Source organism: Oncorhynchus mykiss, chromosome 1 (genome assembly GCF_057628025.1).
Source record: "Oncorhynchus mykiss isolate SJ-2025 chromosome 1, ASM5762802v1, whole genome shotgun sequence".
Taxonomy (NCBI): domain Eukaryota; kingdom Metazoa; phylum Chordata; class Actinopteri; order Salmoniformes; family Salmonidae; genus Oncorhynchus; species Oncorhynchus mykiss.
The window spans coordinates 19,976,896-20,265,253 of record NC_143022.1 but is presented as its reverse complement, the minus strand read 5'-3'; the positions used below and the strand labels follow the sequence as shown (position 1 = coordinate 20,265,253).

The following is a 288,358-nucleotide window of genomic DNA, read 5'->3' as shown; positions in this document are numbered from 1 at the left end:
TGTCCTCCTTTTCCTGTAGTCCACAATCATCTCCTTAATCTTGATCACGTTGAGGGAGAGGTTGTTGTCCTGGCACCACCCTGTGCTTAGTCCCCTCCTCTACTCCCTGTTCACCCTTCCACTGCGTGGCCAAGCACAACTTCAACAAAATTATTAAGTTTGCCGACAGCACAACGGTGGTAGACATTAAGAAGGAGGTCAGAGACCTGACAGTGTGGTGCAAGGACAACCACCTCTCCCTCAATGTGATCAAGACAAAGGAGATGATCGTGGACTACAGCAAAAGGAGGGCCGAACACACCCACATTCACATCGACAGGTCTGTAGTGGAGTAGGTCGAGAGCTTCAAGTTCATTGATGTCCACATCACCAACACACTATCATGGTCCAAGCACACCAAGACAGTCGTGAAGAGGGCATGACAAAATGGTTCTGGTGAGAACTGCTGCGCTTTCTTCACCACGCTGTTTGTGTGGGTGGACCATTTCAGTTTGTCTGTGATGTGTACGCCAATAAACTTTCCACCCTCTCCACTACTGTGCCGTCGATGTGGATAGGGGGCTGCTCCCTCTGCTGTTTTCTGAAGTCCACAATCATCTCCTCAATCATCTCCTTTGGTTGTGAGGTTATTTTCCTGACACCACACTCCGAGGGCCCTCACCTCCTCCCTGTAGGCCATCTAGTCGTTGTTGGTAATCAAGCCTACCACTGTAGTGTCGTCTGCAAACTTGATGATTGAGTTGGAGGCGTGCATGACCACGCAGTCATGGGTGAACAGGGAGGACAGGAGAGGGCTGAGAACGCACCCTTGTGGGGCCCCAGTGTTGAGGATCAGCAGGGTGGAGATGTTGTTACCTACCCTCACCACCTGGGGGTGGCCCGTCAGGAAGTCCAGGACCCAGTTGCACAGGGCGGGGTCGAGACCCAGGGTCTGGAACTTAATGACGAGTTTGGAGGGTACTATGGTGTTAAATGCGGAGCTGTAGTCGATGAACAGCGTTCTTACATAGGTATTCCTCTTGTCCAGATGGGTTAGGGCAGTGTGCAGTGGGATTGCGATTGAGTCGTCTGTGGACCTATTGGGGCGGTATACAAATTGGAGTGAGTCTAGCGTGTCAGGTAGGGTGGAGGTGATATGGTCATTGACTAGTCTCTCAAAGCACTTCATGATGACGGAAGTGAGTGCTACCGGGCGGTAGTCATTTAGCTCAGTTACCTTAGCTTTCTTGGGAACAGGAACAATGGTGGCCCTCTTGAAGCATGTGGGAACAGCAGACTGGGATAAGGATTGATTGAATATGTCTGTAAACACACCAGCCAGCTGGTCTGCGCATGCTCTGAGGACGCAGCTAGGAATGCCGTCTGGGCCTGCAGCCTTGCGAGGGTTAACACGTTTAAATGTTTTACTCACGTTGGCTGCTGTGAAGGAGAGCCCGCAGGTTTTGGTAGCGGGCCGTGTCAGTAGCACTGTATTGTCCTCAAAGCGAGCAAAGAAGTTGTTTAGTTTGTCTGGGAGCAAGACATCGTGGTCCGCGACGGGGCTGTTTTTTCTTTTGTAGTCCGTGATTGACTGTAGACCCTGCCGTATACCTCTCGTGTCTGAGCCATTGAATTGTGACTCTACTTTGTCTCTATACTGACGCTTAGCTTGTTTGATTGCCTTGCGGAGGGAATAGCTACACTGTTTTTATTCGTTCATGTTTCCGGTCACCTTGCCCTGATTAAAAGTAGAGGTTCGCGCTTTCAGTTTTGAGCGAATGCTTCCATCAAGCCACGGTTTCTGGTTGGGGATTGTTTTAATAGAAGCTGTGGGTACAACATCACCGGTGCACTTGCTAATAAACTCGCTCACCAAATCAGCGGAATGTATCACGGAAGTTAGAACAACAATGATCCAGGGTTTTGCCAGCCCGGGTCGCGCAATCGATATGCTGATAACATTTAGGGAGCCTTGTTTTCAGATTAGCCTTGTTAAAATCCCCAACTACAATAAAGGCTGCCTCAGGATATGTGGTAGCCAGTTTACATGGAGTCAAATTAAGTTCATTCAGGGCCGTCGATGTGTCTGCTTGGGGGGGGGGGAATATACACAACTGTGATTATGATCGAAGAGAATTCCCTTGGTAGATAATGCGGTCGGCATTTGATTGTGAGGAATTCTAAGTCAGGTGAACAAAAGGACTTGAGTTCCTGCATGTTGTTATGATCACACCACGTCTCGTTAATCATAAAGCATACACACCTGCTGTCACGTTCTGACCTTTATTTCCTTTGTTTTGTCATTATTTAGTATGGTCAGGGCGTGAGTTGGGGTGGGCAGTCTATGTTTGTTTTTCTATGATTTTGGGATTTCTATGTTTCAGCCTAGTATGGTTCTCAATCAGAGGCAGGTGTCATTAGTTGTCTCTGATTGAGATTCATACTTAGGTAGCCTGGGTTTCACTGTTTATTTGTGGGTGATTGTCTATGTTAGTTGCTTGTGTCAGCACAGTTCTTATTATAGCTTCACGGTCGTTATTTGTTTATTGTTTTTGTACAGTTTACTTCGTGTTTTTTGTCATCTATTAAATGATGCATTCACACCACGCTGTGCTTTGGTCCACTTCTTACGACGATCGTGACAGAATCACCCACCACAACAGGACCAAGCGGCATGGTGACAGGCAGCGGCAGCAGGAGCAGCGCAAGGAGGACTGGACATGGGAGGACGTTTTGGACGGCAAGGGTTGCTACACATGGGAGGAGATCCTGGCGGGAAAGGATCGCCTCCCATGGGAACATGTGGAGGCAGCTGGGAGAGCAGAGGCAGCCGGAGAGAGGAACCGGCGATACGAGGGAACACGGCTGGTAAGGAAGCCCGAGAGGCAGACCCAAAAATTTATTGGGGGGGCACACAGGAAGTATGGCGAAGCCAGGTAGGAGACCTGCGCCAACTTCCTGTGCTTACCGGAGGGCGAGAGAGACCGGGCAGGCACCGTGTTATGCGGTGGAGCGCACGGTGTCCCCAGTGCGGCACATACCAGCTCCTCGTATCGGTCGGGCTAGAGTGGGCATCGAGCAAGGTGCCATGAAGCCGGCTCTACGCATCTGGTCTCCAGTGCGTCTCCTTGGGCCGGCATACATGGCACCAGCCTTACGCACGGTGTCCCCGGTTCGCCTGCACAGCCCAGTGCGGGATAATTCCACCTCGCCGCACTGGCAGGGCGACCGGGAGCATTCAACCAGGTAAGGTTGGGCAGGCTCGGTGCTCAAGAGCTCCAGTGCGCCTGCACGGTCCGGTCTATCCAGTACCACCTCCACGCATCAGCCCTCCGGTGGCAGCTCCCCGCACCAGGCTTCCTGTGTGTGTCCTCGGCCCAGTACCACCAGTGCTGGCACCATGCACCAGGCTGTCTCTCCGGCTCATCCCTACAGAGCTCCTCCATCCAGCGCTGCCAGAGCTTCCACCCCTCAGTCCAGAGGCACCAGAGCCCCTCAGTCCAGAGGCGCCAGAGCCCCTCAGTCCAGAGGCGCCAGAGCCCCTCAGTCCAGAGGCGCCTGAGCCTCCCTCCTCTCCGGCGCTGCCGGAGCCTCCCGCCTGTCCGGCGCTGCCGGAATCTCCCTCCTGTATGGCTCTGCCGGAGTCATCCCTCACCCTGGCGCTGCCAGAATCTCCCGTCCATTCAGGACCCATTTCTAGGGTCCCCAGTCCGAGGTCGGCGGCGAGGGTCGCCGTGTTTAGGATGCCACGGCGGCGGACAATGAGGCGGAGAAAGACTGTGTTGAAGTGGGGTCCACGTCCCGCGCAAGAGCCGCCACCGCGGACAGACGCCCACCCAGACCCTCCCCTAAAGGTTCAGGTTTTGCGGCCGGAGTCCGCACCTTTGGGGGGGGGGGGTGTACTGTCACATTCTGACCTTTATTTCCTTTGTTTTGTCGTTATTTAGTATGGTCAGGGCGTGAGTTGGGGTGGGCAGTCTATGTTTGTTTTTCTATGATTTGGGGATATCTATGTTTCGGCCTAGTATGGTTCTCAATCAGGGGCAGGTGTCATTAGTTGTCTCTGATTGAGAATCATACTCAGCTAGCCTGGGTTTCACTGTTTGTTTGTGGGTGATTGTCTTTGTTAGTTGCTTGTGTCAGCACAGTTCTTATTATAGCTTCACGGTCGTTATTTGTTTATTGTTTTTGTACAGTTTACTTCGTGTTTTTTGTCATATATTAAATGATGCATTCACACCACGCTGCGCTTTGGTCCGCTTCTTACAACGATCGTGACACCTGCCCTTCTTCTTTCCAGAGAGATGCTTGTTTCTGTTGGTGTGATGCATGAAGAAACTAGGTGGCAGTGCTGACTCCGATAGCATGTCTCGAGTGAGCCATGTTTCCGTGAAACAAAGAACGTTACAGTATCTGATGTCTCTCTGGAAGGCATCCCTTGCGTGGATTTCGTCTACCTTGTTGTCAAGAGACTGGACATTGGCGAGTAGTATGCTCGATGTGCCCGTCTATGGAGCCTGACCAGAAGATCGCTCCGTCTGCCCCTTCTGCAGCGCCGTTGTTTTGGGTCGCCGGCTGGGATCCGATCCATTTTCCTGGGTGGTGGACCAAACAGAGGATCCGCTTCGGGAAAGTCGTTTTCCTGATCGTAATGTTGGTGAGTTGACGTTGCTCTTATATCTAATAGTTCCTCCGGACTGTATGTAATAAAACCTAAGATGGGGTAACAATGTAAGAAGTAACACATAAATAAACGAAATACTGCATAGTTTTCTAGGAACGCGAAGCGAGGCTGCCATCTCTGTCGGCGCCGGATGTTCAATGCACAAGTCAGGTAGAACAGAATAGGCTCCGGACTTCGTAGGGTAAGAGTTGAATAACCCTGGCCTACAGGCTGTAGGTTACGAAGTGCATGCTCAATTAAGCACAGAACAAAGTTATACACTGAACGAAAATATGAACGCAAAATGTAAAGTGTTGGTCCCATGTTTCATGAGCTGAAATAAAAGATCCCACAAATGTTACAATTGGCATTGCAGGAATGTCCTCCAGAGCTGTTGCCAGAGAAATGTATGTTCATTTCTCTACCATAGAGCCACCTTCAATGTTGTTTTAGAGAATTTGGCAGTACGTCCAACCTGCTTCACAACCGCAGACCACGTGTAAACACGCCAGTCCAGGACCTCCACATCCGTCTTCTTCACCTGCGGGATTGTCCAATACCAGCCACCCGGACAGCTGATGAAACTGTGGATTTGCACAACCAAAGAATTTCTGCACAAACTGTCAGAAATCGTCTCAGGGAAGCTCATCTGCGTGCTCGTCATCCTCACCAGGGTCTTGACCTGACTGCAGTTCGGTGTCGTAACCAACTTTTGTGGGCAACTGCTTACCTTCAATGGCCACTGCACGCTGTATAAGTGTGCTCTTCACAGATTAATCCCGGTGTCAACTGTTCCCGGGCAGATGGTGTTGTTTGGGCGAGGGGTTTGCTGATGTCAACGTTGTGAACAGTGCCCCATGGTGGCGGTGGGGTTATGGTATGGGCAGGCATAAGCTATGGACAACGAAGACAATTGCATTTTACCGTGACGAGATCCTGAGGCCCATTATCATGCCATTCATCTGCTGCCATCACCTCATATTTCAAATCAAGTAAAATGTTATTGGTCACATACACATATTTATCAGGTGTTATTGTGGGTGTAGCGAAATGCTTGTGTTCCTAGCTCCAGCAGTGCAGTAGTATCTAAAAATTCACAACAATACACAAATCTAAAAGTTAAAGAATGGAATTAAGAAGTATATACAGTGCCTTGCGAAAGTATTCGGCCCCCTTGAACTTTGCGACCTTTAGCCACATTTCAGGCTTCAAACATAAAGATATAAAACTGTATTTTTTTGTGAAGAATCAACAACAAGTGGGACACAATCATGAAGTGGAACGACATTTATTGGATATTTCAAACTTTTTTAACAAATCAAAAACTGAAATTGGGCGTGCAAAATTATTCAGCCCCCTTAAGTTAATACTTTGTAGCGCCACCTTTTGCTGCGATTACAGCTGTAAGTCGCTTGGGGTATGTCTCTATCAGTTTTGCACATCGAGAGACTGAAATTTTTTCCCATTCCTCCTTGCAAAACAGCTCGAGCTCAGTGAGGTTGGATGGAGAGCATTTGTGAACAGCAGTTTTCAGTTCTTTCCACAGATTCTCGATTGGATTCAGGTCTGGACTTTGACTTGGCCATTCTAACACCTGGATATGTTTATTTTTGAACCATTCCATTGTAGATTTTGCTTTATGTTTTGGATCATTGTCTTGTTGGAAGACAAATCTCCGTCCCAGTCTCAGGTCTTTTGCAGACTCCATCAGGTTTTCTTCCAGAATGGTCCTGTATTTGGCTCCATCCATCTTCCCATCAATTTTAACCATCTTCCCTGTCCCTGCTGAAGAAAAGCAGGCCCAACCCATGATGCTGCCACCACCATGTTTGACAGTGGGGATGGTGTGTTCAGCTGTGTTGCTTTTACGCCAAACATAACGTTTTGCATTGTTGCCAAAAAGTTCAATTTTGGTTTAATCTGACCAGAGCACCTTCTTCCACATGTTTGGTGTGTCTCCCAGGTGGCTTGTGGCAAACTTTAACCAACACTTTTTATGGATATCTTTAAGAAATGGCTTTCTTCTTGCCACTCTTCCATAAAGGCCAGATTTGTGCAATATACGACTGATTGTTGTCCTATGGACAGAGTCTCCCACCTCAGCTGTAGATCTCTGCAGTTCATCCAGAGTGATCATGGGCCTCTTGGCTGCATCTCTGATCAGTCTTCTCCTTGTATGAGCTGAAAGTTTAGAGGGACGGCCAGGTCTTGGTAGATTTGCAGTGGTCTGATACTCCTTCCATTTCAATATTATCGCTTGCACAGTGCTCATTGGGATGTTTAAAGCTTGGGAAATCTTTTTGTATCCAAATCCGGCTTTAAACTTCTTCACAACAGTATCTCGGACCTGCCTGGTGTGTTCCTTGTTCTTCATGATGCTCTCTGCGCTTTTAACGGACCTCTGAGACTATCACAGTGCAGGTGCATTTATACGGAGACTTGATTACACACAGGTGGATTGTATTTATCATCATTAGTCATTTAGGTCACCATTGGATCATTCAGAGATCCTCACTGAACTTCTGGAGAGAGTTTGCTGCACTGAAAGTAAAGGGGCTGAATAATTTTGCACGCCCAATTTTTCAGTTTTTGATTTGTTAAAAAAGTTTGAAATATCCAATAAATGTCGTTCCACTTCATGATTGTGTCCCACTTGTTGTTGATTCTTCACAAAAAAATACAGTTTTATATCTTTATGTTTGAAGCCTGAAATGTGGCAAAAGGTCGCAAAGTTCAAGGGGGCCGAATACTTTCGCAAGGCTGTACATTCTGAAATCTTGCTCTGATTTATCATCCAAAGGGTCCCAGAGATAACATGAAGTGTAATTTTGTTATATAAAATCCTTTTTCATTTCCTAAAAAGGTTGAATTTGCAACGAAAGGAATCTGTGAAAATCTAACCCTAAACGTTGTTTCAACCAGTCAAATCACGTTCGTATGTATTCCTCAGAGATCCTAGAATGTAACCAGACTTCACTATATCATTAGGGGTGTAGTATATCCTATAGGACACCATATTTGGTCAGAGAGTGACGCCTTCATGGCATGCCGATGATGCGGGCGGTCTTCACTTGAACGACTAACTTTATCAAATAAGCCCCAATCGGGGTCAAACAAAGCTAGACACATAGCCAATGAGCTGGGCTTTACGGGAGTATCCGTAAACCTAATATATGTCGTAAAATGTAGCTACTAACCTTGTACGACAGCATGCCTTTTCCTTTTGGACAGAAATTATAAGAATAGTCAGAGTTATGAAGTTATGAAAACGGGTTGTTTTGCAAATGTTGAACTTATAATATGGCTACTAATACTGGAAAAGCTGAATCAAAGTCCAGGTATACAGATTTGACGATATTCTTGCAGAAAAATGTATTATGAATGCAAATGTCTTCTTCACGATTTACCCAAATGTACCTGGGTGACTTCACACTAAATGTCATGTAGTTCACTCATACTTCAAGTTATCCTTCTAAAACTTTGCACATACACTACTACCATCATGTGGGCACCATCGGAATTACAACCAGAGAGATGTCTGGAACTGGGACCTTTCTGTTGTAGAAAAAAAACGGATTGTTTTTTTCTTTGTATTTTCTTCTACCAGATCTATTGTGTTATATTCTCCTACATTCAATTCACGTTTCCACAAACTTCAAAGTGTTTCCTTTTAAATGGTACCAAGGGCTTCAGGGCCTGAGCTACAGGCAGTTAGATTTGGGGATGTCATTTTGGCAAAAATTTGAAAAAAAGGGGGCAATCCCTTAAGCGGATTCTTGATAGGAAGCAAACTAGTGGCTTGGAAAAACCAACCAGTTTAAAAAAGCTCACAGTCTTCCTTGAGCCATATAGGCTATCGTAAAATGCACATTGTCCATGATGTTTTTTGTTGTTGTTTTTTTCTTTTGAACATAGCCTACAATATATTTGTTTACAAAAAGACAGCAACAGGTGAATAAAGCTGTATTGAAAAGAATGTAGCCTAAAAAAGCAGGGATATGGATAGGTTGTGAGAGTAGGCTATAATAAAATGTATATTGTTGTCCATGATTAAGCTTTTTTGTTTTGTTTTTCATTTTTAGACATATAATATGTTTTTGTTTTCAAAAAGACACAGCAACAGCCAAATAAAGCTGTATTGAAAATAATTGAAAGCCTCTGTGTGGTGTTTTTAAACATTGAGTAGGCTTGTTCCCAGTAATTGTCATGGAACTCAAAATGTTAACTGTACCGGTATTAGTCTATCTATGCACATCAGATAATTAGTAACATTAACTGTAAAATAAGAAACCAAAGTATATCAGTATGCGATTCCTTAACTCTCATATTGACATAGTTTTCAAATAGCCTAACACAACAACAGCATAATAGAATTCCTGAAATTCAGTTATGGCTTTTGGTTTTGGTGTGCCACCCCAAGATTTTCAGTGGCCCCATCTGGCCACCCCTATGAAACATTTCTGTGGGCGCCACTGCTTGGAGCCGGGATGCTCTCTAGCGCCAAGCAGAGGAGGTGAGAGCCCATGGCTGTTTTCACAGTGACTGGAGCATGAACGTATGGGGATAGCAATCCATCCTTATCATGTAATCTGATACTCTTAAGGTCAGGAAGTGTGGGCTTCCCTGGAAAACATTAATGTACTTTGGCATTTAATCTGCTGCTTAGGCGCCTCACTGTCATTCAGGTGCCTCTTCCTCCTCCAGCTCCCAGACTGTCTGACCCTCCTTAATAGGCTAATGAAAAGATTATTTGTAAAAATACAAATAAAAAACATTAACAAGAATGCAACCATTTCCCTTTAGTGAGAAGAACGAAAATCTATCCGTTTTATTTTTAGAATCTAAAATAATTAGACATACACCAATCTTATGATTAGACATATACCAATCTTATCATTAGACATATACCAATCTTACCATTAGACATATACCAATGTTAACATTAGATACAGTATATAGCAATCTTACCATTAGACATATGCCAATCTTATCATTAGACACATACCAATCTTATCATTAGACACATACCAATCTTATCATTAGACACATACCAATCTTATCATTAGACATATACCAATCTTATAATTAGACATACTGTAGGAATTTTCCCCCTATTTATTTTATTTTCATAACCATTGCAGAATATATTCCTCACCTTTTCTGTCCGTAATGGGTTTATATTTCCAAATGAGTCATACAACAAATTACCATGCACATCTCTTATTTAACTGGATATATGTATTTCAAGTTTTGCAATATCACATAGGCAGTGCGGTTTTAATACAGGTATAAAGTCTAATTCAACAGAATATATTTTACATTGAAGTAGGCCTATGTATCAAGTTATGTTTTTATTGTCACGTGCACAAGTACAGTGAAATGCCTTTCTTGCTTGCTCTTTCCCAACAATGCAGTAATGAATATCATTAGTGCAACTAAATAAAAAGTCAAGAACAAAAACACACAATAAAAAGAACTATGACTACTGCAAGTAGATCTACTATAATTACATTTTTCTTTGATTTCTTAGTCGTATTGTTTCAAGTCGTATTAGTCTTATGTACAGCACAGGATACGCATGGAAAAGGCCTACATCGTCGAACGACACGCTTACTTGCAGGTTCCTTCCCGACAAAACAACAATATGAAATAATAAAATCAAATAATACGAACATAATTAAATGGCTTAGTAGAATAAACATCTTAGTATAAGTATAATACAAGAACAAACTATTTACAGTAGAAATATTTACACATCTATTGGGGAAGAGGGGTGTATAAACTGAGCATTAAAATAAGAGTTTGGTAGCAGCAGTTGTGATGTGTGTGACTTCTGAAGTAAAACAAGCAGGTAATGTATGTTGATTTGTGTGAGTGTGTGCATGAGTGAGCGTATGTGTGCTAAGGTGCAGAGAATCAGAGCAAATGGTTAGTCCAGTTAAAGTGTTCAGCAGTCTGATGCAGTGGCGACCCGTCATTCAGGGCAGGTGGGCCAAAATGTTTTATTTTTGGGGATGGGCTTCCTGTTTTGCATATTATTTTGGGATTAATACGTGTCACATATCCGTTTGTAAAACAATGTAAAAAATATATATATTGTAATGACCCGACGAGATCATAAAGGAACAATTGTCCAGACTGAGGCTTGAGTTTACGAATTGACGGTTTATTAACCCAACTTTACACAGGCTACTGTTTGGCCGTGAAGCCCAGACTTAAGCGAGAGAACAATGGCTAAACCTGGTCTTAACTTCCAATGCTCCATCCCCCTGCCCAACCCCCCTCAACGCCATTCCGCCAACCGCCAGGATGTCCTGCATCAGAACATTCCAGGCATTCCCGATTGGCAGATAGCAGGTTTATTGGCATGTCGGACCCCTCGAACACTGGCAAGTACAACACAACCCACTAATAGCCTAACACATAACACACTGTGCGGGTTGCTACAATATATATCATTGAGTTAATAAAGCTGCATACAAACATGGTCTTTTTGTTTTCTTGAGTAAGGCAGCTCAAAAATGCAGGTGTTTCAGCCTCACTCAGTGCTTTATGTGGTGGAGGGGCAAGCCAGCAAAAAATACGGAGCGTTGCTTCGTGATTGGCTCAGTGTTCTGTCACTAATGGGGACACTACGTCACCTCCAAGTCTAAGGGTAGAGCTAGAAAATTCCAGCCTCTTGGGTGCTGCCAAAGCATTACATTAGCAATCATCAGCCTGCTATTCAGTGGACTGGCTCTGTGGTCCCAAGTCTAAGATTAAGGGTCTCTTTTCCTAGTTTAAAATGATAAACATTAAACATTGGCCATGCTGTCAATGAAGCATGATTTGTGCTTCAATCATAACATAACTGTTTACTCAGAACTGCAGAACTGACTTTAGTGAGTTCAAGACAACTGGGAATTCGGGAAAAATAAGCTACAACTGGGAAAATACGTTTTGAACTTTCATCCAACTTGGAATTGTAAATTTGGAACTCGGGCCTCTTTCTAGAGATACGACCTGAAGATCACTGATGTCATCATGATTCAACCTTCTTTTTACCCAGAGTTCCCAGTTGTCTTGAAAGTACCATAAATCCAGAGAATGCCAGACTTTGATGACGCCACCTTCCTGTTCAAGTGAGCACAGCAAAACAAGGTGAGTCCAAAAATATATTGTATGCTGCTGCATAAGTTATGTAATATGCCAGGGAGATATGTATACTGTAGCTACAGTAAGAAAGTAATACTAAGTGTATGTTGTGTAGTAAGCTGTTAGTCGCAGATGTGCCTCACCAAAATAATTTGGTCTATTTTCACCTCTTAATTTCACCTACTGTTCTGACTTGGTGGTGCACATGTAGCCTATAACCTGTTTTTGAGAAATGTAATCATTGAATATTGTAAGAGCTTTCATTGTCTGCTTATATGCCCCCTTTATTTATCCCACAGTTCTGACCTGGTGTACAGGTAGAACACTGTAAGAACGGCCCATGTCCTGAATTCTGTTGCTGTACATTTCAAAAGTGCTGAACAAATAGTTATATTGACTACGTCCGTCCTAGCTCTCTCATTGTCTTAATTTAAATTACGGAATGCCTCTTATCCACTTGTCGTCCCCTTATGCCATAGTTTGTACATTTTATTTATTTATTTTATTTCACCTTTATTTAAAACCTCTTTGGGATAGGGGGCAGCATTTTCACTTTTGGATAAATAGCGTAGGTTATTACTTTGTGCAATGAAGAAGTACGGCCATCTTGGAACAGGGTAACGTTATGTGTACTGTTTGAGAGTTGCGCAAGATTTGAAAAGTAGCGTGAGTTTTTGATCCTCCTGTATTGAAAACAGATAGACCTGTCTTCAATTTGATCAATTATTAACGTTTAAAAATACCTAAAGTTGTATTACAAAAGTAGTTTGAAATGTTTTGGCAAAGTTTACAGGTAACTTTTGAGATATTTTGTAGTGACGTTGCGCAAATTGGATGCTGTTTTTTTCTGGATCAAACGCTCCAAATAAATTGACATTTTGGATATATATCGACGGAATTAATCTAACAAAAGGACCATTTGTGATGTTTATGGGACATATTGGTGTGCCAACAAAAGAAGCTCGTCAAAGGCATGATTTATATTTTATTTCTGCGTTTTGTGTGGTGCCTGCAGGGATGAAATATGCTATTGTCTCTTTTTTTACTGTTGTGCTATCATCAGATAATAGCTTCTTATGCTTTCGCCGAAATCCCTTTTTGAAATCTGACATGTTGGCTGGATTTACAACGAGTGTAGCTTTAATTTGGTATCGTACATGTGTGATTTAATGAAAGTTTGAATTTAATAGCATTTTTATTTTATTTGGCGCTCTGCATTTTTCCTGGCAATTGGCCAGGTGAGACATTTGCGTCCTGCCTATCCCAGAGAGGACAGCTGAGAACAAGTTCTCATTTACAACTGCGACCTGGCCAGGATAAAGCAAAGCAGTGCGACAAAAACAACAACACAGAGTTACACATAAACAAACGTACAGTCAATAATTCAAAAGAAAATAAAAATAGAAAAATCTATGTACAGTATGTGCAAATGTAGAAGAGTAGGGAGGTAGGCAATAAATAGGCCATAGAGGCAAAAATAATTACAATTTAGCATTAATACTGGAGTGATAGATGTACAGATGATGATGTGCAAGTAGATATACTGGGGTGCAAAAGAGCAAGAGGGTAAGTAATAATATGGGGATGAGGTAGTTGGGTGTGCTATTTACAGATTGGCTGTGTACAGGTACAGTGATCGGTAAACTGCTCTGACAGCTGATGTTTAAAGTTAGAGAGGGAGATATAAGACTCTAGCTTCAGAGATTTTTGCAATTCGTTCCAGTCAATGGTAGCAGAAAACTGGAAGGAAAGGCGGCCAAAGGAAGTGTTGGCTTTGGGGATGACCAGTGCAATATACCTACTGGAGCGTGTGCTACAGGTGGGTGTTGCTATGGTGACCAGTGAGCTGATATAAGGCGGGGCTTTACCTAGCAAAGACTTATAGATGGCCTGGAGCCAGTGGGTTTGGCGATGGATATGTAGTGAGGGCCAGCCAACGAGAGCATACAGGTCGCAGTGGTGGGTAGTATATGGGGCTTTGGTGATAAAACGGATGGCACTGTTATAGACTAGATCCAGTTTGCTGAGTAGAGTGTTGGAGGCTATTTTGTAAATGACATTGCGGAAGTCAAGGATTGGTAGGATAGTTAGTTTTACGAGGGTATGTTTGGCGGAATGAGAGGAGGAGGCTTTGTTGCGAAATAGGAAGCCGATTCTAGATTTAATTTTGTATTGGAGATGCTTAATGTGAGTCTGGAAGGAGAGTTTACAGTCTAACCAGACACCTAGATATATTCTATGTCAGAACCGCCCGGAGTAGTGATGCTGGTCGGGCGGGAGGGTGCGGGAAGCAATCGGTTGAAGAGCATGCACTTAGTTTTACTAGCATTTAAAAGCAGTTGGAGGCCACAGAAGGAGTGTTGTATGGCGTTGAAGCTCGTTTGGAGGTTTGTTAACACAGTGTCCAAAGAAGGGCCAGATGTATACAGAATGGTTTCGTCTGCGTAGATGTGGATCAGAGAATCACCAGCAGCATGAGCGACATCATTGATATATACAGAGAAAATTGTCGGCCCGAGAATTGAACCCTGTGGCACCCCCGTAGAGCCTGCCAGAGATCCGGGCAACAGGCCCTCCGATTTGACACACTGAACTCTATCTGAGAAGTAGTTGGTGAACCAGGTGAGGCAGTCATTTGAGAAGCCAAGGCTATTGAGTCTGCAGATAAGAATGCGATGATTGACAGAGTCGAAAGCCTTGGCCAGGTCGATGAAGACGGCTGCACAGTACTGTCTTTTATTGATGGCGGTTATGATATCATTTAGGACCTTGAGCATGGTTGAGGTGCATCCATGACCAGCTCGGAAACCAGATTGCATAGTGAAGAAGGTATGGTGGGATTTGAAATGGTCGGTGATCTGTTTATTAACTTAGCTTTTGATTTTAGATTTTAGAAAGGCAGGGCAGGATGGATACAGGTCTATAACAGTTTGGGTCTAGAGTGTCTCCCCCTGTGAAGAGGGGGATGACCGCGGCAGCTTTCCAATCTTTGGGAGGGAATCTAATCAATTTTAGAATAAGGCTGTACTGTAAAAAAATGTGAAAAAAGTCAAGGGGTCTGAATACTTTCCCAGTATGTATGGGGCGGAAAGTGAAAAATGTGCACAAAGGTTATAAATTAGGCCCCTGACCCTTTGTTTCCTGTGTCTGACCTTCTCTAACACCGGCTGTTACACTCTACTTACAAATTACCCAAATCAACAAGTACAGTAAGTCTCTGAGTCTCTTAAGTCATTATCGATAATACTCTTTGATATTAGTCTCCAAGTGTACAGTGCTGTGTGGAGGCATTTTACACAGCAGCAGTATTGTAGAATCATGACTATCGTCATAAACTATAGGGCACTGTGTTTCTCCTGACCATGTCATGTGACCAGACCAGGGGATTATCCAGGCCCTATTGACAGTTTACACATCACTTGTAACCATTACCCTAAAGCCATTAAAGGGATACATTTATGAGGCCCAAAACACCAGACACTAACTCTCTCACCAGACACTAACCATTTTGTATACATCTGGCCCTGTAGTTTTAACCTGGATTAAACCAAATCTAATTATTCAAGTTATAGTAGTCTTTTAGATGCTTCAGTGTAGAACTATGGCCCATACAGACTCAAACACACAACCCTAGTGTTGCAGAACAGATTAGTGGCCATTAATGGGTCTCTGCAGTCCATTAAAATCTGATCTAGGATCAGTCATAGGACAAATCTGCATGTTTTAGAACTTTGGCTCACCAAGGCTCAATCTCAATGCCATGGCAACCTATTCCCCATATAGTGCACTACTTTCGACCAAGAAGTGCACTAGAGAATAGGGGGTCATTTGAATCTTGGTTAAACAGGAGCTCAAATTGTCACCATTGTTATAATGGTGCTGGTGTGATCATTTTCTTCTGGACTGGCTTTATGGTTCTGGATTACAGGAACTCCCTCATGGGATTAGGCATCCTGGCCCAGATCAGAAGACACAATTATCAAAATCATGCCAAGAGTCTCCATCTCTCTTAATCTCACGTGGCATAAAATGGGTCATATAGGACCTGGGTCTTTAACATATTCAGTTTTTCATTAATCATTCTGTGGGATCTGTGGGATTTTTGCATATCATTCCAAGAATTTGAGAAAATGTGAAGGCCTCAACAATTTATTCAAATTTCCCCCAATGAAGAGACTTTTACCTGTCTGAGCAGCAAAGAATTACAATATACAGTGTGAACCTCAACTGACCATATTCTAAATTACTAGGTAGAATACACTTGCTGATGACTTTCAACCAATTTACTAAAAATGTTAGCCACAAAATTTACCCAAGAGCATTTTCTCTAGGAGTCTCTGACTTCCAGAAACAGCCTGATATTGTAAACGGATTAAGACTAGCAGTGTTTCTAAAGTACCATAGTGACAGAAATCAACCACTGATGCCTCAAGTCCCGTTACCAGACAAGCATGACTAACGTCAGTCAGGAATAAGTGAGGTAAAGACTGCCCCTGATCCCTTGTTTCATAATTTAATTACTGTTGTACTCCACCACCCACTGTGTAAGCAATGTTATTGTGTTACTGTGTCCAGCCTGTAGCGTGTGTCCTCAGAGTGTAGCTAGCTGATGTAAACCAAGGCTCTGTGGTAGGAAGCTTTCACAATCAACTGGCTCTGGCCCTAATTAGCAATCACACAGGCCAGTTGACAAATAACCTGAGGCCAGGAGAGCTTTGATTGGGTTCCGCAGGTACTTTTGATGAAAGAAAAACACTTTGAAATCCAGTAACTGACTCTCGGTTCACTCTGTGTTAACTATTCTGGTTTGGCATCCTGATGAAGTTGGAAGGGGAAATCTTTCTGATGTATCAAATCAAATCAAATTTTATTTGTCACATACACATGGTTAGCAGATGTTAATGCGAGTGTAGCGAAATGCTTGTGCTTCTAGTTCCGACAATGCAGTAATAACCAACAAGTAATCTAGCTAACAATTCCAAAACTACTACCTTATAGACACAAGTGTAAGGGGATAAAGAATATGTACATAAAGATATATGAATGAGTGATGGTACAGAGCGGCATAGGCAAGATACAGTAGATGGTATTGGGTGCAGTATATACATATGAGATGAGTATGTAAACAAAGTGGCATAGTTAAAGTGGCTAGTGATATATGTATTACATAAAGATGCAGTAGATGATATAGAGTACAGTATATACATATACATATGAGATTAATAATGTAGGGTATGTAAACATTATATTAGGTAGCATTGTTTAAAGTGGCTAGTGATATATTTTAGATCATTTCCCATCAATTCCCATTATTAAAGTGGCTGGAGTTGAGTTAGTGTGTTGGCAGCAGCCACTCAATGTTAGTGGTGGCTGTTTAACAGTCTGATGGCCTTGAGATATAAGCTGTTTTTCAGTCTCTTGGTCCCAGCTTTGATGCACCTGTACTGACCTCGCCTTCTGGATGATAGCGGGGTGAACAGGCAGTGGCTCGGGGGGTTGTTGTCCTTGATGATCTTTATGGCCTTCCTGTGACATCGGGTGGTGTAGGTATCCTGGAGGGCAGGTAGTTTGCCCCCGGTGATGCATTGTGCAGACCTCACTTCCCTCTGGAGAGCCTTACGGTTGTGGGCGGAGCAGTTGCCGTACCAGGCGGTGATACAGCCCGACAGGATGCTCTCGATTGTGCATCTGTAGAAGTTTGTGAGTGCTTTTGGTGACAAGCCAAATGTCTTCAGCCTCCTGAGGTTGAAGAGGCACTGCTGCGCCTTCTTCACGATGCTGTCTGTGTGGGTGGACCAATTCAGTTTGTCTTTGATGTGTACGCCGAGGAACTTAAAACTTACTACCCTCTCCACTACTGTTCCATCGATGTGGATAGGGGGGTGTTCCCTCTGCTGTTTCCTGAAGTCCACAATCATCTCCTTAGTTTTGTTGACGTTGAGTGTGAGGTTATTTTCCTGACACCACACTCCGAGGGCCCTCACCTCCTCCCTGTAGGCCGTCTCGTCGTTGTTGGTAATCAAGCCTACCACTGTTGTGTCGTCCGCAAACTTGATGATTGAGTTGGAGGCGTGCGTGGCCACGCAGTCGTGGGTGAACAGGGAGTACAGGAGAGGGCTCAGAACGCACCCTTGTGGGGCCCCAGTGTTGAGGATCAGCGGGGTGGAAATGTTGTTGCCTACCCTCACCACCTGGGGGCGGCCCGTCAGGAAGTCCAGTACCCAGTTGCACAGGGCGGGGTCGAGACCCAGGGTCTAAAAACAAGACTCTCTAAATTTTATCAGCATAACGATTGCGCAACCAGGGCTGGAAAAACCTTGGATCACTGCTATTCTAACTTCCGCGACGCATATAAGGCCCTGCCCCGCCCTCCTTTCGGAAAAGCTGACCACGACTACTCGGACAAGAGCGTCACCTCACAGTTAGCACTTAGTTCAACTTCCTCCTGCCATTTTGAGTCGGGTGCAGTCTGCCCGGGTTCCCCCACCCGGGCAGTGGCAGTGCTGGCAACACTAGCTGCAGTAACCCATGGGGAGGGGGTCACACTCGGACATTCAGAGAGGGGGTATATTATTGTGGCACAAAATCAAAAGTCTGACTGCATGGAGATGCTTGGGAACATTGCCAATACGGGGGCCCGTGTTGTGGGTGTTTCAGGGAAAAGGTGTACATTTGACCTCCATCATCTAGGACGTGACAATGGTTAATAAAATAAAAATGGTAAATAAAATCTCTCAATTTCTGATCATTTGTTTTTTGCAGGCCTTCTCATACAGCTGCAACTGTAAATGCATTTGTAAATCAAGACCTTTGAGTTGGGCTCTGGGATGGTGCAACTGTTGAGAATGTGAGCCTATGGTTGTGTGGGGGGAAATGGTTTAGTGTGTATGAGTGTGTGGGTGTATCCCACAACTGTTGCGAAGGAGTAAAATATGTTAGAAACAATAGATGAATAGAGGATAATGTAATTTTGATAATGGCAAACTGGTGGAAGGTAAAATCATTTTCATAAATTGCCTACATTACTACAAATATTAATAGCTAATTATGGAAAATAAGAAACAGGATTCTTAAAATATATATTTTGATGGCTATATATATAATACAAATCGAGGTGAGGGAAGTGCATTTCGCAGTTGATCTACTTCTGTTCTGTAAATGGCACTGTGTGCTCTTTTCGAAGGATGGATCCCAGTATTTACAGGACTATGGGATACGGGGGTCGGGGGTGGTCTGCCGGGCGTTGTGATGACAACCCAACTCGGGATGAGGAGGGCTTTTAGAGGATGGAATAGCGGGGACCAATTGGAGGTTTACTTAGTAGCAACTCAAATATAATGGTACAGCTACAGTGGGGCAAAAAAGTACTTAGTCAGCCACCAATTGTGCAAGTTCTCCCACTTAAAAAGATGAGGCCTGTAATTTTCATCATAGGTACGCTTCAACTATGACAGACAAAAGGAGAAAAAAAATCCAGATAATCACATTGTAGGATTTAATGAATTTGCAAATTATGGTGGAAAATAAGTATTTGGTCACCTACAAACAAACAAGATTTCTGGCTCTCACAGACCTGTAACTTCTTCTTTAAGAGGCTCATCTGTCGTCCACTCATTACCTGTATTAATGGCACCTGTTTGAACTTGTTATCAGTATAAAAGACACCTGTCCACAACCTCAAACAGTCACACTCCAAACTCCACTATGGCCAAGACCAAAGAGCTGTCAAAGGACACCAGAAACAAAATTGTAGACCTGCATGTTACGGTTTTCTTCCTGGGAAGGAGAGGAGGACCAAAATGCAGCGTGGTTATGGTTGAACATCTTTAATAAAGATGATAACGTGAACAATATACATATACAAAACAAGAAAATGTGGAAAAACCGAAACAGTCCTAACTGGTGCAAAACACAGAGACAGGAAACAATCACCCACAAAATACCTAAAGAATATGGCTGTCTAAATATGGTTCCCAATCAGAGACAATAAACACCTGCCTTTGATTGAGAACCACTCTAGGCAACCATGGACTTACCTAGAATACTACACTGAACACAACCCCATCAAAATACAAAACCCCTAGACAAGACAAACACATAATCACCCATGTCACACTCTGGCCTAACCACAAAAATAAAAAATATACTAAGGCCAGGGCGTGACAGTACCCCCAAAGGTGCGGACTCCCAGCCGCACACCTAAACCCATAGGGGAGGGTCTGGGTGGGCGTCTATCCACGGTGGCGGTTCTGGCGCGGGACGTGGACCCCACTCCAAAATAGTCTTAGTCCGCTTTCTTAGCGTCCTTAGAGTGGCGAACCTCGCCACTGACCTTGGCCTAAGAACCCTAACAGAGGGCCCCACTGGACTGAGGGGCAGCTCCGGACTGAGGTAGCTCAGGACTGAGGGGTAGCTCAGGACTGAGGGGTAGCTCAGGCAGGTTGACGGCTCTGGCAGATCCTGGCTGACCTGGCAGATCCTGGCTGACCTGGCAGATCCTGGCTGACCTGGCAGATCCTGGCTGACCTGGCAGATCCTGGCTGACCTGGCAGATCCTGGCTGACCTGGCAGATCCTGGCTGACCTGGCGGCTCTGGCGGATCCTGGCTGACTGGCAGATCCTGGCTGACTAGCAGCTCTGGACAGGCGGGAGACTCTAGCAGCTCTGGACAGGCGGGAGACTCTAGCAGCTCTGGACAGGCGGGAGACTCTAGCAGCTCTGGACAGGCGGGAGACTCTACTAGCGCTGGAGAGGAGGAAGGCTCTGGCAGCGCTGGACAGGCGAAGCGCACTGTAGGCCTGGTGCGTGGTGCTGGCACTGGTGGTACTGGGCCGAGGACACGCACCTCAGGGCGAGTGCGGGGAGCTGCCACCTGAGGGCTGATGCGTGGAGGTGGTACTGGATAGACCGGACCGTGCAGGCGCACTGGAGCTCTTGAGCACCGAGCCTGCCCGACCCTACCTGGTTGAATGCTCCCGGTCGCCCTGCCAGTGCGGCGAGGTGGAATAGCCCGCACTGGGCTGTGCAGGCGAACCGGAGACACCATGCGTAAGGTTGGTGCCATGTATGCCGGCCCAAGGAGACGCACTGGAGACCAGATGCGTAGAGCCGGCTTCATGGCACCTGGCTCGATGCCCACTCTAGCCCGGCCGATCCGAGGAGCTGGTATGTACCGGCTATGCATCCGCACTGGGGACACCATGCGCTCCACAGCATGACACGGTGCCTGCCCGGTCTCTCTAGCCCCCCGGTAAGCACAGGAAGTTGGCGCAGGTCTCCTACCTGGCTTCGCCATACTCCCTGTGTGCCCCCACCCAAGACATTTTTGGGGCTGACTCTCGGGCTTCCATCCACGTCGCCGTGCTGCCTCCTCATACCAGCGCCTCTCCGCCGTCGCTGCCTCCAGCTCCTCGCGATATTCTCCTGGCTGAGCCCAGGGTCCTTTACCGTCCAATGCGTCCTCCCATGTCCATTCCTCTTTGAGCTGCTCCTGTTGCCGCTTCTCCTGCTGCACCTTGGGGCGGCTACACTCCCCTGGTTTAGCCCAGGGTCCTCTCCCGTTGAGGATTTCCTCCCATGTCCAAGAGTCCTGTGTCTTTGGCCGCTGTTGCTGCTGCCCGTTACCACGCCGCTTGGTCCTGTTGGGGTGGGTGATTCTGTTACGATTTTCTTCCTGGGAAGGAGAGGAGGACCAAAATGCAGCGTGGTTATGGTTGAACATCTTTAATAAAGATGATAACGTGAACAATATACATATACAAAACAAGAAACCGTGGAAAACCGAAACAGTCCTAACTGGTGCAAAACACAGAGACAGGAAACAATCACCCACGAAATACCTAAAGAATATGGCTGCCTAAATATGGTTCCCAATCAGAGACAACGATAAACACCTGCCTCTGATTGAGAACCACTCTAGGCAACCATAGACTTACCTAGAATACTACACTGAACACAACCACATCAAACTACAAAACCCCTAGACAAGAAAAACACATAATCACCCATGTCACACCCTGGCCTAACCACAATAATAAAAAAAAAACATAATACTAAGGCGGGGGGTGACACTGCACCAGGCTGGGAAGACTGAATCTGCAATAGGTAAGCAGCTTGGTTTGAAGAAATCAACTGTGGGAGCAATTATTAGGAAATGGAAGACATACAAGACCACTGATAACCTCCCTCGGTCCGGCGGCGGTCCCCAGCCCGGGGTCTCCAGCGACGGTCCACACAGCGAGGGTCCCCAGTCCGGGGCCTACGGCGAGGATTCACAATCCAGAGCCTCCAACGATGATCCACGGGTCAGTGATACAAAAGCGGACTCTGAGTAAAGAAGGGGGGGCGGCGTCCAGAACCAAAGCCGCCACCAAGGTTAGATGCCCACCCAGACCCTCTCATATAGGTTTAGGTTTGCGGCCGGGAGTCCGCACCTTTCGGGGGGTACTGTCACGCCCTGACCTTAGTTATCTTTGTTTTCTTTATTATTTGGTTAGGTCAGGGTGTGACTAGGGTGGTTTTGTGTAGTTTTTGTATTGTCTAGGGTTTTTTGTATGTTTATGGGTTTTTACTAGTGTATGTGTTTAAATGTCTATGGTTGCCTAGATTGGTTCTCAATCAGAGGCAGCTGTTTATCGTTGTCTTTGATTGGGGACCATATTTAGGTAGCCATATTCATTGGGTATTTTGTGGGTTATTGTCTATGTGTAGTTACCTGTGTCTACACTCGTTGTTCATAGCAGACAATTACAGTGATGGAAGCAACATTCTTTCCACAATATTAAACTGATCCACCCCTTAAGAAAAAAGAAAGAAACATACAGGATGAGTGGCTAAGTAAGTAATACGAGCATTTATAGGAACTTGTTAAAATTACAATATCACATTACCTTTCTAAAGCTATACACTCAAAGAGAACTCACCCCAGTATCTCTTTCAGTATGATCCAACAGAGCATGGGGAGGGGATCAAAAATATTTCAGAGCAGCTTAGAAAATGTCAAAAGAGCAGTCTCCATTTTAACTGTAAGCCTGGAAACTATGTTTTATTGTCACATACACCGGATAGGTGCAGTGAAATGTGTTGTTTTACAAGGGTCAGCCATAGTAGTATAGCGCCCCTACGGCAAATTAGGGTTAAGTGCCTTGCTCAAGGGCACATCGACAGATTTTCCACCTTGTCAGCTCAGATATTTGAACCGGCGACCTTAAGGATGTGAACATTTGAACCAGTGACTCAGGTGTGAATACATATGTAAATTAGATATTTATGTATTTTATTTTCAATAAATATGCAAAAAATAAATAAAACATGATTTCACTTTCACTTTGAGGTATTTTGTGTAGATGGATGAGAGAAAAAATCTATTTAATCAATTTTGAATCCAGGCTGTAACCCAACAAAATGTGGAATAAGTCAATGGGTATGAAAACTTTCTGAAGGCACTGTATTCACACATGAATTTATCATCCCCCAGTGTCTGGTGGAAAGCAGACTGGACCAGGTTTTTCTCTAGGTATTTTTCCTGTGATTAGATCCATTCTGTTTACTTTTTTATCCTGAAATTCCCCAGCCCTTAACGATTACAAGCATACCCATAACATGAAGCAGCCTCCACTATATGCTTTAAAATATGGAGAGTGGTACTCAGCAATGGGTTATATTTGGATTTGCCCCAAACATAACACTTTGACACATTATTTGAAGTATTACTTTAGTGCCTTGTTGCAGACAGATTTCAGAGTAGCTTAAAGAGCCTGGGCTGATAACTATGCCTGCTTAATTAATAGCCAATAATGATACCAATGCCCTTCTGGTTGTGGCCTACTGCTTCCAGAACTATGCTGGCAGCCCAGCCCAGGCATAGTAGACATCCAGGGGATTTTCTCCATGTTGGCCCAACACTTTTTATCGCCCCCTCTACCAGTTCCAGCCCATGTGTGGTCAACATGATCTAGCCCAGTCAACTAGAATTCCAAAACGGGCTTGGCCAACATGATCTCTATTTCCCAAGGAACTTCAGAAAGGCAAAAAACAACAATGGAGCAAATTAGTGTTAAGTGCTTTGCACAACAGATTTTCACCTTGTCTACTCGGGTATTCGCACCAGCAACCTTTCGGTAAATCAGCCTTCAGTTAAGCTCAGCGTTGGCCAATATTGTCAATGGGTCAGTCCAAGAAAGGCTTGGCCAACATCACTCTTCAATGATCCAGTTAACTACAAGTCAAACGCCAACATGGTCTCATTAGTATGTAAAAACAGTGGCATTCAACCATTACGTGGTTAAAACACTCGCTCAAAATAAAAAAATAAAACCCGCTTCCACTCTGACCTCTCTAGCACCAGACTTCTCTTGTCTTATTGTTAGAGCCAGTAATGAATATGTTATTATAGTGACATAAGTAATATTGTCACCTTGGGTGCATAAAACATTGACATATTTCTAATGAGACATGTCTGTCAGACCACATGTAAACAAACTCCCACTCATTGTTCTACTGTAACCCAAAACAGACAATGACAGTAGTGAGTTGGCAAGAACATGAGTGCATGTAAATGTGATCCAGTTTAATGAAAGTGTTTAAGAAATTTCACCTCTACTGTACCAGGAGTGGCCAATACTCTGTTCGGATTCTCCAAAATTTACCGACAGATATTCAAACAATTCCTTCTTCAATACCAACAAATGCCACATAAATGTGTTCTAAATGTTCCTTTTCTATTATTTTTACATTAATTTGGATGATTTTAAATATTTCAAGAAATAAACACTTTAGAGAAACAAAGCAAATCCACACACAGGCTCTATGGTGATGTGATGGGAGCGGATCATGACTCAATCTGTACGGATGGACAGACAGCCAGAAAGACAAACACCTGATGAGTTACTCTGTCTGACTGAGGACTGGTTTTATGGGGTATAGGCGTACTACATTCATGGCAAATGAACTAAAAATTAAGTATATTCCCTTCCAATAACGTGCAACTCCTCAGAGCCTGTACACAGTCAAACTGAGGTCAGCTTTGTAATTCCTTACTAATATCAGCAATAGCATTCAATATTTCACGTATTAAGCTGAGTCACAGGGCATATTGCTGGACAATTACGGTCCAAAACAAGCAGATACGGGTGATCTGGGATTTAATAAGCATTAAGCATTTTTCCATCTCTCTCTCTCATTTTCTCTCTGTCCTTCTCGATGAAAGAAAAATAACAAGATAACAAATATGTCACACAGGAAACCGAATAGGGGTGTGGAGATATGTCGCGCTGAGTGGCTCCCTCTATTACCACAAATAGAAATAAGTGTAAGGACTCTTACTTACAGAAGTTCATTCCATTAAAAAAACAAGGTTGTGACTTAATATAATATCCTGCATCCTTCATCGCACAAATTCAACATACATTAAACGATTTTGATAAAAAAGCTCTACGGAGAAAGGGATACTTAGTCAGCTGCATAATGACAGTGAAAAGAAGGAAGCCTGTACAGAATAAAAATATTCCAAAAGGGGAAGTTGTACAACTGAATGTATTCAACCAAAATGTGTCTTCCGCGTTTAACCCAACACCTCAGAATCCGAGATGCGATGGAAGTTGCCTTAATCTACGTCATCGGCGGCAGAACGGCCGATTTCTCCACCTTGCCGGCTCAGGGATATGAACCATCAACCTTTCGGTTACTGGCCCAACGCTCTTAACCGCTAAACTACCTACCACCCTAAGCTTTTTCTTTAAGAAAATCAAGATGCATGAATATATACTGTAGCCATTTAGAGGGTGTCTATGTGTTTTTGGTATTACTATCCTTGTGCGGACCAGAGGTCTTCACAAGGATAGTCAAACAAGGACAATTCAGATAAGTGGGAACACTGAAAAAGCATTGAACATTGAATATCACTTTGAGCATGATCAAGCTATTAATTACACTTTGGATGGTGTATCAATACACCCAGCCACTACAAAGATACAGACATCCTTCCTAACTCAGTTGCTGGAGAGGAAAGAAACCGCTCATGAGGACAATGGTGACTTTAAAACAGTTGCAGAGTTTAATGGCTGTAATAGGAGAAAATTGAGGATGGATCAACAACATTAGTAGTGACTCCATAATGACAGTGAAAAGAAGGAAGCCTGTACAGAATAAAAATATTCCAAAAGGGGAAATTGTACAACAATGTATTCAACTGAAAAGTGTCGTCTGCGTTTAACCCAACCCCTCTGTATCAGAGGTGCGGGGGCTGCCTTAATCGACATCCACGTCTTCGGCGCCTGGGGAACAGTGGGTTAACTGCCTTGTTCAGAGGCAGAACGACAGATTTTTACCTTGTCAGCTCGAGGATTCGATCTAGCAACCTTTCGGTTACTGGCTCAACACTCTAACCACTAGGCTACCTGCCGCCCTGTTTTTTAGGATAAAAAATAAAAGGAATAAATCTAAGCACAGGCAAAATCCTACAGGAAAACCTGGTTCAGTCTGCTTTCCAACAGATACTGAGAGACAAATTCACCTTTCAGCAGGACAATAACCTAAAACACAATGCCAAATATAGACTCGAGTTGCTTACCAAGATGACATTGAACATCCCTGAGTGACCTAGTTCTAATCTATGGCAAGACTTAAAAATAGCTGTCTAGCAATGATCAACAACAAACTTGACAGAGCTTGAAGAATTTTTAGAATAATAATGTGTAAAAATTGTTCAATCCAGGTGTGCAAAGCTCTTAGAGACTTACCCAGAAAGACTCGCAATTGTAATTGCAGCCAAATGTGATTGTAACATGTATTAACTTAGGGGTGTGAATACCTATGTAAATTAGATACAATGGGCTCTAAATGTCAATTAAAATTTTATTTGTCACATGCGCTGAATACAACAAGTGTAGACAAATTCACTTATGTGTATTAAAGTAGTTGAAAGTTAAGTATTTGGTCCCATATTCCTAGCACACAATAACTACATTAAGCCTGTGACTGTACACACTTGTTGGATGCATTTGCAGTTTGTTTTGGTTGTGTTTCAGATTATTTTGTGCCCAATAGAAATAAATGGTAAATCATGTATTGTGCCATTTCGGAGTCACTTTTATTGTAAATAAGAATATAATGTTTCTAAACACTTCTACATTAATATGGATGCTACCATGATTACGGATTATACTTATGCCTTTGTAACTTTCTCACTCATCATTATTCACGATTTATTCAGGATTATCTGTAATCATGGTGAATTTGTCCCAAAACCTTTGGACCCCTAAAATGGTGGACTATGTACAAAAAGTTCTGCAATTTCTAAACAGTTCACCCGATATGGATGAAAATACCCTCAAATTAAAGCTGACAGTCTGCACTTTAACCTCATAGTCATTGTATCCTTTCAAATCCAAAATGCTGGAGTACAGAGCCAAAATAACAGAACATGTGTCATTGTCCCAATACTTTTGGAGCTTACTGTATTTCTGTACTTAATTTTCAATACATTTGCAAAAATGTCTAAAAACATGTTTTCACTTTGTCATTATGGGGTAGAGTGTAGATGGGAGATATTTTATTTATTTAATCCATTTTTAATTCAGGCTTAACAAAATATAGTCAAGGTATGAATACTTTCTGAAGGCACTACATAGTTTTGTTTTTGTACAGTTAGTTCTGATGGCTGGAGTTTGTTGCAAAGATGATTTCTTTAGACAGTGATTCTGCCATAGAGAAACCCATGTCCACATTCCACTGCTGTTTATAGTATGGAGTAGAGGTCGACCGATTAATCGGAATGCCCGATTAATTAGGGCCGATTTCAAGTTTTCATAACAATCGGAAATCTGTATTTTTGGGCGCAGATTTGACGATTTTTTAAATATATTTTTTATTCCTTTATTTAACTAGACAAGTCAGTTAAGAACACATTCTTATTTTCAATGACTGCCTAGGAACGGTGGGTTAACTGCCTCGTTCAGGGGCAGAATGACAGATTTTCACCTTGTCAGCTCGGGGATCCAATCTTGCAACCTTACAGTTAACTAGTCCAACGCAATAACGACCTGCCTCTCTCTCGTTGCACTCCACAAGGAGACTGCCTGTTACGCGAATGCAGTAAGCCAAGGTAAGTTGCTAGCTAGCATTAAACTAATCTTATAAAAAACGTATAAAAATCATAATCACTAGTTAACTACACATGGTTGATGATATTACTACTATTACTATTATCTAGCATGTCCTGCGTTGCGTATAATCTGACTGAGCTTGCAAGTATCTAAGTATCTGACTGAGCGGTGGTAGGCAGAAGCAGGTGGTAAACATTCATTCAAACAGCACTTTTGTGCATTTTGCAAGCAGCTCTTCGTTGTGCGTCAAGCATTGCGCTGTTTATGACTTCAAGCCTATCAACTCCCGAGATGAGGCTGGTGTAACCGAAGTGAAATGGCTAGCTAGTTAGCGCCGTCACTCGCTCTGAGCCTGTGGTTGTTTCCCTTGCTCTGCATGGGTAACGCTGCTTCGATGGTGGCTGTTGTCGTTGTGTTGCTGGTTCGAGCCCAGGGAGGAGCGAGGAGAGGGACAGAAGCTATACTGTTACACTGGCAATACTAAAGTGCCTATAAGAACATCCAAATGTCAAAGGTTAATGAAATACAAATGGTATAGAGGGAAATAGTCCTATAATTCCTATAATAACTACAACCTAAAACTTCTTACCTGGGAATATTGAAGACTCATGTTAAAAGGAACCAACAGCTTTCATATGTTCTCATGTTCTGAGCAAGGAACTGAAACGTTAGCTTTCTTACATAGCACATATTGCACTTTTACTTTCTTCTCCAACACTTTGTTTTTGCATTATTTAAACCAAATTGAACATGTTTCATTATTTACTTGAGGCTAAATTGATTTTATTGATGTATTATATTAAGTTAAAATAAGTGTTCATTCAGTATTGTTGTAATTGTCATTATTACAAATAAATAAATACAAATCGGCCGATTAATCGTCATCGGCTTTTTTGGTCCTCCAATATTCGGTATCGGTGTTGAAAAATCATAATCGGTCGACCTCTAGTATGGAGTCATAGTGAGTGTGCATAAAGGCTCATTGATGATCTAAGAAAGATGTATGCTGCATGTTCCCTTCGCAAAATCAACCAATGTTCAGCCTCTTTATGAGTCACTACCAGTAGATCCAACCCTGACCAGCCTTCTGTGGGTTCAGGCTCACTTCGGTCCACCTGTCCCGGGTTACTGTCCATCTCCAGGCAGCTCTGAACAAAGAACAATAGTTATTTGAATAGGATTATTGAGGTGACCTCAGCAGGAAGGCCCAGGGCTGTGTTTGGTCAGCTCTCTCTCTATCTTCTCCTGTAGTTTATGAAAGGAGGGCCTTTTCTTGGGCTCGGCCTCCCAGTAGCCCCTCATCAGGGCGTAGACACAGGGGGGGCACTCCGCTGGAGCATCCATACGGTAACCCTGCTCCACCCGCTCCTTCACAGACTGAGGGAGACGAGGAAGGAGATAGAATAGGAGAAAGACAGAAAAAGAGATGGCGCATGAGATAATGCCACCCCCTCTTAATGGGTCAAATCACTTTTAAGTGGACATAAAATAAAAGGTCAAACGTTCAGCCTACATACTGTATCTGTATGTTAATCACCTGGATTAAACAAGTACAGTACAACTCACTCATTCTAATTATATGGTTAGACACTAAGCATGCTCTAAGTCATTCTAGCTGATCCCCCCCAGGCTGTCCCTATATCCCCCCCTGACCTACCAGGCAAACAGGGACAGGGCTAGATGGGTACAAGGGGTTGACAGTGAGACTGTGTGTCACAGGAGAGTGTAAGTACCATAATCTCCCTCCCCCCATGTACAAACACAAAATACGCACAAAAGGACGCAAGTACACACACTCACACTCTCTCTCACATCCCCACCCCTCCCCTTCGCTCTTCTTTTTGGCTGGCTGCCATCAGGAGCTGTTGCCTTAGAAACGCGGCCTACAAGCACTAATCCTTGTTTATCTCTGCTGTTATTACCTGGTTAGTGCCATTGCTTTGATTCTCTGCTTTACATACCTGTGGGGGGAGTAACAGACTCCCTACAAACAGATACAGCATGGAAAAAGGGGATTTTAAGTATGGAGTAAATAAATAAATACACACGCCCTTCCGTTTCACTCCAGTTAACTGCCCTCTGATCACAGCAGAGTTTGTTAATCGGCGCTGCTTCACTAAGACTGAAGTGTGTCTCTTCAATTGAACACATATCGACAATGAGTGTCAATTAAAATATAGTGCTATATAAACAGAGGTCTGGGCCAAATTACAGTATGTGACACCATGGGAAAGAAATAAAAACCTACTCATGGGGTCATCTACTGGTACAACATCATGACTACACATAGAAGAACCCCATCTTATGAATGCTCAAATTTCACCCCCGACTCCTATTCAGGACAGATCAAATGAGTCCGGGGCAAATCCATGTCCTGACGCACTAACCTGCCTTTAATCTTAGGGGAAGTTTATTTAGTTTCAGTAGCATAAGTCTATCAGTGGATAAAGCACTGCTGACGTAAACTGGATAATGGGTCATAGAGGGATAAGGGTCAAACAAACCCCATTTTCCATGACCTGCCCTAATAGATCAGGCGTTTTATGTAACCTGAGATTATGGTCATTTGGAGAGACGCACTGGTGCCAGAATGTCAATGGTGTTTTCAGTTAGTAAAAACTACTGGGTTGCCACTGATCAGCGGTAAGATAAGGGCACTGGACGCTGTAGCAAGCATCCTGAGAACAGCATCAGTAAGCTTTATTGTACTGTGGCTCACCTCTCACGGGCAAAGACCTCTGGAACACCTGCTGAGAACAGAGGACCTTGCAGCTTCCATGAAGCACAGAGAGCTATGGCATGCCATCATTCAACGCATTGCACCACCATAATAAGCAAGTGAGCAACTGGGTCAGACTGCCTTGATAATAATTTTCAAAGCAGCCGTTCAAATTTTTTTCACACACTAATTTCTGTTGCATTGTTGTGCCAGTAACTCAGAACTATACATCACTGTTCATAAAGATCAGTAAAGTCAGGACTCACCATCTTGGGGTAGGGCTGTCGACCGTAGGAGAACGTTTCCCAGAGGAGAACACCATAGCTCCATACGTCTGACCGCATGGAGAATTTCTGCAGGACAATCACACATGACCACAAAAGCAATTCAATGACAAAATTCCACTGATGGCTGCTCGACATGATAGTTACTGTGTAATAGCCACATAGGCTAAAAAAACAGACTCCAAACCTTATAGTTCACAAACAATTTAGATGAATTACACATACTGTTAAGTCTGTAAAGTGGGCGTCAGTAACCGAAAGTTTGAATCCCTTAGCCGACAAATCTGTCGACGTGCCCTTGAGCAAGGCACTTAGCGCTAATTTCTCCAACACTCCGAAGGTGTCTCAGCGGGAGTTGGGATATGCAAAAAAAACTTTTACAATTCACACATTTGCATTAATACACACTTGTGAAATAGGACAGATAAGCACCCACCTAATTCATATTTTATAATAAACATGTCTGTACAGTAAGCATGATAAACACTAGATGTTAGAGGTAAACATGATCCTACCTCTTTCTTCAGGGCCTCAGGGGCTGTCCATTTGACTGGTAGTTTAGCGTTGTCCGAGGCCTTGCAGTCCACCTTGGTCAACCCAAAGTCACTGACTTTGGCCACGCCTTCGTTGGAGACCAGGATGTTATGGGCAGCTAGGTCTCTGTGAACCAACCTCTTAGACTCCAGGTACTCCATGCCCTCGCACACATCTCTGAACACACACATATACACACTCTTACTGAAATACACAGAAATGCAAAGCTTCTAATAAAGACTCTCTTAAAAAGAGTCTTTCAGTAAAGTTGGTAATGTGGCAATGTTTTAATGTATAACATATAAAGTTATATTAAATTATATACTCAGAGTCAATTTTCATGTCATAAGAAGCAATTCCCTACGACCACGCCCACAAAATTAGGTGAAACACATTCTTTCCCATTGACCGCCATTGTAAAAGAGCCAACTTCATCGTCAATGTTTAGTTAGTGCATTCGGAAAGTATTCAGACCCCTTCCCTTTTTCCACATTTTGTTACGTTACAGCCTTATTCTAAAATTGATTAAATTGTTGTTTTTCCCTCATCAATATACACACAATACCACATAATGACAAAGCAAAAACAGTTTTTTAGAAATGTTTGCAAATGTATTACAAATATAAAACTGAAATATTACATTTACATAAGTATTCATGTAAATATTACATTTACATAAGTAAGGTATTTAATTGTTATTTTATTTTATACATTTGCAGGAATTTCTAAAAACCTGTTTTCACTTTGTCATGATGGGGTATTGTGTGTAGATTGATGAGAAAATAAAATAATTAATACATTTTAGAATAAGGTTGTAACGTAACAAAATGTGGAAAAAGTCAAGGGGTCAGAATACTTTCAGAATGCACTGTATACAGAAGTAACAAAACATGCTGAAAAGCTGCTGTGTTGTTCAATGTACATGTAATCAGGTCAAAACTCCAATCCTACGGTTGCCTCGGGAGCAGGTAATATTGAAAAGTAGTCTTTAGACATGCTGCACTTTTCTTAAATGTAATTTTGTAATTGACTAAAACAAGCCGATAACAAGAAAATTGTGTTTGAAAAATGTCCGTTTTTTTGCTGTGGGCCAATGGGGTAACCTAGGTTGATTTCCCCACAGGCGGGCAGGGCCACGAAATTCTATCAAATACCGCCTGGGTCTGTGGTGGGGCCTCACAGTGCAAAACGTAGAAGCTGGCCAGTGCTAATGACAAAACGGCCCCTCGTCCGGAGGAAGTTCACCAGATTACCCTGCAACACACATAATACAGTTGGATAACAGTTGTGTAATCTGAATTAGATTTGAGTAGATAGTCCTAATTGTTTGTTTGTTACAGATAATTGTTTTGCATCAACAAGCTGTTAGGGCTTGTCTCCTGGACTGAGATTAAGCCTACTCCTAGTCTGTTAGTTAGTCTTGATTGACTGTGATGACAGATTGACGGTACTGAAGTCACGGCAGCAGAACCTTGGCCATGAGCTCTGTGACGATGTGCAGTCCATTGTCTACGATCACCCCCAACAACCGCACCAGGTTCTTATGCTGCAGTTTCCTAGTGGAAAGTTCGTAATCAGATCAAAAACAGATCAAAACAATTAAATGAAAAAAAGAAAGGAACAAAGGTCAGACAGTCGTTACTCCAAGTTAATTAAGAAACTGTGTCGCCACTCTGGACTCACGTCATAACAGTGGTCTCTTCTAAGAATGCCTGTGCCGTTACATCACATTTGATGTTCTTTACTGCCACCTTCTGGCCAATGTAGTCTCCTTCAAACACCGCGAAGGGACAACAAAACAAGACCAAATTAAATCTGTAACAGAATCAGGGTTCAATTCAAGGTTACAATGGTTTACCGGCTTATTTAAAAAAAACAATCAAGGAAATTGCAGCCTCACCTCCAAACTCCCCCTCTCCGATAGGTCAGCTTCCTGATGTCCAGCAGCCATCCCGCTGTGACACACACAGAGATACCAATCTAAAACTGTATATTTTTTTCTCTCTCTCACTTCTAAAAAAAACAGGTAGCTTTTATATTTATCACTCTCACTTCTAAAAAAAGTCACATTAACACCCCACCACCACATCCTCTCACATACATAATACCCTTCATCCCCCTCACCCAGGAAGGGTTCTCCGAGCCTTAAGGAGGCCAACTCTGACACATCATGAGAGTGTAAAGACCAAGCCCTTACTTTTAGACAGTTCCAACTCAGCTGACTTGGTGCCCTCCTTATCTTTGGGCTTCAGAAGTTTGGTGGCGATAGCTCCCTTGTGCTTGGAGTGGAACTGCAAAGATGGCCATTATTATTATTAACCTTTATTTATACAGGGTGGGTCCCCATTGAGACCAGGTTCTCATTTACAAGGGAGCCCTGTGAACATGAATATACACAAAATGTAACAACATAATGTAAAATAACAATACCAATACAACAAGAATAATCAAATCAAACAGAACTCTCACATATCACCTCCCTTAAAACTTGATCTAAACTTTCCAATGAGACCAGTGAGTCTAGCTTCAAGGTGGCCTGAAGGCTATTCCATCAGCTGGGGGCATAAAAACTAAAAAGCATTTCTCCCCCAACTAAGTGGAGACCCACGGGACCTCCAGAACCATCCAGTCCAGAGAGCGGGTCAGTTTGTGACAGCTTACGGTATTTTAAGAACAGAATGATGGTAAGGGGAACTGTACACAACAAATGCATTTTTTACAAATCCAATAGTCCTGCGTGTCAGGAAGCAGCTGGATTCTCCCTTTATTTTCAGCGATAGGAGTCAGGACTAAAGACTTCTGTGCTCCACAGATAAGTCAGGACTAAAGACTTCTGTGCTCCACAGATAAGTCAGGACTAAAGACTTCTGTGCTCCACAGATAAGTCAAGACTAAAGACTTCTGTGCTCCACAGATAAGTCAAGACTAAAGACTTCTGTGCTCCACAGATAAGTCAGGACTAAAGACTTCTGTGCTCCACAGATAAGTCAGGACTAAAGACTTCTGTGCTCCACAGATAAGTCAAGACTAAAGACTTCTGTGCTCCACAGATAAGGGAGTGGTGAGGCATCTTTAGCCTTTACAGTCACCCGTATCTCCAAACTCCCTAATGACTGTGCTTCCAATAGCTCACAGGAAACAGACCTTTCTTTTAAACTGTAAGCAATTAATGACAGTTACTTTCTATGGGTGACAGTTTGCCGTGGTTAGGTTCAAATACAATTCTGAGTGATTATTTTTCCATATAGAGGCTGATTATGAACATTAGCTCCTCAGTATAAAGATGTAGGCAAGACATTTGTATGGAAATCCTGTATTTTCATACACTCCCCTTTTAAATGTGACTCTACTATACTACCCTACCAAGCAAAAAGGCAGTAACTGCTCATTTGGTCAAAAATGAGTTGTCATTTTTGCTACATTAAATACATGCTTAAATATATGTGCCCCCCCAACCCCTCTTTCTGTTTACCATATATGCATAGTCACTCATATGCATACTACCTCAATTAGCCCGACTAAACGGTGCCCCCACACATTGGCTACCCGGACTATCTGCATTGTGTCCTGCCACCCACCACCCACCAACCCCTCTTTTACGCTACTGCTACTCTCTGTTTATAATATATGCATAGTCACATTAACCATATCTACATGTACATACTACCTCAATTCATCTGACTAACCGGTGCCTGTATATAGCCTCACTACTGTTATAGCATCCTTCACTCATGCTGCCAAACATACCCTTGTAAAACTGACCATCCTACCAATCCTCGACTTTGGTGATGTCATTTACAAAATAGCCTCCAATACCCTACTCAACAAATTGGATGCAGTCTATCACAGTGCAATCCGTTTTGTCACCAAAGCCCCATATACTACCCACCATTGCGACCTGTACGCTCTCGTTGGCTGGCCCTCGCTTCATACTCGTCGCCAAACCCACTGGCTCCATGTCATCTACAAGACCCTGCTAGGTAAAGTCCCCCCTTATCTCAGCTCGCTGGTCACCATTGCATCTCCCAGCTGTAGCACACGCTCCAGCAGGTATATCTCTCTAGTCACCCCCAAAACCAATTATTTCTTTGGCCGCCTCTCCTTCCAGTTCTCTGCTGCCAATGACTGGAACGAACTACAAAAATCTCTGAAACTGGAAACACTTATCTCCCTCACTAGCTTTAAGCACCAACTGTCAGAGCAGCTCACAGATTACTGCACCTGTACATAGCCCACCTATAATTTAGCCCAAACAACTACCTCTTTCCCTACTGTATTTAATTAATTAATTTATTTTGCTCCTTTGCACCCCATTATTTTTTATTTCTACTTTGCACATTCTCCCATTGCAAATCTACCATTCCAGTGTTTTACTTGCTATATTGTATTTACTTTGCCACCATGGCCTTTTTGCCTTTACCTCCCTTATCTCACCTCATTTGCTCACATCGTATATAGACTTGTTTATACTGTATTATTGACTGTATGTTTGTTTTACTCCATGTGTAACTCTGTGTCGTTGTATGTGTCGAACTGCTTTGCTTTATCTTGGCCAGGTCGCAATTGTAAATGAGAACTTGTTCTCAACTTGCCTACCTGGTTAAATAAAGGTGAAATATATATATATATATTTTTTAAATAGCCTCGCTACTGTTATTTTTCAACTTAAATTGCACTGTTGGTTAGAGCCTGTAAGTAAGCATTTCACTGTAAGATCTACACCTGTTGTATTCGGCGCACGTGACAAATAAACTTTGATTTGGACAAGTATCCTGCCTCTATTGTATTGTGTTTTTGAGAAAATGGGGGTCATGTTAGCAGTAACTGCATAAAGTTACTGTGAAACCAAGGTAAATAAAAGCAATTTTTCTCAGTTCCACACTATGAGCAGTTACTGCCTTTTTGCTTGGTAGTGCAGTGTATAATCTAGCATTTTTTATTTGAGATCAAATGTTTACTATGAGGCCGATGTGAGTAAGAACTTTAAACAGGTTAAACACATTCGTAAGGCTGTGGGGCCAGAATGAATACCAGAGCGCTTAATCAGAGCATGCGCTACCCAGCTGGCAAGTGTGTTCACTGACATTTTCAACCTATCCCTAACCCGGTCTGTAATACCAACTTGTTTCAAGCAGAACAGCATAGTCCTCATGCCCAAGAATGCCAAGGTAACCTGCCTATAGTAAATTGGACCCACTCTAATTCGCATACTGCCGTAACAGAATAGAATAAAACTTTTTGGACATTTTTCTTTGGCATCACCTTCATTAAAATAATCACATACACATTCATTTTTTATTTATCTGTTATTTTACCAGGTAAATTGACTGAGAACACGTTCTCATTTGCAGCAATGACCTGGGGAATAGTTACAGGGGAGAGGAGGGGGATGAATGAGCCAATTGTAAACTGGGGATTATTAGGTGACCATGATGGTATGAGGGCCAGATTGGGAATATCGCCAGGACACCGGGGTTAACACCCCTACTCTTACGATATGTGCCATGGGATCTTTTAATGACCTTAGAGAGTCAGGACACCCGTTTAACATCCCATCCGAAAGACGGGTGAATGGGCAAGACAAAAGATTTAAGTATCTTTGAACAGGGTATGGTAGTATCTGCCAGGCGCACCGGTTTGTGTCGAGAACTGCAACGCTTCTGGGTTTTTCATACTCAACAGTTTTCTATGATGTCAAGCAAAGAGGCGATGAGTTTGACGGTAGGCCTGGAAATACATCCACAGATACACCTCCAATTGATGTCTGTTAGCCAATTAGAACCTTCTAAAGCCATGACATAATTTTCTGGATTTTTCCGAGCTGTTTAAAGGCACAGTCAACTTAGTGTATGCAAACTTCTGACCCACTAGAATTGTGATACAGTGAATTATAAGTGAAATAATCTGTCTGTAAACAATTGTTGGAAAAATCAAAAGAAATCAGCCAACAATTGTTGGAAAAAGGAAAAGAAATCAGCCAAGATCTCAGAAAAAAATTGTAGACCTCTACAAATCTGGTTCATCCTTGTGGGATCAATTTCCTGACACCTGAAGGTACCATGTTCATCTGTACAAACAATAATACGCAAGTATAAACAACATGGGACCATGCAGCCGTCATACCACTCAGGAAGGAGTTGTGTTCTGTCTCCTAGAGATGAACGTACTTTGGTGCGAAAAGTGCAAATCAATCCCAGAACAACAGTAAAGGACCTTGTGAAGATGCTGGAGGAAACAGGTACAAAAGTATCTATATCCACAGTAAAACGAGTCCTATATTGACATAACCTGAAAGGCCGCTCCTCAAGGAAGAAGCCACTGCTCCAAAACCACCATAAAAAAAGCCACACTCCGGTTTGCAACTGCACATGGGGACAAAGATCATGCTTTTTGGAGAAAGGTCCTCTTGTCTGATGAAACAAAAATATAACTTTTTGGCCATAATGACCGTTGTTTTGTTTGGAGGAAAAAGGGGAAGGCTTGCAAGCCGAAAAACACCATCCCAACCGTGAAGCACAGAGGTGGCAGCATCATGTTGTGGGGGTGCTTTGCTGCAGGAGGGACTGATGCACTTCACAAAATAGATGGCATCATGAGGAGGAAAATTATGTGGATAAATTGAAGCAACATCTAAAGACATCAGTCAGGAACTCAAAGCTTGGTCGCAAATGGGTCTTCCAAATGGACAATGACCCCAAGCATACTTCCAAAATTGTGACAAAATGGCTTAAGGACAACAAAGTCCAGGTATTGGAGCGGCCATCACAAAGCCCTGACCTCAATCCTATAGAAAATGTGTGGGCAGAACTGAAAAAGAGTGTGCGAGCAAGGAGGCATTACAAACCTGACTCAGTTACACCAGCTCTGTCAGGAGGAATGGGCCAAAATTCACCCAACTTATTGTAGGAAGCTTGTGGAAGCCTACCAGAAACATTTGACCCAAGTTAAACCATTTAAAGGCAATGCTACCAAATACTAATTGAGTCTATGTAAACTTCTGACCCACTGGGAATGTGATAAAATTTTTAAAAAAGCTCTACTATTATTCTGACATTTCACATTCTTAAAATAAAGTGGTGATCCTAACTGGCCTAAAGACAGGGAATTTTTACTTGGATTAAATGTCAGGAATTGTGAAACATTTGGTGTGTGTAAACTTCCGACTTCAACCGCAGCCATGTTATTTTTACTCCTTATTGTTATTCAATCTGCATTGTTGGAAAAGGACCCGTAAGTAAGCATTTCACTGTTTGTCTACACCTGTTGTTTACCAAGCATGTGACAAATACAATTTGATAGTACAGAATGTCACCTTTGTGGGTATTTTTTATACATATCTGTTTTACCTTTTAGAAATGAAAGCACTCCATGTATCTAGTCCCCCCCATTTGAAGAAGTCATAAATATTTGGACAAATTCACATATAGTGTATTAAAGTAGAAAAAAGTGTAGTATTTGTTCCCATATTCCTAGCACTAATTGACTACATCAAGCATTTGACTACAAACTAAATAACAAATCCATCTCCGCCTCACCTCTATCATGTCTATGAGGTTGTAGAAGTACTGGGTGTTGTCGATGGTCAGTTTGCTGTGCTGGTACATGACTCGGTAGTGGATGACCTGGCTGGAGTAGCCGACACAGAGCACATAATCACCAGGGTGGCGGATGGACTCCCACACCAGGAACAGGCCATCCTCTACAGGCCGCAGCTTGGACACCGCCTCGGGACCTGAGATCTTCCCATTGGACCAGCTGACATGGACCAAAAAATTATTAGTAGAAGCAATTAATAAAGAGACATTCCACAAAGTGTATTGCACAGGGCTAAGGATTTTGTTCTGGTCAAGTCACATGTTCAGGAAATCACCTGGCCCTAGCTATATAAAACCCTCTTAGGTCTCACTCCCCCCTATCTGAGATATTTACTGCAGCCCTCATTCTCCACGTATAACAACCGTTCTGCCAGTCATATTCTGTTAAAGGTCCCCAAAGCACACACATCCCCGGGTCTCACATCTTTTCAGTTTGCTGCAGCTAGTGACTGGAACAACCTGCAACAAATACTCAAACTTGACAGTTATCTCAATCTCTTTATTCAAAGACTCAATCATTGACACTCTTACTGACAGTTATATGGCTGCTTTGCGTGATGTATTGTTGTCTCTACCTTCTTGCCCATTGTGCTATTGTCTGTGCCCAATAATGTTTGTGCCATGGTTTGTGCTGCTACCATGTTGTGTTGCTACCATGTTGTTGTAATGTTGTGTTGCTACCAAGCTATGTTGTTGTCATTGGTCTCTCTTTATATAGTGTTGTCTCTCTACTCGTGATGTGTGTTTAGTCCTGTATTTAAAAAATATACAGTGCCTTGCGAAAGTATTCGGCCCCCTTGAACTTTGCGACCTTTTGCCACATTTCAGGCTTCAAACATAAAGATATAAAACTGTATTTTTTTGTGAAGAATCAACAACAAGTGGGACACAATCATGTAGTGGAACGACATTTATTGGATATTTCAAACTTTTTTAACAAATCAAAAACTGAAAAATTGGGCGTGCAAAATTATTCAGCCCCCTTAAGTTAATACTTTGTAGCGCCACCTTTTGCTGCGATTACAGCTGTAAGTCGCTTGGGGTATGTCTCTATCAGTTTTGCACATCGAGAGACTGACATTTTTTCCCATTCCTCCTTGCAAAACTGCTCGAGCTCAGTGAGGTTGGATGGAGAGCATTTGTGAACAGCAGTTTTCAGTTCTTTCCACAGATTCTCGATTGGATTCAGGTCTGGACTTTGACTTGGCCATTCTAACACCTGGATATGTTTATTTTTGAACCATTCCATTGTAGATTTTGATTTATGTTTTGGATCATTGTCTTGTTGGAAGACAAATCTCCGTCCCAGTCTCAGGTCTTTTGCAGACATCATCAGGTTTTCTTCCAGAATGGTCCTGTATTTGGCTCCATCCATCTTCCCATCAATTTTAACCATCTTCACTGTCTCTGCTGAAGAAAAGCAGGCCCAAACCATGATGCTGCCACCACCATGTTTGACAGTGGGGATGGTGTGTTCAGCTGTGTTGCTTTTACGCCAAACATAACGTTTTGCATTGTTGCCAAAAAGTTCAATTTTGGTTTCATCTGACCAGAGCACCTTCTTCCACATGTTTGGTGTGTCTCCCAGGTGGCTTGTGGCAAACTTTAAACGACACGTTTTATGGATATCTTTAAGAAATGGCTTTCTTCTTGCCACTCTTCCATAAAGGCCAGATTTGTGCAATATACGACTGATTGTTGTCCTATGGACAGAGTCTCCCACCTCAGCTGTAGATCTCTGCAGTTCATCCAGAGTGATCATGGGCCTCTTGGCTGCATCTCTGATCAGTCTTCTCATTGTATGAGCTGAAAGTTTAGAGGGACGGCCAGGTCTTGGTAGATTTGCAGTGGTCTGATACCCCTTCCATTTCAATATTATCGCTTGCACAGTGCTCCCTGGGATGTTTAAAGCTTGGGAAATCTTTTTGTATCCAAATCCGGCTTTAAACTTCTTCACAACAGTATCTCGGACCTGCCTGGTGTGTTCCTTGTTCTTCATGATGCTCTCTGCGCTTTTAACGGACCTCTGAGACTATCACAGTGCAGGTGCATTTATACGGAGACTTGATTACACACAGGTGGATTGTATTTATCATCATTAGTCATTTAGGTCAACATTGGATCATTCAGAGATCCTCACTGAACTTCTGGAGAGAGTTTGCTGCACTGAAAGTAAAGGGGCTGAATAATTTTGCACGCCCAATTTTTCAGTTTTTGATTTGTTAAAAAAGTTTGAAATATCCAATAAATGTCGTTCCACTTCATGATTGTGTCCCACTTGTTGTTGATTCTTCACAAAAAAAATACAGTTTTATGTTTGAAGCCTGAAATGTGGCAAAAGGTCGCAAAGTTCAAGGGGGCCGAATACTTTCGCAAGGCACTGTATATATATATTTTTAAATCCCAGTCCCCGCAGGAGGCCTTTTACCAGGCCGTTATTATAAATAGGAATTTGTTCTTAACTGACTTGCCTAGCAGAATAAAGATTACATATTCTTTTTTAAATAGCTCTAAGCTTACATAACTGGAAAAAAAAATCCCCATCTAAATTATATCATAAACTGCTAGTACAAAAAAATGGCACGATGAGGAAGTGTACATATCAGTCCTTCAGTGGAAGACAGTGTGGATATTATGGAGAAGAACAAAAAGGAAACAGAAAAAAAACACAAATGCCTAAATTGCACAATATACATGGTGGTCAGTCATGTGACTGGGGATAAAGGAAACATAATGAAATCCAGACTGATAGCCTTAAATAGACTTACGGCATGAGACTGAGACTGGGGTCGACACGAATGGCCTCTCGCTCTCGCATGTTGGTGGCAGAGATGAGTCCTTCCTCTCCTGTGGTGTTGTGTCTGGCCTTGTAATGTTCTTTCCCCTAGAAAACAGCACCAGAACAGCTTTCAGTAGAATCATGCAAATAGATACATTTTTTATCTCAGTTCAGTTCAATTATATTTATAGAGCCCCCACCAAAGCAGACAGTGCACAAAGATCATGGGCAAGTTTTTATTTTTATTTTAGAAAAGTACATTGTAAATGTGCTTACATTTGTATACGATCACATATCTCTCTCTATTATGCATGGGAATATTTTGGAACAGATTACCTAAATAAAAATATCATGGAGCTTATTTGCTGGTGTTTTTACAGTCTTTTTTTGCTCAGAAAACTTGTGGGGCAAAATAAAATTGCCTGTGCGCCAAATTCGGCCTGTAGGGAACCTTGCTATAAATCATTACGTACCATTCCTGTTCTCATAATAGTGACGATGTCTCCTTTGCGATAGGCCAATTCACCAGTTTTGGGCTGGCTGTGGTCACTCTTGGCAACACATTGTGTGCCAAACACCAAACACTTCTGTAAGGGAGAGGTCAAAAATGCAAAGGCCTGTGAAAGAACTTTGACATTTACAGCATCGGTTGGTTCAAAATTCTAAAATTAGGACATTTCTCTGAAATGTGTACACTACATTTAACAAACTTTATAAACTGGGTGGTTTGAACCCTGAAGGCTGATTGGCTGACAGCCGTGGTATATCAGACCGTATACCACGGGTATGGCAAAACATGTATTTTTACAGCCCCAATTACATTGATTACCAGTTTATAATAGCAATAAGGCACCACGGGGGTTTGTGGTATATGGCCAATATACAGTACCACCGCTAAGGGCTGTGTCTAGGCACTCCGCGATGCGTCGCACTTAAGAATAGCCCTTAGTCGTGGTATATTGGCCATATACCACACGTCCTCGTGCCTTATTACTTAATTTTTGTTCAGACACTGGTGATTGTACATTATGAATTACGATAAGTTATTTCTCAGGCGGTAATGAATCACACTACTAACAGATAAAGAAGCTCGTGTCCTGATAGAAAGATGGCTTTTATCTCCCAGTGAGTGACCCTGTAGTGACCCGAACATAGAATGGATACATACCGTTGCCATCCTCAAGATTGGAATATGCCTGGGTGGATGTAAATTCATAAGTAAAGAGAACACCTGTTTAAGGAGAGCACATTATGCAAAACCTCATATGGAAAACATTCTACACAAGTCTAGCAATAATAGTAGGCTAAATAAACAATATGTTATTTAAGAGTAACAGTAGCCTCCCACTGGGGAAAAAAATGGTTGAATGAACGTTGTTTCCACGTCATCATTTTTTTTTTTTTGTATCGTGATGACCTTGAATCAACGTGGAAAACTGAATGGATTTGCAAAAGGTCATCAACATAAGGGCATTTTGTATTTTTTTCACACAATTATTTTTTATCTAAATGCAGTGTAGTCATGGTGACATTTTTTGCAGTGGTGGAAAAAGTACCCAATTGTCATACTTGAGTAAAAGTAAAAGATATCTTAATAGAACATTACTCGTGTAAAAGTCAAAAGTATATTTAACACCAAATAATTTAAGTATCAAAAGTAAAAGTATCAATCATTTCAAATTCCCTGCACCGTTTTCTTGTTTTATTATTTACGGCTAACCAAGGGCACACTCCAACACTCAGGCATAATTTACAAACGAAGCATTTGTGCTTAATGAGTCTACAAGATCAGAGGCAATAGATGACCAGGGATGTTCTCTTGATAAGTGCATGAATTTGACACTTTTCCTGTCCTGCTAGCCATTCAAAATGTAACGAGTACTTTTGGATGTCAGGGAAATTGTTTGGAGCAAAAAGTACATTATTTTCTTTAGGAATGTTACGTTAGTGAAGTAAAAGTAGTTGTCAAAAATATAAATAGTTAAAGTACAGATACCCCCAAAAACGAGTTAAGTAGTACTTTAAACTATTTTTACTTAAGTACTTAAGTATTTTTACTTAAGTAAGTCACCACTGATTTTTTGTTAATTTCACGTAGTTGACAACTTATGTGCAGTGGGCTACCACTGCTCATTTCCCTGTCATTAAAATATATACATTCCTGAAAAAATAAGCCCTTTTTGAATTATCAGTTCAATATAATTATTAAAAGAAAGGAAACAACTAAGTAGGCAACAGCATTAACAGACGACTGAGGGTGGGGCATCATTTGGCAGTGGCAGTCTGTATACCTGTGGCTCAGCAATGTAGCAAAATGTTGCCTAATGTGGTCCAAGGACAGATGTGATCAGAGCGCTAAGAGGATACAGTTTTTTGGTGACCAGTCAATAGACACGTGAACTAACACTATTTACTGACAATGAGAAGACAGTTGAAGCAATAACACAGCTGAAACTGTCACTTACCTATAACGCTGCATTTGTACGACATGTTACATTTATCATTGCAGTTTCGAGTGGGTAACCAATCGCTGCGATTCATTACAGGCTATTCCGTAGAAAAGGAAATCGAGGTAGAGATAACTGCTTACTTCTTCCTTAGGTCAGACGTCAAGAACGGAAAGGTTAAGCAGACGCTAAGCAGACGCATCTTCGAATACTAGACAGCGCTTCATACACTATTATTCATCATCACTCACAATAGCCCATCTCATCGCCCCCTTTCCTATCATGAATATTCAATAAGCCAGAGGGGTGTTCTAAGATATGTGGAAGTGCTGACAATTTTTTCAGTGACATGACTGGCAACACATTTTAAAAGGTTCGTAGGGCGCCAGTTCCGTCAAAAATAATAAATTATTCATTCACACAATGAGAAAAGTATACATGAGTTATGTCTTTAATATTCATCCTTGGTTTTAGGCAGCACTAAAGACGTTCAAATAATATTACAGCAACATTAACTCACCTTTTAACAAGAAGTTGATTGCAACATGATCCAAAGACAAAACAGTTAATTAAAATGGCTATTGTGAAGATGCTCTTTGAAAATAAAGACATCAAAAGCGTTTTTTCCCCGTTTTTTTACAAAAACCTTAATTCAAAGATATCTGCATTTTTCCTCATTCATCACAATGATAAGATGTTCAAAATATTGCATGATACAGTATTGATTTATTACAATGTTCCCCTTTTAGAACTGTCAGCCCATATCACTCCTCCTCGCCTCTCCACCTGATGTGTGGTGAGCATTCTGGCCCAAATCGGTTACTGTGCATCACCCAAGTGGGTGTCACACATTGGTTGTGGATAAGGTGAGCTTCCCCCTAACTACAGTTGAAGTCAGAAGTTAACATACACTTAGGTTGGAGTCATTAAAACTCGTTTTTCAAATCACTCCACAAATTTCATGTGACCAAACTATAGTTTTAGCAAGTCGGTTAGGACATCTACTTTGTGCATGACAAGTAATTTTTACAACAATTGTTTACAGACAGATTATTTCACTTATAATTCACTGTATCAGTATTCCAGTGGGTCAGAAGTTTGCATACACTAAGTTGACTGTGCCTTTAAACAGCTCAGAAAATTCCATAAAATGTCATGGCTTTAGAAGCTTCTGATAGGCTAATTTACATAATTTGAGTCAATTGGAGGTGTACCTGTGGATGTATTTCAAGGCCTACCTTCAAACTCAGTGCCTCTTTGCTTGACGACATGGGAAAATCAAAAGAAATCAGCCAAGACCTCAGATAAAAAATTGTAGACCTCCACAAGTCTGGTTCATCCTTGGGAGCAATTTCCAAAACGCCTGAAGGTACCACGTTCATCTGTACAAACAATAGTACCCAAGTATAAATACCATGGGACCACGCAGCCGTCACACGACTCAGGAAGGAGACGCATTCGGTCTCCTGGAGATGAACGTACTTTGGTGCGAAAAGTTCAAATCAATCCGAGAACAGCAGCAAAGGACCATGTGAAGATGCTGGAGGAAACAGGTAAAAAAGTATCTATATCCACAGTAAAACGAGTCATATAATCGACATAACCTGAAAGGACACTCAGCAAGGAAGAAGCCACTGCTCCAAAACCGCAATAAAAAAAAGCCAGACTACGGTTTGCAACTGCACATAGGGACTAAGATCGTACTTTTTGGAGAAATGTCCTCTGGTCTGATGAAACAAAAATATAATTGTTTGGCCATAATGATCGTTATGTTTGGAGGAAAAGGGGTACGCTTGCAAGCCGAAGAACACCATTCCAACCATGAAGCACGGGGGTGGCAGCATCACGTTGTGAGGGTGCTTTGCTACAAGAGGGATTGGTGCACTTCACAAAATAGATGGCATCATGAGGAGGAAAATTATGTGAATATATTGAAGCAACATCAGTCAGGAAGTTATAACTTGGTCGCAAATGGGTCTTCCAAACGGACAATGACACCAATCATACTTCCAAAGTTTTGGCAAAATGGCTTAAAGGACAACAAAGTCAAGGTATTGGAGTGGCCATCACGAAGCCCTGACCTCAATCACATAGAAAATGTGTGGGCAGAACTGAAAAGGCGTGTGCAAGCAAGGAGGCCTACAAACCTGACTCAGTTACACCAGTTCTGTCAGGAGGAATGGGCCAAAATTCACCCAACTTATTGTGGGAAGCTTGTGGAAGGCTACCCGAAACATATGACCAAAGTTAAAAACAATTTAAAGGCAATGCTACCAAATACTAATTGAGTGTATGTAAACTTCTGACCCACTGGGAATGTGACGAAATAAATAAAAGCTGAAATAAATAACTTTCTCTACTATTATTCTGACATTTCATATTCTTAAAATAAGGTGGTGATCCTAAGAGGGAATTATTACTAGGATTAAATGTCAGGAATTGTGAAAAACTGAGTTTAAATGAATTTTGCTTAGGTGTATGTAAACTTCCAACTTCAGCTATATGTAAAAGCGCTATGTAAATCCAATCAATTAATTATATGAAATCTCCAAACACACTCCACAAAAGACAGATTTTTAAATGCAAAGAATATGGCTGCATATAATAACTCATTTCATAAGAACTTTATTCTCATAGCATGCTAGACAGACTGTGCAACATAGGAGCTATCTGTCAACTCCTCTTAAACAAAACATTCTATAACCCTGTGATTTCCTTAAAAGCGTTTTGTGGTGCAATCAATCACATCTTCAAAAATGCAGATTTTTTTTTTTCAGGTGTCTGACAAATTTATAGACATCTTTAGACTACACAGAGAGAGTGCTTTTCAAAGCGCTGTTTTCAGAGTGGCTCTTTACAGCTTTAGCATTTTATTTGTCATTGCCTGCAATTTTGGCACAATGAACTGTACATTTTAAAAAAACTTACTTTAATGTACTAATGTCGGTCTTTAAAGGGGGGCTGAACTTGGTTTCAAGTCTCATTAGGAAATGCGACAGAACGGTTTCGGAGGCGTGCTTTGATGTGGGTTACTCGTCTTGTGTTTGAACATGGGAAGTATTTGTACTTTTACTATGCCAAAACAGTACAGTTACATTCACTCACCCTTCTAGATAACTTGAACCAGTCTAACCATGTCTCGAAGTAGTCTTGCTAGTAAGTTAGCCAACATCTTTCACCAAGTCGCTTCAGCCGCCTGGTGTGCAACTGTGGCAAAATTGGGTTGACTTTGGATTGCCTGTCTGTGGAGCTAGTTAGGGACTGTCAATAAATTACACAATGTAAATGAGACAATAACTTCATGTTGCACACCTGTTCTCTTTAAATTATTTCAATATTTGTATATTCATTTCTAAAATGTATAGTTGGTTTGATGTCAAGTCATTGAAATTTGGAGCTATTGATATTTTTAAATGTTGTCCCATGTACATTGTGTAATTTACTGAAGGTCCCTAACTAACCCCATAGCGATATCAAATGTCAAACCAAATTGACCATGGGCATTACGATCTGGTCCTGTGCAGCTGCGCTCTGAAGTGATGATTATTTGGGTGCTGCCAGCTGTGGGCAGGATGAAAATAAACCCAATATATGTACCTAAATTAGTAACTCCTGCAGTCTTCAGTATATAACTGGCCTGTACAGTAAATGATTACATCTTCTCTTCAATAAGAAAAGCAGGGGGGAAAAGTCCTTACAGTACATACAAAACAATGTAAGGAACAGTGGTTGGTACAAGTACTGTAAATGGGAGGGCTTCAGAAGTTGAGTGGGCAAATATTCTGGAAATGGAATGATGCAATCATTTAGCCTGGTTCCAGATCAGTATGTGCTTTAGCAAACTCCTCTTATGATTGTTGTCATGAAGCACATACAGATCTGGGACCAGACTATCAGTCATTAGCTCCTAGAAACCTCAGTAAGTCAGTCTGACGTTAAAGCCAATTTTCAGCACAATTTTAAGAGTAAATCATCTTTACCTTTCCTATCCCATTCCTTCTAGTGGAGACATACAAGTTACAACTAAGTCAGTTATATTCATATAGATTCTGAAAATTAAAAATAAATGTAAAGGATGTGACATTCTGCCAGTATAGACGACTAACCTGCTATAGCCTGGGTGCTGATATGTTTGTTTTACTCTATCATTATCATGCCAACATTAGAAGCAAAACCAGACTGCCATCCAAGCTAACACTGCTCTGTCAGAGATCAAGCATCCACCTCTTCTGTATCCTCCTTCTTGTCTTTCTTGACCTCCCCCTCCCCTGTCTCGCTCCCGTCCCTTCTGCGCTTACGGTTCCGAGCGCTGGCCTTGGACGCCGGCAGGGAGTCCATCCCCAGAACCTTGTGGATCTGACGGAACGCCAGCAGTCGCAGAGCATGCTGGAATCAGAGACGAGGATCAGTGGACTTCAAACACATTCCATTGTCACACATATCAATGGGTAAAAATCAAAGACGAATGGAGTGTAATTAGAGCTAGCATAATGACTAGGGGTTTAAGTTAGAGGGATATGAGTGTACAAAACTTTAACACCTGCTCTTTCCATGACAGACTGACCAAGTGAATCCAGGTCAACGCTATGATCCCTTGATTGATGTCACTTGTTAAATCAGTGTAGATTAAGGGGAGGAGACAGGTTAAAGAAAGATTTTTAAGCCTGTAGACAATTTAGACAATAATTGTGTGTGCCATTCAGAGGGTGAATAGGCAAGAGTAATGTAAGTGCCTTTGAACAGAGTATGTTAGTAGGTGCCAGCCAGGCGCACCGGTTTGTATCAAGAACTGCAACGCTGTTGGTTTTTTCATGCTCAACAGTTTCCCATGTGTATCAAGAATGGTCCACCACCCAAAGGACATCTAGCCAACTTGACACAACTGTGGGAAGCATTGGAGTTAACATGGACCAGAATCCCTGTGGAACATTTGACACCTTGTAGAGTCCATGCTCTGACGAATTGAGGCTGTTCTGAGGGCAAAAGCTCAAGAGGTTGCAACTCAATATTAGAAGCGATCTCAGTGAGATTGAAAGAGGAGTCGCAAAGAAACATAGGGGGTTTAAAGGTTGTGTGTGTGTACACACACACACACACCTTATCCATGATTTCTTGACAGAAATTCATATTCATTGTCTTCTGTACGCAGCACAGTTTCCCAGTCTAAGATGGTAGACCACCAAATGTTAAAGTTGATTATACCAATCACATGGTGAGAGTGTGGTAGTGAGCATACCTGTGCGCTGGCAGTAATGTCTTCCCTGGCTTGTTTGGTCATGCTCCACAGAGCATCGGTTTGGTGTTTCTCACAGGGGTCCAGCAGCCCAGGACCGTCTAAGAAAGAGGAACACAAAATCAGTACACACACACACTGATTTGTTTAACACTTTTTTGGTTACTACATGATTCCATATGTGTTATTTCATAGTTTTGATGTCTTCACTATTATTCTACAATGTAGAAAATAGTAAATATAAAGAAAAACTCTGGAATGAGTAGGTGTCCAAACTTTTGACTGGTACTCTCTCTGTGTGTGTGTGTGTGTGTGTGTGAGTAAGAGATAGATATAATATATATCTATCACACACACATCCTACTGCCACATTATTTAGATTGTTCCACTCACTGTTTACATACCACCTCTTTGTACAACTTAGTTCATGTTCAGAGCTATGTTTACCACTGACAAAGCACATTGTACGGAGCAAACTGCAAGTTTCCCCATGGACCCTGAATGACCAGTGGAAAGCACTAGAGAACAAAGGTGCTCCAGGTGGGTCAAAACAGAGCTATTTTTTACATTTGTAATTTAGCAGACGCTCTTATCCGGAGCGACTTCCAGTAGTGCATACATTTTCGTACTGGTCCCCTAGGGGTATGTATCAAACCCGCAACCCTGCCATTGCAAGCCATGCTCTACCAACTGAGCCACACGGGATCAATATGATGTGGGGGTGATTCCCCCCCCCCGGCCTAACAAATAGATGTGGGGTGAACCTGGCCTAACTAATAGATGTGGGGGTGATCCCACCCTGCCTAACTAATGGATGTGGGGTAAACCCCCCCTGGCCTAACTAATAGATGTGGGGTGAATCCCCCTGGCCTAACTAATAGATGTGGGGTGAACCCCCCTGGCCTAACTAATAGATGTGGGGGTGATCCCACCCTGCATAACTAATAGATGTGGGGTAAACCCCCCCCCGGCCTAACATATAGATGTGGGGTGATCCCCCCTGGCCTAACTAATAGATGTGGGGGTGATCCCCCCCCTGGCCTAACTAATAGATGTGGGGGTGCCTCCCCCCTGGCCTAACTAATAGATGCGGGGTGAACCCCCCTGGCCTAACTAATAGATGTGGGGTGAACCCCCCTGGCCTAACTAATAGATGTGGGGTGAACCCCCCTGGCCTAACTAATAGATGTGGGGTGAACCCCCCCTGGCCTAACTAATAGATGTGGGGTGAACCCCCCCTGGCCTAACTAATAGATGTGGGGTGAACCCCCCCTGGCCTAACTAATAGACGTGGGGTGAACCCCCCTGGCCTAACTAGTAGATGTGGGGTGAACCCCCCTGGCCTAACATGTTCAGAGCTATGTTTACCACTGACAAAGCACATTGTACAGTGCAAACTGCAAGTTTCCCCATGGACCCTGAATGACCAGTGGAAAGCACTAGAGAACAAAGGTGCTCCAAGTGGGTCAAAACAGAGCTATTTTTTACATTTGTAATTTAGCAGACACTCTTATCCGGAGCGACTTCCAGTAGTGCATACATTTTCGTACTGGTCCCCTAGGGGTATGTATCAAACCCGCAACCCTGCCATTGCAAGCCATGCTCTACCAACTGAGCCACACGGGATCAATATGATGTGGGGGTGATCCCCCCCCCCCGGCCTAACAAATAGATGTGGGGTGAACCTGGCCTAACTAATAGATGTGGGGGTGATCCCACCCTGCCTAACTAATAGATGTGGGGTAAACCCCCCCTGGCCTAACTAATAGATGTGGGGTGAATCCCCCTGGCCTAACTAATATATGTGGGGTGAACCTGGCCTAACTAATAGATGTGGGGGTGATCCCACCCTGCATATCTAATAGATGTGGGGTAAACCCCCCCCTGGCCTAACTAATAGATGTGGGGTGATCCCCCCCCTGGCCTAACTAATAGATGTGGGGTAAACACCCCCTGGCCTAACTAATAGATGTGGGGTAAACCCCCCCTGGCCTAACATATAGATGTGGGGTGATCCCCCCTGGCCTAACTAATAGATGTGGGGGTGATCCCCCCCCTGGCCTAACTAATAGATGTGGGGGTGTTTCCCCCCCCTGGCCTAACTAATAGATGTGGGGTGAACCCCCCTGGCCTAACTAATGGATGTGGGGTGAACCCCCCTGGCCTAACAAATAGATGTGGGGGTGAACCCCCCTGGCCTAACTAATGGATGTGGGGTGAACCCCCCTGGCCTAACTAATAGATGTGGGGTGAACCCCCCTGGCCTAACTAATAGATGTGGGGGTGAACCCCCCTGGCCTAACTAATGGATGTGGGGTGAACCCCCCTGGCCTAACTAATGGATGTGGGGGTGATCCCACCCTGCCTAACTAATAGATGTGGGGGTGAACCCCCCCCTGGCCTAACTAATAGATGTGGGGGTGAACCCCCCCTGGCCTAACTAATAGATGTGGGGTGAACCCCCCCTGGCCTAACTAATAGATGTGGGGTGAACCCCCCCTGGCCTAACTAATAGACGTGGGGTGAACCCCCCTGGCCTAACTAATAGACGTGGGGTGAACCCCCCTGGCCTAACTAATAGATGTGGGGGTGATCCCCCCCCTGGCCTAACTAATAGATGTGGGGGTGTTCCCCCCCCTGGCCTAACTAATAGATGCGGGGTGAACCCCCCTGGCCTAACTAATAGATGTGGGGTGAACCCCCCTGGCCTAACATGTTCAGAGCTATGTTTACCACTGACAAAGCACATTGTACAGTGCAAACTGCAAGTTTCCCCATGGACCCTGAATGACCAGTGGAAAGCACTAGAGAACAAAGGTGCTCCAGGTGGGTCAAAACAGAGCTATTTTTTACATTTGTAATTTAACTAATAGATGTGTGGTGATCCCCCCCCTGGCCTAACTAATAGATATGTGGTGATCCCCCCCCTGGCCTAACTAATAGATGTGGGGTGATCCCCCCCTGCCTAATGAATACTAAAACTCCTTCACCTGGCAGTAGGATGCCAGTAGCGATACATTCCAGGACCCTACGCATGGCTTCCCCTGGGCTGAGGGGCCCTGTGGCACTGCTGATGGCCTTCTCTACCAGCAGCTCCATAGCCTGAACACAGGGAAAGGACACACACACACACACACACACACACCACGTAAGACACAATTCACACAATCGAAAACATCAATTATCATCAACTAGCTTCCTTAGAAAATCTCAACACTGAGACAGAACATCCTCACCCAGGATGACATCTTGCCCCATGTTGACACTCGCTGGCAAAGATCCCGTAACACTCTAATGATGATCACACAGGACTGAAGACCATTGGCACGAGCCTGTAGATGCCACACACACACACACCAGTACAGTGTTACACAAAGGCTAGCCTGGAGTACTTTGTAGTTAGCCTGAGTCCCAGATCTGTTTGTGCCGTTTGGCCAACTCCATTGCTGTCATCGTCACGATCCGGGACTCCAGCTAGTTTGAAGTGATCCATTGTACATATTGTCTTTACCTGGAACCACTTGGCGTGTCTCAGAGCAGCTAGGTATTCCAGGCACTTGTTCTGGTTCAGAACATCAGCAGGGTCTTTCTCAGGCACCCCTAGAGTAGGAGAGAAAGGACACACTGGCTCGTTGATTACTGATCGATCACTCATATGACTGTCCAGCAGTGCCACCTACAGTTCTGTTTCACATAGATTTATGGGTTATGGCCCAGTATTAACAACAGAGAGATATTTAAATATTTAAGTGATGGCATTGGATGTGTTGATTAACAAAAGATGACAAACAGGATAATTCAACAAAATGATTATGTCAGACTGTCTTCCCACAAATCTTTTCCATGGTAAGACAATGTGCCTACAATGCATTCAAGTTGGTAACTCAAGGAATTCTGTTTTGGGACTTGATGTTCTTAATGCATTCATTGCCATGTCATACTATTTATCCATAGACAGACATATTGAACTGAGTAGACATATGGAATGCCAAATGGTAACTTCTCAGTCATTTCACAAGATAAGCTACAGTAAGCAGTACCATGGGGCTTTCCATACTTCCATGTTCCTAGAGACTGTTGTGGCAAAAGTGGTAGACATTACCGCAGGGGTGGACAAACTACAGTCCGTGGGCCGGAACTGGCCAACGAGCCTATTCAATCCTGCCCGATGGAGGTTTGAGTAAAATATGTGTGTGTGTGTGTGTGTGGGGTAAAAAAAAAAAAAACACTTCAGGCCACTCGAGCATCTAAAACCAGATAGAAAGTAAGTAGAAATTATAAACGGACATACACTACCGTTCAAAAGTTGTTTCACTTAGAAATGTCCTTGTTTTTGAAAGAAAAGTACATTTTTTGACCATTAAAATAACATCAAATTGATCAGAAATAACCATAAAACTTAATTAAAAAGTACCCGCAAAACACCAGTCTCAACATCAACAGTGAAGAGGCGACTCTGGGATGCTGACCTACTAGGCAGAGTTTCTCTGTCCAGTGTTCTTTTGCCCATCTTAATCTTTTCATTGGTCAGTCTGAGATATGGCTTTTTCTTTGCATCTCTGCCTAGAAGGCCAGCATCCCAGAGTCACCTCTTCACTGTTGAGACTGGTGTTTTGCGGGTACTATTTAATGAAGCTGCTAGTTGAGGACTTGTGAGGCGTCTGTTTCTCAAACTAGATAGTCTAATATACTTGTCCTCTTGCTCAGTTGTGCACCGGGGCCTCCTACTCTTACTATTCTGGTAAGAGACAGTTTGCGCTGTTCTGTGAAGGGAGTAGTACACAGCGTTGTACCAGATCTTCAGTTTCTTGGCAATTACTCGCATGGAATAGCCTTCATTTCTCAGAACAAGAATAGACTGACGAGTTTCAGAAGAAAGTGCTTTGTTTCTGGCCATTGAGCCTGTAATCGAACCCACAAATGCTGATGCGCCAGATACTCAACTAGTCTATAGAAGTCCAGTTTTATTGCTTCTTTAAATCAGAACAATAGTTTCCAGCTGTGCTAACATAATTGCAAAAGGGTTTTCTAATGATCAATCAGCCTTTTAAAACGATAAACTTCGATTAGCTAATACAACGTGCCATTGGAACACAGGAGTGATGGTTGCTGATAATGGACCTCTACATAGGCGTACAGATATTCCATTTTTAAAAATCAGCCATTTCCAGCTACAATTTACCACATTAACAATGTCTACACTGTATTTCTGATCAAATTGCTGTTATTTTAAATGGACATCAAAAAAAGTGTTTTTCAAATACAAGGACATTTCTAAATGACCCAAACTTTTGAACGGTAGTGTATATATTTCAAATAACTGCCATTTTTCAGGCCCGTAAATTGCTTTTGACAAACAATTCGGTCCGTAAAAGAATCTGCGTGTCCCTCCACAAAATTTGGTAATCCCAATGTGGCCCTTCAGCAAAAAACATTGCCCACCCCTGCGTTAGATCCTCTGGTACAGGGGGATATACATGTACATACTGTATGGTTGTCTAGGTCTGCTGATACAGGCAGACACACTGATCAACAAACCCAAACACAACTTAAGCAATGGGAAATATAATTTGTTTTCCAAGTAGTGTATACAGTAATAGAAAAAGGTGAAATCAGCTCAAATAGGTGAGGGAGTGTTTTACATCTCACAATGGTTCTAACAGTGTGCTGCACTGCATCGCAGCCTAATCAATTCATAAATCTCGTCCCAACTTTAATAGAGACCATTGTGTGGGGATAGAATTACACTCCAACACCGTGTCAACCAATACTTTGATAATGCCGTTTCAGTTAGCAGGCATGAGAGATGGAAGTGTGGGAAGGTCATGGGACCTTGTGAAATCCCTTAGCAACTATTAACCAATTACATGACAGAAATAGACATGGCGATCAATGGTAACAAAATAAAGTCATTATTTAATTTCAGAAAAGTGTTAAATGCACCCTTAACCCTGGGCATCATCTTCACATAGCTCAGTACTCAGCTCAGTACTCAGCTCAGTCATGGGGCATATCTGGGCATGTTTAGAGAAACATACACAAAAACCTTAATGGCATAGAAAGGTCGGAGAGCCCGGCTTTAGATTTCCATATCAGACAAAGTGAAAAACAACTCGACTACTGGTACTACAAATAATGGATAAATTAAAACAAGAGACAGAAACAAAATGGTGAGTCAATTCACTTCATATCATCGGTGTCCGGGATGGGAGAAACAAAAGTATTATTCTATGATATCTACCACATTTGGATGAAATAGTCATTATGTGCTTGGTTAAAAGTCCCATTTTAGTTTTTTTTTGTTCAGCTTGAGGTTTGGGGGACACACAGTGCATTTATTGGACTGAAAGCTTGGCTTCTCTAACCTTTCTCAGCCGCTTTGTCTCCTGCCTTTTCCTCCTTGTCAGGGGCAGGGTCCTCCCTCATCAGTGGCGAGGTTAGAGAGATGGTGACCTGCATTTTTGGCTCCTTGCTCGAAAAAATCACGATGTTGGCTTCCTCAGGGTGAGCCTTCACCTCATACTGATCTTCAGAAAATGGCTGCCGGTTAAAAGGACACTGGATTACTCACTACAGAGGAGGGGGTTATCTTTATGGACTGGGGGGCAGGGGAGATTAGTTTGATAGGGCACTGGATTAATGTATTTGGCCCCAGATATTCAAATAATTTCTTAATAGCTGCATTTAGCTTTTAAAAAGGCCAATTTAGATAACCTTGTGCTAGTGGACAAATGCAGAATTATAATTTTTTTTTTTAGACGGTGGTTGTCAATACACGTGCACAAATGTTGTTTTTAATCAATGGCTTTATGTAACCTTAGGGGAGTAAATTTTAACTATAGCCCCACTCTCTCTGTAGGGTTCAGGTGTCATAACCAGGCAGTGGCACTAAAGATCAGTCAAATGCACTACTAATGAAACACTTATTGTAGCAGAACTTCAGGAGGGAGGAAGGAAATGCAACACACACCACAGGTTTAATCTACACCTGGGCTCAACAAGTATTTGTTTTCTTTCAAATGCTTTGAACATTTAATTAAACCTGCTTGGAGTGCCAGATGTGCAGAATTTGCACTTGTATTTGATTTGTTTTACCATTTCATTGTTTCCATTGTGCCAGACAAGCTCATAGCTCAATCAAGCGCAGCCAAAGTATTTGAATGAAAACAATTACTTTAAGCCAAATCTGTTTGGTATAGGTCCTCTCCTTAACTGTTTCGTTTTGAATAGCCTTGATGTCCATCTGTATCCACTCTCCTTTAATAATTAATGATACAGTGTGATCTTCCAATTAGTTCCTCCTTCAGTGTTGGTGCCGATTTCTTTCACTTTAGCCCTGATGACAACCTCACGACATGAAGTCAAGCGTTGTGGTTCGTATTTAAAATGATCAGATTTCCTCTGTTGTGACACTTTGCCTAACAAATATGAGGGGGGGGGGGGGCTGCTTATAATGATTGATGTGATTAATATTTCTGGTGTGTAATCCAACTGTATGTAGAAAATCCCACCTCCAACACATAGACAGTGGATCCCAAAAGACAGTGATTCCACTAAAGGAAAGCTGTCTGTGGTCTTACCGCCATTTCTTTGGGCAGCTGCTCAGCAATGTCCTTCAGCAGAGAGAGGGTGGGCTTCTTGGCAGCCAGCAGAATGAGCTCCACGTTCCTATCCCCATGGAGCAGCAGGCCCTTGGCCAGGATGCCCACCCTCATCACCCCCTTCAGCATACGGGCCGCCTGGTTGTCCGGTCTATACACCAGGGATCAGAGGACCAGCAGGAATGAGTAAAGAAAAAGCTACAGATCAGGCTACATGCCCATGGCCCACACCACGAGGGATCAGCGTCACAGAACTTTCAAGTATAAATGTGTTGTATAGAACATGGTGTGAATGATGTAGTGCACTAGTACAGACCCATACAGCTCTTACCCTTTCTCTCCAGCATCAGCCTCTGTAGCAGCCGAAGGAGCAGCCGACGGAGCAGCCGACGGAGCAGCCGACGGAGCAGCCGACGGAGCAGCCGACGGAGGCTCTTTCTCCAGCAGGGAGACAGACACCAGTTTGAGGGCTCTCTCAGTGTGGGAGACGATCCTCTGCACCGCCTGCAGCTCCTCCTCCACAGGGTAGATGGTGGAGTGTTTGGCCATGATGTGGCGGTCGTCTGGGGAGTCCGGCCGACGCACAGGCTGCTAAGGGGAAAAGAGAAGAGCTCAATGAAACCAGGTGCCCTCTTAAAACTAGCCACTTCTGGAAACAAACAGAAAAGCTAAAACACCAGTTTTTTTCTCTATTGATCAAGTTCATGTAAATGATTGATTGAATCATTGATTCTCACCAGTAGGGGGGGAACTGGCATGCCGGGCCGGCTCATGAGTGGAGGGGGGGGCATCATGTGCCTCTGCTCCCCCCAGTACAACTGCTCCTCCTCCCTCCTCCTCCAGTACATGTCCTCCTCATAGCGGCTGGCAGAGGACACACATACAGAACAGGATTATTAAATATTCTGACTGGGTAGATTTTTCTGCTGAGATACTCGTCTCTGTCAGGTGAAAATGCTGATCAGGAGATAGGGAAACATCTTTGAGACAGTTAGAAAGCAGTTTGCAAGATTATGCAGGGGGAATCAAGAGAACTTCTTGATCAACAGAAAGCAAATTACAGACTCCTTTTTCAATCTGCGTATTCCCTCAAATCTCAGTTGTCTTGAGTCTGCACAGAACTTTCAGGACCTAGAATCAATGGAGAAACTCAAGTTTTTAATCCTGTATCTATTGGACACATTCACAAAAATAGTTATAGCATCTAAACCCTCAAGCTGCATAGCGGACCCTATTCCAACTAAACTAATGAAAGGCAGGCCAAGCACCGGAAGTAGCTCTATGTTGAACATAATAAATGGCTCCATATCCTCCGATTGTGTACCGCAAACGACCACCCCTCATCACTGTCAAAAGCACCATAAAACAGCCTCCCGCGTGGCGCAGTGGTCTAAGGCACTGCATCGCAGATGCCAGCAGAGACTCTGGGTTTGAGCACAGGCTCTGTCGCAGCCGGCCGCGACCAGAAGGTCCATGGGGCGACGCACAATTGGCCTAACGCCGTCCGGGTTAGGGAGGGTTTGGCCGGTAGGGATATCCTTGTCTCATTGCGCACTAGCGACTCCTGTGGCGGGCCGGGCGCAGTGCGCACTGACCAGGTCGCTAGGTGTACGGTGTTTCCTCCGACACATTGGTGCAGCTGGCTTCCGGATTGGATGCGCGCTGTGTTAAGAAGCAGTGCGGCTTGGTTGGGTTGTGTTTCGGAGGACGCATGACTTTCAACCTTCGTCTCTCCTGAGCCCATACGGGAGTTGTAGTGATGAGACAAGACAGTGACTACTAACAATTGGATACCACAAAATTGGGGAGAAAAAGGGAGTAAATGTTTTTTTTTTTAAAGAAAATTAAAAAAGCGCCCTAAAACACTTCAGCGAGCAGGCCATTCTAATCGACCGGGCCCGGGTATCCTGGAAGGATATTGACATTCCGTCAGTACAGGATGCCTGGGTATTCTTTAAAAGTGCTTTCCTCACCATCTTAAATAAGCATGCCCCATTCAAAACATGTAGAACTAAGAAAAGATATAGCCCTTGGTTCACCCCAGACCTGACTGCCCTTGACCAGCACAAAAACATCCTGTAGCATTCTGCATTAGCATTGAATAGCCCCCACAATATGCAACTTTTCAGGGAAGTTAGGAACCAATATACACAGGCAGTTGGGAAAGCAAAGGCTAGCTTTTTCAAACAGAAATTTGCATCCTGTAGCACAAACTTCAAAAAGTTCTGGGCCACTGTAAAGTCCATGGAAAATAAGAGCACCTCCTCCCAGCTGCCCACTGCACTGAGGCTTGGAAACAATGTCACCACCGATAAATCTACAATAGAGAATTTCAATAAGCATTTTTATATGGCTGGCCATGCTTTCCACCTGGCTACCTCTACCCCAGTCAATAGTTCTGCAACACTCACAGCAACTTTCCCAAGCCTCCCCATTTCTCCTTCACCCAAATCCAGATAGCTGATGTTCTGCAAAAATCTGGACCCTCTCTAAAATTACCCCTATTACTAGCCTGTTCAACCTCTCTTTCGTATCGTCTGAGATCCCCAAAGACTAGAAAGCTGCCGCGGTCATCCCCCTCTTCAAAGGGGGAGACACTCTAGACCCAAACTGTTACAGACCTATATCTATCCTACCCTGCCTATCTAAAGTCTTCAAAAGCCAAGTTAACAAAACAGATCACTGACCATTTCGAATCCCACTGTACCTTCTCCGCTATGCAATCTGGTTTCCGAGCTGGTCATGGGTGCACCTCAGCCACACTCAAGGTCCTAAATGATATCATAACTGCCATCGATAAAAGACAGTACTGTGCAGTCGTCTTCATCGTTCACCAACTACTTCTCAGACAGAGTTCAGTGTGTCAAATCGGAGGGCCTGTTGTCCGGACCTCTGGCAGTCTATGGGGGTGCCACAGGGTTCAATTCTCGGGCCGACTCTCTTCTCTGTATATATCACTGATGTTGCGCTTGCTGCTGGTGATTCTCTGATGCACCTCTACGCAGACGACACCATTCTGTATACATCTGGCCCTTCTTTGGACACTGTTAACAAACCTCCAGACAATCTTCAATACTATACAACACTCCTTCCGTGGCCTCCAACTGCTCTTAAATGCAAGTAAAACTAAATGCATGCTCTTCAACCGATTGCTGCTCTACCCGCCCGCCCATCTAGCATCACTACTCTGGACGATTCTGCCTTGTGGACAATTACAAATAAATAGCCCACCCAACTACCTCATCCCCATATTGTTATTTATTTTTTGCTCCTTTGCACCCCAGTATCTCTACTTGCAGATTCATCTTCAGCACATCTGTCACTTGTGTTTAATTGCTAAATTGTAATTATTTTGCCACTATGGCCTATTTATCGCCTTACCTCCCTAATCTTACTACATTTGCACACACTGTACTTTTGTTTATCCCATGTGTAACTCTGTGTCGCACTGCTTTGGTTTATCTTGGCCAGGTCGCAGTGGTAGATGAGAACAAGTTCTCAACTGGCCTATCTGGTTAATAAAGTTGAAAAAAAAAATGAAAAAAATAAAGCACTAAATAAAGTTAGTGTTAAAACCTCTTACAGATCAGCCCGTTTTTCTCCAATTTTCACCTAAAATGACTTATCCAAATCTAAACACTGCTGCTAAATTCTTGACAAGAACAAAAAAAAAAACGTGATCATATTACTCCAGTGCTAGCCTCTACATAGGCTTTCTGTTAAGGCTAGGGCTGAGTTCCAAGGTTTTACTGCTAACCTACAAAGCATTACATGGGCTTGCTCCTACCCATCTCTCCGATCTGGTCCTACGTTAACACCTACACCTGCGTTACGGTCACAAGACGCAGGCCTCCATATTGTCCCAAGAATTTCTAAGCAACAGATGGAGGTAGGGTTTTCTCCTATAGAGCTCAATTTTTATGGAATGGTCTGCCTACCCATGTGAGAGACGCAGACTTTAAGTCTTCTCTTGAGTAGGTCCTAACCTGTACCACAACACATTGACTCGGTACCAATACCCCATGTACAGTGGGGCAAAAAAGTATTTAGTCAGCCACCAATTGTGCAAGTTCTCTCACTTAAAAAGATGAGAGGTCTGTAACTTTCATCATAGGTACACTTCAACTATGACAGACAAAATGAGAAGAAAAGAAAAAAAATCCAGAAAATCACATTGTAGGATTTTTTATGAATTTATTTGCAAATTATGGTGGAAAATAAGTATTTGGTCAATAACAAAAGTTTCTCAATACTTTGTAATTGCCAACAAAGCATATATAACAGAGGTCAAACGTTTTCTGTAAGTCTTCACAAGGTTTTCACACACTGTTGCTGGTATTTTGGCCCATTCCTCCATGCAGATCTTCTCTAGAGCAGTGATGTTTTGGGGCTGTTGCTGGGCAACACGGACTTTCAACTCCCTCCAAAGATTTTCTATGGGGTTGAGATCTGGAGACTGGCTTGGCCACTCCAGGACCTTGAAATGCTTCTTACGAAGCCACTCCTTCGTTGCCCGGGCGGTGTGTTTGGGATCATTGTCATGCTGAAAGACGCAGCCACATTTCATCTTCAATGCCCTTGCAGATGGAAGGAGGTTTTCACTCAAAATCTCACAATACATGGCCCCATTCATTCTTTCCTTTACACGGATCAATCGTCCTGGTCCCTTTGCAGAAAAACAGTCCCAAAGCATGATGTTTCCACCCACATGCTTCACAGTAGGTATTGTGTTATTTGGATGCAACTCGGCATTCTTTGTCCTCCAAACACGACGAGTTGAGTTTTTACCGAAAAGTTATATTTTGGTTTCATCTGACCATATGGCATTCTCCCAATCTTCTTCTGGATCATCCAAATGCTCTCTAGCAAACTTATGACGGGCCTGGACATGTACTGGCTTAAGCAGGGGGACATGTCTGGCACTGCAAGATTTGATTCCCTGGCGGTGTAGTGTGTTACTGATGGTAGGCTTTGTTACTTTGGTCCCAGCTCTCTGCAGGTCATTCACTAGGTCACCCTGTGTGGTTCTGGGATTTTTTCTCACCGTTCTTGTGATCATTTTGAGATCTTGCGTGGAGCCCCAGACCGAGGAAGGTTATCAGTGGCCTTGTATGTCTTCCATTTCCTAATAATTGCTCCCACAGTTGATTTCTTCAAACCAAGCTGCTTACCTATTGCAGATTCAGTCTTCCCAGCCTGGTGCAGTGTCACCCCCCGCCTTAGTATTATGTTTTTTTATTTATTATTGTGGTTAGGCCAGGGTGTGACATGGGTGATTATGTGTTTGTCTTGTCTAGGGGTTTTGTAGTTTGATGTGGTTGTGTTCAGTGTAGTATTCTAGGTAAGTCTATGGTTGCCTAGAGTGGTTCTCAATCAGAGGCAGGTGTTTATCGTTGTCTCTGATTGGGAACCATATTTAGGCAGCCATATTCTTTAGGTATTTTGTGGGTGATTGTTTCCTGTCTCTGTGTTTTGCACCAGTTAGGACTGTTTCGGTTTTTCCACGTTTTCTTGTTTTGTATATGTATATTGTTCACGTTATCATCTTTATTAAAGATGTTCAACCATAACCACGCTGCATTTTGGTCCTCTCCTTCCCAGGAAGAAAACCGTAACATGCAGGTCTACAATTTTGTTTCTGGTGTCCTTTGACAGCTCTTTGGTCTTGGCCATAGTGGAGTTTGGAGTGTGACTGTTTGAGGTTGTGGACAGGTGTCTTTTATACTGATAACAAGTTCAAACAGGTGCCATTAATACAGGTAACGAGAGGAGGACAGAGGAGCCTCTTAAATAAGACGTTACAGGTCTGTGAGAGACAGAAATCTTGCTTGTTAGTAGGTGACCAAATACTTATTTTTCACCATAATTTGCAAATAAATTCATTAAAAATCCTACAATGTGATTATCTGGATTTTTTTTATCCTTTTGTCTGTCATAGTTGAAGTGTACCTTTGATTAAAATTACAGGCCTCTCATCTTTTTAAGTGGGAGAACTTGCACAATTGGTGGCTGACTAAATACTTTTTTGCCCCACTGTATATAGCCTAGTTATTGTTATGTCATTTTCTTGTGTTACTTTTGGATATTTATTTTTTAAAGTTTATTTAGTAAATATTTTCTTAACTCTATTTATTGAACTGCATTGTTGGTTAGGGCTCGTAAGTAAGCACTTCAAGGTAAGGTATTGTATTCGGCGCATGTGACAAATACAATTTGATGATTGAGTGTCCGGTTTTGTGCCCCCTCAGTCTCGTGCGGTGGAGGAGATCTTCGTGGGCTATACTCAGCCTCGTCTCAGGGTAGTAAGTTTGTGGTCTGTTGATATCCCTCTAGTGGTGTGGGGGCTGTGCTTTGGCAAAGTGGGTGGGTTATATCCTGCCTGGTTGGCCCTGTCTGGGGGTATCGTCGGACGGGGCCACAGTGTCCTTCAACCCCCCCCATCTCAGCCTCCAGTATCTATGCTGCAATAGTCTATGTACCGGAGGGCTAGGGTCAGTCTGGTATATATGGTGTAATTGTCTTATCTGGTGTCCTGTGTGAATTTAAATATGCTCCCTCTAATTCTCTCTCTCCCACCAGAGGACCTGAGCCCTAGGACCATGCCTCAGAACTACCTGCCTGATGACTCCTGGCTGTCCACAGTCCACCTGGCTGTGCTGCTGCTCCAGTTTCAACTGTTCTGCCTGCGGCTATGGAACCCTGACCTGTTCACCGGACGTGCTACCTTGTCCCAGACCTGAGGTTTTCTACTCTCTATCGCACCTGCTGTCTCGACCTCTGAATTCTTTGCTATGAAAAGTCAACTGACATTTACTCCGGAGGTACTGACCTGTTGCACTCTCTAAAACCACTGATTATTATTTGACCCTGCTGGTCATCTATGAACGTTTGAACATCTTGAAGAACAATCTGGCCTTAATGACCATGTACTCTTATAATCTCCACCTGGAACAACCACCCATCAGAGCCTGGTTCCTCTCTAGGTTCCTGCCTTTCTAAGGAGTTTTTCATAGCCACCGTGCTTCTACATATGCATTGCTTGCTGTTTGGGGTTTTAGGCTGAGTTTCTGTACAGCACTTTGACATCTGCTGACGTAAAAAGGGCTTTATAAATACATTTGATTTGAGTTCTCATCACGTTAGATGTTGCAGGCATTCTATTAATATATTAGGAGGAAAGGTACTGAAAAGGGGAATAGGCATGATATTCTATTACTTCTATTACTGAAGAAGGCAGGGGATTCCCCTTTTGGTTGAACCACAGTGTGACAGCATGGGCTGCAAAACTGCATGGGGAGTTTACCCAGCACCCACAAGTGGGGTTCCCCTGTCTGCCTTCCTCTGGCATCATCAGCAAGAAACATAGGAAGAATGACTAAGCACAGCTCAAACCTTAGCCCCAAATGGATGAGGCTAGGATTTGGGGAGGGTAAGCTTGATCCTAGATCTGTGCCTAAGCAAGGGCTCTGACCTCATCTCTGTGTGCCAGCTGCCGTCTGGCTCTGACCTCATCTCCAAGTGCCAGCGCTGCTCGTCATCCCGCTGTCTCTTCAGCACAGCCTTCTGCTTCCTCAGTTTGCCCTCTTGCAGCTTTCTGGCCCGATTACTGGGCTTGATCTCCACCGGCAGCTCTGGGTTCACCTTCTTCTACAGGAGGGGATGGAAGGGATAGTAAACAATGTCAAGAGCTGTCAAATATACATACATAAAATACATACATAACACACACCCAGTGAGTGAGTAGCAGGCTTTCCAACTGAGAGGTAGGCCTATAGCCATCATCCAAATAAATGATTATATGATGTGTCAAGGTATACATAATTCAACAGATGATCAAATTACAAGGGGGCTACAGGACATCAAGCAATGTCTACATCCTGCCTAAATCAATTCTGCCATCTAGTGGCGCTAGTTTTGCAGTGACTTGAAATAATGCTTGTACAACAGGGCTCAATGCCTAAGTTACATACAATTAATTTCGGCAGTACAATAAGTGCATTGTAGTACGTAGCTGCTAGCTCTAGAAACATCTTGCGAAAAGATAGTACTACATACGATGCATTTTCTTACCTTGTACTGCAGCCGGTGTCTGCGTCCCTTCAGGTGCATGTCTTTAGCATTGGGGTCATTGAAACTGCATTCACAGAGTTTACAGTGGAAGCGAATTACCTTCCCATCATCATTACGCACCTGAGGAAAAAAATGTAAACTTGCATTACAACATACAACATACCTTAGTGTCTTTAACAACATGGTTAGTGAATCAATTAAATAAATAAGAAATAAATGAACTCCTACCTCCTCCACATAGTCATGTCCTACAGGCTGGACGTCGCCCTGCCTCCCCACTCCATCCCCGTCCTCATCGTCACTCGTGGTCTCACTCTTTGACACTGTTGCTGACTGCTTGGCTTCATTCTCCTTGGCTACTGGAGGGGTGGCCGACTTGTTGGCTGTCAAGAGAAAGTCCAAATATAAGTACGGAGCATTTTAGCATTGTAGTTTGAGTCCAAAATTACTGCTTAAATTAAACATTATTGGTTTATTCTGTCAGGACATATATCATAATTCCAACTAATAAACACTGATTCCTTGGAAGACTTACCAAGAAGGGTTATTTTGGGTGCGACTGGCTTCTTCACAGGTGCTGGGGCCTTGGTGGCGTTTACGACCACCAGTTTGGGTGGCGCTACCGGAGCAGTTGCCGTAACAATAGGGGTTGTCTTCCCAGCTGTCGACGTTGAGATAATTGGAGCATTGTTCACTAAAACAGGCTCAGTTGAAGGTATAGGTTTGCCTAGTTTGGTGTGGAGCTTCACCACCTACACAGGGTTAAGAGGGAGAGAAATAAAACTAAGGCATGCACAATACCAGTATCGCAATATTTAAAACATGAAGGAGAGCAAACTCTTTGGTCCTTTAAAAACCTGCTGTATGTAAAATATTGTGCTATAGCTTGGAAAATAAATACATGTGACTCTGGATGACAACATGTTTGTTTCCAACATTAGGGCTGTTTTCCTAAAGAAGTTAAATCTGCTTTGTGTTTCGTTTCCTTGCCACGATACTAACGAGTATCGTGATACTAGTATCGTCCCGGCCCTAAATAAAACATCATAATACATTGTGAGGTGGACTCCGTAGGACTCACTGGAAAACATTGGCAACTGTTACGGAGTGGGCTATACAGGCTAAATAAAATAAAAAGTAACAATAAAATGGATGTCACATAAATGCCTGATTAAAAAGTGTTATACTAAAGACATACCAACTATCACAGAGCTGATCTAGACAAATTAGCTAGCTAAAGAGTGCATCAATTAGCTAGCTAAATGGTGCATCAATTAGCTAGCTAGTTGCCTGATGTTACTCCTCCTGTCAGTGCAGCTGTGCTGACCTTCTGGTGCTTGGCCCCTCGGATATGGGCAGCGTACGCGTCTACGCCAGTGCAGGCAATGTCACATAGTTCACAGCGTAGCTGGGTCTGAATCCCCCGGGGCCCGTTGCTCCCCCCTGCGCTGCCAGACTTCAGAGCTGCATCCTTCTTCTTGTGCTTCTGGCCCTCGAGGTGCTCTCGGTACGTCTGCAGAGAAAACAATTCAACAACAGTTAATTAAACTTATCTACAAAAGCAAACCTTCAACAACAAAAAACTGTACATCCTGTGTTGCTACAGTATGTCTCTTCTTAGGCACTTTGCATGTTTAACTGTTGTATGTTAAAATACTGTACATTCATTTGACTCTAAAGTGCTTATGTCCATTGCCGACAAATAACCTGTCCCTCATAACGCATCATCCACAAAGCGCCGCTACCTGCGGTCCAGCACAGCTGATCTTGCAGATGTCGCAGTAGTGCAGCTGGGGTTGCTTGGGCGGTGCTTTCGGCTTCTGAAGCTTGTTCTGGTGGAACATGGGCTTCTTGTAGGCGTTGACCGTGGGAGCAGCCACCATGTTGCTGCCCGCATTGCTCCAGGAGGAGCTGGTGAGCTGCTTGGGAGGCGGATGGGACTGCTGCGGGGGCGGCTGGGGCTGAGGAGGTGGTAGCTGGGCAGGCTGGTAGTATGAGGGGGTGGAAGTGTAGCCACTTGAATCATAAGTAGAGTAGCTGACGCCTGAGAGGTAAAAAAAAAGAAGGAATAAAAAGAGTTGAGACGGGGAAGAAGGGTGGGGGGGGGGGGGGGGGTCACACTGTAAAAACATACACTGCGACAAATATATATATTTCACAAAGATTGATTCTTGGCTGTGTGGGGATATGTTCTTGTTCTTGCCAGAGTAGGTGCCAGCTGTGGAGCTGAAGGACGAGCAGGGGGTGTAAGACGAGATGGGGGGCTGCTGTACACTGGTGGACACTGGGTAGATGTTGTAGCTGGTGGACGCTGAGCTGGCAGGGGCCAGAGGCTTTAAAGTTGTGACATGCCTCTGTGGTGGTGGCGGCTGGCTGTATACTGTGCTGACTGGACTGTAGCCACTCTTCACGCCTACAGGGAAGGGAAGGAACGCATCACAGAGTGTTGTTTAACAGGCTTGGTTCCAATTCAACGATATTCAATACACTGGCTTTTGTAGTACACCAGCAGCCAAGTTCTTTTGCACAATGTAGGTGTTTAAATGAATAGTGTATAACACAGTAAAAACGATGTACTGTCAGACGAGAGAACATTTCAAATGAATTAGTGGCTTTTGTATTAGAGTGTTAGGACTATTTATGTGTGATTATGCGTGGGAAGAAGGTTGGCAATGACTCACCTGTCTGGTAGTAAGCTTCTGTTGGCGTCCGATGGGCTGGAGCTATACTAGTCTGGTAGTATTGCTTAGTCTCATAACTAGTGGCTGCAGGCAGGCGTCCGTAACTGTAGTTATCCTGAAAGGTTGTTTTACAGCATGAACATGGATGGCAGAAAAGTGTAAGAAAAATAGATTGTGACTTTAACAATCTAAAATTCTCCCCATGTACTTGCATTTATATACAATACCTCAGTGGTCACCAACCTTTTCTGAGTCAAGCAAGCCGAGATCTACCGCACAGATTTTTAAAACACGACTTAACTGTAACATTAACCTAATAAAAACGGTTCTGTAGGAATGAGGTTTGTGTAGTAGGCCTAATAAATTATCACATCATATTGGCTATATGCATGGTCTGCCAATATTGTTCTTCTTAGACCATATACTTCAAAAGGCGAGCTTTGATAACATAATAGATCATTGGTGTAGCACTTGTTACGCACAGCGGAGAATCAATTTTAATAATTAGCTTCTTTATTTTACTGGACTGATGGTACCTGCATCTGATGGTCATGGTGCTTTCAAGACAACTGGGAACTCGGGAATAAAAAGGAGGTCAATGATCTTTAGATTGGAAAGTCGGAGCTCTAGAAAGAGGCCCAAGTTCCGACTTGGAATTCTGAGTTGGATGACCGTTCAAAGCGATTTTTCCCCAGTCGGTGAGACTGACCAGAGAGAGGGCACACCGTCTCCACCTGATGGCGAAACTCGAGTCGCACCGCATCTGCCTCATGCATAAATTCATGTTGTTCCTATGACCAGAGAAAGTGAAATATTCCTCGATATTAAAATATAGACAACGAGTTACTGCTAATAATAATATTAATAATCAAAACGCAGGGCTAGCTACACGTGTGCACCTACTGCTAATAGCGCAACACACAAAAAAGGAGCACAAGCCTTTATCGTTGGCTTTTCTACAGACATTTTTGGTGATCTACTAGGAATTCCTTGACGCTCGACCAGTCGATCGTGATCAACCACTGCAATAGCCAATAGATAAAACACGACAACAGCATGCAATGGGATGATAAGGAATGGAATTGTGACTTACCGTTTCAGTGTATATCGGTAGCTGGTATGTCTGTGGGGTGGTGGTGGGTTGGGGCGTGGGGTCCGGCTGCCGGTAGCCATAGTCTGGGGGGGTAGCGTGGGTCTGGTAGGCCACCGGGTAGGCAGAGGCAACAGGCCTGGCTGGTTGTGCAGGGGCAGGAGCATAGGAGGCAGTCACTGCATGGGCCACGGTAGGGGCCGGCTGGACATTGTAGCTGGCTGTGGTGGGATGGGCATAGGCTGGTGGAGGCTGAACGCTGTGGGGACAGAGACAAGATGGAGGGAAGAATGAGGCACGTGAAAGAAGGTAAGGAACTTGTCTGTCAGCCCTACATTAAAAGACCAAAATTGGTTAAAGAAAATTGTGAAAAATAAAGTATACCAGTTGAATTTAAGAACCAAAAAAAGTACAGCTGCACCATACAGGTTGCAAAAAGAGATTTGATGAGCGGATTCCATGGCACAGGGTTTATGAACTGACAAACTCTGCCTAGCTCTGCAGATTTAGCTGTTTAGAGAATCATTAGATCACTTGTTTTGATACTGCCCATATGTAGCTTTGTTTTGGTCGCAGGTACAGGAACAGCTGAAGAATTGCAACATTTACTCGGATCTCTGCAAATAGCACTCCTGGGTGACTTGAAAAGCCATAGGTCAATTGATCAATAATACTCTTAGTAAAATTGTTCAGAGTCCTTTGGGTGCCTTTTGGCAAACTACAAGCGGAGCTGTCATTTGCTGTTTATTGAGGAGTGGCTTCCGTCTGGCCACAATACCATAAAGGCCTGATTGGCGGAGTGCTGCAGAGATGGTTGTCCTTCTGGAAGGTTCTCCCATCTCCACAGAGGAACTCTAGAGCTCTGTCAGAATGACCATCAGGTTCTTGGGTCACCTCCCTGAGTCTTGGTGGTTCCAAACTTCTTCCATTTAAGAATGATGGAGGCCACTGTGTTCTTGGGGAACTTCAATGCTGCATTCAATTTTTGGCACCCTTCCCCAGATCTGTGCCTTGACACAATCCTGTCTCAGAGCTCGATACACGTGTGTGTGTGTGTGTGTGTGTGTGGGTGTGTGTGTGTGTGTGTGTAGCAACAGTCAAAAGTTTGGACAGAGCTACTCATTTTTCTTTATTTTTTACTATTGTCTACATTGTATAATAATAGTAAAGACATCAAAACTATAAAATAACACATATGGAATCGTGTAGTAAGCAAATCAAAATACACTGCTCAAAAAAATAAAGGGAACACTAAAATAACACATCCTAGATCTGAATGAAATATTCTTATTAAATACTTTTTTCTTTACATAGTTGAATATGCTGACAACAAAATCACACAAAAATGATCAATGGAAATCAAATTTATCAACCCATGGAGGTCTGGATTTGGAGTCACACTCAAAATTAAAGTGGAAAACCACACTACAGGCTGATCCACCTTTGATGTAATGTCCTTAAAACAAGTCAAAATTAGGCTCAGTAGTGTGTGTGGCCTCCACGTGCCTGTATGACCTCCCTACAACGCCTGGGCATGCTCCTGATGAGGTGGCGGATGGTCTCCTGAGGGATCTCCTCTCAGACCTGGACTAAAGCATCCGCCAACTCCTGGACAGTCTGTGGTGCAACGTGGCGTTGGTGGATGGAGCGAGACATGATGTCCCAGATGTGCTCAATTGGATTCAGGTCTGGGGAAAGGGCGGGCCAGTCCATAGCATCAATGCCTTCCATTTGCAGGAACTGCTGACACACTCCAGCCACATGAGGTCTAGCATTGTCTTGCATTAGGAGGAACCCAGGGCCAACCGCACCAGCATATGGTCTCACAAGGGGTCTGAGGATCTCATCTCGGTACCTAATGGCAGTCAGGCTACCTCTGGCGAGCACATGGAGGGCTGTGCGGCCCCCCAAAGAAATGCCACCGCACACCATGACTGACCCACCGCCAAACCGGTCATGCTGGAGGATGTTGCAGGCAGCAGAACGTTCTCCACGGCGTCTCCAGACTCTGTCACGTCTCATGTGCTCAGTGTGAACCTGCTTTCATCTGTGAAGAGCACAGGGCGCCAGTGGCGAATTTGCCAATCTTGTTGTTCTCTGGCAAATGCCAAACGTCCTGCACGGTGTTGGGCTGTAAGCACAACCCCCACCTGTGGACGTTGGGCCCTCATACCACCCTCATGGAGTCTGTTTCTGACCGTTTGAGCAGACACATGCAAATTTGTGGACTGCTGGAGGTCATTTTGCAGGGCTCTGGCAGTGCTCCTCCTGCTCCTCCTTGCACAAAGGCGGAGGTAGCGGTCTTGCTGCTGGGTTGTTGCCCTCCTACGGCCTCCTCCACGTCTCCTGATGTACTGGCCTGTCTCCTGGTAGCGCCTCCATGCTCTGGACACTACGTTGACAGACACAGCAAACCTTCTTGCCACAGCTCGCATTGATGTGCCATCCTGGATGAGCTGCACTACCTGAGCCACTTGTGTGGGTTGTAGACTCCGTCTCATGCTACCACTAGAGTGAAAGTACCGGCAGCATTCAAAAGTGACCAAAACACCAGCCAGGAAGCATAGGAACTGAAAAGTGGTCTGTCACCACCTGCAGAACCACTCCTTTATTGGGGGTGTCTTTCTAATTGCCTATAATTATCTCCATCCATCTTCGTGATTCTTTGCCATATGGTGTACCGCGGGCAAAAGCCTGAGTCGTGGGTTTGTTTTGAGCACTCTACTGTACTTTTTTGCATCTCATCCGTAGACTATCCATACTGTTTCACATGATTCTTGCGTAGGTGGTAAAATAGGTTAGTGATGTTTGAACCGATTGTCGGGACCGTTCTGCGGCATATTTTGCAGAGGACGGTTTTCTGGTCCGTGTCAGACTTTTCATACCTAAACCACGTCCATGTGACCGAAGTAGCCCCTCTTTTAGGTACGAGCTCCGTGCTCTGTGTCACGTTCACTCTCCTCCATGTTTGTTTGTGTTGCAAATTCCCTTTTACACGGCACGTGTGGAAGAACGCAAAGCGTTGCCCAAAATATTGCCGTAAAGAATGTGATTTGCGACACAATGAAATAAAAAAATAGAGCATATGAAACGATAGAGGTTTTTCTATCGTCACATGATGTACAGTCATATTGCCCAGCCGTATTTGAGATTCTTCAAAGTAGCCACCTTTGCCTTGATGACAGTTTTGCACACTCTTGGCATTCTCTCAACCAGCTTCATGAGGTAGTCACCTGGAATGCATTTTAATTAACAGGTGTGCCTTGTTAAAAGTTCAATTGTGGAATTTCTTTCCTTCTTAATGTGTTTGAGCCAATCAGTTGTGTAACTAAAAACCCTTGAATGAGTAGGTGTGCATACTTTTGACTGGTACCAATTACATTGATAGAACCCACAATGTATCTGCAATATTAAAGCTGATCTACTCCTATAAATAAATAAATATATATATATATATATATATATATATATATGTATATATATGTATATATATATATATATATATGTATATATATATATATATATATATGGCTCAATGGTCAGCACTGTCTAAAAACAGGGCAGTGTGTGCTGTAGGCAAATGCATGAGGATGTTTAATAGATGGCCAGAGATAGGCCATCTATTAAACATCATCATGCATTTGCCTCCAGCACACACTGCCCTGTTTTTAGACAGTGCTGGCCATTGTTGAGCCACCTATCTACTGAAACATCAGTCTGTTTTAAAAAATGACTCAAGGAGGAGTACTGAAATAAGAAATCACCACCCACAATAAAAGCAATACTGCAGACTACAGCACTCTACATTTAACATTTAAAGGATGGAAAATCTATTTTCTGCAGAATATGCAATGCCAAAAGGATGACCTTGCAAACATAAAGCAACAGCCCTATCATTATAATGTATTTTGACGCTAACAGACCGCCTTTCTAAAATCATCTTTGTCAGCATTTTGTCTGGAATAACCACGATTTGTTTCATGAGGGACAAGGAAAGATCAAAGTAATGGATTATGGGGGGAATAAATACAAATTAAATCTGTGAAAAAGTTTAGGCTGTTCCTCACTCGTACTGTACTGGTATACAACAGCACAAGGCAGCAGACATTGCAAAATGGAACTGACCAAAGAAAGCAATGTTCATAGCTATAAAAGGAGAGTGCAGTGACATCACAGTCAAGTGAGCCTGATTTATTCTAAAAAAAGAATCCAACTGAGAATCTACTGAGAGTGACAGCTGTAGAATGAGCTGGCAACTAGCAGCTCTAGGCTGGCATGTAAACATCAGAGAATAGTGTAAAAAAAAAAAGATCTATGGTGATAGTTAAAAACAAGGCAACAGTAAACATGTTGTCCCCCACAAATGATGCAGGCCAATTGAGAAATTGCATGTGACTAACATTTCAGGTAATTACTATAGCTCCCATCTTGGGTCAATCAGTGTCATTTTTGTAAATGCCGGACCTCTATGGCAAGACACATCATTCACCCAAGTTTGGACAAAAATCGGCCAGCACAGTGTGATGAACTACTATTGTATGGAAGAAAAAAATAATTAAAGTCCCTTCACCGATTTCATCATGTGGGACAACAAAGTATTCTAACTAGTGATGCACCAATGATACATTTTTGGCCGGTACCGACGTCCAACATTTTCCTTGCCAAAAAATACGATACCGATACTTAACATTTTTGCGACCTTTCAACTATTTAATTGTACAAGAATGCTTAACACACACACACACACACACAGCGGTCTAAGGCACCGCATTTCAGTGCAAGAGGCGTCACTACAGTCCCTGGTTTGATTCCAGGCTGTATCACATCTGGACGAGATTGGGAGTCCCATTAGGGCAGCGCACAATTGGCCCAGCGTTGTCTGGTTTTGGCCGGTGTAGGCAGTCATTGCAAATAAGAATTAGTTCTTAACTGACTTTCCTAGTTAAATTAAGGTTACCCACACATACACCAACCACACTGACCAAAAAGTTATTATTTTATTGGCATTTACATATGTCCCCATTACCAGTAAAACATAATCAAAACCTATTTACTTCACTTACTTGCTGTGCTGTTTCATTGTTCAGTTGTTTCATTCTCAACCAGGATTTCTATGGAACGCTGTTTGGGTCTTTGCGTGTCAAAAAATATACTGTTTAACACTATTTGACTTGTCAAATAAGTTTGTAGACCAAACAGGACCTGAATATGACTGCACGTCACATAATAATTTAACGCCTTCATTCATTTTGTACGTAGTTATTACACATTGATTACACTACCACTCGTATTTCATGTTACAACGAATTATAGATAAATATGCTATGATGCCGGTAAAGTAGTCTAGCTGGTCATAATTTTTTTTTTTTTTACTTAGCTAGCTCATGGATGCAAACAATGTTCTTCCACAAAAAAGATAGCAAAACGACATCTGTTTCAGTAGCTATAGTTAGCTAGCTAACTATATAGCTAGGTGTAATCTAAAATAACCCTAATTTAGAAGACAGCTCCTATTTGATTAATGGTGGTCGGACCCATCTATGAGAAACTAGCCACAATACTGGCCTTCAAAATAAAAGTATTGCATAATTCTACTACTATTCTACTCATTTGCATCACTGTCAATGACATACTTTAATTTTGAAGGAAAACTGCCAATTCCACTATTGAGGCTAACCCCGTCCGGTTGAGCCTCACTAGCCAGATGAAGCTAGCTGGCTGCTTATAACATTAGCTTTGGGCAACAGGGTTAAGTAGCTGGCTAGCTATTTATTTTCATGAACTGAAGTTCAATTTCAATAGGCGAACAACAATAATCAGACCACTGCAAATCTACCAAGACCTGTCCGTCCCTCTAAACTTTCAGCTCATACAAGGAGAAGACTGATCAGAGATGCAGCCAAGAGGCCCATGATCACTCTGGATGAACTGCAGCGATCTACAGCTGAGGTGGGAGACTCTGTCCATAGGACAACAATCAGTCGTATATTGCACAAATCTGGCCTTTATGGAAGAGTGGCAAGAAGAAAGCCATTTCTTAAAGATATCCATAAAAAGTGTCATTTAAAGTTTGCCACAAGCCACCTGGGAGACACACCAAACATGTGGAAGAAGGTGCTCTGGTCAGATGAAACCAAAATTGAACTTTTTGGCAACAATGCAAAACGTTATGTTTGGCGTAAAAGCAACACAGCTGAACACACCATCCCCACTGTCAAACATGGTGGTGGCAGCATCATGGTTTGGGCCTGCTTTTCTTCAGCATGGACAGGGAAGATGGTTAAAATTGATGGGAAGATGGATGGAGCCAAATACAGGACCATTCTGGAAGAAAACCTGATGGAGTCTGCAGAAGACCTGAGACTGGGACGGAGATTTGTCTTCCAACAAGACAATGATCCAAAACATAAAGCAAAAACTACAATGGAATGGTTCAAAAATAAACATATCCAGGTGTTAGAATGGCCAAGTCAAAGTCCAGACCTGAATCCAATCGAGAATCTGTGGAAAGAACTGAAAACTGCTGTTCACAAATGCTCTCCATCCAACCTCACTGAGCTCGAGCTGTTTTGCAAGGAGGAATGGGAAAAAATTTCAGTCTCTCGATGTGCAAAACTGATAGAGACATACCCCAAGCGACTTACAGCTGTAATCGCAGCAAAAGGTGGCGCTACAAAGTATTAACTTAAGGGGGCTGAATAATTTTGCACGCCCAATTTTTCAGTTTTTGATTTGTTAAAAAAGTTAGAAATATCCAATAAATGTCGTTCCACTTCATGATTGTGTCCCACTTGTTGTTGATTCTTCACAAAAAAATACAGTTTTATATCTTTATGTTTGAAGCCTGAAATGTGGCAAAAGGTCGCAAAGTTCAAGGGGGCCGAATACTTTCGCAAGGCACTGTACCTTTGACTATTGGATGTTCTTATATGCACTATAGTATTGCGAGCCTAATCTCGGGAGTTGATAGGCTTGAAGTCATAAACAGTGCAATGCTTGAAACACAGCGATAAGCTGCTGGCAAATGCAGGAAAGGAGGAGAACGTTCTGCTGCCTGCAACATCCTCCAGCATGACCGGTTTGGCGGTGGGTCAGTCATGGTGTGGGGTGGCATTTATTTGGGGGGGGGGCGCACAGCCCTCCATGTGCTCGCCAGAGGTAGCCTGACTGCCATTAGGTACCGAGATGAGATCCTCAGACCCCTTGTGAGACCATATGCTGGTGCGGTTGGCCCTGGGTTCCTCCTAATGCAAGACAATGCTAGACCTCATGTGGCTGGAGTGTGTCAGCAGTCCCTGCAAGAGGAAGGCATTGATGCTATGGACTGGCCCGCCCGTTCCCCAGACCTGAATCCAATTGAGCACGTCTGGGACATCATGTCTCGCTCCATCCACCAACGCCACGTTGCACCACAGACTGTCCAGGAGTTGGCGGATGCTTTAGTCCAGGTCTGGGAGGAGATCCCTCAGGAGTCCATACGCCACCTCATCAGGAGCATGCCCAGGCGTTGTAGGGAGGTCATACAGGCACATGGAGGCCAAACACACTACTGAGCCTCATTTTGACTTGTTTTAAGAACATTACATCAAAGTTGGATCAGCCTGTAGTGTGGTTTTCCACTTTAATTTTGAGTGTCACTCCAAATCCAGACCTCCATGGGTTGACAAATTTGATTTCCATTGATCATTTTTGTGTGATTTTGTTGTCAGCACATTCAACTATGTAAAGAAAAAAGTATTTAATAAGAATATTTCATTCATTCAGGTCTAGGATGTGTGATTTTAGTGTTCCCTTTATTTTTTGAGCAGTGTAATGATTTTAAGAAAGGCATTGGTGTTTATGGTTAGGTAAACATTGGTGCAATGACAGTGCTTTTTTCACAACTGCGCTTGTTAAATTATCACCCGTTTGGCAAAGTAGGCTGTGATTCGATGATAAATTAACAGGCACCGCATTGATTATATGCAATGCAGGACAAGCTAGATAAACTAGTAATATCATCAACCATGTGTAGTTAAATAGTGATTATGTTAAGATTGATTGTTTTTTATAAGATAAGTTTAATGCTAGCTAGAAACTTACCTTGGCTCCTTGCTGCACTCGCGTAACAGGTAGTCAGCCTGCCACGCAGTCTCCTAGTGGAATGCAATGTAATCGGCCATAATCGGTGTCCAAAAATGCTGATTACCGAATGTTATTAAAACCTGAAATCGGTGCTAATTAAATCGTCCATTCCGATTCAAATCGGTCGACCTCTACTTTCAAATGACTGCTTGACTTGTTGACTACTCAATCAGCAGACATTGTGGGTCTATAAGTACCTAGGTGTCTGGCTAGACTGTAAACTCTCCTTCCAGACTCATATCAAACATCTCCAATCTAAAATCAAATCTAGAGTCAGCTTTCTATTCCGCAACAAAGCCTCCTTTGCTCACGCCGCCAAACTTACCCTAGTAGAACTGACTATCCTACCGATCCTCGACTTCGGCAATGTCATCTACAAAATAGCTTCCAATGCAGTTTATCACAGTGCCATCCGTTTTGTTACTAAAGCACCTTATACCACCCACCACTGCGACCTGTATGCTCTAGTCGGATGGCCCTCGCTACATATTCGTCGCCAGACCCACTGGCTCCAGGTCATCTACAAGTCCATGCTAGGTAAAGCTCTGCCTTAGTTCACTGGTCACGATGGCAACACCCACCTGTAGCACGCGCTCCAGCAGGTGTATCTCACTGATCATCCCTAAAGCCAACACCTCATTTGGCCGCCTTTCCTTCCAGTTCTCTGCTGCCTGTGACTGGAACTAATTGCAAAAAAATATATAATAATAATACAAAAATAAAAACCGCTGAAGTTGGAGACTTTTATCTCCCTCACCAACTTCAAATATCCGCTATCTGAGTAGCTAACCGATCGCTGCAGCTGTACATAGTCCATCGGTAAATAGCCCACCCAATTATACCTACCTCATCCCCAGAATGTTTATATTTATTTACTTTTCTGCTCTTTTGCACACCAGTATCTCTACCTGCACATGACCATCTGATCATTTATCACTCCAGTGTTAATCTGCAAAATTGTAATTATTTGCCTACCTCCTCATGCCTTTTGCACACAATGTATATAGACTTTTTTTTTCTTCTTTCTACTGTGTCATTGACTTGTTTATTGCGCTATTGGCTTGTTTATTGTTTATTCCATGTGTAACTCTGTGTTGTTGTCTGTTCACACTGCTATGCTTTATCTTGGCCAGGTTGCAGTTGTAAATGAGAACTTGTTCTCAACTAGCCTACCTGGTTAAATAAAGGTGAAATAAAAATAAATAAATTGTTTAGAAAAGCTGTTTGCATGTAGAGCGCAAAATTTTACGTGGAGTCATTACATCATGTACCTTCGTTATATAGGTATGCACGTCAGCTTTGACATCGGTTTTGCACATCGGACGTTAAACTAGACATCGGCCGATACCTTTGTTGGTATTTTTAGCTAATATAGGACGATTCCTATATATTTTTTGTTGCCTTTATTTAACTAGGCAAGTCAGTTAAGAACAAATTCTTATTTCCAATGCCGGCCTAGGAACAGTGGGTTAACTGCCTTATTCAGGGACAGAAGGACAGATTTTTACCTTGTCACCTCGGGGATTCGATCTTGCAACCTTTCGGTTACTAGTCCAACGCTGTAACCGCCCCAAATGTTTGCCGATATATCGTGCATCCCTAGTTCTAACTGTAAAATAAGTTGGCAACATTCTTATAGACTGGTGACTAATTTATTTTGAAGTTGCCAAGTACCTCAACTCATCTAAAAGTTGCGTTTACCTGAACCTTCGACTCCTTTGAGTTGCTATGCGTCTATTCTTAAATGTAAATTCTTAAACCTTTACTGTGTAACGTTACCTGTTTGTCCTCTGCTGTTGCATAACTGTTTGCTGAAATCCATATTATTATTAAGATGTTAATTCAATCGACTGTTTCCTCATTGTTGCTACTCTAAATCGGCTATTCAGCTCATGTGTCAATTGAATCTCAAGAAGGAAACAGTCTGTTTGTATTTGATCAATGTTTTATTAAGTATGGATTGCATCCGATCTGTCGGCTCTATTCATGGTATTCACTTTGTCCAAAACGTGACAGGTAGATAGTTTCAAAATTATAAAACTGACCAGAAACTCGCTTTCAGCTAATTCGTGCGTCCCTGCCGCTAGAGAAAAAGATAGCTAGCCAATATGCCAAAGTAAGATACTGGTTGTTTCTGATTGTTACACAAATAATGTATGCAAGCTAACTCTATAACTAATATTTGGCATATTAAATGAGACAGTTTGAGGTTTCATTATATTCCAAGTGCGAAGAAAGCGCTCCTTAGCCGGGTAAGACTGGGACCTGCTTGCCTGGCTACCTTATTTCGCTAGCATATCCATTGCAATGAACTCCCAAGGCCTCGAGCTTGCAATATCGCACAAGCAATGAGGCATAGCTACTCGTCGCAATAAGACGGGACGACGACTCGAGATGAGTGCATGCTACCCATACCCAGAATCGATGTAATTACCTGTACTGAGGACCGGCACCATGCGTGAATCCATAATAATTGCTTGCAGCCATCTTGGAATCTACTGTACTGGGAGTCCGGGACAGACTTTCTGTCACGTGTCCGTCATCTACAATCGCGCGCATGCTTCGACATTTAAAGGAGCAATTCGCAGTTAAAACAATAACAAAGCAAAGCTGCCGCCTCTGTTTTGATTTGAGGGATGGGCCTGGAGAAATGGAACCACTCTCAAATGAATAGACAGAGCTATGGATGCAAGAACTCTATTATATAAAAATGATAGTTTTTACCATTATTTAAGGCCATTGTGTTTTTTTTACGTTTACAAACATTGGAGTAAAACAAGCATATATTTTGGGTTATGATAGGGTACGACAGTTGAACTAAACTCATGAGGCATTAGAAGTTATTCAAGAAATTGACGGGTATATATAATTAAGCTAAAATAATGGATGTAACAACTGCAGATTGCCATTTTAACTCTAGATGCGCTGGGACAATGTATTTCACCATTTAAAACTATAGCTATATATGTGTAGCCTACTCTGTTTGCATGAAATTCTGTTCTAACAGTATCAGTTTCTCGATACATTGTTGCAATAATAAACCGCTATGCTGTAGCCAACAGTAGCTTCTGCGACTGAGATCGGGTGGTTTGCGTAACCAAGTGCAACATGTAGGCTATTAGAAGTATAGAGGTAAGAATCATGCAAATATCCATCCTAAATAGAATGGTGAAATGTTGTGTTGGTAGCCTATCAGTGCACTGTGTAGAGCAAATGAGTTTTAGTTTAAATCAGTTTCAATCCGTATAGGCCTATAAGCTTCTGAACATTTATAGTCTATTCTGTTTAAAATCTACAAGCTGTGCAGGGTCCATACTGATGCAACTAAACTAGTGGTGAACGAAGCGTGTATTAAGGGTCAGACAAGTGCCACATATAGACCTTATGGTGTGTCCCACTGGCATTGAATGGCCGCCTCCCACCACCACTGCTGCCTAGGGCAGAATGCTCCATAGAGGGAAAGTCCACTACTGCAGCTGGGCATAAAAAGGGGAGAAGGAAGGACAAGAATGGGTGGAGCATAAGCAGCCGGGTGAGAAATGTGTGGATGAAAGGGGAATATGATTGGTGGAGAGAACTGAAGTGAGAGAGTGAGACTGAATAAGTGAGTGTATGGGTAGGGGATGGGAAGGTGATGTGTTGAGTGTAGAGAGAGAGCGAGAGCGAGAGAGAGAGATGCTGTTGCCAGGGAACAGTCGGCATAGAGGACCATTCACAGCAGCTCATGGAGTAAAAACACAAAGAGAGACTTGATATATTTGTGGTGTTTTTAGAATAACCAGGCAGATAGGAACAGGAGGAGTATCCCAGTATGGACTGGAATAAACCAACATGAGCAGAGAGGATAGTACAGTATAACTGCTGAAGAGGAATTGGCACAGATGAAATAGCTATTATGGGATGGAGAGAGGAGGGATTATCACAAAAGGATTTAGAGTATAAATATAATTACATGGGCAGAATAGACAACCAGAAACAGTCATAATGATACCAGCATTGATGCCTTCAATTTAAAGGGTTGAGTGGAACTCTAAAGGAGCCTGTCACTTCAGTCTTCACGGCCAGTCTCTTTCACATTCTCCTTCCCCAACAGAGGTGGCCAGGGGGTTTTAGGGAACAGAGCTGCCCCCTGTCTTCAGACACCTGCTGCTGCTGCCTTGACACAGGGGATGTAGAGAGAGAGGGGGGCGCCTCACTAGACCCATGCATCAACCCTGGTCTGGAGGATTACAATTCCTAGCTGTCCAATCTTTACATCAGTGAGTAAGGAGGGTGGACGCACAGGGACGCACAGACGGACGGAAGAAAGAGATTCAAAGGATCTCTTATTGCCCATGTGAGTACTACGGGCACTCAGACCAGATGCCCTTGCGTTCTTCCTCTACCCTCTTTATTACACACTCCTTGTACAGTGTGTGTGTGTGTGTGTGTGTGTGTGTGTGTGTGTGTGTGTGTGTGTGTGTGTGTGTGTGTGTGGTAAATGTATAGTAGCTCATGAAAACCATTGTCTATCAACTCAGTAGGATTAAATGTAAAAGAGGAATGTTTCCATTGTATTCTGCTCTTGCATTTTCCTTGCAGGTGCATACTGCACACTACTATAATTCCTCTTAATTTACTCAAATGCCTGGCAGAATACTGAATACCCTTCCTGCCTACAGGCATAGCCTCCATTTGTATGCCCTCCAGAGAAGTAGTACCATCATTTCATTGTCAGTGTCTTACCTTAAAGTATTAGGATCCTATAAATATTTGTGCATGGACATTATAGTGAGAGCACAAAACAATCCATAGTGTTTTATAAATGAAAGATGCGGGCAATTGATTACTTTGAGTACCTTTCATGCTAGTTGTTTTTCTTCTTCCCTCCATCGTGATAACATGCCAGCTCTCTTTTCATTTGTTTGGATAGGATACTGTATTACTTCACTAGGCACAGACAGTTGGGTGTAGGAGGGTATGCAAATTATTCTGGCCACACAATAAGGCTCACGGTTGCACACTCAATCGAAGTGACATGTTTTGTGGGTTATGGCTGGGGTATTCTGCTATGCCCTTGGATATAAAGGACACTTCCCTATAGCCTCTGAGAGTGTGTATGGTGTAGATGTATACATTATATATAGAGAGCCTGACCTACCTAACCACTCCTCTATCTTTGACAATTAATATGATTTTACAAAGACATTATAAAAACATAGTACATCTTACAATGCATTTGAAAGTATTGCCGGACAACAACATGATGTAAACAATCATTGAAACATTGTGATGTGTGTAGGACATTGCCTTACAAATCGTAGTGTTATCTAATTTATTTGTTCTGTATTTATGTTGTGTGAATTCTCAGAGTAAGTGTTGCCACTTACCCACAGATCGGTACTGTACTTAAGGGGACCTCCGTCAGTGTATATGTTTCTATAAATATGTCCACAGCTGACCTAGGGAACTTACTGTATGTCACTCAGTACACCCCCAACTTTGTTGATTTTCTACATGAGTGAAGAGGTACAAAGAGAGGAGGACTTCAATTCCATCACAACATTGGTCCCATTCTAATGCAATGAACCATACAACCTCAGCAGTAATTATACTGTGTATCTGACTCTTAATAACATTACATTGCCTCATTCTTATTCAACACCGTGGATGATGCTAATGAAAACTGAAACCTATGTTACACTTACAAATTTCCCTTAAAAACAGAATGTCAGTGATTACACTACGGTGCACTAACTAACATGATGTTAACACATCTTGAGCTACCTGTAGGCAGTATTATTACGCTGTAGGCCTGTCACTGTCTATTTGAACTAGTGGCAGACAGACAGGATAAACCTGAACACATCAAAAAGGTGGCAACTGGGCTGAGGATTAGTAGCTGAGGAGGAGGGATTCAGAGTTGATTTCTCCTGGACTCTTGGATTCCACCTAGGAAATTCCTTCATTGTGATTGACTTTGAGTGAAGCTGCAAGGGGACCTGAGTCACATGTTCCTCACATGCTACATAGAGGGATAAACGCCCCGTGGCCTAGATTAAGCCTCTCAATTGAAATCATAAATACCGATAAATGAAATAAAAATCCTAATAACTGTACCATTGTTCCTTTTGTACAAACTCATTATTGTCTTATAACGTCTTATAACGGAGGAATTATCTGTGTTACACAAAACATGGGCTTATTGAAGTTGCCACTTGCACTTCCTACCTGAGGATTGTTTTGATTTGGTTTGAGGTAATTTGATAATATAATAATAGTAGTGATGGTGATCAGTGATCATTATAATTGTGATGTAGCACTTTTCCAAAGCTCAAAGTGCTCCATTGTAACAAGTGATTGATTGATTATTGTTGGTTAGTTAATTATGCATGGTCTGTCGCTGTGTGCCACAGGCCCCTCTCCTCCCCTCCATGGAATGAGGCGACTGTAAGAATGGATAACATGGAGTATAAAGACGAGTGGCAGGATGATGACTTTCCCAGGTGGGTGTCAGATGACTTTGATAATGCTGTACTTTACAGGGTACCTCTTACTGTGTGTCAAGTATTGTAACAACTCACCGTTACATTGTACTTACAGCAGTAATCCAACAGTATGTAACAGTATACATAGCCTAAAGTGTAACCGCAAGGATTAAAATTAAGCAATAAGGCCTGAGGGGGTGTGGTATATAGCCAATATACCACGGCTAAGGGCTGTTCTTAGAAATGATGCAACGCGGCGTGCCTGGAAACAGCCCTTAGCCGTGGTATATTGGCCATATACCACAAACCGGTGTCTTATTGCTGGTGCCTTATTGCTATTTGTTGTCATGGCATTGTTCAATACTTGTTTCTGATTGGCTTGAAGCGCATTCTAGAGCATGCATTATTTCCCTATAATGCACGGCATATTTTCACGGTAGAATTCAATGGCTATAGTTCATTCTTACATGTTCTATATTTGAGTTGCTTTTGAAAGCAAAAGTTTAATTGAAAACATTATTTGCATTGTAGATTTTCATAATGGCAAGCTAGGACGGATGGTTTGGTTAGCTAAACTAGCAAGTTGATTTGTTTGGTTACCATAGCAACTACTGTCGCTATCTAGTAAACTTGCTAGCTACAGTCCTTCAGGGATGTTGAACACATTTCCACTGGCAAATTATAACATTTATAGTGGCAAATATGTTAAATTATAGCTACAATATAAAAGGGACAATCAACTCGGGGTGCTATGTGTTCTCTGGAAAATAATGCAACACCGTGGAAGGTCGGGGAACACACCTTCCACGTTGTTCATTATTTTCCACAGAACACATAGCCCCTCGTTGATTATCCCTTACATAAACTGGTTACCAAGGTAATTAGAACAGTAAATAAGTTATTTTGTGTCAGCCAATCAGCATTCAGCATTGTGTTTATTTTTTTTAACACCTGGGCATCAGTACTGAGGAGATGTGATGGGTGGATGGCATTTCATCACAACTGGTAGATGACAATGACTCATGTTTGCAGTGATGTTTGTTGCTGAATTACTATAATCAGCTTCAGCAAAATGTGCTTGAGGATTTCCCAGTGGGCTAGCCCCGTGCAGCTGGTCTAATTATAGACTGGGATACCCAGCAGATACCCCCATCTACTGAAATCAACCTTCTCTGAAATTACAATAGCTATATCACAATAGTATGTGCCTTAAACATTCACAAACACTGCATTGATAAAGATTAATTGGCCACCAATAACTGAAGAATTACGAAGAGAACTTGATTTAGGCGTGATATGTCCCTTTATTGTCCCTATGAGGTGTACGGAGATCAGATACTTGCTCTGTAGGCGTGAGAGTGAAAGAGTGAGAGTGCGAGAGAGAGAGAGAGAGAGATAGATAGAGAGAGAGAGATAGAGCATCCTGACACCAGGCAGCATCCTTTCTCTCTCCATCTGCAGCCTGGCCACATAGACTAGACGTAATATAGTAAAAGTAAATCCAGGACACACAAATTAGTATGATATGTTACAATTGGTATGTTACATAAGACAGAAGGTTACTAAAAACAAAAGTAGGGTGTTTGTTTGGGGTGGATGTATAACGCAAACGTCTAGCAACCCAAAGATCTAATCACAGACAACTTGAGCATTTTAGCTAATTAGCTACTTTGCAACTACATAGTGTGCTAGCTAACCTTCCCCTAACCCTAACCTTAACCATTTAATCTAACTCCTAACCTTAACCTTTTAACCATAATCCCTAGCCTAGCTAATGTTAGCCACCTAGCTACCATTAGTATTAGTTATCTAGCCACCTAACTAATGTTAGCCACAACAACTTGGATATTGTAACATATAATAACATTTGCAAATTCATAACATATTGTATGAATTGCAATTTGGAAAATATTGTATGAATTGCAATTCATAACATATCATACGATTTGAAAGTCATTACATATCATACGAAATCAATGATGGACATCCACAAATTAATACATACAGTTCCATACGAAAGTAACATATCAGACTAATTGGAGTGTCCCGGATTTACATTTACTATGTTACGTCTACCCCTGAGTCCAGGTTGCTATCTGAGGGAGTGGAGGCAGGGAGCATGTGCAGCTCTCATTAAATGGCAGTGGGCTATGTCATGTGATGCAGCCAGGAGTCAAAAACACAGCATCACCAGGAAAATGGTGGCAAGTCAGCTTTAGGGAAGAAGAGGAAGAGAAAAGCAGCAGCTCTGAAGGATGATGTGCCTGAGGCTCGCTATAATCGACTGAGATAAGGGAATGCATAATAATATAGGATCTAGGGTTGTGAAGTCAATTATTTGCCTGGATCATCTTTGAAATCATCCTTCACCTTTTTCATAAGGTAAGCTCTTATGATATGTTATTTCAGCCCTCGTCATTTTAGGAGAAGAATATGGCCTGACCGCTTGACATTTCGGATTATAATGCCCTTTGTTAGATATCAATCCTATTTAATTTCATCTTCATGGATTTCATTTTTTATGTAGGAAAATGGTTATTGAACAATGGGAGCTTGTCAGTAGTGATAGCAGTAGTCTGTCTTCAGGGACACTAGGTCGGACACCATGCAGTGTAACGGATGCTCTTGTCATTTGTTATTGCCAGTCATGTTGTTTTGGCAACACTGTTCTGGACTTTCTGTTCACCCTGGGATGTTAGGATGAAAGGATATCTTAGGCTTATGCAGCAAAGCAAAGTGGAACTGTATACCTTATATTTCCTCTGTGCCTCTTGGTATTTGGTTGAAGTTGTTGTTGTTGTTTCTCCCTGTATTATACCATTGATTCCCCTCCTCCTTCTTGTTGTTTCACATTACAATAGGTGACAAGGGAAATTACACCTCGTGTTAAGGGGTAACCTAACAGTGTGTCTGCCTCCCTATACAGAGAACAGGGGGTTTTGACATACCACCGCCTCTCCCTCCCTCCTCTCAACATGGCAGTGCTATCATCTAAAGAGCTCCCTGGGGAGATGCTAATAACCATCCAGCCTCTCTCTCTGTGCTCCCTTTGTGGTGCTGAGCCAGATCACTGACAACCCCACTGACATGATTCAAACCAAATCAAATCAAAGTTTATTTGTCACGTGCGACGAATACAACAGGTGTAGACTTTACAGTGAAATGTTTACTTACAGGCTTTAACCAACAGTGCAAAAAAGGTATTAGGTGAACAATAGGTTGCTGGCATATGTTAATTTTGCACCATCTGCAATGATGTGATACTGTACTAGTGTGCTTCCAGGACTATTTGGGGTTTGGTTTATTTGAATAAAGTCTGACTGGCTGGATTTAGGGTTCAGTCATGTCATGCTATTGTGTGTGGCTGTGGCTCTGACAGAATGCTGTGCCTCTGTGTTGATTTTTCAGACCACTTCCTGAAGACGGTGACATGGAGTCTTCCTGTGGTCTCACTGATGACAAAGCCTGTGAGTAACTTTAAAAGACTATGTGACTGGCATTAAGTACCTCAATTAACTTACACTACATGGCCTAAAGTATGTGGACACCTGCTCGTCGAACATCTCATTCCAAAATCATGGGCATTAATATGGAGATCCCCCTTTGTTGCTATAACAGCCTCCAGTCTTCTTGGAAGGCTTTCCACTAGATGTTGGAACATTGCTGCGGGGACTTGCTTCCATTCAGCCACAAGAGCATTAGTGAGGTTGGGCACTGATGTTGGACGATTAGGCCTGGCTCGCAGTCGGCGTTCCAATTAATCCCAAAGGTGTTCACTGTGGTTGAGGTCAGGGCTCAGTGCAGGCCAGTCAAGTTCTTCCACATCGATCTCAACAAACCATTTCTGTATCTACCTCGGTTTGTGCATGGGGGCATTGTCATGCTGAAACAGGAAAGGGCCTTCCCCAAACTGTTGCCACAAAGTAGGAAGTACAGAATCGTCTAGAAGGTCATTGCTCTAGTGTTAAGATTTTTCTTCACTGGAGTTAAGGGGCCTAGCCCGAACCATGCAAAAACAGCCCAGGACCATTAATCCTCCTCCACCAAACTTTACAGTTGGCACTATGCATTGGGCAGGTAGCGTACTCCTGGCATCCGCCAAACTCAGATTCGTCCGTTGGACTGACAGATTTGTATTTGTATTTGTATTTATTATGGATCCCCATTAGCTGCTACCAAAGCAAAATTAAGACAGTTGTTGAAGCTAAGTGAGTGTTGCGACTGAGGACAGACGATTTTTATGCACTACGCGCTTCAGCACACGGCACTCCTGTTCTGTGATATTGTGTGGCCTACCGCTTCGCGGCTGAGCCATTCTTGCTCCTAGACATTTCCACTTAAAGTTGACCAGGGCAGCTCTAGCAGGCCAGAAATTTGAAGAACTGACATGTTGGAAAAGTGGCATCCTATGACAGTGCCACGTTGAAAGTCAGTAAGGCCATTCTACTGCCAATGTTTGTTTATGGACATTCCATAGCTGTGTGCTCGATTTTATACATCTGTCAGCAACGGGTGTGGCTGAAATAGCCGAATCCACTAATTTTACGGGGTGTCCACATATGTTTCTGCATACAGTGTAAGTAACTTCAGCAATATTACTTTATGAATAACAGGTATTATCCAATTGTCATATTTTGCTGATGATTGTTATATTGTTAAAAAGGCCACTAAAGATACTGTTAAAAAATATATATATGTTACTTTATGACAATAAGCCTTGCCTCAAACACTGATGCTTTAAAACCTTTTTTTCACATGCTACACATGTGTACACTACCAGTTACTAATGAGTCTCACCTCCTCTGCCGCAGCTCCCCCCAACTCTCTGAATGTTAGTGCAAGTGGAGGTGGCGGAGGTGGAGTAGTGTCCACTCATCGCAAGCGCCGTACGTTAGTGGCCCCGGATATCAACCTGTCCCTGGACCACAGCGAGGGTTCCATGCTGTCTGACGACTTCCTGGATACGCCCGACGACCTAGACATCAACGTCGACGACATCGACACCCCCGACGACAACGACTCTCTGGAGTTCATCACCAATGGCAATGAGCTGGAGTGGGAAGGTGAGTAGGGCTCATGGGGCATGGATTAATGGTAGCCCTGGTACCAGCTTTCAGCCCTGGTTGCCAGCCTGGTAGCCTGGGTGCCAGTCTTTCTGCTTTAGACAACCTTAACCTTAAGTTATTTGGCTAAATGTAGTCTGCGCAGCAACGGTCTGGCACCCAATTCTGGTAGACAAATAGCTGCATAGTACACTAATGTTTATGTCCACAGCCAAACAGCAAAAAAGCTAAGATACTGAAGAGAAATACAAAAGTGGATGACATAAAATAAATAAATGTTGTCTCACTCATACAAATACATTAGCTTCACATTGTAGCATAAACACCTTTCAACTTTCCACTATGTATGTCCAGATGATACCCCGGTGGCCATCGCCAAAGCGGGGCCTGCTGACGGAGTGGAGGAAGACTGTGCTGATGGGACGGGGGGTAATGGGCGCCTGTGGAGGACCGTGATCATTGGGGAGCAGGAGCATCGTATCGACATGCAGGTCATCAGGCCGTATCTCCGCGTCATCACCCATGGGGGTCAGTATCCAGCCAACAGCATCCAGCCAGAGCCATAGATACTGTATACGTATTTATTTTATTTTTTATTTCACTTTTATTTAACCAGGTAGGCCAGTTGAGAACAAGTTCTCATTTACAACTGCGACCTGGCCAAGATAAAGCAAAGCAGTGTGACACAAACAACAACACAAAGTTACACATGGAATAAACAAACATACAGTCAATAACACAATAGAAAAGTATATATACAGTGTGTGCAAATGAGGTAAGATAAGGGAGGTAAGGCAAAAAATAGGCCATAGTGGCTAAATAATTACAATTTAGCAATTGAACACTGGAGTGATAGATGTGCAGAAGATGAATGTGCAAGCAGAGATACTGGGGTGCAAAGGAGCAAAAAAATAAATAACAGTATGGGGAGGAGGTAGTTGGATGTGCTATTTACAGATTGGCTATGTACAGTTGCAGTGATCTGTGAGTTGCTCTGACAGCTGGTGCTTAAAGTTAGAGAGGGAGATATGAATCTCCAGCTTCAGTGATTTTTGCAATTCGATTCGACATAGTTAAACTCATTAACATTTAATTGTCATTGAACTTTCTCTGCCAACATGGTGCCAATTATTAAATCTCAAACTGAGTTTACATCTGTAAATGGCTGTGCATCCAACATAGTGACACCAACAGAATGAACTAACAGGCTCTACTCTCCTCCTGCAGGTTACTATGGTGAGGGTCTGAATGCCATCATAGTGTTCTCAGCCTGCTACCTGCCCGACAGCAGCTGTGCAGATTACCACTACATCATGGAAAACCTCTTCCTGTGAGTAACTGTGTTATTAAAAATATGACGAGGCACCCATCAGAAAGCCTTGCTATGTAGTGATATTTGAAACTAGGTTATCATGCACAAAATGTTATCATAAAAAAAACATTCTTCAGAGAGAGCATGTCATACAATATGTAGGAATGTTGGATTGAACATTTACGCTGCCAGAAAATTTAACCTGATTGAGATTTCGTTAGTGCTTGCAATGGCAGCAATAAAATGAACCTCAATATTTTTCCCTTCCACATTGCCATCTCAGGTATGTGGTTAGCAGTCTAGAAATGCTGGTGGCTGAGGACTATTTGATAATCTACATGAATGGAGCCACACCGCGGGGCAAGATGCCAGGCATAGGATGGCTAAAGAAATGTTATCAGATGATTGATAGGAGGTAAGGATATTTATATTTTATACTAACTACTGAACAACAGCTTTTTTAATTTGATTGTTCATGCTGTTGACATAGGATGGACGTGCATGACATAAATATCAAATGAGTTTAAGAAAAGTTAATGGAGCTACTGGCAGTCAATGGGAAAGGGATTCACTCATACCAAGCTGTATTTCCTTATTTCAACTGTCGGCAGGTAACCTAGTGTTTAAGAGCGTTGGGCCAGTAAACAAAAGGTTGCTGGTTCAAATCCCTGAGCCGTCTAGGTGAAAAATATTTTGATGTGCCCTTGAGCAAGACACTGAACCATAATTGCTCTGGATAAGAGCGTCTGCTAAATTACTAAAATGTAACTGCTTAAATCTGTTGTCTCTGTAGGCTCAGGAAGAACCTGAAGTCTCTGGTCATTGCCCATCCCACCTGGTTCATCCGCACTGTGCTGGCCATATCCAGGCCCTTCATCAGGTGACCACACAACACAACGACACATTAATAACACAGTTATAGAATACATATCGTCACTGTGACTGACAATTTATAGTTGTACACAAAACATAAATATAACTTGTTGTTGTTGTATCCTGTTGTTATTTGCAGTGTGAAGTTTATGAATAAGATCCAGTATGTACACAGTCTGGATGAGCTGGCAGAGATTGTCCCCATGGAACATGTGCAGGTCCCAGAATGTGTAATGCAGTAAGTATCATCAACCATCATGGTTAGTAACTGAGCTGAAGACTTGGCTCCCACCATCATTCACAGACTTGCAGTGATTTACAATTTTGCTGGAGTAGACTAATAAATTATGTAAACTTGCAAGCAAATAATTATTCCTTCAGTGAAAAGACGTGGATGCCTGGCAGAGACTTTGAGGCAGTAAAGAAGTCATAGAAGAAGACATTTAAATATCAAGGTTTTTCAAATGGGAATTGATATGTTAATTATGTTATTCTCAGCCAAGGAATACATTTAAGATAGGTTCTGTATTACAACTTGAAAAGGACTTGGATAGGAATAGGAATCGTATGATTTTTCTTTCTTTTTATAGATTTGAGGAGGAGAGGATCAAGGCTCGGAGAGAAAGGTAAAATACATTTACATTTGATTTACACTACCGTTCAAAAGTTTGGCGTCACTTAGAAATATCCTTGTTTTTGAAAGAAAAGCACATTTTTTGTCTGTTAAAATAACATCAAATGGATCAGAAATACAGTGTAAACATTGTTAATGTTGTAAATGACTATTGTTGCTGGAAATGGCAGATTTTTTTATGGAATATCTACGTAGGCATACAGAGGCCCATTATCAACAACCATCACTCCTGTGTTCCAATGGCACGTTGTGTTAGCTAATCCAAGTCTATCATTTTAAAAGGCTGATTGATCATTAGAAAACCCTTTTGCAATTATGTTAGCACAGCTGAAAACTGTTGTGCTATTTAAAGAAGCAATAAAACTGGCCTCCTTTAGAGACTAGTTGAGTATCTGGAGCATCAGCATTTGTGGGTTCGATTACAGGCTCAAAATGGCCAGAAACAAAGTCCTTTCTTCTGAAACTCGTCAGTCTATTCTTGTTCTGAGAAATGAAGGCTATTCCATGCGTGTAATCGCCAAGAAACTGAAGATCTCATACAACGCTGTGTACTACTCCCTTCACAGAATAGCGCAAACTGTCTGTAACCAGAATAGAAAGAAGAGTGGGAGGCCCCGGTGCACAACTGAGCAAGACGACAAGAACATTGGAATGTCTAGTTTGAGAAACAGACAAGTCCTCAACTGGCAGCTTCATTAAATAGTACCCCCAAAACACTAGTCTCAACGTCACCAGTGAAGAGACGACTCCGGGATGCTGGTATTATAGGCAGAGTTCCTTTGTCCAGTGTTCTTTTGCCCATTTTAATCTTTTATTTTTATTGGCCAGTCTGAGATATGACTTTTTCTTTGCAACTTTTCCTAGAAGGCCAGCATCCCGGAGTCGCCTCTTCACTGTTGACGTTGAGACTGGTGTTTAATCAACAAATTAGGCACATTTGGTCAGTCTTGATACAACAATTTGAACAGAAATGCAATGGTTCATTGGATCAATCTAAAACGTTGCATATACACTGATCCCATCTGGTGGCCAAAATCTAAATTGCACCTGGGCTGGAATAATAGTACATTATGGCCTTTCTCCTGCATTTCAAAGATGATGGTACAAAAAAATCAAAAAAATAACGGCTGCTTATTTCTTTGTATTATAATTTACCAGATCTATTGTGTTATATTCTACACATTCCTTTCACATTTTCCTAAACTTCAAAGTGTTTCCTTTCAAATGGTACCAAGAATATGCATAACCTTGCTTCAGGGTCTGAGCGACAGGCAGTTAGATTTGTCATTTTAGGCAACACATTTTTTTTTTTAAAGGGGCTTATTCTTAAGAGGTTTTAACACTAATCAGTACAACAGTTTTCAGCTGTGCTAACATAATTGCAAAAGGGTTTTCAATTAGCCTTTTAAAATGATAAATTTGGATTAGCTAACACAATGTGCCATTGGAACACGGAAGTGATGGTTGCTGATAATGGACCTCTGTATGCCTATGTAGATATTCTATAAAAAAAATCTGCTGTTTCCAGCTACAATAGTCATTTACTATATTATCAATGTCTACACTGTATTTCTGATCAATTTGCTGTTATTTTAATGGACATTTTTGTAGGGGAAAATCATGTCTGACATGTCAAAGTGTAAATTACAAACATCAGAAGCCTTTTTAAACCTCAAATACACTACAAGTTTTAAATTTCCTCCAGGGTGATCAAATGAAGATCCTACATCTGTATTGTGTCCCTCTGCCTGTACAGGATGGAGCAGGAACAGCGGCAGCAGGAGCAGCAACATCAGCAGCAGGAAAACCCACAGGAGTCTTCTTCAGCCAAGGCAGAAAGGTAGGGAGTAGACAGTTGCACTACAATGGCCTGTGTGTGATAGCCAAATTAAGCAATAAGGGACGAGGGGGTGTGGTATATGGCCAATATACCACAGCTAAGGGCTGTACTTATGCAGGACGCAAAGTGGAGTGCCTGGATACAACCCTTAGCCATGTTATATTGGCCATATACCACAAACTCCTAAGTGGCCTTATTGCTATTATAAACTGGTTACCAACGTAATTAGAGCAGTAAAAATAAAGGTTTTGTCATACCCGTGGTATATGGTCTGATATATCACGGCTGTCAGACAATCAGCATTCAGGGCTTGAACCTCCCAGTTTATAATATCGTATAGACCAGGGATCTTTAACTCCCTCTTCAGCCTGGATACCCAGTAACTCTCCGGGACCAAGGTTGGAGATCCCTGGTATAGACCAAGCAGTAGTCAACATGTCCATATGGTCAAGCAATATTTCCTGTCACTAGCAATATAGAAGGGAATGATGGGGAAACAATGTTACAGAGACATGTTTATTCATAGTCATGTAATTTGCAGGCCCAAGTCAATGATCGCAGAGCAAGGAATCTGAAAAGGACCTCTTCCTCTATGTTCATCTCATGGTAAATACATAACACTCCACTGCTCCTCTCATAGGGACCACAAGGGGGCATTGCATTCATAAATACACTGTACATTGTGCATATGGTATCCACTGGCAGCCTTTGGCAGGAGCCAGGCTCATAGATATCCTATTAAATTAGTTCTAAGATATAATTCTGCGGTCGTTAAACCACTTAAACAGATGTTAACCACCAGCACCATTTGAACGTCTACTGTTACGTAATGTCCACTTGCTCAGTTTTTTAAGAATCAAACCCTGTCAGCCCACAATGCTATTATAAAGGAATGACCTATCAAGTGCATACAGCCAGGTCTAATGAGTGGACGTGTGAAGAGTGTGTGTGTCTCACTGTGTCATCATGGGACTTTCAGGGGTTAAGGGGTCATGCATGTTGCAGCCCCACTCATTTTTCAATAAGGCCAGCTGTATTGAATGAACTGCTCAGTGAATCTAGTCTGCCGTGTTGAAAAGTGTGTTCTTGTACAAGTTTAAATCATTAGCCTCCTTCTTAATGACAGTGTCATTTTTAATCTGTGCAGTTGCTGAAAGAAGTTTGGAGCATGAAAACAATGTTTTATAAGAAGCAAGAGGAAGGCCAACAAGTCTAAGAATACTTCCTAATTTATCAATATCAAGCTGAAGAAAGAATGATGATTTTCCCATCGTGATGTGAACCGACCTGACCCCCAGCACACACACACATACTCCTCTGAAGATCTTAGGTTGCAACTGGTTCCATCAGGACATTCCAAGGAAGGCAAAGTCCCGACAGGTACTCTCGCTGTTACAAAGACTGTACGACTGCATATGTTACTTCATTTTTACGACTGCTTGAAGCAGTTACTTTTGAACCCCCAGGTTCCCACCATGAGTTTTGTATCCATTTCAAATATAGATACCAGTGTGACATTGAAATCCATTTGCATTAGTCAAGATGTAAGGAAAACGTACAAGAATATTGAAGAAAATGTTCCACAGGACATGTAAGAAAACAGGAATATTGTAGAACATTTTCCACGGGACATATTGTAACTGGTGTAAGCTGTCAGTAGCAGGCAGGCTGGTAACCAGACCTGTTTGATGTGTTGGAGGCTCTTGCGGGGACCATGGTAGGCTAGACTTGAGGATGTAGTGTATGCTGAGAGGAGGATATGATCATAGAGGAGAAGAAGAGGGAAGAGAGAGTCAAGCAATGCTTCCCAGAGAGCTCAGCAATGGTGTATGCTGTGGCATAATAAACTATATTTCACCCACTAGTGCAATGCTACTCCTTGTGTAGACCAGAAGGCTTTGCGAGACATCAGATGCCTTCACCTTTGCTTTGTTTTTGCCTCAGAATGTCTCCTAAAACAGGCCTTATTTTTAATCTGCTGCGTTGCATGAATCATTTTGATGCCATTGTTCCATATTACTAGATTGATCTGTGGATCATTCAGTACCCAACCAACCCATGTACCTTACATTCTGATGTGCCGCACAAATGATGTCTTTACATGAATATGAAGGCACACTGAAAGTAAGACCAACAAGATATTTGCTGTTTTTTCAAGAGGACAGCATTTAGTTTAAATTACTTTAGTCATTCATGTTTTGATTTAATCACATAATTTTTCCATTGTGCTTTGTTTTTGGTACAGTCAAAGCATGTCAACATGTTGCCAGCCTGTAATGTCCCTTCAGATGTCCTATAAGACAATAGACTAGCTGTAAATCTTCTATTGGATACTCACCTAATGGATGGTAAAGGGGAGGTAGTGTTAGAGTTTTTATTTTTGTAAGAATTACATACATGATGTTTTGCCAGTGTAATGTAAGTGTTGTTTTGCACTATTGAATTTGATTGTCATTAAATGGTTAGCATAGAATCTATCTGTGTAAATTTGGGGACAGGTTGGCTTCCTAATACTGTATGTAACTCAAGATGGATTTTTGTGTGCTGTTGACATTTTTGTGCATTTAGTATGTACAATTTCATGCATTTTTGGTTACCTGTCTAGGCATGCACCTCTATAGCAAGTATGACGATGAGAAATGTCTAGATGTTTCTGAAAAGCCATCCACCATCAAAATGTTACTGTACATTGATTCATGTAAAATTGAAGATAGACATTTTCTGTGGACTGGTATTGTGCAGATGATCATGGGCTGGACTAGAGGTTACCGATATTCAAAGGACAGAGTAAGAAAATGTCTTCAGAAAAGTTTACGAAACATTCCGAACACTGGAACGTTTATTTTGCCTTTGAAATACCTATCCCACCAAAAGGTAGGCCTAAACAAGGCACATAATTGCAGGAGTTCTTCTGTAGTCTCCCAATGTTGCTGGGGATTGTGCCCTTTTCTAAGGAATGTCAGTTCTTCTGAGTGCCTATCTATCTTTCAACCAAATTCTACACAGAAAACTATGATGTGGAATGTACAAATATATTCTCTTAACACTTAGTTGACTACTGGGACTTTTTCCAAGTCATTGGTAGTAAACTGATTTTGTTGACAGTAGTGTATTTTGTTTTGGTAAATGTTCTCCATGGATAGCAACCCCTGAGCATCCAAAAAAGGATATGAATCATATTTTCAGTCTTTAAAAGCACAATATGTTATTACACTGGATGATTTGAAAGAGATCAGTGGGTAATTTGTCTGCTAGCATACTGTATGTAGTTTATTTAAAATAAAAAATGCAAAGCTTAAAATGGGGATCAAAGATTAGCCTTGTTCTTTAGATTGTGATGGTAAATTCTTCCATGTAAATAAAAAAATTAAATGTTCCACCCAACAATCTCTCTGTGACCTGTATTCTTCAATTTCTAATTGACAAATTGCTGTAATGCATATATTTCACACATTCAGAATGTATGGATAGCTTTCACTTGAATCAAACTTGTTGAGAAAATTACAGTTACATTTGCATTACCATAAAAGTAAGGGTGTCCAGGTGTTCACTGAGTTGACTTGAAGCAATGCTGGACTTCCCGAACAGGTGCTTGTTGGGGTTCAAGTAAAGCTATTAATACACAGTCGTGACACACACGTCCACATCCACTCTAACGAGTATCACATGAGCCTCCCGGCTCTGTTAAAAAAAAAAACGGTCAGTTACATCAGCTTAGCTGTATTAGTGACAGAGGCAGAGTTGGTCACTGGTCAGTCACACACATGGATCTAAATTAAGAATGGCCTTCAGCAAATGACATAGTGCAGCCAATTACATTGTCCTATCAAAACAATTGCAGTCACGTATGACTCGCAACACAAATACTGTATCTGTTTACTCATAGTAGTGAGAAGTATTGTGGTGTTTTGAACTAACGCATATGCAATGGCCTTGGTAGGCTATCATATGTGGAGAATGGAATACAGATTTTTTTTCTACATGAAAGACTGGTACAATACATTTTGTTCTGAATGTTTTGATTTACAGTACCTGTCAAATGTTTGGACTTCTACTCATTCAAGGGTTTTTCTTTATTTGTACTATTTTATATACTGTAGAATAATAGTGAAGACATCAAAACTATGAAACCAAAAAAGTGTTAAATAAATCTAATTATATTTTACATTTTAGATTATTCAAAGTAGCCACCCTTTGGTGGGAACTCCTTCAAGACTGTTGGAAGTGCATTCCAGGTGAAGCTGGTTGAGAGAATGCCAAGAGTGTGCAAAGCTGTCATCAAGGCAAAGGGTGGCTAGTTTGAAGAATCTCAAATATGAAATATATTTTGATTTGTTTAACACTTTTTTGGTTACTACATTATTCTATATGTGTTGTTCCATAGTTTTGATGTTTTGATGTCTACAATGTAGAAAAATAGTCAAAATAAAGAAAAACTCTGGAATGACTAGGTGTGTCCAAACTTTTGACACGAGCAATGGACATTCGTCGGAAGTCTGTCCTTTGGTCTGATGAGTCCAAATTTGAGATTTTTGTTTCCAACCACCGTGTCTTTGTGAGACGCAGAGTAGATTAACGGTGGATTTCTGTGTGTGTGGTTCCCACCATGAAACATGGAGGAGGTGTGATGGTGCCTTGCTGGTAACACTGTCAGTGATTTATTTAGAATTCAAGGCACACTTAACCAGCATGGCTCCCACAGCATTCTGCATTGATACGCCATCCCATCCGGTTTGCGCTTAGTGGGACTATCATTTGTTTTTCAACAGGACAATGACCCAACACTCCTCCAGGCTGTGTAAGTGCTATTTAACGAAGAAGGAGAGTGATGGAGTGCTGCATCAGATGACCTGGCTTCCACAATCACACGACCTCAACCCAATTGAGATGGTTTGGGATGAGTTGGACCGCAGAGTGAAGGAAAAGCAGCCAGCAAGTGCTCAGCATATGTGGGAACTACTTCAAAACTGTTGGAAAAACATTCCTCATGAAGCTGATGGAGAGAATGCCAAGAGTGTGCAAAGCTGTCATCAAGGCAAAGGGAAGAATCTCAAATATGTAATACATTTGGATTTGTTTAACACTTTTTTGGTTACTACATGATTCATACGTGTTATTTCATAGTTTTGATGTCATCACTATTATTCTACAATGTAAAAAATAGTAAAAATGAAAAAAAAACTTTTTAAGGTGTAATAACTATATTTGGTACATTTTTTGTTTATGCTTTCATTCCTTGTCAGTTCAGTTCCTTTGACATTTAAGAAATGATAGAGCCATAAACAAAGTCCCCATACAACAACCACTTAGTGCCACAACGCCATTCATTGGGGAATTAATGTAATTATATATTTAGTGAGTGTGTGTGCGTTGTTAACATCTGCCTGTTACTGCCCAGATCTTCCAGTCTGGACGACCAGACGACGGTTCTGGAACGGCTATCACAATCCGGACACCCGCTGCCCATCCTTGTGGCGGCCTGTTCCATTTGCAGAAATCCTACCAAGGTAAACCACCAGAGGGGGGAACCGCAACGGTGATCATCAACCAGGACATCCCCTGGCATTCCTGTGGTACTTTGCAACTTCCAGGAAACCCACCAAGGTAAACCACTAGAGTGGGTCCGCAACAGCGATCACCAACTGGACATCATTGTGGTGGACTGCTCCGCTTTCAGAAAGCCTACCAAGTTCAACCACCAGAGGGGGACTGCAACGATGATCTACAAACAGGACATCACATGGTCATTATTTTTATGTTGATTTGTAACTTGCAGGATAATCACAAGATCCAAACCACCAGGGGGGGACTGTCATGACGTGGCCCTTTCTGAGTGTAGGTCGTGGCTTCCCCCTCTCTCACTGACTTCATGGAGGAGAGGAAACACACATAACTATATCTCTGAATGTGTACTTTTCTCAATTATGGAGTTTGCATCTAATTCTTCTATAAAATCAATGAGTAAAGATGAAACTATTTGTGAAATGATGTCACGTGATGTTAACCTTTTAATTTGAGAGAATTGAATTCTCTGTAGTTTCACTAGTCAGCAGCCATGCCCCCATGAGCACAGACATGATCAGGCGTCATGGAACCGCCCTTTTCTATTGTTACGAATAAAAACCCATCCTGAGGAAATCCTCTTCAAACTAAGCAAACCCACAGCGTGAGCTGTGATTGCAAATAGTTGAGTACCGAGACTAGAAAACCATACCACGTGGTGCATTGGCTACACGGCTGGCAATGGTTCAACTCTGAGACTATCGATCCCTACAGAATAAGAGCAAATCTTAGATACTAATTACTAGTCTGCAGCTAGAAATGATGTAAACCTGGGATGCAAATACCGGCAACCGCCGAAACATCTATTCTAAGAAAAATGGACGCCTGACGTACCCATTACAACAGACACTATCAGGAGCCGCCGATAGACCTTCATCCACTCTCTGATGAACTGACTCTCCAGCAGACGAACCAACGATTCCAACAGAGAAGACAACAATGACATATGAGCGTAAATATATTTATTAGAATTATTCCCGAATGAGCGAGCGTTCATGTGCAAAGGATTAGCATTTCAATGAATATAATGATCCACTGTGTAGTGAAGCCATTTTGTCTTTCCCGCTCCTTTATCGGTCTACACCCCCTTTCCTTTGTCCACCAAGACGTCATATCGGTTTAGCCCACTAGGGAATCTTCACTATCATTGTTAGTAACCAATATCTACTGTTTGTTTGTTTATTCATTTGTGATTATTTAGTTAGTTAGTAAATAAATGATTAAGCCAATTGGTGTATGGATGATTCATGGTTTAGGCTGGATTCGTACAGATAACCAAGAATTCTTTGAAATTAGACTGACGGAAGGTAATAATAATTCATTAATAGAAGAGTAATTGATCAGATATTAAAATATCTGAAGAGTTATATTCGGAAAATTCTAAATTTGTAATCTGAAGATTTTTCGTGGTGGCCCGATTTCCTAGTTAATTACATTTACATGATTAATTTAATCACTTAATAATAATTACAGAGAATTGATTTGATAAAATAACAGTCTTCACCTTTAATTATACTAAAGACACGACACTATTTGTGTTGTGTTATGTCCCCTATATGAATACGTACCAAGTGTCTTGCAGTGTTGTGTAACCTGGAGACCATACCGTGAGGACGTGATAGGTGTCGTTGTGTGAACTGTACTCTCAACACCAACATGGACCCTGCTAAGATTTCTACCGATCTCATGGAAATATACACATGTCCATGGTACATAAGCCAGCTTTAATCAGCGTTTCCACACACACACCCTACAGTAACAGTGCTTGAATTATTCAAAGCTGCTTTACAGTGAGGTCTATATTAAATCTTAACCTAAGCAACAACAAATCCTGTCTAGACAATTTCCTGGAGGAACTTTTCAGAGGGAAAAGTGTATAAACTCTGTTGTACATCCATCATTCTATGCGTGCCTGAATAGCATCTACAGTACACAACATTCTGTATTAAATCAAGGGGAAACTGCATGCCAATAGTTTGTGGTATGATGTTTGGCATATGGTTAAGCTATTGAAGCACCAATACAGACAGTTGTATGGTTTTAATAATGTCACTACATGACCATGGTCGGATCATCATTAATTTATCATTTGATACCCTGATGAAGACAGCTTGGCTGTCGAAACGTTGGTAATTAAATTATTGCATCTGAGCTCCTAGAGTGTGCGACTCTACTTCTACTCCGCTAGCCAGCACCTCGTCTTAACAGGTGTGCGTTTATTTTTATTCTAGACGGATCATCATTTATAGCTACCAAGCTTGTCAACAATTATAACAGCCATTGTTATTATACCACAATGAAGTACCCCAAAAAAATTCTGAACAAATGGTTAACCTGCACCTTGTTTGAAATAAATGTAAATATCTGATTACAGATGACAAGAGGAGCTGTTTGCATAGAATATTGTCTGGTTTCATCATTTGTTTAATTTATGGTAACACTTTACAACACAGAATAAAGTGGTAAGAACATGGTAATAGTATAGTTTCTTATAGCAACTTCTCACATCTAACAAAGTGACATTCCTGAGTTATACCTGCTATGCTACCTGTAACCTGTGCCCTATTGAAGCCCATGTATCAGGTATGAAGGTAAGACCCAGATGCAGACAACGTCGAATTAACAATGGTTTAATAATCTAACAGGGGCCGGCAATATAGGTTAAGGCAGGCAGGGGTAAGTAAACCAGAGGTGGGGCAAAGGTACAGGTCGGCAGGCAGGCTCAGGGGCAGGCAGAGTGGTCAGGCAGGCAGGCTCAGGGGCAGGCAGAGTGGTCGGCAGGCAGGCTCAGGGTCAGGGGCAGGCAGAGTGGTCAGGCAGGCAGGCTCAGGGGCAGGCAGAGTGGTCAGGCAGGCGGGCTCAGAGTCAGGCAGAGTGGTCGGCAGGCAGGCTCAGGGTCAGGCAGAGTGGTCGGCAGGCAGGCTCAGGGTCAGGGGCAGGCAGAGTGGTCAGGCAGGCAGGCTCAGGGGCAGGCAGAGTGGTCAGGCAGGCGGGCTCAGAGTCAGGCAGAGTGGTCGGCAGGCAGGCTCAGGGTCAAGGGCAGGCAGAGTGGTCAGGCAGGCAGGCTCAGGGGCAGGCAGAGTGGTCAGGCAGGCGGGCTCAGAGTCAGGACAGGCAAGAGTCAAAACCGGAGGGCGAGAAAAGAGAGACTGGGAAAATCAGGAGCTGAGACACAAAACCACTGGTTGACTTGACAAACAAGACAAACTGGCAACAGACGAACAGAAACACAGGTATAAATACACAGGGGATAATTGGGAAGATGGGTGACAACTGGAGGGGGGTGGAGACAATCACAAAGACAGGTGAAACAGATCAGGGTGTGACACCATGACCTTAAATAAAACCTGTTGACAGAGGGAAGGGCTGTGAGGAACCTGTAGGAGACCTACGTAGTAACAACCTGTTGACACGCATCCAGTTGTAGCCAGCTGACCCTGCAATGGTTGCCCTCTGGAAGACAGACACATTGCTGGAAGGCTCTGAGTGCTTCTGGACATAGGCAGGCTGTGTGTTTATAATGAGCTGGGATTCACGCAATGTCAGGGGAGGAGATATATTACTTTTACAAAGATGGACACCCCCATGCTCTTATCCACAGCATAACTGACCTGTTGCCCGAAGCTACCCTCCTGACTGACAGGTAGCTCCCTAGCCTGCCTCTTGTCCAGCCACAATGCATCAGAGGAGGACAAAGCAGGGGAAGGGGAGGCTCTAATGAAGCCACTTTACACTCTTTCAATTAAGTATATAATGAGTGGAAACAATTACGCACAATAACCCACTTGCCTTTCCATGGAAACGTATGGTATGGTAACCTATTGTCCCTATCCTCTGTCACCTTGCACAACATATGATATATGAGTTATATTGACACTGAGCTGTTTAATAAATAGTATCACACAGAAGTGGTCATGGAGTCATTGTAAGCACACGTGCAATAGCTTACATAATCATCTTGCTATTCATCTTGCAATTCATATCACACAGGCATTCATACTGTATTTTACTGAACTGTATACCACCATGGGACAGGGCCAATTAGCACTCTTCACTGCAGACTATTCTAAGATTTCTGCACTGTAACAGATCTGACGTGAAGGCTTCATGTAACAGATCTGACGTGTACAGTAACAGATCTCTGAGGCAGGAAGAGTCCACACTGTTCGACAGCATCCAAGACTTCCATGGTGATATAAACTATATATACAAAAGTATGTGGACACCCGTTCAAATGAGTGGATTCGACTATTTCAGCCACACCCGTTGCTGACATGTGTATAAAATTGAGCACACCGCCACGCAATCGCCATAGACAAACATTGGCAGTAGAATGGCCTTACTGAAGAGCTCAGTGACTTTCAACGTGGCACCATAAAAGGATGCCACCTTTCCAACAAGTCAGTTCGTCAAATTTCTGCCCTGCTAGAGTTTCCCCAGTCAACTGTAAGTGCTGTTATTGTGAAGTGGAAGGGTCTAGGAGCAACAACCGCTCAGCCTTGAAGTGGTAGGCCACACAAGCTCACAAAATGGGACCGCTGAAGCGTGAAGAGCGTAAAAATCTCACTAGCAAATTCAACCTGCCTCCCGAAGCAACGTCAGCACAAAAACTGTTCGTCGGGAGCTTCATGAAAAGGGTTTCCATGGCCGAGCAGCCACTCACAGCCTAAGATCACTATGTTCAATGCCAAGTGTCAACTGGAGTGGTGTAAAGCTTGCCGCCATTGGACTCTGTAGCATTGGAAACGCGTACTCTGGAGTGATGAATTACTCTTCACCATCTGGCAGTCTGAAAGACAAATCTGGGTTTGTAGGATGCCAGGAGAATGCTACCTGCCCCAATGCATAGTCCCAACTGTAAACTTGGTGGAGGAGGAATAATGGTCAGGGTCTGTTTTTCATGGTTCAGGCTAGGCCCCTTACTTCCAGTGAAGGGAAATCTTAACGCTACAGCATACACTGACATGCTAGACGATTCTGTGCTTCCAACTTTATGTCAACAGTCGGGGGAAGGCCCTTTCCTGTTTCAGCATGACATTGCCACCGTGCACAAAGAAGGTCAATACAGAAATGGTTTGTCGAGATTGGTATGGAAGAACTTGACTGGCCTGCACAGAGCCCTGACCTCATCCCCATCAAAAACCTTTGGGATGAATTGGAACGCCGACTGCGAGCCAGGTCTAATCAACCAACATCAGCGAACAACCTCACTAATGCTCTTGTGGCTGAATGGAATAAAGTCCCTGCAGCAATGGTCCAACATCTAGTGGAAAGCCTTCCCATGAGAGTGGAGGCTGTTATAGCAGCAAATGGGGGACCAACTCCATATTAATGTCCATGATTTTTGAATGAGATGTTCGACGAGTAGGTGTCCACATACGTTAGGTCATGTAGTGTATGGCAAATCATCATGAGCCATTGAGTAAGATACCAATCAGTTTCACGGTCTTATGTAACCACAGTTCACGTCTGGGTAAAGTCATGTATTTAAAACCTTAAGCATAGGCATTGGCCATCTGAAAGACTGGCATTGGCATTATCATTTGGAAGTAAATGAGTCCCTACTCTGCACAATTTGCAATACTCCCTTGAAAATTGATAAATAATTATCTTGCCATTTTTACTTGGCTGCTTGATAAGATGTGACTGTAGGTTAGTTCCATTTCATATGAGCAACATTGGAACCAAGTTCTGTCATTGGGATTAGTAGTTAATTGTAGAATATTAGCCTGCTGTTTGGATTATTGTTGAGTAATAAGATTGTTAATTATAAGGTTAATAAAATCCATTATGGATTGAGATCGAAAGATAGAGCTTTATTTGAGATGTACTTCACCTTGCATTTGTGTATAGCCACTCCATTGTGTGTATATCCATGATGGGTTTGGTGTCCCAATGCGCTTTAATGCTGAACTACACCTGACGTTGGTAGCCGCATGTATTGTAGAGTTTACCAGTAGTTTCCTTTCCAAAGAAAACAAATCAAGTTTGGATGAAGTACAAGGGAGGTTTTGCAACGCTTTTTAATTAGTCCTCGGAGCAGCGGACATCACCTCTGTTATCCTTCATTGGAGTGCACAGAAGAACACGACATAAAAAGTGAAAGGTATGGTAACCACAAAAAGTAAACTACATAGTTGAGGTAAGTTACATGGTCAGATGTTTGTATTACAAATCTCTGCTGTGACCTTTAAATACTTGGTTTGACCTGAAGGCATGTATGCCTACTTTTTATCTAGTGTGCCAATAAAAACATTTGTTTTACATGTTTGCATGTGTTTTGATAGACCACAAAACTTTATTTATTTAATTACTTACTACTTTATTTCGTATTCAACTCGAGGTAGAATAACTGGTGACCAGTTGAACAACGTGGTCTGTTGCTTTTATACAACGGATGCAGCCTTCTTTAGAATGACACTGCGGTAGACTTGACGATAGGTCGTATGGCAGGAATTGTGTAGTTTTCCTTAACCAGGTCAGGCGCAATGTGTTTTTTAAACTCAGTAAATACTTTCCCTATAGGCCCACTGCCATCAGGTGGCAGACGTGAGGTAATCGGGGGACCAGAGTGGAGAGTCAAAGAGAAACAGAACTCGATAACCCCTATTCTTATCCCTCAGCTGCATGGTTCTGTATTTCAGAGAGGTGGTGTGAGGTAATACAAGGCCCGCCCCACTGTGTGCTTTTCCAATGTGGCATTTACCGTTAAAATAAACAGGGTGAATGGATCTCAAAGAGCCATGCAGCAGCAGCGCGCGCCACCTGCATGTGTGCTTATTTTCATGATGCAAATAGCACCTATTATAAAACACATATTCTATTCCCCTATTATGAAGGTTTCAATTTAATCCACGTATAGAACGTATTGCTTATGATGACTATCAGTCAGTTGTTGTGAAGTTCCCAATTGCCAAGAGGTCATTGCGTCATGACGCAAAATAAATAGACAAAAAAGTTGGATGACTAATCAGGGACACATTTGTTTGTACTAAAACCACTTAATTAAAAAAAAAATGTAATCTTGCATTTTCAGCAAAAAAATCTCAACGTGCTCTGAGAAAGGGCTACCGCTTATGCGGAAAATGTACTTATAGGCCTACTGAACAAATAGCTTAGTTGTAATAGCACGCCCGATATGGTGACGAAACGGTTAAGTTAAACATGGTGTCTGTAAAATAAGCCCTTGCCCCTCTCTGTGCATGCGTAGACAAACTAATTATATGAAAGTGAGTGCCTACATTACCACTCCAAGTAGTTCACCTGAATTTCACTATGGAGATGTGGTGCGCAACTCCCTGACAGAATCAAGTGTGTACAAAACATCACCCGTACCCCAGCATCACTTAGATTACATTTTTACTGAAGTGACAAATTTACGAAGTGTTTTGTGTAGTTGCGATACTTTTTGCCATGGAGAGGTTTTATTTTCTACTTTTTTGCCTGCTTTATGTTCTGGTTAGTTTAAGCACTGGACAGCACCATTTACGTGCGCGAATGGGGCCATGGAGACACAGAATCCAATGGGAGAACAACGGTCGGATGTATAGTTTACTCAGCACGGGGTCTGAATATCTCGCACCGGCACAGGCGAGGAAACTACCTGCTCAGCTCTATCTGACCACCAATAATGATTTCTATATACGTCACCCACCTACCCCGAGGGACACGGTGCCGGTGGCGGGATACCCAGGAGCGCGTCCCCCTCCCCAAGGAGGCACCGGTTCCACTTCCAACGGTACTGATTCCGGGGCTCTCCAGGAGTTCTCAGGCAGTGGGATACCGAGGGGAGGACGAAACACTACTCGGGTTGATGTCAGCCTGCCGGTTCGGCGACAGGTCTCTGTGTCACCGGTCAGAAGCGCAGAGAAGGCGCATGATCAGGGCACGAGCCAAGCGCGAAATGAGACCCCAGAAGCATCAGCCCACCCACCCACATCTGGCTACGTGAATAATTCCGAGGATGCAGACAACAGACAACGCGCCCAGCGCATTGCCCAAGCAGCGGATTCTATTCCCTCATCCAGACGCATTCCAGCTCCAGAATCAAATACATCTCCAACTGCGCTGAGTGCGCTTTCTAACAATGGCTTGGAGGCGCACATCACTCGCTCGCTGCCCCAGCAACCGAGGAGGGTTGAAAGTAATAATATGATAGGTGATTATGATGATCCCACGGACCCAAATAAAAACCACCAAAATTCTGTTTTTTATAACGGAAGAACCAGAGAACCTGTGCGTCTTCCACCGGGAACAGGCTATGGCACCAGATTATTTCAGAACGGTAAGGTAGACAGTATGTGAAAATTAGGCTAGCTTTTCTATATCTTATATAGTAGGGTGTTCTATTTTACCCAGGGCTATTTGCCATTGCATTATGCAGACATATTTTTACATCCAGATAAAAGTACAGAATATTACAAACAAAACATAAAACACTTCAGACTCTCTTGTTGATAAAAATACAATGTGGTAGGTTACAACAACCCTCACACACCCTTGTAAATCATACAGCTAACACGGATGGATTGTGATTCCTTTTCCCCAGGTCTCCCAGACCTTGTCCCTGACCCCTACTATATCCAAGCTGCTTCCTATATTCAACGGGTACAGATGTATGCCCTGAGATGTGCAGGGGAGGAAAACTGTCTGTCACGGTAGGAGTTCATGTTTTATTATTGATTACACATATCACTGTGTAAGATCAATACCACTAAAACATTTATATTGGCATCATCAATGTATTATTACACAAATTAATAATATTTGACATATACAGTCATTTGTTTGATTAGTGTTAGACATCAGGCAGGTTGTGTCGACCAGACTTCCTTGGCACTGGCCCATTTGGAAATAACAGTATGATGACAGTACCATACAATCTGGCAGCCGACCTCGATTTTTCCCTCTGTATCTCTGCTCTGCCAAGTAAAATAAACTTAAAATGAAAGGCTGTGGATTCCTGAGGTGAACGTTAAACTGTCCCAAATACACCTCAAGCCTCCTCCTCAGTGTCTTCTAAAGCATAATACGTGAACTGTTACTAACTTGTTATCAAGCTGTCATTAATGATAATTCAAATGACGGTCCATGCTCTTACCTGTAATAATTGGGGCCAGGAGTTTTTTCTGACCAAGAAAGTTATGGTCAGGTGACATTGTCAGGAAAAACTCCTGACCCTAGTCATTATGTACAGTCTGTTATTTGTATTTTTAATTTCTCTCCCCCAAGGTCAGCGTATCGACCAGGTGTCAGAGACATCGACTACAGGACTCTACTGAGGTTTCCTCAGAGGGTGAAGAACCAGGGGACTGCCGACTTCCTCCCAGTCAAACCCAGACACCAATGGGAATGGCACAGCTGCCACCAGCACTACCACAGCATGGAGGCCTTCAGTAACTATGACCTGCTGGATGTCATCACAGGCAGGAAGGTGGCAGAGGGACACAAGGCCAGCTTCTGTCTGGAGGACACGAGCTGTGACCCGGGAGTCCGCCGACGCTTCGCCTGCACAGCACACACACAGGTTCTGATAGTTTAATTGATCAATCGATCAACCAATCAGTTTGTTATATGTTTTTAATCACATGTTTGGTACAGGGATTGGGTCCTGGTTGCTATGACACCTACAATGCCAACATTGATTGTCAGTGGATTGACATCACAGACGTGCCACCAGGAAACTATATTCTCAAGGTAACACTATAGCCACTTTAAGGAAGAGACAGATATACAGTGCGCTACAAAAGTATTGGGGCAGTATTGGCTCTGTACTCCAGCACTTTGGATTTGAAATGATACAATGACTATGAGGTTACAGTGCAGACTGTCAGCTTTAATTTGAGGGTATTTTCATACATATCAGGTGAACCGTTTAGAAATTACATCACTTTTTGTACATAGTCCCTTCATTTTAGGGGACCAAAAGTATTGGGGGAAATCCACTTATATGTGTAGTAAAATAGTCAAAAGTTTAGTATTCGGATAGTCCTGAATTAATCGTGAATAATGATTGAGAAAGTTACAGACGCACAATATCATACCCCCAAGACCTGCTAACCTCTAACCATTACAATAACAGGGGAGGTAAGCATTTTTGGGCGTTATGATATTTGTGTGTCTGTCATCATTATTCAGAATTAATTCATGACTATCTGTAATCATGGTAGCATCCACATTAGTGTAGAAGTGTTTAGAAACATATTCTATTCTTATTTTACAATAAAAGTGACTACAAAATGACACAATACATTATTTCACATTTGTCAGGACTCCTCTCCCCGTTCGGGTGGCGCTCGGTGGTCGTTGTCGCAGGCCTACTAGCTGCCACTGATTCTTTCCTCCCCCTCCTTGTCTGTTTATTGGTTACACCTGTTATGCATTTGTGGTGATTAGATGTCCTTTATTAGTCAGCCGGCCCACCTGTTTCTTTGTGCGGGATTGTTTGTTGTAACATTTGTGTATGTTGGAGACGAACGTGTTTGTTCCTGTTCGTGGGTTTTTTCTGGACTGTTTTAGTCCCCGTGTCTGTTCCTGTTCGTGGGTTTTTGCTGGACTGTTTTAGTCCCCGTGTTTGTTCCTGTTCGTGGGTTTTTGCTGGACTGTTTTAGTCCCCGTGTTTGGGGCATTTGTTTTTTAGCGCCCAGTGTTTTGTGGGGTGGCCCATGTTCGCCGTGTGTGCATTAAAGAGCACTACCTTGAACTCTCTGTTTCCTGCGCCTGACTTCACACCCACGACACCCATATTGTGACAACATTCATTTCCATTGTGCACAAAATAATCTGAAACACAACCAAAACAAACAGCAAATGCATCCAACAAGTTTGTAGGGTTACAAGCTTAATGTAATCATTACGAGCTAGAAACATGGGACTAAATACTAAACTTTTGACTACTTTAATACACATAAGTGAATTTGTCCCCATAATATTGGTCTCCTAAATGGGTGGACTATGTACACAAAGTGCTGTAATTTCTAAACGTTTCACCCGAAATTGAGGAAAATACCCTTAAATTAAAGCTGACCATCTGCACTTTAAGCTCATATTTATTGTGTCATTGCAAATCCAAAGTGCTGGAGTACATAGCCAAAACAACAACAAATATGTGTCACTGTCCCAATACTTTTGGAGCTCACTGTAAACCAGATAGATACAGCTCTTTGTCACTGGCATTTTTCAGTTGTTCAAAACATATAGCAAAACTAGCAACATGTCATTGACCCGTCTTGTCTCACAATGTATCTCAGGTGACGGTAAACCCAGCTATGCAAGTGCAGGAGTCAGATTTCTCAAACAACATAGTGAAGTGTGACATCAGGTACACAGGAAGCTATGTCCATGCCAGGAACTGTAGGATCACTGGGTAAGTCACAAAGACTTTCTGTATATAATTGATATACACATTTAATTAGTGAGAATGTGAAATATGTGTTTGTTTATCATTGGTTTGTGTTGATTCTACAGGAGTTAACCCTAAATTGCTCTGATGGAGGGGACCATTTTCTGCTACCATATGCCTGCCAATGATAACCAAGCCAGACGAGTAACATGTATGGATTTGTATCAATATTTTTTGTTGAAGTCAGTATTGACACCTGTCTTTCCTTAAGCACTTTCTGGCTTTTTAAAATCATCCAATGCATATGTTCTTAGGTGTGAGCTGTGATGTACTTAGCTACAGTAAGTATTAAACAAGTTATCCTCTTTGTAATAAAGACATGCACGTTCTGCATGAAAGCAGCGGAGGTTGTATACAGTATGTCAAAGTTACAGTAGTATAATGCTAAGCTAAAGTGTATACTATGGTGCTGTGCAAACATAGACAGAAGTCTTCGAAAGGCCATTTCAAATCAAACAAATGTGTTTGTTTTGTGTCCCAAGTTGACGGTTATTCCAAGAAAGTCAATGGTGCTCTTGTCTCCTTTAGGCCATTTCTATTTTGATGGAGAATAAATGCAGTAAACCAGGCACTGACCCTAAAGTTTATGCTTATTGAAATGAGCCACACGTATGTACTTTATTTTTGTGATTATATGTACAATATATTCCTATGGATGGATAATAAAATGCATGGATTTCTTTGCATTCCTTTATAGATTCAAACTACTAAAACAGGCATAAGAACACTAACTGCTACTGTCAAACAGTGTATATACTGGGTTTAAAAATATATACAGTATATTTGGTTATTTTGTAATGAAAATTGATACTGTATGTTTTTCAGCAGTTCTTAGTTTGAGAATTTGTCTTTTGTAATAAAGTTTGCCTAAAAATGTTGAAAAATATCAAATATGACTGGAGCCTTATTCTAAACTCAGCAACAACAACAAAACATTTTTTTTTCAGGACCCTGTCTTTAAAAGATAATTCTTAAAAATCCAAATAACAAAACACATCTTCATTGTAAAGGGTTTAAACACTGTTTCCTATGCTTGTTCAATGAACCATGAACATGCACCTGTGGACCGGTCGTTAAGACACTAACAGCTTACAGACAGTAGGCAATTAAGGTCACAGTTATGAAAACTTAGGACACTAAAGAGGCCTTTCTGCTGACTCTGAAAAACACCAAAGAAAGATCCCCAGGGTCCCTGCTCATCTGCGTGAACCTGCCTTAGGCATGCTGCAAGGAGGCATGAGGACTGCAGATGTGGCCAGATGTACCAGACAGGACTGGCAAAAAGTGCTCTTTTCTGACGAGTCGTGGTTTTGTTTCACCAGGGGTGATGGTCGGATTCGCGTTCATTGTCGAAGGAATGAGCGTTACATCGAGGCCTGTACTCTGAAGCGGGACCGATTTGGAGGTGGAGGGTCCATCATGGTCTGGGGCGTTGTGTCACAGCATCATCGTACTGAGCTTGTTGTCATTGCAGGCAATCTCAACGCTGTGCGTTACAGGGAAGACATCCTCCTGCCTCATGTGGTACCCTTCCTGCAGGCTCATCCTGACATGACCCTCCAGCATGACAATGCCACCAGCCATACTGCTCGTTCTGTGCGTGAATTCCTGCAAGCCAGGAATGTCAGTGTTCTGACATGGCCAGCAAAGAGCCCGGATCTCAATCCCATTGAGCACGTCTGGGACCTGTTGGATCGGAGGGTGAGGGCTAGGGCCATTCCCCCCAGAAATGTCCGGGAACTTGCAGGTGCCTTGGTGGAAGAGTGGGGTAACATCTCACAGCAAGAACTGGCAAATCTGGTGCAGTCCATGAGGAGGAGATGCACTGCAGTACTTAATACAGCTCGTGTCCACACCAGATAGTGAATGTTACTTTTGATTTTGAACCCCCACCCCCCCTTTGTTCAGGGACACATTATTCCATTTCTGTTAGTCACATGTCTGTGGAACTTGTTCAGTTTATGTCTCAGTTGTTGAATCTTGTTATGTTCATACAAATATTTACACATGTTAAGTTTGCTGAAAATGAACACAGTTGACAGTGAGAGAACGTTTCTTTTATAAGAACCAACGCTGATGATGAGAAGCAGGTACGTCTCCGGAGTCTTTCTTTTTACCAACGCAGTTAAGCCAAAACCACGCTCCGTTATTCAGAGAGGCGTTCTACTACGTTCCCATTGGCTAGCTAGCGTTGTCTCACTCACAGGCGATCAGCGCAGAGACAGTGACCTTCCAAGGTAAGGATGGAAAGTGTAATTTAACAATTATTTGCCTACCATAACGCAGGCCTATTATTATCATGTTTGGTAACATTTGCCCATTTTTTTTTCTTCAGAGTTTCAATGAGTTGTAAAAATGCCTCAGAGAACTCTGCTGAATTGCCTAAATTGAAGGTCAGCTAAGTTAACGTAGGCTACTTAATATTACTAGCTAGGTATTTGAAGTTGTTATATTATCATTAGTAGTCTATTATCAGGTAAAAGCATATACATATTATTCCTAATTCCTCAAATATTTATTAGCTAATCATTCAGGTGAATATGCTATGCTACAGCCATTGAATCTGTCTTTGAGTGTTAACGAACATTAATGGCTAGCTTGGTCCAAGATATTGTTATTATATTTTTCAATCTTGAAATACCAGGGCAAATGTTATTAATCAGTGACTGAAATTTCGCACCAGGTGATACTCACTTCTGGACTTGAAGAGCACTTAAAGCGTTGTAGAATGCCCCTCTGAATAACAGGGTGTGGTTTTGACTTAACTGCATTGGGAAAAAGAAAGACGCGGAATGGAGAGTGAACATTTAATTAGCACAGACATGGAACAGGACAGGAACAGCGTCAGAACAGGTGATTGAGTCCAGGTGAGTCCAATGATTCACTGTTGTGTGTGATGAGGGAAGCAGGTGTGCGTAATGATGGTGGCAGGAGTGCGTTTAACTCAAGCTGAGCTCAAAACCATTTGAGGGCAGAGAAGTTGATTTCTTAAATTATTTAAGAAAACACGGCATGCCTCAGAAATGTATGAAATTATCTAACTTAGCACATTGTGTTTCTTGGAAAGGGTAAGAAAAATGAAAGGCTTGAGCGTGGAAGCTGCTCTTGCTTGTGTTTTGCCATGTCAGTATGTCATTAAAGCTGTCTAGAGGACCCACTCCCCTGGTGTCAACTCCATGTCAAGTGCTTCTTGAAATGTGTTTACATTCAGCCGCAGTGTTAACCAGAGCCTCTGTCTGATGGGTCCCATTCAGGAATGGAAAAGGTTTAACGAGTTCCGAATACCCTAAGAATTATTAATGATAACAATTTGGGTGAGGTAATGTAACAGGTCGTGCCTGTTCTTGAGTTTATAACAGGGGAATACTGAGCATGAGTTAAATTGAAAGGACTACACGTTAAGCACATTGCCTCATGTCCTTGTCATCTTAAACATGCCATGGAAATAAAAGAGGCTCCGATTTGTTCAGCTGGATGGAGCTCATTTATTAAAGGCAAATGGTCTATGGAATGGCTCTGTTGCCACTGCTTAACTTGCTCCATGAAAAGACCTGCACCATGAAAAACCAATAAACACATCCCCTTTAAGAACTTGACAAGAGGAAATACCTCTGTAGTATTTATGATAACCTTCTTTCAAAGATGTGGAGGTCACAGAGTACATCTAGTATCACCCCATATCCTTAGTGAAACAGTGAAAAGCTACTTATTTTTATCATTAACCCTATTTTGTAACAAACCATCCTTCAAGAAACACATGAATAAGTATAAGGGTTACTCACTCTCGATGGGTACATAGGGAAACTAACTGTATGCTTGAACTCCGTCCACAAACCACCAGAGGGATATTTCTGTCATCTTCCATCCAAAAATGGCCTCTCAGTTGTAGCTCACGCCATCTTTGCTAAAAACAGAGGTGCTGATGTGAATTGAAGTGTGACAGAATGTCAGAGAGAGAGAGAGCGATGGTGCCGGTTGTTTGCCCAGGGAGCCCAACGTGCTAAGTCTCAGTAATGTGCTACAGTTTGGATGTTCCAGCCTGCCCTTTGGGTAATGGCGAGGAGCAGAGAAATTTCACGGCTACAGTGTCAGCCAGGAATCAGGCCAGATAACTGCTGAGATCAGCAGCAGGACTGATCCATCCTTCACGTACTTTACTGTACACAGCCATCCCAGAGCAGACCAGACCTGGGGGAGACATTGGTCAAACATACAGTAGTGGTTACTATACTGTCAATGTACAGACAACATCCTCAAAGATAAATAATCAATATTTGGGCTTGGGCTAAATGGGTATACAGTACCTATGATAGGCTTGGGCTTTCAATAGGCTATTACTCATATCAGTAAGAATATAAAAATAAAAGAATTGCACCTTTTTGTAGAATATCTAGAAAACATGGAACATTGGGAACTCATGGTATTTTTAAATGTAATAAATGTTTCTTATTTGTTTCTTTAGAGTTAAACAGCTGAGTGTCTTATGCTTCAAAAAGAGAGTGTTTACTTGGGCAGAACAAGGGATTCTATTGGTTAAACCCATTTGCACATCAATATAGTTTAACAAGTAGCCTGTTTGAAATAGAAAAATGTGCACTTATTAATGTCCCTGTACTTTTCCTTCAGAGTCCCTGTGCAAATACCAAAGAGTCAATATGCCATCAGGGTCATTTATAGTCATTTTTACCGTGGTGAAATCCTGTTATTCTATTATTTTTGGGCAGGGAAGAGGAGATGGGTGGGGAGACCAGCAGGATGGGGCTGGGGCTGGTGGGGAATTCTTCAAACTGAACTGAAACTAAGGATCCTGTTATTTTTAGTTTATATACAGTCCTAAATACTAGTGTTGTTCCACATTTATAGCATACAAATGAGCGTCTGCCAAGAAGTCTCCCATCTGTCTAATACGCTCAATGAAGAGGGCCATAGAGTCAGGTGAGTGCTGCCCTTGTGTCTTGCTCATTCTCTTGCTCTCTCTCAGACATAGCAGGGTGCTGAAGAAGACACGCAGGTTTGTTATTGAGCTTGGACAGGAATACACTTGTTTAGAAATACCCTAATTGTTAGCTTTTGAAAGCAATAAGAAAGTGACTGTTCTTCTACACCCTTAAGCACAGTGTGCATTGTATTCTTGCCGTTCATTCTGTCACATCCTATGGCCCTCGCCATACGTCATCACCACATGAATCATGGACAAAGATCACAGTGAAGTATCCCTGAATTAGCAGTGCAGTTTCAGCCAGTGCACGTGAGGAACCTGAAACGGGCTGGCCTTCTATAGAGTGGAGGGAGAGGGGCTTGTAGGGGTGAGTGTATGAAAGTCTCAGACAAGACTTAAATAAACAGAGACGCTGGCCAGTGCAGATCCAGAAATACATACAGTCAACTGCTATACCACTGTTATTTCCTATTACTATAGAACCAGGGCAGATGGGTTCATAATGTTGAATAGTCTACTTTCACAATATTGGTTTTAACATTTTCTTTACATTAACACTTTAAAATATTTGTTTATATTAAAAGTGGTAGAATTCTTGCAAAGACCGTTGAATTATTCATAATTGACCTGTGGACTGTGTTTTGGTTTTCTCGATGACTTGTAAACACTAAAATACAATAATATTTTATCTCAATGAGATCAAATAACAAACAATCAAGTAAAATAGATAAATAACCATAAACAAAAAGGTTGAAACGTGTGTGTTCTCCTGTAGATGAACTTCAGAACAATCAACTTAGTCATTAGTGCAAGATGAGACAAGAAAACAGCCTCAGTATTTTTAGAAAATTGCGCCCTCGTGTGGTGAAAATGAACTATCGCAGAGAGATACTGATTGGATATTTAGATTTCTGCAGGGTGAAAAATAACAATAAATTAAACTGTTTAACCACATATGTGTTTGTATTTGAAAACATCAGGAAGTTTCGCGTATTTGAGAGCAAAAACGTGTTTTTCACGAATTCCCTCATCACAGTTCCCTGTGACGACACTCGGCAGAGCACTCGCATGAGTTATCGGTAAGTAGCAGCAGACCAAAATGGCACAAAATAACTTTGCATTTCTTGCTTTGTTGGTTGTAACGTCAACAGTTACATTGGCTAGTGCCGATGAACAAACGAAAACTGTGGAATTCAACGTAAAACCCGGCGGAATGGTGCACACGTTCTCTGAGAAAATGGTAAGCAATATAGCTAGCCACAACATCCAGCCAACAAACAGCATTGTACTACTAGACAGCTAGTGAAGTCGTGTATGTTGCATTGTAAGGTTGTAAGTGGCACAAATATGCATACGAATTGCCGAGTAACGTTATAATTCCCTGCAAACTATTTTGCTGTTTGTTCACATATGGTAGCCAATTCAAATAACAACCAAAAACATGATGGCACCGCTCACAAATTGAAACTCTATGTAGATAAAACATTTTTTCTGAAGTCTCTGGTCGTCGCATGATGATGAGGAAACGACCTCTGATATGTTGACACGTCAGTACCGGAGTACCACAAGGTACCATTGGTCTAGAATATATCCACATTTTCCGACAGAGACGCAATCCATGTTGTCTTTATGTTAAATCACAAATATTGAAAATAAAGTGCCCCGTTGTATTACAAATTGCAGATGTTTGAAATAATAATGAGCTATAAATTGTTTGTCTCCCAAACACCCGATTTGACTTCCAAATACTTAGGCTTACAAATAAATAATGTGTTTTGTCTTTTAATGATCATTCCAGTCTCAATTTAATCATCAAGAAAAATGTGCAGATTACTAATTCCTCCTACTTTCACAGAGAGAATATGAATGTTCATTCACGTATGCATCACAAGGGGGAACCAACGAGGTAGGTTGTATCCTGATCTAAGTGTAGGTTGTTTCAACCTAATAAATAGGACACTTCATTCTAGTCTAGAGTTGAAACATATGCTACCTGCAGTAAACTGATTCATAGGTTTTAGTGTGCAGTTTAAAAGTACATTCCAAAGTAGATCAACAGAAAGTACATTTTAACCTGTGCCATGCTACTCACATACCTAAAGAATACATAATCAAAATAATAATATAACATGTTTTCATGTTATGTTGTTTTAACAGCAATGGCTGATGAGTGTGGGCCTGAGCGACGACGACAGTCTGTTCTCCTGCTCTTTGTGGAGGTAAACTGTAATCCCTGGTGTGAGGTCACACTGAACAATCGAAGTTAGACTGCAGACATTTCCATGTACACTGAATGACTTATTCATTCAACTGTCACTTGGTGGTCATTCACCTGAGATATCTCAGGTCAATCAGTTCCAGTTTTTCATCTTGGCTTTGCCTAGTGAATAACTAACAGCAGAGTCAACAATTGTGCTTTATCTTGGCCATGTCACAGTTGTAAATGAGAACTTGTTCTCAACTGGCCTACCTGGTTAAATAAAGGTGAAATAAAAAAAATCTAATAAAAACATCAGTGGTGATTTAATCCCTATCTTCATTTGTGTTTATTTCTCTCTTCCTCTTTGTTGATAGACCCCAAGGGAAGTCCTACCTGTTTTTCACACAGTTCAAGGCTGAGCTGAAAGGAGCTAAGATTGAGTATGCCAGTGCATATGTAAGTATCCACCATATACAGATGGGTCATGTAATTTGCTCTCCTATCAGCATTTCTACATAATAATGCATTGGAGCACAATCTTTGCTAACATGTTTTGTGGTGTAAAGTAGATAAGGTATATGTCCAATGTCAGCATACGTCTTCTCCGCTGGTCTCCTGGTTCAAGTGCGCTTCTGTCTGTCTCAGTGATAATGATGTAGAACTGCATATCCCAATGAAAACATGTCTTCTACATTGACTGTATGTACCTACCTACACATTTTTAGACTTTGGTCTGTTTTTATCCTGATTAACTGGCAAGCTACAGTTGAAGACGGAAGTTTACATACACTTAGGTTGGAGTCATTAAAACTCGTTTTTCAATCACTCCATACATTTCTTGTTAACAAACTATAGTTTTGGCAAGTTGGTTAGGACATCTACTTTGTGCATGACACAAGTCATTTTTCCAACAATTGTTTACAGACAGATTATTAAACTTATAATTCACTGTATCACAATTCCAGTGGGTCAGAAGTTTACATATACTAAGTTGACTGTGTCTTTAAACAGCTTGGAAAATTCCAGAAAAGTATGTCATGGCTTTAGAAGCTTCTGATAAGATAATTTACATAATTTGAGTCAATTGGGGGTGTACCTGTGGATGTATTTCAAGGCCTACCTTCAAACTCAGTGCCTCTTTCCTTGACATCATGGCAAAATCAAAAGAAATTAGACAAGACCTCAGAAAAAAATTGTAGACCTCCACAAGTCTGGTTCATCCTTGGGAACAATTTCCAAAACGCTTGAAGGTACCACGTTCATCTGTACAAACAATAGTACGCAAGTATAAACACCTTGGGACCACGCAGCCGTCACACGACTCTTGAAGGAGACGCGTTCTCTCTTCTAGAGATTAACGTACTTTAGTGCAAAAAGTGCAAATCAATCCCAGAACAACAGCAAAGGACCTTGTGAAGATGCTGAAGGAAACAGGTACAAAAGTATCTATATCCACAGTAAAACGAGTCCTATATTGACATAACCTGAAAGGCCACTCAGCAAGGAAGAAGCCAGTGCTCCAAAACCGCCATAAAAAAGCCAGACTACGGTTTGCAACTGCACATGGGACAAAGATCGTACTTTTTGGAGAAATGTCCTCTGGTTTGATGAAACAAAAATAGAACTGTTTGGCCATAATGACCATCGTTATGTTTGTAGGAAAAAGGGGGAAGCATGCAAGCCGAAGAACACCATCCCAACAGTGAAGCACAGGGGATGGCGGCAGCATCATGTTGTGGGGGTGCTTTGCTGCAGGAGGGACTGGTTCACTTCACAAATAGATGGCATCATGAGGAAAGAAAATTCTGTGGATATATTGAAGCAACATCTCAAGACATCAGTCAGGAAATTAAAGCTTGGTCGCAAATGGGCTTCCAAACGAACAATGACCCCAAGCATACTTCCAAAGTTGTGGCAAAATGGCTTAAGGACAACAAAGTCGAGGTATTGGAGTGGCCATCACAAAGCTCTGACCTCAATCCCATAGAACATTTTTGGGCAGAACTGAAAAAGCATGTGTGAGCAATGAGGCCTACAAACCTGACTCAGTTACACCAGCTCTGTCAGGAGAAATGGGCCCAAATTCACCCAACCTATTGTGGGAAGCTTGTGTAAGGCTACCCAAAACATTTGACCCAAGTTAAACAATTTAAAGGCAATGCTACCAAATACTAATTGAGTGTATGTAAACTTCTCACCCACTGGGACTGTGATGAAATAAATAAAAGCTGAAATAAATCATTCTCTCTGCTATTATTCTGACATTTCACATTCTTAAAATAAAGTGGTGATCCTACCTGACCTAAAGACAGGGAATTTTTTACTAGGATTAAATGTCAGGAATTGTGAAAAACTGAGTTTAAATGTATTTGGTGTGTGTAAACCTCCGACTTCAACTGTAAATCAAAGCTAATATAGGGCTTTATATGGGTAGAGATGATAAAATAGATTGTCATGGCAACACACAGTACCAGTCAAAAGTTTGGACACAGCTACTCATTCAAAGGTTTTTCTTAATTTTAACTATTTTCTACATTGTAGAATAATAGTGAATATATTAAAACTATGAAATAACATATCTGGAATCATGTAGAAACAAAAAAGTGCTAAACAAATCAAAATATATTTTATATTCTTTGAAGCAGCTACCCCTTGCCTTGACGACAGCTTTGCACACTCTTGACATTCTGTCAACCAGCTTCACCTGGAATGCTTTTCCAATTGTCTTGAAGGAGTTCCCACATAGGCTGAGCACTTGTTGGCTGTTTTTCCTTCACTCTGTGGTCCAACTCATCCCGAACCATCTCAATTGGGTCGAGGTTGGGTGATTGTGGAGGCCAGGTCATCTGATGCAGCACTCCATCACTCTCCTTCGTGTTCAAATAGCCCTTACATAGCCTGGAGGTGTGTTGGGTCATTGTCCTGTTTAAAAACAAATGATAGTCCCACTAAGCGCAAACCAGATGGGATGGCTTATCGCTGCAGAATGCTGTGGTAGCCATGCTGGTTAAGTGTGCCTTGAATTCTAAATACTGTGGGGCAAAAAAGTATTTAGTCAGCCACCAATTGTGCAAGTTCTCCCACTTAAAAAGATGAGAGAGGCCTGTAATTTTCATCATAGGTACACTTCAACTATGACAGACAAAATTAGAAGAAAAATCCAGAAAATCACATTGTAGGATTTTTAATGAATTTATTTGCAAATTATGGTGGAAAATAAGTATTTGGTCACCTACAAACAAGCAAGATTTCTGGCTCTCACAGACCTGTAGCTTCTTCTTTAAGAGGCTCCTCTGTCCTCCACTCGTTACCTGTATTAATGGCACCTGTTTGAACTTGTTATCAGTATAAAAGACACCTGTCCACAACCTCAAACAGTCACACTCCAAACTCCACTATGGCCAAGACCGAAGAGCTGTCAAAGGACACCAGAAACAAAATTGTAGACCTGCACCAGGCTGGGAAGACTGAATCTGCAATAGGTAAGCAGCTTGGTTTGAAGAAATCAACTGTGGGAGCAATTATTAGGAAATGGTAGACATACAAGACCACAGATAATCTCCCTCGATCTGGGGCTCCACGCAAGATCTCACCCCGTGGGGTCAAAATGATCACAAGAACGGTGAGCAAAAATCCCAGAACCACACGGGGGGACCTAGTGAATGACCTGCAGAGAGCTGGGACCAAAGTAACAAAGCCTACCATCAGTAACACACTATGCCGCCGGCGACTCAAATCCTGCAGTGCCAGACGTGTCCCCCTGCTTAAGCCAGTACATGTCCAGGCCCGTCTGAAGTTTGCTAGAGAGCATTTGGATGATCCAGAAGAAGATTGGGAGAATGTCATATGGTCAGATGAAACCAAAATATAACTTTTTGGTAAAAACTCAACTCGTTGTGTTTGGAGGTCAAAGAATGCTGAGTTGCATCCAAAGAGCACCATACCTACTGTGAAGCATGGGGGTGGAAACATCATGCTTTGGGGCTGTTTTTCTGCAAAGGGACCAGGACGACTGATCCGTGTAAAGGAAAGAATGAATGGTGCCATGTATCGTGAGATTTTGAGTGAAAACCTCCTTCCATCAGCAAGGGCATTGAAGATGAAACGTGGCTGGGTCTTTCATCAGGACAATGATCCCAAACACACCGCACGGTCAACGAAGGAGTGGCTTCGTAAGAAGCATTTCAAGGTCCTGGAGTGGCCTAGCCAGTCTCCAGATCTCAACCCCATAGAAAATCTTTGGAGGGAGTTGAAAGTCCGTGTTGCCCAGCAACAGCCCCAAAACATCACTGCTCTAGAGGAGATCTGCATGGAGGAATGGGCCAAAATACCAGCAACAGTGTGTGAAAACCTTGTAAAGACTTACAGAAAACGTTTGACCTCTGTCATTGCCAACAAAGTATTGATTGCCAACAAAGTATTGAGATAAACTTTTGTTATTGACCAAATACTTATTTTCCACCAACATTTGCAAATAAATTCATTAAAAATCCTACAATGTGATTTTCTGGAAAAAAAATTCTAATTTTGTCTGTCATAGTTGAAGTGTACCTACGATGAAAAGTACAGGCCTTTCTCATATTTTTAAGTGGGAGAACATGCACAATTGGTGGCTGACTAAATACTTTTTTGCCACACTGTATATCACAGACAGTGTCACCAGCAAAGCACCCCCACACCATCAGACCTCCTCCATGCTTCGCGGTGGGAACCACACATGCGGTGATCATCCGTTCACCTACTCTGCGTCTCACAACGATAGTGGTTGGATCCAAAAATTTCAAATTTGGACTCATCCGACCAAAAGAGAGATTTCCACCGGTCTAATGTCCATTGCTCATGTTTCTTGACCCAAGCAAGTCTTCTTCTTATTGGTGTCCTTTAGTAGTGGTTTCTTTGCAGCAATTTGACCATGAAGGCCTGATTCACGCAGTCTCCTCTGAACAGTTGATGTAGAGATGTTTCTGTTACATGAACTCTGAAGCATTTATTTGAGCTGCAATTTCTGAGTCTGGTAACTCTGATGAACTTATCCTCTGCAGCAGAGGTAACCCTGGGTCTTCCTTTCTTGTGGCGGTCCTCATGAGAGCCAGTTTCATCATAGCGCTTGATGGTTTTTGCAACTGCATTTGAAGAAACTTTGAAAGTTATTTAAATTTTCCGAATTGACTGACCTTCATGTCTTAAAGTAATGATGGACTGTCTTTTGTCTTTGCTTATTTGAGCTGTTCTTGCCATAATATTAACTTGGTCTTTTACCAAATAGGGCTATTCTGTATACCACCCCTACCTTGTCACAACACAACTATTTAGCTCTAACGCAGTAAGAAGGAAAGAAATTCCACAAATTAACTTAACAAGGCACACGTGTTAATTGAAATGCATTCCAGGTGACTACCTCATGAAGCTGGTTGAGAGAATGCCAAGAGTGCACAAAATCTGTCAAGGCAAAGGGTGGCTACTTTGAAGAATCTCAAATATAAAATATATTTCTATTTGTTTAACACTGTTTTGGTCACTACATGATTCCATATGTGTTATTTCTTGGTTTTGATGTCTTCACTATTATTGTAGAATGTAGAAAATAGTCAAAATAAAGAAAAACCTTGAATGAGTAGGTGTGTCCAAACTTTTGACTGGTACTGTAGGTATTTGAGAGAACATTATATTGCAGTCAGAGAGTACATTGTTACCCATGTTGCATTCAGATTTAACCATGTATTATTCTCCCAAGTGAATGCTGCTGTGTTCAGAGTACAAACAACTCTCAGACTAGTGTCACATCACATGTAAGTTGCACACAGTTCTAAGGCAGTGGTTCCTAAACCGGTCTGTGCTGTGTCTGTCCCACCATAAGTTTTTTATATCTCCCTCTGATCTACTTTGTAAACTAGACTGATGTTTGTAGTCATGACGCAGTTTATTGCCACATCTTCACACAAATCAATGGCAACCCACCAGTGTTTACCAAAACACCATACAGGGAAACACTGTTCTGAGGAGTCTGTCAGACGAGGAGGCTTTGCACATCGCCGCACATACACTGCTCTCCCACAGGCCTCTTGACCATCCTCCCTCGCAAGGACAAAGCCTCAGACAGACGCTGTCGTCAGAACAGAACCGTTCAACCTCTCCTCCTGACGGCACTGTCCCCTGTGAAAAGACAGAGAAAAAAACAACACTCACTAAACATTGGGATAAAAATAACCAGCACTCCTGAGAAGCAGAACATCTCCTCGACCTTGTCACTCCACTATAACTCTCCTTGCCTCTGTCGTGATGAGTTTCTCTCTTTTCCATTCACACTTTCATCCCCTTGTTTGTTATCCCTTTTCTCGTCAATCCCCTGCTCCCATCTCTCCCCGTCATCGTCTCCACAGTCCCAGACTGTGGCGGGAGGACAGAGGGATGTGACTTTGAAGGAAGATGAATTCACTGTGGGGGATTCTACAGGTGAGATGACTAGTCTGCTTACTACTGAGCTCCATTCCCATATGTCTGTCACAACAGATCAAAACTATTCTTGTTTTTTACCTATTTGTCTGGAATGAAGTGTTTGCGACAAAAGTAGATAGATTCATCATCAATGCTATGGTATGCCACTGTCTACTACTGAATGTTGTTTTTTCATTGAATGTTGTACTTGTGTTATGATGTTGTAGTAACTAGTTTCCTCTCCCATCACCCTTCCAGTGACCCACAAAGATGGGAAGTTCCGCGCTGAGCTCTCCAAACTGACTATTATTGGCCGGACACAACGCGATGAGCTTTGATTGGCTGGAAATCCGAATGACTGTTGTAATATCATCAAATGGTGACATCCAGGCGTGCTCTCAAGGCAGGCCATTGTGCTCTAATGTCGACAACAGTGGCAATTGAAGGACGATATTCAAGCACGAAGGACGATACAGTAATGAGTGACAGCCTTAGACCTTGGTGGTCTACAAATATGCTGTTGAATAAATGTATTGTTTTTTATTTGGAGTATTATGGCTTTACATGGAAAATTCATTATGTTCCATACTGTATGAGAATGCATATTGGGATGTCTGATCTTAACGGGTGTAGAGAGATATAGGTTCAGAGGATTTATTGGTCTTATGCTAAGCCAGGGAAATGTGAGTAATCATTTGTCTTCATCGTGCGCACGTTAAGATATATACATTTTTCCAATCTGCTTCTCTAAGCAAGTGAATGGTTAGTACAGATAATGTAGAGCATGGAGCCCCAGTTTCTATGTTCTTTTGATCTAGATAGAGCACCTGATTCAACCAACCAATCATCATTCAATGCAGTTGATTTAGTTTTTCTCCCTCCTCTCTCACTCCTACCAACAGTCTTAATGAAGCTAGGTGGAGCTTTAGAACAGATGCTTATTTGGCCTACCAGGATTAGAGACATATTGCCTTGATGTAGAGGATAGTTAGCTTGCCAGCACATACCAGGTTCATCCCTGTCTGTCTAGAGGAGGCCCTCACTCAGCGTTGATAGTGGAGTCCCTTGGCTCCCAAAAGGAAATACCACCGGGCACTTGTTTTGTTTTATATTTTATTTTCTACTTCTTGGATTTCTAAATCACAATGTGCAACTGATGCTCCAATAAAAGTCATATTGTCTGGGAATGTGAAATGTGTGTTCTCATTTGTTTTGACACAGCTAATTGATCAGAATGTCCTTGCTAAGATGTCACACTGCTGTCCATGCTCAGGTTTGATGCTTTTCAGCTTGGATTACTTTCAGAGTTCTGTGTGCTGATCTCATGCTCTTTTTTTTATATTATTAGGACACACATTTTCAGTCCAGCAGATTCCAACATTATTACGTTTCATATGAAAATGTAGCTATAACACAGACGAAATTCGATGTGCATAATGTTTTTGGACCGTTTGCAAACAATGTAAAAAAAAAGAATGATAAAATCGTTGAGTTAATAAAGCCGAATACAAACATGGTCTCTTTTTTGCTTTCTTGAGTAAGGCAGCTCCAAAATGCAGGTGTTTCAGCCTAGCTCAGTGCTTTCTGTGGTGGTGGGGCATTCAGCGGAAAACAAACTCCCTTTTTCAGGATCCTGTCTTTCAAAGATAATTCGTAAAAATCCAAATAACTTCACAGATCTTCATTGTAAAGGGTTTAAACACTGTTTCCCATGCTTGTTCAATGAACCATAAACAATTAATGAACATGCACCTGTGGAAGGTCGTTAAGACACTAACAGCTTACAGACGGTAGGCAATTAAGGTCACAGTTATGAAAACTTAGAACACTAAAGAGGTATTTCTACTGACTGAAAAACACCAAAGAAAGATGCCCAGGGTCCCTGCTCATATGTGTGAACCTGCCTTAGGCATGCTACAAGGAGGCATGAGGTCTGCAGATGTGGCCAGGGCAATAAATTGCAATGTCCGTACTGTGAGACGCCTAAGACAGCGCACAGGGAGACAGGACAGAAAGCTGATCGTCCTTGCAGTGGCAGACCACGTGTAACAGCACCTGCACAGGATCGGTACATCCGAACATCACACCTGCGGGACAAGTCCAGGATGGCAACCACAACTGCCCGAGTTACACCAGGAATTACACCACAATCCCTCCATCAGTGCTCAGACTGTCCGCAATAGGCTGAGAGAGGCTGGACTGAGGGCTTGTAGGCCTGTTGTAAGGCAGGTCCTCACCAGACATCACTGGCAACAACGTCGCCTATGGGTACAAACCCACTGTCGCTGGACCAGACAGGACTGGCAAAAAGTGCTCTTCACTGACTAGTCGCAGTTTTGTGTCACCAGGGGTGTTGGTTTGATTCGCGTTTATCGTCGAAGGAATAAGCGTTTACACCGAGGCCTGTACTCTGGAGCGGGATCGATTTGGAGGTGGATGGTCCATCATGGTCTGGGGCGGTGTATCACAGCATCATCGGACTGAGCTTGTTGTCATTGCAGGCAATCTCAACGCTGTGCATTACAGGGAAGACATCCTCCTGCCTCATGGGGTACCCTTCCTGCAGGCTCATCCTGACATGACCCTCCAGCATGACAATGCCACCAGCCATACTGCTCATTCTGTGCGTGATTTCCTGCAAGACAGGAATGTCAGTATTCTGCCATGGCCAGCGAAGAGCCCTAATCTCAATCCCATTGGGCACGTCTGGGACCTGTTGGATCAGAGGGTGAGGGCTAGAGCCATTGCCCCCAGAAATGTCTGGGAACTTGCAGGTGCCTTGGTGGAAGAGTGGGGTAACATCTCACAGCAAGAACTGGCAAATCTGGTGCAGTCCATGAGGAGGAGATGCACTGCAGTACTTAATGCAGCTCGTGGCCACACCAGATACTGAATGTTACTTTTGATTTTGACCCCCCTTTGTTCAGGGACACATTATTCCATTTCTGTTAGTCACATGTCTGTGGAACTTGTTCAGTTTATGTCTCAGTTGTTGAATCTTGTTATGTTCATACAAATATTTACACATGTTAAGGTTGCTGAAAATTAACACAGTTGACAGTGAGAGGACGTTTCTTTTTTTGCTGAGTTTACGTAGCGTAGGGGTTGGTAGTGATTGGCTCAGTGTTCTGTCACTCATGGGGAGTCTAAGGGTAGAGCTCGAAAATTCAAGCCCCTTGTGTGCTGCCATAGAGTTACATTAGAAGAGCCCATCCAAGAAGGCTCAAGGTCATTGGCCACAGATAAAATTACATCAAATCATGTTATATCTACAGTACCTTTGATTGGACTGATCATGTCAACATCATACTTTCAAAATCTTAGCTCGCAGTCATCATCCTGAATCAAGTTGACAATCTACTGGCAAATCTTTTTTAATCCTTGTCATATGAAGGGAAATAATGAAGAGAATTTATAGATAAAACGTATCGGTGCTCATCGACCATTGGACATCAACATTACACAACAAGTCGGAAGTTGCAAATTCAACAATGAGTGGTTTGGAAGGAATCAGTGGCTAACTGCAAGCATTGCAAAGCAATCACTAGCCTGCTATTCAGTGGAGTGACTGTGTGGTCCCAAGTCTGGGTTTCAGGGTCTCTTATCCAAGCTTAAAATGATAAACATTCAACATTGGCCATGCTGTCAATGAAGCATGATTTGTGCTGCGCTCAAAACAACTTAACTTGGACTGGGAAATCTGACTTCAATGAGTTCAAGACAACTGGGAACTCGGGGAAAGGCCCTTTCCTGTTTCAGCATGACACTACCCCCGTGCACAAAGCGAGGTCAATACAGAAATGGTTTGTCAATATCGGTGTGGAAGAACTTAACTGGCCTGCACAGATGAATTGGGATGAATTGGAACGCCGACTGCGAGCCAGGCCTAATCGCCCAACATCAGTGCCCGACCTCACTAATGCTCTTGTGGCTGAATGGAAGCAAGCCCCCGCAGCACTGTTCCAACATCTAGTGGAAAGCCTTCCCATAAGAGTGGAGGCTGTTTTAGCAGCAAAGGGGGGACCAACTTCATATTAATGCCCATGATTTTGGAATGACACGTTCGGCGAACAGGTGTCCACATACTTTTGTTCATGTTGTGTATCTGTGACCAACACCTTTAAGATGAGGTTGGTTTAGTTTTATCTGTTGACAAAATTGTCTGAGAAAAAAAAAAGGATGTATGTGTCTCCCAAGTTCTGCATTCCCAGTAATGTGAAATCCATAGATTAGGGCCTAATGAATTCATTTCAATCGACTGAATTCCTTATATGAACTGTAACTCAGTAAAATCTTTGAAATTGTTGCATTGTTGCATTTATCTTTTTGTTCAGTTTATGAACAGGTCGTTACTATTGGCCATCTGTTACTACTATAACTGTTGACTTTAACTTCCCATCAGAAAACATAGCCAACTTTGTCTAAAAATTGCATTGGAAGGTATTCCTAAGATCCCTAAGTTTCCAGTACAAATGTATCTGCTGAAGTACATGTCAAGTCCACAAGATGGCATCAAATTAACTAAAAATACAAATTATCTACAACATGCAATGGCACGTTACAACCATTGTGATACAGGCAGATTGATTCTGAACTATGGGCACCATGATACGACCCGATGAGTGCGTCATCATTTCTCTCTTGTGAATGCTCTCGGCCAGTTTGAACTGCGTTCCCCCATCTCTCTCTCTCTCTTCCTCTGTATTTCCTGATTGACATTTACAGGGAACAGATGGAGCTTGTGGATGAGGAGGGTTAGGTTAGGAATCACCACCAAGGGCCCTTTGAAGGGTAGGACTAATGGCCAGCTGCCCCACTGTCTCTGTCCCCCTCTCCCCTATCTCCCCCAGACACACTTCCAAGCACTGGGTGACCAAGTCAGCCAAGAGACATGCTACGCCAAAGAGATGCTCTCACCCTATTTGGTTGTGTCATCATTCTGCTAAGTGGGCATCTGCATCGGGCCCTAGTAGTTACAAGTGCGCCGAGCCAGGTGTTGCTGTCTCTTATCCTGTCTCTTATCCTTGGTCAGAGCCAAGCCAGAAAGGTGGAAAGGGTGTCAGGACAAATGCAGCAGAACTCTGCTGACATATACCTACCCTGAGACACCTCTCATCACCTTGGAAACGTGGGCTCTGCTCAAGTTGATGAGCCTTAAATCACCCTCTGCTCCCTCAGCTCTGTGGTAGTTGCTCCATTAATCCAACCACCTCCCTCTCACACCGTGGTTGAGAGCAGTCTTCTCTTTACAGGATACGGGGGAGCCTTCTTGGGGTCCTTGCCTTTACTTGCCCCCCGATCAAAGTGCCCATCGTGCGGGTAAGGAGGCGGCTTGCGGCCCTTGGGCCCTGGAACTCTCCCTGGGCCGTGTGGGACTGTCTGGCCCTGCGTTAGCCCCAGTGATTTAGCAGATGTTGTCCTCACTCCCTCCACCATGGTCTGGGTCTTACGGGCTCTGGGTGGGCTGACAGGGAGAGGTGACCTCATGGGTGACCCTATTTGGGTTTCTAAGGTGACAGAAGGACTGAGAGCAGAGGGGTGAGGAGGAGGACTTATTTCATGGGGGGAAAGTCCAAGGATGTGAAAGAGAGCAGAGTTAGAGGCATGGTTGAGGGGGTAATGTAAACTCTTGCTCTTGACTGAGGGATCATGGGTGTTGGGGTGAGGTGGGTTGGTACTGATGGGGGACAGACCAGAGGTGGGAGGGCGAACAGGGCTACTCCTGTGAGGCCTGGGAGCAAGTTGGTGGGGAAGGCGGACCGGGCTGGAGGCAGGGTTGTGACGCTGGGGTGAGTTAGTCCTGATGAGGGAGGACAGAGCTGCGTCCCCCTGTCTGGCCTCCTCACCCCCTGGGCCTCTTGGCCTCTGATGGCTACTGCCCATCGCGACTCCACTGGAGGTGGAGCTACTGTCGCTGGGCAGGCTGGGGCTGGCTTCCCCTTCACTCAGGTCAATGGACGAGGTCAGCAGCTCAATCTGCTGCACCACCTGTGAAAGAGATTAAGATACACGTCAGAGATGGGGCTGGAGAGATGCGAGAAAATGAGATGGAGAAAATGTTTGATCTGCCTCAGCCTTTGCTGTGTGTGGCCGTACTGTTGCTAGGCAAATTGTTTTTCTCACTTAACTACTCAAGTTCTCTGGTGTCTTCCTTCAGGTCCCTGACCACCTGGTCCAGTAAGAGATTTTCCTTGCACCACACTATAAGAGCAGCATCGCTGGATGTTACTCCATACATTTATTTAACGTTCTACTATCATTTGCAATACCCCTGTGGAATACCCTTGCGCTCGGACTGCACTTATGCGGAACTTTCCCCCTGGCACGGCAGGAGTGCCATATACAGTACTGTAATGCAACAAGATAACGTGAGAGGGGCCGATTTACATGTCACTTTTATGGGATGAGAATATGAGCCAGGGCTCAGGCGTTTCCATAAATTGATTAAAAGCATGGTTCCAGCTGCTCCTCTGTCAGCATCTGGTGGTGGAAGGACTGGAGAGGAGAGGGTACCGCTGCTAAGCATCACTTTAAAACATTGCATACATTAGGTAAATGGAGCATAGCAGGGTCGTTCCACGAAAAGAGCGCCTGTTTGCGTACCTTTGATATTTTAAGCAGAAATTGTGCACCAATAGAAATTGTGCCCTTTAATATAGACCACATGGTCAATTTAATACATCAGATTTTTTTTTTATGAATTAAGTCTTGCTAAAGTGCCCAAATCCAGTATTTTAACATGTCCCTCTGTTCACCGCTTCTAAGAAGATTCTAACCCACTGAACCCTAAAAACGTTTTCCCCATCATTGTAAAGCCCTAGTTATTTTGTTGATTTGACAAGGTCATTTCTGAAGATGATTATTTATTTCATGTGATTAGTGATTAATAAAATAAAATACAAAAAACTCCCTGTTACGTGAACTGAACTTTTGCTTTAATATTTATTTCAAAATAAACATTGGACATTTAATAGTCAAATCCTAGTGTAAAAGCAGTGAGCTGGTTCTACTCTTTTTGGCCATTGTTTGGTGTTTTGATGATGGGAAACTGAGCGGATCAAGCACAGCACATTAACCCTGTTACCAACAGATAGACAGGCTAGAAATGTTTCAACAATTTCATTTTGTAAAGTTTGCATTCAATTACCCCTCCCTGTTGCATACAGCAAGCTTCCATAGAGAAATCGTCAACCCTGTAACTTTATTTGGAACTTCATTTTTGTATTTAATTAACTTCTTGAGATGGGAAACTTGTTTTTCATTAAGTTTAACATGTGCTCTTTATAACAGAATGTTAAAATGAGATGGGGGGAAAAATGGACGAAGTTACACTACCCAGAAGGTTTTCTCATTTGATGGAACCATAGAGAATGATAGAGGCCTCTACTAGCCAAAAGCCTGTATTAGCATGGGCAGCACGATTGAGGACTTTCACCATTTTGAAGTAGTCAAGTGGGTGGGACGTCCAATGGGTTAAGGAAGGATCATATGATTCCATCCGGGTCATCAGGAGGGATCAGCCAATGAATATACTCTTGAGAAGAAATTCCATAACTGCAGGTGGCAGTAAATCGGCAATGTTGGCTTTATACCTGTTCAAACAACACACTACAAGTGGCAGAATGTATTCCTTTCAGTTTGTTTGCCAACAAAAGAGAATGGTGTTGGAATGTATAAAGGCCATTTTACGGGCTCCTGACCAACTCTGCTATTTTGTATGTTTCTTTGCGCTGATCGTAACTTTTTTATACATTATGTTCCCACCATCATTTCCTATGACCGAAAATAACTTCTGTACATCAGAACAGCGATCACTAACCTCGATTTGGATGAAGATTTCTACTTCAATGAGTTGGCGGCAGAGGGCATACTGCTCACCCCGGACCAGGCCGTAATCCCGACACTCGGAAGAGAAAGAGACGACAATATAGAGGCTGATTTGCGGGGTACCCTGACTACGGACAAGTAAATAATCCACCTCTACCCTCTGTTCTATTGGCGAATGTATAATCACTGGAGAAGGTACTGGACAAGCTCCGTTCGAGACTATCCTATCAACGGAACCTGAAGAACTGTAAATCCCATGTTTCTCGGAAACTTGGCTGAACAAGGACATGGATAATATTCTCTGGTTTTCTATGTATCGACAGGACAGAACAGTAGTGTAAGGTAAACTCAAGGGTGATGGTGTGTCTCTTTGTTAATTAGTAGTTGGTGCTCAATCTCTAATATTAGGTTTCAAGGTTCTGCTTGCCTGAGTTAGAACACCTCATGATAAGCTGTATACCATAATATTTACCAAATATTTACCATATTTTACGTAGCTGTTTATTTACCACCACAAACTGAGCCTGGCACTAAGACTGCACTCAACGAGCTGTATAAGGCCATAAGCAAACAAGAAAATGTTCATCCAGAGGTGGCGCTCTTGGTGGTCGGTGATTTTAATGCAGGAAAACTGAAATCCGTCTTACCTCATTTCTACTAGCATGTCACCAGTGCAACTAGAGACAAAATAACTCTAGATCACCTTTCCTCCACACTCTGACGCTCGTTGGATGTGGCAGTGTTGCAAACGGGTTACAAAGGGAAACTCCGCTGCAAGCTGCCCAGTGACGCCAGCCTACCAGACAAGTTAAATGCTTTCTATGCTCGCTTAGAGGCACGCAACACTGAACAATGCGTAAGAGCACAAGCTGTTCCCGGATGACTGTGTGATCACGCTCTACGTAGCCGATGTAAGAACTTTAAACAGGTTAACATTCACAAGGCCGCAGGGCCAAATGGATTACCAGGACGCATACTCAGATCATGCACCGACTAGCTGGCAAGTGTCTTCACTGATATTTTCAGCATCTCCCTAACCCAGTCTGTAATAAATACATGTTTCAAGCAGACCACCATAGTCCCTGTGCTAAAGAATGCCAAGGGAACCTGTCTAAATGACTATAACCCCTTAGCACTCACACCTGTAATCATGAAATTCTTTGAAAGGCTGGTCAAGGCTCACATCAACACCGTCATCCCAGACACCCTGGACCCACTAAAATTCGCATACCTCCTCAACAGATCCACAGATGATGCAATCTGTATGGCACTCCACACTGCCGTTTCCCACTTGAACAAAAGGAAGACCTACGTGAGAATGCTGTTCATTGACTACAGCTCAGCATTCAACACCATAGTGCTCTACAAGCTCATCACTAAGAGTAAGACCCTGGGACTGAACACCTCCCTCTGTAACTGGATCCTGGACTTCCTGATGGGATTCCCCCAAGCGGTGAGGGTAGGCAACAACCCATCCGCCACACTGACACTCACCGCGGGGGCCACTCAGGGGTGCGTGCTTAGTCCCCTCCTGTACTCCCTGTTCACCCACGACCACATGGCTACGCATGACTCCAACCCCATTATTAAGTTTGCTGACAACACAACGGTGGTAGGCCTGATCACCGACGACGATGAGACAGCCTATAGGGAGGAGGTCAGACCTGGCAGTGTCGTGCCAGGACAACAACCTTTCCCTCAACGTCAGAAAGTCAAAGGAGCTGATCATGGACTACAGGAAACGGATGGCCAAGTACGCCCCCATCCACATCACTATGGATCTATCATGGTCCAAATACACCAACACGGTTGTGAAGAGGGCACAACAACGCCTCTTCTCCCTTAGTAGGCTGTAAAGATTTGTCATGGGCCCTCAGATCCTCAAAAAGTTATACAGCTGCACCATTGAGAGCATCTTGACTAGCTACATCACCGCTTGGTATGGCAACTGATTCGTCTTCCGACCGCAAGGCTTTACAGAGGATAGTGTGGGCAGCCCAGTACATCATTGTTGAGCTCCCTGTCATCTAGGACCTCTATACCAGGCGATGTCAGAGGAAAGCCATAAAAATTGTCACAGACTCCAGCCACCCAAGTCATAGACTGTTCTCTCTGCTATCACACGGCAACGGTACCGATGCACCAAGTCTGGAACCAACAGGACCCTGAACAGCCTCTACCCTCAAGCTATAAGACTGCTAAATAGTTAGTTAAATAGTTAACCAAATATCTACCTGGACTATCTGCATTGACCCTTTTTGCACTAACTTTTTTGACTCATCACATCCGTGCTCCTACCGTTTACTATCTAGCACTTTATTCCTAGTTATACAGTGGGTATAGAAAGTCACCGCACCTTTTCAAAATGTTCACCTTTTGTTGCCTTACAGCCTGAAATGAAAATACATAAAATTATACTTTTTCCAGCTTTATTTACACACAGTAACCCACAATATCAATAGGAAAAAAACAATCCCCAAAACAGTAAAATGCCCTACTTGGATAAGTCAACCCCCCCTTAGAATTTAAATTGAAAACTTGCTGAGGTATAACCAACTACAAATCAAGCTAATTGGCTTCCATCTGTGATCAGTTGTAGTGACTTTGATTAGTTCAGAATAAAAGCAGTTGTTCATAGAGGACTCCACTGCTTAGTAGTGCAATTCATAGCAAATAATCCATTATGGGCGGTACTTTCAAAAGATCTATGAGATTAAGTTGTGGAAAGCACAAGTCAGGGGATGGATATGAAAAGCTTTCAAAGGCTTTGTCTATCCCTCGGAGCACAGGTAAGACCATTATTACGAAGTGGAAGGCGTATGGCACCACCCAGACCCTGCAGAGATCAGGCCGTCCCTCCAAACTGGATGACCTGGCAAGGAGGAGACTGATCAGATGCTACCAAGAAGCCAATAGTGACTTTGAAGGAGCTTCAGGCCTTTATGGCAAATATTGGTCAATGTGTGTATGTGACCACAATACCACAAGAGCTCCACAAATCTGGCCTCTATGGGAGGGTGGCAAGAAAGAAAACACTCCTCAAAAAAAGGGAGATGAGACCAAATTAAACTTTTTGGCCTGAATGCAAAACTATATATCTGGCGAAAACCCAATACATCGTTCCACCCAAGGAACACCAAGTCTATAGTAAAGCATGGTGGTGGCAGTGGTAACGATGTGCTCTGAGAGTCGGGAAGCAAGTTCGGGGAGTATGTGTTTTAATAAAGAAACACAACATAATACCAAATAAGAAACATGGGCAACGCACAGACATGACACAGAAACAATGGCGCCTGGGGAAGGAACCAAAGGAGTGACATGTAAAGGGCAGGTAATCAAGGAGGCGATGGAGTGCAGGTGAGTGTCATGCGCGTAACGATGTTGACAGGTGTGCTCCATAACGAGCAGCCTGGTGACCTAGAGGCCGGAGAGGGAGCACACGTGACAGCAGCATCCTGTTGAGGGGGTGTTTCTCTTCAGCAGGGAGCATTTGTCGGGATAGAAGGGGAAATGGACAGTGCAAAATACCAACAGATTTTTGAGAACATGCAGCCCTCTGCCAGGAAGTTAAAAATGGGAAGGTGGTTCACGTTTCAACATGACAATGACCCAAAGCACACCGCCAAAGTAATTGTACAGTGGCTGAAGGACAAGAAGGTGAATGTCCTTGAGTGGCCTAGTCAGAGCCCCGACCTAAATCCCATTGAGAATCTGTGGAATGACTTAAAGAGAGCGGTCACTATGCAATTTGACTGAGCTTGAACAATTCTGCAAGGAAGAATGGGCAACTATTGCACAGTCTAGGTGTGCAAAGTTATTAGAGACGTATTCCAAAAGACTTTTGGCTGTAATTCAAGCAGAAGGTGGTTCCACCAAGTATTAACTCAGGGGGGTGTTCACTTATCCAAATAGGGTATTTTACTGTTTTAATTGTGGGTTCATTTTTCTCACTTGGATATTGTGGGTTACTGTCTGTAAATAAAAAGTCTGATTTTATGTGTTTTCATTTCAGGCTGTAAGGCAACAAAAGGTGAACAAAAGGTACACCTGCACATCGACTTGGTACTGATGCTCCTTGTATATTATCGTTACTCATTATGTATCTATTACTACTTTTATTATTACATGTTTTACTTTTCAATTATTTCTCTATTTTCTTTCTCTCTGCATTGTTGGGAAGGGCCCGGAAGCATTTCACTGTTAGTCCAAACCTGTTGTTTCGAAGCAAGTGACAAATAGCATTTGTCCAGCTGTTCTGTGGACAGAATATGCAAACTGATTGCCCCCCATCTATCTTCAGAGCTCGTGCTGTTAGGTGACCTAAACTGGGACATGCTTAATACCCCGGCCATCCAACAATCTAAGCTTGATGCTCTCAATCTCACACAAATGATCAATGAATCTACCAGGTGCAACACCAAATCTACCAGGTGCAAACATCATCCTAACCAACCTGCCCTCCAAATACACCTCTGCTGAAAGCACCTTTAAAGAATAACCAGGATCTCAGCAATCACTGCCTCATTGCCTGCGTCCGTAATGGGTCCGCAGTCAAACAACCACCCCTCATCACTGTCAAACGCTCCCTAAAACACTTAAACGAGCAGACCTTTCTAATCGACCTGGTCTGGGAATCCTAGAAGGACATTGACATTCCGTCAGTACAGGATGCCTGGTTATTCTTTAAAAGTGCTTTCCTCGCCATCTTAAATAAGCATGCCCCTTTCAGAAAATGTAGAACCAGGAACAGATATAGCCCTTGGTTCACTCCAGACCTCACTGCCCTCGACCAGCACAAAAACATCCTGTGGCGTACTGCATTAGCATCGAATAGCCCCCGCGACATGCAACTTTTCAGGGAAGTTAGGAACCAATATACACAGGCAGTTAGGAAAGCAAAGGCTAGCTTTTTCAAACAGAAATTTGTATCCTGTAGCACTAACTCCAAAATGTTCTGGGACACTGTAAAGTCCATGGAGAACAAGAGCACCTCCTCCCAACTGCCCACTGCACTGAGGCTTGGAAACACTGTCACCACCGATAAATCTGCGATAATTGAGAATTTCAATAAGCATTTCTCTACGGCTGGCCATGCTTTCCACCTGGTTACCCTTACCCCGGTCAACAGCCCTGCACCCCTCACTGCAACTTGCCCAAGCCTCCCCCATTTCTCCTTCACCCACATCCAGATAGCTGATGTTCTGAAAGAGCTGCAAAATCTGGACCCCTACAAATCAGCAGGGCTAGACAATCTGGATCCTCTCTTCCTAAAACTAGCCGCCGAAATTGTTGCAACCCCTATTACTAGCTTGTTCAACCCCTCTTTCATATCGTCTGAGATCCCCAAAGATTGGAAAGCTGCCGCGGTCATCCCCCTCTTCAAAGGGGAGACACTCTAGACCCAAATTGCTACAGACCTACATCTATCCTACCCTGCCTTCGAAAGCCAAGTTAACAAACAGATCATTGACCATTTTTTAATCCCAACGTACCTTCTCTGCTATGCAATCTGGTTTCAGAGCTGGTCATGGGTGCACCTCAACGATGCTCAAGGTCCTAAATGATATCATAACTGCAATCAATGAGAGACATTACTGTGCAGCCGTATTCATCGACCTGGCCAAGGCTTTCGACTCAGTCAATCACCACATTCTTATTGGCAGACTCGACAGCCTTGGTTTCTCAAATGATTGCCTCGCCTGGTTCACTTCTCTGATAGAGTTCAGTGTGTCAAATCGGAGGGCCTGTTGTCCGGACCTCTGGCAGTCTCTATGGGGGTGCCACATGGTTCAATTCTCAGGCCGACTCTATTCTCTGTATACTTCAATGATGTTGCTCTTGCTGCTGGTGATTCACTGATCCACCTCTACGCAGATGACACCATTCTTTATACTTCTGGCCCTTCTTTGGACACTGTGTTAACTAACCTCCAGACGAGCTTCATTGCAAGTAATAAATGCAAGTAAAACTAAATGCATGCTCTTCAATCGAACACTGCCCGCACCTGCCCGCCCGTCCAGCATCACTACTCTGGACGGTTCTGACTTAGAATATGTAGACAACTACAAATACCCAGGCGTCTAGTTAGACTGTAAACTCTCCAATCCAAAAAAGCATCTCCAATCCAAAATGACATCTAGAATTGGCTTCCTATTCCGCAACAAAGCATCCTTCACTCATGCTGCCAAACATACCCTCGTAAAACTGACCATCCTACCGATCCTCGACTTCGGCAATGACATTTCTAAAATAGGCTCAACAAATTGGATGTAGTCTATCACAGTGCCATCCGTTTTGTCACCAAAGCCCCATATACTACCCACCACTGCGACCTGTACGCTCTCGTTGGCTGGCCCTCTCTTCATACTTGTCGCCAAACCCACTGGCTCCAGGTCATCTACAATGCTGGTCATTTATGAACATTTGAACATCTTGGCCATGTTCTGTTATAATCTACACCCGGCACAGCCAGAAGAGGACTGGCCACCCCACATAGTCTGGTTCCTCTCTAGGTTTCTTCCTAGGTTTTGGCCTTTCTAGGGAGTTTTTCCTAGCCACCGTGCTTCTACACCTGCATTGCTTGCTGTTTGGGGTTTTAGGCTGGGTTTCTGTACAGCACTTTGAGATATCAGCTGATGTACGAAGGGCTATATAAATAAATTTGATTTGTTCAGTTTACATTATTAAATAGATGAACACGTACAACGCTGCGCATTGGTCCTCACCTTATTCCACCGACGACGGCCGATACACATACTGTATTTATTTATTTATCTTACTCCTTTGCACCACAGTATCTCTGTTTTTACATTCATCTTCTGCACATCTACCATTCCAGTGTTTAATTGGTATATTGTAATTACTTCGCCATTGTGGCCTATTTATTGCCTTACCTCCCTTATTCTACCTCATTTGCACGCACTGTATATAGACTTTTTCTACTGTATTAATGACTGTATGTTTGTTTATCCATGTGTAACTCTGTGTTGTTTGTGTTGAACTGCTGTGTTACCACTACACCACAGCTCTGCACGAGAAACAGCTTTAAATCCTCCCATCAAAGATAGACCCTATCTGTAACTTATAGGCAAACAGAAACATCTTTACCTCCTTCATCTCCTGATGGATGTCCTTCAGGCCTCCTAGAACCTCCTCCAGGTTCTCCACCACTCTCCGGATCTGATCCCGGACCACCTTCCGGTGGCTCCTCTTCGACCCAGTCAGCCCTGGCCCTCTCCTGGAGCCATGGTGGCCGCTGGTGGGCCTGGTCTGGACATCCTCTGGGGTGGGACAGGGCTTACTGGGGCTCTGCTGGGGTCGGAGAGTGGGACCTCCCATATTTCTCTGAGGAACCTCTGTAGAGAATATGACTTCATGCAGAGAGCTGGGTCCATTGTAACCCTCCACAGGTTTAGTCAAGTATTTCTGGTCTCTTCTGGTCTCTGGTCCGCCTACTGGTCTAGTCAAGTCTCTCTGGATGTTTCTGACTTTTTTTGGGGTGGAACTCAAGGTAGAACCGAAACTCTGGTGTCTGGGTAAGCCCTGTGTGGCTGTGGTTGTATCCACCCAGCTGGATTTATGAAGGTTTCTCTGACAGGTCTGTCTGGGGTAACCCCAAAGCTGGTCCTCCAAACAAACAGGCACTTTACAGCCGTCTTGACCTTTGAACTGTGTTGGTGGAGCGGGGGGTGTAACGTAGTTCCTGACTGAGGGGTGTGGTAACGTCTGGCGGTGGTTCCAAACAAAGGAGCGTTCTGTGTAGTGGTTCCTGACAGATGCGCTGTGTCTCAGGCCTGGCTCTGGAGAAGGGACCTGGCTCCACCTGGAAGGACTGCCAACTTGGCTTCTTAAATCTAGCTCCTCCAATCCCAGTCCATTCAAATGGGCACCCATCCTTTCCTTCCCATGTATATTGTTGATAACCTCTTGTGATTTAAAGCCTACCTCTTTGGCTCTGTTGGGATAGGTAAGGTTGGCATCAGTCCGCCTGCGCTGCCCATTGAGTCCCATGTCACTGTGATGGGCCCTGAATCTATTGTGGAGCCAGAGGTTGAGATGAGGGTTGCTGTGCTGAAAGCCTCTGTGCTCCCCAGGCGCTCTGGTGTCTGAGAACATGACGGAAGCAGTCCAGCAGCCACAGAGGAAGACTCCTTAAAGAATTAGCTTTGTCCCTCCAGCTTCCCGCCCTTGACATTCACATGGAATGTTTTTCTCATTGACTTCTCCCTCTCCCGCTCTTTTCCTCTCTCTCGAAAACTTTCTTCCGCTTATTTCTCATCAGACCCCCACCCACCCGCTCCCCTTTCCTGTCCAAGCCTGTTTCTGATTGTATCCCTTTGTTTTTTCTCTCTTTCTCTTCCCGGTCCTCCCCCCTCACTCTCCGTCTTCGCACGCTGTGATCCTTACTGCTTCCCCCTGTTGCCCTCTCTGCTGCTCATGGCCTCTCTGTCTTCCTCTCCCTGCGTCTCTGGCTCAGTGGCTGTGGCACGCTTCCTGTCTTCCCCCCCCCCCCTCTCTCTCTCTCTCTCTCTCACACACTCATTCCCCCTGCCGCCCAGCACTGCGCTGTCTCCCTTTCTCGCTCTTTATTCCTCCCACTCCTTCTCACTGCTGTACCTCCCTCTGTACCTTTCTCCCTCTTCCCCTCTCTCTCTCTGTATGTCTGTCTCTTTCTCTCCCATTTAACCCGCTTGTAGAGTGAGACTAGTGGAACTTCAATCAAGATTTTAGTTTTTTAATCCCTGGTAGACGCTGTGTCCCCACGTGAGCCTCCCCACTCCGCCTCTCATCTGATTACTCCTGTTCAGCTTGGGATACCAGAAGGGGCGAGAAGGGGATAAGGAGGGGGTGGGGTGGGTGCACAACACTGCACCCATAGCATACAGCAGTTAGCTACACAGACATAAAAGCCCTGAGCAGATACAATCTGTAACACACCTGTCCCGGCCCGTTAACTACAGTATTGTCACCTATGGAGCTGAGGCACCTCTTGTTGTTTCATGTTATTTTCTGCTTCTATGACTTCTATTTGTTCCAGTTATGCAGTGGCAGATGCTATTTGAAGCTTGATTCAAATCCCATCTTGGCTTGGCAACTGTCTGGATTAGTTGTGATGTGTCTGACAAACCCAGAGATGTCTCCTAGGGGTCTTTTGACTCACTGTGCGACTCCCTCCTTGGATGCACCCTAAACGAGACAATGGCAGTCACTGAGAACGCTGATAGTGTCTGTCATTCAGGAAGAACAGTTTCAGTATTTGCCATGAGCTTACTCAGCACAACAAACTACTTCTGAGAAATCCCCTTTAGTGAAAATAGGAAAATGAATGGAGAAATACTGCAGAAAGACCATGACATATTCTAATAGATACATGTACTCAAAGTGATGGGGGGGGGGGGGGGGGGTAATCCCCATTTCAGGGTAAGAAGATTCCTTCTCAAACTCGAGTGCCTGTGCTTAGCTGACCACTGCTTTGTGGATAACAACTAACCCTGGAAGTAATAGAGGAGGCTGTATTAATCCATCCAAAGCTCTACTTGAACATGGCTTACGCTCTCCAATACCCCAGCTGTTTCCAATGACTGTTTCCTTTGTTTCAGTGAACACTTCTGCTGCACAATCACTCCATTCCCTATTGTTCCCAAGGTCACTCATGTGAACGTAAACAGATCCCCAAAAATATGTTTTGTCCTCAGATGTTGACCACCCCACTCCCACACAGACACACACACACCTGAATTGTCGGGCTCTCATTTGCTGGACTTTACTCATCATACCTCTGGCTAAAACTCTCTGCTTTCAACCAATCACCCTCCCACTGTGTGTGGATCATAAATAACGTCCAGGCTGCGAAAATGCACAATGGTAGCTCATTTGAAAGTCAATGTGGAATAATAAGTACCTGTCGCTGTTGCTCGTCTAACAGCAGTCGACGTACGGTGGAGCCCAGTTGGAGACCTTCACTCCATCCATTACATTATGGTAATGTCTGTCCTTATAGAGCCACCACAACTTTACAGGCACTACACAGTAACAGAGCCACAGTAGACTAGCTATATATCCTGGTGGAGCTTCTGTCTCTGTCTACACAGCACAGCGCCAGAGAGAAGCAGAAGCAGCGTTATGTAAGCGTGTGGCGGAGATTGTCCTCTGGAAAGACCCCATATGTTGTCAAAGCTCTGTGAAAAAAGGTATTGTCACAGTCTGAAGCCCCTAAGGGCATTTTGGTAACTTTAGAACTATAGCCATTTAAACAGCAGAGATGCTTCAAGTGCAATACAGTATATTGAAATACATATTTTTTTTGCTGTCTTAGAGAATGACTGACTACATTGCAGGAAAAAAACATTGTGAGTCAACTCCCTCAATTCTCATTAAAGTACTGGCATTCCTGAGTCCAGCATGAGGTCTTACCACCGTGTAAAAGAACAGCATGCTTCAGTCTGTTCTTGTGTATTTCTTACATTGTTTTCCCTTTTGATGTCTTTCGGCTTTCATCTTTGAAATAACACGTCAGTCAGGTGCACTCAGAGGATTCACCAGAGCAAGAGAAAAGAGGGTTTGAAAGACTTCAAGTCCCAGGTAACTGTCATAGCTCCACTTGCCAGAGGGGAGAGCCTCTTTAAGCATACAGGATGAGGCAAAGAGTTGTGGATGTGAAGGGAATACAAATGAATGACAAATATAGCACTTTTCTAACCCTGGATCTACTGACAAAAGAAACTCAAGCATGTATGAAACTCAGTGATGGGGAAGCTACTCTAAAAAATATATACAGTGCCTTGCGAAAGTATTCGGCCCCCTTGAACTTTGCGACCTTTTGCCACATTTCAGGCTTCAAACATAAAGATATAAAACTGTATTTTTTTGTGAAGAATCAACAACAAGTGGGACACAATCATGAAGTGGAACGACATTTATTGGATATTTCAAACTTTTTTAACAAATCAAAAACTGAAAAATTGGGCGTGCAAAATTATTCAGCCCCTTTACTTTCAGTGCAGCAAACTCTCTCCGGGAGTTCAGTGAGGATCTCTGAATGATCCAATGTTGACCTAAATGACTAATGATGATAAATACAATCCACCTGTGTGTAATCAAGTCTCCGTATAAATGCACCTGCACTGTGATAGTCTCAGAGGTCCGTTAAAAGCGCAGAGAGCATCATGAAGAACAAGGAACACACCAGGCAGGTCCGAGATACTGTTGTGAAGAAGTTTAAAGCCGGATTTGGATACAAAAAGATTTCCCAAGCTTTAAACATCCCAAGGAGCACTGTGCAAGCGATAACATTAAAATGGAAGGAGTATCAGACCACTGCAAATCTACCAAGACCTGGCCGTCCCTCTAAACTTTCAGCTCATACAAGGAGAAGACTGATCAGAGATGCAGCCAAGAGGCCCATGATCACTCTGGATGAACTGCAGAGATCTACAGCTGAGGTGGGAGACTCTGTCCATAGGACAACAATCAGTTGTATATTGCACAAATCTGGCCTTTATGGAAGAGTGGCAAGAAGAAAGCCATTTCTTAAAGATACCCATAAAAAGTGTTGTTTAAAGTTTGCCACAAGCCACCTGGGAGACACACCAAACATGTGGAAGAAGGTGCTCTGGTCAGATGAAACCAAAATTGAACTTTTTGGCAACAATGCAAAACGTTATGTTTGGCGTAAAAGCAACATGGCTCATCACACTGAAAACACCATCCCCACTGTCAAACATGGTGGTGGCAGCATCATGGTTTGGGCCTGCTTTTCTTCAGCAGGGACAGGGAAGATGGTTAAAATTGATGGGAAGATGGATGGAGCCAAATACAGGACCATTCTGGAAGAAAACCTGATGGAGTCTGCAAAAGACCTGAGACTGGGACGGAGATTTGTCTTCCAACAAGACAATGATCCAAAACATAAAGCAAAATCTACAATGGAATGGTTCAAAAATAAACATATCCAGGTGTTAGAATGGCCAAGTCAAAGTCCAGACCTGAATCCAATCGAGAATCTGTGGAAAGAACTGAAAACTGCTGTTCACAAATGCTCTCCATCCAACCTCACTGAGCTCGAGCTGTTTTGAAAGGAGGAATGGGAAAAAATGTCAGTCTCTCGATGGGAAAAACTGATAGAGACATACCCCAAGCGACTTACAGCTGTAATCGCAGCAAAAGGTGGCGCTACAAAGTATTAACTTAAGGGGGCTGAATAATTTTGCACGCCCAATTTTTCAGTTTTTGATTTGTTAAAAAAGTTTGAAATATCCAATAAATGTCGTTCCACTTCATGATTGTGTCCCACTTGTTGTTGATTCTTCACAAAAAAATACAGTTTTATATCTTTATGTTTGAAGCCTGAAATGTGGCAAAAGGTCGCAAAGTTCAAGTGGGCCGAATACTTTCGCAAGGCACTGTAGTTTACCGAGCTACCAATTACTTTACACCGGAAGAAGTTAAGCTACCCTTAAGAAAAATATACTTTGAAAAAGTAGTCCACTACTACCAAACTACTTAATATGTAAATCTGAAATGTCAGACTACAAATTGCAAGGTCATATGTTAACAGAATGTGTAATTTAGCCGATTAAACACAAAAACAAATGTTGTAAATTAGAATTAGGCAGGTCTGATTCTGAAAAAGGAAATTATTACGTACATTTATATTTCATTTTATTTGTGCAAAAACAGATGAAACTCAAGAACAATTCAGCAAATGAACTGGAACGTTGCCATACAGTGTATTGTGCCATTTACCTAATACATTAAAATCAAGTAAAGAGCTTTGTGGATTTCTGAGATTCGCCTGTATACTGTATAAGAGACAATACTGCTGGTGCAAAACCATTTTCTGGATTAATGATACCACATTCTGATCCATAAATAGAAACAATAAGCACTGAATAAATCTGTAAAATTAGACGCTGCCCATCTTTCACATTCATTTGATGTTGAGGCATAGCTGGATCTACATCACAGATGGTGTGGGACATGATCACCACATTGAACCAATTTTGAGGTCTGAAAACATTATTTGGAGTGATGTGGACCTTTAAAAACCTATCTTTATGGATGCCAACCTGTGGTGTGTCTGGTAATTGGGACAGGGTTGGGATAGACTCTTTAACACATGGATTGAGTGAATGTGAGTGGACTGACTAATGTCTTCACAGGCCTGCACTGTTCAGCAGGGGCTGCTGTGGGGAGGATGGCTCATGATAATCTCTGGAACAAATGGAATGGCACCATTCCACACATTCCGCTCCAGCCATTTCTACAAGCCCGTCCTCCCCAATTAAGGTGCCACCAACCTCCTGTGTTCAGCTTGCCTCCTGTTTAAGATGCAGCACTTCTCCTTCGTAGTTGGCTCATTATGTAAACATTATAGTCATGCCCCAATGGAAGGCGGCTTCATACAAAAATGTATTAAAGTTTACATTAATATCCACTTTGATAAACAAGTCAGGGACTGGCAGTTCCAAAGTAAAAAATGTAGCCTCACCATTGAAGCAAGCCACACTGGGGAGAAAAATTATCAACTGGACTGAACAAAATAAACAAGTATTATAGAAACTTTTAGAAGTGTGTGCCACCCATTTTCTGTGAGGCTTCGATGTCTCCTCTGTCCACCCCGAAGAGACCATTATGTATCTTATCATGATGATTCAGAAAATGATTGGCCACTTACCAGTACATTTAAGTCTTTACAATCATTTCTTTCTTTGTCAAAAATAGCTAGATCGGATAATCTATCCTGACACTGTCTTTCAGAAATGATCAAAACCAATAGCTACAAATGAATTCACACAGCTGGCATTTGAGCTTGATTTGAGCTTTGACCTTTCCATTCACAAGCGGATAGAACATTTCCTGAATCCTGACCAATATAAAGAATTACTGTAGCCATGTCAATTCTGAGTGGAAACGCTTAATTTCTACGCTATTGGCCTCCACCTTTACCTTTGACCTGGGCACTTCCGTTTGGAAATTAAGTTCAAGAAAAAAAATACACAAAAACAAAATTGTTTGTCAGGAAGTTAGGCTTGTGTTTACTTTAGGAACATGGCTAACAATGTCCTGACCAGGCGGAAGGGATTTGGCTGACCCAATCCAGGTCAGACGCACACAGATTACATTCTGATCTAGCTGCTGAAATTTAGCATTGAGCTGGAAAGAGACTGGTGCTTTAATCAAGAAAAGACAAAGAATTTATTGATTTAAAAAAAAAGGAGTATTCATTTACATATTTCTCATATCTAGTAAAGAGAAGGGACACTAAAACAATATATACATCACAATCCAATTTCACAATCCATCGGTAAAAATACAACATGACTTAAGAATCGTGAGCTTATCTGAAATGTATGAAGACAAATTGGTAAAATTGTTTCATTAAGTTTTTCATGAGTACAAGCTCTCTAAGACTTAACCCTGAGAAGTGTTGATATTGGGAAGAATGGAATCTTTGACATTTAAGTTCTAAACTAGCTCAAATATTCTGGGACTTCAATGTTCTAGTCCTGTGAGCATTCACTTACTGCAACTCCCCCAGACGTAGGTGGATATAACAAATAACAATTAAGTCAAAATGGAGACAACACAAAAGGTACGGAAAAAACGGAATGTAAAATTTGAAAACATGACATTCATCATCTTGTGCATATGGTTTTCCTTAGTAATGTTCCTTTAGAAAATATCATTTTCACAATTGTGAGATTGCTTTCCTCTTTGGCAAAGCTGCTACAGTACAGAAGAGGGTTTCCGTGACAGAGTAGATCCTGGAGGACACAGTGCTCATTACAACTCTGCTGCTGCTCCTCACAGGTATACACGGTCACTGAGAATACTAAATGAGGCCACAGCACAAACAGTCTCCTAGACAGGCTCAGCCATACAAACACGCAGAGATAGGTCTAGATAAACAAACATAACATACATTATGTGCAGGATAGTAGGATATAATTCTAAATAACAATTTAAATTGTTCATAAAAAATACAAAAAAATTCACCCCAAATAGGACTTGCATCAAGCAGAGATGGGGATCTCAATCACATTAAAGGGGGATGGGGTGTTGGAGCGAAGTGGATTATCTGTATTATTGGCACAGAGTAGGGGATTAATTATATGGAATCATGGAAGGTACAATCAGGTATTGTTTAGGTCTCTGCTCTAATCTATAATACCCGGTCTCTCCCTATGCTATGTGACGAAACAGCCTGGATCTCACCAACAAAGAGAACCTCATGTAGGAAGCTACTTCCCTTTCCCATATCCTCCAGTCATTAACATGACTGTACATGGAGTCTCTCACCTGTGCAGAGACATCATTTACAGAAATCAAAGTATTTGCTGGGCGGTGGGTTCAGTACAGCTCAGATGAGGTTAACGAGCTGATGAGTCAGCAGCTCAATGACACAGGTCATTGGGGCCAAAGCAGGCAATACAGGTATTTTGTTCCAAACACAGTACAGACTTCCTTAGGATATAGAGGCCATGTGGATACTGAATCTGGATTATTGGTCTGTTATGTGAACTGTTACATAAAAATAAGTAACACCTCTGCACCTCTACAAATATTTTTGGGTGTTCATCAGCTCATGATTTTTTACTAGAATGTTTATTATTACAAACAAACAAACTACAGTGCTTGTTTAACCTCAAGTAGCACTCCTGTTTCTAAATACAGAGTCCCTTATAGTTGTCCTGAAGTAGGTTAAAATCTATAATTGTCCTCTTTCTTTTGCTCTAAAAGCATTTCAGCCCATTCAATTCACCACTCACACATACGACCTTCACGCTGTGGTTGGAATCATGCCTTGTTGCCAGGGGGAACAGACACCCCTTGGTCTATATAGGAAAAAAAGACATTGCCAAGGCACTGGTGAAGTCCTCGGTCCAGAAATGATTGACAAGAGCTTGTGTTCTACATTCACTGGAGAGGTCCATGTTTTTCCTTTAAAGAAAGAAGCTAGAAGAAACTTCGGACTAACTAAAGCATCCTTCAGTGTTGTACAGTAATGTTGGAAGGACACACGAGAAAACACAAAAGTAAGTACAGTTGAAGTCGGAAGTTAACATACACCTTAGCCAAATACATTTAAACTCAGTTTATCACAATTCCTGACATTTAATCCTGGTAAAAAAATCTGTTTTAGATCAGGTAGGATCACCACTTTATTTTGAGAACGTGAAATGTCAGAATAATAGTAGAGAATGATTTCAGCTTCTATTTCTTTCATCACAGTCCCAGTGGGTCAGAAGTTTACATGCAATCAATTAGTATTTGGTAGCATTGCCTTTAAATTGTTTAACTTGGGTCAAACGTTACAGGTAGCCTTCCCACAATAAGTTGTATGAATTTTGGCCCATTCCTCCTGACAGAGCTGGTGCAATTGAATCAGGTTTGTAGGCCTCTTTGCTCTCACACACTTTTTCAGTTCTTCCCACAAATTCTCTATAGGATTGAGGTCAGGGCTTTGTGATGGCCACTCCAATACCTCAACTTTGTCCTTAAACCAGTTTGCCACAACTTTGGAAGTATGCTTGGGGTCATTGTCCATTTGGAAGACCCTTTTGCGACCAAGCTTTAACTTCCTGACTGAGGTCTTGAGATGTTGAATATCAACATACGCACATAATTTTCCTCCTCATGATACCATCTATTTTGTGAAGTGCACCAGTCCCTCCTGCAGCAAAGCACACCCACAACATGATGCTGCCACCCCCGTGCTTCACGGTTGGATGGTGTTCTTCAGCTTGCAAGCGCCCCATTTTTCCTCCAAACATAACGATGGTCATTATGACCAAACAGCACTTTTCGCACCAAAGTACGTTAATCTCTAGGAGACAGAACGAGTCTCCTTCCTGAGCGATATGATGGCTGCGTGGTCCCATAGTGTTTATACTTGCATACTATTGTTTGTACAGATGAACGTGGTACCTTCAGGCGTTTGGAAATTGCTCCCAATGATGAACCACAACCTTTTTCCTGAGGTCTTGGTTGATTTCTTTTGATTTTCCCATGATGTCAAGCAAAGCAGCACTGAGTTTGAAGGTAGGCCTTGAAATACATCCACAGGTGCACCTCCAATTGACTCAAATGATGGCAATTAGTCATTCAGAAGCTTCTAAAGCCATAACATCATTTTCTGGAATTGTCCAAGCTGTTTAAAGGCACAGTCAACTCAGTGTATGTAAACTTTTGACCCACAGAAATTGTGATACAGTGAATTATAAGTGATAATCTGTCGGTAAACAATTGTTGGAAAAATTACTTAGATGTCCTAACCGACTTGCCAAAACTATAATTTGTTAACAAGAAATTTGTGGAGCGGTTGAAAAACAAGTTTTAATGACTCCAACCTAAGTGTATGTAAACTTCCGACATCAACTGTAAATGTCCACATACAATATGCATAACGTCAGTCTCTTAAAAACAACAATGCAAGCCAATAAGGCAACCCTGTGGTGGATTTCACACTACCAGGTAATGCCTCAAAAGGTTAAAAGGGGAGGGGTCAAAAGGTCCTGGGGAGAGGTCAAAGGTTGCCCTCGTCCAGCATCTTGTTGACGCCGTCACAGATCCTTTGCAGGTGGCCGCGGTACACCTCAGACGGCCCGTAGAGCGCCGCGAGGAAGTCACAGTCGGCAAAGTGGTTGAACACGTGGTTGACCCGCGAGTGGCTCTTGGCCGTCAGGTGGCGGTTGATGGCCTGGTGCAGCAACTCGCGGCACTCATTCAGGATGGCGCTCATCACGCGCCGGTCGAACGTGAACTCGATCTGGTGAAAGCTGACAGCCGTCATAGCCAGTGTGTGGACCTTCTTCCTGGAAAGGGGACGCAGTAGAGTTGTTATGCATGATGGCTTAACTACAGTAGCTGGCAAACCACATGCAATTTCTCTGAGAACCACAGCTTTTGTTCAAGCCCAACACAATGATTATTTTTATCAGGGCTGGAATAAAAACCTGTGCAAATTAGCCCTCAACAACCATGGCTGTCAACCCTTAATCAAAGGCCATTATAACCCTGTTAATGCTCTCTACAGCCATAATATAATCATATAACATAATCAACCTGAAGCTCTCAACCAGCACCAGCTCCTCCCCGCTGAACTGGTTGTTGCGGTAGAGGACTCCCAGCTTCACCACCATCTTGATAAGGTTCTTGATGATCTTCTGGGCCTCCTTGCGGTTGTGCGTGTACTCCTTCGTAACGCGGTAGAGCTCGTCCAGCACCTCACTGCTGGTGTCGTCAATGAAGAGGTTAGCCATGCTCTTGGTGGCCATCTTGCTCATCAGCTTCTTCTGGGCCTGAAGGGCCAGGCTCTTAGTACTGAAGGAGTCCATAATGACGTCTGGAGGGCGAGAGAGAGGGACGGAGAAAAGAGATTTGGGTCATACAGATGCACACTCACTGAAACCAGATGGTGGATTTTCTTCCTTCTTAATTATATACTGTACAGAGAGGAAATAACAGATGTTTATTTGGATGCATTCCTGACAACATATGGGAAACCCATATTTGCCTTTTGCATTTCTAGCACCAGCAGATCATGCAGAAATAATAAAACATACTGCAGACAGACAATGAACTGTTTTATGCAAATTATCACATTTCATTATTTCATTTTCTCATCTGAATGAAGGCATTGAAGAGTCTTGCTACCGGTGTGCAATCCCTTAGTATAACTATGATGTCACGGGACATCGATTCTATTTTAATTGGTGACGGGGTCTTTAAGATACCAGTGACATGATACAATAATGACATCATGTAGGAGTGATGAGACTCACTGCAGTTCTGCAAAGCAGCCAATGATAGGACTGTCTCTGCAGCTACCGGCTGAATCCACATTTAGAAAACAAGAGGTTTATGAGAGGATGGGCTATAGCGTACGTGTGCACATTTGTGGAGGCTAGCTCCAAGCTGTGGGTGTTGCCTGCCAAACCACAATGACTCAGAGGAAGCCTCAACACATTGTGGCAGCTCATAAACAATGGGTCAGGGGGCCACAGGCTTTCATATCTTTTGCATTTCCTCAGCCAGATGAGCCCGGTCCAGGGCCCGACAGTACTGCAGTAGCTTCTTAACAAGAACCCAGGAATGACAGGTTCAGGTTCAGCCTGTCTTAATCCCTAAGGAAGTAGGATGAGGTTACCTCGAGACGGGTCCAAGGTCAGCGGCTCATTTTACCCCCCAAAGGCTAAAGTTATAAGTTAGGGAAGGTAAGCTGAGCCTAGATCTGTACACATCTCTAGCATAGCATAGCAATCATTACTCCCTCCAAGATTAAAACATAAAACCTTTATTAAAATCCTAAATGTGACTAGACGCTAATACAAATCCTCATATTTACCAACAGTAATATCTGCTAAGTATTATTACTGTAACGCAGCTGACCGACTGCAGAATGAAAATGTGCCTGCTATGTGACTCATGAGATTCCACTCCAATCCGCATTGTCTCTCCAAGAATACCAATTGGTCTCCTTTGAGTGTCAGCGGGACACTTTTTCTTCCAAGGGAGTACCCACGTCAGAAACCAAAGACAAGCTCTCCCTGCAACATTGTCAGAGGGATGTAAAAAAAAAAAAAAAAAAACACCACCACCACTTTGCCTGCTACATTCAATCACAATGTGTCAATGAGAATCTGAACAGATTCTTTGAGGATAGAGAAAAGTACAGCTTGCGACACTGCACAAAGAAATCAAAGTTCACAAGCCTCTCTCTGCTGGAAGTATGAAAAAACAGATTCAGTGGATTAAAAAGAAACCTTTCAGAGCCTGGAGAGTGAAGTGATTTTCAGGGGGCTCATTAAATTTCTCTCCTGTCAAAGAGAATAACTTGAATGAGTCAGTGGCTGTGATGACTAATACTGCCGTGAAGAAGTAAAAAGCCTGTATTTGTCTTTCACCACAGTGAATCCAAACACTTAACTTCAGATGTGATGGATACTCAGGAGCGTCTGTAGTTTTACTCAAAGCCAAAGAAAAGACAACAAATTCTTCCTGGAGCTGGCAATCACAAATGTAGGTAGATCCTCTCTCTCGCCGTCTCTCTCACAAGGCTTCATGAAAGGACAAGCGCTTAGAATGATGAAACATTTTTCTATCAAGGACTCCTGCCTTGTAACTGTGCAGTGGGAGTTATGGCCAAATATAAGCTGCTGTGTGAACTGGGCCCAGGCAGGGAAAGCTTGGATCCCATCTCAGCACTATTTATACAGGCACTGCTGGAATGGATTGAAAACAGAACGAAACATGACAGTGACAACATTACTGTGTTCAGCCAATATATCTCCCACATACAACAGAGCAACAGGTTCTCTTTGAGTTGGGCAGGCACTCTGGAATGAGAGACAAAGTGCTGGCGTATCAACTGGATTTACTTAAACCAACATCAGTGCAGTGTAATCCAGAGTGCTTAAACTATATAGTTTAACAAAACAAGACCTCAGTCAAAGTAGAACAGGTAGGTAAACATGACTCATGGAAATGAAACCCGACCCTGGGCCTCTTTGGCAGCCAGGGACTCTGCCTGGCCAGCGTCCCCAAAAGCACTTACCCTCCTGCAGGTGAAAAGTGGCCTCCAGAGGCTCAATGCTGGGTGTGCCGAGTGGCTCAGAAAGGGCCTGTGGAGGTTTGATGGCCAAACATGTGTCCGAAAGTCTGTCAGGCTAGTATGATTGGGTCAGGTGAGAGAGGACCAATGATTGGATACATCTGGAGCTCCCTTTCCTGTCCACTCTGCCGCAGCCCCCCCCCACTCCTAAGCCTCAGGGAAGATGATATGAATCCCCACCCATTCTCAATACTGCTCCCCCAACTCAAAACTAGACTGGCTGGCAGAAATCTGTATAGACATTTCTGTGAAACTACTTCAAAATATCAAAGATAGAATAACTAAGCAAGCATGTCTGGAAATACTGTAACTATATAACTTTGAACAAGAGTTTATATTATTCAAGAGTGAATATGTTTTAGGCTGTGTGGCTTGCTTATAATTCCAATTGCATAGCCTACCCTACATGTATAATATTAATTCAAAATAGGGGGAAATCCCCACACATTTCTTTAGTACTGTAACATGTCTCAGGAACTTAGATTTACAGAAATGTATGACGTCATCCTTATCTACAATAAGAGACAATGCACAATGGTTATGTAAAATGTATCCGTGCTTTGTGTTGGGTCTGAACTGATCACCTCACAATCAGCTCTTCACATGAAACATTTCTTCTGTCTGGTAATGAACAGGATCAATTAGGATTACTGCCTGCTACAATTTCATCAAGTGTAGTTTTTACTCCTCTCTCTTACTCTCCTACTGTCCTCTAATCTCTCCTACTCTTGAGCTGTTGCATAACAGTGGAGGCGCTGATGAGTGCTGGGAACTCAGTTTTGTATGGCTGTGATGCGTGTGTCAGTGTGTGTGTGTGTGTGTCGCTCTATCATCCTCCCACACAGTATCAGGGGTTGTGCACAGTGCCTAAGGGGGAGACCGTCCCTTTTTTACTGTCTTCTCAGATCTGAAAGAGCCCGCTGTGGGATTAATAATTAACGTGGCAGCATTAAATGGATCACAGATTAATAATTAATATGACCAATTTGAAAAAAAATAGACCAGGGTAAGAGATTGATGCCACAGGTGAACCAGGAAATGTGGGACCTGGCTGAGGGGTCAAACAACATCAGGGACAAATGGTGGAAAATATTATGACAAATGTGAATGGATAGTGAGCCCTCGTTGTTAGCCAACTGTATGTGCAACTATAAAATGAAATGTACAGCTGTGATGCAGCAATGGTATCCTTGTCATAGACATGACATAGCATTAACATAATATTGAGTAGGTTGAAAGTAAATACAAGCTGAAACCAGTTTAAAACAATAGACCCATAGATAAAGGTAGATGACTTGTGGATGACTAACTCGTCTGTTATCAGTTTTTGACAATGGCACCACCACATGGACTTTGAGGAAACATGGCATGCCTACAAAGGAGTTTCACATCAAAAAGTGTTTTATTGACCGACAGATAAGCGATCAAAGACACACACCTCTCTCACACACACACACACACACACACGTGTGGGCTCAATTCAGAATTGAAAATGCCTCAAATTTCAATAAAATTCTAATTTAAGTAGTAAACAGAATCCAGAATTGCAATTTGAATTAAAAAGGAAATGGAATATAGTGAAATGCCTCTTATAGTATATATTAGGTGCAGTCTATACAAATATACTGTGCATCTTGTACATAAAAAACACGTTATATACAAGCATAGAAAATATTGTTTTAACTTAAAAAGAATGATCAAGAAAAACAACCTTATGCAAATTCTAAGTTTTTAAATTTAATTAAATATGGGAAAAATACTACATCTCAGAATGCATTAGTTTAACCCTCAAGTTGACCTTGAAGCCTTCAAAAAGATGGACAAATGGACAAATATTCTAAGCACTAAGGTTAAAAGTATATGAACATTGCTTCCTGAGAAAAGTTATATATTCTTTGGAAGTGTGACCTGTTAGATTCAATGAAACTCATGTTCTATAGACGGGTTGGTTGTTAAGCAACAAAACCGACACATGCGCAACTATGGGGCAAAACAGACAGGGTTGGCTTACACTTAAGAACATGTAAACTATATTTTGTCTCCAATGCATATTGAAATAAATACATTTCAAAATGAGCACTTGTTGTCTCTCAAATACATTGTTCGTTACAGTTGTTGGTTAGCTAGCAAATTTTAGCATTGACATGAAATCAGTCAAAACAGGACATAGTATCAAGAACAAGATAAAACTAGCTGATTCGAGCAACTTATGATTCGCCACATGGCAGTTTGTCATTGTTAGCCAGCCATCTGGCCATCCAGAATCACAACTTCCAATGGACTTCCCCATGGAAGCATTGCTTTGGTGACGTTAACAGCTAACCCATCTATGATTGAGTGGAATTTCTTTGAATAGCACTACATCCTACCTCTCAAACACAGAATCCTGTGGGTGTGGTCAATTCAAATTTTAACTCATGAGTATCTATGGTTGAATGGGAGTAAATTCCAAAATTTGGAAGAGAGACACATGGCGAGGTGTGGATTAACATGACTACACCCCCGAGTAGGGTACAGACATAGGGTCCTCCCATCACTCCCATGTAATTAGCCTAAATTTGGCGTCATCCTAAACAAACAGACACTTTGTCGTTTCAATAAACGTTTTCACATGTTGTTATTAACATACTTGGCTGTCACAACAAATGATTTGCCTGATATGTATTCTGCCACTAATGTGTTACCCGACCAGCAAACACAGACAGTAAAGCTGTTGCATTATACTTACAGTACCCGTCAAAAGTTAAACCCTTGAATGAGAAGGTGTTTTCTTTATTTCTACTATTTTCTAAATTGTAAAATAATAGTGAAGATATCAAAACTATAGAATCATGTAGTAACCCCAAAAAATGTTAAATCAAAATGTTTTAGATTCAAAAGTAGGCATCTTTGCCTTGATGACAGCTTTGCACACTCTTGGCATTCTCTCAACCAGCTTCACCTGGAAGGCTTTTCCAACAGTCTTGAAGGAGTTCCCACATACACTGAGCACTTGCTGGCTGCTTTTCCTTCACTCTGCGGTCCAACTCATCCCAAACCATCTCAATGGGTTGAGGTTGGGTGATTGTGGAGGCCAGGTCATCTGATGCAGCACTATCACTCTCCTTCTTGGTCAAATAGCCTTTAACATACCTCCAGGCTGCGTGGATCATTGTCCTGTTGAAAAACAAATGATAGTGGGACTAAGGCTAAACCAGGTGGGATGGTGCATCACTGCAGAATGCTGCGTTGGCCATGCTGGTTAAGTGTGCCTTGAATTCTAAATAAATTACATAGTGCCACCAGCCCCACACCTCTTCCTCCATGCTTCACGGTGGGAACTACACATGCGAAGATCATCCATTCACCCACTCTGTGTCTCAAAGACACAGCGGTTGGAATAAAAAATAAATACATTTGGACTAATCAGACCAAAGGACAGATTTCCACCGGTCTAATGTCTATTGCTCGTGTTTTTTGGCCCAAGCAAATCTTCTTATTATTGGTGTCCTTCAATTCGACCATGATGGCCTGATTCACGCAGTCTCCTCTGAACATTTAAGCATTTATTTGGGCTGCAATTTCTGAGGCTGGTAACTCTAATGAACCTTTCCTCTGCAGCAGAGGTAACTCTGGGTCTTCCTTCCATGTGGCCGTCCTCATGACAGCCAGTTTATTATAGCGCTCGATGGTTTTTGCGACTGCACTTGAAGAAACTTTCTAAGTTATTGGCTTAAAGTAATGATGGACTGTCGTTTCTCTTTGCTTATTTGAGCTGTTCTTGCCATAATATGGACTTGGTCTTTTACTAAATAGGGCCATCTTCTGTATACCACCCCTACCTTGTCACAACACAACTGCTTGGCTCAAACGCATTAAGAAAAGAAAGGAATTCCCCAAATTCACTTAAGGCACACCTGTTAATTTAAACGCATTTCAGGTAACTACCTCCTGAAGCTGGTTGAGAGAATGCCAAGAGTTTGTAAAGCGGTCATCAAGGCTATTTGAAGAATCTCAAATATATTTTGATTTGTTTAACACTTTGTTGGTTACTACATGATTCTGTGTATTATTTCATAGTTTTTATGTCTTCACTATTATTCTACAAAAGTAAAAATAAAGAAAAACTCTTGAATGAGTAGGTGTGTCCAAACCTTTGACTGGTACTGTACGTCACCATTTGTTTAAATCTAGCTTTTTCTCAGGTTAATTGACGTTAACTGGCTGGCTTGCGAAATAAGTTAATCTAGATCATAATCGCTAGTCTTACATATGCCGCATAACTACTTCCAGTCTTTGCCTGCCCTTGAACGGTTTATGCATTTAGGACTTCCTATATGTACTTTCCACTTGCCTGAGACCAGCTGTGCAGACAACCCTACCAAATGGCCCAAAGTAGCCTATGGCAAAATCTACACCAACTTGGTGGAATTTCCAGGTTTACACAGGCAATACACATAGCTACAAAGAAGTGTTAGCTAGCGATTTACTGTGAATTAAGTCCTTCGAACACACAAATGTATTGAGTAACCAGAGCCCACATATTTCCATCATCATCATCATCATCGCGGCATATAGCCTGAAACCAAGAGGTTTGTTTAACCTAGGCCTTGGGCAGTTTAAACTTTTCTTACAAAAAAAGATTGCTGTTAGAGTGCAGAATAACTGCGGTTATACTGCAATTACTGCATCCAAAATACCCCAGTCAGCTACAGTTACAAACAGGCTATCTTTTTTTGTAAGGGTTGATTTGGTGGTCTTTCTCCTACTATTGTTCAAACAAAACAGTGTGCAAGAAATGTTTGGCATCCTAGTTATAAAATCAGGGATCGCAATCCCATTGAGCACGTCTGGGACCTGTTGGATCGGAGGGTGAGGGCTAGGGCCATTCCCCCCAGAAATGTCCGGGAACTTGCAGGTGCCTTGGTGGAAGATTGGGGTAACATCTCACAGCAAGAACTGGCAAATCTGGTGCAGTCCATGAGGAGGAGATGCACTGCAGTACTTACTGCAGCTGTTGGCCACACCAGCTACTGACTGTTATTTTTTATTTTGACCCCCCTTTGTTCAGGGACACATTATTCTATTTCTGTTAGTGATATGTCTGTGGAACTTGCTCAGTGTGTCTCAGTTGTTGAACCTTATGTTGATACAAATATTTACACACCGTTAAGTTTGCTGAAAATAAACGCTGTTGACAGTGAGAGGACGTTTCTATTTTTGTTGAGTTTGTAATGATAAAACAACTAATAATACAGCCAGTCAGGTTCTGAGTAAAGTAGACAATTAAACATTGGAGTAAAGGGAGTACCCCACATCTGTACCCTACTCAGGGGCGTGGTCATGTTAAGCAATACCTCGCCATGTTAATCTATTGAGCCCAACCCTGTCACACACACACACACACATTTTGTTCTTCCATCCTTGTGGGGACCTACAATTCACACACACACATTTCGTTCTTCAATCCTTGTGGGGACCTACAATTCACACACACACATTTCGTTCTTCAATCCTTGTGGGGACCTACAATTCACACACACACACACACACACACATACACACACACACACACACAAATGTCCCAAAGGCATACTCTGTCAATTGTCTCTAGTCTGTCACATAGTCTTCTTTCTAGAAAGGTTTCACTGCCCTTCCATGCACAGAGTGTTTCATATTTCCTAGGTAACAACTGAGGCTGCTGGCCAACTGAACTTTGCAGTCTTGTAAATCAGGTCAAACACCTCTGTACTGCTCTTGTCAATGAGTTACCTTTCATCTCCACAGGGATAATCATACATTTCCAGCAGTGCTTGAGTGTCAGAAATCATGACAAACAGGTTTGACATTAATTAATGTTTGGGATTTTGGAGCTGGCTTCCTGGCCAAAGTGGACCTCAGTTCCTAGTTAGCCGAGCAAACAAACTGTAGCTGTAACTGACCCACCTGTTTGTCAGCCATAGCCAAATCAAATAAAATCCTATTGGTCACATACACTCGCATTACCATCTGCTAACCATGTGTAACGAAATTCTTGTGCTTCTAGTTCCGATAGATATTACTGCACTAACAATTTCACAATAACTACCTTATACACACACACAAGTGTAAAGGGATGAATAAGAATATGTACATATAAATATATGGATGAGCGATGGCCGTGCGGCATAGGCAAGATGCAGTAGATTGTAGAGTGCAGTATATGAGATGAGTAATGTATGGTATGTAATCATTATATAAAGTTGCATTGTTTAAAGTGACTAGTGATACATTTATTACATCCAATTATTAAAGTGGCTAGAGATTTGAGTCAGTATGTTGGCAGCAGCCACTCAATGTTAGTGATGGCTGTTTAACAGTCTGATAGCCTTGAGAAGCTGTTTTTCCAGTCTCTTGGTCCCAGCTTTGATGCACCTGTACGGACCTCGCCTTCTGGATGATAGCGGGGTGAACAGGCAGTGGCTCAGATGGTTGTTGTCCGTGATTATCTTTTTGGCCTTCCTGTGACACTGAGTGATGTAGCGTCCTGGAGGACAGGTAGTTTGCCCCCGGTGATGCGTTGTGCAGACCTCACTACCCTCTGGAGAGCCTTCCTGTTGTGGGCTGAGCAGTTTCCGTACCAGGCGCTAATACAGCCCGACAGGATGGTCTCGATTTGTTTTGCTGACATTGAGTGAGAGGTTATTTTCCAGACGTCACACTCAGAGGGCCCTCACCTCCTCCCTGTAGGCCATCTCGTCGTTGTTGGTAATCAAGCCTACCACTGTAGTGTCGTCTGCAAACTTGATGATTGAGTTGGAGGCATGCATGGCCACGCAGTCATGGGTGAACAGGGAGTACAGGAGAGGGCTGAGAATGGGCCCCAGTGTTGAGGATCAGCGGGGTGGAGATGTTGTTTCCTACCCACACCACCTGGGGGTGGCCCGTCAGAAAGTCCATGACCCAGTTTCACAGGGTGGGGTCGAGACCCAGGGTCTCAAGCTTAATGACGAGTTTGGAGGGTACTATGGTGTTAAATGCTGAGCTGTAGTCAATGAACAGCATTCTTATAGGTATTCCTCTTGTCCAGATGAGTTAGGGCAGTGTTCAGTGTGATTGCCTCGTCTGTGGACCTTTTGGGGTAGTAGGCAAATTGGAGTGGGTCTAGGGTTTCAGGCGCACATACACAGCGGGGTAGCAACAATTGTTTAGAAAAACAAAATCAATCAAAATAAATCAATATTACAAGCATTTCACTACACCCGCAATAACCTCTGCCAAATATGTGTATGCGACCAATACATTTGGATAAATAATTTCTTCACAGACACAGCTGGTTAAAGCTGCAAGAGGCAACTCATTCAAGACCGCAATTCATGCAAATTGAAAACGTTCTGATTCTCCTTTTACTAGTGACAAACAGTTAGTGCTGTATAATAAATTGTACTACCTGCCAGAATACACAGAGGGTATTCATACACATACTAGTAGAAAAGCTTTCATCTCGATTATCTCAAAAATAACAGTCACATATAAAACTTCATTTTTTGTTGCTACATTTTGTATGTTATATGGGGTAAAATGCGGAGTAAGGCCTCAAGCAGGCACATCTTCAACAAATCGCTTGATATACACTTCATACGGAGATTAAATAACTTGGAGGAAAGAAGGCTTGCAACGCGACAGTGGCGTTTGAAACGCGACAGTGGCGTTTGAAACGCAAGAAAGGAACATGATTAACACTAGGCTTCAACTTTTGTGGGGTATTCCATTAAAAAACTATTGATTTGTAAACCATTTTAAAAATGTATTTCGATTTCTAAGGATTAAATCATTCACATAAAAAAATGACAGTTGCCATTCAAAACGAATACATCAAACCAAAATACTGACCAAACATAAGGAAATAAAAATATAATTATAAATCTTATGTTGGCAAACAATATCGTGGACCTATTATTGCATTTAAGGTCGAATGACATTAGTTATAACTAGAATAGGCAGTGTAATGTAGTGTAATGTAAATGTTGTGGGCAAATTGGGCTTCAGCCTTCCTTTAGCCAATTCTGCCACCTCCCATCCTCCATTGTATAGTTTCAAAGGACTATGTAACCTATTATTTGTTAAATGTTTCTCAAAGACTGGTCAAGCATAGGCTAAAATACCATCCATCTATGTTGAATTTACCTTTCGTTCAAATCAAACCGGATGCGGAGGGTGAGTAAAGGGACCGTGGATTACGCTGCTACAATTTGACAATTTAATCTAGGCAAAATCTCGAGTCTTCATTATGGCAACCCATAGCAAATCCATGTACATCACCATGAGTCGGTTCTTCGTCTTTACTTGCGATTCTTTGTCTTCCATGTAACTGTATTTTGTATCAGGTACTGGTGTGTGTAAATAATTGAAAGACTGTTTCTTCTCTCCCTGCTGAGCTCGGTTACAGGAGTTTGTAACCCGACTCCTCCTCACAAAAAGATTCAAATTTGAGGGATTTCGAAAATTCGAGATTGATGTTACTCTGGACCAATGGAAGTGCCCAGTACAAATGTATCAAACCAATCATACTGTGGGAAATTCCTGCTATAACTTCAACATTCCCTGCCCCCATTCTGTTTCCAGTAATTAACCTCATCTAGCTCCCAAATCCAAGGTTGGAAATTTCCCAATGAGTTGTTTGTCATAAACAAAAAGCCTAGTAGACGGCACAATTATTTAATCATAAATCATGAAGATTAATTATTTGACCTAATTAATGGAAAATATTGCCTCAGTAGAAGATTTCGGCAACGTTATTGATTAAAACTGATTTACATAGGACACACAACAGAGAGAGCGAGATATAGTAAACCAGACATCTAGGTGTTTTACAGCGGATGTTTTCTGGACCGGACAGCACCGTTTTCCCCGGTCTATGAATGAATGGGTTTAGCAGGAATTCCGGAGGGTTATGGTGTTCATTGTGAATGCCATGTGTTTTAAACAATCAACAAGCTATTTTTCTCTTATGGTCTGGATGTAAATGGATATAAATAGGCCTAACTCAAGCCAGATTTGATAGGGCTATTTTAAACATATATTGTAAATTAAAATACATAATATTATAGAATAGCACCACATTTACATAGCCTAGTTAGTTCATAGTACTCTGCAATCCAGTCGTCAATATTATTGCATTTTATGCTTAGCCTACTGTCATCCTTATCACAAGGTAGTTTACCTTCACCCGCAACCTGCAAACTAGCAGGCCATTTAGAGAGAAAGCTTGTTAAGAAGCTCTGTTCAGTGGAGCATTTGGATATTGCAATTTTGTAACCAATGAGAGATTCTGTAGCAAGCAGTGATACATTAGCTAATCTCTGAGCCATACAATAACTATCGAGATACACACTCTATTTAGCTTGAATATACACAATCATTTTTCTAATAAGTATACTATATAAATCATTTTAACACCCGTAGAAAGGTGACCGAATAACGATTTACTTTTCATATTCTCTGTGATTAGTTGGCAAAAGACAAAACAAATATTTTCGTGTAAACAGAAACAAATGGACACACATGAGCATAAATGATGTAATGTTGTGTATTAACTGGATTTTAATATAAATAAACAAATGTAATCAAACATGGTAACAAGACAACATTTCAACAACATAGCCCATAGGGGATCGAATGGACGAGTGAGAATGACCCTTCGTATCTAATAGGAGTACGGTTTGTTAATGAGGAGCAGCTGAGCAGAGAACCAGTCTTTAAGAAACCATTTCAGTTATCCAAACTGGTGGAGAGAGTGCTGGGTAAAGGGAAGGCTGTGAGGATACCAGGCGGGTTTGGCGGGTTTGTTTAGATTTTTTTTGTGCTTCTGCAGATCAGAAGTAAAGTTGTTGTCTTAACCGATTTGATAAGTATGAAGTTTCGTGTGTGTCTCTTCAAAACAGGGCACCCCCTTAAGGTTTTTTAAATTTATCTGGCGTCTCGTGGAAAGTCGATTTTGAAGAAATAAAAATATATTCCTGGAGTGATTGAAGCACGTCGGATGAATCGTGTTGTGAATGGTGAAAAAGTGAAGTGTATCTGTTATTTTGATATGTCTCTCCCTACTCAAGTGCAGTTAGGGTATATTAACTACAGATTCAGAACATTTATCCCAAGACCAATGCACTGCGATCATTGTAAAGCTTTTGGTCATGTAGCAAGTGTTTGCAGAAGGGAGAAGCCAATATGTCCAAGATGTGGAAAGGATCATATTATGTGTTATAAAAGTGATAAATATGACCTGTTGCTATTTTTATTTTAACTAGGCAAGTCAGTTAAGAACAAATTCTTATTTACAATGACGGCCTACCACGTCTTCCGAATGCCCCACAGGGGTGAAAGATAATGAGATGGCCAAAGGCAGGGTTGAACAGAGCATTTCACATGCAGCAGCAGGGAAAAGGGTTGAGGGTTTGAATGGTGCCCCAGAAGAGTCCATGGTAGTGGATAGGCCTACGATGCAGGGGTTGCCTTCCACCAGCAGAATGCTGACATTTGAAAGGTTAAATAGGTGGACTTTGTGGCATGTATAGCTATGGTAATTACTGAGGCATGCATGAGAGCATCTGCTGTTCCGGACGACTGTGTGATCACGCTCTCCGTAGACAACGTGAGTAAGACCTTTAAAGAGGTCAACATACACAAGGCTGCGGGGCCAGACGGATTACCAGGACGTGTGCTCCGGGCATGTGCTGACCAACTGACAGGTGTCTTCACTGACATTTTCAACATGTCCCTGATTGAGTCTATAATACCAACATGTTTCAAGCAGACCACCATAGTCCCTGTGCCCAAGAGCACAAAGACAACCTGCCTAAATGACTACAGACCCGTAGCACTCACGTCCGTAGCCATGAAGTGCTTTGAAAGGCTGGTAATGGCTCACATCAACACCAGTTATCCCAGAAACCCTAGACCCACTCTAATTTGCATAAGGCCCAAACAGATCCACAGATGATGCAATCGCTATTGCACTCCACACTGCCCTTTCCCACCTGGACAAAAGGAACACTTATGTGAGAATGCTATTAATTGACTACAGCTCAGTGTTCAACACCATAGTACCCTCAAAGCTCATCACTTAGCTAAGGATCCTGGGACTTAACAACTCCCTCTGCAACTGGATCCTGGACTTCCTGACGGGCCGCCCCCGGGTGGTGAGGGTAGGTAGCAACACAAATGCCACCGTGATCCTCAACACTGGAGCCCCCCAGAGGTGCGTGCTCAGTCCCCTCCTGTACTCCCTGTTCACCCACGACTGCATGGCCAGGCACGACTCCAACACCATCATTAAGTTTGCAGACGACACAACATTGGTAGGCCTGATTACCGACAACGACGAGACAGCCTATAGGGAAGAGGTCAGAGACCTGGCCAGGTGGTGCCAGAATAATAACCTATTCCTGAACGTAACCAAGATTAAGGAGATGATTGTGGATTACAGGAAAGGAGGACCGAGCACGCCCCCATTCTCATCGACGGGGCTGTAGTGTAGCAGGTTGAGAGCTTCAAGTTCCTTGGTGTCCACATCATCAACAAACTAGAATGGTCCAAACCCACCAAGACAGTCATGAAGAGGGCACGACAAAGCCTATTCCCCCTGAGGAAACTAAAAAGATTTGGCATGGGTCCTGAGATCCTCAAAAGGTTTTCCAGCTGCAACATCGAGAGCATACTTGAGCATACTGGTTGCATCACTGCCTGGTACGGCAATTGCTCAGCCTCTGACCGCACGGCACTACAGAGGGTAGTGCGTACGGCCCAGTACATCACTGGGGCTAAGCTGCCTGCCATCCAGGACCTCTACACCAGGCAGTGTCAGAGGAAGGCCCTAAAAATTGTCAAAGACCCTAGCTGCCCCAGTCATAGACTGTTCTCTCTACTACCGCATGGCAAGCGGTACTAGGACAAAAAGGCTTCTCAACAGAGCCTACATTGCACAGATAACATAGCCGGGACAGTCAGTTTATAGGAGTGTACATTTTTGTTCCACCACCTATCAGCATGTGCAATTAGCGAACACGCCTCATTCTGTCTCGTTTCAGAGGAAGTATGCTGTGGTGATGGGTGACATCAAGGCCAGTTCCTCGCCAGAGCTCCAGGCTGTCAAGGTGCTTGCTCCAACGAGGCCAAAAGGTCTGAACCCATTAGTGTTCAGAATTGTTATTGTAAATTGTCGATACACAACTCAAGATGAAATGCTCTTTGTTGACTCCTTAGCTGGCATTACAATATTGTTTTTGTTTTTTGTGTAGGGATGCCGTTGTGGCTGAACTTGACAAGAAGATGGCCAAGAGTGTAGATGTGGCCAACACAACCTTCCTGGTCATGACTGCGTCCATTTACTACCATGAGATGAACTGACGCTGCCCTGTGGTCCCTGCACCAGAGCGAAAGTCTGGAATGGTAAAGACAATCACAGGATACTATTAATGTTTGTAGCCCCTGTTATGGGTGATTCAGTACGTTTATGTCCCTCTTTTCTTTTCAGCATGGCAATGACCATTCAGGTGCTGCTGAGTTTAGAACGTGTTGATTTGGCAAGGTATGTCCGCTCAACACGGCATCTGATTCAAATTCCTTTTAAATACTTAAGTAAATTGAGCTAAAAGGATTCAGCAAATGTAAGTTGATCATATATGGCATTGTTTACTTATTTTAACACCTGCCATGTAAAGGAAAGAGCTGAAGAAAATGCAGGAGGCCACACTGACCCAACTATCCACGGCTTGGGTCAACATCGCTGTTGTGAGTGTCAGCCCATAGTGAAGACCAGGGCATAAAATGAACACCTGCCAAATGCTGGTATATTTGGGTATTGGCAGGCAAGAATGTCTATTTCACAAGCTATGTAGGCGGGTGGTCAATTTGCAGGGTGGTCATCCCATTCGCATATGCAAATAAAAAGTGAGCACATGTGCGAGTTGTGATTAATAGCCAACAAATGCTGCAGTAGCTGTTTAAGATAGTTATGCCATTTTGTTTTATAGCTGCTAATCGCATAAAGAAATACAAATCTATCCCACCTCGCACAGCAACACTGCCTGGCTTTGTGCACTGTGCCGATAGATTCATTTTTGGAGGTGCTGCGCACAGGCATAAGTTTGTCTAATTTACTTGAAAGTGTACAAAGTGAGACTTTGTCCTTGTGTTTCATGTATATTTACATTGTTTTGTTCACAAGCTTGGTTGTTTTTTTTTTATGTTAGTTTGAGTCTGCTGCTTCAACTGATAGCGAAGAGATGCCGTCTACTACTAGTGCGATTTTAAATCTCACACAGACGCACCTGACACGACTCGAGTGGCCCCGTTACCACAGTAATCTTCCCCCCCTGTAATTTAGCAATATATCACATTACTTCTTACTAATCAATGCTTTTGTTTTAGCAAGATTACAAAGAATGGTCATCTGTGTTTTGTTTTTGTATGGTGGAAAACGTTTTTTGGCTGGTATAAAATTTTAAAAAATCAGTGGCAGGTAGATTTTTCAGTCTACTTGCCACAGTGGCTGGTAAACCAAGAAGGTCATTTTAGGTGAAGCCCCCCTACATGCTAGAATACTTCAGTGCAGCGGGCCCCATTAGCCCTCCACCTGAAATAAATAGTATTTTATTGACAGAACCACTCTCACTCTAAATGTAGTCATCACTTTACGATTGAATTCAGCTTTTTGTGCAGTCATTAAGAATAAAACTCAATTTCAGTTTCTGAACAGAAGAGAACTGCACTCTTGCTTTTTTCCTTTTTTAAAGGGAGGAGAGAAGCTGCAGGATCCTTACTACATCTTCCAGGAGATGTCAGATAAGTACTCACCAACTCTGCTTCATGGCCAGCCAGCCTGTCATATGGCCCACAACAAGTGGGAGGAGGCAGAAGGGGTTCTCCAGGAGGCACTAGACAAGGTCATTACTTGCCTCAAATGCACTCTAATATCTTATTCTACAGAGGAATCTGTAGAGATGTGTAAAGGGTTGTTTTTAAATAAAGACTAACTAATAGCATAACATTATAGGACGTTGTTACGCACGCCTCTATGAAGAGGGAACGCAACACCCTGCTACAACTAAACTCTCTGAAGTGAAAGAGGTATGGACCGTAGGTGCGAGCAAGGATGACAACAGACAGAATGTGGTACCGTTTACAAGGACTTTATTCCTTTACACAGTAATATGGGGAAAAGGGGCTGGACGGAACCAAAGCAAAGAAAGTAAATCTCAAAGCCCCCCCTCTCCTATCTTACCTGCCTACCCACTACTTACCTAATTTAGCACCCCCTGGTGCCCTAACCAAAATACAGGGAGTGGTCCGCCCAGGTCTTACCTAGTGTGCCTAGACAATGAATATACTACGGGTATATGTATGCCCGCGGGCCTTTTGCCTAAGCACTCCCAATGTGCCTTCCCCTTCTCCCCTGGGAACAAATGAAACAGAATATTAAACAATTTTACAAACAAACTAAGAAACAGACATCAAATAACCATCATATCTAATGTTGATGAAGTTCGCCCCTCATGAGCTGTGAGCTCTGAGCAACAAACTCACAGAACATACCCACTCTCAGCAATGAACTCCCAGCAAAATCAACCTCTAGCAAAAACTCCTTATCACAAACAATCACTCTGCAATGACCTCAGCAAAATCTCTCTAGCAAAATCTCTCTCAGCAATCCCTACCTCCAAAAATCTCTCTCAGCAATCCCTACCTCCAAAAATCTCTCTCAGCAATCCCTACCTCCAAAAATCTCTCTCAGCAATCCCTACCTCCAAAAATCTCTCTCCTGAACAGAACACTGGCTTTTATATAGCTTCAGAATGAATGTGTAACTGGAGACAGCTGTGTCTTGACGAGGGGGCGGGGTCAGCTCTCCAATTAGCCCTGGAGTCGACCAATCAGCTGCTTGAGGGTTTTCAGGAAGCCATTTCCTGAAATAAACACATGCACAAACACAAACTACAACACATAAACTGGGGAACGTAACAGACGTTACAGTGACTATTGAATAGTACTATTTCAATTACTTTAACCAATTGATGTCTGTTGTCTCATCCAACCACAGAGCAATACAAGTTTAGTGCCATTTTAAGGGAAATACTTGCACCTTTTTCAATTGAACAGTAGGTGGTGCCCAATGCTGTATTCTTGTCCCCATGGTCTGCAGTTAATCTGAGATGAGAAAAAAATAATTGGCCAGAGCATAACCAGTACCTTGTTGGGGTGTCATGGAAGACTGATCCTTGGTTAAATAATTACACAAAAAGATCTCCCACATGTTATGCTCTTGTTTAGACTGTGACCAGTGATTAATGTGAATACACTAGTACTAAAGTGGTCGTATACACATTTCAGAACGTGTGATTGAAGCAGGGTAGTGAGTAAGGTCATACAGTGCGACACTGCTGTGAGAAACTGGGTGTTTTCCAAACTCTGATTTCCCCCGTAACAGGACAGCAGCCACCCTGTGACTCTGATCAACCTGATTCTGCTGACCCAGCACTTGGGCAAAGCGGTGAGACTGAGGTGAGGTGAGACTTTGGACCTATATCGGTTTATAGGGATTTCTCAGGGTGCCTCAGGTTTTGTCACAGATACAGAGAAATGTTTGTCTCAATTTAGGTTTGTTTTTGATTTGTTTGGCTGAAAGGTTTGCTGATATATTGTGCTCTTTTTAAACAGCAAGTAAAACTCATGAACACTATTGTAGCGATGAAGCTTAAAAAATATATTATCTGTACCAGATTGAGGTGATAGTGAGTAAATGATCAATATAATTGTTATTGTCTACAGAATGCTGTCTTCAATGGGTTCAATCTAATTACTGATAATTACCCAATCAAGGATATCTACAACTGGTGTATAAAGAGTAGACCTTGTTCTAATGATTTATGATAAAGAAGTTAATGCCAAAAATAATTTAAGGGGATTCTCTAGTACTGTTCTACACTTTTTAGCCAGTAGTTCTGAAATTAGCAATCACGAGTCAGAAGTGGTCCCCGAAAATTGCATCGTATTCAGAGCCCTTGACTTTTTCCACATTTTGTTGCATTACAGCCTTATTCTAAAATGTCGTTTTTTTCATCAATCTATACTCTTTCCTCTTTTTGCAAATGCATTAAAAAATTAAAAACAATCACATTTAAATAACGATTCAGACCCTTTACTCAGTGGTTTGTTGAAGCACTTTTGGCAGCGATTACAGCCTTGAGTCTTGGGTATGACGCTACGAGCTTGGCACACCTGTATTTGGGGAGTTTCTCCCATTCTTCTCTGCAGATCCCCTCAAGCATTGTCAGGTTGGATGGGGAGCGTCGCTGCGCAGCTATTTTCAGGTATCTCCAGAGATGTTTAAATCGGGTTCAAGTCCGGGCTCTGGGTGGGCCACTCACAGACATTCAGAGACTTGTCCCAAAGCCACTCCTGTGTTGTTTTGGCTGTGTGCTTAGGGTCGTTGTCCTGTTGGAAGGTGAACCTTTTCCCCAGTCTGAGGTCGTGAGTGCTCTGGAGCAGAGTTTCATCAAGGATCTCTCTGTACTTTGCTCCGTTCATCTTTCCCTCGATCCTGACTAGTCTCCCAGTCCCTGCCCTTGAAAAACATCACCACAGCATGATGCTGCCACCACCATGCTTCACCGTAGAGATGGTGCCAAGTTTCCTTCAGATGTGATGCTTGGTATTCAGGCCAAAGAGTTCAATCTTGGTTTCATCAGACCAGAGAATCTTGTTTCTCATGCTCTGAGTGTCACGTTCTGACCTTTATTTCCTGTGTTTTGTATTTATTTAGTATGGTCAGGGCGTGAGTTGGGTGGGCAGTCTATGTTTGTTTTTCTAGGTTTTGGGTATTTCTATGTTTCGGCCTAGTATGGTTCTCAATCAGAGGCAGGTGTCAGTAGTTGTCTCTGATTGAGAATCATACTTAGGTAGCCTGGGTTTCACTGTGTGTTTGTGGGTGATTGTTCCTGTCTCTGTGTTTGCACCAGATAGGACTGTTTTTTGGTTTTCCACGTTTATTGTTTTGTAGTGTTCGTGTTTATCGTTTTTCCATTAAACATGAGTAACCACCACTCCGCATTTTGGTCCGCTTCTCCTTCACAACAGGAAAACCGTTACAGAATCACCCACCACAACAGGACCAAGCAGCGTGGTAACGGGCAACAGCAAAAGCAGCAGCAGGAGAAGGAACAGAGGCAGCAGCAGCAGGAACAGCGAGGTCAGGATTTCGGGACATGGGAGCAGAATCGGGACTACACAACTTGGGAGGAGATAGACAGGTGGGCGGTCGACCCAGGGAGAGTGCCGGAGCCCGCCTGGGATTCGATGGAGCAGTGTGCGGAAGGTTACAGGAGAATGAGGTTGGTGAAGCAAGCACGGCGGTGCGGACGGAGGCCCGAGAGTCAGCCCCAAACATTTCTTGGGGGGGGGCACAGGGGGAGTGTTGCAGAGTCAGGAGTCAGACCTGAGCCAACTCCCCCCGTTTATCGTGAGGAGCCAAGGAGGAGCTCAGAACCAGAGCTGGTGTTGGAGGTGAGCGAAGCAGAGACTGTGATGGAGTTAATGGGGAAATTGGAGGAGAGACGAATGAGGGAGTTGCTGGTTTGGTGCATGAGGCACGACATTCGCTCGACGGAGCGTGTCAGGGATTTAATGGCACAGGGGTCAGCTCTCCATACTCATCCTGAGGTGCGGGCTAGGGGTCTGGTGAAGACTCTGCCAGCCTCACGCACCAGGCCTCCTGTGCATCTCCCTAGCCTTCCACGTCCTGTGCCATCTCAGCACTACAGTGCGCCTAGCAGTGCTAACCGTGGCGGGCATGGTACTGGTCCGGCACCGTGCTATGCGTTGGAACGCACGATGTCCCCAGTAAGCGTGCTTAGCCCGGTACGCTACATCTCAGCTCCTCACATCTGCCGGGCTAGACGGAAGATCCAGCCAGGGCGGTTGGTGCCATCCCTGCTCTCAAGATCTCCAATACGCCTTCACGGTCCGGTCCATCCTGTGCCACCTCCACACACCAGCCCTCCGGTGGCAGCTCCCCGCACCAGGCTTCCTGTGCGTGTCCTCGGCCCAGTACCACCAGTGCCAGCACCACGCATCAGGCCTACAGTGCGTTCCTCCTGTCCAGCGCTGCCGAAGCCTTCCTCCTCTCCAGTGCTGCCGGAGTCTCCCGCCTGTTCGGCGCTGCCAGAGCTCCTTAGTCCAGCGCCTTCCTCTCCAGCGTTGCCGGAGCTTCCCGTCTGCCCAGCGCCGCCTAAGCCACCCGTCTGCCCAGCGCCGCCTGAGCCACCCGTCTGCCCAGCGCCGCCTGAGCCACCCGTCTGCCCAGCGCCGCCTGAGCCACCCGTCTGCCCAGCGCCGCCTGAGCCACCCGTCTGCCCAGCGCTGCCTGAGCCACCCGTCTGCCCAGCGCTGCCTGAGCCACCCGTCTGCCCAGCGCTGCCTGAGCCACCCGTCTGCCCAGCGCTGCCTGAGCCACCCGTCTGCCCAGCGCTGCCTGAGCCACCCGTCTGCCCAGCGCCGCCAGTGCCGCCAGTCTGCCCAGCGCCGCCAGTGCCGCCAGCCTGCCAGGAGCCGCCAGTGCCGCCAGTCAGCCAGGGGCCGCCAGTGCCGCCAGTCAGCCAGGGGCCGCCAGTGCCGCCAGTCAGCCAGGGGCCGCCAGTGCCGCCAGTCAGCCAGGGGCCGCCAGTGCCGCCAGTCAGCCAGGGGCCGCCAGTGCCGTCAGTCAGCCAGGGGCCGCCAGTGCCGCCAGTCAGCCAGGGGCCGCCAGTGCCACCAGTCAGCCAGGGGCCGCCAGTGCCGCCAGTCAGCCAGGGGCCGCCAGTCAGCCAGGGGCCGCCAGTGCCGCCCCTCAGCCCAGAGGCGCCAGAGCCCCTCAGCCCAGAGGCGCCAGAGCCCCTCAGCCCAGAGGCGCCAGAGCCCCTCTGTCCCGAGCAGTTGCCCCTCTGTCCCGAGCAGTTGCCCCTCTGTCCCGAGCAGTTGCCCCTCTGTCCCGAGCAGCTGCCCCTCTGTCCCGAGCAGCCCCTCTGTCCCGAGCAGCCCCTCTGTCCCGAGCTGCCCCTCTGTCCCGAGCTGCCCCTCTGTCCCGAGCAGCTGCCCCTCTGTCCCGAGCAGCTGCCCCTCTGTCCCGAGCAGCTGCCCCTCTGTCCCGAGCAGCTGCCCCTCTGTCCCGAGCAGCTGCCCCTCTGTCCCGAGCAGCTGCCCCTCTGTCCCGAGCAGCTGCCCCTCTGTCCCGAGCAGCTGCCCCTCTGTCCCCAGCTGCCCCTCTGTCCCGAGCTGCCCCTCTGTCCCGAGCTGCCCCTCTGTCCCGAGCTGCCCCTCTGTCCCGAGCTGCCCCTCTGTCCCGAGCTGCCCCTCAGTCCAGTGGGGTCATTAAGTAGGGTCGCCGTGGCTAGGAGGCCACGGAAGCGGACAAGGTGGGGGACTAAGACAATGGTGAAGTGGGGGCCACGTCCAGCACCAGAGCCGCCACCGCGGACAGACGCCCACCCAGACCCTCCCCTATAGGTCAAGGTTTTGCGACCGGAGTCCGCACCTTTGGGGGGGGGGGGTACTGTCACGTTCTGACCTTTATTTCCTGTGTTTTGTATTTATTTAGTATGGTCAGGGTGTGAGTTGGGTGGGCAGTCTATGTTTGTTTTTCTAGGTTTTGGGTATTTCTATGTTTCGGCTTAGTATGGTTCTCAATCAGAAGCAGGTGTCAGTAGTTGTCTCTGATTGAGAATCATACTTAAGTAGCCTGAGTTTCACTGTGTGTTTGTGGGTGATTGTTCCTGTCTCTGTGTTTGCACCAGATAGGACTGTTTTTTGGTTTTCCACGTTTATTGTTTTGTAGTGTTCGTGTTTATCGTTTTTTCATTAAACATGAGTAACCTGGGGGCCTCCCGGGTGGCGCAGTGGTTAAGGGCGCTGTGCCATCAGAATCCTGGGTTCGCGCCCAGGCTCTGTCGTAACCGGCCGCGACCGGGAGGTCCGTGGGGCGACGCACAATTGGCCTAGCGTCGCCCGGGTTAGGGAGGGCTTGGTCGGTAGGGGTGTCCTTGTCTCATCGCGCACCAGCGACTCCTGTGGCGGGCTGGGCGCAGTGTACGCTAGCCAAGGTGGCCAGGTGCACAGTGTTTCCTCCGGCGCATTGGTGCGGCTGGCTTCTGGGTTGGATGTGCGCTGTGTTAAAGAAGCAGCGGCTTGGTTGGTTGTGTATCGGAGGACGCATGACGTACGTCTCTCCCGAGCCCGTACGGGAGTTGTAGCGATGAGACAAGATGGTAGCTACTACACAATTGGATACTACGAAATTGGGGAGAAAAAGGGGTAAAATTAAAAAAAAAAAAAACATGAGTAACCACCACGCCGCAGTTCGCTTCTCCTTCACAACAGGAAAACCGTTACACTGAGTCCTTAGGTGCCTTTTGGCCAACTCCTGTCTCTGAGCTCTATGGACAATTCCTTCGACCCCATGGCTTGATTTTTGCTCTGTCATGCACTGTCAACCTTATATGTAAATTGTAAATGAGAACTTGTTCTCAACTTGCCTACCTGGTTAAATAAAGGTGAAATAAAAAAATTAAAAAAATAAATATGGACCGGTGTGTGCTTTTCCAAATAATTTCCAATCAATTGATTTTACTACGGGTGGACTCCAATCAAGTTGTAGAAACATCTCAAGGATGATCAGTAGAAACAGGATGCACCTGAGCTCAATTACGAGTCTCATAGCTTATGTAAATAAGGTATTTCTGTATATTATTATTTTTATATATATACAATTGCAAACATTTCTAAAAAACTGTTTTCGCTTTGTCATTATGGGGTATTGTGTATAAAAAAATTAAGTTTAATCCATTTTAGAATACGGCTGTATTGTGGAAAAAGGGAAGGGGTCTGAATACTTTCCGATTACACTATGTGCCCACGTCATTGTTCTCACTCAGCTGTGAGTGCATCTTGTTAGCTGCTAGGGGGCTGGCCCACGTTTGGGAAAATGTAGCAACTTCCAGAAAAATAATTGCCTTCAAACTAGGGATTTCCTGGGTAATTGAGGTAAAACAGTAATTCTGCTCTTAGATTATGTATGTATGAACTACACAGTGACTGTTTACATGCACACTAATAATTCAATGGTTTTCTGGTTTTCTGAGCATGAGCAGTCTTTCAAATTATTAGGACATGTGAACACCTTAATTGGCATTCCAGCTGTGTATTTGATTTGCGAATATGCCAGCACCATCTGAGCGAGCCTCCCCTTTTAGCGCGAGTGAAGTGAGTTCGAAACAACAATGTTTGTCTTAAAGTAGTTTTCGCATACAAACTCAATCAAATAGGCTTCCCAAAAAGAACATGTTCGCTGTGTTAGAATGTTTATTTTGATTGGTCATTTTCTACATTTATCAGTCCCATCAGGTAGCCTGATTTCAGAAGTGTTCATGTAAACAGGGTTATTAGGGGAATTGTTAATCTTGCAAAGCATGTAAACGTTTTATTGGAATATTATATTAATCTGACTTCTCAATAATCACATGATTGTGTGCATGTAACCGTACTCATTGACACATTCAGCCCAAATCAGAAGGTATAAAAATAAAATAAAAAGTAGTTGCTGAAGTTCAGGAGCATGTTTTTAACATCAATCTGTCATGTATCTGTTCACAGGTCACCAACCGGTATCTCTCTCAACTGAAAGATGCCCATAGAGCTCACCGCTTCCTTAAAGATTACCTGGCCAAGGTATGTTGATTTAATTTGCCCGTACACAGTTCTGCTACATCTTGAATCTATGCATTCTTCAGCTGTTGGTCAGTCTTTGCTCTCTTGGAACTAAATCAAATTATTTGATTGGTAGCACTTCAGCATATCTAGACCAATGAGATCATTATTCACTACACATAATTACCCAATAAAGAAGTGTAAATAAACATTGAAATGTCAGGTTATTTCACTCAACGGACCTGGTTATTTCAGTGCACAACAGTTTTACTAGTTAAACATGTTCTACTGTGTGTTAAATGTTTATTTTGTCTTTCCTCAGGAGAATGAATTTGACAGACTGGTGATGCAGCATGCTCCCACTGCGACTGTTTGACACAATGAATTAATTTGTTTGGACCACAAAACATTATGAATACTGGACTCTAAATTGTATGGATTAAAATTGACATGCACATTTAGACATTTTTATATATATATAAAAAAAAACGTTTATTTTGCAGAGCTTTATCATAATAATATTACCTTTTATGTAGTGGACACAGATTTGATTTATACTCCGAAGTAGTGGTAGTACATGAAATGTCCCTTTTGATAATGTCTCTGTTTGTAACATTTCCATTTCTCTAAATTGATAAATTGCCTCCTGTGTAACTGTTTTCTATAAACATTCCTCTGAATTGACAATACATGTTTTATGACCCTGTTTACACCCAGTGTGTGTCAGTGTGAAACTTTCTATGAAATTCTTGAAATGTGGCCCGATGATACTTGCTGGAGGTAGACCATTTTATGTAGACCCTGTAGACCCTTTTGTCTCGTCCAATTCACAGATTAATTTTTATTTTGCATGTGAAATTATCTATTTTGTAAATGAGTGGGCCATTCAATTAATGTAGAAATTCCTCTACAGTATCAACGTGTTTTCTGGAAAAGTACTTTTTTGTACATGTTGAATTGTCGCTTTAAATTATCTCCGGTTTCAATCCCAGCAGTTGGATGACATAGCGGGACATAATTACGTCACGGCAACGCTGCTTTTTCTACATTAAACTCGAATTTTAAATTAAAGCGGGTGAACACCCGCTAGTCGCGCCGGTAAAAACGTTTACTATACTTGTATTATTATAACCGGATAGGTTTCAAGTGAGTGCCATATGGAATTATGTTCTACATTGATTCCCATTAAAACAGCGCGCATTTCTCTGTCACTTGTCAAGAGGCAGAGAGCGCAGACACAGCCAGGACACGACGTTGATCACCAGCAGCGGCACAGCACAGGAAGCCGAACATTGAGGATATATATTCTAGATTTTTTTCGGCGTTAATTAAAAAAACAGTATTAGAAAGGTTTCAATCCCACTGGTTTGGTGTCTGGTAGGACTAGGTTATTCTAGTTGATGAAATGACGGTGAGATGTTATATAAAACGAATAACGGAGATGAGATTATACAGAATATAACGTTAGGTTCACTAGAATCACATGTGATACTTCGACCGTACCGATCATTATGGCACATTAGGCAGCCAGATAACATTTACTGGATTTTTTTCTTGTAATTTAAAGGTGATTTTACAGCTACATCTAATCTCAGAAAGATTCAGCTAGCTAGTTTGGTAGGTGTTGTAAATGCTGGTATATCCAGTAGTGTGCATTTAATTTAGCTAACCGTAGACGGCTGACAAGCTAGCTAAAATGATGAGGTAGTATGCGTAGAATAATGCCCAACATTCTGAACAATGTTTACTGGATCATAGAATATATGTAATATTACAATATAGATAGCTAATTACGTTGGCTATTAAATAAATCGACCCGGCTATTACCCTTGGTTTTTGTGGGCCTATATTCCAATCTGACATAAATTGTCACCTATGCGAAATGGGCCCACATCTTAAATTAGAAAACAAAGAATTAGGCAGGCTACTTGAGAGATTAAGCTGATTACAGTTTTCCGCGTTTTTGGGATAGCTGCTGGCTAGCTAGTTTGGAAGTGTAGGAGCTTGCCGCTCTGTGTTCCTAAATCAGGGTCAGTTTTCTAAATCGACTTTTTCAGTGCCGCCACAATGGACAGTCATACCGGGGACGACATGAGTGTCGGGGAGGTGGAACCCATGCCTGGCTATGCGGATCTCATAACGAGAGCATCAACAGTGATGCCCAGTGCCTTGAGAGGCTGTAGCACTTGCGGTCTAGAGCTCTCCAAAAGCACGCTCCTGGATAACGCTTATATTACCTGGACCGAAATCGGCCTTTTCTTCATCTGCGCGGTTATGTGGACGCAGATACGACGGGGACTAACAGAATGTCTGTTCCAGGTAGATACAGAAGCATTCTCAGCCTTCCACTCATTTTTGAATACTATACATCCACACATACACGTTTCCCCACAAATACACACATTCCTTCTTCAAGGACCATGAGCTGTATTCTCGTTCGTATAGGGGCCTTCTTTCAGAGTGCAGCCTTCATGGCTCACTATAAGGGTGTTGTTAATGTCCCATGTTTCATGTACCTTGCAGTATTAGTGGAATAAGAATAATTTGATTTCAATTATGATTAATCACATTTGACTTGTGAAGCTCACCACAGGATATGAAACACTGGTCCGCTTTGGTTTAAAAACATAAATTATTCTCTTGCTGAATTCACCAATTGTTACTGGGACTTGTCCTCTTGACAAGTTCATCATGATGCCCATCAAATTGAAGCATATTAGGAAGACCTTCATTCTGAGGAAGGCTATGCATAAGGCCTATATACTACGTTCAGATAGAGTCTCTGTGTGTGTCATGTGGCCAAGATGAAGATCAGATACCAGGTTTAACAACCCTTTGCCCCAGCTAACGAGGCTGCTATAGAATAACAACTGCCAGGTTACAAAGACCAGAGCAGAGATGGAGAAAGCAAGCTTTGCAGAGGGGATTAAGGACCCATACACGGAAACCACAGACCTTCCTCATGACTGGGGATTGATTTAAGACAGTAGACTGATGAGGAAATCAATGCATGTGAGATCTAGTCTACTACAATATTGTCTCACAAACTGCTGTCACAGCACTAACACATGCGGGCTGTTTCTTAATTCCATACTTTTACTTTGAGATTTGTGTGTATTGTTGTGAATTGTTAGATATTACTGCACAGTTGGAACTTGGAAAACACAATCCTTTCGCTACACCCGCAATAACATCTGCTATCTACACACCTACTCATTCAACGGTTTTTCTTTATTTTTACTATTTTCTACATTGTGGAATAATAGTGAAATAACACATATGGAATCATGTAGTAACCAAAAAAGTGTTAAACAAATAAAAATATATTTGAGATTTGAGATTCTTCAAATAGCCACCCTTTGCCTTGATGACAGCTTTGCACACTCTTGGCATTCTCTCAACCAGCTTCACCTGGAATGCTTTTCCAACAGTCTTGAAGGAGTTCCCACATATGCTGAGCACTTGTTGGCTGCCTTTCCTTCACTCTGTGGTCCAACTCATCCCAAGCCATCTCAATTTGGTTGAGGTTGGGGGATTGTGGAGGCCGGGTCATCTGGCCTCCACATTCATGGTCAAATTGCTGCAAAAAGGCCTCCCAGGTGGCGCAGCGGTCTAGGGCACTGCATCGCAGCGCTAGCTGTGCCACCAGAGACTCTGGGTTTGCGTCCAGGCTCGTCGCCCCACGGACCTCCCAGTCTGTGGGGCACAATTGGCCTAGCGTCGTCCGGGTTAGGGAGGGTTTGGCCGGTAGGGATATCCTTGTCTCATCGCGCACCAGCGACTCCTGTGGCGGGCTGGGCACAGTGCACGCTAACCAAGGTCGCCAGGTGCACGGTGTTTCCTCCGACACATTGGTGCAGCTGGCTTCCGGGTTGGGATGTGCGCTGTGTTAAGAAGCAGTGCGGCTTGGTTGGGTTGTGTTTCGGAGGACGCATGACTTTTGACCTTTGTCTCTCCCGAGCCCATATGGGAGTAGCGATGAGACAAGATAGTAACTACTAATAATTGGATACTATGAAATTGGGGAGAAAAAGTGGGACAGGCCTTCCCCAGGTGGTAAGGGTAGGTAACAACACATCCGCCACGCTGATCCTCAACACGGGGGGCCCTTAGGGGTGTGTGCTCAGTCCCCTCCTGTACTCCCTGTTCACTCATGACTGCACAGCCAGGCACGACTCCAACACCATCATTAAGTTTGCCGATGACACAACAGTGGTAGGCCTGATCACCGACAACGATGAGACAGCCTATAGGGAGGAGGTCAGGAGGTCAGAGACCTGACCGCGTGTTGCAAGAACAACAACCTCTCCCTCAACGTGATCAAGACAAAGGAGATGATTGTGGACTACAGGAAAAGGAGGACCATGCACGCCCCATTCTCATCGAAGGGGCTGTAGTGGAGCAGGTTGAGAGCTTCAAGTTCCTTGGCGTCCACATTACCAACAACCTAACAGGAAGGCCCTGAATATTGTCAAAGACTCCAGCCACCCTAGTAATAGACTGTTCTCTCTGCCACCGCACGGCAAGTGGTACCGGAGTGCCAAGTCTAGGTCCAAGAGGCTTCTAAACAGCTTCTACCCCTAAGCAATAAGACTCCTGAACAGCTAATCAAATGGCTACCCATACTATTTGCATTGCCCCCCCCCCCCTCTTCTACGCTGCTGCTACTCTCTGTTATTATCTATGCATAGTCACTTTAATAACTCTACCTACATGTAAATATTACCTCGACACTGGTACCCCCGCACATTGACTCTAAACCGGTACCCCCTGTATATAGCCGCACTATTGTTATTTGCTGCTGCTCTTTAATTATTTGTTATTCTTATCTCATCATTTTTTTTCGGGGGGGGGGGGTATTTTCTTAAAACAGCATTGTTGGTTAAGGGCCTATAAGTAAGCATTTCACTGTAAGGTCTACTACACCTGTTGTATTCGACGCATATGACAAATACATTTGGATGTAATTTGATTTGATTAAAGGACACCAATAATAAGAAGAGACTTGCTTGGGCCAAGAAACATGAGCAACGGAAGTTAGACCAGTGGAAATTTGTCCTTTGGTGTGGAGTCCAAATTGGAGATTTTTAGTTCCTACCGCCGTGTCTTTGTGAGACGCGGTGTGCATGAACGGATGATCTCCGCAGGTGTATTTCCCACTGTAAAGCATGGAGGAGGAGGTGTTATGGTGTGGGGGTGCTTTGCTGGTGACACTGTCAGTGATTTATTTAGAATTCAAGGCACACTTAACTAGCATGGCCAACACAGCATTCTGCAGCGATACGCCATCCTATCTGGTTTGGGCTTAGTGGGACTTTCATTTGTTTTTCAACAGGAAAATGACCCAACACACCTCCAGGTTGTGTAAGGGATATTTTACCAAGAAGGAAAGTGATGGAGTGCTGCATCAGATGACCTGGCCTCCACAATCCCCCAACCTCAACTAAATTGAGATGGTTTGGGATGAGTCGGACTGCAGAGTAAAGGAAAAGCAGCTCAGCATATGTGGGAACTCCTTCAAGACTGTTGGAAAAGCATTCCAGGTGAAGCTGGTTGAGAGAATGCCAAGACTGTGCAAAGCTGTCATCAAGGCAAAGGGTGGCTATTTGAAGAATCTCAAATATAAAATATAATTTGATTTGTTTAACACTTTTTTGGTTACTTTATGATTCCATATGTGCTATTTCATAGTTTTGATGTCTTCACTATTATTTTACAATGTGGAAATAGTAGAAATAAAGAAAAACCCTTGGATTTGTAGGTGTTCTAAAACTTTTGACCAATTGTGTATGTGTATGCGACCAATAACATTTAATTTGATTCGATTGTGCTCAAACTATCTTGAAAGATTGGCTATCCTCAATAAAACAATATTTCTAGATTCTAGGTAATTTGGTTGTTTCTTTGTTATTACACTGTATCGTCAAATGGTGTACATGTTAGTCATTTAGCAGATGCTCTTATCCAGAGCGACTAGGATTAAGTGCCTTGCTCACTGACAGATTTTTATCTAGTCAGCTTGAGGATTCAAACCAGTGACCTTTCGGTTACTGGGCCAATGCTCTTAACCGCTAGGCTACCTGCCAACCGGGTAAAGCAATATTCAACAATTCTAGGTTCTTTTGTCATTTCTTTTAGAGTAGTAGTAGCATCTCTTTTATTTTTCTCTTACACACATTCGGTCAGTCAATCAATTTATTACATTACCGTTTGCATATATTGGCCTATCAATGAATGAGCACATTAATAATCCTCCCAGTTTTGGGCTCCATGACAGGAAGGGTAATCTCTCAAGGCTCTGCTGAGAGATACACAGACTCTGACGCTCCCGCTTTGTTGGGGTTGACTGGGAGGGTCCTAACATCTAGTCCTCACAGATAGATGTGGCTCACAGCTCATTATTCTGACATTTGGCTGGGTAGGGGAGGAGTTGGGGTATGTGGTGCTAATACACTGTGTGTATTAGAATGGGCTTGTGGTAATGACTGGAGCAGAATAGGTGGAATGGTATTAAGGTGTTTGATGCCATTCCATTTGCTCTGTTCCGGCCAACTCTTTCCATGACATAGACTGCCCAGGTGAATCGAGGTGAAAGCTATGGTCCCTTATTGATATCACCTGTTAAATCCACTTCAATCAGTGTAGATGAAGAGGAGAAGACAGGTTAAAGAATGACATTTAGGTCTGGAGACAATTAAGACATGGATTGTGTATGTGTGCCTTTCAGAGGGTGAATGTGCAAGACTAAATATTTACGTGCCTTTGAACGGGGTATGGTAGTAGGTGCCAGGCTCACCAGTTTGAGTGTGTCAATAACTGCAACGCTGCTGAGTTTTTCACGCTCAACAGTTTCCTTTGTGTGGTCTAGAATGGTCCACCACCCTAAGGACATCTAGCCCACTTGACACAACTGTGGGAAGCATTGAAGTCAACAATGGCCAGCATTCCTGTGGAACTTTTTCTAAATTTTGTAGAGTCCATGCCCCGATAAATCGAGGCTGTTCTGAAGGGAAAAGGCGTGCAACTCAATATTAGGAAGGTGTTCCTCATTTTTTGTATACTCAGTGTAGACGGATTGTCTGACAAGGTCATGAAAATGATGCACGCGTATCGATGTGGCCAGAAGCTGTCCGTTGTTGCTGTGTGTTGTTGCGTCATTGTAAATAAGAATTTGTTCATAACTGGCTTGCCTGGATAAATAAAGGTAAAGAAAAAAATGTGATTTTGAATATGCAGATAGCTAGCAACAATGACAAGAATCTGCCATGTTGGGAATCGGAAGTGGCTCCTTTCAGCTAGTTTAATCTTGTTCTTGATGCAAGGTCTTGATTTTAGGTGTTTTGACTGATTTCATGACAATGCTAATATGGCAAAAAAAATCGCTAGCTAGCTAACCAACAACTGTAAAGATTTATTTGAGAGACAAGTGCTTATTGTGCAAATTAATTTATGTTTTCAATAAACATTTGGAGACTAAATATAGTTACATATTGTCAACAATATAAGCCAAACGCATCTGTTTTACCCCATAGTTGCACACATACAGGTTTTGTTGGCACATTTGTGGTCAGAGAATACAGGGAATGGGCTGTTTTTCCTCTTAGTCATCATTACTATGGACGAGAAATGGCTTGAGGATTGAAAGTTAAAATGATTCCCACTCATTAGTCACTAAACTATTACAAATTGATGCAATGCTATGGGGGTATTTCTCCAATTACGTGTTTTTGTCTGTACTGCGTAAAATGCACCAAACAATGAACGAGAAGTGGGTTCAGTGTCAGGTAAACCATGTTAATGAAAATGAGCATCCAGTGATGCATTAAGGTTAACCTGCCGCCTTAGCTAGCTTTCATCTGAGAGAAATGGGTCACTGTGGACTTCAATATATCAGAACAACTACAGCCTCTTGTAGAATTAAGGTACGCCATAAACAAAACACAAGGCATATGAATAAAGGTCCTGGGTGCTCCTGCTCCACTACTCCTTAAATATTTGAAGCTGTCAGGAAACAATACCCACAACCTCTGTCTCTGTGGCTGCATGGGCTTATAAAGGAGCATCTGAGATGGAAGGGGAGAAGAGAGAGAGAGATGGTGTTACAGCGATAAGACCCACAATGAACCTACTGACTGACTGACTGAATCTCATGCAGTTACAGTAGTCTCTCTCCTAGAGGTCGAATGATTAATCGGAATGGGCGATTTCAAGTTTTCATAACAATCGGAAATCGGTATTTTTGGACAAAGATTTAGCTAATTAATATTTTTTTATTTTTTTACACCTTTATTTAACTAGGCAAGTCAGTCAATAACACATTCTTATTTTCAATGACGGCCTAGGAACGGTTGGTTAACTGCCTTGTTCAGGGGCAGAACGACAGATTTTTTACCATGTCAGCTCGGGGGATTCAATCTTGCAACCTTACAGTTAACTAGTCCAACGCTCTAACCACCTGCCTCTCATTGCACTCCACGAGGAGCTTGCCTGTTATGCGAATGCAGTAGAAACCAAGGTAAGTTGCCAGCTAGCATTAAACTTATCTTGTAAAAAACAATCAATCATAATCACTAGTTAACTACACATAGTTGATGATAATACTAGTTTATCTAGCGTGTCCTGTGTATAATCGATGCAACGCAGGGGGGTGATTCAACAAAAGCGCATTTGCGAATAAAGCACAATTGTTGCACAACTGTACCTAACCATAAACACCAATGCCTTTCTTAAAATCAATACACAGAAATATATATTTTTAAACCTGCATATTTAGCTAAAAGAAATCCAGGTTAGCAGGCAATATTAACCAGGTGAATTGTGCCACTTCTCTTGCGTTCATTGCACGCAGAGTCAGCGTATATGCAACAGTTTGGGCAGCCTGTTTCATTGCGAACTAATTTGCCAGAATTTTACATAATTATGACATAACATTGAAGGTTGTGCAATGTAACAGGAATATTTAGACTTAGGGATGCCACCCTTTAGATAAAATACCGAATGTGTCACGTTCGTCATAACGAGGAGACCAAGGCGCAGCGTGATAAGAATACATTCTTCTTTTATTACACGAAGAACACTAAAGCTATAAGACACAAGTTCTGACCTGCAACTACACATAGACAATAACCCACAAAACCAAAATGGAAAAATGGCAACCTCAATAGGATCCCCAATCAGAGACAACGATAAACAGCTGTCTCTGATTGGGAACCATTTCAGGCCACCATAGACCTACATTTACCTAGACAATACCAAAACCCCATAGATATACAAAAACCCTAGACAAGACAAAAACACATACCACCCTCGTCACACCCTGACCGAACCAAAATAATAAAGAAAACAAAGATAACTAAGGTCAGAGCGTGACAGTACCGGGAGTCCGCAAACCTAAACCTATATGGGAGGGTCTGGGTGGGCAGCTAACCTCGGTGGCGGCTCTGGTTCTGGACACCGCCCCCCTTCTTTACACTGAGTCCGCTCTTGTAGTACTGACCTGTTGATCACCGTCGGATGCTCTGGACTGCGGATCCTCGCCATAGGCCCCGGGATGGGGGACTGTAGCCCGTCGTTTGAGGTACTGTCGCCGGACGCTCTGGACTGGGTACTGTCGCCGGACGCTCTGGACTGGGTACTGTCGCCGGACGCTCTGGACTGGGTACTGTCGCCGGACGCTCTGGACTGGCGAGGCGCACTGTAGGCCTGGTGCGTGGTGCCGGCACTGGTGGTACCGGGCTGGGGACACGCACCTCAGGGAGAGTACGAGAAGCAGGAACAGGGCGTACTGGACCCTGGAGGCCTGGTGCATGGTGCCGGCACTGGTGGTACCAGGCTGGGGACACGCACCTCAGGGCGAGTGCGAGGAGCAGGAACAGGGCGTACTGGACCCTGGAGGCGCACTGTAGGCCTGGTGCGTGGTGCCGGAATTGGTGGTACCGGGCTGGTGACACGCACCTCAAGGCAAGTGCGGGGAGGAGGAACAGGAAGTACTGGACCCTGGAGGCGCACTGGAGGCCTGGTGCGTGGTGCCGGAACTGGTGGTAATGACCAAAGGCTCGTATTTCTGTGTGTTATTATGTTATAATTAAGTCTATGATTTGATAGATCAGTCTGTCTGAGCGGTGGTAGTTGTTCCCCTTGCTCTGCATGGGTAACGCTGCTTCGAGTGTGGCTGTTGTCGATGTATTCCTGGTTCGAGCTCGGGTAGGAGCAAGGAGAGGGACGGAAGCTATACTGTTACACTGGCAATACTAAAGTGCCTATAAGAACATCCAATAGTCAAAGGTATGAAATACAAATGGTATAGAGAGAAATAGTCCTATAAATACTATATTAGCTACAACCTAAAACCTCTTACCTTGGAATATTGAAGTCTCATGTTAAAAGGAACCTCCAACTTTCATATGTTCTCATGTTCTGAGCAAGGAACTCAAACGTTAGCTTTTTTACATGGCACATATTGCACTTTTACTTTCTTCTCCAACACTTTGTTTTTGCATTATTTAAACCAAATTGAACTTGTTTTATTATTTATTTGAGGCTAAATAGATTTTTATTGATGTATTATATTACGTTTTAATAAGTGTTCATTCAGTATTGTTGTAATTGTCATTATTACAAATACATTTTAAAAAATCGACCGATTTGGTCCTCCAATAATCGGTATGGTATCAGCGTTGAAAAACCATAATCAGTTGACCTCTACTCTCTACCCCTACAAACCCCCTGACCACACAGGAAAAACTCTTGGCACTAGTGAGCTATAACTAGAACACATACTTCTATCCTTGAAAATCTGATATTGAGTCTGACATTGTGGCTCATGTCTTCACATAAGATGGCCTCTGACTTTACTGTCAAAAACTATTTTTAAGGACTTTCTATTTAGAGGATAGATACGCACATTGTTGAGCTCTGATGTGCAGAAGGCTCAGAGCTGCTTCAGCCTTTTTAGTTACTGATATTATTACACCGTCTTAACTCGGTCACTGCAGTGCACCGAGGGCAGAGGTGTCACCTAAGAAGACTTGGGCTTAGACAATATACTGTAGGGCCGAAAAAGGCTCTCTCGATCAGTGTTTGCCACGTGTAAAGCATGGGGATGCGGTTTATGGTTGACAGTACTACCAAGTGTAAGTGTATCTGAGATTTCATTGCCATACGACCTGCTTATACGACCAGGAATGGGCAATAGGTCACGTGTGAATGAACCTGGGGCCTGTAGGGACGTCAGATCATCGTTTTTGTTTAATTTAGTCAGGGAAACCCATTTGAGACCAGGGTCTCATTTACAATGGTGCCATCAGGAAAACAATAAAACAAATTCAAAATGATACATAACATTTTTATAAACTACAAATTACAGAATCAACACTACAGTTTCAAACACTACAAAGACAATTCAAATCCAAACAGTTGAAATTCTCATTAAATTCATTCAACATTAAGTCCTAAACTGCCCTAGAGGCACCAGAGAGTCAAGATTAGTTTTGTAGGCTATTCCAAAAAGGAGGGGCACTTAAACTGAAGGCAGATTTACCTAGATCTGTATATACTTTTCTGGAACCTCAAGAGTCAACCATACCTGTGAACAGGTTGGGTGTCTCATATTATAATATTTTATTAGTTAGATCGGAAGCTTGTGTGGTAGAGCTTTGTAAACAAAAAGGGAGTAATGAAGTGATCTACGGGACTTTATGTCACGCCCTGACCATAGAGAGCCTTTTATTCTCTATGTTGGTTTGGTCAGGGTGTGACTAGGGTGGGTTATCTAGGTTATTGTATGTCTATGTTTGCCTGGTATGGTTCCCAATCAGAGGCAGCTGTTTATCGTTGTCTCTGATTGGGGATCATATTTAGGCAGCCATTTCCCCCACTGTGTTTTATGGGATCTTGTTGTGTGTAGTGGCCAGAGAGCACTCCATGACTTCACGTTTCATTTAGCTCTTTATTGTTTTTGTGAGTTTCATTTCAATGAAACATGTGGAACTCGTGAAGTTCCAATTTTTAATCAACAAGGACTTTTTGCAAGGTGACAAAATCAGATTGCTGCTCTAACTTAGCCTGTTCAGCCGTAGGGGCAATTGTACATAACAGTGTCATCTGCATACAAATACATGTTACAGGTTTTTGCAGATAGACCAATATTATTTACACTGAGTATACAAACATTAGGAACACCTGCTCTTTCCATGATAGACTGACAAGGTGAATCCGGGTGAAAGCTATGATCCCTTATTGATGTCATTTGTTAAATCCACTTCAATCAGTGAATACCGGTTAAAAATGATTTTTAAGCCTTGAGACAATTGAGACATTGATTGTGTATGTGTGCAATTCAGAGGGTGAATGGGCAAGACAAAAGATGTAAGTGCCTTTTCCATGCTGGCTCAGCACACCCAGCTCCTATTATCGGGGTCAATAGGGCCCTGATACATGTCCGGCCTGCTTCTCAACAGTCACAGCATCTCAGGGACCAGCCAAATGCGCCAGACCAAAGTGAAATGCACTCAGCAGCAGTTTATAACCCTATTATGAATTCCTCATTCCCTTCCCTCCCACTGCCACTCACAGCTGATATGTGTAGGTGAAGCATTAACCTGGTTTGGGGGCTTATCAGCATTAGGCTGTGTAAAAACCACTTGAGGAAGAAGGTGCCCTCAACCGCAGGTCTAGAATCAGATTACCCTACTCCATGATCCTAATCTTAAGGTGCAGCTACTTTTGAAGCGTATGTTGTGCCCTATAAACTAATATGTAACACTGTAAAGACATTAGGTTTCTACATCGTGCCTCATCCCGATGATGACAAAGATGATTCTGGCCCAGTGGGAGTGAGATTTTTGGAGAATGTATCCTTGATTTGCAGATCCATATATGGTTTCAGGTTGGTGGAGATGAGGTTGGGGACTGTTGAGTCTGTGAAAGTAACTCTATGTGGACTTGTGGTTATTTTTTGCATTTCTTCCATCCACAAGGAGATGGACAAGAGCTGTGACTTCATTTGCTCTCTGAAGCAGGGTGCTGCTGAAGGACTGATAACTGGGGTGACTTTAACTGTTGAGGAGGGTCAACTGAAATGGATTATTCCCGATGTCTGTGACGCCCACTGTTTGGTGCAATGCAGACCCAGTGAAGACCTGGTGAAACAGAAGACACTGTCTGTCCTGTTGAATTTTGAGTTTTTACCCAACAAAGTTCAAGTTAGGATATGTCAGTTATCCCGTGAGAGCTTTTGTCCCGAACCCATTATGGTGTTTTAGGTGCCAAGCTTATGGTCATGTTGCAACAGTGTGCAGGAGGGAGATTCCGAGATGTGAGCAGTATGCAGGAGGGCATGAGACAAAGAAATGTGTAGTATTGGTGGAAAAAGTTGTGTGTGTTTACTGTAGGGGTACCTATGGCGCTGGAGATCAGAAGTGTCCGGTGAGAGGAAGGCAGGTTGAGGTTGCCAGGATCAGAGCAGTGCAGGTATGCTGAGGCAGTGAAGAGAGTAGTAGAGGAAGGTCCAGGACGAGGGATGCTAAGAGGATCCCTGTGAGTAGGCTGAGAGCAATAGAGAGTGATAGGAATAACGTGCTTCAGTAAGGTTGGTTTCTTAGCGTTCATAGCCATGGTTATCAACTATACCGCAGACATGGAACGTAAACCACTGAAAACAGATGTTGTGGCAGCTGCAGAGAAGTACTTGGGTGTAACAGATTTTACTGCAGAAGTGTTACAAGGTATTGAACGATAGCGCCCAGTCCTCCCAGGCTGTCGACCTGGTTTAGGATCAGATAGGACAAAGTAGTGTGAAGGTGGTAAGGGTTAGTTAGTAAGGCAATTTTATTTCCTTTTTTCCCCTTCCTTTTTATGTTACAAAGAATAGGGAGGCCGTGACCAGCCTCACACTTTAGTACAGTAGGTGGTAGGTGGTGGTCCGGCAAAGCAAGTTTGAAGAAGAAGAAGCTATTCCCTTTTCTTTCTGTGCCACCAAATATTTGGATATATTGGTATAGTTAGCTAGCCAAGATCGTTTGACCTGTTTGTGCAAGCCGTTTTTGCTGTATAGTCATGCACCCATGATGCTATTTTTTTTTACCTTTATTTAACTAGGCAAGTTAGTTAAGAACAAATTCTTATTTTCAATGACGGCCTATGAACACTGCCTTGTTCAGGGGCAGAACAACAGATTTGTACCTTGTCAGCTGGGGGAATCAAACTTGCTACCTTTCGGTTACTAGCCCAATGCTCTAACCACTAGGCTACCCTGCCGCCCCATTGAATCTGCACTCTTGTTTTCTCCAGGGTACTCGGAAACAATGGTACAGCGAAGCCTTATCTTTACATGAATTATTATCTGGGAGATGTTTTTCCTAGTCGCACAGTGCTTCCAAAATAAAACTCTGGTCGCACAGCAAAATGTTTTGTCGCATATGCAACCAAATTGGTTGCACTTTAGATCCCTGTTAACAGGTAACTGTAGTAGTGAGCTGTATTAGTATAGTACAACTCATTTTGTCTTAATTCAAAGTCCCAACAGCCCAGAATTTAAGAGATGATCCTTACATGTCCTCATATAAAGCTTTATTAAGTGTTGATATATAACTGGCTTCAACCAAATAGCGTATGAAGAAGCAGCTCCAAAACCTCTTTAGACAACACTCGAATCATTACCAAAGCAGAGAGGCAGTCCTTTATAAATGATTCACTAACCAAATCCTATAAATCACTTGTGTTTGCATCCTGTCTTTCCCCTGGCAAGCGGGAATGCACATCCATGACCACAATAGCGTTTTTTCCCTCTCTCTTCTCTTCTCATGGCAACCACTTGGTACGTAGACAAAAACACATTGCGGCTGTTCAACTTGGCAGAGCTCTGTAACCCCAACAACAAAGCTACTCTATGACAATACGATTGGGAGGGCAAAGGAAATGTGAGCTCATTGTCTCCTCAGGACACTGTAACTCTGCAAAGGCCAGAGTCTGAAAGAGTCGTGGTGGGAGTGAACCTTCATTAGTAGTAGGCAAGAAACACATGGCTAAGCGTTTTAATCACCACTTCATTAAGTCAGGATTCCTATTTGACTCAGCCGTGCTTCCTTGCCCATCTAATATTTCCTCATCTCCCACCCCTTCTAATGCAACTAGCCCCAATGTTCCCATTGCTTGGAAGGCAGCAATGGTTTGTCCTTTATTTAAAGGGGGAGATCATGCTAATCCTAACTGTTATAGGCCTATTTCTATTTTGCCCTGTTTATTAAAAGTGTTGGAAAAACCTGTCAATAATCAACTGACTGGCTTTCTTGATGCCTGTAGTATTCTCTCTGGTATGCAATTTGGTTTCCGCTCAGGTTACGGATGTGTCACTGCAACCTTAAAGGTCCTCAATGATGTCACCATTGCCCTTGATTCTAAGCAATGTTGTGCTGCTATTTTGTTTGACTTGGCCAAAACTTTTGATACAGTAGACCATTCCATTCTAAGGGGTATTGGTGTCTCTGAGGGGTCTTTGGCCTGGTTTGCTAATTACCTCTCTCAAAGAGTGCAGTGTATAAAGTCAGAACATCTGCTGTCTCAGCCACTGCCTATCACCAAGGTAGTACTCCAAGGCTCAATCCTAGGCCCCACTCTCTTCTCAATTTACATCAACAACATATCTCAGGCAGTAGGAAGCTCTCTCTCCGATGTACAGTGGGGAGAACAAGTATTTGATACACTGCCGATTTTGCAGGTTTTCCTACTTACAGAGCATGTAGAGGTCTGTAATTTTTATCATAGGTACGGAATCTATACAAAAATCCAGAAAACCACATTGTATGGTTTTTAAGTAATTCATTTGCATTTTAATTTGCAAAAGTATTTGATACAGAAAAGCAGAACTTAATATTTGGTACAGAAACCTTTGTTTGCAATTACAGAGATCATATGTTTCCTGTAGTTCTTGACCAGGTTTGCACACACTGCAGCAGGGATTTTGGCCCACTCCTCCATACAGACCTTCTCCAGATCCTTCAGGTTTCGGGGCTGTTGCTGGGCAATACGGACTTTCAGCTCCCTCCAAAGATTTTCTATTGGGTTCAGGTCTGGAGACTGGCTAGGCCACTCCAGGACCTTGAGATGCTTCTTACGGTGCCACTCCTTAGTTGCCCTGGCTGTGTGTTTCGGGTCGTTGTCATGCTGGAAGACCCAGCCACGACCCATCTTCAATGCTCTTACTGAGGGAAGGAGGTTGTTGGCCAAGATCTCACGATACATGGCCCCATCCATCCTCCCCTCAATACGGTGCAGTCGTCCTGTCCCCTTTGCAGAAAAGCATCCCCAAAGAATGATGTTTCCACCTCCATGCTTCACGGTTGGGATGGTGTTCTTGGGGTTGTACTCATCCTTCTTCTTCCTCCAAACACGGCGAGTGGAGTTTAGACCAAAAAGCTATTTTTTGTCTCATCAGACCACATGACCTTCTCCCATTCCTCCTCTAGATCATCCAGATGGTCATTGGCAAACTTCAGAGGGGCCTAGACATGTGCTGGCTTGAACAGGGGGACCTTGCGTGCGCTGCAGGATTTTAATCCATGACGGCGTAGTGTGTTACTAATGGTTTTCTTTGAGACTGTGGTCCCAGCTCTCTTCAGGTCATTGACCAGGTCCTGCCGTGTAGTTCTGGGCTGATCCCTCACCTTCCTCATGATCATTGATGCCCCACAAGGTGAGATCTTGCATGGAGCCCCAGACCGAGGGTGATTGACCGTCATCTTGAACTTCTTCCAATTTCTAATAATTGCGCCAACAGTTGTTGCCTTCTCACCAAGCTGCTTGCCTATTGTCCTGTAGCCCATCCCAGCCTTGTGCAGGTCTACAATTTTATCCCTGATGAGCTGATCCACAGCTCTCTGGGCTTGGCCATTGTGGAGAGGTTGGAGTCTGTTTGATTGAGTGTGTGGACAGGTGTCTTTTATACAGGTAACGAGTTCAAACAGGTGCAGTTAATACAGGTAATGAGTGAAGAACAGGAGGGCTTCTTAAAGAAAAACTAACAGGTCTGTGAGAGCCGGAATTCTTACTGGTTGGTAGGTGATCAAATACTTATGTCATGCAATAAAATGCAAATTAATTACTTAAAAATCATTAAATGTGATTTTCTGGATTTTTGTTTTAGATTCCGTCTCTCACAGTTGAAGTGTACCTATGATAAAACATTACAGACCTCTACATGCTTTGTAAGTAGGGAAACCTGCAAAATCGGCAGTGTATCAAATTCTTGTTCTCCCCACTGTATATGCAGATGATACACTCTTATACTCAGCTGGCTCCTCCCCGGATTTTGTGTTAAACGCTCTACATCAAAGCGTTCTTAGTGTCCAACAAGCTTTCTCTGCCCTAAACACCTCCAAAACAAAGGTAATGTGGTTTGGTAAGAAGAATGCCCCTCTTCCGACAGGTGGGATTACTACCTCTTGAGGGTTTAGAGCTTGTTAAATAAAGGTTAAATAAAATAAAATGAAGAATATATATCAAGCCTGTTGACAAGGAGTTCCCCACTTTCCATGGTTTTCAAAGGTAGGACCATAGTTGAATACTTTTCAGTGTTTTTCTAACAGTTTTTAGGCCTACATGGAAGTCTCTCGTTAGGCAGTTGAAGGGCTGGTGTACATCAACACATTTAGAATCATAGGAAAATAGCAAATGTTTCTGTAATTGCCATCCAGTGTTGTTGTTTGTCTCCTCCTCCATCTCTCGCTCCGCTGTCAGACCAGCCTCAGCCAAAACCTGTCGGTTAGCATAGCAACAGGCTAGTTAGCCCTACATGAGCTACACATCTGGCAGCTATAACAGCTATGTCTGTTTTACAACGACAGCCTAGGTATTACTCTGTTAGCACAAACATAAGGGCAGCTGAGCAGACGCTACCAGGTTTGTTTGAGCTGAACCCCCACCCCCAGTGTCATGTGGTCTAAGCGTTGCTAATAGAATCAACACTAATCAGCGAGCCTCTCCTTTAGATCCTACTACATGACCGCCCGGCAGGCAGCAACATGGTTATCACAGTGACTTCATAAACCACAGGCTCCTGGCTTTATGTACAACCCCTCTTAGTGTTGCAAATTTCTGCCTGTTGAATTATGGATAACGCCCATATGCCTACATACACACCGGGAGAACAGAACAGCTGGTGAAAAAAAAATAAAAAATATCAGTATTTTCCTGCTAGCACTGACTACTTTATTGTGTGAAAATGTACTTACTACAACTGTGACATCGAGACCTTGGGACTATAATATTCTGACATTTTGTTATAAAATTCTTTAGTCACATATAATTGATCTTTCGATAGTTGGTCGTCATATGTTTGTGAAGTTAGATTTAGAAAAAGTACATTTTAAGTGAAGGAAATTGACCATGAATGTTCTGTCTGCATAAACCCATTTGAACTTGGCGCTATAAGGTTCTATCTGCAATCCAATCCCAAGCCTGAACAAATACAGATGGATCAATCAGAAAACGTCTTTGCCATCTTACTCTAAGGATGGTCTAGCCGGCAATAATGGCACATAAGCAAAAAAAAACAAGGCCGGTCAGAAATCTTAAAAGTAAATTATGCTGTCACGTCGTCCTTCAGTGATGACAGTAATTTGTCTGATGATCATAATACATTTGTTAATGTATTTGATCATGTGTTCTGACTATCTTGGTAAAATGGTGTTGTTCTATCATTTATATATTCAAATATCTAATTCAGAAGTGTTGGCTGAACCCAGATTAACATTTCAGAGCCATAAGGTTATATCTGCAATTGCACCTTCCTAAAAGAAAGTGATTTACAAGTGTCTCAGGATTTTGATACTTTCCATTTTAGGTCCATTTTAAGGTAAGGACCTAATTGGTTATGAAAGAAGATTTCACAACAAAACAGTTCTGAGTGTGAAAACTTTCATGCTCAATATCGCAGAACTATGCTTTGCAGATAGAACCTCATTGTCCCAAAGTCACGAGTAAGTAAGTCAGAGCGACTTAGTTAATTGTAAGTCACTCTGGATAAAAGTGTCTGCTAAATGACTAAAATGTAAATGTTAAGTGAATAATTGAGGAAAAATGAACTCTTAGAAAAGAAGGTGCTATCTAGAACCAAAAATGGTTCCTCGGCTGTTCCCATACTGCAGGAGAACCCTTTTGGGTTCCATGTAGAACCCTTCTGTGGAAAGGGTTCTTCTATGGGGAAACCTTGTCAGTTGTACAACTGAATGCATCTTCCACATTTAACCCAACCCCTCTGACGCAGAGAGGTGCAGCGGGCTACCATAATCAACATCCACGGCACCCGTGGGTTAACTGGCTTTCTCAGGGGAAAAACAACAGATTTTTACCTTGTCAGCTCAGGGATTCGATCCAGAAACCTTTTGGTTACTGGCCCAACGCTGTAACCACTAGGCTACCTGCCACCTTTAGCAGATGCTAATAACCAGACAGCCAAATAACCTTTTGGAGTCCTTTTTTATAAGCGTGTGGTTTCCTTTTGTCTTGCTGTTAAGTAGCAGGAGATGACAAACCGTGTTCTCTCTATCACTCCCCGACGGTTAAACTTTGAACTGGGCTCATGACACCAGCACTTCCTGCTCGGGGCTGTACAACGTTCACCTATTACAGGACTGAATGAGCTGGTGGGTACGACAAGAGACTCTGAGACCTACAGCAACAGCAGCAGAAGACATCAACAGCTATAAGATAACCTAGCTAGCGCCTCAGTGTTACTGTTTTGTTTAATGGTAGGTCATTCGACCACAGATCACAAGCTGGCTGTAAACAAAAGTCAATTTTGTCAACATTAGAAATGGTCATGAATAAAGCTGTTATGTGACTGAATAAGTCACAGAGTCTGAGAGTTAAGGGTGGTCAGTTGACAATATATCGTACATACACTATCCTCCACAAACAAGGACAAAGATAGGCCCAGTAGTTGTCAGATTTAGGGCTAGCTGTTATCTCTATATTCAGACTAATTTCAGTTTAAGAAACCAAATTTACCTCTTGAATGCCCTTCCACTGAAAACATTCAGTGGGAGAAACATTTCCCATGAAAAGAAGACATTAGAAAAAACAACAGTGATGAATTGAATTGGTGCAAAGGTGAAGTGGTCTGTTAAAATGCCGTCAGGATGACACTGAGTGGTCCGACTTCTCTCCAGAGGAGCAAAGCATTAGTGTGAGATGCATTTGTGTCTTCAATCATTAGGAGTGTGTGTGATCCTCCAATTAGTTGGGGGGGTTAATATCCCCTCCGAGACCAGGTGGAGAGCTGGGGTTGCCTACTCAGCACTTGTCACACGCAACCCTAACACACACACACCACAGAGCAACAGAGAGAGCAGCTCCAGGAGTGTAGGCTAGTGTGTGTGTGTTCTCATGTGGGTATGGTTTGTTTGTGTTTTGTCACGTGTGTTATGTGTTTATGGTGCGTTGTCTATGGAGTGTGAGTAGGCCTATTTCTCTTTTCCAGCATGGTGTTGGTGTATCATGTTTTTCCTCTCATGTGTATAGGGTAGCCTATGTGTTTAGGTTGTTTTCACACTTGTTCCCGTTCAGGAATAAACCCTTTCCCCTGCCATAAACCCTCACATAGACTACTGCAACACTGTTTCCCCTGCCATAAACCCTCTCTTTGACTACTGCAACACTGTTTCCCCTGCCATAAACCCTCTCATTGACCACTGCAACACTGTTTCCCCTGCCATAAACCCTCACATAGACTACTGCAAGACTGTTTCCCCTGCCATAAACCCTCACATAGACTACTGCAACACTGTTTCCCCTGCCATAAACCCTCTCTTTGACTACTGCAACACTGTTTCCCCTGCCATAAACCCTCTCATTGACCACTGCAACACTGTTTCCCCTGCCATAAACCCTCACATAGACTACTGCAACACTGTTTCCCCTGCCATAAACCCTCACATAGACTACTGCAACACTGTTTCCCCTGCCATAAACCCTCACATAGACTACTGCAACACTGTTTCCCCTGCCATAAACCCTCACATAGACTACTGCAACACTGTTTCCCCTGCCATAAACCCTCACATAGACTACTGCAACACTGTTTCCCCTGCCATAAACCCTCACATAGACTACTGCCACACGGTTTCCCCTGCCATAAACCCTCTCTTTGACTACTGCAACACTGTTTCCCCTGCCATAAACCCTCTCATTGACCACTGCAACACTGTTTCCCCTGCCATAAACCCTCACATAGACTACTGCAAGACTGTTTCCCCTGCCATAAACCCTCACATAGACTACTGCAACACTGTTTCCCCTGCCATAAACCCTCACATAGACTACTGCAACACTGTTTCCCCTGCCATAAACCCTCACATAGACTACTGCCACACGGTTTCCCCTGCCATAAACCCTCACATAGACTACTGCAACACTGTTTCCCCTGCCATACACCCTCTCTTTGACTACTGCAACACTGTTTCCCCTGCCATAAACCCTCTCATTGACCACTGCAACACTGTTTCCCCTGCCATAAACCCTCACATAGACTACTGCAACACTGTTTCCCCTGCCATAAACCCTCACATAGACTACTGCCACACGGTTTCCCCTGCCATAAACCCTCACATAGACTACTGCAACACTGTTTCCCCTGCCATAAACCCTCACATAGACTACTGCAACACTGTTTCCCCTGCCATAAACCCTCACATAGACTACTGCCACACGGTTTCCCCTGCCATAAACCCTCACATAGACTACTGCAACACTGTTTCCCCTGCCATAAACCCTCACATAGACTACTGCAACACTGTTTCCCCTGCCATAAACCCTCACATAGACTACTGCAACACTGTTTCCCCTGCCATAAACCCTCACATTGACTACTGCAACACTGTTTCCCCTGCCATAAACCCTCACATAGACTACTGCAACACTGTTTCCCCTGCCATAAACCCTCTCATTGACCACTGCAACACTGTTTCCCCTGCCATAAACCCTCACATAGACTACTGCAACACTGTTTCCCCTGCCATAAACCCTCACATAGACTACTGCAACACTGTTTCCCCTGCCATAAACCCTCACATAGACTACTGCAACACTGTTTCCCCTGCCATAAACCCTCTCATAGACTACTGCAACACTGTTTCCCCTGCCATAAACCCTCACATAGACTACTGCAACACTGTTTCCCCTGCCATAAACCCTCACATAGACTACTGCAACACTGTTTCCCCTGCCATAAACCCTCACATAGACTACTGCAACACTGTTTCCCCTGCCATAAACCCTCTCTTTGACTACTGCATTACTGTTTCCCCTGCCATAAACCCTCACATAGACTACTGCAAAACTGTTTCCCCTGCCATAAACCCTCACATAGACTACTGCAACACTGTTTCCCCTGCCATAAACCCTCACATTGGTGCCACAAAAGAGAGATGATGATGCGCAGGTTCGCTGAAAAAAACATGCTGTCTCTGGATAATGTTTAGCGATTGTCAAGGATGCACAGAAATGACAAAATATGTGAGTTTTTAGTTCATGATTATTTGTTTGCAATATGTGATCTATAGGCTGAAAGCTTCACAAACTGTTTATTCAATTGTGGGGTTTGAATAGTGTGAGAAGACAGCATATTTGATGAGAATCATGGGCAGTTGCCTACATTGGGTGTACAATTTAATCTGCAGTTATAATTCTGCTATTTATTCTGTTACCAATAATATTTGCATGTTAATATTATCTACTGATTACAGTTATTATGTATCATATTTTAACTAAATCCAATCTATAAGCTTCCAAAATGTAAGTAGGTATATTTAGCTATAATGTTCTGATGGAAGGGCTTGTCCTGCACTTTGTAAAAACCCAGAGTGAATTGGGTGAATGTAGGAAAAAGATATTGGTTCCTTTCTAAACATAACAATGTGAATGCAAATAGGACTCAGAACACAAAATAGGTGAAGTGAACTGGAAAAAGAGTTGAGTCCTCATTCAAAGGCAAGGGCAGTGTGAATACAAAGATAACTGAGTTATTTAGCTGTTTTTTTTACCCAAGAGTTCACTTTAAAGAGGACTGAGATCGGTTATTTTAAAGAGGAATATGTGTGAAAACACCCTAAGAGTGTGTCCTCTGTAATATGATATGCAGGCAAAAATGTCACGTAATAGGCATGTCATGTTCTAATATGATGTGTGTTGTTGCATGCGTGAGTGTGTGTGAGATGTCTCTTTCTCCTCGTCATGGTATTTCCTGCTGTGTTGGCCCGTCTGATCTGGTCGACTCTGGTTCCTCTGTACTGAGATGGATTCAGGATCACAGGCCAGATGCAGAATACCTTTCATTCATCAAATCATAAAACACAGATTATGCTTAAAACACTACATTTCTCAGGGTGCTTTGCAGTTGTTAGGCAGAGGGGTCGCGAAGTGTGAGATGACAAAATGATGGAAGGGTGGGAGCTTTGTGGTGGGATGGAGATGGTGTGGTACAATGCCTTGCAAAAGTATTCATCCCCTTGGTGTTTTTATTTTTTTTTGCATTACAACCTGTAATTTAAATGGATTTTTATTTGGATTTAATGTAATGGACATACACAAAATATTCCAAATTGGTGAAGTGAAATTAAAAAAATAACTTGTTTCAAAAAATAAAAAAATAAAAAATAACTGATAAGTGGTGCATGCATATGTATTCACCCCCTTTGCAATGAATCCCTTAAATAAGATCTGGTGCAACCAATTACCTTCAGAAGTCACATAATTAGTTAAATAAAGTCCACCTGTGTGCAATCTAAGTGTCACATGATCTCAGTATATATACACCTGTTCTGAAAGGCCTCAGAGTCTGCAACACCACTAAGCAAGGGGCACCACCAAGCAAGCGGCACCATGAAGACCAAGGAGCTCTCCAAACAGGTCAGGGACAAAGTTGTGGAGAAGTATAGAACAGGGTTGAGTTATAAAAAAATATCAGAAACTTTGAACATCCCATGGAGCACCATTAAATCCATTATTAAAATGGCACCACAGCAAACCTGCCAAGAGAAGGCTGCCCACCAAAACCACGCAAGGAGGGCATTAATCAGAGAGGCAACAAAGAGACCAAAGAAAACCCTGAAGGAGCTGCAGAGCTCCACAGCGGAGATTGGAGTATCTGTCCATAGGACCACTTTAAGCTGTACACTCCACAGAGCTGGGCTTTACGGAAGAGTGTCCAGAAAAAAGCCATTGCTTAAAGAAAAAAAATAAATTGAGCTTTTTGGCCATCAAGGACAATGCTATGTGGACTGGAAAACTGGTCAGAATTGAAGGAATGATGGATGGCGCTAAATACAGGGAGGGAAACCTTGAGGGAAACCTCTTTCAGTCTTCCAGAGATTTGAGACTGGGATGGAGGTTCACCTTCCAGCAGGACAATGACCCTAAGCATACTGCTAAAGCAACACTTGAGTGGTTTAAAGGGAAACATTTAAATGTCTTGGAATTGCCTAGTCAAAGCCCAGATGTCAATCCAATTGAGAATCTGTGGTATGATTGCTGTACACCAGCAGAACCCATCCAACTTGAAGGAGCTGGAGCAGTTTTGCATTGAAGAATGGGCAAAGATCCCAGTGCCAAGCTTATAGAGACATACCCCAAGAGACTTGCAGCTGTAATTGTCGCAAAAGGTGTCTCTACAAAGTATTGACTTTGGGGGTCCTAGGGGATGGGTTAAGGAGTAGGGGGTCTTAGGGGAGTGGTTAAGGAGTAGGGGTGAAGGGGGTGAAGGTGTAGGGGAGGGATGAAGGGGTGGGGGTCTTAGTGGAGGTTGAAGGGGGGGTTTTAGGGGCTTGGGGATACGACTGGAGGAGCTCTGGTTCCTTCTGTCCCCGTCTGGGGTGCAAGCTGTGTCCACCGCTGACAGCTGTCCCTCCCCTCCCAGCCCCACAAAGAGGGAGGAGAGAGAGAAATAGATGGAGAGGAGGGGAGAGAGAGAGAGAGGGAGGAGGGGAGAGAAAGAGGGAGGAGGTAGAGAGGGAAAGAAGGGAAGCCTTATTAAATAGACCCCTACATCAGCACCCTGACTCACTGGCTCTGTTCATGCCCTGTTATATAACACTTCACTGTGGCACTTTTTCATTCATTCACTCCCTTTCCTCCCTCGATTTTAAGCGAGGCAGAGGGGTGAAATAGAGAGATGGTGAGAAAGTGACAGTGAAAGAGCGAGCCGTGGCGTGCAGTTGGTGGAGGGATGGGAAGCGAGGAAAGGAGTGGGCTGCGGCCGCTCTGTGAGATTCTGGCAGCATGAGCCGCCATCAGCAAACAGTTGGCATGGTAACCACTTTTTTCATCATGAAAGATGACTCTCTCTGCGTCTCTCAACTCTCTCTCCCACAGACAACCTGGATAGTAAATTACTGAGGTTGGTAGCGGAATACATTGTGACTTCTGTTTTCCACATTTTCAATTTAAGCCTAGAAGACAGTGTGTGCCCTCAGACATGGAAGGAGGAAAAGGCCATTCCGCTACCCAAGAATAGCACCATTAAATGGGTTAAACAGCCAACCAATCAGCCTGTTACATGTGCTTAGCAAGCTTTTGGAAAAAATTGTGTTTGATCAAATTTGACAGAGTACAAGTTAACAACAGACTTTCAGCATGCTAATAGGGAAGGGCACTCAACATGCTCGGCACTGACACAAATGACTGATGATTGGCTGAAAGACATTGATAGTAAGAAGATTGTGGGAGCTGTTCTGTTAGACTTCAGTGCATCTTTTGATGTAATTGATCATAACCTATTGCTGAAAAAACATAGACGTTGTGGATTTGCATCCTCTGCCTTATTATGGATTGAGAGTTACATATCTAATAGAACATAGAGGGTTTTAGTTAATGGAAGCCTCATGCAAATTCAGTTGAGTGTGGTGTACCACATGGCAGGCAGCTAGGGCCATTATTGTTTTCTGACTCAACAGTATACACGTCGGCTGCAATGTCAAAATAAACGAGACATTTAACATAGAGCTCCAGTCAGTTTCAGAATGGGTAACTAAATATCTAAAAACTGAAAGCATAATTTTTGGGACATATCAATCGCTCAACACTAAACTTTGTTTATATTTATTATTGAATAATGTGGCTATTGTGCAAGTTTAGGATACCCTAAGGATACCATAACCCTAGATAGCAAGCTGTCGTGATCAAAGCATGCCTTGCGAAAGTATTCGGCCCCCTTGAACTTTGCGACCTTTTGCCACATTTCAGGCTTCAAACATAAAGATATAAAACTGTATTTTTTTGTGAAGAATCAACAACAAGTGGGACACAATCATGAAGTGGAACGACATTTATTGGATATTTCTAACTTTTTTAACAAATCAAAAACTGAAAAATTGGGCGTGCAAAATTATTCAGCCCCCTTAACCTTTCTGATCTCCCCATCCCGGATCCGGGTTCGTGAATACAGACTCAAGCTCATTACCATAACGCAACGTTAACTATTCATGAAAATCGCAAATGAAATGAAATAAATATGCTAGCTCTCAAGCTTAGCCTTTTGTTAACAACACTGTCATCTCAGATTTTCAAAATATGCTTCTCAACCATTGCAAAACAAGCATTTGTGTAACAGTATTGATGGCTAACGTAGCATTTAGCATTAACATTCAGCTGGCAACATTTACACAAAAAAACAGAAAAGCATTCAAAAAAATCATTTACCTTTGAAGAACTTCAGATGTTTTCAATGAGGAGACTCTCAGATAGCAAATGTTCAGTTTTTCCTGAAAGATTATTTGTTTAGGACAAATCGCTCCGTTTTCTGCGTCACGTTTAGCTATGAAAAAAACCCTGTATCCAGGATTGTGTAAATCTATCAGCAAGCTCATTAGCATAACACAACGTTAACTATTTATGAAAATCGCAAATGAAATGAAATAAATATGCCATCTCTCAAGCTTAGCCTTTTGTAAACAACACTGTCATCTCAGATTTTCAAAATATGCTTCTCAACCATAGGAAAACAATAATTTGTGTAAAAGTAGCTAGCTAGAGTTAGCATTTCGCGTTAGCATTTAGCGTTAGCATTAGCGTTAGCATCCAGCACGCAACATTAACAAAAACATAAAAGCCTTCAAATAAAATCATTTACCTTTGAAGAACTTCTGATGTTTTCAATGAGGATACTCTCAGTTAGATAGCAGATGCTCAGTTTTTCCAAAAAGATTCCTTGTGTATTAGAAATAGCTCCGTTTTATACATCACATTTGGCCACCAAAAAAAATCCATAAATTCAGTCCTCAAAACGCAAACTTTTTTCCAAATTAACTCCATAATATCGACTGAAAACATGGCAAACGTTGTTTAGAATCAATCATCAAGGTGTTTTTCACATATCTCTTCATTGATACATCGTTCTTGGACACATGCTTTCTCCCCTGAATCAAATGGTAAAGTGGAAGCAGCTGGCAATTGCGCACCGAATTCGACGCAGGACACCAGGCGGACACTTGGGAAATGTAGTCTCTTATGGTCAATCTTCCAATGATATGCCTACAAATACGTCACAATGCTGCTAAGACCTTGGGCGAACGACAGAAAGTGTAGGCTCATTCGTTGCGCAATCACAGCCATATAAGGAGAGAATGGAAAACAGAGCTTCAGAAATTCTGCTAATTCCTGGGTGATGCATCATCTTGGTTTCGCCTGTAGAATAAGTTCTGGGGCACTTACAGACAAAATCTTTGCAGATTCTGAAACTTCAGAGTGTTTTCTTTCCAAAACTGTCAAGAATATGCATAGTCGAGCATCTTTTCGTGACAAAATATCGCGCTTAAAACGGGAACGTTTTTTATCCAAAAATGAAATAGCGCCCCTAGAGCTCTAAGTTAAGTTAATACTTTGTAGCGCCACCTTTTGCTGCGATTACAGCTGTAAGTCGCTTGGGGTATGTCTCTATCAGTTTTGCACATCGAGAGACTGACATTTTTTCCCATTCCTCCTTGCAAAACAGCTCGAGCTCAGTGAGGTTGGATGGAGAGCATTTGTGAACAGCAGTTTTCAGTTCTTTCCACAGATTCTTGATTGGATTCAGGTCTGGACTTTGACTTGGCCATTCTAACACCTGGATAGATTGTAGATTTTGCTTTATGTTTTGGATCATTGTCTTGTTGGAAGACAAATCTCCGTCCCAGTCTCAGGTCTTTTGCAGACTCCATCAGGTTCTTCCAGAATGGTCCTGTATTTGGCTCCATCCATCTTCCCATCAATTTTAACCATCTTCCCTGTCCCTGCTGAAGAAAAGGGGATGGTGTGTTCAGCTGTGTTGCTTTTACGCCAAACATAACATTTTGCATTGTTGCCAAAAAGTTCAATTTTGGTTTCATCTGACCAGAGCACCTTCCTCCACATGTTTGGTGTATCTCCCAGGTGGCTTGTGGCAAACTTTAAACAACACTTTTTATGGATATCTTTAAGAAATGGCCTTCTTCTTGCCACTCTTCCATAAAGGCCAGATTTGTGCAATATACAACTGATTGTTGTCCTATGGACAGAGTCTCCCACCTCAGCTGTAGATCTCTGCAGTTCATCCAGAGTGATCATGGGCCTCTTGGCTGCATCTCTGATCAGTCTTCTCCTTGTATGAGCTGAAAGTTTAGAGGGACGGCCAGGTCTTGGTAGATTTGCAGTGGTCTGATACTCCTTCCATTTCAATATTATCGCTTGCACAGTGCTCCTTGGGATGTTTAAAGCTTGGGAAATCTTTTTGTATCCAAATCCGGCTTTAAACTTCTTCACAACAGTATCTCGGACCTGCCTGGTGTGTTCCTTGTTCTTCATGATGCTCTATGCGCTTTTAACGGACCTCTGAGACAATCACAGTGCAGGTGCATTTATACGGAGACTTGATCACACACAGGTGGATTGTATTTATCATCATTAGTCATTTAGGTCAACATTGGATCATTCAGAGATCCTCGCTGAACTTCTGGAGAGAGTTTGCTGCACTGAAAGTAAAGGGGCTGAATAATTATGCACGCCCAATTTTTCAGTTTTTGATATGTTAAAAAAGTCTCTCTTTTCTTTGTGGACCTGTGAGAAATGGAGCAGAAGAAAGAGCCACTGAATGCCAGTTTAGCCGTGAGGTCAGGGCAGAGGAACGAGTGCCTGAAGAGAGATCACTTGTTCGGCAGCATCAGCTGAAAGGCCAGAGGAAACCATTATTTTAGAGTCCCGTTAGGAAATTACTGAAGTGTGGGCTGATATGAAAGGACAACCAGGATTGATGGGTATTTGTTTATGGGAGAGATACTGTCCTCGCCAAATATGTCTGCCATGCAGAGCTTGACTTATGTATTACATGGGCATTACAACTCATATGTTGTCAGATCTATACATCCCTTTATTGTATGGTGGGGGGGACATGGCGCTGACAGCTGGCTTCTATAAATAAACGTTGTAGGCAGGGGGGTCAGAGGGGAAGGACATGGAGGAGGTCTGAGGCATGCAGTGGATATCCTATCTGAGGCGTGTTTGGTGTGGGCCGGCCGGTCGCAATGAGAGGTACAGCTCCTCTGTCATGAGGAAAGATAAGGAGTCAGGGTTTGGTTTCTCATCTTGCATGCCAGCCGACGGATCGTCTGTGAGCCCAGAGGCTCCTCTGGCCTTGTGGAGGGTCTGGTTTATCACTAGTTATCACAGCTACAAAGTCATAAGGCCCACATTGTCGACCAGCCAGATGAGGGAGTGTGGTGACACGTATGCCAGCTTGCAGTTTGTGGGAAACGACCAATCAGAAGAGGGAGTGTAATGACACGCATGCCCACTAGCATGCAGGGGAAGACGAGAGACATGCATTTATTTTATCAAGTGATCTGTCAATTATTTGGTTATTTATTAGCTGTAATAAAACCAAACGTTCTAAATGCAAAGTGGAAATTGGATGCCTTATTCAAACTCAGCTTCAAAGGTTATAATGATTTTTGCCCTTAGTTACTTGTCTTAAGCCAAAATAGGTTTACTCCAAAAGCTGCATTGTGTTTAGAAAATCCACGAGTAAAATGTACACAGTTTCATAGAAATGCAACAGAAATGTCTCATTCTGAAATTGGCTAAATTTCTGTCTGATTTAAGATAAAATTCAACCCTGTTACTTTATTTGGCACTTACAATAGTAATTTATTTATTTAACTTATTTAACATTTTGAGATGAGATAACATGTTAACAAGTTGAACTCTTTTTGACAGAATGTTAAAATTAACTGAAATAAAAGTGACTGCTGAAAAGGTACTCAATTGGTGGAACGTCCCGCACAATGTCCTCCCTTCCACCCTAGACTTCCTGCCAACAAGGTATCTCACTCCACACTCAGTTTGGCTCTCAGTTACCCTGCCTGCTCTTTTGGTTGGTAGGGTGTCCATGGCCTTCTCAGCTTTTCTCTTCCTTGGAGAAAAAGCCAGTGTGAGGCCTTTATCCTGTGGAACATGTGCCTTTTTCTGCAGAGATGAAGACAGGTTAGTCATGAACTCTTCATCTTGGAGATGATAAGTGAGGTCTGTGATCTCTTTAAGATAGTCTGCACATTGCCTCCACAACACCTTCCTAGAGGTCCTATTCTGTCCTCTTCCAGATGGACCTCCGTATGGACGGAAAGCTTCTTCATCCGCATCACCATGCTGCTCAGATGTGGAGTTGTGCAGTTGTTGGCTAAAAGTGGCATAATGGAGATTCACTAGGGGATTGTCCTTGTAGATGTTCTCCAGCTGATCCCAACCCCACCCTTCAACTAAACTAAAAACAGCACAGAAATGCGTACAAGGAAGCTTGGGCCTCTCCCAGTCCCTGCATGTGCAACAGGGCACTATGCAATCATTCCCGAAGTTTACAGAGTACCAGCCTGTGGGGTCAGTCTGGCTCCTCACTTTGAACAACCCCTCACCTACTTTGGTGAAGTCCTCCGCCCTGATTGTGCTGGCCTTCTCTATTTGGTTGGTGACATGCTCCGCCATCCCACGGGGTCGGTGTCGCAGTTTTGGTAGATTAATTGTATTTTCTTTAAGATGACGAGCACTTCACGTTCAGCTCTGTGTACCTTGGATCCCAGTCCGGATTCCAGTCCTTGAACACACTGATGGCCTCTCTTGCGACTGATGTCATCTCTTTCTGTGTGACAAAGGCCCCGGCAACTGCATAACAAACATTTATTCGGACACACAGAAAAACAGTGGCACAGAGTGCCAGCAGGTCTTGTAGGTTGAATCCAGAAGACATATCTGTTGGCCATATAGGTTTAGTAGTTTATTTTGCCAGGCACAGCAGAAGCTTTGTTTCTTGGTCCTCATTGACCTGGCCTTTATTGGACCGAGAAGACCATTTATCAACCAGGGCCTGTGGAAGAGGTTACCCGTTACATACACTCTTAGAAAAAAGGGTTCCAAAATGGTTCTTCGGCTGTACCCATAGGAGAACCCTTTTTTGGTTGCAGGTAGAACCCTCTGTGGAAAGGGTTGGAATCAAAAAGGGTTCTTCAAAGGGTTCTCCTATGGGACAGCTGAAGAACCCTTTTGGGTTCTAGATATCACATATTTTTCTAGATATCACATAGATATCACGTACTATTCCCTTCACAGAACAGAGCAAACTGGCTCTAACCAGAATAGAAAGAGGAGTGGGAGGCCCGAATGCACAACTGAGCAAGAGGACAAGTACATTAGAGTGTCTAGTTTGAGAAATAGATGCCTCACAAGTCCTCAACTGGCAGCTTCATTAAATAGTACCCGCAAAACACCAGTCTCAATGTCAACAGTGAAGAGGCGACTCCGGGATGCTGGCCTTCTAGGCAGATAGATGGGGGGCAATCAATTCACATTTGGTGTCCCGGGCACAGCTGTGGGCAGAGGGTGGTCTATAGCAAGCGGCAACGGTGAGAGACTTGTTTCTGGAAAGGTGAATTTTTAGAAGTAGAAGCTCGAATTGTCTTGGTACAGAACTGGATCGTAAGATAGAACTCTGCAGGCTATCTCTGCAGTAGATTGCAACACCGCCCCCTTTTTTGGTGGTTTTCCTAAGCCAGGATTCAGACACGGCTAAGACATCCGGGTTGGCAGAATGTGCTAAAGCAGTGAATAAAGCAAACTTAGGGAGTAAGCTTCTAATGTTAACATGCATGAAACCAAGGCTTTTACGGTTACAGAAGTAAAAAAATGAGAGCACCTGGGGAGTAGGAGTGGAGCTAGGCACTGCAGGTCCTGGATTAACCTCTACATCACCAGAGGAACAGAGGAGAGGTAGGATAAGGGTACGGCTAAAGGCTATAAGAACTGGCCGTCTAGCACGTTCGGAACAGAGAGTAAAGGGAGCAGGTTTCTGGGCACGATAGCATAGATTCAAGGCATAATGTACAGACAAAGGTATGGTAGGAATAGAGTACATTGTAGGTAAACCTAGGCATTGAGTAATGATGAGAGAGATATAGTCTCTAGAGACGTTTAAACCAGGTGATGTCATCGCATATGTGGGAGGTGGAACAACATGGTTGGTTAAGGCATATTGAGCAGGGCTAGAGACTCTACAGTGAAATAAGACAGTAATCACTAACCAAGACAGTAATGGACAAGGCATATTGATATTAGGGAGAGGCATGCATAGCCAAGTGATCGTATGGGTCCAGTGGGTGGTTGGGCTGGCTGGGGACACTGCGATTCAGACAGTTAGCAGGCCGGGGCTAGCAAGCTAGCATAAAGCCTTAGATGGACGTTGCGATGGGGGAAAGTCTGTTTTTGCCTCCTCGTGCCGTGATGTCGATAGACCAGTCGTGGAATTATTAGGGTTCCAAGTAGCAGAGGTGTCCAAGTCAAATTGGCAAAATGGGTATAGTGGCTCAAGAAACTGGCTGATGGATCAGCTAACAGTACAATTGCTTAATTTTATTTTTTTTAACCTTTATTTAACTAGGCAAGTCAGTTAAGAACAAATTCTTATTTTCAATGACGGCCTAGGAACAGTGGGTTAACTGCCTGTTCAGGGGCTCTAGATAGCTAGCAGGCCGCTGTTAGCAAAATGGGCCTTCAGGGGACGTTGCGCCAGAGGGGCCTGTTGGGATCCCCGTCAGATTATGTCAGTATTCCAGTCGTGAAAGATCGTCGGGGTTCCGTGCCCCGTACCGGCAGTAGAAGGGGTTCGGATATTGTAGCCGTGGAGTGGGCTTCAGGAGTAGCCCAGGAGCCCTAGCCGGGAGATGGATCTAGCATGGGCAAGCTCCAGGCTAGTTGGTGCTAGCTCCGGGAAGGAAACTTTAGCCAGGAGTAGTCAACCCGGTTTGTGGTTAGCTAGCTGTGATGATCCAGATGAAAATGTTCAGCGTTTGCGGTAGGAATCTGTGGATATGGAGAGAAAAATAGGTCCTGTATGCTCTGGTTTGAAACGCATTGTACGAACTGGCGAGAGCTTTCTAAAGGTTAGCTGATGACCGCTAGCAGTGGTTAGCTGACTGATAGCTGGTAGCTAGATAGCTAGATAGCTTCAGTTGAGGTATTCCAGTTCTGAGATAAATAGAAATAGTACTTCAGAAAAAAACAGATCCACACCACATTGGGTGAGGCAGGTTGCAGGAGAGTATTTTGAAGTTGAGGTTTAGAAAAATATTAAAGAATGCAAAGAAAAATATATAAAAATATATATACATGGGACGAGACAAGACAAAGATAAAGATGTCTGACAGCTACGCCATCTTGATCACTGCATACTTAACATTCCATTGAGTTTCGAAACAATCTGAAAGCAGAGTTTCCCCAGCTGAGTTTTGAACAATTAACAGTATCCTGTGATTTGTGTTGCAGCCGTTTGCACAATGGTGTAGTCTCCAGCCCAAAGATTCTGCCAAGATGCCAGAGAGCTCGTGGAAGCTGGTCTTCTACACCATGTCCTGGTCGTACAGCACCTACCTGCTCTTCTTCACCAACTACACCTTCTTCCACGACCCGCCCTCCGTATTCTATGGTAAGCCATACAAATTTTTAAAAGCTGCACAATTATTGTCAAGTGATACATAGACCTAAAATAGTCAGCAGTGGAACTCAGTCGGGCATTCAACTGCTGTTGAGAGTTGTAATTGAATAATGCACAAGGTGCAATTTTCAAAATTTGGTAGTAAATGGGCAGTTTTTCTCTTGTTATGTTATTCAACGACAGACCTTAGAGTGCTACACTACATGGCCAAAAGTAGGTGGACACCTGCTCGTCAATTATTTAATTCCAAAATCATGGGCATTAATATGGATTTTATCCCCCTTTGCTGCTATAACAGCCTCCACTCTTCTGGGAAAACTTCCCACTAGATGTTGGAAAATTGCTGCCGATACTTTCTTCCATTCAGCTACAAGAGCGTTAGTGAGGTCGGGCACTGATGTTGGGCAATTAGGCCTGGCTCGCAGTCTGTGTTCCAATTCATCCCAAAGGTGTTCGATGGGGTTGAGGTCAGGGCTCTGTGCAGGCCAGTCAAGTTCTTCCCCACCGATCTCGACAAACCATTTATGTATGGACCTAGATTTGTGCACAGGGGTATTGTCATGCTGAAACAGGAAAGGGCCTTCCCCAAACTGTTGCCATAAAGTTGGAAGCACAGAATCGTCTAGAATGTTATTGTATGCTGTAGCGTTAAGATTTCCCTTCACTGGAACCAAGGGGCCTAGCCCAAACCAATGCAAAACAGCCCCAGACCATTTTTCCTCCTCCACCAAACTTTACAGTTGGCACTATGCATTGGGACAGGTAGCGTTCTCCTGGCATCTACCAGACCCTGATTTTTCCTTCAGATTATCAGATGGCGAAGCATGATTCATCACTCCAGAGAACGCGCTTCCACTGCTCCAGAATCCAATGGAGGCAAGCTTTACACCACTCCAGCCAAAGCTTGGCATTGCGCATGGTGATCTTAGGCTTGTGTGCGGCTATGCCACCGTGGAAACCCATACATATTTAGCAGATGTTATTGCTGGTGTAGCGAAATACTTGTGTTCCTAGCTCCAACAGTGCAGTAGTATCTAACAATTCACAACAATACACACAAATATAATATTAAAGAATGAAATTAAGAAATGTATAAATATTAGGACCAGCAATGTCGGAGTGGCATTGACTAAAATACAGTAGAATACAGTATATACATATTATTTTTTAAATAGTTTTTAATTGAATATTTATTTAACTAGGCAAATCAGTTAAGAACAAATTCTTACTTACAATGACGGCCTAGGAACAGTGGGTTAACTGCCTTGCATAGACTTCAGGAAGTGTACAACACCTACCTCTGCAACAACTATCATAGGTCAAAATATAGAGATTGTAGAGGAATACAAATACCTGGGTGGCCTCTTGGACAATAAGCCTCAGTGGAGTAAATGTACAGACCTGATCTACAAAAAGAGCCAACAGAGACTGTACTTTCTCAAAAAGATGGGATCTTTTAATGTAGACTGTACTATACTGACTCTGTTTTACACATCTTTCATTGAGAGTATTTAAACGTTTTGTATTGTTTGTTGGTTTGGCAATGCCACTGTCAGCTAGAGAAATATGCTGAGAAGGATTATCACCACAGTAAGCAAGGTACTTGGAGTCAAACAGACAGGCCTGGATGTGATCTTTAAGGTCAGGGCCCTCCACAAGGCTCACTAAATCATTTTAGACCCAAGCCACCCCCTGTACCCAGACTTTGTACTAGTCCCTCTGGGCGCAGATATAGAGCACCACTCAGCAGGAAAAACACAACTAGACAATCATTTGTGCCTATTTGTGCCTTTGTGATATCTCTCCTAAATAGCTTGGGCTAATGTTCCTATCGACTCATTAAGGCCAGCAGGCTAGTCTTTTTTATTTTGTATTATGTTTTATTGGTATGTAACTGTTATTAAAGTTGTATTGTCCATTTTGTTTTGTATTTAAACGCCACTTTAAACTTGTACATGACACTGCAACAAAATTTCCCCATGGGGACCATAAAGTCAGTAAATTGTTCAGGGGCAGAACGACAGATTTTTACCTTGTCAGCTTGGGGATTAAATCTAGCAACCTTTCGGTTACTGGCCCAACGCTCTAACCACTAGGCTACCTGCCACCCCGATATGAATATGAAATGAGTAAAGCAGTATGTAAAAACTACTAAAGTGACTTGTGTTCCATTATTAAAGTGACCAGTGATACCATGAATATATACATTGGGCAGCAGCCTCTAAGGTGCAGAATTGGGTAACCAGGTAGTAGCCGACCAGTGATAGCTATTTAACAGTCTGATGGCCTTGAGATAGAAGCTGTTTTTCAGGCTCTCGGTCCCAGCTTTGATGCACCTGTACTGACCTTGCCTTATGGATGATAGCGGTGCGAACAGGCTGTGGCTGGGGTGGTTGATGTTCTTGATGATCTTTTTGGCCTTCCTGTGACATCGGGTGTTGTAGGTGTCCTGAAGGGCAGGCAGTGTGCCCCTGGTGATGCGTTGGGCAGACCGCACCACTCTCTGGAGAGCCCTGCGGTTGCGGGCGGTGCAGTTGCTGTACCAGGCAGTGATACAACCTGACAGGATGCTCTCAGTTGTGCATTTGTAAAGTTTGTGAGGATCGTAGGGGCCAAGACAAATTTCTTCAGCCTCCTGAGGTTCAAGAGGCGGCGATGCGCCTTCGTCACCACACTATCTGTGTAGATGGACCATTTCAGATTTTTCCTCATGTGTACTCCAAAGAACTTGAAGCTTTTCACCTTCTCCACTGCTGTCCCGTCAATGTGGATAAGGGCGTGATCCCTCTGCTGTCTCCTGAAGTCCATTATCAGCTACTTCGTTTTGTTGAGGTTGAGGGAGAGGTTATTTTCCTGGCACCACTCCGCCAGGGCCCTCACCTCCTCCCTGTAGGCTGTCTCGTCATTGTTGGTATCAGGCCTACTGCTGTTGTGTCGTCTGCAAACTTGATGATTGAGTTGAGCTGAGTTGAGGCAGGGAGGCAGAGAATCCCAGTGGAGAGAGGGGAACTGGCCAGGCAGAGACAGCAAGAGCGGTTCGTTGCTCCAGAGCCTTTCCGTTCACCTTCACACTCCTGGGCCAGACTACTCTCAATCATATGACCCACTGAGGAGATGAGTCTTCAGTAAAGACTTAACTTCATATGGCTGCAGGGGCAGTATTGAGTAGCTTGGATGAAAAGGTGCCCATTGTAAACGGCCAGCTCCTCAGTCTCAGTTGCTAATATATGCATATTATTATTAATATTGGATAGAAAACACTCTAAAGATTCCAAAAACTGTCAAAATATTGTCTGTGAGTATAACAGAACTGATATTGCAGGCAAAACCCTGAGGAAAATCAAAGCAGGAAGTGGCTTCTATTTTGAAAAATTCATGTTCCATAGCCTCCCATTGCTGGATTTAAAGGGATATGAACCAGATTCCTTTTCATATTGCTTCCTCAAGGTGTCAACAGTCTTCAGACATAGTTTCAGGCTTTTATTTTGAAAAATGAGCCAGAACGATAACACCGCGTCAAGTGGTCACATGAGTTTAGCTCGCGCAACAGAGTTTGGAAAGGTATTGCTTTTCCCTCTCCTACTGTGAAAGACATTTGCGGTTGATATATTATCGATTATATATTTTAAAAACAACCTGAGGATTGATTATAAAAAACATTTGACATGTTTCTGTGGACATTATGGAAACTATTTGGAATTTTCGTCTGTGTTGTCGTGTCCGCTCTTTCCTGTGGATTTCTGAACATAACTCGACAAACAAACGGAGGTATTTTGGATATAAAAATAATCTTTATGGAACAAAAGGGACATTTGTTGTGTAACCGGGACTCTCGTGAGTGAAAACATCCGAAGATCATCAAAGGTAAACGATTAATTTGATTGCTTTTCTGATTTTCGTGACCAAGCTTCCTGATGCTAAGTGTACTTAATGTTTTGTCGTGCGATCGATAAATTTACACAAACGCTTGGATTGCTTTTACTGTAAAGCATAATTTCAAAATCTGACACGACAGGTGGATTAACAAAAGGCTAAACTGTGTTTTCCTATATTGCACTTGTGATTTCATGAATATAAATATTTGTAGTAATATTTATTGAATGCTATTCAGCGGTTGTTGATTACACTTATCCCGTTAGTGGGATTGCAGCCATAACAAGTTTTTAAAGGTTGAGACTGAGTCTGCGTCTCTCACATGGGTAGGCAGACCATTCCATATAAATGGAACTCTATAGGAGAAAGCCCTGCCTCCAGCTGTTTTGCTTAGAATTTCTAGGGACAATTAGGAGGCTTGTGTCTTGTGACCGTAGCATACGTGTAGGCATGTACGGCAGGACCAAATCGGAAAGATAGGTAGGAGCAAGCCATTGTAATGCTGTGTAGGTTAGCAGTAAAACCTTGATATCAGCTCTTACCTCTGGAGAGCCCTGCGGTTGTGGGCGGTGTAGTTGCCGTACCAGGCGGTGATACAGCCCGACAGGATGCTCTCAATTGTGCACCTGTAAAAGTCAGTGAGAGTTTTTGGTGACATGCCACATTTTTTCAGCCTCTTTCTTCACCAAGCTGTCTGTATGGGTGGTCCATTTTACTTTGTCCGTGATGTGTACGCCGCGGAACTTAAAACTTTCCACCTTCTCCACTGCTGTCCCATCAATGTGGATAAGGGGGTGCTCCCTTTGTTGTTTCCTGAAGTCCACAATCATCTAATTTGTTTTGCTAACATTGAGTGAGAGGTTATTTTCCTGACATCATACCCCGAGGGCCCTCACCTCCTCCTTGTAGGCTGTATCGTTGTTATTTGTAATCAAGCCTACCACTGTAGTGTCATCTGCAAACTTGATGATAGTGCTGGAGGCGTGCATGACCATGCAGTCATGGGTGAACAGGGAGTACAGGAGAGGGCCGAGAACACACCCTTGTGGGGCCCTAGTGTTGAGGATCAGTGAAGTGGAGGTTTTGTTTCCTGCCTACACCACCTGGGGACGGCCTGTCAGGAAGTCCAGGACCCAGTTACAGAGGGCGCAGGTTCAGACGTAGGGCCCCAAGCTTAATGATGAGCTTGGAGGGTACTATGGTGTTGAAGGCTGAGCTATAGGCAATGAACAGCATTCTTACATAGGTGTTCCTCTTGTCCAGATGGGATAGGTTAGTGCGATGGTGATTGCATCGTCTGTGGATCTATTGGGGTGGTATACAAATTTAAGTAGGTCTAGGGTGTCAGGGAAGGTGCAGGTGCTATGATCCTTAACTAGCCTCTCAAAGCACTTCATGATGACAGACGTGAGTGCTATGGGGCGATAATCATTTAGTTCAGTTACCTTTGGCTTTCTTGGGTACAGGAACAATGGTGGACATCTTGAAGCAAGTGGGGACTACAGGCTGGGATTGAGAGAGATTGAATATGTCCGTAAGCACTCCAGCCAGCTGGTCTGTGCATGCTCAGGACCGAGGGAAAGATGAAGGGAGCAAAGTACAGAAAGATCTTTGATGAAAACCTGCTCCAGAGCGCTCAGGACCTCAGACTGAGGCAAAGGTTAAACTTTGAACAGGACAACAACCCTCAGCACGCAGCCAAGACAATGCAGAAGTGGCTTCTGGAAAAGTCTCTGAATGTCTTTGAGTGGCCCAGCCAGAGCCCGGACTTGAACCCGATCGAACATCTCTGGAGAGATGTGAAAATAGCTGTGCAGCGACACTCCCCATCCAACCTGATAGAGCTTGGAAGGATCTGCAGAGAAGAATGGGAGAAACTCCCCAAATACAGGTGTGCCAGGCTTGTAGTGTCATACCCAAGAAGACTCAAGGCTGTAATCGCTGCCAAAGGTGCTTCAACAAAGTACTGAATACTTATATAAATGTGATATTTCAGTTTTTTAAATGTCTAAAAACCTGTTTTTGCTTTGTCATTATGGGGTATTGTGTGTTGATATAATTTAACCCATTTTAGAATAAGGCTGTAGTGTAACAATATGTGGAAAAAGTCAAGGGGTCTTGCGCTGTAATACTAATTTATAGGCCAACACTACAAGTGAAACACAATTTTACACACCTGGCTATATAATCAGTTCAATTTCAATAACATATCCTAATCTGATTTTACTGATAAAATCACCAATGTCTATTAAATAGTTTTTTAATATTTCTTTGTGCATTGATTTTGAAAAACAGCTAGCAATAAAGAGAAAATGTTGCTCTGAAAAAGTTTCAAAAGAAAGTAATGAAAATATAAGTTTCAGGGAAGAATGGACAGAGAAATAGGCATTCTTACCATATTTCTCCAATGGCAAACCAGTGTATTGTTTGCAACTAAACGTTTTCTGTTTGCAAATAATTAAATATAAATATAAATATATATAAATATCCTCATGAATCTAAGCATGGCACTTTGAAAAGTGACACTATACTGTATATACAAAAGTATGTGGACGCCTCTTAAAATTTGTGGATTTGGCTATTTCAGCCACACCTGTTGTTGACAGGTGTATAAAATTGAACACACAGCCATGCAATCTCCATAGAGAAACTTTGACAGTAGAATGATCTTACTGAAGAGCTCAGTGACTTTCAACGTGGCCCTGTGTTACGAGAATTATGTTCTCAATGTACATAAACTGAACTTCAATTAAACTCTTGGTCTGTGGCGGTCCTCATGTAAGCTAGTTTCATCATAGCACTTGATTGCTTTTGCGACTGGACCAGAAGAAACATTCAAAGGATTGACTGATGTCTTAAAGTAATGATGGACTGTCATTTCTCTTTGCTTATTTGAGCTGTTCTTGCTAAATAGGGCCATATTCTGTATACCACCCCTACCTTGTCACAACACAACTGATTGGCCCAAATGCATTAAGAAGGAAAGAGATTCTACAAATTAACTTTTAACAAGGCACACCTTAGTTGAAATGCATTCCAGGTGACTACCTCATGAAGCTGGTTGAGAGAATGCCAAGAGTGTGAAAAGCTGTCGTCAAGGCAAAGGTGGCTACTTTGAAGAATCTCAAATTTTAAATATATTTTGATTTGTTTAACACTTTTTTGGTTACTACATGATTCGAAATGTGTTATTTAATAGTTTTGATGTCTTCACTAATATTCTACAATGTAAAAAATAGTAAAAATAAAGAAAAACCCTTGAATGAGTATGTACTGTATGTGCGTGCGTATGTGTGTCAGCGAGCATGTTTGTTGTGTCTATGCCAGGGTGCATATGTGTTTGCATGTGTGTATGTTCCAGTAGGCATGTTTGTGTGTACGTGCATGTGCGTGTGTGCATGCCAGCATCTGTTTGCCTTTCTCCTGTGGAATATCCCCCAGGCCGCTCCTCTAATCCTTAGCCTCTCTCTCTGTCTTCTCCCTCTCCCAGAATGGAAGCGTGGCATGACAGTGCCCACGGACATCGCCATCGCCTACCTGATCCAGGGCAGCTTCTACGGACACTCCATCTATGCCACGGTCTACATGGATGCCTGGAGGAAGGATTCTACCGTCATGGTGGTGCACCACGTCATCACCCTGGCCCTCATCACCTTCTCCTACGCTTTCAGGTAGCTGACCACTCCCTGCCTGTCTGGTCGCCCCAGGTTTGGAAAACACTATCGCAATGTGATGCTTTGTAATCTATTGCCTTTCAGGGACATTGATGAAATATTGGCAACATATCCTCTTAGCAATAGTTGTAAACGATAGTTGTAGATGCTTTTGTCGAGTTGTCGAATCACACTCTTAGAAAACAATATTGGGTCCCATAGGAGAACCCTTTGAAGAACCCTTGTTGGTTCCAGGTAGAACACTTTTGGTTACAAGAGGAACAGTTTTGGGTTCCATGTAGAACCATTTCCACAGAGGAAAATGGTTCTACCTAGAACCAAAAAGGGTTTTTAAATGGAACCAAAAAGTGTTCTCCTATGGGGACTGGTGAAAAACTGTTTTTAAACCCTTTTTTTCTAAGAATGCAGAATGCTGATTTGTCATAGTGTAAAAAGGCTCTAGGTTATTTGATGTTGAAAAAAAACGGTGTTATTTGATGACTGTTCTCTTGCTTTAAACAATATTTGTTTCAAAGTCAATCCGTGTCATTGACTAAGACTAACCCCTTGGCTTTCACATTGCACCATCCAGATAACAGCACAGCTATGTCCTCGGCTAATATTGTTTGTGTACTGACACTGTGCTCCCCACTGCTCTCTCCTCTCAGATTCCACAACATTGGGTTGCTGGTGTTGTTCCTCCACGACATCAATGACATCCAGCTGGAGTTCACCAAGCTCAATGTATACTTCAAGACCCGTGGAGGGGGCTACTACCTCATCAACGACATCCTGTCCAACATGGGCTCTGTCAGCTTCAGCATCACCTGGTGAGGAGAGATAAGACACACACAGACAAGCACCAGTGTTGGGGAGTAGTGTACAACATGTAGTTCAACTAGTGATTTAATGTTTCAGTAGCTTGGTGGTAGTTGAACTAAATTCAAATCTAAGTAGTGTTTCAGTAGTTAATTACTTGTTTTGCCATTTAGTGGTGTAGCTAACCACTGGAACTACACATAACTTTCTTTGCAAATAGAAAATAAAATATGGGTGAAGTAGGAAAGAATGTCCTTTCTTTTTCAGCACAACTCCTTTCTAATTTAAACTTGAAACATAGTTTTTGTGTTTAATATGCTAAACTACACATTCTGTTAACATCTTACTCCAGAGTGATCTGACCTTGCAATTTGTAGTCTAGGACATTACAGATTTAGATATGATAAATTATCACAAAGTAGTTTGGATGTAGTGAACTGTCATGAAAATTCTTACACAGGGACAGTCGAAGTCAATCTTAAATTAATCATTGTTTATCTGGAGAGATTCCAACAAACTTGATGCACCATAGTGAACGTCTGGCAGGAGCTCTAACGGGGCAGTCCCGTTTAGTTCCCCTATATACTGGTTACAGACAGGTTACATAGGCGTTGGTTCCGGGATGTGTCTGGCACCGTCTCCTACCTTAACTTAAAGAACATATTCTGGGTGTTCTGCCAAATAGTCTAAAGGAGGAGGTCATGACACCCCCCCCCCCTCATATCTTTACCAGGCACAGGCAGAAACCAAGGATTATTTGACATCAAAGACAAGATGCACAAAGTAAAATGTTCTTCACATTCCACCCTTTAATCACTTGTGTGATAATAAATCATTACATTTTAAGGTAAGCAGTGTTTAATTTCTATATCATATTTCTATTGAGGTAAAGGAAATCAACACATAAAATCAGACACTTCATAACTTCAAGCCCTTTATTCTGGGTTGTACAATCCAATTGGTATTAGTAGATCATCATAATAAAGGTTATACTTCTATTAACCGGAGTGGGTTAATCAAAAATACACACACATGCACAATTTAGACAAACTAAGAAAAAAAACACATGCTGCAGCCATTTTGGCAATTTGGGATATGCAACTTCCAAAGAGGGATTCCAACCAAGTTGCAGACGTCCACTCTGGTTGTGGGGAATTATTCTTAATAATTACAGCGGTAGTGTATTTGGCGAGATCAGTCATTTTAGAAGAGTGATCTGGGACAAAAGTACAACATTCAACACCAATGATTGCACAGGTGCCCCCTTGAACGGCCAAAAGCTTCTTTGTTACACAGAGACAATTTACACAATTCTTTTAGCATTTCCAATTTTCTCTACATCTCCAGAGATCTCCCAAATTTGGTCTTGGGCACATGCATATTGACTTTCACAGGAAGAGAGAGAGCACATGTTATAACAGTTTCACAACAGTTTCACCGGTACCACTTGCCGTGCGGTAGCAGAGAGAACAGTCTATGACTTGGGTGACTGGACTCTTTGACAATTTTTGGGGCCTTCCTCTGACAGCTCCTAGTATATAGGTCCTGGATGTCAGGAAGCTTGGCCCCAGTGATGTACACTACCCTCTGTAGCGCCTTACGGTCAGATGCCGAGCAGTTGCCATACCAGGCAGTAAAGCAACCGTTTAGGATGCTCTCGATGGTGCAGCTGTAGAACCTTTTGAGGATCTGGGGACCCATTCCAAATCTTTTCAGTCTACTGAGGGGGTAAAGGTGTTTTCGTGCCCTCTTCACAACTGTCTTGGTGTGTTTGGACCATGATAGTTTGTTGATGATGTGGACACCAAGGAACTTGAAACTCTCTACACACTACACTTCAGTCCCGTCGATGTTAATGAGGGCCTGTTTGGACCTCCTTTTCCTATAGTCCACGATCAGTTCCTTTGTCTTGCTCACAGAGAGAGAGAGAGAGAGAGAGAGAGAGAGAGAGAGAGAGGTCTGCCAGGTCTCTGACCTCCTCCCTATAGGCTGTCTCATCGTTGTCGCTGATCAGGCCTACCGCTGTTGTGTCGTCAGCAAACTTAATGATGCTGTTGGAGTCGTGCTTGGCCATGCAGTCGTGGGTGAACAGGGTGTACAGGAGGGGACTAAGCACGCATCCCTGAGGGGCCCCAGTGTTGAGGATCAGCGTGGCAGATGTGTTGTTGCCTACCCTTACCACCTGGGGGCGGCCCGTCAGGAAGTCCAGGATCCAGTTGCAGAGGGAGGTGTTTAGTCACAGGGTCCTTAGCTTAGTGATGAGCTGTTTGGGCTCTATGGTGTTGAATGCTGAGCTGTAGTCAATGAACAGCTTTCACGTTGGTTCTATCACTTTAATTTTAGACCCTCAATTTAGCACACACCGATACTGGCAGACAGTACATTTACATTGACATAGAGTATCTTCATCTTATATTTCTAGCATGAACTTTTCTCATTCCGGCCCCCATTTGTGCTAATGACAGATTGGTATCTCAATGGATTCTTAGCCTAAATTAATATACATTTTGCAGTGTGCAGACCTCCACAATCAACCTGATACCCCAAATAAACAATTTTGGATATGCCTAAATCAATTACGGGCACGGTTGACCACCCCCTCCCTCCCGGCACTCATCCTTCTGGCATTTCTTTATGTGCTTCTTCAGATGGTGTTTCAGTTCATCCTCCAAATGGCACGTTCAAAGTGGATGGTCCTTGATAATGTCTCTCTCCTGAGCCGCCACTGTCTTTTACAGTCCATTATGTCTTGCCCATTTTCCTACCAGTACACCAGAAGGAAACCGACTGGCTCCAGGTCATCTACAGTGCCTTGCGAAAGTATTCGGCCCCCTTGAACTTTGCGACCTTTTGCCACATTTCAGGCTTCAAACATAAAGATATAAAACTGTATTTTTGTGTGAAGAATCAACAACAAGTGGGACACAATCATGAAGTGGAACGACATTTATTGGATATTTCAAACTTTTTTAACAAATCAAAAACTGAAAAATTGGGCGTGCAAAATTATTCAGCCCCTTTACTTTCAGTGCAGCAAACTCTCTCCAGAAGTTCAGTGAGGATCTCTGAATGATCCAATGTTGACCTAAATGACTAATGATGATAAATACAATCCACCTGTGTGTAATCAAGTCTCCGTATAAATGCACCTGCACTGTGATAGTCTCAGAGGTCCGTCAAAAGCGCAGAGAGCATCATGAAGAACAAGGAACACACCAGGCAGGTCCGAGATACTGTTGTGAAGAAGTTTAAAGCCGGATTTGGATACAAAAAGATTTCCCAAGCTTTAAACATCCCAAGGAGCACTGTGCAAGCGATAATATTGAAATGGAAGGAGTATCAGACCACTGCAAATCTACCAAGACCTGGCCGTCCCTCTAAACTTTCAGCTCATACAAGGAGAAGACTGATCAGAGATGCAGCCAAGAGGCCCATGATCACTCTGGATGAACTGCAGAGATCTACAGCTGAGGTGGGAGACTCTGTCCATAGGACAACAATCAGTTGTATATTGCACAAATCTGGCCTTTATGGAAGAGTGGCAAGAAGAAAGCCATTTCTTAAAGATATCCATAAAAAGTGTCGTTTAAAGTTTGCCACAAGCCACCTGGGAGACACACCAAACATGTGGAAGAAGGTGCTCTGGTCAGATGAAACCAAAATTGAACTTTTTGGCAACAATGCAAAACGTTATGTTTGGCGTAAAAGTAACACAACTGAACACACCATCCCCACTGTCAAACATGGTGGTGGCAGCATCATGGTTTGGGCCTTCTTTTCTTCAGCAGGGACAGGGAAGATGGTTAAAATTGATGGGAATATGGATGGAGCCAAATACAGGACCATTCTGGAAGAAAACCTGATGGAGTCTGCAAAAGACCTGAGACTGGGACGGAGATTTGTCTTCCAACAAGACAATGATCCAAAACATAAAGCAAAATCTACAATGGAATGGTTCAAAAATAAACATATCCAGGTGTTAGAATGGCCAAGTCAAAGTCCAGACCTAAATCCAATCGAGAATCTGTCGAAAGAACTGAAAACTGCTGTTCACAAATGCTCTCCATCCAACCTCACTGAGCTCGAGCTGTTTTGCAAGGAGGAATGGGAAACAATTTCAGTCTCTCGATGTGCAAAACTGATAGAGACATACCCCAAGCGACTTACAGCTGTAATCGCAGCAAAAGGTGGCGCTACAAAGTATTAACTTAAGGGGGCTGAATAATTTTGCACGCCCAATTTTTCTGTTTTTGATTTGTTAAAAAACTTTGAAATATCCAATAAATGTCGTTCCACTTCATGATTGTGTCCCACTTGTTGTTGATTCTTCACAAAAAAATACAGTTTTATATCTTTATGTTTGAAGCCTGAAATGTGGCAAAAGGTCGCAAAGTTCAAGGGAGCCGAATACTTTCGCAAGGCACTGTATAAGTCTTTGCTAGGTAAAGCAATGCCTTATCTCAGCTCACTGGTCACCATAGCAACACCCACCCGTAGCATGCACTCCAGCAGGTATAGTTCACTGGTCATCCCCAAAGCCATCACTTCCTTTGGCTGCCTTTCCTTCCAGTTCTCTGCTGCCAATGACTGGAACGAATTGCAAAAATCACTGAAGCTGGAGTCTTATATCTCTCTAACTTTAAGCATCAGCTGTCAGAGCAGCTTACCGATCACTGTACCTGTACCTGTACACAGCCAATCTGTAAATAGCACACCCAACTACCTCATCCCCATATTATTACTTACCCTCTTGCTCTTTTGCACCCCAGTATCTCTACTTGCACATCATCATCTGCTTATCTATCACTCCAGTGTTAATGCTGAATTGTAATTATTTCGCCTCTATGGCCTATTTATTGCCTTACCTCCCTACTCTTCTACATTTGCACACACTGTACATAGATTTTTCTATTTTTTCAATTGTGTACATTTGTTTATGTGTAACTCTGTGTTGTTTCGCACTGCTTTACTTTATTTTGGCCAGGTTGCAGTTGTAAATGAGAACTTGTTCTCAACTGGCCTACCTGGTTAAATAAAGGTGAAATAAATAAAATAAAATAAAAGACAGCGGTCAGCGGGGCTTTCCATGGTACCGTTACGCCCTCACTCTAGTCTTCTCATAAGACTACTAAATAGCCTTCTCTCTATAAGGCTATGGGAACCTTTTTATCCGTTACTTGCATTAATTTTTCATTGATTTGAGTTTTTATACAGATTCATTTAAATGTACTTACTGAAATCAGTTGCCGTCCCTCAATTGTTCACAGAATATGTGTCTCCTCCTGGGGAGCTCACAGTAAGGGTCTGGTCTGGGCGGGTCTCGTCGTCTTTTGGTCAGACGGGAATTTCCCTCATGCTTCATAAAATGCGCCACGGTTTTCCTTGCAGACCCCCACTGGAAAGCTCCACAGGCAGAATCAATCATCTTTTTCGTGATGCCAAGTTGTCGTGGAAATTCTTATACAGGGACAGTCGAAGTCAATCTTAAATGAATCGTTGTTTATTAACAGTTAACTGGAAATATTCCAACAAACTTGATGCACCATAGCGAATGTCTGTCAGGAGCTCTAATGGGGCAGTCCCATTTAGTTCCCTTAAATACTGGTTACATAATCATAGTTCATAGGGTTGGTTCCGGGATGTGTCTGGCACCGTCTCCTATCTTAACTTAAAGAACATATTCTGGGTGTTCTGCCAAATAGTCTAAAGGAGGAGGTCATGACACCCCCCCCCCCCCCCTCATATCTTTACCAGGCACAGGCAAGAACCAAGGATTGTTGACACCAAAGACAAGATGTACAAAATAAAATGTCCTTCACAGAATTCCTTTTTCAAAATAGTTTATAATAATAAACTCTATTTTTCTTAAGGGTAACTTAAGGGTAACTTAAGCGTAACGTAACTTCTTCCAGTGTGAATTAATTGGTAGATTGCAGGGCTCTACGCTGACGTTTTTTGACGAGGAGCACAATGAAAAATATTTGCAGTAACAAGACGTTTTCTTTGTAGTAATGGTACAAGCATGAAATCATGAATCTGCGCTCAGTGTATTCTCCATGACACTCAGGGGCTGTTGTACAGTGAAGTAATCATTGCAATAATTATCATCTGGGTAATTGTTTCTAGGTTCACCGCTACTCCTAAATAAAGAAATCCAGGTCCCATAGCAAAATATTTAGGCGCATATGCTAGTAAAATGGTTGCACTCTAGAGTCCTTGCTTGGTAACTATATGTTCAGAGTAGCTTCCCCAAAACTAACAAGCACACACGCCTGCATGCCTGGGTACACACACACACACACACACACACACACACACACACACACACACACACACACACACACACACACTTTCTACCCTAAAGCGTCTGAATAACACTGTTCCTCTATGCAGGTTTTGGTTTCGTCTCTACTGGTTCCCTCTGAAGGTTCTGTACGCCACCTGTGTGTCCAGCCTCCAGTCCGTCCCAAACATACCCTTCTACTTCTTCTTCAACTCACTCCTCTTGACACTCCTCTGCATGAATATCTACTGGTTTTTGGTGAGTGTTGGACCTCCGTCTAAAGCAGGTCACAAATCTCACAGTGGTGTGCAAACGTACTGTAGCTACCTCATTTGTCAGACTCTAGGTTAAACAAGACTAATCTAATTCAGAGAGGGCAACCCCTCACAGATATGTGTTCCCAATAAGTAAATAACATGTCTTGACAGTTTTATGACTATTACCTGGTCTTTTCCATTCGTATTAGCCTAATATGTCTAATGCCTCTGTCAGGGGTTGATACATTCCAAATAAACTGGACTGAATATGTGACATCAAACCTCTCTCCCCTCTAACCCCTGATCCCCATCCCCCCTCTCTCTCCCTACAGTATATAGTGGCATTTGTGGCGAAAGTCCTGACGGGGCAGATGAAGGATGTAAAAGACCTGAGGGAGTACGAGGGTGAGGAGGGAGCCCAGAGGGCCGCAACCCTGCTTAAGGCCCAGCAGCAGAGTAAAGATGCAGGACATCTCAACAATTCTGCTGAAACTCAACTCAACAACTCTACTGAAGGGTGAGGAAACAGTCACAAACACACTACTTTATCATGCTGATTCAACATGTGTATATGAATCACCAAATCATATGTATGTATTAGGTCTGCTAAATTACTCAAATATAAATTCACAAATATAACTTTAAACATTTTTTATATTTTTTATTATTAACACCCACTCTTCTGAGGGGGAAAAAAATGTAGTTTTTTTCAGCTTTTTTACTAAATATAAATACATTTTATGTATACATTTTACATACACATTTTACATACATGGTACTTTTATATAAAGCAGTCTTATAACAATAATACATTACCAAACATCAGCTCTTTAATCCCAACCCTCAGCTCTTTAATCAGCTCTTTAATCCCAAACCATTCTCAGCCCATCACACCTATCACCATAGACCTCAGTTCTTTAATCCCAACCCTCAGCCACTCTCAGCCCATCCCACCTATCACCATAGACCTCAGCTCTTTAATTCTGCCCCTCAGCCACTCTCAGCCCATCCCACCTATCACCATAGACCTCAGTTCTTTAATCCCAACCCTCAGCCACTCTCAGCCCATCCCACCTATCACCATAGACCTCAGCTCTTTAATTCTGCCCCTCAGCCACTCTCAGCCCATCACACCTATCACCATAGACCTCAGCTCTTTAATCCCAACCTTCAGCCACTCTCAGCCCATCCCACCTATCACCATAGACCTCAGCTCTTTAATCCCAACCCTCAGCCGCTCTTAGCCCATCCCACCTACCACCATAGACCTCAGCTCTTTAATCCCAACCTTCTGCCACTCTCAGCTCATCCCACCTATCACCATAGACCACCCTCGTTCGGTTGTGCCACCCTCGTTTGGTTGTGCCATGTGCCATATATTTTCCAATTGTGCTGTGATGTTTGACAAAAAATGTTAACCTTTCTAATCGTATATATTAACCACAGATTGTGAGCTAAAGATGATAACCTTTCCTACAAGTATTATTATATTATTTATTGTCTGACTATGGCTTTCCAAATCACCCAACACTGCTATTTGTAAGGTTCATTTTAAGTGCATGTTGTGATTTTTTTTAACCATTCCTGAACCTGTAACCATCATTAAGCTACATGGGGGCAATACCAGAATAATTGATCTGTTGATTCTGTCTCTTCGCAGCAAAATCTACAGAGCTGAGATTGTTGCATGCCCAATATATATATATATATATATATATATATATATATATATATAGCATTCTGTTGGTGGCAAAATAATTATATAATAATGTAAATCAAGTGTCGTTTTTTGTACCAGTTCATAAACTATATGCCACGAATATTACCTTGAATGTTTCACTGTACTGAAGTAATGCCACCACCATACACTATACAGACACTGCATCTCCAGGTGACAAATGCTTTCCAAAACATCCAGAGAGAAGGTTTTTGTCAGGAAAACTTGAAGAGAGAGAATGACCCCTTGGCCTCAGATGACTCAGTAAACTCTGATTCTCATCCTGGGGTATCTTAGCTGGATGGGTCTCAATTCATTGAACTTATGTCCCTGTCCACTCGACCCAAGTTGTGTCCAAGTTATTATCTTCCGTCGACCCTGTCCCTTCATATCGGAATTCTACAACAAAGAAGTGCTAGAGGCTAGAATAGGGGAAGGATAGGCTTTGCATTGTTATTATTAGCGACTTGGGTCTTTTTTAATATTGAGGAATATTTCCCTTTCTCTGTTCATAGGAGTAGCAACATGAATTTCTGCGTGACTCAGAAATAATGCGGTGCCATCAGCTGCCATCAGCTGGAAGAAGGTGTCCTTTTTTGGTCAGTGTCAGTGAAGGAAAGGAAAGGGAGAGGGGAGAGATGCTGAGACTGACCATCAGATGCAAGCACCATCAGCCTAGTAAAATAAATAATTTAAATGTATGCTCACTCAGCTTTGCCTCACAAGTAATACAACAACGGATCTATTACCGATGTGATCATATAGTGTGTCCATAATGGCGCAGCAGTAAGACGCGTTTGTTTTCTTCCTATGTAAATATTGTTTTTTTTTAGTTTTTTTAGTTTTTTGTTGTTGTATACATCTCAATCTCTTTTTTTCCATTTTCAAAATAAATATACATTACTGCAACCCGCCTCACCCAATGTGGTACGGATCAGCAATTTTTTTTAGACCTTATAACTGGAACCTCCATCAGATGCTAGCCAGCTAATTAGCTACTAGTTATTTAGTCATTGTTAGCCTCTGCTAGCGGTTTTTACCTTTAGCTCGGACTCCTGCCGCTTTAGCCTGGAGAGCCCGGATAATACCTGCCAGTCTGCACAGCGCGATACCAGCCCTGAGCATATCGGACTGCTTTTTTCCACTACATCTCTGGACTCCTGCCGCAAGCTCTGGACCATTACACTGGATCTTTGCAGCTAGCTAGTTGCTACCGAGGAGCTATTGTGGCTAACACCTTTGTCCAGAAGCATGCACCAGTTAGCCCCGAGCTAGGCCCATCACCCGGCTAGCAAACAAAGTACACCAACTACAACATTTCCCTTGCCAATTGGACTGGACCCTTTGTCGACATGGAGCCCCGCTGATCCATCACGACTGGTCTACTGGTCTGCTGACGTAACTCGGCCGATGTGCTCTCAACCGGCCTCTGCGTCATGGATGTTTGGTGATGATCCATCTGCTATCCCCGGCCTGCTAGCTCTCTGAATGCCGTGTCTCCCGCTCACACAACGTAGTAATCGACTACTGAACAGTTCCCTGTTTCATCTAGTGCTGCTCTTCGGACCCTATGATCACTCGGCTACACAGCCGACTCCTGCTGGACTGTCCATTAACCTGAACCGGAACCCCCAAAGAAGCTAGCCAGCTAACTAGCTACTAGCTAGTAGTCAGTTAGCCACTGCTAGCGGTCATCAGCTAACCTTAGCCCAGTCCAGCTCCTGCCAGTCTGCACAGCGCGATTCAACCCAGAGCATACCGGACTGCTTTTTCTCCACCAAATCTCCATATCTCCAGATTCCTACCGCAAGCTCTGAACCTTTACACCTGGATCACAGCAGCTAGCTAGCTGCTATCCGAGTGGCTACTCCTGGCTAATGTCTCTGTCCCGAAGCAAACACCAGTTAGCCTGTAACTAGCCTTGTGCTAGGCCCATCTCCCAGCTAGCTGAAGAGGTCCATCAACCACTCCTTGGGCTACAATACCTATTTTGCCAATTGGCCTGGACCCCTTTTACTGCCGACACAGAGCCCCACTGATCCATCATGACTGGTCTACTGACGTAATCCGCCTGAAGGGGTTTCAATAGGCCCTTCTGTTGCGACTTCCCCTGAAGGCCCATCTGCTAGCCTGCTAGTCACGGCCCGCTAGATTTCTAGAGCACATCGGACTGTTAGCTGAAGAGATCCATCAGCCAATTTCTTGGGCTACAATACCTATTTTGCAAATTGGCCTGGACCCTTTTACTGCCTACACGGAGCCCTGCCGATCCATCATGACTGGTCTGCCGACATAACCGTCCGAGGGGGCTACAACAGACTCTTTCTTAGCTAGCCCTTCTGTTCCACTTCCCACACATGCGGTGACCTCGCCTGGTTTAAATGGTATCTCTAGAGACAAAACCTCTCTCATCGTCACTCAATGCCTAGGTTTAGCCCTTGGTTCACTCCAGACCTGACTGCCCTTGACCAGTACAAAAATTATCCTGTGGCGTACCGCATTAGCATCGAATAGCCCCCGCGATATGCAACTTTTCAGGGAAATTAGGAACCACTATACACAAGCAGTTAGGAAAGCAAAGGCTAGCTTTTTCAAACAGAAATTTGCATCCTGTAGCACAAAGTCCAAAAAGTTCTGGGACACTGTAAAGCTGCCCACTGCACTGAGGCTAGGAAACACTGTCACTACCGATAAATCCACAATAATTGAGAATTTCAATAAGCATTTTTTCTACAGCTGGCCATGCTTTCCACCTGGCTACCCCAACCCCGGTCAACAGCCCTGCACCCCCCACAGCATCTTGCCCAAGCCTCCCCCACTTCTCCTTCACCCAAATCCAGACAGCTGATGTTCTGAAAGAGTTGCAAAATATGGACCCCTACAAATCAGCTGGGCTAGACAATCTGGACCCTCTCTTTCTAAAATGATCCGCCGCAATTGTTGCAACCCCTATTACTAGCCTGTTCAACCTATCTTTCGCATCATCTGAGATACCCAAAGACTGGAAAGCTGCCGCGGTCATCCCCCTCTTCAAAGGGGGAGACACTCCAAACTGTTACAGACCTATATCTATCCTACCCTGCCTTTCTAAGGTCTTCGAAAGCCAAGTTAACAAACAGATCACCAACCATTTCGAATCCCACTGTACCTTCTCCGCTATGCAATCTGGTTTCCGAGCTGGTCATGGGTGCACCTCAGCCACGCTCAAGGTCCTAAACAATATCATAACTGGCATCGATAATAGACAATACTGTGCAGCCGTATTCATTGACCTGGCCAATGCTTTCAACTCTGTCAATCACCACATTCTTATCGGCAGATGCAACAGCCTTGGTTTCTCAAATGACTGCCTCGCCTGGCTCACCAACTACCCCTCAGACAGAGTTCAGTATGTCAAATCGGAGGGCCTGTTGTCCGGACCTCTGGCAGTCTCTTTGGGAGCACCACAGGGTTCAATTCTCGGGCCGACTCTCTTCTCTCTATACATCAATGATGTCACTCTTGCTGCTGGTGATTCTCTGATCCACCTCTACGCAGACGGCACCATTCTGTATACTTCTGGCCCTTCTTTGGACACTGTGTTAACTAATCTCCAGACGAATTTCAATGCCATACAACTCTCCTTCTTTGGCCTCCAACTGCTTTTAAATGCAAGTAAAACTAAATGCATGCTCTTCAACTGATCGCTGCCGGCACCTGCCCGCCCATCCAGCATCACTACTCTGGACGGTTCTGACTTAGAATATGGAGACAACTACAAATACCTAGATGTCTGGTTAGACTGTAAACTCTCCTTCCAGACTCACATTAAGCATCTCCAATCCAAAATTAAATCTAGAATCAGCTTCCTATTTCACAACAAAGCATCCTTCACTCATGCTGCGAAACATACCCTCGTAAACTGACTATCCTATCGATCCTCGGCTTCGGCGATGTCATTTACAAAATAGCCTCTAACACTCTCCTCAACAAATTGGATGCAGTCTATCACAGTGCCATCAGTTTTGTCACCAAAGCCCCATATACTACCCACCACTGTGTCCTCTATGCTCTCATTGTCTGACCCTCGCTTCATATTTGTCACCAAACCCACTGGCTCCAGGTCATCTATAAGTCTTTGCTAGGTAAAGCGCCACCTTATCTCAGGTCACTGGTCACTGGCCCATAGCACGCGCTCCAGCAGGTATCTTTCACTGGTCACCCCCAAAGCTAATTCCTACTTTGGCCGCCTTTCCTTTCAGTTCTCTGCTGCCAATGACTGTAACGAATTGCAAACATCACTGAAGCTGGAGACTCATATCTCCCTCACTAACGTTAAGCATCAGCTGTCAGAGCAGCTCACAGATCATTGCACCTGTACATAGCCCATCTGTAAATAGCCCAAATTGTAATTACTTCGCCACTATTGCCTATTTATTGCCTTATCTCCCTAATCTTACCTCATTTACACACACTGTATACAGATTTTTTCTATTGTGTTATTGACTGTACGTTTGTTTATTCCATGTGTAACTGTGTTGTTGTTTGTGTGGCACTGCTTTGCTTTATCTTGGCCAGGTCGCAGTTGTAATTGAGAACTTGTTCTCAACTGGCCTACCTGGTTAAATAAAGGTGAAATACATTTTTTTAATAAAATAGCCTACCTCAAATTTTGAAATATAATTTTAAAATATGGCTCTAACAACAATGCATTGGCAGGGATATTTAAGCAAAGCCAATATGCGTTGACCATGTATTAGGCCTATAGCTTATTGCACAAACGTCATTGTTACAGTATACTGTTTTTAATAGGTTAATGTTGCATAGGTTTACGTAATTTTTTTTTTTATATATATATATTGTTTTTTATCTGAGCAGTAGATCTCGGGTTGCAATTTGACTTGACTCAGAAAAGGTTGGTAACCACTGCTGTAGAGGCAGGCACACAGAGACAGAGACCTACATACAGTATAATTGGCTAGAAGGTAAGAATAAGTGTTTGGTTTTGGTTGACTACATGGCTAGAGGCTAGGCTAGGGAAAGGAAGGGCTACAGGCTAAGAGATGGCAGGCCTGAGACTAGGGGAAGGATGGGCTACAGGCAAGTGGACAGACAGCTTGAAGCTAGGAGAAGGATGGGCTACAGTCTAGGGGAAGGACAGGCTTGAGGCTAGGGAGGGGAAGGACGTGCTTGATGCTAGGGAGGGGAAGGACGGACTTGTGGCTAGGGAGGGGAAGGAAGGGCTTGTGGCTAGGGAGGGGAAGGACGGGCTTGAGGCTAGGGAGGTGAAGGACAGGCTTAAGGCTAGGGAGGGGAAGGACGGGCTTGAGGCTAGGGAGGGGAAGGGCGGGCTTGAGGCTAGGGAGGGGAAGGAAGGCCTTGAGGCTAGGGAGGGGAAGGACGGCCTTGAGGCTAGGGAGGGGAAGGGTGAGCTTGAAGCTCGGGGAAGGCTTGTGTCTAGGGGATGTAAGGTCTACAGGCTAGGGAAGTAATGGCTACAGGCTAGGGGATATAAGGGCTTGAGTCTAGGGGATGGACGGACGGACTTGAGGCTAGGGGAAGAACGGGCTTGAGGCTAGGTCAAGGACAGGCTTGAGGCTAGGGCAAGGACAGGCTTGAGGCTAGGGCAAAGACGGGCTTGAGGCTAGGGCAAGGACGGGCTTGAGGCTAGGGCATGGACGGGCTTGAGGCTAGGCCAAGGACGGGCGTGAGGCTAGGCAAGGACAGGCTTGAGGCTAGGGCAAGGATGGGCTTGAGGCTAGGGCAAGAATGGGCTTGAGGCTAGGGCAAGGATGGGCTTGAGGCTAGGGCCAGGACGGGCTTGAGGCTAGGGCAAGGACGGGCTTGAGGCTAGGGCACCTGTTTCTAAGGTTAGTTACATCTGTGGTTGTAGTGAAAACCTACAGGAGGGTAACTCTCCAATAACAGGGTTGGAGAGCCCTGGGCTAGAGTCTAGGCTAGGGGCAGGAAGGGCTAGAGGCTAGGTAAAGGAAGTAGGGGTTGTTTTTGAACCAGGCCGACCTTTAGACAACCATTCATCACACCGTAAACCTCATGCCAATAACGAGCGCTTTCCAAACAACCCCTACGCACTTCAGTGTGTGCAGATCTCAAATAACCAGATACAGTAGGTGTGATAAATATGGCGGACTACAATCAGGAAAAACATCCACTTTTAAAATGAAAGACCACCATACATTGATGAATAGCGTTGTTCCAGTCCATCCTTGGGTGTAGCTGTCCTCCTCAATCTTCTTGGAATTCTGCGTAGTTTTCCTTTGAGCCGGTGCTGGTGCCATCCTTATGTCATTATATTGCTATCTGGTTGTATTGCTATCTGGTCGTACTGCCATCCACATACCCTGTTAAACCTCCAGTGAGCTCTCCCCTGGAGGAAGTGCCTCTGCTTTAGCGTGACACACACGGCTTTGTTCACTGTCCCCTCCTGTAACCCCAGTAACCTGTGCGCTGTCAGTCCACTCAGTACGACCTCAGACCAGCAGATCTCCTGTGTGTTGGCCTTGTCTTGTGTAGCAAAGATAGAGAGGAACTACGAGCTGCACTTATTGAGGTGTGCTTACGCGGTACGGCCTGACCCTGCCCTTATCTGGTGCCCTTGAACACCAGTGATATATTTTTGATATTACCATGTGTGCATAGCTGATTACCTTTTCTCTGGCTGACAATTGGTCATTTTTCTTCTCTCCTCCTTCTCACAGGAAGCACTTGCAGAACGGGATCACCAAGGAGAAGCATCTATAATGGCCTCTCTAGCTCTATCTCCTGGCACTTAACTCTGAATGCAAGTAACCTACATTTAGGTCTAAGTGAATCGCAAAAAGGTAAAAAAATATCAAATTAGAAAAGTGATAATTTTTCATTCTGTTTTGTCATTGTTTTATTATATCACGGTGAATGCTATTTCAGGTGACCTTTGTCTTATTAACATTACATTTGAAGAAAAAGAAAGGTGTGAGTTATGTGAATGTCCTCTCGTGTATTCTACAGGGGCATTTAGAAGTTGTGTCAGCTCTAACAAACATAAGACAAGGTTGAGCTATTGATTTTTAAACGTCTAGACCTATAAAAAATAATAACATGCATACGTTGGAGGACAGGGCTCTATTCAGTCTGTCACTGAAGCATTACAGATTGCGATATAAAAATGTAAAGGTCATTTTTAATTGAGCCTACATGCAGAGTTTACCGTGAATGCACTCTGCTAACGTGGAAACGTTGCCTTTAAATGTAATCACAATGTAATGATGAACTTCTGCAATACGGATAGATTAGGGCCCTAAAGCACTCACACAGTCACCATGTCAAAGGTCCTCTCTAGTATAGTATCAGGTGTCAGGTAAGACCCAAGTGCAGACTGTGTAGAAGTAACAATGTTTAGTGTAACAGGCAGGCAAACGACAGGTCAAGGCAGGCAGGGGTTGATAATCCAGAGTAGTGGGGCCAAGGTACAGGACGGCAGGCAGGCTCAGACAGAAGGTCTGTAATCCAGAGTAGGGGCAAAGGTATTGGACAGGAGGCATTCAGAGTGGTCAGGCAGTTAGGCTCGGAGTCAGGACAGTCAGGGGTCAAAACCAGGTGAGCGAGAAAAGAGAGACTGGAAACAGCAGGAGCTGAGCCCCAAACCACTGGTAGGCTTGCTCAAATAAGACAAACTGGCAAAGACAGACAGAAAACACAAGTGTAAATACCCAGGGGATAAGTGGGAAAGATGGGTGACACCTGTAGGGCGGTGGCGACAAGCACAAGGACAGGTGAAACAGATCAGTGTGTGACATGGAGAGAACTGCATCTGCGTTTTTAAAGATCCTTCCTCTAAAAGCTTTTTAAAGTTTATACCCCCTATTATTTCAGGAGTGAAGGCTAAAATACTAAAGGGAACTATTGCATCATGTCACCATTGTGGGTGAGAGGTTGCATGTAAGGGTCTGGTTTTGTTTTCCAAACATGTATTCATTTTCTTATCATTGCACAGGTCGATAGTGACCACATATACATTTCCTCAGCCTGACCTGCAATATTTGAAGAGCCACTTCGGTGTAGTATTGATGTCTTTTAAATGTGAATGACTTGTGAACCAATTTTATTTTTTATTTTTTTTGCTGTCATTTGATAGGCATTAGAAATATTGCTTGCATTCCTGTATGGAAAATGCATTGTCACATTTTCTGTTTTTAGCTTCTGTTGTCACACTGAAATGAAGGCATACAAGCTGATAGCTGGTTAATGACAGCTGATGTAGCTGAACTTGGTTGACTGGGTTTAATATCATCCTTATGATTTTGGTAAAGATATGGATTAGAATAATAATCAATATGGTGGTGGTTGTCAGGTTCACAGAAAAATGTAAGCAAATGGCCTTTACTTGTGTAAAAGAAGATACAAATCAAATGTGAAAAACATATGCAGATATGGTATTCAGGAATGCATGACATTGCAATGGTTTTGGAATATGCCATGAAGTCATAAGCAAAAACCACAAATTAAGAAAACTACAAACTATGTAATCTTAACCTTTATCAATGTGCTGAACTGACCTTAAAAAAGTTAAGTAATTAGAGCCGACCGTCACACACTCCAAATGGTTCTGTCCTTACATTTGAATGTGCCACTGGTTGTGTGTGCATGTGTTCCGCAACTCTCCAGTTTTTCTCTTTGCTGTGCCTGTGACATAAGGGGTGCTGTCCTTTTCGATCAAATTCAACCTCTTTTTGTTTTGATGAACAGTATGCTTGTGCTGGAACAGGCCACAGATGTCGGCAGGTAGAAGTGTCCGTAGTTGTGGATGTGTCTTCCAGTCCCCAGCCCTAGCTACCACTAGTGCCAGTGCCTGGGATTACCTAGATTTTGATATTACATGCAATTATCATTATAGATTTTTTTTTTGTTTAATTGCTGTTTCTGAAAACACTGTAATCCAGTCGTGTCCCTTTTCCTGTGTATGCGTTGGTTAATGGCTTGTGCCCAGCCATCTACCATGGTACTGTCCACAAAGGTGTGCACACTTTCCCTCCATCTCTGTCCAGCTCTCTCCTGGTCTGTCTGTCCTCTCCACCACAGACAACCACCAACAACCAGATTGGCTTTGTGAGGTGAAACTACTCACAGCAAATTCCCTCTTTTCAAGAAACAGTATACTCCCCTTTCCCCCCCAAAGAAAATACATTTGTGTCAGAAAGACTAAGGTTATAGAGTAGTAATCACTTTTGTAAGTTTTATTTTGAGGCAGATCTGGCAGTTTTTTGTAATAAGCATTAAATATATAGAAGCCCATCAGTTCAGAATGAAAATGTGGAAGAATAATGATTCTATGCGTTGCATTAATGCTTTAAGAATGTGCCAAAAATGTTGATCTTTATCACAAGAAGTTTTCTGATGAGAGGCCTGGCCTGGACCTGGGTGGCTAGAAAGAGCTGTTATAATGGATATGAAGAGGGTATGCCTCGCAGGTGTTTCTTACAAATTGCACTGTCATTTATTGCTGTTTTTTTGATCATCATAAAATAGGAATGCAGGTAGATTTGGGATTTTTTACAAATTTCTGGACGTTAAGAATCAAATGAGGTATGAAGTGAAATAGTTAATTGGTTTTAGGTAGATATTTCTTTGACCACTGACACACTGCAAGGTCTCTACCATCAGCCCCAAGTTTCAATTTGACCACTGACACACTGCAAGGTCTCTACCATCAGCCCCAAGTTTCAATTTGACCACTGACACACTGCAAGGTCTCTACCATCAGCCCCAAGTTTCAATTTGACCACTGACACACTGCAAGGTCTCTACCATCAGCCCCAAGTTTCAATTTGACCACTGACACACTGCAAGGTCTCTACCATCAGCCCCAAGTTTCAATTTGACCACTGACACACTGCAAGGTCTCTACCATCAGCCCCAAGTTTCAATCTGACCACTGACACACTGCAAGGTCTCTACCATCAGCCCCAAGTTTCAATTTGACCACTTTGGTATGACAGGTACTGACTTGTAATAAAACAATGTTAATAATTCCATTCAACCAGTGTTATTGTATCATGTTTTCCCATAAAATAAAATGTGTTCATTTGAAAAAGAAACTGACTTATTTCAACAAATGTATTTATTTTTGATGTCATTGTTGCAAGAATCAAGTTTTTGTCGATCAGGTAAAACACAGTTAAGAAAGATAAAACAAAGGTGTTGGACAAAGAGTCTCAGAAATGGGAGAGTTCAATTCAGTGCACAGTTAAGCATAGTCTGCTTCAATAAATACAAATTCTAAGATATGTCCCACACAGCTTTTTCCGTTGTGTAGATAGGTGAATCTCACCAGTCCATTTGCCTTCACTGACTGCAGGAGTGACATGGCATGCAGTATGTAAATATACCAAATACAGCACTCAAGCACCGTCTCCTCATCTCAAGATCAAAGACTGTCAGGGATATAGACGACACAGATCAACACATTACCAGATTCCCTTCGAAGGTCCAATTCGATCTAACAACACGTCTTGCCTTTCTTAACACTTTAGTTGTTGATAAGCAGAGCAAGGGGGGATTTGCACATCGATGTGGAGCTAACCATTTTGCAATAGACACGTCCAGATAGATGGAGGCAGAATCGTGTTGGTAGACGAACACTGCATACGTCTCATTAACATTTGTGTGAGGGGTGGGCCTAATTTTTTTCACATTTTAAAATCTAAACTGTCACATAGTAACACTAGTAAACAAATGTGTCACAAAGGGGTGAAACCCCAAAATGATACATTTCCATTCTATAACCGGACTTACTCTTATGGCAATAGGAAGTATAGGGGACACTATCATTCTTATTCATACATTTATTTCATTAGTTCAGTCAAGGCCATGAATCATGTTATCGACACACTATTCAACATTTACAGTGCCTTGCGAAAGTATTCGGCCCCCTTGAACTTTGCGACCTTTTGCCACATTTCAGGCTCCAAACATAAAGATATAAAACTGTATTTTTTTGTGAAGAATCAACAACAAGTGGGACACAATCATGAAGTGGAACGACAGTTATTGGATATTTCAAACTTTTTTAACAAATCAAAAACTGAAAAATTGGGCGTGCAAAATTATTCAGCCCCTTTACTTTCAGTGCAGCAAACTCTCTCCAGAAGTTCAGTGAGGATCTCTGAATGATCCAATGTTGACCTAAATGACTAATGATGATAAATACAATCCACCTGTGTGTAATCAAGTCTCCGTATAAATGCACCTGCACTGTGATAGTCTCAGAGGTCCGTCAAAAGCGCAGAGAGCATCATGAAGAACAAGGAACACACCAGGCAGGTCCGAGATACTGTTGTGAAGAAGTTTAAAGCCGGATTTGGATACAAAAAGATTTCCCAAGCTTTAAACATCCCAAGGAGCACTGTGCAAGCGATAATATTGAAATGGAAGGAGTATCAGACCACTGCAAATTTACCAAGACCTGGCCGTCCCTCTAAACTTTCAGCTCATACAAAGAGAAGACTGATCAGAGATGCAGCCAAGAGGCCCATGATCACTCTGGATGAACTGCAGAGATCTACAGCTGAGGTGGGAGACTCTGTCCATAGGACAACAATCAGTCGTATATTGCACAAATCTGGCCTTTATGGAAGAGTGGCAAGAAGAAAGCCATTTCTTAAAGATATCCATAAAAAGTGTTGTTTAAAGTTTGCCACAAGCCACCTGGGAGACACACCAAACATGTGGAAGAAGGTGATCTGGTCAGATGAAACCAAAATTGAACTTTTTGGCGACAATGCAAAATGTTATGTTTGGCGTAAAAGCAACACAGCTGAACACACCATCCCCACTGTCAAACATGGTGGTGGCAGCATCATGGTTTGGGCCTGCTTTTCTTCAGCAGGGACATTGAAGATGGTTAAAATAGATGGAGCCAAATACAGGACCATTCTGCAAGAAAACCTGATGGAGTCTGCAAAAGACCTGAGACTGGGACGGAGATTTGTCTTCCAACAAGACAATGATCCAAAACATAAAGCAAAATCTACAATGGAATGGTTCAAAAATAAACATATCCAGGTGTTAGAATGGCCAAGTCAAAGTCCAGACCTGAATCCAATCAAGAATCTGTGGAAAGAACTGAAAACTGCTGTTCACAAATGCTCTCCATCCAACCACACTGAGCTCGAGCTGTTTTGCAAGGAGGAATGGGAAAAAATGTCAGTCTCTCGATGTGCAAAACTGATAGAGACATACCCCAAGCGACTTACAGCTGTAATCGCAGCAAAAGGTGGCGCTACAAAGTATTAACTTAAGGGGGCTGAATAATTTTCCACGCCCAATTTGTCAGTTTTTGATTTGTTAAAAAAGTTTGAAATATCCAATAAATGTCGTTCCTCTTCATGATTGTGTCCCACTTGTTGTTAATTCTTCACAAAAAAATACAGTTTTATATCTTTATGTTTGAAGCCTGAAATGTGGCAAAAGGTCGCAAAGTTCAAGGGGGCCGAATACTTTCGCAAGGCACTGTAATTTAAACAATAAGAAAACTAATTTGGGTTAGAGAGAGAAAAAAAAAAAAAAGAAATCTAGTCATGATGACCAAATACATTGACCATCCAAACAAATATCACCAAGTTTCACTACTGCTACTCCATAGCTGCCCAAGAAGATGACCCACTGACGTTTGGCAAAATTCACACTATAGGGCACTGAGTGAGCCATGGATTTAGAAATGCCCAATCCCACATCAACCCCTAGTCCCTCCCTACTTATGCATGTGTAGAACGGAGAGGATTGGTTGGGTATAAGCTGGTGAAAATCGCACTTAGCCAATCAAAGAGCCAGGTGATGCTATTACCATATTGACACCTATCGAATTATCTCAGATCATGGGGGAAATAGCGGTTAATGTGGGACTGGGTTTACGAGGTGGTAACGTTTGACATCTGTTTTCAGGAGGACAGGAAGACTAAAGGAACCGACTAAATGACTAAACTTGGCAGAGAGAAATGATTCAACATGTTTCATTTCCAAAGAGGGAAAAAGGCAATATATTGGGTGGTAAAATGTTTTTATATCATAAGAGCTGCTTGGTCCGCCCCCGTTTTGTTATTGGCTAGAACTCGTTGTCGCTGTGAGGAGAGGAAGAGTCTGGAGGATAGTAAGGGGAGGGGCTTAATGCTGCTTGGTCTTGGGTGCTGTTATTCTGCGCACCACACTGTAGAGAACTCCAAAGTGCTGAAGAGAGAAAAAAGCGAGAAACATTATTAACCCCTAAATAAGCCGGCTGAGAAGACGGCAGTCATCTGATTTACAACAATGACCTGGTTAGGAGTTACAGGGGGGAGGCTAGGTCAAACAAATGACCATACATCAAAATAACATTAGTGACCATCAGAATGGCGATGTTGGATCAATACATACCTGAATGGCCAGATATATCACTCCGAGGTAAGCTGCGATGCAGACCGCCAGAAGCAGGTCAAAGATGGCTGGTTTCACCCTGTTAGGAAAGCAAAATGTGACACAAAAGCAAGCTGAAGAGGTTTGAAGTGAAAAATCAATAAGCTATTGCACTAAAGAACAGCACTGTGAGGGCTAAATAGAAATAGAGTGGGCAGCTATCACCTACCTGTAAGCATTCATGGTCTGTTTGAGCTGATCATAGAAGACAAACTCTGGGTCTCTGAGAGGGAGAATACAGATGACATCTGTCACTGAAACTTCAACCATTAACTTTCATATGGTCATCGGATCAATAAACAACAGTAAATAGAAAGTGTACAACTCTCATTAAAATCCCATCCGTCCCAGACAATTTATTCCATACAAATCGTCTTCTACAACACAAGTAAAGGAGTGGTTCTGTCACAGTTTTGAACACTATGAGAGGGTGGATCAGCTTAATATTGCGGAAAGAATGTTGCTTCCAATGTAATTGTCTGCATCCTATCCCCCATATTTTTGGGGTAAATATATATATATATATATATATATATATATACACACACACATACATACTTTTTTTAAAGAATATACCTTTATTATTATTCCCCGCAAACCCTTCCGCCGATCCCCCAATTGGAGTAAACTAATAAACACTTCTGCTTCTACCTTCAATCCATACATCTTATACATACTCTACAGACAGTCTACTTTACAATAGTTGTCTCTTGTTTGTTCGTAGTCCTTCCTCTATTTCTGATGTCCATCCAGTTTGATGATTTCTATTTGTAACTATGCTATTTCACAAAAGTTCCGAACCTATATACATTTTACAGATCCCGTATGTTTTACATTGTTTATCTTGTTATTAGTCCCACCCTTCAGCTCCACTCAACCCCTCCCATCTGTCTCTCAACATCATCCATTTCGGATTTCTACTTGCCATATACTGTATTTTTCAACTGTGCTGTGATGCTTCACAAAATAATTGAACCTTCCTATTCTCATAGCTTCTACAGATTGTAAATGAAAAATAAACATTTTTTGCTAAAATAATTATTATATTATTGATTGATTGACTATGGCTTTTCAAATCACCCAGTATTGTTATCTGTAGTGTTAGTTCTAGGTAAATGTTGCAATTCTTCAGCCATTCCTGGACCTGTGACCAAAAATGAGCTACATATGGACAATACCAAAATAAATGATCTAATGACTCTGCCTCCTCACAGCGGAATCTGCAGAGCTGGGAAGATTGTATCCCCCAAATATATAACATTCTATTAGTTGCAATTTTGTACAGTAATTTATATTGAAAAATTTGAAGTTTTAAATCCGGCGTTGTTTTGCGTATCAATTCATAAACCATGTGCCATGGAATGGGTACATCGAAAATCTCTTCCCAACTATTTTGCAATTTATATGGCACAGCTGTCAGTTTTTTGGTCCTTAAATGAAATTGGTATATGTTTTTATTTATCACACTTTTCTTTAACCATTTATGTTCTTTAATACAGGGCCGACATACAAGTTCCTTACCTTTTTCCCCTTCTACTTGCCTCTTCCATTTTTGTGGTAATGCTGCAATTAATTGGTTGTAATTTTGGGTAGAGCAGACATTTCCATATGTCTGTGTTAGCTGCATGTGCAACATAACTCCACCAGTCCTATTTATGATATCATTCACTAAAATGATACCTTTTTAAAAAAATTATTCGATAAATACAGTCTTTTTGTCAATTAGTATATTTGAATTTAACCACAATATTTGTTGTACTATTTGTTCCGTCCTTTCAGGCGGATTAAACTGAAATGGCAACCAACTTTCTAAGGCTTGTTTAAAAAATTAAGATATTTTGGAGATTTGTTCCTTTTCAAACAACCGAAAGTGAGCAGGTGTAATCTGAATAAAGGGGAAAAGGCCCTTCCTGAATATAGGATGAGACATTCGTACCAATTGACTAGAGAACCAGTTTGGATTTAAGTATAACTTTTGTATGACTGATGCCTTTAGTGAGAGGTCTAATGCTTTAATATTTAATCATTTCTGCCCACCGAATTCATATTCGTTATATAAATAGGCCCTTTTAATTTTATCTGGTTTGCCGTTCCAAATAAAATTGAATATTTTTTGTTCATATAATTTAAAAAGCAGGTCACTAGGTGTAGGCAAAACCATAAGCAAATAGGTAAACTGTGATATAACTAAGGAGTTAATCAGGGTGATTTTTCCACAAATAGACAGGTATTTTCCTTTCCATGGTAGCAAGATCTTATCTATTTTTGCTAACTTTCTATAAAAATTTATTGGAGTGAGATCATTTCTTTCCTTTGGGATTTGTATACCGAGTATGTCCACATCTCCGTCAGACCATTTTTAATTGGTAAACTACATGGTAATGTAAAATGTGATTTTTTTTTTGTGATCCAATACGTAATATGGTACATTTATCATAATTTGGTTTTAATCCAGAGAGGATAGCAAAAGTATCTAGATCCTCTAAGAGGCCGTGGAGAGACTCAAATTGTGGTTTTAAAAGAAAACATGACTTATCAGCGTACAATGACACCTTAGTTTTTAAGCCATGGATTTCTAATCCCTTAATATTATTGTTTGATCTAATCTTTGCAGCTAACATTTCGATGGCAATAATAAATAGATATGCCGATAGTGGACGTTTAAAACTTTCTGAGATGTAGCCATTATTTACTATTTTACACCTAGGGTTACTATACATAACCTTAACCCATTTTATAAGAGATTCCCCAAAATTGAAATATTCTAGGCATTTACAGTGCCTTGCGAAAGTATTCGGCCCCCTTGAACTTTGCGACCTTTTGCCACATTTCAGGCTTCAAACATAAAGATATAAAACTGTATTTTTTTGTGAAGAATCAACAACAAGTGGTACACAATCATGAAGTGGAACGACATTTATTGGATATTTCAAACTTTTTTAACAAATCAAAAACGGAAAAATTGGCCGTGCAAAATTATTCAGCCCCCTTAAGTTAATACTTTGTAGCGCCACCTTTTGCTGCGATTACAGCTGTAAGTCGCTTGGGGTATGTCTCTATCAGTTTTGCACATCGAGAGACTGACATTTTTTCCCATTCCTCCTTGCAAAACAGCTCGAGCTCAGTGTGGTTGGATGGAGAGCATTTGTGAACAGCAGTTTTCAGTTATTTCCACAGATTCTCGATTGGATTCAGGTCTGGACTTTGACTTGGCCATTCTAACACCTGGATATGTTTATTTTTGAACCATTCCATTGTAGATTTTGCTTTATGTTTTGGATCATTGTCTTGTTGGAAGACAAATTCCGTCCCAGTCTCAGGTCTTTTGCAGACTCCATCAGGTTTTCTTCCAGAATGGTCCTGTATTTGGCTCCATCCATCTTCCCATCAATTTTAACCATCTTCCCTGTCCCTGCTGAAGAAAAGCAGGCCCAAACCATGATGCTGCCACCACCATGTTTGACAGTGGGGATGGTGTGTTCAGCTGTGTTGCTTTTACGCCAAACATAACATTTTGCATTGTTGCCAAAAAGTTCAATTTTGGTTTCATCTGACCAGAGCACCTTCTTCCACATGTTTGGTGTGTCTCCCAGGTGGCTTGTGGCAAACTTTAAACGACACTTTTTATGGATATCTTTAAGAAATGGCTTTCTTCTTGCCACTCTTCCATAAAGGCCAGATTTGTGCAATATACGACTGATTGTTGTCCTATGGACAGAGTCTCCCACCTCAGCTGTAGATCTCTGCAGTTCATCCAGAGTGATCATGGGCCTCTTGGCTGCATCTCTGACCAGTCTTGTCCTTGTATGAGCTGAAAGTTTAGAGGGACGGCCAGGTCTTGGTAGATTTGCAGTGGTCTGATACTCCTTCCATTTCAATATTATCGCTTGCACAGTGCTCCTTGGGATGTTTAAAGCTTGGGAAATCTTTTTGTATCCAAATCCGGCTTTAAACTTCTTCACAACAGTATCTCGGACCTGCCTGGTGTGTTCCTTGTTCTTCATGATGCTCTCTGCGCTTTTAACGGACCTCTGAGACTATCACAGTGCAGGTGCATTCATACGGAGACTTGATTACACACAGGTGGATTGTATTTATCATCATTAGTCATTTAGGTCAACATTGGATCATTCAGAGATCCTCACTGAACTCCTGGAGAGAGTTTGCTGCACTGAAAGTAAAGGGGCTGAATAATTTTGCACGCCCAATTTTTCAGTTTTTGATTTGTTAAAAAAGTTTGAAATATCAAATAAATGTTGTTCCACTTCATGATTGTGTCCCACTTGTTGTTGATTCTTCACAAAAAAATACAGTTTTATATCTTTATGTTTGAAGCCTGAAATGTGGCAAAAGGTCGCAAAGTTCAAGGGGGCCGAATACTTTCGCAAGGCACTGTATATATAAACTCCAGTCGTACTTTATCAAAAGCCTTTTCAAAATCAGCTATGAAAACCAAACCTGGTGTCCCCGATATTTCATAGTGTTCTATTGTTTCCAGTACTTGTCTTATATTATCTCCAATGTATCGTCCATGTAAAAAACCTGTCTGATTAGGATGAATAATATCTGACAATACTTTTTTAATTCTATGTGCCAAGCATTTTGCTAGGATTTTTGTATCACAACACTGAAGTGTAAGAAGTCTCCAATTTTTTAAATGGACTGGATCTTTATATATACCACTTGGGTCCTGTTTCAGTAATAATGATATCAGACCTTCTTGTTGCGTGTCTGATAATCTACCATTTATATAGGAGTGGTTAAAACAAGCCAATAATGGTCCTTGTATACTTCCACTGGTATGCCATCCAGCCCTGGAGTTTTCCCATCCTTAAAGGCCCCAATTGCCTCAAGCAGTTCCTCCTCTGTAATTTGGCCTTCACGTGAGTCTTTCTGTACAGATGTTAATTTTACATTATTATTAGGAAAAAAATCCATATAATTAGTTTCAGTTAGTGGAGATGGAGGAGTCTGAAATGAAAACATATTCTTAAAGTACTTTACTTCCTCTTTCAGAATATCATTTGGTGATTCATGCGTGCCTCTGTCATTTGTAACAAGTTTTAATACATTTTTTTTGGTAGCATTTCTATATTGAAGATTGAAAAAGAATTTGGTGCATTTTCCCCCATATTCCATCCAGTTCACTTTATTTTTATAATGTATTACACTAGATCTTTCTTGAATAAGTTCCTCCATTTCTTTTTGTTTTTCCTCTAACTTATTCTGTGCCTCTATAGTACCGTTTTTATTGCTATCTAACTGTACTGTTAGTCCTTCAATTTCCTTTGTTAATATGGACTCTTTTGATCTAAATTGCTTTTGTTTTATAGAGTACTGAATTGCATTGACTCTAAAGGCACATTTAAAAGTGTCCCATACAGTAAGGGTATCTGCTGTACCTATGTTATGTCTGAAAAGGTCAGTTATAAATTCTTCTGTCCTAGTTCTAAACAATTTATCATCTAGTAGGCTTTGATTAAACTTCCAATATCCTCGCCCACGTGGAAATTCTGTAAGAGTAATATATATGCCAATAATGTGATGATCCGACCGCATTCTGTCCCCTGTCAACACTTTTTAAACTTTTGGTGCCAGAGAGAATGGTATAATAAAGTAGTCAAGGCGACTAGCTTGATTAAGCCTCCGCCATGTATATCTCACTAGGTCAGGGTATTTAAGTCTCCATATATCCACCAATTCCAATATATCCATGACATTCACTACGAGCGGTCTTAGTGGCTTTGTGATTCCTCCCAAGGCATACACGGCAGAACCACTAGCGGTGACCAGTCTAGAGGACCAGCGACACCTTGTATTAGCCGTAGCACTGTGGTCAGTGACTGGTCACCTCTTGTCAGCCTTGACGTAGTGCCTGCGGACGTCCTTCAGGTAGTGTCCCAGGTGGTACTCCAGGGTGCTGACCACGCTGCTGTCTTTGTCCACCAGCTGGGCAGCCCGCGGCTGGGCTGTCAGCCAGTCCACCACTGACGACAGCTGCTCCTCCTGCACCTGCTGGACACAAACACACAGTCGCACACTCATCATCAGTGGTCTTATAGTACACACCTTGATGCACACTTGTCTTGTTAAGACACACACATCGTGACCCTGACTTTAACGGTCCATGCTATGACAAAACTAACCACACAAACTAGCCTAAGAGTCCTGGTATGTAGAGCAGCCTTCAAAGACGCTTGGTAAAGGTCACATCAGAGACAGCCTGAAAGGGAGGAGACAGCAGGTACAGTCACATTCAACCACTCACCATTTGTTCAGTGAAGATCTGCAGGTCTCCTGGAGCACCCTGGACACACACCACACACACACACACACACACACACACACACACGAGAGAGAGAGAGAGAAAGGTCAAACCTGCTGTACAGTTCAACTTAAAGCATTATATAACTTTGAATAATGAAACGTCCTATATTGTACATATCTTTACCTTCTCTGTGAGGTTGTAGATTACTCTCGCCAGTGACTCTGCAATCAGCTTTGTGTTCCTGCTGAGCTTTCTCAGATCCACATACGGTCTGTAACAGTAATTCACAGTTAAATTAACCAGCAATCAGGAGCACCTCAACAAAGAAAAAAAACTAACGGAGGAGAATGGAAGGGGAGCAGACAGTCCACTGGGCTGGGAGGAGGGGAGATGGCAGTGATGAGGTTGGGAGGATAGACGGTGCCCTACGGCGGGATGAAGGTGTCCAATCCAAAATCAACCCAGTAGCCCAGTGTTTCTTAACCTTTTCTATTCCACTTACAAGCTATGTTCCATCCTCCTGGAGGTACCGCTAACAGTAAGACACAGTATTCGTGTCAGTTAAGCATCTCAGAGACCAATAGCTCCACCTTCCTGTGAAATCAGATTTCTACAAGTCCCACATCTACGGTCCCAAAGGCAGGGGTGGGGCAATACGGTCCTGGAGGGCAGCAATGTGTGCAGGCTAAAGTGTGCAGGCTTTTGTTCTAGCCCAGCACTTACACACCTGATTCAATTGATCCTATTGAGCAGTTGATTATTATATTGAAAAAGGTGTGTTAGGTGTAGCTTGTGGTGTGGTTTGGGGTCGGCAGGGCAGAATGGGGGGGGGGGGGGGGGGGGGGGGGGGGGGGGTGTAGCAAGACAGTTGCGGGTGACAGGCGGTTGGATGCTTGGTCGGACTGCAGTAATAAACCCACCCAGCAGGGGGCTCTCCCACTCCGTGGCGAGAAGAGGGGGACACTGACCGCACGTCCATGATGCTGGAGCGCTGTGCCTCACGGTGGCTGTTGAGGTGGGACAGGGTGAAGGCAGGCAACCGGCGGATCCCGAAGCGCTCGTGCTCCCACGCCAGCGTGTCGTCTGCCAGGTTGATCTTCTTGTGCACCATGGAGAACTTGACCTCTGGGTACTGGCTGGATGCCACCTGAGAAGAACACAGAGGAGGTTAGAGGTCAGGAGAACTTGACCTAATGAGAACAGTAGGGATGTGTTATATGTGGTCAATATATGTTAGTTTGTATCAGTGGTGTGTATCATATGAATTTCAATACTAAAAAAACTGTGTGTGGTGAGTGTTCCGTCGTGGTCCTTACAGTCTCCAGCTCTTTGAGCAGGGCGTACTGGGTGGTGCCTTCTTTAGGTGGTTTGGACACATGGAGGTGCAGACTGTCCCCGTTCCCCAGGGTGTCCAGACACAGCACAAACGCCACGTTGTCCTGAAGCAGACTGGAGTCTGCAGAGAGAGAGGGAGGAAAGGATGGAGGAAAAGAGAAACTGTTTAAACTGCAATATGAACATGTACGCCCATTGTTTTGCATGCAGGACCACAATTTAACAAGAATTGTTGCCGGTATCACGTTTAATTTCCATTCATTTGCAGTGTGTACTCTACAGTGTCCCACTGTGGCAGTCATAATACCTGTCCAGTAACTGAGTCTATAGCCTTCTGAGCTTAGTGTACCTGTATGATCCAGGTTGTCCTCCAGCCATCTCTTGGTGCCTTGGTAGTTGAACTTCCCTCCTCCAGAGACAAAAAACAGGAGGTTGTATCTAAGAAGACAGCAGGTGTGTTAGAAATGACAGGAGAGTACATTCTTATTAATGTGGATGTTCACTGGCCTCCATTAGATCAACAGACTTGTACAGTCTGGTAGCTACATGTTGGGAATTCCAAACATAGAATATCAGAGGAGAAAAGGCTAGTCAGTTGCAATAGTGTTTCTGAAATCTGCAACAAGTGGCTGACTTGTCTTTACCTTGCTTTACCTGTCCTGTACTTTTGCTTCCTGACGACTGCACCTTTTTCCCCTACCCGCTCTATGGTAGGGTGGGGCTTCTTGCTCTTTTGTTCCTTTTTACTAGTGATATGCAAACAGCCCTTATGCAGAGTTAGCAGTGGTTGCTGGTTAGCATTTTGTTTCTGTCTGTATGGAGAATAAGTTGATACCAGAGTTCACCTAACACCATGGAAAATTGGCAGTGTGCCTTAACGCCCACAGATTTACATTAATTTCAAATCAAAATGTATTTGTCACGTGCCGAATTCAACAGGTGTAGTAGACCTTACAGTGAAATGTTTACTTACACACCCTTAACCAATAATGCAGCTAAGAAAAATAATTATTAAGAAAAGTAAAAAAAGAAATAGATAAAAAAGAAAATAGAAAATAATTAAAGAACAACAAAATAACAGTAGCGAGGCTATATATAGGGGGTACAGGTACAGAGTCAATGTGCGAGGTCACAGGTTAGTAGAGGTAAATGAGGTAATATGTACATGTAGGTAGACGTGACTATGCATAGATAATGAACAGAGTAGCAGCAGCATAAAGATGGGGGTGGGAGAGGGGAGACAATGTAAATAGTCCAGGTGGCCATTTGATTAATTGTCCAGCTTGGGGGTAGAAGGCTTGGGGGTAGAAGCTGGTACCAAAGCGCCAAATCTAGGACCAAAAGCCTTTTGGTCCTAGACTTTGGTGCTTTGGTACCGCTTGCCGCGAGATAGAGAGAACAGTCTATGATTTGGGTGACTGAGTCTGACAATTTTTTAAATAGTTTTTTGGTGATGTGGACACACCGAGGAACTTGAAGCTCTCAACCTGCTTTACTACAGCCCAGTCAATGAAAATGGGGGCGTGCTCGGTCCTCCTTTTCCTGTAGTCCACAATCATCTCCTTTGTCTTGATCAAGTTGAGGGAGAGGTTGTTATCCTGGCACCACACTGCAAGGGCTCTGACCTCCTCCTTATAGGCTGTCTCATCAGGCCTACCACTGTTGTGTCTTCTGGCAAATTGAATGATGGTATTGGAGTCGTGCTTGGCCATGCAGTCGTGGGTGAACAGGGAGTACAAGAGGGGACTAAGTACACACCCCTCAGGGTCCCCAGTGTTGAGGATCTGCGTGGCAGACGTGTTGTTGCCTACCCTTACCACCTGGAGGGTGGCCCGGAAGCTCAGGATCCAGTTGCAGAGAGGTGTTTAGTCCCTGGGTCCTTTGCAAAGTGATGAGCGTCGTGGACACTATGGTGTTGAAAGCTGAGCTGTAGTCAATGAGCAGCATTCTCACATACAGTTGAAGTCTGAAGTTTACAGCCAAATACATTTAAACTCAGTTTTTAAAAATTCCTGATATTTAATCCTAGTAAAAATGCCCTGTCTTAGGTCAGTTAGGATCACAACTTTATTTTAAGAATGTGGAATGTCAGAATAATAGTAGAATGATTTCTTTCAGCATTTCTTTCTTTCATCACATTCCCAGTAGGTCAGAAGTTTACATACATTCAATTAGTATTTGGTAGCATTGCCTTTAAATAGTTTATTGGGTCAAATGTTTTGGGTAGCCTTCCACAAGCTTCCCACAATAAGTTGTGAATTTTGGCCCATTCCTCCTGACAAAGCTGGTGTAAAACTGAGTCAGGTTTGTAGGCCTCTCTGCTCGCACGCACTTTTTCAGTTCTGCCCACACATTTTCTACAGGATTGAGGTCAGGGCTTTCTGATGGCCCCTTCAATACCTTGACTTTGTTGTCCTTAAGCCATTTTGCCACAACTTTGGAAGTATGCTTGGGGTCATTGTCCATTTGTAAAGACCCATTTGCAACCAAGGTTTAACTTCCTGACTGATGTCTTGAGATGTTGCTTCAATATATCCACATAATTTTCCTTCCTCATGATGCCATCTATTTTGTGAAGTGCACCAGTCCCTCCTGCAGCAAAGCACCCCCACAACATGATGCTGCCACCCCCGTGCTTCCCGGTTGAGAGGGTGTTCTTCGGCTTGCAAGCATCCCCCTTTATTCTCCAAACAAAACAACGGTCATTATGGTCTAAACAGTTCTATTTTTGTTTCATCAGATCAGAGGACATTTCTCCAAAAAGTACGATCTTTCTCCCCATGTGCAGTTGCAAACCGTAGTCTGGCTTTTTTATGGTGGCTTTGGAGCAGTGGCTTCTTCCTTGCTGAGCGGCCTTTCAGGTTATGTCGATATAGGACTTGTTTTACTGTGGATATAGATACTTTGTACCAGTTTCCTCCAGCATCTTCACATGGTCCTTTGCTGTTGTTCTGGGATTGATTTGCACTTTTCGCACCAAAGTACGTTCATCTCTAGGAGACAGAACGCGTCTCCTTCCTGAGCGTTATGACAGCTGCGTGGTCCCATGGTGTTTATACTTGCATACTATTGTTTACAGATGAACGTGGTAACCTTCAAGCGTTTGGAAATTGCTCCCAAGGATGAACCAGACTTGTGGAGGATAACTTTTTTCTGAGGTCTTGGCCGATTTCTTCTGATGTCAAGCATGATGTCAAGCAAAGAGGCACTGAGTTTGAAGGTAGGCCTTGAAATACATCCACAGGTACACCTCCAATTGACTCAAATTATGTCAATTAGCCTATCAGAAGCTTCTAAAGCCATGACATAATTTTCTGGAATTTCCCAAGCTATTTAAAGGCACAGTCAACTTTATGTATGTAAACTTCTGACCCACTGGAATTGTGATACAGTGATATAAGTTTAATAATCTGTCTGTAAACAATTGTTGGAACAATTACTTGTGCCATGCACAAAGTAGATGTCCTAGCCGACTTGCCAAAACTATAGTTTGTTCACAAATTTGTGGAGTGGTTGAAAAACTAGTTTTAATGACTCCAACCTAAGTGTATGTAAACTTCCGACTTCAAATGTAGGTGTTCCTTTTTTCCATTTGGGAAAGAGCAGTGTGGAGTGCAATAGAGATCGCATCATCTGTGGTTCTGTTGGGACGGTATGCAAATTGGAGTGGGTCTAGGGTTTCTGGGATAATGGTGTTGATGTGAGCCATTACCAGCCTTTCAAAGCACTTCATGGCTACACACGTGAGTGCTACGGATCGATAGTCATTTAGGCTGGTTGCCTTGGTGTTCTTTGGCACAGGGACTATGGTGGTCTGCTTGAAACATGTTTGTATTACAGACCCGGTCAGGGACAGGTTAAACATGCCAGTGAAGACACTTGCCAGTTGATCAGTGCATGCTCGAAGTACACGTCCCGGTAATCCGTCTGCCCCTTCGGCCTTGTGAATCTTACTCACGTCGGCTACAGAGCGTGATCACAGTCATCTGGAACAGCTGATGCTCTCATGCATGCTTCAGTGTTGGTGGTCTCGAAGCGAGCATAGAAGTATTTTATCCTGTCTGGTAGGCTCGTATTACTGGCCAGCTTGCAGCTGTGCTTCCCTTTGTAGTCTGTAATAGTTTGCAAGCCCTGCCACATCCGAGGAGCATCCGATGAACCATCTGTTTGATGGTTCATCGAAGGGCATTGCGTGATTTCTTATTAGCGTCCGGGTTAGAGTCCCGCTCCTTGAAAGCGGCAGCTCTACCTTTTTAGCTCAGTGTGGATGTTGCCTGTAACCCATGGCTCCTGGTTGGGGTATGTACGTACGATCACACTGTGGGGATGATGTCATTGATGCACTTATTGATGAAGCCAGTGACTGATGTGGTGTACTCCTCAATGCCATCGGAAGAATCGCGGAACATCTTCCAGTCTGTGCTAGCAAAACAGTCCTGCAGCTTAGCATCTGCGTCATCTGACCACTTCAATATTGTGCGAGTCACTTGTACTTCCTGCTTTTGTTTTTGCTTGTAAGCCGGAATCAGGAGGATAGAGTTATGGCCAGATTTGCCAAGTGGAGGGCGAGCTTGGTACGCGTCTGTGTGTGGAGTAAAGGTGGTAGAGAGTTTTTCCCCCCCTCTGTTTGCACATGTAACATGCTGGTAGAAATGAGGTAAAACGGATTTAAGTTTCCCTGCATTAAAGTCCCCGGCTACTAGGAGCGCCGCTTCTCGATGAGCATTTTCTTATTTGCTTATTGCCTTATACAGCTCGTTGAGTGAGGTCTTAGTGCCAGCATTGGGTTTGTGGTGGTAAATAGACAGCTACGAGAAATACAGATGAAAACTCTTGGTAAATACAGTGTATGTGATCTACAGTTTATCATGAGATCATGAGCAAAACATCAAGACTTCCGTAATATTAGATTTCATGCACCAGCTGTTATTTACAAATAGAAACAGACCGCCACCCCTTGTCTTACCGGAGGCAGTAGTTTTATCTTGCCAATGCACCGAAAACCCAGCGAGCTGTCAGCCTCGACTCAGTGAAACATAAGATTTACAGTTGAATGTCCAGTTGGTAGGATAGTCTTGATCGGAGCTCATCCATTTTATTATCCAATGTATGCATGTTGGCTAATAGGACTGATGGTAGAGGCGGATTACTCACTCGCCGGTGGATGCTTACAAGGCACCCCGACCTATGTCCCCGATATCACCGTCTCTTCTTCATGTGAATGACGGGGATTTTGGCCTTGTTTGGTGTCTGAAGTAAATCCTTCACGTCTGACTCATTAAAGAAAAAATCTTCATCCAGTACGAGGTGAGTAATCGCTGTCCTGATATCCAGAACCTCTTTTCAGTCATAAGAGACAATGGCAGAAACATTATGTACAAAATAAGTTACAAAAAACACGAAAACACACAGACAATAGCACAATTGGTTAGGAGCCTGTAAAAACGGAAGCCATCTCTTCCAGCGCCATCTGGAGATCTGGTTCCTCAGCACAAACTGCTCTCACTCCTGGGTGTTTAGAGTACACTTCTTCTAGAAATCGACAAATACCTTCTAAGAACCACATCTCTTCTACTTTATTATTACAAGTACTACTGAAAAGCATTTTAAACACAAGGTCTCCATCTTCTGAATATTGTATGAGGTTTATTCTTACATTTGTACGTTTTACACATTTTCCTCGGCTGTGGGTGCCTAGATGCCGGAAGGAAAGGTGTGGATGGTTATAACCTTGTAAGAAGCCTGATTTCTCAGGGGGGCTGGGGATGTGTGTTGCTCACCCAGCGTGTGTCCTCTTGTAGGTGTAGAGTCTGGAGAAGAGCCTGGCTAACTCCAGCAGCATAGACACCCCACTGCCGTTAGAGTCTGCTCCATAGGACAGCCACTGGACAGGACAACACCACAATCATACAGAGAACACATTTACTTAGCATCTTCACTTCTAGTGGACTACTATAAGAATGTTTTAAGATTAATACACAATGCAGAAGACTAAAAGGTCAAGAGGACTAAAAGTCAATAGAGTACTAACGATCAATGGAAATAGAGTATTTTCCGTAATAGGGAATTAATGAGTAATGGGTCAGAGACATAAGAGGAATTTGTCTATACATTGAGCCTGAAATAGGATACTTGTTATTTGACTATTGGCCCAGTTCTATTGCAAGAAATTCTAGTTGGTCAACCACTCTGCTAGGGTTGGGTAATAAAACTACATCCTGTCCCTTTGTTCTGTGGAAAGAATCACTGAGGACAGGGGAGAATGAACATCTACCTCTCAGCATAACATCTATGATTTGTCCTCTTTGAATGAAACTATTTTTCTCCCCCTGATTTGCTTTGGGGTTTGTGTTATTAAAGAGGACAACATATGCTAACACCACAATGCCGCTATATAAATCGATCAATAAAAAAATAAAATACAGTGCCTTCAGAAGCACCCCTTGACATTTTCCATATTTTGTTATGTTACAGCCTGAATTTGAAATGGACTACATGGAGATGTTTTGTTACTGGCCTACACACAATACCCCATAATATCAAAGTGGAATGATGTTTTTAGAAATGTTCAATTCATTAAAAATGAAAAGCAGAGATGTCTTGAGTCAATAAGTATTCAACCCCTTTGCTATGGCAAGGCTAAATAAATTGAGGAAAGATTTGCTTAGCAAGTCAAATAAGTTGCATGGACTCAGTGTGTGCAATAACAGTGTTGAACATGATTTTTGGATTACTTACAGTTGAAGTCGGAAGTTTACATACACCTTAGCCAAATACATTTAAACTAGATTTTTCACAATTCCTGACATTTAAACCTAGTAAAAATTCCCTGTCTTAGGTCAGTTAGGATCAGCACTTTATTTTAAGAATGTGAAATGTCAGAATAATAGTAGAGAGAATGATTTATTTCAGCTTTTATTTCTTTCATCACATTCCCAGTGGGTCAGAAGTTTACATACACTCAATTAGTATTTGGTATCATTGCCTTTACATTGTTTAACTTGGGTCAAACGTTTCGGGTAGCCTTCCACAATAAGTTGTGAATTTTGGCCCATTCCTCCTGTCAAAGCTTGTGTAACAGTCAGGGTTGTAGGCCTCTTTGCAAGCTTTTTCAGTTCTGCCCACAAATGTTCTATAGGACTGAGGTCAGGGCTTTGTGATGGCCACTCCAATACCTGGACTTTGTTGTCCTTAAGCCATTTTGCCACAACTTTGGAAGTATGCTTGGGGTCATTGTCCATTTGGAAGACCCATTTGCGATCAAGCTGTAACTTCCTGACTGATGTCTTGAGATGTTGTGTCAATATATGCACATAATATTCCTTCCTCATGATGTCACCTATTTGGTGAAGTGTACCAGTCCCTCCTGCAGTAAAGCACCTCCACAACATGATGCTGCCACCCCCGGGCTTCACGGTTGGGATGGTGTTCTTTGGCTTGCAAGCCTCCCTCTTTTTCCTCCAAACATAACCATGGTCATTATAGCCAAACAGTTCTATTTTTGTTTCATCAGACCAGAGGATATTTCACCAAAAAGTACAATCATTGTCCCCATGTCCAGTTGCAAACGTCTGCGTGGTCCCATGGTGTTTATACTTAGCCAGCAGCATACCACCCTGCATACCACTGCTGGCTTCCTTCTGAAGCTAAGCAGGGTTGGTCCTGGTCAGTTCCTGGATGGGAGACTAGATGCTGCTGGAAGTGGTGTAGGAGGCACTCTTTCCTCTGGTCTAAAAAAATATCCCAATGCCCCAGGGCAGTGATTGGGACACACTGCCCTGTGTAGGGTGCTGTCTTTCAGATGGGAAGTTAAACAGGTGTCCTGAGTCTCTGAGGTCATTAAAGATCCCATGGCACTTATCGTAAGAGTAGGGGTTTTAGCCCCGGTGTCCTGGCTAAATTCTCAATCTGGCCCTCAAACCATCACAGTCACCTAATAATCCCCAGTTTACAATTGGCTCATTCATCCCCCTCCTCTCCCCTGTAACTATTCCCCAGGTCGTTGCTGCAAATGAGAATGTGTTCTCAGTCAATTTACCTGGTAAAATAACAGATTCAAATAATAATACTTGCGTACTATTGTTTGTACAGATGAACGTGGTACCTTCAGGTGTTTGGAAATTGCTCCCAAGGATGAACCAGACTTGTGGGGGTCAAACTTTTTTCAGAGGTCTTGGCTGATTTCTTCTGATGTCAAGGAAAGAGGCACTGAGTTTGAAGGTAGGCCTTGAAATACATCCACAGGTACACCTCCAATTGACTCAAATGATGTCAATTAGCCTATAATTTTATGGAATTTCCCAAGCTGTTTAAAGGCACAGTCAACTTAGTATTTGTAAACTTCTGACCCACTGGAATTGTGATACAGTGAATTATACGTGAAATAATTTAGTCTGTAAACAAATGTTGGAAAAATGACTTGTGTCATGAGCGAAGTAGATGTTCTAACCGACTTGCCAAAACTATAGTTTGTTAACAAGAAATTTGTGGAGTGGTTGAAAAATGAGTTTTAATGACTCCAACCTAAGTGTATGTAAACTTCCGACTAAAACTGTATCTCTGTACCCCACACATACAGATAATTTTAAAGTCCCCCAGTCAGAAACTAATTTCAAACACAGATTTAACCACCACGACCAAGGAAGTTTTCCAATGCCTCGCAAAACCTATTGGTTGATGGATAAAAAAAACAAAGCAGACATTGAATATCCCTTTGAGCATGGTGAAGTTCTTAAAATTTGGATGGTGTATCAATAAACCCAGTCACAACAAAGATACAGGTGTCCTTCCTAACTCAGTTGCCGAAGAGAAAGTGAACCGCTCAGGGATTTCACCTTCAAATCAAACTTGATTTGTCACATGCGCCGAATACAACCATACCGTAAAATGCTTACTTACTTACAAGCCCTTAACCAACAGTGCAGTTCAAGAAGAGTTAATTTACCGAATAAACCGAAGTAAAAAATTATAAAAAAAATACAAAATAACGAGGCTATATATAGGGGGTACCGGTACCGAGTCAGTGTGTGGGGGTAAAGGTTGGTTGAGGTAATTTGTACATGTAGGTAGGGGTGAAGTGACTATGCAGATATTAAACAGCGAGTAGCAACAGTGTACAAAACAAATAGAGGGGGAGGGAGGGGGGGGGGGTGTCAATGTAAATAGTCCAGTGGCCATTTGATTAATTGTTCAGCAGTCTTATGGCTTGGGGTAGAAGCTGTTAAGGAGCCTTTTGGTCCTAGACATGGCGCTACGGTGCCACTTGCCGTGCGGTAGCAGAGAAAACAGTCTATGACTTGGGTGACTGGGGAGTCTGCCAATTTTATGGGCTTTCCTCTGACACGGCCTATTATATTGGTCCTGAATAGCAGGAAGCTTGCCCCCCCCCCAGTAATGTAGTGTCAGATGCTTAGCCATTGCCATACCAGGTGGTGATGCAACCGATCAAGATGCTCTCGATGGTGCAGCTGTAGAACTTTGAGGATCTGGCGACCCATGCCAAATCTTTTCAGTCTCCTGAGGGAGAAAAGGTTTTGTTGTGCCCTCTTCATGACTGTCTTTGGACCATGATAGTTCGTTGGTGATGTGGACACCAAGGAACTTGAAACTCTCGATCCACTCCACTACAGCCCCGCCGATGTTAATCGGGGCCTTTTCCTGTAGTCCACAATCAGCTCCTTTGTCTTGCACACATTGAGGGAGAGGTTGTTGTCCTGGCACCACACTGCCAGTTCTCTGACCTCCTCCCTATACGCCATCTCACCGTTGTCGGTGATTAGGCCTTCCACTGATGTGTCGTCAGCAAATTTAATGAGTGACCCGCTCCTTGAAAGCGGCAGCTTTAGCTCGATGGCGGATGTTACCTGTAATCCATGGCTTCTGGTTGGGATATGTACGTACGGTCACTGTGGGGACGACGTCGGCAATGCATTTATTGATGAAGCCGATGACTGAGGTGGTATACTCCTCAATGCCATTGGATGAATCCCGGAATATATTCCAGTCTGTGCTAGCAAAACAGTCCTGTAGCGTAGCATCTGCGTCATCTGACCACTTCCGTATTGAGCGAGTCACTGGTACTTCCTGCTTTAGTTTTTGCAGGAATCAGGCAGATAGGAGGATATAACTATGGTCAGATTTGCCAAATGGAGGGTGGGGGAGAGCTTTTTATGCATCTCTGTGTGTGGAGTAAAGGTGCTCTAGAATTTTTTCCCCTCTGGTTGCACATGTGACATGCTGGTAAAAATTTGGTAAAACTGATTTAAGTTTGCCTGCATTCAAGTCCTCGGCCACTAGGAGCGCCGTTTCTGGATGAGCATTATCTTGTTTGCTTATGGCCTTGTAGAGTTGGTTGAGTGCGGTCTTAATGCCAGCATCGGTATGTGGTAGTAAATAGACGGCCTCGAATAATAAAGATGAGAATTCTCTTGGTAGATAGTATGATCTACAGCTTATTATAAGGTACTCTACCTCAGGCGAGCAATACCTTGAGACTTCTTTAATATTAGACATTGCACACCAGCTGTTATTGACAAATAGACACCCAGACGTAGCTTCTCTGTTCTGCCGGTGCATGGAAAATCCCGCCAGCTCTATATTATCCGTGTCGTCCTTCAGCCACGACTCAGTGAAATATAAGATATTACAGTTTTTAATGTCCCGTTGGTGAGATAATCGTAGGTCATCAATTTTATTTTCCAATGATTGCATGTTAGCCAGTAGAACGGATGGCAGTGGGAGTTTACTCACTCGTCTAAGGATTTTCAGAAGGCAGCCCGACCTGCGCCCCCTTTTCCTCTGTCTTTTCTTTACGCAAATGACTGAGATTTGGGCCTGTTCCCGGGAAAGCAGTATATCCTTCTCGTTGGACTCGTTAAAGAAAAAAGTTGCTTCCAAAATCCTAAAGAAAACCCAGGTTCAGTCTGCTTTCCACCAGACACTGGGAGATGAATACACCTTTCAGCAGGACAATAACCCAAAACACAAGGCCAAATCCATACTGAAGTTGGTACCAAGAAGACAGGGAATGTTCCTGAGTGGCAGAGTTACAGTTTTGAGTTAAATCTACTTGAAATATAATGGGAAGACCTGAAAAGGTTGTCTAGCAATGATCAACAAACAATTTGACAGAGCTTGAAGAACTTTGAAAAGTATAAACGGGCAAATGTTGCACAATCAAGGTGTGGAAAGCCCTTGGACTTATTCAGAAAGAATCAGAGGTGATTCTACAAAGTATTGACTAAGGGGCGTGAAGACTTATATAAATATGATATTTCTGTATTTCATTTTGAAAACATTTGCAAAAATGTCTAAAACCATATTTTCACTTTGTCATTATAGGGGATTGTGTATAGATAGGTGAGAAGAAAATAAGATAAATCCATTTTGAATTCAGGCTAACAAAATTTGGAATAAGTCCAGGGGTATGAATACTTTATGAAGGCACTGTAATAACGAGTATATTGAGGTGCATGAAGGGAGAGCTGGGCGTACCGGAGCCACACCAAAAGAGTCATAGTGAGCCACCAGGACGATGGTGGGCAGGTCCTCTCCTCCAGTTCCAGCCAGTCGCCCCTAGGAGAGGATGGGGCTACAATGATTAGACAACAGTATATTGTATTAGGATTTACATTTTATATATCAGTCCTAAAACATCTCAAAACACACTAGTACATTCACTGTCATCTTGTATGAAAGTAAAGAATGTACCTAAGGGTATGTCGAAACTTAAGACATATCAATGAAGTCAGGCACGGGAGGCCAGTCAAAACAGTGCCAGTCAAAAGTTTGGACAAACCTACTCATTCAAGGGTTTTTCCTTTATTTGTACATTGTAGAATAAGACATCAAAACTATGAAATAACACATAGAATCATGTAGTAAAGAAAAACCTTTGAGTAGGTGTCCAAACTTTTGACTGGTACTGTATGTGAAACAAGGCCATTGACTGGTAGTGGCCGTATGCATTAAGGCTGGGCTCAATTTGAATTTAACGTATTCAGGAAGGGATTTGAATTTAACATTCAGAAATATAAAACTTTTCAAATACATTTCTTCTACTTTTCAGTTTATTGAGAAGACATGAAAAATAAAATGTAATTTTCTATTGAATTGCAACTTTAGTTTACTTCCTGAATGGACTGTCTTAATTTAGAGCTGAACACTTGATCCATCTCAGAGTCAGGAGTCTCCTGATCCCCTACTGCATGGCTAAGCCCATTATTCCCCTGGGTTTGACATCTAGCTTAGTTCAAAACACACATGCACACACAAACACTTTCTATCTAGAATATCATTCGGAAAGTATTCAGACCCCTTTCCGTTTTCCATATGTTGTTGCGTAACAGCCCTATTCTAAAATGTATTAAATAAGTGTAAAAAAAAAAATCTAATTTCACACAATACCCAATATTGCCAAAGTGAATACAGATTTTTTAGAAATGTTGCAATGTATTAAAAACAAAAATACCTAATTGACATAAGTATTCAGACTCTTTGCTATGAGACCCGAAATTGAGCTCAGGTGCATCCTGTTTCCATTGATCTTCCTTGAGATGTTTCTAGTACTTGATTGGAGTCCATCTGTGGTTAATTCAATTGATTTGATATGATATATGATTTGGAAAGGCACACACCTGTCTATATAAGATCCCACAGTTGACAGTGCAAGTCAGAGCAAAAACCAAGCCGTGAGGTCGAAGGAAATGTCCGTAGTGCTCCGAGACAGGATTGTGTCAAGGCACAGATCTGGGGAAAGGTACCAAAACATTTCTGCAGCATTGAAGGTCCCCAAGAACACAGTGGCCTCCATCATTCCTAAATGGAAGAAGTTTGGAACCACCAAGATTCTTCCTAGAGATGGCCATCCGGCCAAACTGAGCAATCGGGGGTAGAAGGGTCTTGGTCAGGGAGGTGACCAAGAAACCGATGGTCACTCTGACAGAGCTCCAGAGTTCCTCTTTGGAGATGGGAGAACCTTCCAGACGGACAACCATCTCTCCAGCACTCCACCAATCAGGCCTTCATGGTAGAGTGGCCAGACGGAACCCACTCCTCAGTAAAAGGCACATGACAGCCTGCTTGGAGTTTTCCAAACTGCACCTAAAGGACTCTCAAACCATGAGAAACAATATTCTCTGGTCTGATGAAACCAAGATTGAACTCTTTGGCCTGAATGCCAAGTGTCACGTCTGGAGGAAACCTGGCACCATCCCTACGGTGAAGCATGGTGGTGGCTATATCATGCTGTGGGGAGGTTTTTCAGTAGCAGGAACTGGGAGACTAGTCAGGATCGAGGGAAAGATGAACGGAGCAAAGTACAGAGAGATCTTTGATGAAAATCTGCTCCAGAGTGCTCAGGACCTCAGACCGGGGTGAAGGTTCACCTTCTGACCCTAAGCACACAGCCAAGACAACCCAGGAGAGGCTTCGGGACAAGTCTCTGAATGGCTCAGCCAGAGTCTGGACTTGAACCCAATCAAATCTCTCTGGAGAGACCTGAAAAAAGCTGTGCAGCGACGCTCCCCATCCAACCCAAGAGCTGAGAGGACTTGAGACTGTAATCACTGCCAAAAGTGCTTCAACAAAGTACTGTTGGATTTAGGGTAAACCTTGAACATTGAGATACTAAAGACATGATAGATCCGAAGCAGTATATAAAGGAGTGAGAGAGACTGGGTTTTATGTCAGAAGTTAATGGTTCTCTGTAGAAAGACAGAGTGGCTGTGAAATGTGCTGGGAGTCACAGGAGTGCGATCAGGTCGGAGGTCAGGTCAGATCCCCTGAAGGGAGTAATAAGGGTTTAGTATCCGGTTATGCTCTTCCTGTGGAACCATAAGATGTAAGGATTGGGGAGAAGGAGGAGTGTCCAAAGTGCTTCCAGGAACAGGAACATGTTTTGTCTGAATACAGCGGTGTCGGCCCTTTAGGGAGAACTAAACTTGGTTAAGCTTCTCAAGTGTCCGTGAGTTATTTACTCTGAAAAATAAGAACCTAACAGTACTTAGTAAAGGGTCTGAATACGTATGTAAATGTGATGTTTTTTATTTTGAATACATTTGCAAAAGTTTCTAAAAACCTGTTTTTGCTTTGTCATCATGTGTGTGTAGATGAAGACATTTTATACATTTTAGAATAAGGCTGTAACGTAACAACATGAGGAAAAAGTCAAGGGGTCTGAATACTTTCCGAATGTGCTATAGACTCGAGAATTACATAAGGTTAAGAAAACGAACAAGTTATCGGCTTATTAATACCTTTACACCCAAAGTGTGAGGCAGTGTGCTAATTAGAGTACTGGTCTACTGGTGGCCTAATAGACAGGTTGGTTGTTTAGCAACAAAACTGGATGCTTGAGCAAGTATGTGGCAAAACAGATGGGGTTGGCTTAGATTGTTGATAACATGTACACTATTTATTTGCCAATGTTTATTGAAAATATAATTAACGTTGCACAATAAGCACTTGTCTCTCAAATCCATTGTTACAGTTGGTCAATGTTTGCCATATTAGCATAGACGTGACAGTCAAAACACCTCAAAACAAGACATGGTATCAAGAACAAGATCAAACAAGCTGAAACGTGCCACTTAAGATTCACCACATGGCAGTTTGTCATTGTTGCTAGCTATCTGGCCATCTAGAATCACAACAACACACAGCCTTCTGCCTATTTGAAGCGTGTGCAACATTTTGGTGAAGTTGTCAGCTAACCTATGATAACTCTTGGTAAATAGTATGCTCTACAATTTTTCATCTATATTTTTAGTAGCTGTCAATTTACCACCACTAACCGATGCTGGCACTAAGACCGACTGAACAAAATGTATAGGGCCATGAGCTAACAACAAAAATGCACATCCAGAGCCAGCGTTTCTCATGGTTTGTGATTTTAATGCTGAAACTGAAAAAACTATAAAACTCTAGATCTCCTTTACTCCACACAGAAACGCATACAAGGCAAATTAGACCAAAACTTTATCCCCCTGGTTACAAACAAAAATTCAAACAGGAAGTGGTTTGATGAAGCAGATGCTAAGCTACAGGACTGTTTCGCTAGCACAAACTGGAATTTGTTTCGGGATTCATCCAATTACTCTGAAGAGATCATCACATCAGTCACCGGCTTCATTCATAAGTGCATCGACACTTATCCAGGACACATACTCAGAGCTTGTGCTGACAAGCTGGAAAGTGTCTTCACTGACATTTTTCAACCTATCCCTAAGCCGGTCTATAACATCAACTTGTTTCAAGCAGACCAACATAGTCATTGCACCCAAGAACGCCAAGGTAACCTGCCTAAATGACTATCGCCCCGTAGAACTCACATCTATAGCCATGAAATGCTTTGAAAGTCTGGTCATTGTTGCCATATTAGCATAATATGGCAACAAAACACCTCATAACAAGACATGGTGTCAAGAACCTGAGTTGAGCTGAAACCATTATCCCAGGCACCCTGGACCCACTACAATTTGCATACCGCTCCAAAAGATCCACAGACGACGCAATCTCTATTGCACTCCACACTCCTGTACACCCTGATCACCCACGACTGCGTGGCCGCGCACGACTCCAACATCATCATCAAGTTTGTTGACGACACAACGGCGGTAGGACTGATCACCGACGACAAGGCAGCCTTACAGGGAGGTGGTCAGAGACCTGGCAGTGGGGTGCCAAAACAACAATCTCTCCCTCAACGTCAGCAAAACAAAGGAGATGATCGTGGACTACAGGGAACGGAGGGGGCGAGCACGCCCTCATTCACATCGATGGGGCTGTAATTGAGCGGGTCGAGAGCTTCGAGTTCCACGGTGTCCACATCACTAAGGAATTAACATGGTTCACACACACCCACACAGTTGTGAAGATTGCACGACAACGCCTCTTCCCCCTCAGGAGGCTAAAAAGATGTGGCATGAGGCCTCAGATCCTCAAAAATTCCTACAGCAAAATCACGGCTTGGTGCAGCAACTGCAAGGCGCTACAGAGGGTGATGAGTACAGCGTCCTGCCATCCAGGATCTCTATTCCAAGCAGTGTTAGAGGAAGGCCCCAAAAAATGTCAAAGCCTCCAGCCACCCAAGCTATAGACTGTTCTCTCTGCTACCGCACAGCAAGCGGTACCAGTGGACCAAGTCTAGAACCAACAGGACCCTGAACAGGTTCTATCCCCAAGCCATAAGACTGCTAAATAGCTAATCAAATGGCTACCCGGACTACCTGCATTTAGCCTTTTTTGCACTAACTCTCCTGGACTGAAAATGCACACACTGGACTCTACCCACACACGCTACATACGCCCACACACACACATAACACGCCCACACATACATACTGACTCCACACAAACTTTCACACTCACCACATATGCTGCTGCTACGGTCTATTATCTATACTGTAGCCTAGTCACTTTACCCCTACCTATAAGTACATAGCTACCTCAATTACCTCTTACCCCTGCACAGACTCAGTACTGGTACTCCCTGTATATAAGCCATGCTATTTTTTACTCGTTATTGTTATTCACTGTGTATTTATTCCTTGTGTCACTATTTTAAGAGATGTATACAATTCATTCTGTATTGACCCGTAAGTAAGCATTACACTGTTAGTCTACACCTGTTGTTTACGAAGCATGAGACAAATACAATTTTATTTTTATTTAACCTGTCTATATTTTAAAATATCACCAATTAACAGAAACTTGGATTAAATGTCACAATGCTACATAATCATTAAACGGCTACAGAACAGTGGTTTAACCATAAGGATTCTCACCTCTAGACTGGTGATGGCCCAGTCACTCACTGCCTTGCTCTGAGCCCCACTCGTCACCATCTGAAAGCCATTGGCCGTGGCTGTGTGTATCAGCACTGAAAAGACATGAGGAAAATGCATTAAAGCGCTAAAAAGAAATTCACTAGAAATAATTATATTTAACATGGTTTACACCAGGGCTATTCAACTATATTCTTATGGGGGCCAGATGTGAAAAATACATTTTCTACATGGGATTACTCTTCCTAAAACAGGTAGAAAAAACAATGCAAATGCAATTATAATCCTATGAAGCCCTTTTATTAAAATGAAATGTCGCTAAAAGTATATTTTAAGTGGTTTAAGATTAGCAAAATTATTTATTTTATAATGGAACATATTTGTACTTAACAGTTGACCCGCATCACATACATTTGTACTTTTCTGTCCGTTTTACATGTCCTTTTATACATGGTATATCTCACTTGACTAGTTTTTGCAGAGAAGTCTCTCGCTCCCCCCAGCATTAGTAGAGAACGGGTAACAAACTGCACTACCTCTGTAAGATTTCAGTTTATCTAAAAACTTGTCGGAGTGATCTGTACTGATGAATTGAATATAGTTGCACAGTGTAGGCAGATGGAGCGTTTAGTTTGGGCTCAAATCATCGGAGAAAATACATTTATTTTGAAAATATTTTTAAATCATTAATCATAACTGCTTTATCCATCCCCTGTAGTCCCAAATTAAGTCCATTCAATTGATTAAAAACAAACATCTGATACAAACTCCTTATCAAGCGTTTTCGCTCTACATGCGTTGGCTTTCTTGTGGTTGCAATCGTGGAGAAAAGCAACTATTTCCTCCCTATGCTCACATAGGCTGCTCTCTCTCAAGAGAGAGCATTATTTCCCTTGCTTAGCCAACGAAAATCATTGTGGTAGATAATGCTCAGCAGCCTACGAAACAAGCCATGTTGCGGCTGTATGTCGATCGGATAAAGTTTATGATAGCCAGAAGCGAGTCCATGGTATTTTTTTAACTCACCGCAAAGCACGCTCTGCTGTATCAGGCAGTGTAGTGATGTCATCTGCGGTGAAAGAGCCAATAGGTGGGCAGAAACACCCTGTACCCCTCTTAGCAGCTCTGATTGGCTGTAACTGGTATGTTGGATGATATTGATTGACAGCACTTAATGCGCGGGACTAAAGGAAAACAGATTCTCCCATTGGAGAATATTGAACAAGGGCTCCTTTTGGCACTAAATATCAGATTTTTGAAGGGATTTTTTAAACAAATCTTTTTTTCTTATGTTCAGAATTTATCAAAGGGACATTCTGAGTTGACAAATGGGCCGGATTTGGCCCGTGGGCTTCAAATTGAATAACCCTGCTTTACACAATTTACATTTTAAAAAATCTCCTGTACCTTCGGCTGCAGAGGAGGACCCCTGGGAGGAGGAGGTGGTGAGGGTCTGTGTGTAGATGGAGAGCAGCTCATCATCCTCCAGTGCAAAGTACACTGGAACAATGGTCTCTGTGGCCAGCATCTCTGGCTCCAGCTCCATGAACTGCTACAATGTGGAGGAATACTGAATGACTATCATTCACAAGACTATTACACCATCAGAATGTGAACGTGAAACAGCATAACATTTTCATCTTTTGCCTACTTCACTCCAGCAAGTCTGGTTTTTCAAGTTTATCTTTGAGTGGGTCACAACTGATAAGGAGGGAGTGTTGTGACTGCTGTTTTCTCTAAGTGTAACATAAACATACTTTACATGGACACAAACAGCTCTGGCTTTCAAGGAAACACAGGGCCTTGCCTCTTGATTTGACTTCCAGTGTTGTTTGCTGTACAGTTATAAACCCATTCATAAGGCATTATAATTCTTATTACCTGTACTATGTCCTGTGGCATGGTGGACATATTCTTGGGGAGAATTATGACCACAGCCCCAGCGGACTGGCGCAGGGCTTTCTGATATCTCTCATAGGAGAAGTCCACCAGCCGCATGATGACACAGCGGCGGCTTAGCACCTCCGCCTCCACTGTGCGGGCCTCTGTGTTCAATATGGCATTCCTGGTACCTGGGAATCACAAGTGGGATCAGATCAGTCGGGGAGAGATAAATGGAAACACCGTTCAGTGACTAACTAGCTGACATGATTGATGCAATGCTATAGTCTACTAACGTTAGCTATCACACAGCACATCGTATTCAAATTCTATGGTTTGAAGTAAATAAGACATGGTTATAACCTGATGGGGGTCGTGTGTTTATGGTTGTGGTGAGTGGCACTCCCTAGGGCTCTGAGGGTTTGTAGCTGCTCGCGTTACCTTTTAGGACAACTTATCATTGAAATGGTAACGATTGGTAGTTAAGATTAGCTAAGATAACGTGGTATTGCCAGTGAATAACAACCATAACACTAACTAGCCCAGTGTATATACATATGAATAGGAGGAATGAGAGCGAGCTCTGCCGCATGAATGAAGGAGGACACGGGTTGACAGCTATCTTAGCTAGCTAACAGCCGTTATAGCTAGCTTTTTAGATAGCTAACAGTCCCAGGCTAGCACGCTAACGTTGGCTAGCTAGAATTTTGCAGTGACAGACAGCGTTTACTTGACGAAATATATGCCTTATATCAGGATCGCTAACCACAGAACAGGATTACAATTTAATACTTGCACAATATACATAGTTAGCTAGCTATTTTAAATGCTTACCGTACGGTTGTCCCTGCAGGTCATACTGCTGCATGCGGTACACGGTGAATTCATGTGCCGCTTCGGTTGGAAGGGGTGAGACGAGAATCAGCACCGCAGGGATAAACACAATGAAAGTCAAGGGGAAAGATGACTTAAACATGTTATCGAACACCTCACTAGCCTCCTCAAACATCTTGTCCTTAGTATTGAGGTCTAAACAAGAGACAATTGTAATCTGGGCAGTTTCTAGAACGATTCTAGTCTATGCACAAAGCGCAGCAGCAACCGACACAACTTACTTTTAATATGGCAAAAAGCTTGGCCACCTATAGTAAGCACACACGAGCTAACATTTTGATTGGCATGTACACATTATTGTAAAATGTTTCATAACTATAATTTATTTTATTTATTATAAAATAATTCTGTCATTCATTGATTTATTTAACGACAATATTCTCTGCCTTTGAGGGTCCTACAGGGACTCTCAGAGACAGCTTCATGAATTTCAGGGTAGGCTGTGCAGTTGATGAATTCAACGACAGGGGTCAGTGTAGACCGATGTTAAACCCAGAAAGAGTAACGGGGGAGGATCGTCAACGTGTGCTTCTACTAGTGACAGAGATTGTTTCTGACAGGTGAAGTATGTGCTATGAAATTTTTGACTTTTTAGGATCTTTTTGACTGGCAGTAATGCTATTGTTGTATGATTAGCCCTTGATTTGTAGCCTACATCTAACTCATGCATCATATTAGACAACATGTCCCTAGGAGGACATTAGCCTACACAGGGGGGTGAAGGCATATCATTGATGTGCAAGTCAGCAAAAAAAGGCACTCAAGAGCATGATAGAATAATTAATTATATATTCTGTAGACTATAAAATACCAAGTTTCTTTCAATATCCTATACATCACTGTAGCATTATCTTCTGTCTTATGGCCCACCACACTAATCTTCATATGTATCTGATTTGTAGCATAACATGAAAATAAACCAAATAATCTGATTTAAAAGTGTATATCCATCATCAAACAAACCACTTGTCATTCCTTAATACATTAATACAAACATCACCATTAACAAGGTATCAAAAAGAGGTTTTCATGTCTGACAGTGCTGAAAGCCAAGGAAGGAGGAGGAGATGTAATTATGTCATGTCATGTCATCTCTCTTTCTCAATTCAATTCAATTCCAGGGGTTTTATTGGCATGGGAAACATATGTTAACATTGCCAAAGCAAGTGAAGTAGATAACATACAAAAGTGAAAAATAAACAATAAAAATGAAAAATAAACATATTATGTATACATACAGTGTTGTAACGATGTGCAAATGGTTAAAGTACAAAAGTACAAAAGGGAAAATAAATTAACAGAACTATGGGTTCTATTTACAATTGTGTTTGTTCTTCACTGGTTGCCCATTTCTTGTGGCAACAGGTCACAAATATTGCTGCTGTGATGGCACACTGTGGTATTTCACCCAGTAGATATGGGAGTTTATCAAAATCGGGCTTGTTTTCAAATTATTTGTGGATCTGTGTAATCTGAGGGAACTAAACTCAGAAAAAAAAGAAACGGCCCTTTTACAGGACCCTGTCTTTCAAAGATAATTTGTAGAAATCCTAATAACTTCACAGATCTTCATTGTAACGGGTTAAACCACTGTTTCCCATGCTTGTTCAATGAACCATAAACAATTAATGAACATGCACCTGTGGAACGGTCTTTAAGACACTAACAGCTTACAGACGGTAGGCAATTAAGGTCACAGTTATCAAAACTTATGACACTAAGGAGGCCTTTCTACTGACTCTGAAAAACAGTAAAAGAAAGATGCCCAGGGTCCCTGCTCATCTGCGTGAACGTGCCTTAGGCATGCTGCAAGGAAACATGAGGTGGCCAGGGCAATAAATTACAATGTCTGTACTGTGAGACGCCCAAGACAGCGATACAGGGAGACAGAATGGACAACTGATCATCCTCGCAGTAGCAGACCATGTGTAATAACACCTGCACAGGATCGGTACATCCAAACATCACACCTGCGGGACAGGTACAGGATGGCAACAACTGCCCGAGTTACACCAGGAACGCACAATCCCTCCATCAGTGCTCAGACTGTTCGCAATAAGCTGAGAGAGGCTGGACTGAGGGCTTGTAGGCCTGTTGTAAGGCAAGTCCTCTCCAGACATCACCGGAAACAACGTTGCCTATGTGCACAAACCCACCGTCGCTGGACCGGTGAAGTGAAGAGCAAAAAGTGCTCACCAGGGGTGATGGTCGGATTCGCGTTTATCATCGAAGTAATGAGTGTTACACTGAGGCCTGTACTCTGGAGCGGGATCGATTTGGAGGTGGAACATCCGTCATGGTCTGGGGCGGTGTGTCACAGCATCATCAGACTGAGCTTGTTGTAATTGCAGGCAATCTCAAAGCTGTGCGTTACAGGGAAGACATCCTCCTCCCTCATGTGGTATCCTTCCTGCAGGCTCATCCTGACATGACCCTCCAGCATGACAATGCCACCAGCCATACTGCTCGTTCTGTGCGTGATTTCCTGCAAGACAGGAATGTCAGTGTCCTGCCATGGCCAGCGTAGAGCCCTAATCTCAGTCCCATTGAGCACGTCTGGGACCTGTTGGATCGGAGGGTGAGGGCTAGGGCCATTCCCCCCAGAAATGTCCGGGAACTTGCAGGTGCCTTGGTGGAGGAGTGGGGTAACATCTCACAGCAAGAACTGGCAAATCTTGTGAAGTGCACGAGGAGGAGATGCACTGCATAAATAATAAACACAGTTGGCAGTGAGAGGACGTTTCTTTTTTTGCTGAGTTTATGTGTCTCTAATATGGTCATACATTTGGCAGGATGTTAGGAAGTGCAGCTCAGTTTCCACCTCATTTTGTTGGCAGTGGGCACATAGCCTGTCTGCCCTTGAGAGCCAGGTCTGCCTACAGCAGCCTTTCTCAATAGCAAGGCTATGCTCACTGAGTCTGTACATAGTAAAAGCTTTCCTTAAGTTTGGGTCAGTCACTATGGTCAGGTATTCTGCCACTGTGTACTCTCTGTTTAGGGCCAAATAGCGTTCTGTTTTTTTGTGAATTCTTTCCATTGTATCAAGTAATCATCTTTTTATTTTTTCATGATTTGGTTGGATGTAATTGTGTTGCTGTCCTGGGGCTGTGTGGGGTCTGTTTGTGTTTGTGAACAGAGCCCCAGGTCCAGCTTGCTTAGTAGATTCTTCTCCAGGTTCATCTCTCTGTAGGTGATGGCTTTGTTATGGAAGGTTTGGGAATCGCTTCCTTTTAGGTGGTTGTAGAATTTAATGGCTCTTTTCTGGATTTTGATAATTAGCGGGTATTGGCCTAATTCTGCTCTGCATGCATTATTTGGTGTTTTACGTTGTACACTGAGGATATTTTTGCAGAATTCTGCATGCAGAGTCTCAATTTGGTGTTTGTCCCATTCTGTGAATTCTTGGTTGGTGAGCGGACCCCAGACCTCACAACCATAAAGGGCAATGGGTTCTATAACTATAAATTGGTATGTCAACTTTAATGTTCCTTTTGATGGCATAGAATGACCTTCTTGCCTTGTCTCTCAGATCGTTCATAGCTTTGTGGAGGTAACCTGTGGCGCTGATGTTTAGGCCAAGGTATGTATAGTTTTTTGTGTGCTCTAGGGCAACAGTGTCTAGATGGAATTTGTATTTGTGGTCCTGGTGACTGGACCTTTTTTGGAACACCATTATTTTGGTCTTATTGAGATTTACTGTCAGGGCCCAGGTCTGGCAGAATCTGTGCAGAAGATCTAGGTGCTGCTGTAGGCCCTCCTTGGTTGGTTTTAGAAGCACCAGATCATCAGCAAACAGTAGACATTTGACTTCAGAGTTTATTAGGGTGAGGCCGGGTGCTGCAGACTTTTCTAGTGCCCTCGCCAATTCGTTGATATATATGTTGAAGAGGGTGCGGCTTAAGCTGCATCCCTGTCTTACCCCACGTCCCTATGGGAAGAAATGTGTGTTTTTTGCCTATTTTAACCGCACACTTGTTGTTTGTGTACAGTACAAGGATTTTATAATGTCTTGTGTTTTTCCCCCAACACCACTTTCCATCAATTTGTACAGCAGACCCTCATGCAAAATCGAGTCAAAGGCTTTTTTGAAATCAACAAAGCATGAGAAGACTTTGCCTTTGCTTTGATTTGTTTGTTTGTCAATTAGGGTGTGCAGGGTGAATATGTGGTCTGTCATATGATAATTAGGTAAAAAGCCAATTTAACATCTGCTCAGTACATTGTTTTCACTGAGGAAATTTACAAGTCTGCTGTTAATGATAATTCAGAGGATTTCCCCAAGATTGCTGTTGACGCATATCCCACGGTAGTTATTGGGGTCAAATTTGTCTCCAATTTTGTGGATTGGGGTGATCAGTCCTTGGTTCCAAATCTTGGGGAAGATGCCAGAGCTAAGGATGAGGTTAAAGAGTTTTAGTATAGCCAATTGGAATTTGTTGTCTGTATATTTTATAATTTCATCGAGGATACCGTCAACACCACAGGCCTTTTTGGGTTGGAGGGTTTTTATTTTGTCCTGTAGTTCATTCAAGGTAATTGGAGAATCCAGTGGGTTCTGGTAGGCTTTAGTAGTTGATTCTAAGATTTGTATTTGATCATGTATATGTTTTTGCTGTTTGTTCTTTGTTATAGAGCAAAAAAATATTAGATAAGTGGTTTACCCATACATCTCCATTTTGGATAGATTATTATTTGTGTTGTTGTTTGTTTAGTGTTTTCCAATTATCCCAGAAGTGGTTAGAGTCTATGGATTCTTCAATTACATTGAGCTGATTTCTGACGTGCCGTTCCTTCTTTTTCTGTAGTGTATTTCTGTATTGTTTTAGTGATTCACCATAGCGAAGGCGTAGACTCAGGTTTCCTGGGTCTCTATGTTTTTGGTTGGACAGGTTTTTCAATTTCTTTCTTAGGTTTTTGCATTCTTCATCAAACCATTTGTCATTGTTGTTCATTTTCTCCAGTTTTCTGTTTGACATTTTTAGATTTGATAGGGAAACTGAGTGGTCAAATATACTGTTAAGATTTTCTACTGCCAAATTTACACCTTCACTATTACAGTGGAACGTTTTGTCCAGGAAGTTGTCTAGAAGGGATTGAATTTGTTGTTGCCTAATTGTTTTTTGGTAGATTTCCACACATTCATTCCATCTATAGCATTTCTTAATATTACTCAGTTCCTTTGACTTTGATGCCTCATGATTGAGTATTGCTCTGTTCAAGTAGACTGATTCAAGTAGACTGACTGATTTTACTGTGGTCTGATAGGAGTGTTAGTGGGCTGACTGTGAATGCTCTGAGAGACTCTGAGTTGAGGTCAGTGATAAAGTAGTCTACAGTACTACTCTCTCTCTCTGTCTTTCTCTCTCTCTCTGTCTTTCTCTCTCTCTCTGTCTTTCTCTCTCTCTCTGTGTATCACTCTCTCTGTCTCTCTCTCTCTCTCTCTCTCTGGCGAGCTGCTCTGCTAAGTGGAAGATTAATGGCGAGATGATGTCCTGCCGTCCCACTTAATGGACCTTGGAGTCATTATTTCCGTTGTGTGAGAAATTCTGCCCAGGCTTCTGCGAGGGCAAGAAGCAAACAAAGCATAAAAACCAATTAGGTGTGGGCATATCAATTCTTTGTCGTGATTTCACATCTATTCTGGCAATTATTGATTGGAGTTCAGCTTAATAAGAGGGCCTGTTTCTGATAATTGGAAAAGGGATTTTTCAAGCAAACAAGCAATAGATTAAAGACAAGAAATTTAGATTTGAAATAACTAGCAGAGTTTAATATTTTATTGTAGTGCAAAAACATGTATATATTCTCTTAAATCTGATTGCTCACAAACAAAAGTATGCCATTGTGGTGGAATCATCAGACCCAGTTATCCAATAAAAGTGTATGTAGTCAAATTGTTAATAGATTTTCCAGTTGACATTAAGGGCACTCACTCTACTGTAACGTTACATTGTGGACCCAATGCCTGCTCAATGGGAATTTGAGTGTATGTGCTTTGAACACATGCAGTGGACATGAATGTGGGTGCTGTTCTGTGTCCCCGACTCCCTCCACTGGTCCCTGGGAATGTTCTGAACTGCTCCAGCTTTCACCCTGCCGAAAAACACTTTTTTTGTGACTAAACAAAAGATGCAGTCAGTGTGTGAGTAAGTACCATGATGGATTAGTGAGAGATTAGCTAGCCAGCAGTAAGTAAGCAATTTCTGAGCATTTTGTCTCCACATCCCCCTAGTTCTCTCAGGAGATGCTCTCTCCTCAGCAGTGGCAAGTTGAGCTGCACACTGGAGCATTTAGGAAACAAAGCGTTGTTTGAATCATAGAATACCAAAGAGATATAGTAATATGAGTGTTCTTCTTCCCAAGTTTATTTTGTCAGCTTCTCTCTCACTGGAACCTTGTAGATTTCCTAGATTCTCAAGAGAAGTATGATGCCATATTTCCATGTATCTCCATTCTGATTTGGACTTATCAGGACTGTTTGTCTGATTCTTCAATACTCTTAGTGAGGGAATTAAATTACTTCTACTACCTGTTAATAAACAAATCAAAATAAAAACAAATTGTATTGGTCACATGCACATACAGTGCCTTGCGAAAGTATTTGGCCCCCTTGAACTTTGCGACCTTTTGCCACATTTCAGGCTTCAAACATAAAGATATACAACTGTATTTTTTTGTGAAGAATCAACAACAAGTGGGACACAATCATGAAGTGGAACGACATTTATTGGATATTTCAAACTTTTTTAACAAATCAAAAACTGAAAAATTGGGCGTGCAAAATTATTCAGCCCCTTTACTTTCAGTGCAGCAAACTCTCTCCAGAAGTTCAGTGAGGATCTCTGAATGATCCAATGTTGACCTAAATGACTAATGATGATAAATACAATCCACCTGTGTGTAATCAAGTCTCCGTATAAATGCACCTGCACTGTGATAGTCTCAGAGGTCCGTCAAAAGCGCAGAGAGCATCATGAAGAACAAGGAACACACCAGGCAGGTCCGAGATACTGTTGTGAAGAAGTTTAAAGCCGGATTTGGATACAAAAAGATTTCCCAAGCTTTAAACATCCCAAGGAGCACTGTGCAAGCGATAATATTGAAATGGAAGGAGTATCAGACCACTGCAAATCTACCAAGACCTGGCCGTCCCTCTAAACTTTCAGCTCATACAAGGAGAAGACTGATCAGAGATTCAGCCAAGAGGCCCATGATCACTCTGGATGAACTGCAGAGATCTACAGCTGAGGTGGGAGACTCTGTCCATAGGACAACAATCAGTCGTATATTGCACAAATCTGGCCTTTATGGAAGAGTGGCAAGAAGAAAGCCATTTCTTAAAGATATCCATAAAAAGTGTTGTTTAAAGTTTGCCACAAGCCACCTGGGAGACACACCAAACATGTGGAAGAAGGTGCTCTGGTCAGATGAAACCAAAATTGAACTTTTTGGCAATAATGCAAAACGTTATGTTTGGCGTGAAAGCAACACAGCTGAACACACCATCCCCACTGTCAAACATGGTGGTGGCAGCATCATGGTTTGGGCCTGCTTTTCTTCAGCAGGGACAGGGAAGATGGTTAAAATTGATGGGAAGATGGATGGAGCCAGGACCATTCTGCAAGACAACCTGATGGAGTCTGCAAAAGACCTGAGACTGGGACGGAGATTTGTCTTCCAACAAGACAATGATCCAAAACATAAAGCAAAATCTACAATGGAATGGTTCAAAAATAAACATATCCAGGTGTTAGAATGGCCAAGTCAAAGTCCAGACCTGAATCCAATCGAGAATCTGTGGAAAGAACTGAAAACTGCTGTTCACAAATGCTCTCCATCCAACCTCACTGAGCTCGAGCTGTTTTGCAAGGAGGAATGGGAAAAAATGTCAGTCTCTCGATGTGCAAAACTGATAGAGACATACCCCAAGCGACTTACAGCTGTAATCCCAGCAAAAGGTGGCGCTACAAAGTATTAACTTAAGGGGGCTGAATAATTTTGCATGCCCAATTTTTCAGTTTTTGATTTGTTAAAAAAGTTTGAAATATCCAATAAATGTCGTTCCACTTCATGATTGTGTCCCACTTGTTGTTGATTCTTCACAAAAAAATACAGTTTTATATCTTTATGTTTGAAGCCTGAAATGTGGCAAAAGGTCGCAAAGTTCAAGGGGGCCGAATACTTTCGCAAGGCACTGTATTTAGCAGATGTCATTGTGGGTGTAATGAAATGCTTGTGTTCCTAGCTCCAACAGTGCAGTAGTAGTATATAACAATTCACAACAATAGACACTAATCTAAAAGTAAAACAATGGAATTAAGAAATATACAAATATTAGATCGAGCAATGTCAGAGTGGTATTGACTAAAATATAGTAGAATAAAATACAGTATATACATATGAGATCAGTAAAGCAGTATGTAAACATTATTTTGACATTATTAAACTGACTAGTGTTCCATTATTAAAGTGGCCAGTGATTCCAAGTCTATGTATATAGAGCAGCAGCCTCTAAGGTGCAGGATTGCGTAACCGGGTGGAAGCCAGCTAGTGATGGCTGTTTAACAGTCTGATGGCCTTGTTTTTCAGTCTCTCAGTCCCAGCTTTGATGCACCTGTACTGACCTCAACTTCTGGATGATAGCGGGGTGAACAGACAGTGGCTCGGTTGGTTGATGTCTTTGATGATCTTTTTGGCCTTCCTGTGACATCGGGTGCTGTAGGTGTCCTGGAGGGCAGGCAGTTTGCCCCCAGTGATGCGTTGTGCAGACCACCCTCTGGAGAGCTCTGCGGTTGCGGGCGGTGCAGTTGCCATACTAGGCAGTGATACAGCCCGACAGGATGCTCTCAATTGTGCATCTGTAAAAGTTTGTGAAGGTTTTAGGGGCCAAGCCAAATTGGTTCTTTCTTCACCAGACTGTCTGTGTGGGTGGGCCATTTCGATTGTAGGTATGTGTACACCGAGGAACTTGAAGCTTTCCACCTTCTCCACTGCGGTCCCATCGATGTGGATAGGGGCGGGCTCCCTCTGCTGTTTAAGGTAGTCAAACATGGAACACCATATAATTTAAACAGACAGGAAAGAGGAAAAAACGTCTCTGTGGTGGATGAGCTGAGTGAGAGGGACTGGGAGGCAGCCGTCTGAAGGGTCAGTGTAGTAAGACAATACAGTGTGCCTGTCTGTGCCTGCCCTAGCTCTGCGGAAAGGTCTAAACGTCCCAACTCTGATGTCACTCCGTTGAAGTTCAAATTTAAAATGGACACGGTTAGGTTTAGGGTAGGGGTTAGAGTTAAGATTGCACTTACCCTAGCTCTGCTGAGCCGCAGAGTTAATGGATGGGGAGGCCTCATGGAGCCAGCCATTCTATTGAGTTGCATTAATGTGGTCAGGGGAGACTCAAATCAAATCAAATGTATTGGTCACACATATTTAGCAGATGCTATTGCTGGTGTAGCAAAATACTTGTGTTCCTATTGTAGCTCCAACAGTCGCATGGCTCATCCGTTCATATCCACTTTCAGAGCTGCTCAGCCCTCAGAGTGGTGGGCGAGCTGAACCCCCCTCCTCATCTCTCTCTCTCTATTACTTAAAAATCATACAATGTGATTTTCTGGATTTTTGTTTTAGATTCCGTCTCTCACAGTTGAAGTGTACCTATGATAAAAAAAATTACAGACCTCTACATGCTTTGTAAGTAGGAAAACCTGCAAAATCGGCAGTGTATCAAATACTTGTTCTCCCCACTGTATATATATATATATATATCCCTCTCTCTCTACCATCCACAGGATCAGATCTTAGCATCAGAGCAATGACTTGGTTCATCTTTGTTTTGTTGTTCTACCTCAGCTTTAGGCAGTGGTTTTAATACCGTCACGCTATCTGTCGTGAGAACAGGTTGGTCTTCTCTGTATTACAAGGGATTTTATAGCTTCACATGTTTGCAATACAATGTGTTGTTACCCAATCTAATTAATCTGTCCATGTGTCGCATGTTGAAGACAGTTCCCACAGTGCACAGTCATTGTTGAAAGGTGTTGAAACATCTTTAAAACAAGATAAGGGTGTGTAAGTTGTTGTCTGTGGTTTCACTGATTTCCTGCTATGCTGATTTGACTACCTCAAGTTAGAGTACATTCAAGGATACTACTTGAGTTCAGATATTTTGAAATGGCATGTTCCTAATGTGTTCTGAGAATTCTGATTGTGAAACAGAGTTGCGTTGGACTGCTATGTCTTCATATAGATTGAATGAGAGGTACATAGTTCATGAATGGAGCACAGTGGCTTCAGGGCCAGTCAGGCTGGCAATCTGCTTAGCATAATGACAGGAAAGGATGTTGTTTAATGCTTCCCTCCAACCCACAGGAACCACTTCCACTCTCTGACACTTCTCCACTCCCCCAGATATCCCTCTATCAAAATGCCTCAAGAGGCATGACCAATCCATCACAGACCCATATTGTAATATGGCCTCTTACACTGCCTAATGCTCTCCTATGTTTAATATGGCTGTTGTGGTTGACTGACCTGTAATTGGGGAAACAAGTGCAGTCAGGTTCATCTCCACATTCTTGACATTCAAGTTTGTCTCAGTCGGGTATTAACAAGGCCTTCAAAGATGTTACGTTTATATTATTTTTTTGTTTTAGAGTCACACCCCAAAACACTGTTTATTTATAGTTAACACATTAACACATTTATAGTACACATAAAACATTCATAAAACTTTCATTAATCACCTAATATTGTGTTTACACCTAGTTTGAATGAAGATTGCATCCAACATTCCCCTCTGCCCCTGTAAAAGCCCTGATTTATCCCAGACTGAGGCCTTGCATTCCACGTCTGTTCCTCTTGTCATGTTTTCATTCGCCTGACCTGCGGATCACTAACTCTGTGTTTGTTTTGGTTGTTTGATTGTGCTGATTGCTAATGGCTGGTCAGTCAGAGGGTAGAAGATGGATGTACAGGCTTTTGTTCTGAGTTCAAATGTAGGCCTACTTGTGGTTCCATGGTGTTGTTAGTGCAAATATAGATTCATTATGTGAGGGTGAGTGTTATTTAAATTTCATTCAATGACCTTTTTCCAATTGTTATTTAGGATAGGCTGTACTTGGCTACTAAATGTGTACCTAAAGCAGTGTTAGCGAGTAGGCTGTCCATATAGCTAGATCCACATAGCCATCTGTATTACCATGCAGTGTTCAAAACATTAGGAACACCTGCTCTTTCCATGACATAAACTGACTAGGTGAATCCAGGTGAAATCTATTATCCCTTATTGATGTCACCTGTTAAATCACATGTTAAGTGTATGTGTGCCATTCAGAGGGTGAATGAGTAAGAAAAAATATTTAAGTGCCTTTGATCTGGGAATGGTAGTAGGTGCCAGGCGCGCCGGTTTAAATGTGTCAAGAATTGCAGCACAACATATTATAGTGCCTTTGAACGGGGTATGGTAGTAGGTGCCAGGCGCACAGGTTTAAATGTGTCAAGAAGGTGTTCCTCATGTTTTGTACACTCTGTGTATAACCCCACAATATGATTCATTGATAGATTCCAAGCAGTTTACCACCTGCAGTATTGCTCGTAGTGTATCCAAATCAAACTGGTGGCAAAATCAAACATTTGACACTGAGCTGCTCCAATCAATGAGGGCCGGACTTTAACCATACATCTGTTTGGTAATTGGTTGGGCTACTGGAGGGATGAACCATGGCTGGAGGAGACTGTGGTGGTTTTGGAGTGTTCCATTCTGCAAATAACCCATACCTGTTCTCAGATTCAAAGAGAAGCAATTCTGGCAGCCTCCTGGGCCACATTGTCTGTGAAATTCTCTCCCCCTGTGTGTATTTTCCTCAGGGATTCATTATTTGTTCTGAATATAAATAACAGTCAAGAGCCAGATGCAGGAGGGAGACAATTTAAATTCTAGTAAACTTCCAGGGAGTAATCGGGAGCAGAGGGGACGGTTTCCTCCCAGTTCACTTTATACTACATTGTGACCGGCAGCTTATCCATATAGCCTTCTTTTTTTGGGGGGGGGGGGGGGGGGGGCGGGGTAGCAGATAAATCAGCTATGAAACTAGCAGACAGATCAAAAAACATTACATGCATTATTTCTGATCCCCTTTTTATTTTCATTTTTTTTGCCCGCTGCCACCCAGGACCTGGTGGAAAACATAAAAATTCAATATATATACATATATTGAGAGACCTCTTGAGTTGAACCAGTAAATCTCAGAGCTTTGAGGTTCCAATAGCCTACCAGGAAGTGTTCTCACAGTGCTGATGACATGCAGGCCGAAGCCCAGACTCAAATCTGCAAGCTGTGCAGTCAGGAAATGAAGGAATCAAGCTGCCACGAGTGAGGAAAGTGGTGTGAACTTCACAGGGCGTAACTACAGCATTTGCTATTGTGTAAATCTGATGCGTGTGTGTAATGACAGACTAACATTGCATCTCATTGACCAACATTTAGATACAGTGCATTCGGAAAGTATTCAGACCACTTTACTTTTTCCACATTTGGTAGGTTACAACCTTATTCTAAAATGGATTAAATCGTTTTCCCCCCTCATCAATCTACACACAATACCCCATGATGACAAAGCAAAAACAGGTTTTTAGAATTTACATTAGTATTCAGACCATTTACTCAGTACTTTGTACTTAGCACCTTTGGCAGCGATTACAGCCGTGGAGTCTTCTTGGGTATGACGCTACAAGCTTAGCACAACTGTATTTGGGGAGTTTCTCCCATTCTTCTCTGCAGATCCTCTCAAGCTCTGTCATGTTGGATGGAGAGCATTGCTGCACAGCTATTTTCAGGTCTCTCCAGAGATGTTAGATCGGGTTCAAGTCCGGGCTCAGGCTGGGCCACTCAAGAACATTCAGAGACTTGTCCCGAAGCCACTCCTGCTTTGTCTTGGCTGTGTGCTTAGGGTTGTTGTCCTGTTGAAAGGTGAACCTTCGCCCTAGTCTGAGGTCCTGAGCGCTCTGGAGCAGGTTTTCATCAAGGATCTCTGTACCTTGCTCCGTTCATCTTCGCTTCAATCCTGACTAGTCTCCCAGTCCCCACAGTATGATGCTGCCACCACCATGCTTCACCGTAGGGATGGTACCAGGTTTCCTCCAGACGTGACACTTGGCATTCAGGCCAAAGAGTTCAATCTTGGTTTCAATCGGACCAGAGAATCTTGTTTCTCATGTTTTAGGTGCCCTTTTGGCAAACTCCAAGCAGGCTGTCATGTGCCTTTTAATGAGGAGTGGCTTCTGTCTGGTCACTCTACCATAACGGCCTGATTGGTGGAGTGCTGCAGAGACAGTTGTCTTTCTGGAAGTTTCTCCTATCTTCACAGAGGAAATCTAGGGCTCTGTTAGAGTGACCATTGGGTTCTTGGTCACCTCCCTGACCAAGACCCTTCTCCCCTGATTGCTCAGTTTGGCCGGGTGGCCAGCTCTAGGAAGAATCTTGGTGGTTCCAAACTTCTTCCATTTAAGAATGATGGAGGCCACTGTGTTCTTAGGGATTTTCAATTGTCACACCCTGATCTGTTTCACCTGTTCCTGTGCTTGTCTCCACCCCCTCCAAGTGTCGCTTATTTTCCCCAGTGTATTTATCCCTGTGTTTCCTGTCTCTCTGTGCCAGTTCGTCTTGTATGTTTAGTCAAGTCAACCAGCGTGTTTTTCCCGTTCTCCTTTTTCTAGTCCTCCCGGTTTTGACCCTTGCCTGTTTCTGGACTCTGTACCCGCCTGCCTGACCATTCTGCCTGCCTTGACCACAAGCCTGTCTGCTACTCTGTACCTCCTTGACTCGTTTTGACCATTTTTGCCTGTCCACGACCATTCTCTTGCCTACCCCTTTGGATTATTTAACATTGTAAGACTCAAACCATCTGGCTCCCGTGTCTGCATCTGGGTCTCGCCTTGTGCCTCGATATCAATGCTGCAGAATTTTTTTGTACCCTTCCCCAGGTCTGTGCCTCAGCACAATCCTATATTGGCGCTTTACGGACAATTCCTTCAACCTCATGGCTGGTTTTTGCTCTGACATGTACAGTCAGCCACCGTGCTTCTACACCTGCATTGCTTGTTGTTTGGGGTTTCAGGCTGGGTTTCTGTACAGCACTTTGAGATATCAGCTGGTGTACGAAGGGCTATATAAATACATTTGATTTGATTTACTTTGTGCCTTTCCAAATCACATCCAATCAATTTAATTTACTACTGGTGGACTCCAATCAAGTTGTAGAAACATCTCAAGGATGATCAATGGAAACAGGATGCACCTGAGCTCAATTTTCAGTCTCGTAGCAAAAGGGTCTGAGTACTTATGTAAATAAGGTATTTAAAATAAATAATAATTAAATTTGCAAACAATTCAAAAAATGTTTTCTGCTTTGTCATTATGGGATATTGTGTGTAGATTGCAAAGCATTTTTATTTTATTTAATACATTTTAGAATAAGGCTAACAAAATGTGGAAAAAGTCAAGGGGTCTGAATACTTTCCGAATGCACTGTACGTACAGAAGCAATGATTGAATTGATTAGGCACATTGTGTTGATGTTAAATTAGGTTGTATATTCATCATAAATAAGCAAATGTATTTCTCCACCATAAAAACAAGACTCCACAATATTTCTGTGGAATCATTAGGCTAAACATAAGTCTGATGTTTGAGTTAAATGGTTTGAAGACTGATTTGCAGCTTTGCCTATTTCTGGGACTCTGCGGCCCATGCATTTTTAAAAGCTTTTCCATTGGCGATCATCATCCATCCTCTTTGTTCAACAGTTCAGCAAACTCCTCCCTGGAAATACACTCACCATTTTCCCATTACTTTCTTGATAACCTGCCAACGGTTGTAATGATCTCCTTATTTTACAGCAGTACATCTGCACTCTACATGGCATGAGCATGACCCTCTCCTATCACTTTGTGTGTTGGTGTGTGATTCTGCCCAGCGCAGTGCCACAGCCTGCTGATGGTGATGAATGAGCTGGAGGGGATGATGAAGTGGCTGGAGTCAGGCCCTCATCTGATGCAGCCTTGGGGATGAATACCACAAGGCCAGCCCCACACTATGCTAAACATCCTGGTTCATTTGCACTGAAGCAGCAGGAAGCATCTCCCTCAGGGCCAGGGTCGAAGGTTTGAATTATGAAGACACCCAGGGATGGTGGGTGGGTGGGTGCATACTCAAATATAACAATATTGATCCAGAGAGGCATATTTTTAGGGGGCCTGTCACCCCTAAAGTTAGTGTGTAATTTTAACCCTACCAGGGTTCCCATCTCAGGGCAAGGTGCGCTCTCCCAGAGTTGCATCCAGTCAGGGTGGCCTTGGTCTGGCCCAGGGGTTAGGAGTCAGAGTTATTGGATGGGGTCTCTTTGGGGTGGGAAAGGTGGGTGTTAGGAACAAGAGGTACTGTGGGTGGCCAGGGCTGTGGGGATTTGGGGAGTGTGAGGTGTGGTGAGGGGCTAGAGGTACTGGGGGTTGGAGGCTGAGGGTCTTTGCCAAGGCCATGGTGGAGGTGCTCCAATCAAGTGGGATTACCATGCCACCTGTCTGCACGTTGCTGCCCAGCCTTGATATGCTGCGGCGGGGTGGCAGCCAGATGTGGAGGTGCAGCTGTGGTTCAGACCTGGAGAGTTTACGTAGTCCCTCTGGATTTCCCCCTAAGCCCCTCCACAGCACAGACGGCTATTCAGCTAGGAACCACATGTGCCTCCCTCCTTCCCTCCCACTCTCCGCCCTCCTCAATTCCAGGATGCAACAGATCCTCAGAGGAATCTATTACCCCCTCTTCATCCCCACTGGTCTTGGTTATTCGATTAATTACGTGGGAAGGAATAACTCTGGCCACTCAACATCCACCCACCTATTGGCAGGGCTATCTCATTAGGGTGAACTGTATGTGTTTCCATAGATGTTCACTAAATGTAAGATCTGTGAATAGGTAAGTGCAGGTATATTGAATCAGAAAGAACACATTGACTTGACGTGTTTATGTTTTTCCATGTCTCTGTCAGTTGTGACTGGGGTGAACATGACCTTATTGCAAAGCCTTCAAAGAAAAAGCCCTTGAAAGAACACACAGAGCTCCGAGCTCACAAGGCAATATGCACCATGCTCCCCCTCTTTAACGGCTTACCGTAAAATTCTCAAAGCTTTAGGAAACATATGTGTCTATTTTTATTGGCAAAAGCAATTGAGCAGCCCTCTGCGTGTGTTGGCATAGATCAGACAGGATTTCTGCCATGGATAATTCCAACTAACACTTCAGAACCGATGACTAAAAAGGGTTTTCTAGAGGTCATTATATTTGGGATTCTTTTTTTTTAATCAATTTGTGCATATTTAGTTTTATTTTCTAATGTCAACCACAATATGGGCACTTATGGTAATTTCAACAACACCCACTTTTGTGGCGATTGAAAAGGAAAGTAAATAAAAGATCTGAACACATGCAGATATCAGGACAGACAGACATCCTTCGACATTGTGATCTGCCGTTCCTCCATGCCCTCCCTGGTCGCCCAACAAAGAGGCAGGCTCTTGTCGGGAAACCGAGCGTGGGCAGGAGAGAGCTGGGTATATGCCACATGCCGTGTAACCACTCCCTGCGGGTTGAGAGTGGTGCCCATATGCGTAGAATGTGTGTGTAGGGGTGGCTTTATGTGCCCTTTGTGTGTCCTTTGGTGCTGGGTACGTAGGCATCCCTTCCCAGCACAGGCAGCACCGTGTATGGCATCCCCCGTTGGCACTGCCCACAGCCCACCCTGACAAAGCCAGCCCTGGCTTGCCCTGCCTGCCCAGACTCCCCTGCCCTGGCACCGGACCCTGGAAAGTTAAAATGCTCCAACTCAGGATAAATAAACAAATACCCCATAAATAGAAAAACCAGGGTTTTCTGTTCATTAATAGACTACCACCTTTTGAAAGCTGTATTGTGTGGACTGTCTATCTGAGAGGAAAACAACACAATGATTTAGGGATAAAGAGGAACAATACAGCTCTGTGTGAGATGCTCTTTTGTTTGAAATTAACTCAAACGGATCAATGCCTCAGTGTCTTCTGTTTAAAGAACAAAATCACCCCATAATGTATCAGAAAACTAAACTTAGGAAGTAGTGGTTCTTAGGACGAACACATCGTCTAATTTGTGTAGTTTGATTCATTATGACACTGAGAAGTAATTTCTCAGTATAATTATTCTGACACGGCTTTTCTCCCACCCACCACGTTTGTGAAGCATTATGTAACTTAAAGGAGTCTAGTCTTTCATGAGCAGAACCTGTGTCTTGACAATTTGCGTAGTTGTTTCTTTTGATAAGTGTGGGGTCATTGCAGGAGAAAACAGAAACGGCTGATTTTTTATGGAATATCTACATAGGCGTACAGAGGCTCATTATCAGTGTGTCAAATCGGAGGGCATGCTGTCCGGTCCTCTGGCAGTCTCTATGGGGGTGCCACAGGGTTCAATTCTCGGGCCGACTCTTTTCTCAGTATATATCAATGATGTTGCTCTTGCTGCGGGCGATTCCCTGATCCACCTCTATGCAGACGACACCATTCTGTATACTTCCGGCCCGTCCTTGGACACTGTGCTATCTAACCTCCAAACGAGCTTCAATGCCATACAACACTCCTTCCCTGGCCTCCAACTGCTCTTAAACGCTAGTAAAACCAAATGCATGCTTTTCAACCTTTCGCTGCCTGCACCCGCACGCCCTACTAGCATCACCACCCTGGATGGTTCCGACCTAGAATATGTGGACTTCTATAAGTACCTAGGTGTCTGGCTAGACTGTAAACTCTCCTTCCAGACTCATATCAAACATCTCCAATCTAAAATCAAATCTAGAGTCGGCTTTCTATTCCGCAACAAAGCCTCCTTCACTCACGCCGCCAAACTTACCCTAGTAAAACTGACTATCCTACCGATCCTCGACTTCGGCGATGTCATCTACAAAATAGCTTCCAACACTCTACTCAGCAAACTGGATGCAGTTTATCACAGTGCCATCCGTTTTGTTACTAAAGCACCTTATACCACCCACCACTGCGACCTGTATGCTCTAGTCGGCTGGCCCTCGCTACATATTCGTCGCCAGACCCACTGGCTCCAGGTCATCTACAAGTCCATGCTAGGTAAAGCTCCACCTTATCTCAGTTCACTGGTCACGATGGCAACACCCACCCGTAGCACGCGCTCCAGCAGGTGTATCTCACTGATCATCCCTAAAGCCAACACCTCATTTGGCCGCCTTTCGTTCCAGTTCTCTGCTGCCTGTGACTGGAACGAATTGCAAAAATCTCTGAAGTTGGAGACTTTTATCTCCCTCACCAACTTCAAACATCTGCTATCTGAGCAGCTAACCGATCGCTGCAGCTGTACATAGTCTATCGGTAAATAGCCCACCCAATTTTTACCTACCTCATCCCCATACTGTTTTTATTTATTTTTTTTTCTGCTCTTTTGCACACCAATATTACTGTTATGGAGTAGGTGTGATGGTTTCTGAACCCCCTGCTACTGTGATTTTCAATGTGAAATGATCTACATGGGATCTACTTTACATGTTTACATTTACCTGTACATGACCATCTGATCATTTATCACTCCAGTGTTAATCTGCAAAATGTTAACTATTCGCCTACCTCCTCATGCCTTTTGCACACAATGAATATAGACTCTCTTTTTTTTCTACTGTGTTATTGACTTGTTAATTGTTTACTCCATGTGTAACTCTGTGTTGTCTGTTCACACTGCTATGCTTTATCTTGGCCAGGTCGCAGTTGTAAATGAGAACTTGTTCTCAACTAGCCTACCTGGTTAAATAAAGGTGAAATTAAAAAAATAAAAGAAATATCTGCAACTGTCACTCCTGTGTTCCAATGGCACATTGTGTTAGCTAATCCAAGTTCATCATTTTAAAAGGCTAACTGATCATTAGAAAACCCTTTTGTAATGTTGAAAACTGGTGTTCTGATTAAAAAAGCAATACAACTGGTCTTCTTTAGACTAGTTGATTATCTGGCGCATCAGCATTTGTGGGTTTGATTACAGGCTCAAAATGGCCAGAAACAAAAACCTTTCTTCTGAAACTCATCAGTCTATTCTTGTTCTGAGAATTGAAGGCTATTCCATGCGAGAAATTGCCAACTAACTGAAGATCTCGTTCAGCGCTGTGTACTACTCCCTTCAAAGAACAGCGCAAACTGGCCTTAACCAGAATAGAAAGAGGAGTGCGAGGCCCTGGTGCACAACTGAGAAAGAGGACAAGTACATTAGACTGTCTAGTTTGAGAAACAGACGCCTCACAAGTCCTCAACTGGCAGCTTCATTAAATAGTACTCGCAAAACACCAGTCTCAACGTCAACAGTGAAGAGGCGATTACAGGATGCTGGCCTTCTAGGCAGAAGGCCAGAATCAAACTAGACACTGCATATGTGTATCTTTCTACCAAGAAGTGACAGGCCTTTCAGCGAATTAAATAGTTAGGGGATATGAGGATCTTTCCAGCTTTCAGTGCGGTGGCTATGTCATGTAATTTGACACCAGAGTCACTTGTTACCTCAACTCATAAACTCACTTGCTGGGCTGAGACCGAGATTCAGAAGTGAATATACTACCCGGATAAAGCACTACATAAACTTCAGTTTGTGCTAAATACGGCTGCTTAGAATCCTGACTAGAACCCCAAAAATGTATAATTTTACTCCAGTGCTAGCCTCCCTACACTGGCTTCCTGTCAAGGCAAGGGCTGATTTCAAGGTTTTACTGCTAACCTACAAAGCATTACATGGGCTTGCTCCTACCTATCTCTCTGATTTGGTCCTGCCGTACATACCTACACGTACGCTACGGTCACAAGATTCATCTCTTCAGTGGGTCATATGATTGAGTGTAGTCTGGCTCGGGAGTGTGAAGGTGAACGGAAAGGCTCTGGAGCAACGAACCGCCCTTGCTGTCTCTGCCTGGCCGGTTCCCCACTTTCCACTGGGATTCTCTGCCTCTAACCCTATTACAGGGGCTGAGTCACTGGCTTACTGGTGCTCTTTCATGATGTCCCTAGGAGCGGTGCGTCACTTGAGTGGGTTGAGTCACTGATGTGATCTTCCTGTCTGGGTTGGCGCCCCCCTTGGGTTGTGCCGTGGCGGAGATCTTTGTGGGCTATACTCGGCCTTGTCTCAGGATGGTAAGTTGGTGGTTGAAGATATCCCTCTAGTGGTGTTCCTACATCGACTGCGCCACAGCAGATGATCTGCCATTTCTCACAGACACAGACACAGCACTCGGACCAGCAGAACCAGAACCTTTAGCAAATAAGTCAGATAATTTCAAACATTTAGCAGTATCGGCCTCAGTAACTCTTTTTTTGGTCTCTCTAACTTTTTTGGGCTCCACCCTTCCATGTTTCTGTTTTGACTGAGTGACTGACAGAGTCAGAGTGGGTCTCACTCTCTTTGATGATGCGCATTTGACTTTGAATGTGAATTTTCCCCAACCTCAGCTCAGCCAATCAGAAAACCAGACTCTCCCATCTTAGTAGGGGGGCTGGCTGTTCCCCACATGCTTAATGTAGATGATTATGACAACAGAGAAATAGAGCAAAAGTCATTTAAAAAAAGGCACAATATCGACCAGCCCTTCTGGCATTTACCAGAATTGCCAGACTGTCAATCAAACCATGGATCAGGAAGTGTTTGAAGTCAGAGTTGAATTATTGATTTGGGGTATAGCCGGAAGATAGACCTATTATAAACCCAATGGTTTCACACCATTAACATTAAGGGGTCGGGCTATTTTGATGTAGCATTGATCATACATACGTTTCCATGGCACACCTCTGGTGCACTAGTGTGTTAGAAGTGAGTCAATGACACAGTGCACACACACACAGTCAATGAGTTTCTCTGGTAGTAATACGATACTGCACCTGGACTCTTTAATAGCACCTCAGAAAAACAGAGTCCTTGCCCCTTTAAGGGAAGAAAAGTCAGAAAAACAGGAGTGAGAGATATGTGTGTATGTCTGTGTGTACGTGTATAAGTCAGACTGATAGACACATACACTTGTGAGAAAGGGAGAGACAGAAAGAGAGAGACAGAGACTGCGAGAGAGAGAGTGAGAGTGAGAGTGAGAGAGAGAGAGAGAGAGAGAGAGAGAGAGAGAATTCATTAGGCACTAAGAGCTATTCCTCTCTGGCGAAAGGCTAATGCAATTGCCACAATAAGAGAGTCTCAACGGAGCCTGGAAAAACACTGAGGGGGATGAAAGAAGAGGAGGGAGGGAAGAAAGGAGGGAGGAGAACTGACAGCACTGCTTCCAGACCCTCAGATAGACAGTGGATCGCTTGGGACGAACAGTTGAAAGTCTTTCTCTCACTCTCCTTTTCTCTCTCTCTCTCTCTCTTTCTCTCTCTCTCTCTCTCCTGTTATTCTGCTGTAAGTGGACGAGCTGGGGCTAAGCATCTCCAGAGTGATTCATTCGGTTGAAGAAAGGAGACAAAACTAGCTAGCTGCCAGTCACCAGCCAGAGGGGTGTGTTAACTAGCTCCAAGTCTGACCTCTCCTCTGCTCTCCTCTTCTCTTCTCTGTGGCAACCGAACACAGGATAGGACAACCCTTCTCTCTCTCTCATCTCCTCTCCTCTCCACCACTGGCTGTGGGAACTGGGAACAAGACCGGTATAGCCCCCTCTCTACGCCCCTAAAAGAGACCTCGGCACAGGACAGACTGAGCTTCTGCTGCTGGATCTGAAATGGCACATTCCTTAGAGCAGTCTTCCCAGAAGGAACTCCTCCACTGACTGCTTCACTCCTCAGCTGAACTCAATCGGCTCCACGCGGCACTGCTGGATCTGGGAGCATGGTGAGTGGCGGTTCTGTTAACTTTTTCAGATTCTCTCTCTCACTCTCTCACTCGCTCACTCTCTCTCACTCTCTTATTAGGCTAAGGCAACTCCCTTGTCAGTCACTTAGATCAGACAACCATAGATCAGACAACCAGAAACAGCATCAGACCTGTCTAAAGTTACCCTAGTACACTGAGCATCAGAGTAACTTCACATTGTCGACATCTCATCAGCCAGGCTCTGTTCTATTGACCGCGGTGCTATCAGGAAGAATGAAGCAAAAACGATTTACTGTACCGTTTTTTCATCTGTTTATAGATTTTTGGTATTTGTCTGCTAATGTCATAAAATGATTGAGGATATTCACATGTTGATAGGTTAGTGTTGGCCTGTTCACATATTTTATTTAGAACTTAAATTGTCATACTGTTCAAGAAGAAACACAATCCATGTCAGATTTCCATTTGAGACAGTGTTGAGACATACCAGCTGTGCACAAAGGATCAACCCTCTATCCTGTTAAATTGAGTGAAAAGAAAAATATACTACCAGCTAGAATTTCACACACCTGGTGCTGAATATTTACATGTCTTTGTGCCTCTTGTGAGCTTGTGAGCACTACTTTGTACTAAGGTTCTTCAAATGCCTACTCTTTATTTGGACATGGAATACTTTGATTCCGTAAACTCAAATTCCTCTATTTCGAGACAAATAGTACAAATATTTGATTATGTTCCAAGATTTCTGGATTTACTCATCTAGTAGTTCCAGACAGACCAGGACAAAGGTTTTACAAGGTCTGATATTTGTATTTCTTTAGGTGCATTTTCAGATACATGTCTATTTCCTGCTGGAGATGCATTTGGGCGTTGCCTGGAAGATGGGGAATAATGAACAGATGTGTCAATGATAGGGACATTCTGTTTATGTGTGTGTGTGTGTGTGTGTGTGTGTGTGTGTGTGTGTGTGTGTGTGTGTGTGTGTGTGTGTGTGTGTGTGTGTGTGTGTGTGTGTATGTTGCCACCACACAGTGAAACAGGAATGGTGGTCTGAACCCTGGCAATTACCAAACACATCCAAGCCATTCCCTCAATGAAGGAGCCTTTGATAGGCCAGACTGACGCATAGAATTTACTTTTACGACCCTCCAAGTAGTAAACAGCTTCCCTTGTTGGAGTTTAAACACATGCCTGCACACACAGGCACACACAGACAGACTGCACACGCACTCATAAACACCTACTGTGCAGTACAAAGTACCCGGTGGCGTCATGCACCCAATAATTTTAATAAGACACTGTTTGATGAACAAATTCAATATCTTTTGCATTAATCCTGTGTATGTTTTTTTTTGGGGGGGGGGTCTTACATTTATCAAATTCAATGGACATGATGCCTCTGAGTAAACACAAACACTCACACCATCCCTTC

At 43.0% G+C, this 288,358-nt stretch overlaps 9 protein-coding genes, 1 long non-coding RNA gene and 1 pseudogene across 26 annotated transcripts in view; 6 read left to right on the top strand and 5 right to left on the bottom strand.

The window, feature by feature from the left end:
- Window positions 1–26,617: 26,617 nt before the first annotated feature.
- On the bottom strand, window positions 26,618–44,393 carry LOC110500236 (megakaryocyte-associated tyrosine-protein kinase-like; annotated as a pseudogene). The gene is made up of 13 exons (XR_016486654.1): window positions 44,256–44,393; window positions 42,959–43,021; window positions 42,264–42,377; window positions 41,780–41,895; window positions 38,952–39,171; window positions 33,614–33,707; window positions 33,319–33,371; window positions 33,100–33,201; window positions 32,888–32,972; window positions 32,597–32,670; window positions 31,398–31,593; window positions 30,865–30,951; window positions 26,618–29,256 (listed from the first exon to the last, which is right to left on the bottom strand). The product of XR_016486654.1 is annotated as a megakaryocyte-associated tyrosine-protein kinase-like (transcript).
- Window positions 44,394–46,846: 2,453 nt separating this feature from the next.
- Window positions 46,847–79,583, bottom strand: LOC110500115 (zinc finger RNA-binding protein). Of its 6 annotated transcripts, none has more exons than XM_036961390.2 (19): window positions 79,471–79,583; window positions 68,916–69,171; window positions 67,823–67,937; window positions 67,345–67,554; window positions 66,887–67,185; window positions 66,469–66,654; window positions 65,677–65,893; window positions 65,370–65,524; window positions 65,142–65,261; window positions 64,543–64,718; window positions 57,809–57,935; window positions 57,403–57,662; window positions 57,051–57,222; window positions 55,836–56,010; window positions 52,982–53,070; window positions 52,707–52,802; window positions 52,461–52,572; window positions 49,474–49,571; window positions 46,847–48,623 (listed from the first exon to the last, which is right to left on the bottom strand). In XM_036961390.2, exons 1-19 carry the CDS (start codon window positions 79,521–79,523, stop codon window positions 48,450–48,452), a joined length of 3,090 nt encoding a protein of 1,029 aa, XP_036817285.2. In that variant the 5' UTR covers window positions 79,524–79,583; the 3' UTR covers window positions 46,847–48,449. The 6 variants fall into 6 exon arrangements, 4 of the variants coding, with proteins under 4 accessions (XP_036817285.2, XP_036817334.2, XP_036817381.2 ...); XM_036961439.2 differs by having other exon boundaries at window positions 57,403–57,659; XM_036961486.2 differs by having other exon boundaries at window positions 64,579–64,718.
- A 1,061-nt stretch (window positions 79,584–80,644) lies between these two features.
- On the top strand, window positions 80,645–96,609 carry LOC110499955 (caytaxin). Of its 2 annotated transcripts, XM_021577057.3 has the most exons (13): window positions 80,645–81,372; window positions 83,432–83,521; window positions 86,912–86,970; window positions 88,315–88,566; window positions 88,921–89,094; window positions 89,794–89,896; window positions 90,162–90,293; window positions 90,672–90,758; window positions 90,891–90,989; window positions 91,342–91,377; window positions 93,142–93,225; window positions 93,767–93,831; window positions 94,373–96,609. In XM_021577057.3, coding segments are annotated over exons 1-12 (1,152 nt in total). In that variant the 5' UTR covers window positions 80,645–81,370; the 3' UTR covers window positions 93,801–93,831; window positions 94,373–96,609. The 2 variants fall into 2 exon arrangements, with proteins under 2 accessions (XP_021432732.1, XP_021432883.1); XM_021577208.3 differs by lacking the exons at window positions 80,645–81,372; window positions 83,432–83,521 and adding an exon at window positions 85,592–85,885.
- A 9,399-nt stretch (window positions 96,610–106,008) lies between these two features.
- On the top strand, window positions 106,009–111,072 carry LOC110499862 (protein-lysine 6-oxidase). Of its 2 annotated transcripts, XM_021576954.3 has the most exons (6): window positions 106,009–107,071; window positions 107,336–107,444; window positions 108,019–108,313; window positions 108,388–108,483; window positions 110,037–110,152; window positions 110,254–111,072. In XM_021576954.3, exons 1-6 carry the CDS (start codon window positions 106,201–106,203, stop codon window positions 110,258–110,260), a joined length of 1,494 nt encoding a protein of 497 aa, XP_021432629.3. In that variant the 5' UTR covers window positions 106,009–106,200; the 3' UTR covers window positions 110,261–111,072. The 2 variants fall into 2 exon arrangements, with proteins under 2 accessions (XP_021432629.3, XP_090039156.1); XM_090183030.1 differs by lacking the exon at window positions 110,254–111,072 and having other exon boundaries at window positions 106,040–107,071; window positions 110,037–110,156.
- Window positions 111,073–115,978: 4,906 nt separating this feature from the next.
- Window positions 115,979–124,956, top strand: LOC110499698 (myeloid-derived growth factor). 2 transcript variants are annotated; one of them, XM_021576789.3, is made up of 6 exons: window positions 115,979–116,367; window positions 116,983–117,033; window positions 117,285–117,346; window positions 117,702–117,783; window positions 123,708–123,780; window positions 124,021–124,956. In XM_021576789.3, the coding sequence occupies exons 1-6, from the start codon at window positions 116,227–116,229 to the stop codon at window positions 124,098–124,100; spliced, it is 489 nt and encodes a 162-aa protein (XP_021432464.1). In that variant the 5' UTR covers window positions 115,979–116,226; the 3' UTR covers window positions 124,101–124,956. The 2 variants fall into 2 exon arrangements, with proteins under 2 accessions (XP_021432464.1, XP_090055689.1); XM_090199563.1 differs by lacking the exons at window positions 123,708–123,780; window positions 124,021–124,956 and adding an exon at window positions 118,987–119,568 and having other exon boundaries at window positions 116,137–116,367.
- LOC110499562 (uncharacterized) lies at window positions 123,229–140,215 on the bottom strand. Of its 3 annotated transcripts, none has more exons than XR_016486588.1 (3): window positions 138,697–140,215; window positions 128,862–129,750; window positions 123,229–123,480 (listed from the first exon to the last, which is right to left on the bottom strand). XR_016486588.1 is itself a non-coding variant. In XM_090199430.1 (2 exons), the coding sequence occupies exons 1-2, from the start codon at window positions 139,702–139,704 to the stop codon at window positions 128,980–128,982; spliced, it is 1,779 nt and encodes a 592-aa protein (XP_090055556.1). In that variant the 5' UTR covers window positions 139,705–140,058; the 3' UTR covers window positions 127,115–128,979. The 3 variants fall into 3 exon arrangements, 1 of the variants encoding a protein (XP_090055556.1); XR_016486589.1 differs by lacking the exon at window positions 138,697–140,215 and adding an exon at window positions 131,582–133,219; XM_090199430.1 differs by lacking the exon at window positions 123,229–123,480 and having other exon boundaries at window positions 127,115–129,750; window positions 138,697–140,058.
- Window positions 140,216–145,761: 5,546 nt separating this feature from the next.
- On the bottom strand, window positions 145,762–160,641 carry tnfaip8l1 (tumor necrosis factor, alpha-induced protein 8-like 1). The gene is made up of 3 exons (XM_021576627.3): window positions 160,349–160,641; window positions 149,656–149,935; window positions 145,762–149,405 (listed from the first exon to the last, which is right to left on the bottom strand). The coding sequence occupies exons 2-3, from the start codon at window positions 149,925–149,927 to the stop codon at window positions 149,117–149,119; spliced, it is 561 nt and encodes a 186-aa protein (XP_021432302.1). The 5' UTR covers window positions 149,928–149,935; window positions 160,349–160,641; the 3' UTR covers window positions 145,762–149,116.
- LOC110531991 (coatomer subunit epsilon-like) lies at window positions 160,370–174,269 on the top strand. The gene is made up of 6 exons (XM_090184164.1): window positions 160,370–160,378; window positions 164,248–164,313; window positions 165,955–166,104; window positions 167,646–167,708; window positions 173,840–173,914; window positions 174,216–174,269. The coding sequence occupies exons 1-6, from the start codon at window positions 160,370–160,372 to the stop codon at window positions 174,267–174,269; spliced, it is 417 nt and encodes a 138-aa protein (XP_090040290.1).
- A 588-nt stretch (window positions 174,270–174,857) lies between these two features.
- LOC110499356 (ceramide synthase 1) lies at window positions 174,858–234,541 on the top strand. Of its 2 annotated transcripts, none has more exons than XM_021576482.3 (7): window positions 174,858–176,212; window positions 207,698–207,857; window positions 215,230–215,410; window positions 216,061–216,222; window positions 222,605–222,752; window positions 223,084–223,268; window positions 231,167–234,541. In XM_021576482.3, exons 1-7 carry the CDS (start codon window positions 175,961–175,963, stop codon window positions 231,207–231,209), a joined length of 1,131 nt encoding a protein of 376 aa, XP_021432157.2. In that variant the 5' UTR covers window positions 174,858–175,960; the 3' UTR covers window positions 231,210–234,541. The 2 variants fall into 2 exon arrangements, with proteins under 2 accessions (XP_021432157.2, XP_090055454.1); XM_090199328.1 differs by lacking the exon at window positions 174,858–176,212 and adding an exon at window positions 205,980–206,146.
- A 5-nt stretch (window positions 234,542–234,546) lies between these two features.
- LOC110499138 (BOS complex subunit ncln) lies at window positions 234,547–265,308 on the bottom strand. 4 transcript variants are annotated; one of them, XM_021576276.3, is made up of 15 exons: window positions 264,996–265,308; window positions 264,162–264,352; window positions 263,688–263,832; window positions 262,281–262,375; window positions 256,990–257,070; window positions 251,277–251,380; window positions 245,846–245,934; window positions 245,478–245,617; window positions 245,130–245,308; window positions 244,345–244,432; window positions 244,162–244,200; window positions 243,745–243,908; window positions 238,063–238,116; window positions 237,855–237,933; window positions 234,547–237,668 (listed from the first exon to the last, which is right to left on the bottom strand). In XM_021576276.3, exons 1-15 carry the CDS (start codon window positions 265,168–265,170, stop codon window positions 237,606–237,608), a joined length of 1,686 nt encoding a protein of 561 aa, XP_021431951.1. In that variant the 5' UTR covers window positions 265,171–265,308; the 3' UTR covers window positions 234,547–237,605. The 4 variants fall into 4 exon arrangements, with proteins under 4 accessions (XP_021431951.1, XP_021431784.1, XP_021431865.1 ...); XM_021576109.3 differs by having other exon boundaries at window positions 245,082–245,308; window positions 264,996–265,307; XM_021576190.3 differs by having other exon boundaries at window positions 243,745–243,905; window positions 245,082–245,308; window positions 264,996–265,307.
- A 20,874-nt stretch (window positions 265,309–286,182) lies between these two features.
- LOC149985432 (uncharacterized) overlaps window positions 286,183–288,358 on the top strand; it is an 8,795-nt gene continuing 6,619 nt past the window's right edge. The window contains exon 1 of one of the 2 annotated variants that reach the window (XR_016486432.1): window positions 286,183–286,944. This is a non-coding gene — a long non-coding RNA (uncharacterized LOC149985432). The remainder of the gene's footprint in view (window positions 286,945–288,358) is intronic. The other variant, XR_016486436.1, reaches the window with a different exon arrangement.

What these genes read in the sequence shown, in the direction of transcription:
- LOC110531991 (XM_090184164.1), top strand. An exon ending in CAGAGCTCCAGGCTGTCAAG is followed by an intron (nt 164,314 to 165,954) that starts GTGCTTGCTCCA and finishes CCTTTTTTAAAG; the next exon opens with GGAGGAGAGAAGCTGCAGGA. An exon ending in TCCAGGAGGCACTAGACAAG is followed by an intron (nt 166,105 to 167,645) that starts GTCATTACTTGC and finishes CCCCCGTAACAG; the next exon opens with GACAGCAGCCACCCTGTGAC.
- LOC110499562 (XM_090199430.1), bottom strand. Translation starts at nt 139,704, where the DNA reads ATGTTCTCAGACACCAGAGCGCCTGGGGAGCACAGAGGCTTTCAGCAC. An exon ending in TCCATCAGGAGATGAAGGAG is followed by an intron (nt 129,751 to 138,696) that starts GTAAAGATGTTT and finishes TCTCTTTCACAG; the next exon opens with GTGGTGCAGCAGATTGAGCT.
- LOC110500115 (XM_036961390.2), bottom strand. Translation starts at nt 79,523, where the DNA reads ATGGCTGCAAGCAATTATTATGGATTCACGCATGGTGCCGGTCCTCAG. An exon ending in AGAAGCTTACTACCAGACAG is followed by an intron (nt 67,555 to 67,822) that starts GTGAGTCATTGC and finishes CCTTCCCTGTAG; the next exon opens with GCGTGAAGAGTGGCTACAGT. An exon ending in TGCCAGTTCCCCCCCTACTG is followed by an intron (nt 57,663 to 57,808) that starts GTGAGAATCAAT and finishes TTTTCCCCTTAG; the next exon opens with CAGCCTGTGCGTCGGCCGGA.
- LOC110499862 (XM_021576954.3), top strand. Translation starts at nt 106,201, where the DNA reads ATGGAGAGGTTTTATTTTCTACTTTTTTGCCTGCTTTATGTTCTGGTT. An exon ending in GAGGAAAACTGTCTGTCACG is followed by an intron (nt 107,445 to 108,018) that starts GTAGGAGTTCAT and finishes CTCTCCCCCAAG; the next exon opens with GTCAGCGTATCGACCAGGTG. An exon ending in CCTGCACAGCACACACACAG is followed by an intron (nt 108,314 to 108,387) that starts GTTCTGATAGTT and finishes TGTTTGGTACAG; the next exon opens with GGATTGGGTCCTGGTTGCTA.
- LOC110499356 (XM_021576482.3), top strand. Translation starts at nt 175,961, where the DNA reads ATGGACAGTCATACCGGGGACGACATGAGTGTCGGGGAGGTGGAACCC. An exon ending in CCCGCCCTCCGTATTCTATG is followed by an intron (nt 207,858 to 215,229) that starts GTAAGCCATACA and finishes TCCCTCTCCCAG; the next exon opens with AATGGAAGCGTGGCATGACA. An exon ending in ACCTTCTCCTACGCTTTCAG is followed by an intron (nt 215,411 to 216,060) that starts GTAGCTGACCAC and finishes CTCTCCTCTCAG; the next exon opens with ATTCCACAACATTGGGTTGC.
- LOC110499138 (XM_021576109.3), bottom strand. Translation starts at nt 265,170, where the DNA reads ATGTTTGAGGAGGCTAGTGAGGTGTTCGATAACATGTTTAAGTCATCT. An exon ending in TGCCACAGGACATAGTACAG is followed by an intron (nt 263,833 to 264,161) that starts GTAATAAGAATT and finishes TCCACATTGTAG; the next exon opens with CAGTTCATGGAGCTGGAGCC. An exon ending in GGACAACCTGGATCATACAG is followed by an intron (nt 245,618 to 245,845) that starts GTACACTAAGCT and finishes CTCTCTCTGCAG; the next exon opens with ACTCCAGTCTGCTTCAGGAC.
- LOC110499955 (XM_021577057.3), top strand. An exon ending in CCGCGTCATCACCCATGGGG is followed by an intron (nt 89,095 to 89,793) that starts GTCAGTATCCAG and finishes CTCCTCCTGCAG; the next exon opens with GTTACTATGGTGAGGGTCTG. An exon ending in GTCCCAGAATGTGTAATGCA is followed by an intron (nt 90,990 to 91,341) that starts GTAAGTATCATC and finishes TTCTTTTTATAG; the next exon opens with ATTTGAGGAGGAGAGGATCA.
- tnfaip8l1 (XM_021576627.3), bottom strand. Translation starts at nt 149,927, where the DNA reads ATGGACTCCTTCAGTACTAAGAGCCTGGCCCTTCAGGCCCAGAAGAAG. An exon ending in GTGCTGGTTGAGAGCTTCAG is followed by an intron (nt 149,406 to 149,655) that starts GTTGATTATGTT and finishes TCCCCTTTCCAG; the next exon opens with GAAGAAGGTCCACACACTGG.
- LOC110499698 (XM_090199563.1), top strand. Translation starts at nt 116,227, where the DNA reads ATGGCACAAAATAACTTTGCATTTCTTGCTTTGTTGGTTGTAACGTCA. An exon ending in CACAAGGGGGAACCAACGAG is followed by an intron (nt 117,034 to 117,284) that starts GTAGGTTGTATC and finishes TTGTTTTAACAG; the next exon opens with CAATGGCTGATGAGTGTGGG. An exon ending in TTGAGTATGCCAGTGCATAT is followed by an intron (nt 117,784 to 118,986) that starts GTAAGTATCCAC and finishes TTATGTTTGTAG; the next exon opens with GAAAAAGGGGGAAGCATGCA.